This window comes from Monodelphis domestica, chromosome 1 (assembly GCF_027887165.1).
Source record: "Monodelphis domestica isolate mMonDom1 chromosome 1, mMonDom1.pri, whole genome shotgun sequence".
NCBI classification, from domain to species: Eukaryota; Metazoa; Chordata; class Mammalia; order Didelphimorphia; family Didelphidae; genus Monodelphis; species Monodelphis domestica.
Window position 1 is genome coordinate 30,562,899 of NC_077227.1, and position 287,315 is coordinate 30,850,213.

General features: G+C 43.1%; 5 protein-coding genes, 2 long non-coding RNA genes and 1 other non-coding gene across 12 annotated transcripts in view; 7 read left to right on the forward strand and 1 right to left on the reverse strand.

The window, feature by feature from the left end:
* The first annotated feature begins 2,903 nt into the window (after positions 1-2,903).
* CCAR1 (cell division cycle and apoptosis regulator 1) lies at positions 2,904-51,835 on the forward strand. Of its 3 annotated transcripts, none has more exons than XM_007478250.3 (25): positions 2,904-3,021; positions 4,058-4,176; positions 19,451-19,623; positions 20,014-20,058; positions 21,508-21,540; positions 22,854-23,047; positions 25,542-25,656; positions 25,741-25,933; positions 28,116-28,245; positions 28,372-28,533; positions 32,916-33,141; positions 33,706-33,819; positions 34,304-34,470; positions 35,212-35,422; positions 36,252-36,335; positions 40,565-40,750; positions 42,093-42,284; positions 44,034-44,273; positions 44,611-44,719; positions 45,875-45,957; positions 46,512-46,658; positions 46,935-47,055; positions 47,190-47,375; positions 48,177-48,382; positions 50,410-51,835. In XM_007478250.3, exons 2-25 carry the CDS (start codon positions 4,104-4,106, stop codon positions 50,467-50,469), a joined length of 3,450 nt encoding a protein of 1,149 aa, XP_007478312.1. In that variant the 5' UTR covers positions 2,904-3,021; positions 4,058-4,103; the 3' UTR covers positions 50,470-51,835. The 3 variants fall into 3 exon arrangements, with proteins under 3 accessions (XP_007478312.1, XP_007478313.1, XP_056652272.1); XM_007478251.3 differs by having other exon boundaries at positions 2,979-3,107; XM_056796294.1 differs by lacking the exon at positions 2,904-3,021 and adding an exon at positions 3,513-3,646.
* On the forward strand, positions 34,107-34,172 carry LOC130456763 (small nucleolar RNA SNORD98). The gene has a single exon (XR_008915805.1). It is a non-coding gene; the product is annotated as a small nucleolar RNA SNORD98 (small nucleolar RNA).
* Positions 51,836-86,316: 34,481 nt separating the features above from the next.
* Positions 86,317-149,285, forward strand: STOX1 (storkhead box 1). The gene is made up of 4 exons (XM_056796297.1): positions 86,317-86,830; positions 137,943-138,095; positions 140,565-142,920; positions 145,813-149,285. Exons 1-4 carry the CDS (start codon positions 86,437-86,439, stop codon positions 145,967-145,969), a joined length of 3,060 nt encoding a protein of 1,019 aa, XP_056652275.1. The 5' UTR covers positions 86,317-86,436; the 3' UTR covers positions 145,970-149,285.
* Positions 149,286-162,087: 12,802 nt separating this feature from the next.
* DDX50 (DExD-box helicase 50) lies at positions 162,088-188,411 on the forward strand. Of its 2 annotated transcripts, none has more exons than XM_007505876.3 (15): positions 162,088-162,304; positions 166,780-167,088; positions 167,922-167,997; positions 169,668-169,846; positions 170,166-170,283; positions 170,405-170,590; positions 170,793-170,938; positions 171,910-172,059; positions 174,774-174,935; positions 175,514-175,633; positions 176,802-176,875; positions 182,159-182,318; positions 184,531-184,665; positions 185,329-185,373; positions 187,914-188,411. In XM_007505876.3, the coding sequence occupies exons 1-15, from the start codon at positions 162,212-162,214 to the stop codon at positions 188,196-188,198; spliced, it is 2,238 nt and encodes a 745-aa protein (XP_007505938.1). In that variant the 5' UTR covers positions 162,088-162,211; the 3' UTR covers positions 188,199-188,411. The 2 variants fall into 2 exon arrangements, with proteins under 2 accessions (XP_007505938.1, XP_001380653.1); XM_001380616.5 differs by having other exon boundaries at positions 162,096-162,304; positions 166,783-167,088.
* A 1,439-nt stretch (positions 188,412-189,850) lies between these two features.
* On the reverse strand, positions 189,851-190,727 carry LOC130453952 (uncharacterized). The gene is made up of 2 exons (XR_008911627.1): positions 190,624-190,727; positions 189,851-190,357 (listed from the first exon to the last, which is right to left on the reverse strand). It is a non-coding gene; the product is annotated as an uncharacterized LOC130453952 (long non-coding RNA).
* Positions 190,727-212,919, forward strand: LOC100031364 (DExD-box helicase 21). The gene is made up of 16 exons (XM_056796328.1): positions 190,727-190,979; positions 193,164-193,658; positions 194,767-194,991; positions 197,286-197,361; positions 198,357-198,535; positions 199,374-199,491; positions 199,615-199,800; positions 200,319-200,464; positions 201,952-202,101; positions 202,671-202,832; positions 205,735-205,854; positions 206,334-206,407; positions 207,807-207,966; positions 208,270-208,404; positions 209,645-209,689; positions 210,026-212,919. Exons 1-16 carry the CDS (start codon positions 190,893-190,895, stop codon positions 210,281-210,283), a joined length of 2,616 nt encoding a protein of 871 aa, XP_056652306.1. The 5' UTR covers positions 190,727-190,892; the 3' UTR covers positions 210,284-212,919.
* Positions 212,920-214,321: 1,402 nt separating this feature from the next.
* On the forward strand, positions 214,322-236,976 carry KIFBP (kinesin family binding protein). Its single transcript, XM_001380608.5, has 7 exons — positions 214,322-214,961; positions 221,756-221,854; positions 226,069-226,148; positions 226,664-226,847; positions 229,102-229,186; positions 231,139-231,248; positions 235,534-236,976. The coding sequence occupies exons 1-7, from the start codon at positions 214,530-214,532 to the stop codon at positions 236,410-236,412; spliced, it is 1,869 nt and encodes a 622-aa protein (XP_001380645.1). The 5' UTR covers positions 214,322-214,529; the 3' UTR covers positions 236,413-236,976.
* A 47,303-nt stretch (positions 236,977-284,279) lies between these two features.
* Positions 284,280-287,315, forward strand: part of LOC103102619 (uncharacterized) — a 24,709-nt gene continuing 21,673 nt past the window's right edge. The window contains exon 1 of one of the 2 annotated variants that reach the window (XR_008911630.1): positions 284,280-284,350. This is a non-coding gene — a long non-coding RNA (uncharacterized LOC103102619). Of the gene's footprint in view, positions 284,351-287,026; positions 287,203-287,315 lie in introns of those variants that run through there. The other variant, XR_008911629.1, reaches the window with a different exon arrangement.

Sequence of the window (287,315 nt, forward strand, 5' to 3'; positions counted from 1 at the left end):
GCTGGATCCTCCTTATGATCCTTCTGGTAATCATAGACACTCCCCTACCCCCAGGGGTCTGCTTGCTGGTGGGTCTGCCAGCCTGGAGTCTCCTTATTCTGTTCAGTCACCAATGTGATTTTCTTAAAACACAGATGTGATCATGTCACCCTCTTTTTCTCTCTCCCACTACACAGTAAACTCCAGAATCAAATATAACACCCTCTATCTGACATTCAAAAGTTCTTTCTAACTTAGCCCCCTTCTCTCTGTCCAGTCTTCTTGTATCTTACTCATCTCCAAACACTCTTCAGTCCTGTTCCATGAATAGGACTTTTGATCTTCCAGTTCCAGGCATGTCCTCCATGTCTCTCTATACTCTCTCCTCATTTCTACCTTCTGGCTTCCCTGGCTTCCTTTAACTCCCAACTAAAACCTCATCTCTTACAGGAAGTCTTTCCCTCTGAATTTAGGTCCTTCTCTTGGTTAATTCTTTCCTATTTATATAGCTTATTGGTATTTATTTGCCTGTTGTCTCCTCCATTAAGTTGTAAGTTTGTTGAAGACAGAGACCTCTTTTTGTCTCTTCTTATATCTTCAATGCTTAGCACTGTAAAGGGTGAAATTATGGTTGAGACTGAAAAATATCTAAATTTTAAGTGGTCACCAAGGGAAATCCCAAATAATAAAATGCCCAAGTCAGCTGCCAAATTTTATGGTGATTTAATTGATATAGTAGAGAAGATTTTAAGAAGAAGGAGGAAGAAAGGGGCTAGTACTGGTCAGGAAGATAGGAGATGTCTAAAGTAAGGTTTTGAGTGTGAAGGAGGAAAGAATCAGCTTGACCTCCAAAGAGGCTTAGCTAAGATACCCGAACCTGAAATCAGCTCCAGGGCAAAACTCACCACCCAACACTCCAAGATGTAGGAACGCTTAGCAAACTGCCAGCCAGAGTCATCTCTCCAGGGAAAGAGAGAGAGGCAGAAACTGATGTGCCTAATATGGATGTTTTTACATCACTTTTCTGTGTCTCATCTGTACCAATGAGGACTTAGTTTGACTTAGGACAGCCTAGAGGTCTGTCCTTTTTTTGCACGTGTCTGTTGAAGGCCATCTCCTCAGATAATTAAATATTGAGTTTGATGCAGACCTTTCAAAATCTTGTTAAACTGAATAGGGTGGAGAATGTGGAGTTTCCAAGACCTGATTCTGTTATTCCAAGTATCTCCACTGTTATTGATCAGGAAATAGCTAAATCATATCTTCTAAAGAATGGTCTGATTAGGGTGGAATAGTTTTAAAATTCACAGCATAGTACTTAGCATACAGTAGTTGCTCAATAAATGCTTGGTAAATTGAACTGAATTGAGCTGGAGATGAATTGAAAAAAAGGAAAAGTGGGTAAGCTGTTAACACAGAAGAAATAGTTCAGGGGAAAGGTTATGACAGAATCAACTAGAGGGAAACAATGTTACAAGATCACTCCATTCTCTGGGAACAATGTTATAAATGCATCACTCAGTGATGTTGTGGTCAGATTTAGTTATAATGTATTAATGGAGTTCTTGTGAAGCAACATCTGTCCATGGCTGCTCTCTAAATGTATAACTACAAATACAAGGCAGCATTGGAGAAATGGGGTGTGGATTTTGGAAGGGGGTGGCTGGGGAAGGCTGGATATGAACAGAGGTATGAGAGAATGTGTCCTCCTGGAGGAACCAGAGTAAACTTCACAGGGTAGATGAGCTTGAGGTGTGGAAGAGTACCAGAGGTGAGATGTGGGGACAGCAAGCCAGACATGCATCTAGATAGGCAGGAGCCAAAGCACAGGGTGAGTGATGTGCAAAGAAGAAAGTCTCAGATACAGAGCAAAAAGGAACCCTAGAGGATAGAACCTTAGAGGGTATTTGTCTCAACTTTTTATCTTTTAAATGAGAAAATAAGGTCAGAAAGGTTTATTAAGTGAGCAGGTAATTGTCAGAGACAGGATTCTATCCCAGGTTTTCCTTTTTTTGTCAAAAGGAGAGTTACACAGGAGACCATCAGGAGCAAAGGCAGATAGAGAGGTAAGTTTAGGATGGGGCCTGGAGCTTTTAGAGGGCCTGGGATGCCAGACTAAGGAGTTTGGATTTTATCCTGAAGTCAATGAAAATTTTTGAGCTGTAGAGTGATGAGGGGTAATATAGTGATTCATCCTCACCCACCTTTGGATTTAATTTTAGGAATCTAAATCAGTAGATTGCAAGTGACTATAGCTTATCTTTTTTTTAAAACATCTGCCATAGGTCTTCATACTGGATAGGAGCAGTAAGTACTTATTGAAAGAACTCATTACTACTTTATATTTTGCTTCATTTAGCTAGTGGATTTTATAAATATCGAATATTACATTCATTATATTCATGTAATTTTGGAGAGCTTTAAGGATTGTCAAGTACTTTCCCTCACAATGATAACTTTGTGAGAAAGGGAACCTCAGCTTCTCTTTATTTTACAGATGGGAAACTGAGGCAAAGAAAGGGATGCAATGACTTGGTATAACCACGTGTTTGGTGGCGTGTAACGTTATTTTCTGACATGCTCCCTGTTGGAAGTACATAAATGGCCTCTGATATAGGGACACGTAAGGCTGATTCAGGGTATCGGTTCATCACGGCAGTCATGGCTTCAACCAGCCAACAGGCTTAGACTAGCACTTCAAAAGAAAATGGCGGCGACGAGCGACCCGTCACGTGATGCACTCGGCCCTCTCCAAGCCAACTCCTCCACCTCGGAGCGAGCCCGTTGCGCGCACGCGCCAGAGTCACCAAGCCCATTGTTTTGCCCCCCGCCTCCGACCAGGGCTCCAGGCGCGCTCTCGTGTGGAGCGATCCAGGGCCGAAGCCGAAGCGTGACAGGGGGCTCAAGAGCGCGCCCGCCCGAACGTAAACACGGTGCGTCCCTCGGCGGGCAGGGCGGGGCTTGGGCGAGGGGGGAGTCGGCGCATGCGCAGGCGCCTGACGGGTTTGAAATGGCTTCAGCTCTGGCTGCGACCCGGCTCAGGTGAACGTCCGGTCCCGGGGGTCAGGGGCTGCGGGGCTCGGCGGGGTCGGGCTGGGGCCCGGGCGCCTCGGGGCCGGAGAGGAGCGGTGAGCGGGCGGCTTCTGGGCGGCCGCGGGACCCGGCTACGGCCCGGGGCGTGATGGCGGGAGGGAGGCGGCCCCTTTTGTGCCGGGCGGCCGGCGGCGGGCGCAGGCCCGGCCTTCCTCGGGCCTCCCTCGGGCCTCGGGCCCGGGCTGCGTCGGGGCCGCGGGAGGGCTGACCTCCGCTCCCCTCCCCCACCGGTCCTCGTGGGCATAACCAGCCGCCCGGGCGACGCTAGGACGGCCGGAGGCGCCCGGGCCGGCGCGGGCGGGGGCCAGGGCCAGGGGTCGTGGCCACCCCCAGGCGCCTCCAGCGGTCCTGGCCTGGTCCTTAAACTGGGGGAGGAAGGGTCGATGATCCGCTCCAGCCTGTTATCAGGAGGCCGCGCTTGCACTTGGTGGCCCCAGCCCCGGGCCTTTGTAGTCGGGGGCTGGCGGCCTTGGGCTTTACCGGAGGAGACATTGAGCTGTCTTAATGTTGGGTCGGACGGAGCACATGGGAGAACCATCGACCGGGCTTCCCTCCCTCCTTACTTCTTGGTCGGGTGGGCCCATCTCCCCTTCTGTAGGACGAGGGTGCCCTAGTGTTTGTTTACAGCCCGGTACTCGGGAAACTCGGGTTCAAATCCCGCCTTTGGTAGTTCGTAGATTGTGACCCCGAGCAACCTCTGGGTGCCCTCATGCCAATCCCTAGTTCTCCAAGCCCTATTGAAGAAGGCATTTCCTTTGTGCCATATCACAAGATCCTGGTGTCCTCCTTGATGACAAATATTAGATACTGAGAAGTCTCTTCTGACAAATTATTTGTTCTGGGCCGATTGTTCTGAGATGTCCATGACTCCTGCTTCCGCACCCCCCCCCCCCAACTCCCCCAGTCTTTGGGAATGATTGTCGAGTTCTGAATTCATAGACTGATAGAAATTCCAAACAAGGTTTAATTTTTTTTTCTTTAATAGATCATTTCTATAGAAGAAAAGCATCCAAAGGTTTTTGTCTTACACCATGGCTCAGTTTGGAGGACAGAAGAATCCACCATGGGCTACTCAGTTTACTGCCACTGCAGTATCACAGCCAGGTCAGCTCACAAATCCTCTCTGTTTGTCCATTTTGGAAGTCAATGTTGTTGGCCATTTCAACTGCATATTTGTTGGGAAAATATTAGGCTCTTTGTCACAACTAAGTGGCAAGTTGCTCTCAAAAATATATAGGCAGAAAAGCAATTTAAGAGTCTAGCCAGACTTTTAAAAAGTGTTTAAAATGCTGAAAATTGGTGAGAGTTTGTTAGACTGGAATTTTGACAACAGGTCTAAGCTAATAAGTGACCAATTCTCACTTTCTAAAATATTTGTGAGGGTGTTTCTATGTCTATGTAGATCATCAGATCATAGATGTAGCATTTAGCTTTCACTTGGTTTGGCATTAAAAGATGCCAGTGTATGCAGATAACTCCTAAAAGCAGATATGTAAGAATGACTTGCTCATTCAGGCTTTCTCCCCTCACTGTGATAATGGCTTTGAGTTCTACATAAATTTCATGGGGAAAAGATTATTCCCTATCTAAGACTTAATGATAAATGCTTGCTGCCTGATATAAACAGAATTGTGGTCAGGAAGGAGATAAATTTTTATGAAACAAACGAAAGTTCCTGACCCTTTTTGCAGTGATACATCTGTATTTCATTATCATTCTCTCCTTTCCTTCACAAAGGAACAGTTCTTTCAGCTTTCCTTATCCTTATCAGTGAGATCTTCAGTCTTTCACTCTTTCTCTTGATATCAAGTTCTGAGAGATCATTATGGCATTTATCTGTTGGAGGTCATGGACTAGCTGCACTTTCAGAATTTGAATATACTAGTGAACTGGATGATAGGTTAAGAAGGTCAAGAACTTCTCTGTAAGGCCTTAGAAAAGGAGCTGTCCATTTCTTCTGCCTGAATACTTGTGTCTTCGGCAGATTTTCAGGTTGCTCTGTTTGAAAACTGCGAGATTTCTGACTCTACTGCTTGTCTCAAAAATCTGTTTTTGTTAAATTGCACTTGATATATATTTAAAAAATCTAAATTTAGGTTAGTTCCAAAGAGACTGAACATGAGTCAGGCTCTAGCCTCAGCAATTATCTTTTGCTTGAGCTGTCTTAAAATTAGAATGAAATGAGAACGTAGAGTTCATTGCCATTAAGATCATTGTAAGGCTTTTAGAATTTAGAAATGGGACAACTTTAAATTGAGTGTTTCTTTTCAGTTAACTTTGGGGAGGTTTGTAACAATTCAATAGTGAATAACTCATTTAAATACTAGCCTTTGGTACCAGTAATACTTTATTATATCTTTCATTCTATCCTAAATAATTTTCATAAATACTAATTACAGTAAAAAATGGTTTTTCTTTGGCTTCTATTCAAGTTTGCAAGAATTTACTAAGCATTTACTAAGCATCTGCTGTATGCCCAGAAGTGTTCTTTGATAGCCTAATTTATCATGTCATACATTTTCAGTACATAGTTATGTTCAAGTAGCAACTAAAACGTGGCAGATTTATATAATCTTACTAAAAAATCTTAAAATAACAGATATACTCCTTAACGTTGTTGTATTGTTTTTTAATGACTTGAATTAATTCCACACTCCTCTGGAAGAGAAATGTTATTGCTTTGTTAGAGATGGAAAAGGGAAACAACATGATTTATGTACTTGTCAGAGACTACCAGCCAACACTGAATGTAGCTCTACCAACTTCATTCTTGACTTCAAGGCAGTTGGGAATTCCAAATGTTAATGGGATTTATTAGAATAGTATGCATACATGTGAACAACATTGTGTATTAATCCTTTAATAATTTCCTTAAAGCTTATTATGAATGTGTTATTAACTAGAAATGTTCAATATCAAAAAAAGTCATCAAAATTTTTTACTGCTCTGTTACTAACACATACTGTTTACATTGAAACAGTGGGTTCCTTCATTATTATTTAGCCACAGCTTTCAACCTAAAACCAGCAGCAGGTTTTCATATAGAGCTGTTTAATGTGAATTTACCTATTGAAATATTCTTTAGGGGGCAGCTGGGTAGCTCAGTGGATTGAGAACCAGACCTAGAGACGGGAGGTCCTAGGTTCAAATCCGGCCTCAGCCACTTCCTAGCTGTGTGACCCTGGGCAAGTCACTTGACCCCCAATGCCTAGCCCTTACCACTCTTCTGCCTTGGAGCCAATACACAGTATTGACTCCAAGACGGAAGGTAAGGGTTTAAAAAAAAAAAGAAAGAAATATTCTTTAATTTCAGGGAATAGCATTCTTGACAGCTTTTGAAAAATCTGTACTTACCCTGCCTTCATTTTTAGGTATATTTTAAATAAAACACTCACTCAAGTTTCGCCTCTGATCCAAGAGAATACTGTAGCCATATGTCACCCCCTTGTCCCTAGTATCTTATATTTGCATGTAATAGTTTCAAATACTTACTCCATAAGAAGGGTGAAAAGGAAATTTTTTTAACTTCACATAGGTTGTAGTATAGTGTTTGTAGTTTGTCAGAGAGAATGAAATAGTTTGCCTTTTTTTCTTGTATGTGTTTTAATGTGCTGGTAAGTAAGATCATGTATAGTGATAAGGAAAGCCATTTGTTCATTTTATTTTACTAACTAAATTTCCCAACAAGAGTGACTTTTTCCTTTTTCTCATTTGCCATTTAATAAATTATTTGCTAACAGCTCTGTAAAAATTGCATAACTAATTGTATATTCATTAGTAAATGAATATTTTAGAATGATCCCAAATATTTTGGCAAATTCATAGATACTTATAACTTGACTGTTTTGTTTGTTTTTTTTTTAATTCACATCTGTTTTATCTATGTCAGTCAGGCAGAGCCATCTAACACTTTATTAAATGTTGATAATGTACCAGGAACTGTAGTAGGTGCTGGGGATATCAAGAAAGGGAAGAAAAGAGTCCTTGCTTTCCAAGAGCTTCCATCCTATTGGGGGAATCAACATACAAACAACTGTGTCCAACAGGATAGATAAGGGATCATCTCAGAGGGAAGGCTCTAAGATGAATGAGGGAAAGGCAAAAGCTTCCTATAGATGGTAGGACTTTTTCTGGGATTTAAAGGAAGTCAGGACACTTTGGAGCTTGAGATGAAGAGCCTCATAGACAGACACAGGGAACAGCCAGTGAAAGCACGTAGAGTCAGGAGATGACCAGATTGGTTTAATGCATAGCCAAGAGGCCAGCATCCCAGAATATGTGGAGGGGAGGAAAGTGTAAGACAACTGGAGAGGTAGAAAGGGGAGCCTGGGGTAAGAGGCTTTGAATGTCAAAAGACGATTTTATAATTGATCCTGGAAGTCATAGGGAGCCCCTGAAGTCAATTGAATTGTTTATGTTGGGGGCAGAGGGGATGTGTGAAATGGTTAGACCTGCTTTTTTTTTTAAACCCTTACCTTCCATCTTGGAGTCAATACTGTGTATTGGCTCCAAGGCAGAAGAGAGGTAAGGGCTAGGCAATGGGGGTCAAGTGACTTGCCCAGGGTCACCCAGCTGGGAAGTGTCTGAGGTCAGATTTGAACCTAGGACCTCTAGTCTCTAGGCCTGACTCTCAATCCACTGAGCTACCCAGCTGCCCCCTAGACCTGCTTTTTAAGATCAGTTAAGTAGAGGATGGATTGGAGTGGGGAAACACTTGAGACAGGAAGACCATCCTGGAGTACACCAGGGTAGTGATTGTGTCAGAGGAGAGAAGGGGCAGGTGCAGAGATGGGACAAAGGGCAAAATGACAAGACAACTGATGGGAGGAGGTGAGCATAAGGAGCAGCTCTAGGGAATGGGAGAATAGGAAAAGGGAAAGAGTTTGGGGGGTGGATAGTGAGTTTAGTTTTGGCTATTGGAGTTCGGAATGTCTGTGTTATATCCAGATTGAGATAGATGTCTTAGAGATTTGAAACTGGAGGTCAGGAGAGAGATTAGGATTGAATAAATAGATTCTGTCCTGTGGGACACCCATGGTTAGCAGGCTTGATCTCGGTTAGTATCCAGTGAAGGAGACTGAAGCAGGAACAAGTCAAATAGGCAGTAGGAGGAGTAGGAAAGAATGGTGTCCTGAAAAACCTGGCCAGAAGAGAGCACCGAGAAGAGGGGGATCAATGTGGCAGAATCTACCGAAAGGTCAACAAGGAAGAGGACTGAGAAAATGACTTTAGGTTTGGCAATTAAGAGATCATTTGTACCTTTGGGAAGAGCAGTTTCTCCTTTCTTAATATTAATTCTAAGACTAAAGAGTGACGAGGGTTAGGAAATGGGGGTTAAATGACTTGTCCAGGATCACATGGCTAGGAAGTGTCTCCAGTCATATTTGAACCCGGGTCCTCTCATTTCCAGGCCTGGTGCTCTATCCACTGTGCTGCCTCTTGAGAGAGCAGTTTATGTTGAATGACGAGGTTGGAAGCCAGACTGTAAGAAGAGACTGGGGAGAAAGGAGGTAGAACTGTGTTTGGTGAGATTTCTTGGGACTTCCTCCACAAAGAAGCCTTTTCCATTTGTGCAGATCAGAAAATTTCCCTGTGCAGCATAATCCTAAGAGTTGCCTTAAATAGCCTTGGGAGGAGGTTTAGTGATTTGCTTTTGGTCATATGCATTGATAAAGATTGGAGGGTTCCTGGGGCCAGGCTCTCTCCACCATTCCAGGCTTAAGGTTTGATTGAACATGATCTAAAAGGTTTTTTTTTTTGTTTCTTCTTCCTCTTTTGACTTTTATATGTCTTTTACCAAGCTTTTTATCTGAGGTATCTCTGCCCCACTCCTAGCAGAAGTATAATAAAAACAGTGTTTGACCTGGAATCCAAGAGCAAGAGGGGGGAATCCTGTCTCAGCATTAATTATTTAGTTGCCTTGTGACCAAGGATAAGTCCCTTTGTTTTTCAGGAACAGTTTCCTTATCTGTAAAATGGGAATAATAATCTCTCAAGATAGATAGACGATATATTAAAACATGGTAAGCTCTACAAAGCAAGGTAAATGGCTACTCTGGTTTATTGTCTTGTCTATATCCCCTCACACTTGTTATTATTCTTGTGTTTTCTATCCCTCTTCCGACTGCTGACTGTCCTTCAAAACCATCCTCGGGTTTGTCCTTTGATGGCATTCTCATGGCGACTGCATAAAGTTCCTGCTCTAATTTTCAATTCTTTTCCATATACTGACTCCCTCTCTATTGCCTACACTCACCCAGTATCTCCTATGTTTTTGGTTTTTTTTTTAAATCTCTTAATTCTCCCATCTCTGCTAGCTTTCATCTTCTCTGAGAAAGTCTTCTGTACTCAATCCCTCCACTTCCTCTACTTTCACTTACACACTTACCTGTTTGCTGGCTGGCTTCTAGCCTGCAACACTCAACTGAAAATGCTTACTCCAAAATGACCAGTGATTTCTTACCAAATATGTCGTCTTTGTTCAGTTCTCATCCTTCTTGACCTCTGTGGCATTTGACAATGTTGACTAGCCAGATAGTCAACTGTCTCTTCTTAGATACTGTCTCTTCTCCTAATTTTCTTGACAATGTTTTTTCTTTTCATTTTTCCTTTCTGTATTCTGGTTCATCATTCATAGCTTGTTGCCTGTTTGTGGTTGTTTCCCAACATTCTGTCCTGGGCCCTCTTCTATTCTCTCTATATGCTAGCTGATTTGTTGATCCTCTCCACTTCCAAGAATTTAATTATCATCTTTGGTTAACTCCTAGATCTATATAGCCGGCCCTGAGCGCTCTCCAGAACTCATCATTCATCATCTCTTGGACATTTCAAACCTGATGTTCCTTATCTCAAACTCAGCATGTCCAAAACAAATTTTTCACCCCAGATTCACCCCCTCTTCCAAACACTCCTGTTCTTATCAGAGGCGCCACCATCCAGATTTGCAACCTTAATGTTATCCTAAACTTTTTACTCTTAATTCCTGCCCTCCTGTATGCACTCATTTCTCACAAGCTTGATTCCAGCCTACCACATCTTTACCATCTAGCCCCTCCTTACACCTAGAGGCTTTAGTTTGAACCTTCATCCCTGGAACCATTTGGCTTTAGGCTGATGTCCCAGCTTGTCCCTAGACCCCCAGGCAAGCTGTCCTTGGGCAATTTCTTTTGCTCTCTCCCCTTGTAATACCCACACTCCTGTACTTACACTTCCTTCCATTCTTTTCCATATCATTGTGCCATTCTTTATGAGATGGAGAAGTTCAGTGACGTTTTCCTTTGGTTTTAAAATTTTATGGGGGGTTGTGCATTTTCAGTAAGTATTTTTCAGACAGACTGGGCCTGCCCAGAACCTTACACATTTCCATCCTAACCAGAAGGGGTAGCTGGCTGTCAATGGAGCATTCCCTGTGTTTCTTCCCTTCTGTGCCTGTTGTAGTGTTGTTCCTTATGCTTCTTGTGCCTTTCTCCTCATCTTCTACCAAAGTCTTGCCCACCCTTCATAGTTCAGTTTAAATATTCTCTGCTGATTTTTCCTGTTTTTTCTAGTTTTTGTATCCTAGAGTAGAGTACCAGATTGGAGCTTATTAAGGGTGAAGTGAAGAGAATTGACTCTTGATTTCTCCCTCTCTAAGCTGGAAGAGCAATTTGGATTTTTTTAAAAGATATTTTATTTTCCCAATTACGTGTAATAACAATTTTCAACATACATTTTCCAAAATTATAAGATCCGAATTGTCTCCTCCTCTCTCTTCTCTCCCCACTCCCAGAGATGGTAAGCAACTTGATTTCAATTATGCATGTATTATCATGCAAAACATACTTCCATATTGGTCATTGTTGTAAGAGAATAAAACCAGAAGCCCAGAATAAAAAAAGACAACTTAGATAAACATGTGGAAAAGTCTGCTTTGATCTGCATCTGACTCCCTAAGTCTTTCACAGTTGATCATTCCACAATATTGTTGTGGCTGTATACAATGTTCTCTTGCTTCAATTCATGTAGATTTTCCCAGCTTTTCTGAAATCATCCTGTTTATCATTTCTTATAGCACAATGGTATTCATCACCAACATAACAACTTTGTGCAACCAATCACCTTAATTTCCAATTCTTTGCCAAAAGAGTAGCTATAAATATTTTGGTTCAAAAAGGTCCTTTCCCATTTTTTTAAAAATATCTTTGGTATACAGACCTAGTAGTGATATTATAGGATCAAAGGGTATATACTGTTTTATAGCCCTTTGGGCATAGTTCCATAATTTGGTTTCTTTTATTGCTCTTATCATAGTCTGCCATGTAGCATGAATAGTTATTTATCTGTTTTTTTTTTAACTCTCTTAGACTAAATTTGAAGGCTGGTCTTCTGACCTCCTCTCTATTTCCTTTGTTTATCCACTTTTCCTGTTCTTCCCAGCCTAGAATGCCACTCAGCTCTACACATATAATTCACAAGGCATAATACCTCCAGGGTGTTCTTCCTAACCCTTTAAACTCCTGCTGTATTTATAGGAGCATAGAATTTGCAGTTTGGGGTCCTTGGCTACTAATTGGTCCATCTTTTTTATTTTATGATTGTGAAGAAGCCAGAGAAAAGTGGCTTTCTGGTGTTTGCACAGCTTTTCAGTAATGGCCATATTTGGACTTCAGTCTAGTAGACCACACGGCCTTCTATTTAGTGCTACTTAATTGTTTAGTTGTGTTCCTTATTCTTAATGTGTGTACTGTTGCTTCCTTAACCAGATTATAAATTAAGAACCTTTTGGGGGCAGACATTAGTTACAACATTGGATTGCTCTCAGATGCCCAAGTGGCACAGTAGATAGAGTGCTGGGCTTGAAGTAAGGAAGATCTGATTTCAGATCTGGCCTCAGATGTGTATCCAGCTGTGTGATCAGGTCAAGTCACTTATCTCTGGCTTCAGACTTGGCTTGACTATAAAATGGGGATCATAACAGTCCTTACCTCAAAGGCTTACTGTGAGGATGAAACAGGATAATATTTATAAAGCACTTACAAGCTTAATAAGTGCTTATTCCTTTCCCTGTCCATCATTACTCTTTGTCTGCCTCAATTTCTTCAACTGCAAAGTGGGGATAATAATAATATATGCCTCAGGGTTATAGTGAGGATAAAATGAATAGTATTTGTATAATGCTTAGCACAGAGCCTAGCATGTGGTAGGAGCTTAATAAATTCTTGTTTCTTTCTGTCTATTCCAACCATACTGGAAACAGGCTGCCCAGGTGTAGTTGGCTTTCCTTAGGTTACTTCCCTGCTTTTTTCCTTTAGTTGATTCTGTACCCTGTTTCTTCTTCTTCTTCTGTTTTCTCTTCTGTTGCATGTATCCTTCAGATTCTGAAGCCCATCTTAGATGCTGCCTCTTCCATGAAACCTCCCCGATCCCTCAGGTTGGCCCATAGCATGTTGCATCTCTGTGTTATTTTGTACCCTATCACTTGTATGCGTGTCAGTTACTATCCCGCTAGACTGTAGCTGCATGAGGCCAGAGGCCACACAATAGCACATAGCGGAGCGTCCCTCGGGAAAGACTGGCTGAACTGAAATTGAGTTCTTATGTACAGAGAGTTCAGAAAACACAAATTGAATTCCTAAATGATACCAGGAGGTGGCAGAGGCCCAGGGGAGAAGCAGGGAAGCGTGGATGGCTTGGGGCCCTTCTGAGACAGTGGCCTGGCAGAGGCTTTCCTCGAGATAATTCGGCCACCCTGGGTAGAAGAGGAGGATCAGGCCTTCCTAGCAACAGTGTTCTAGTGTATTAGATGACTTGGTGTTCTTCAGTAAGCTTCTAATAACCAGCAGACATTTATTTAATACTTCTGGGCCAGATGGACACTGGAGATAAAAGAAGTCAAAAGCCCTGCTTGGAGCAGTCAGCACAGATAGTTCCATTCACATATATAAATGTCTACATAAATAAATATAAATATAAGGCAGGTTTTGTGGAAGAAGACATTAACAACTTGGAATAACAAAAGGCTTCCTGGGAGAGGTTGCTCTTGAGTCAAGCTTGGGAGTGAACCAGATAGAGGTGTGGGTGAGGAGTACCTGAGACATCCAAATGGAAAGCCATGGACGGAGGAGATGGTATCATTTGGGAAACTGCAAGAAAGATGCTAAAATGTATAAAGGGTAGTAGGATGTATTAGATAAAAGGTGGGAGCTAGTTGGGAAGGTCTTCAAATGTCTGAAGAATTTAAACTTGATTCCTGAGGCCACAGGAAGTTCAAGGTAATTGTTCATCGAAGAAAGGTGTGATAAAACTTGATCTTTTTTTTTTTTTTAAGTTCAACTGTCACCTGGAAACTGGAATGGGGGTAGGAGTTTGATTTGAGGCTTAGAGTTAGCAGGATGGTGCAGTGGCTAGAGTGCCAACTGGGCCTGGAATAAGGAAGTCCTGCTTCAGATTCTTATTAGTTAGCTTGCCCCTGGACAAGTCACTTAACCCCTTTCAGTCTCAGTTTCCTCGTCTATAAAATGAGGGCCTACTGTTCATAGTATTGTTGTGAGAATCAAGAAAGAGAGTATGTGTGTGTGTGTTATTTTGTAGATATCTGATTGTTCTGGAACAAGATGATTTTTCGCGATTAGGCTGCTAATACTACTATGATGTAGATGATCTGAGGCTTGTAAACAAATTGTTTTTCAGAACTGTGAGTGCACATTGGAAGGCAGACTGGCCTCTTGTGTTCTGAGTCTCAGGGTAGGGTCTGTGGGTACAGGAGAAAAAAAAGTCATTTCTTTTTCCTGATCCTTAGGGTTATCTTCCTTAAACTTATTTATTCTCTTCCCTCTGCCAGCTTTATTTCCTCCTCAGTCTATGAGCCCAAAGATTATTCAACTGCTCTAAGATTTTAAAAAATTAGTATTTATTACCTATATATTACCTTTTTTCTGGCTCCTGAATGGCAGAGTGGCATTATCCAGGTCTTCAGAAAATGACGTATACAATCATACCCAGAGATATTGTGGGTTTGGTTCCATACTCTCTCAATAAAGCAAGTCACACAAATTTTTAGGTTTCCCAGAGCATTATAAAAGTTATGTTTACATAATTCTGTAATCTATTCAGTACATTGTAGTATTTATCATAGTTTTAAAATAATATACATACATACTTTAATTAAAGTATACTTTATTGCTCAAAAATCCCCCCCACTACTGCCAGTCTGATCCTTTTTGCGGGCAGAGTCTTTCCTGTTGGCTGTTCAGAGTGGTGGTTGCTGAAGGTGGAGGTGGCCAGAGATATTTCTTAAAATAAGACATTTGCCATTTCAATTGGCTCTTCTTTTCACAAAAGATTTCTCTGTAGCTGTTTGATAGCATTTTACCCCCAGTACTGTAGGACTTTCAGAATTGGCATCAATTCCTTCAAGCCCTGCTGCTGCTTTATCAATCCAATTTATATAATTTTCTTCAATATTGTTGTTGTGTAGTAGAGGTAGATTAAGAAAAGCAGCAGATGGACTGTCTTTTTTGAAAGAAAATTCCCATACCTTCCTATGGGCTTTTCTGATTAGATTAATGAAAAGTTTTCTACTTCAGCTTGACATCTGGAGTTTCTTGTGCAGTGGTGTAAAATTCAAATAGAAATGGAGCCACCTGAGAATAGGGATGGTGCCTGTCTGTTGACTTGGAAAACCACATATTAACATTATTTGTGTTCTAGTGTATTTTTTGTACTTTTATTTATTGTGTGAAATATTTCCCAATTATACTTTAGACTGGTTAAGCTTGACCCAGGAGCATTAACGGCTTTAATGCTTGCATATTTGACAGCTCTGTTCTTGTATATCTGTTATTTTAATGTGGAAAATACATTCAGTGAAGATCACAATTTCCATAGTTTCTCATTATATACAGTTCTCATAAATGTCCTTTGATAAATCTTCATAAAACAGCCACTCAGTGCTTCTCCTGGTTCGTTTGATATCTTCAGGATACCAAGTAGCACATGCTCTGTTCCTTTATTGTGTCTCTTGCTACATGATTACCCTTCTACATTTTTTGGTCCTAAAAATCCTTTGAGATGTTTTTTTACATCATTTATCATATACACATCATTTTTGGTCATATGTTTCTACCTGTGTCCTACCATATGCCTTTCTGCTGCCCTTTGAGTCACTGAGGTCATAAATTTGCTAAGAATAAAAATAGCAATTATTTTATTTCATTCTTTTGAGACTAGTTATTGGTGATAGAAGGAACCTATTTATTTATTTTTGAAATTTTTGTTTAATTAGTTGAATTAGAATGTTTTCCCATGGTTACAAGATTCATGTTCTTTCCCTCGCCTTCCCTCAACCCCCTCCCGTAGCTGGCACACAATTCCATTGAGTTTTACTTGTGTCATTGATCAAGACCTATTTCCATATTATTGAAAATTGCACTAGGGTGATCATTTACAGTCTACATCCCCAATCATATCCCCATCAAACCATGTGATCAGGCAGTTGTTTTTCTTCAGTATTTCCGCTCCCACAGTTCTTCCTCTGGGTGTGGATAGCATCTTTCTCATAAGTCCCTCTGAATTGTCCTGGATCATTGCATTGCTGCTAGCAGAGAAATCCATTACATTCGATTGTGCCACAGTGTTATCAGTCTCTGTGTTCAATGTTCTCCTGGTTCTGCTCCTCTCGTTCTGCATCACTTCCTGGAGGTTGTTCCAGTCTCCATGGAACTCCTCCACTTTATTATTCCTTTTAGCACAATAGTATTCCATCACCAACAGATACCACAATTTGTTCAGTCATTCCCCAATCCAAGAGTATCCCCTCATTTTCCAATTTTTTGCCCCCACAAAGAGCGCAGCTATGAATATTCTTGTACAAGCCTTTTTCCTTAATGATCTCTTTGGGGTACAAACCCAGCAGTGCTATGGCTGGGTCAAAGGGCAGACAGTCTTTTTGTGTCCTTTGGGCATAGAGGAACCTATTCTTTAGACTGATCATTATCCTGATTTTTAAAAAACAGAGCACTAGGTACATAGGCAACAGACAGGTAAAATTAAGCAGAGACGCTTATGCCCTTTAAAAAAGGATTGTTTTTCCTTTTGTGTTTGCCTGTTGCACTGGTTTTGAATATTTGCTAATGAATTTGAATACATAACATAGCTTTTATGGACAAACGTGAAGCAGTCATTCAAGAAAAATTAAATGTTATAAATTCAGATCATGTCGACTATGTAGGGAATATTTTCCTCACTCACCTGCGATATCCTGGCATGTTGTCTTCGCGTCACATTACTGCATTTCTCTTTAACATAAGCAGAGGGCCTTCGACAATTTGATGGTATCTGAAATAGAGAAATGTAGATACCTGCCAACAACATAGAAATGAAGTCAGCAGTAAAGGATGATCTCAGCCATGTGGTTAGTCTGCTTCCTTCTAACTGCCACAAATCACAGCCCTCCCATGCCTGCTTATCTCATGTGCTTTTGACCACGTTCTCTTACAAGGTCAGCACAGTGGTCCACCTGACACATTGCAGCAGTTTTACTTTCTTTTGACTTGTTTAGACCAGGTGGCCAGTTTTCATTTATAGTGAGTGATAGGATTGTATTCTTCTAGTTGTGTCTACTGTCATTTGAATAAGAACCTTATGTTGCTAAGTGCTAAGAACCAAGATAAACTTGATAGATGGTCACCACCAGACATCTCAGGCTTCTGACCAAACAGAACTGTCTTTTCTCCCCAAACCCAGGCTTCTTCCACACTTTTCTGTTTCTGCTGAGAGCATCACCATACTTCTGGTTGCTAGGTTTGTAACTGCATCTTCTCCCTCCCTCTCCCTGCTGCCCCCCGCCCCCCCCCCCAGCCAGGTTGTCACATCTCTCACTCCACCCCTTTGTCTCCTTACAGACAGCTACCACCCCAGATCAGGCCCACCTTACTTCTCTCCTTAACTATTGCAGTTGTATTCTGATTGGTCTTCCTGGCTCAAATCTCTCCTCCCTCCAGTGTGTCCGCCTTTTGGCACAGCTTCCAAAATAATGGCTAAAGTGTAGGTATACTCACATCAACTCTGTGGCAGTGCCTCTTTTCTTTTGGGTTTCGATGCTTATTCTGTTCCACACTGGAAGCTCTTGGTGTGGTTCCAACCTTGCCTTTCTGCCTTGTTTACAGATTTCCCCCCTTTACACACCACCCCGTTCATCCACATTGACTTCTTTGCTGTTCCTAACACATGACATTCTGTCTCACACTTTGGCTCCTTTACACATGAACCCCAGCTGTCCTCTGTGCCTAGGATAAATTCTCCCCAATTAGAAATTCTTGATTCAACTCAAGGGGGCAGCTGGGTGATTCAGTGAATTGAGAGCCAGGCCCAGAGACAGGAGGACCTCTGTTCAAATCTGGCCTCAGACACTTCTGGGTGCGTGACCCTGGGCAAGTCACTTGACCCCCATTGCCTAGCCCTTATCACTCTTCTGCCTTAGAACCAGTACACAGTACAGATTCTAAGATGGAAGGTAAGAGTTTAAAAAAAAAAAGATTCAACTCAAGCATTACCTCTTGTATAAGACTTTTCCTGGTATGTCCACTTGGTTGCTAGAGCCTTCCTTCCCCCAAGGTATCTTGTATCTATTCTGTATGTTTTTCTGAATATTCTGTATATGCATCCCTGCTTTTCACCCAAAGAAAGTAACCTCTTTAAGAGAGATCTGTTTGTCCTTGTGTTCCCAGGACCTTGCAACAATGCCTGGCTTGTTTAATTATGCTTGTTGGTTGGTTATTTGAGTGTCACTCTAAACCTCATTGTCCCCTTACTCTAGCATTTTCTTGAGCCTTATGGAAGACATAGACGTTCTGTCCTAGTCTGACATCCACTTCTTACCTTTCTGAGGCTCCTGACTTAGAAGGAAAGTTTTAAAATAACCTTTGAAGTTTACAGTCTTTGGCTTGTTTTGTATTTTAGTCTTCCTTTAATTCTGCTTTTAACAACCTTTTGTTCAAAAAAGAAAAAGGTCAGGTGTAAAAGGCAGCAGTAAAGTATACTCAGATTCTTTTCATCTTTCATTCTATGTCAAAGAGGTCAGTTGGAATTTATGAGCATTTCAAATAGGATTGGCCATTTTGTGACATGAAAAAGCAATACCTTTCAGCAACCGTTGTAAGCCCATGTACAAAAGTAACTAGTTTTCAGAGGTCTGGCAATCCTAATCTCAGAAGCACTATATAGATTGTGGGGTTTTTGAGTGATCTGTATAGAACATCCTTACAACATAATGCTTATCCCCTGGGACTGTCAACATGAGGTTGTGAAATATTGCATGGCTTGTATTTAAGCAGATTATGTTATTTATTCATTGTATGCATTTAATTGACTTGCACAAAAGTTTGAATTGCTTTGTAATTCTCTTTTTTGGATGGGTCCTTATTCAGCCCTTTCTGTTGCCTCTTTATTTCAAGGCAATCTCTATTTTAATGTCCTCCAAGATTATAAACAATAAATACATAAATCGGTCATTCTGGCTCAGAAAAATCAGCAAAATAAAAAATGAAGTTATAGACACCAGGCGATCCATTTTACTTCCCATTCTTTCTATAGCAGAGCATCAAAATCAACAAAATATTGTTGTGATTTTAAGTACCGTGCTGATAAGCATATTTTACTCTTGTGTTAAAACTTGCCATAAGTAAAATAGAAAGAATTAAGAATTATCTTCTTTGGAAGTGATAAGATTTTTTCAGTAGAGCTTCCAGACCATAATAGTGGTTTTAAATGCCATTGTTATTCCCTCTAAATGTGTTTGAAGATTTAAGTAAGAAATACAAGTTACTGGGGGAGGTAGATGGCTCAGTGGGTAGAGAGCCAGACCTGGAGCTAGGAGGTCCTAGTTCAAATTTAATGTCAGCTGCTTCCCAGCTGTCTGGGCAAATCACTTAACCCCAATTGCCTAACCTTACTGATCTTTTGTCTTGGAACTGATATTATTAATATTAAGACATAAGGTAAAGGTAAGGTAAGCACATTCTCTTTCACATTCTTTCTTTGTAACAAATGCCATTTTAGATGACTGAGTTGTGTAGAGTTGGATTGGGGCATATCTTACTTTCCGTGGCCTTGAATGTTCCGTGTCTTGCTTTCATACAAAGCTGTGCATTCATAATCATTGGGAGACTTGATGTCCTTGTGATTCCTTGTGTTTCTGCTTTTATTTGACTGGCTAATGAAGGTGTAGCCTTGTACAATCAGAGCCCCAGCAGCCACTGTCCCCCAGGCTTAACATCTTCTGAGGCTTTATAGAATTCCTCGCAGCAATTCCCCTCGTTGGAGGGTGAATGAATGAATGAAACACCCTTGGGAAATTCTTAGAAAGGGACCAAACTGATTTCTTTCTTTTTTTTTCCTTCAGCTGCTTTGGGGGTTCAGCAGCCATCGTTACTTGGTGCATCCCCTACCATCTACACTCAGCAGACGGCCCTGGCAGCAGCGGGTCTTACCACACCAACTCCCGCAAACTATCAGCTCACTCAGACAGCAGCCTTGCAGCAACAAGCAGCTGCCGCAGCCGCAGCCTTGCAGCAGGTACCTCTTGTCCAGTTAGTGTAGTTCTGGTTTATAATATAAGATGTCCAGTTGGATTGCATCTCCAAAGAAAATCTGAGTGATGAGAGAAGAGGTGTTGAAACATTGAGACATAAGTTTAACAGTTCTTACTTTGGGCTAGATCACATGTGAGCATGTAAATAAAATATAGAAATAAATTTTTAACAAAATAATTTTTTGGTTATTCAAATCCATATGGAAGTTTTAAAATACATCAACAATCAGCATTTTCTTCCTGATGAGATTTAACTATTTACAAATTCTTTCAGTGTACTCTTTACTACATGTGTAAAGTTTGGATTGAATTTTCTCAAATTTAGTTAAAGTTCTGGATGCTACTTTGAACAATATTTTCATTCTTTTTTCCAGCAATATTCACAACCTCAACAAGCCCTATATAGTGTACAGCAACAGGTTTGTTCCTTTTTTTCTGACTTAATATATATATATATATATATATGCATATATATATACCCCTGATTTTTAAACATAGCTGTGTACTTTGTAGTTTGTTATATTTGCATTTTAATTTCCACTTGTTAATTTAGAAATCACTTTCCCTTTCTGGGCTCACCTGTCAAATGAGGGAGTTGAACTGGTCTCCTATGACCTTTGCCATGGTCCTAAGTGTTTCGAGTTCTCTTGGAGGCAATTGAGGGTTGGGTGTGAGCAGAATATATTAAAAGGTGGCATTATAGAGAAATTTTAGTTTTTAATCAACTGAAGTTAGGACAGATTAATTCTCATATTAAGGTAAGACTTATGGAAATACACATGGACAAATTTCATTACTGTTAGAAAAAGAAAAAGGCAACATGTGATGCTTGAATTACATTTTCCCCACTCCTTCCAATTAAATTTAGAGATGCAAATTATTTCTACATAGAGATTGTTTCTACTTTGTCCTGGATTTAGTTCCTGGTTTTAGTGGGTCAGTGCCAACCTCTTCCCACCTTGAATGTACTGTTAATGTTCTGGTGACTCTAAGCCAGTGGTTCTCAACCTCTCTAATGCCGGGACCCTGCAATACAGTTCCTCATGTTGCGGCAACCCCAAACCAAAACATGATTCTGGTGGCTACTTCAAAACTAATTTTGCTACAGTTATGATTCAGAATGTAAATACCTGATGTGCATTATGTATTCTCATTGCTACCAATTGAGAGGTTGAGAACCGCTGCTCTAAGCCATTGCCAAGGATGTGACTGTGTGCTTCTTCCATTCTTCTGGTCTTGTCTGTTCTTTCATATTTTCAGCATATGAATGAAATAACCAGGCAGAGTTTGAGGGGGAGGAGGGGGCTACATTTTCATAAGGAAGTGAATCAAGTGTGCAAAATCATTATAACATACATCTCATTTGAGACCTACAACATCCTAAGAGGTCAGTGATTCAACTATTAACACCTCTTTCACAGATGAGGAAACAGGCTCAGAGAGGCTAATGGTCATTTAGCCAGTAAGTGCCAGAAGTAGGACTGAGTCCAATGCCAGCATTAGCTATTACCACACACTATGTCAAATTGCCCTACAGAAAGGTACCAGGTGCTCATTTGATTGAATGGCCTGAAGTGATAACAAAAAAGTGGCAAAATATTATCACAGCCAGAGTTCACAGAAATAGAAAAAGATGAGATATTTTACAGGTTACCGTTTATAATTAGTAACATTTTCTGTGACTAAAATGAAAAGGAAAATTTGGTCATGGGTAAAAATGTTCTGCCATTTAAAAAGCACATATATGTATATGTCACAAACATTTGTTAGATATTTTTTTTTGCCACAAGTACGTGTGTGTGTGTATGTGCATGTATACATATATACTATAGTTCTGCAATTAACTCACTTTTCCCCCTATTTTTTAGTTGCAGCAACCTCAGCAGACCTTGTTAACACAGGTTAGTTTGACTTCATTATTCCTTTACTCAGATGTCAAAATGATAAATTGATCAGCCTTAATTTTCATAATGTACTTACACAAATAGTTAATGGATAATGTCTATTATACCAGAAAAAGAAATGTCTCATTTCTTAGTATTTTTGGTCATAAAAACTTTTCATCTAATTTTGACAATGAAAAGGATTTCAATATATTTCACTTTTGCATGAAAATACTGAAATTAGTTGTCTTTTAAGCTTATCTTGTATTTTTTTCCCCAGTGGATTTTTTTGAACAAGTTAGTGAGCTGTTATAGATCTTGTTCATAGTTTGTGTCAGTTGTATTTTAAAGGGATAAACGTTAAAATCCCAATAATTTCCACCATAGAACTAAGAACTAATTTAGTAGAGAAGCTACATGTTTTTTTGTGTGCTAAAAACTGCTTAAAATGGAGATGATTCCAAATTAAAGGTTAAAAATTAAATGACATTAATGTGAATTTTGATATCTCCATTTCTAACATAAACTTTATTCCCCAGTGAATTTTAGCCCCAGTGGATGAGATCCTTTTTACATGTGATTCTTCTGCCCTTTGCTCCTTACAGCTTAAATTTCTGCACTTTACCTTCTTTTGCAGGTCATGGGGAATATCTTAGGGCTTTGTCTTCATCTGGTGGAGATTACAAATCTAGCAGTGTGGTACCAGACTAGAAATTGTCCTCTCATTCAAAAAGATGCATTCACTGGGGCTTGTCTCCACCAGGCCTCTACTCCACAAAACCACATTTGCCTTTAGTTGAGAGATGGGGAATAGCTTCCAGTCAGAGTGACTGACCATTTGGGGAACTTCACTGCATTTTTGGATGTCTTCCTTACTCTTCATGCCAAGTAAATGGAAAGCCATGGCTTTCCATTCCCAAAGCAAACACTCCCTTTGAGCTGATCTAATTCTTCTGATTATTTCCCATTAATTCTTTGGAAGAAATGATTCAGTCCATCCCAAACTTTGTCTGTCCCATGCCCTGGTGATTTCTGAAGCAAGAGTGGAATGAAGCCCATCCTCAATTCTTCCAGTCCAGTTAGAGGGGCAGGGGATCGAGAGAAGAACATTGGGGTTGAACAGTGATTTTCAAAACTTCTTTTTTTGTTTATTTCTAAATAGTTCCTACAGTTTTCACTCCATCTCATTTAAAACAAGTCCTTGATTTGTCAGTATACATACTCTATGCTGCTTCTTCTTTTCATCACATACACTTGTGTCCACATCCTCTCTTAAGAAGGCACTCTAGTCATGTCCTCAACAGCTTACTTTGGGGTCTCCTTGTTTCTAGCCAGCTGTTGCCTTGCCGACAAGCCTAAGCCTGTCCACTCCTCAGCCAGCAGCACAAATCACTGTTTCGTACCCCACTCCACGGTCCAGTCAGCAGCAACCTCAGACTCAGAAGCAGCGAGTCTTCACGGGAGTTGTTACAAAACTACATGATACCTTTGGATTTGTGGATGAGGATGTGTTTTTTCAGCTCAGGTAAGCTGTATATTGTCATTTGGCCATTGCCATAAACTTAGTGTCTTCTACAAACACTGGAAGAAATAGGATTTAAGAATTCCTCCAAAGACTAAGCTACCTGCATTGATGCAGGGCATTGTTTGTATTAGTAAGGCAAAGAAAATAAAGAGCCGGATAGAAATGACAATTTTTGCGTGTCATTTGACTTGCCTGGCCCTTCTGGTGTTATCTATGTGGGTAAAGTATCCTTTTTTGAGTAATACTTATCTGTAATGATTTGCGATTAATAATAAATTATTTTAATTTCTATATTAACTATATTCATATAGTTCTTTAAGGTTTGAAAAGTTCTTTAAATGTGTTATCTCACAACAGCCCTATGAGGTAGATTTTGTTACTCTATTCTACAAATTAGGAAACTGAGGGAGAGAGAAGTTAAGTCACTTGCCTAAGGTCACACAGCTAGTAAATGTCAGAGGCTGAGCTGGGACGCAGGTCTTCCTGACCCCCAGTCCGTCAATTTGGCAGTTTATTAAGTACCTACCTATTATGTCCCAAGTACTGGGATAAATGTTCAGGATACAGGAAAGATAAAATAGCCCCTGCTCTCTGGGAACTTAGTCTAAGGGAGGAGACAACATGCAAGTTGCTATATGAATACAATATAGACAGGAAAAATGAGAGAATCAGCAGAGGGAAGGCACTCATTAAGTGTGGGGGGGGATTGGGACAGGTTTCATAGGTGGGGTTTTATCTGAGACTTGAGGGAAGTCAGGAGATGGAGATAAGAAGGGGGGGGGGAATATCCAGGCATTAGGGAAGCCAGTTAAAATGTCCAGAGCTGAGAAAGAGTTTTTTAAAGCACAGGGAATGTAGGGTAAAGTGTATGAAGTCTAGGAAGGTAGGAGGGGTCCACGTTAATTGAAGGCAGACTTTTTATACCAAACAGGATTTTGTATTTGATCTTAGAGGCAATAGGGAGCTACTGGAGAGTAGGAGGGTAACTTGGTTGCTACATTTTAGGAAATCACTGCCGTCTAAATGGAGGAGAGGCTGGAATGTGGAAAGACTTGAGGCAGGCAGACCCTCTAGTGGCTATTGCAGCAGCCCAGGTGTGAAGTGATGAGGGCCCGCACTAGGGAGGGAGCTGTGTCAAAGACGAAAGGGAGATCCTGGAGAGATGGTACAGAGGAAAAAATCCATTTCAGCACCAGCTTAGCTATGGGTTGTTGGGGAGAGATAGCGAGGAGTCCAGGATAACTTCTCTATTGTGAGCCAAGAGGGTGGAATTGCTCTCAACAGAGAGAGGGAAGGTTGGAGCAGGAGATGGTTTGGGGGGAAATGAGTTCAGTTTTGGACATAACGAGTTTAAGAAATATATTGGGCATCCCAGTGGAGATTTTGAAAGGCAGCCAGGGACGGGAGACTAGTGATCACTGACCATTGTGCCACCTATTGGAGTTGCCCATCGAAGAGCAGCAAACGTTGAAGTGTTGTGTTAGGCTGGAAGGCTACAGAGCTATAAGAAGAACAGTATCAGAGAGAAAGGCCAACACAAAACACATACTGAATAATTTGGAAAGTACGGTCAGACTTCAGGAATTGGCTAGAGAGTAGACGAGGAGAGCATTCCTGTGGCCTGCTGTACAGTTTGTGCCAAGGAGTGGAGATTGAAGGTGGACTCTGGGGTACAGTTGCCATTTGGAACACAGTTTGTAACGTGTATCTTCCAAGCGAGACTGGAGCCAGATGAAATGAAATGTGCTTGGTCAATACTCAGCAAGCTTGTTAACCCACTTCCACCAACCCTAACTTTCAGTAAACGACCAGTACTAAACTTTAAGAGTTCATTGATATTTTTCACCATACCAGGGAACTGACAGAGTGAGAGGGAATACAAAGGTCACATCTTCAGTTTTGGATAAGAGGAATTCAGAATAAATAAAATGAACGTGCAATCAGATATCAGGCCAGGTCATAACACCCTGACAGATTGATAGTTGAGACTCACTTTGTAGGGTTAAGAATAGTGATCGCATCCGTGTTTTAATGTATGAAGCAAGGAAGAGAGCTTATTTTTGTGGGTTTTTTGGTGGTTCTAAGTCAGCCTCCCCACAGCTCTGTAGTGCCCCCTCCAGCTACCATTCTGACATGAACTGGGAAAAAGGGTATCTCAGAGGAGATAGGATGAGGATTATTGTAGGGGTCAGAAGTCAAAGGTACTTCTATTTCTATTCCTTATCAGATTATACATTAAGCTTAAGTTAAGTATTTTGCATCCTTTAAATGTCAGTGTAGTGTGTTAGAGGGGATCCATAGAACCTAGGCTGCTCTGTAGAATTCAGAAATGCAGAGCCTGCACCATTGGCATTGAAGGTGGAACTTTCCTCATCAGGAGTGCCCTATCCCAGTCCAGGACTAAACCAAAACAGCATCCTGATTTTAAGCACTTGCCCCTACTTTTGCGGAATGGCTTTCTAGTTGTAGATCTCAGCTTGCTTTCTGTTTGCAGTGCTGTCAAAGGGAAAACTCCCCAGGTAGGCGACAGAGTATTGGTGGAAGCCACCTACAACCCCAGCATGCCTTTCAAATGGAATGCACAGAGGATTCAGACTCTGCCAAATCAGGTATGTACTGTGTGGACTGCAAAGGGTAGACTTCTGGACCCAAAATCTTCCAGCTCCTAAGGGTTTCTTTTTTTTTTCTTCTAGAATCAGTCTCAAACCCAGCCTTTACTGAAGACACCACCAGCTGTGCTGCAACCACTCACCCAGCCGACAGCATTTGGTGTTCAGGCACAGCCTCAACCCCAGTCACTGTTGCAAGCCCAGATTTCAGCAGCTTCCATTACACCTTTGCTTCAGACTCAACCCCAGCCTTTATTACAGCAGCCACAACAGAAAGGTATCATGTTAAAAAGAGCTGTGTCCTTTGGGGGGGAGGTTTCAAACTAATACATTATTTATTTATTTGATTTTATTTTTATTGGTAAGGCAAATGATCTTTATTATCTTTCAGCTACAGAAACAGTATCAATAAAATTCTTTAAAATGATTTCACAAGGTATATGTTCCTGTGAACTAGTACATTATTTAAAGATCCAACATGAGAAATGTGCAGCTCATTGCAAAAGGGCAGGGAACTTTCAGGTTCCTATTAAACTAAGAGAGTTGAGTCTAGAGGGAAAATAAAGACAGTCTTTTTTCCTTAAATGTTTTCCACTCATCAGTAAATCCTTCAAACTCACTACTTCTTCATTAGAAATAATTTGGTAGTACAGACCAGGGATTACATTAATTTGCCTTTCCTAATGGATTCATGAATTGATATTTCCTTATTTAAGTGTTTGTCTACTGGTTTATGCTGATCTTAATGAAATTGTATCCAACTGCTCTATAAGTGTGATTTAAGGTATGTAGTTGTGTTTGTAATTTACTTTTGAAAGAAAGATCTCAACTACTTTCTGTGACTTGACATTTAATGGATGGTGTTAAAGCAGTAAGATTGAGTGTACTTCATTTTTTATATCATTCCAGCTTCCGAATTAGTCTTAGTCTGGTTTTTTAGTTGTATTTAAATAATTACCCCTTAAATTGCAATATGACCATTATTACTTAAATTTCCCAAAGCTTTGGGCAGTTTTCCCCCATCTTTAGAAATTTTTCTATTTAAAGTACTCCAAAATTTCACTTTTTAAAGATGGTTGTATGAAACTTGCAATACATTTTCTCATTCATAGAAACAATTGTTTATGATGATGTTTCCCAGTTGGTCCTTAGATAAACATCTTAACCATAATATAACTGAATTGTAGTTTGTTTTTCTTATGGTTTTAATGAAGAAATGAGTCCCAAATTTCAGTCAGAAGTTCAGACTTTCCCCTGGGCAAGAAGAGAATGTGCTCTTGCTTAAATGAGGAGGGGACTACTTCTGGTGGGAGGTAGAGGTACTCTGGAAGGGAGAGGCTGTGATGTCTCGCCCAGATAATTGAGCTCTTGGGCCATTCATATTTGGGGGTACATTGGGGCTCCCTGTGCAAATATTTTTAGGTAGCTTCGATATTAAAGGTATTAACATGCATAAAAATTGAACCACCCCACCCCCCCTTCTCCCACTCACACCCTCTTCACACACACTCCCTCTGACTTGCTATGAGCCTAGCAGTTTGGCATATGAATGTTCTTGCAAGATTGGTATAGACTTACCTGTTCAGAACTCTATAAGTTTTTTTTTTCATCACAACTTACACATTGGAAATGCAGAATTCAAGTTAACAGTAGACATATCCTCAGTCTATAATTTGTTATCCTCTGTATAGACTGGTATTGAAAAACATGTTTCTAATCAAAACTTGCAAATTTCCCATCTATCTTGAACCACCAAGGATAAAATTGAATTCTTTTTGTTGAACCCTATCTGAAATTCCTGTTTTTCTGTTCATCACTTCATATCTTGAAATTGCAAAGTTCCGATAATCTTGAATCCTCCTTATGGTTCCACTATGGTTGAGAACTACTGATTATAAACCAACTCATAATTGGATTTTGAGATGTTAGATCTATTCATCCTTTTTTTTAAAAATAATTTAAATATAATTTTTTAGCCCCGAACAGATAGTACAAACATTTCAAGGCCAATAAATTTTGTCTAGTATTTGTTTGACCTATGCTGGTGATTGGAAAAGAGAAGACAAATTTGAAATCCCTCTTCTGATATGAAGTCTTTGTTTTTGTGACTTTATTTAGTTGATTGGTGAAAGTTTATATTTCCTATATCCAAAGTTCAAGTTATGTCTGCATTGTAACAAAAACATTTCTTGTTTGAATAGGGTATGGTTTTGCTTGAAATAGTTTTAATGGCTATTTTTAAGGTATCCTGTTCTTCAACAACCTATGAAGAATGTCACCAAGAAAGTATTTCGTGTTTGATAACACTTAAATTATTCTGATGATTCCTTTCTTTTTACCCATGTCACAATTCATACTTATTCTGCATATATGTAGGCAACTATATATAAAATTGAGCTTAGGTGATGGTTTTGTAATTTTAAAAAATAAATTCTAAAGTATCTCTGTATCTCTTTAAGCTGGTTTGTTACAGCCCCCTGTCCGTATAGTTTCACAGCCACAACCAGCACGAAGGTTAGATCCACCATCCAGATTTTCAGGGAGAAATGACAGAGGGGATCCAGTTCCTAACAGAAAAGATGACAGAAGGTACGGTGTTTCAGAAAGTGTGGCAGGACCTCTTCGTTGTTTGTTGGACCTGTCAAAATGTTTTTCTTTAAAGATTTGCTTTCTTAAGCTAAAAATAAAAGGAATTTTTATTACTTTTCTTATAAGTCGTGAAAGGGAGCGAGAAAGACGTAGATCTCGGGAAAGATCACCTCAGAGGAAACGTTCCAGGGAGAGATCTCCCCGAAGAGAGAGAGAGCGATCACCTCGAAGACCACGGCGTGTTGTTCCTCGTTACACAGTTCAGTTTTCAAAGTTTTCACTAGATTGGTAGGTCCTGATTGGTATTTTCAAAATTGAATTACTCAAAATCTCTATTATAACAGTCCCTAGCTATCCTAATTTGCCAAAATTTTGCATGTTAAGATTGCTTTTAAATTTAATTTGGTTTTCTATAGTTTAGTACCATTATAAATTATTAAAGGGCTGATATTGGTCTGAGGTAATAACCCTACTACTTTTATACATGTTATCCTTTAAACATAATCATGAATAATGTGCTATTTGATTCAGAAAAAAATGAAGTTGATATTCCTGATTGATAGGACTATTTCTTAAAGTTAGAACAGGTGAAAAACAAAAGCCTGTGTTGTTTGTGGCATTTTGATGAAGGGCAGGGCAGGGCCCAGTCCATCCCTAGGTCCAGTATATAGGAGTCTCACAGGAAAGGGGCTCCTGCAGAGAGAGAGAGACTCTGGGTTTTAAGGGCTAATTGGGAAGTCCCTGTATTTTACCTCATCCAAACATTGTTATGAGAAGACGTAGTGGAAGCTATAAAAGCCCTGTGAGGAAGGGTCCAGTTCCAGGGAGGGCTATGGTAAGCCAGAGCAGATGGCCCTCAGAGGTCTTGGAGGCCCAGTGACCCTGACTCATTCAGAATATGCCAGGTTTCTGCTTAAGGAAGCATGGAGTACGTTTGAAAGCTGTTTTCACTAAAAATAATTCAGCTAAAAGTCTTGAAGCTTAAATAGAAGGACTACTTCAGTTATTTGGAAAGTTCATTTATGGATTCTATCACTCTTAGTGGTTCCAAGAAGTGAAGCTTACTGGAATCAGCACAATATTAAAAGAACAGAACTTTAGTAAAAAACCTTGCATGTAGGAGGACTTTCTGATTTTTCTGTTAATTCAGTTACCTCATTCCACCTCGGGAATTTATGCCCTGGGAAAAGATGTCATACAAATCAGCCAGCGTAATGATTTTTGTGGTCAGTCGTCTTCCCTTGCACTTGTTCTCAGGTTGCCATTTGCTCTGTTATGGTCTCTTTGTTTACGGCCACACTTTCTATATCTATCTATGGGCTGCATATCAAAACCCTTGACCAGTGCTAAAATGTTCCGAGAATTCCCCCCCTCCTTTTTAGGCTGGTGTTTTTCCTCATTCTGTTCTCAATATAGAGGAAGTGGTGGGGACAAGTTGAAAGGCAAAAGGACAAAGCTTATCAGCTTTCTAGTCCCATTAGTCTGCCCTTGGAGAGGGACAGCATCTCCTAAGTATTTCCTTGAATGTGAATTCCTAGACTATGATATACAAAGGTTTATAAAATCAACCAAGAAAATATCCCAGACTTGAAGGGGGGGAGGAGGAGCGTGCATTTGTCATTTGTGCTCCACACTCTAAATGAGGCTGAAAAGAAGTTTACAGTGAGGTCCTGTTCTTAGGGAAAGAACAGACAGAAATAGGAAGTACCTTTATACATTTCCTTTTACTTTGGACCAAGCTGTTATTTGTGATGAAGTTAGAATTCTTCAGGATATTTTGTTGGTAGAGAGACTTGTGATTTTTTTCCCTCATGACTGAATTTAAAAGAAGAAAGACCTTGGGGACCATCTGGCCTACCTTGTGCCTGAATGTGAATCCCATCTATATCACTCCAGGCAGATGATTCTCAGAAATATCTACTCTTACATCACTAGTTGCCTTTTTGGAGCATCTCAAATTGCTGTAGACTCCTCAATGTGTCTGAAACACAAGCCATCCCCCCTGCCCCCTCAGCTTGGATGCTAGGCCTCGTCGTCTCCTCCCCACTCACACTCACCCCGTGTGGTTAAATCTGCCCCAAGTTTTGTTTCTCCACTCTTCACCCACATAGCCACCACTATCATTCAAGCTTCCCTGACTCAGATCTCTTCCCTCTGCCCCAGCCTCTACTCACCATGTCACTGCATTCCAACTGCTCTGTGGCTCCACCCCATAGCTTCCAGGATCAAATAGAAACTTGGTTTGGGGTTTCAAACGCTTATAGCTTTGCCTCTATTTCTGCCTTTCCAGGATTCTTATACTTTATGCCTTTCTTGTTCTTGCTGTTCATTGTTATACACACTCATTTCCTAACCATGCCTTTGCCCTGGTTGTCCCCCTTGCTAGAATGAACTCCCTTCTCACCTTTGCCTCCTGACCTCCCCAACTTCCTTCTAGACCCAGCTTCTCCATCTTACCTTTTTCTGCAGGAAGCTTTTCCCAGGCACCTTGGCTGCCAATGCCTTCTCTGTGATAATCCTTTCCCCATCCCCAGCTGTCCCATTCCCTCTGTCTGTCTGTCTCTCTCTCTGTGCCTCCTTTCTATATACACACACACTTTTTAAAAAAACGTGTATGGGCATAATTATTTGTTGTCTCCACCATTAGAATGTGAATTCCTCGAGAATGGGTTTAGGATTTTGCCTCTCCTTTAGCACTCACTACTGCCTATCACAGAGTGAGCTCTTACTAAATTGACTGGTCACTCAGCTTTTGCTACTGACTTCTAAATCATTACCTCTCTCTTTTAGGAAATTATAATCATAACAGAGTTATTGTTTTTCTCAGATCTATTTATATAATTCCTATCATTGTATAATAGTTAACACTCCTACCTACCAGCCCCCGATAGTCTCAGATATTTATAGCAGCACTTTTTGTGATAGCAAAAAATAAAGTGGGTATGCATCACTTAAATGGCAAAAAAACTTGTGGCATATAAATGTCAATTAACAAACATTTGCTTAGTGTATTATGTAAGAAACTAAATATATGAGGAATTCAAAGCAATATGAGAAGACTTGTGTGAGATGATGTAATGAGCTAAGCAGAACCATCATAAGATAAATGAAAAAGCAGATGGATTCTGACAGTTTTTTAAATTAAATTTTTCCCATTTACAGAATTCCACTTCCTCCCTTCTCTCTCTCTTTCTCTCTCTCTCACACACACATACACACATACACACACACACACACACACACACACACACACACACATATATTAAAAAAAAAAAAACCATGATGACAAAAACATATATTTGTTACTCTGCACTCTTACTTGCTTCCATCCCTCCTCTGTCAGGAGATAGGCATCCTGAGCTCTCTGCAGCATGGTTGGTTATTGATCAGCAAACTCTGATTGAGGTTCATGATGAATAGTTAGTGAAATTTACCTCCCTCTTCATGGTAGTAACGGGGAGCTCTAAGCACAGCTCACGTGGCTGGGGTTTTTGTTGGTTTGGTTAAATTCATCTCTTGCAAGATCGGGTTTACTAGTGGAAGGGCTTTTACTTGTCAGTGATCCGATATGAAAACAAAAGGCATCGTAGGCTTTAAATAGATGACCTCATCCTAGAATATTGATATCTTCACATAACTCTTGCCCTTTGTTCTACATTTTTTTCTTTATCATAAAATGTATTTTTTCCTTTATACTTGTCTCTTCCATCCTGTGATAACCCCTTAGGCTTAATGCCAGATTCCTCATTACTACAGAAAAGCATGTTCCTTCTTTTTTTTCTACAGCTTTCTAAAAATTAAGTTTGGTCAAAATATTTCCCAGTATAGTTCCTTACTTTCCTGAAGTCTTGATGTCTGTGTGGGCACTTACCTTTGCTGGTACAGGGGTCAGGCAGTTCTACCACTATTTTCTCATCCTTTGCAGTTTTTTCAAATGTAGCCTACTTTGAAGATAAATTTGGTAAATTAATAAACCTTATAACTACATACTTCTCCTTAGTATAATATATATTCATTCAGTAACTTCAAGTTGTTTAGAGAGCTAAGGCATGAATATTTGAATTTGGAATGGGTTGCTATACTTAATTATTTGAATATGAATGGGTCTTAACTTTTTGAGAATTCACTGCAGACTAAAGACTGAATTTGGCTACTATCTGATCTAGGAGCTCAGGAACTGTGGGCATTTTACTTATTTACCCTGTTCATCTCATTTTAGATTGCAGTAGAGAAAATAGCTTGTTTCCCAGACCAATTTAGAGCCCCAATTTAGGAATGTATCTCAAACTTTGTTGGAGAGGGAGGGACCTTAGTTAATTGCTTTGGTTTCAAAAGGAGCTTCCTCCACCCCACCCTCATTGTAGTCTCCCATGCAAAGAAGGCAGTAGAGGGATTTCTGGGATACCAGTAAAATGGATACTTAATCAGTAAGTATAGCTTTAAAATTTGTAAAAAAAAATTTTATAGCACCTTCATTTGTCAGTATATCCAATTTCTCGCCCTTCCTAGAAAGTTCCCCACCCCCCTTTAGAGAATATAACTATTAATAAACTTTAAGGCATGATTTCCCATAAAAGCATGTAGACCCATAGATACCTATAACTGTGTGACTTTCTGCTGTGTCCATACTAAACTTACTACTTTATTCATCATTTGTTTCTGTTTTACAGCCCTAGTTGTGACATGATGGAACTAAGACGTCGGTATCAAAATCTGTACATCCCGAGTGACTTTTTTGATGCTCAGTTTATGTGGGTTGATGCTTTCCCTTTGTCAAGACCATTCCAACTGGGAAACTACTGTAATTTCTACGTCATGCACAGAGAGGTAGATCCTTTGGAGAAAAATGTGGCTATTCTTGACCCGCCTGATGCTGATCACTTGTATAGTGCCAAGGTTTGTATTCCAGCAGGGACTTGGACTGTTATTTGGATCAGAAAGGAAGAGAGATGATGGTTTTTGAGTAGCCTCTCTTTGCCCTTTGTCCTCCTACTCTCCAACTGGGAGGCAATTGCTTGTCCCTCCCTTACGTGGTTTGGAGGATTCAGAAGAGGAAGGAAATGGTATCAGTTATGACATCATGATGCGCCTAGAAGAGAGAAAGGCATTGCTGGGTCTCTGCCTTCAGGGACCCAGAAATGAGACTTGTGGGAGCCCACCTCCTGGCCAGTAGTCTTCAGGGGGAGCAATTGGGACTCTGCTTACTGCACATGACTTTGTAATATTTGCAAAACATTATTAATAGCATCCCTCAAAAAAAGAGGAAATCGATAAGGTATTTATGATTCCCTGTCACTGCTGTAGCATCATGTTTTGGGGGTGCCTTTGTATGTTGAAGTTCAGATATTAATTTGCATTATCTGAAAGTTGTGAGTGTTGTATGTAGTTTTGCCACTTTCATTTTCTTCCTTACCACTTTAGACTATTTTGACAGGATTGAATTATTTGACTATATAATAGGTAATGCTGATGGCTAGCCCTAGTATGGAAGACTTATATCACAAGTCATGTGCTCTTGCTGAAGATCCACAAGAACTTCGAGATGGATTCCAGCATCCCGCTAGACTTGTTAAGGTAAAATGGCTATCCATTGACAGGGGGTTTGCTTTTCATTAATTAAAGCCTCCCGTATGTAACAGGGAAAACAAGTTTTAAATCTGGGTGATTACAGAGTTAATGTAGCATAGTTGGTATCATATTGATTGTAGAATGTGAAGGTGTCGGTACATGGGGTTGTGTGCCAAAGGTAGCCCCATGTTAACAGAGGTCGTGGAATGGAGTATATGTTCAAATCATTAAAAGTTCTCCCTTGAGCTTGCCATTGAGAACAAATCTGATGTCAGGAAAGTTTTTGCAAGGATGAGTTGTGATGAGTAAAATCCTATTCCATTGCTGAAATACAGTGTGGAACATGATGAACTGAGCTCTTCCTTGGCCTGTAGGCTCAGCAGGGATAGTGACGGGGGTGTGTGCACGTTTCCTTTTCAGGCACTTGCATCAGCTGACGTTGCGAGCACACGCGACTTAACATTTAATCCGTTCTTTGTCTTTGACTTAGTTTTTAGTGGGCATGAAAGGCAAGGATGAGGCCATGGCTATTGGAGGCCACTGGTCTCCTTCACTGGATGGACCAGACCCAGAGAAAGACCCCTCTGTGTTGATAAAGACTGCTATTCGTTGTTGTAAGGCTCTGACAGGCATTGATTTAAGTGTGTGCACTCAATGGTAAGTACCCATCTTCTCCGTATGACTGGCATGACTAGAAATGTGCTAATAGCTTATGTAGATGTCTGTCAACCAGCCTTTTTTCCCCCATCTCATTCAGCAAGCTTTGGTGGTGAAGGTAAACTACTCAAAGGAAAGTCTCATTTGGGGCAAAAACTTGTTTGGTGCCAAAAGTGTTCAGAGCTGTGCTGTAAGGACTAATCCAAATGAATCTCAACCTGAACTGTGCTTTGTTACGCTGTACTTCTGCAGGGAATGTGTGTTGGAAATGTTTTTCATTTCATGCGTAGCTGGAGAAGACCGACAAGAGAGAACTTCTTTCGTTATGATTCTTTTGTCATAAAGTAAATGCTGTAGTTGCCGACTCACTGCCCAGCCATATTTTCTCTTGAGGCTCCTTGGTCTTGTGCGTCTTGTACTATTGATGATACCCAATTTGGAAAAGCTCTCACTTTCTGCACTCGATTTGTGCGCCTTCTCCGAGGGTGCCCTGGAGTGTGGGTGACTAATCGAGCGCGCAGGCCCGGGGCCGCGCCGCTGCCCGTGAGCATGCTCCGTCCAAGGGAGCTGAGCTGGACAAGCGCACCAGAGAGCAACTATGGCTTCTGTAATGTTTTTTTCTTTAGACCAGCCTGAGGTTCTGGAAGCAAAAGTTCTTTACTTGATGTGCTACAAGTGAACTAGGGTCTTTAAAGTGTATTTTAGAATTTTTTTTCCAACATGCTTCTTCCCTTGCAACAGGTACCGTTTTGCAGAGATTCGCTACCATCGCCCTGAGGAGACCCACAAGGGGCGTACGGTTCCAGCTCATGTGGAGACAGTGGTTTTATTTTTCCCGGATGTTTGGCATTGCCTTCCCACCCGCTCAGAGTGGGAAACCCTCTCCCGAGGATACAAGCAGCAGCTGGCCGAGAAGCTACAGGGTGAACGCAAGGAGGCTGATGGAGAACAGGCACTGAACGCTAATCCCTTTTTCTATTTCCGCTTCTCACAGGCACAGGAACACAGGCACAAATGCACATCACATACTACACGATAAACACACACGGAGGAACATAACTGGTAACAGCGACTGGCAATCCAGCTTTCAGCAGAGTAGTTGTACGTTCGTTCTCTTTAAAAACCAAAATCAAAACCAATTCGTCAATTACGCTAACTTAATGAATGCTGAGACCACAGAGGACAGTAAATTGTGCTTAAATTGCACAAAGCTTTGTTTTCATCATAGGTCTAGTTGCTGGAATCTGGGACCAGTTGTTGAGCGAGATTCAGTATTAAGCCATTTTAAACATTTTGCCATTTTCTAAAATTATAAAAAATTTTCTTTTTCACGGTCATCAGTTCTAATCATGGATATTTGAAATTGGACAACCACAAGTCTGAGAGCTTTGAAATTTCAGGCTATGTGGCAACGTCTTTGGTACATTTTAAAGGTCTGACTAAATCAAGATTAACTCTGGGTGGCTTGAAAATTGGGGCAAGATCACACACTGTGTGGTTAGTGGAGACCATCAGTGTCTGTGCATCCCTGATATCCTTTGTGTTGTAATTTATCACCCTTTTGTGTTTCACAGATCTGGCTTTGATTGGCTGATGAGTGTCTTTGTGATCAGTTAAAGTGGTAGAATGTATGTACGTGGACTTGCCTAAACAATAACTTTAGGAGAAGACAATCTGAAACACTTGTGACCTTGCACAGATCAGCAACAGAATTTTAAGAATAAAATAATATCCTTTGAAGGCTTCAGAATAATAATTATGCTCTTAATTTTGTATGTCAGGATGAAGAAGAGAAGGATGATGGTGAGGCGAAAGAAATCTCCACACCCACCCATTGGTCTAAACTTGATCCAAAGACGATGAAGGTAACCTTCTGACGTGGGTGGTGCTTAGCTTGGATCAGGACACGTGGGAGCCTTTGGGGAATTTACCAATAGAATAATTTCTGGATGGAAGAAAGGCCCCTTACTACACGATGCTATTTAATAGCCACTAAGTGTATTTTCTATATGCAAAGAATTCTGTTAGGTACTTGGAGAGACACAAAGATAAGAAAGAAAAGAGTTGCCCTGAGATCTTAGGATCTAAGAGAGGTAAGGCAGGAAAGCAAATAACTACAGTACTGAGTTAAAGCATAATAATATAGCATCTATTTAAAGAAATCAACACACAACTTGGAGATGTACATTGGAACAAAAATTAAGCAAAAAGCTGATTATGTGGCTGTTATTTTACTGGTCTTTACATTTTATATATATAAAACAAAATGATGACCAAGTTTAAGGTTAGGCTTTTGTTTATCTTTCTAAATCTCCTTGTCCCTTTCAAAAAATATGTTATTCCTAGGCTTGAGATCTATCTACTCTTATCACTAGTGAGCTTGTATTCTGGGACTGAACTCATCTTTAAAAGACATCTCCTTTTCCCAAAATGATAAATACTGCTTCAAGGTAGTCTTAAATTTCAAAGGAAACTAGATGGTAAAGGCCCAAGGATCAGGAAACCTCAGTGAGAGGAAGAGCTGGCCTATCTTGTAGAAAGTCTGGGACTCCAGCAGCTCTTTTTTGGCACCTCTCTCACCATTTATCAGCTTTCATCACCCCTCTTGCTTCAACCCAGTTCAAAACTTAGTATACCAGGCACTTTCAGTCTAGAGCTGTGGAAACAAGCTGCCTAAAGGACCAGATGCTGTACCTGAACAAAGGGGAAAATGAGCACCAACTATCATCTTTAGTACTTGGATTAATGCATGGCCAAATTAGCTGTGTTCTAGGCAGTTTTGCCTTTTTCTGATTGATACATTTGTGAAGACCCTTAATAATGGTATGTGATGGAGCAAAAACAAATTTTGATAATAGGATCTCTGTGATTTCTTTGGATTTTTTAAGGGGTATATTAGAATCAAAATAAAGTTAATAACAAATAGATTTCATTTTAGAGCTTGAAGGGACCCTAGATCATGTAATCCATTGCCCTTATTCTACTTATGATGAAATTGAGAAAGATGAGATTTTATGCAGAAGAATAGAAAGGGAAAGATTATGTACCTTTATATCTGAATTTGACTTCAGTAATTCTAATTTATTTGAGAGAACCTTTGGTGTTGAAAAAAACTAACTCATCATACCATCAAGTAAATTGCCTTTGAATTTTCTTGCTTTTGGATCCTACATTCTTTCCAAGCAAACAATATAGTGTCCTTTGCACAGAACACTGCAATAGGCTCATATGGAGAATGAAATGATAACAAAAGGAGCTTATCTTGAAAATCTTTAGTTAGCTGGCATGTTTTCTCTAATCTTCATAGTCTGACTCTTCACAACATTGTACTTGTTAGTGGTCACCATAATATACTGACACTACTAACTTTTACAAATGAAAAAATCTGCAGTGTCCCAAAATTCTTAGCACTGTTTTAAATCTTTAATAACTTCCAACTACGCAAAGACTTTTGGGACACCCTATGTTACAATAAGTAGATATCAACTTGCCTGTAACAGAAATGTGCTGACTAGTTGAATTACTGGTTAATTGAAAGTTAAACAAAACATTTTTTTGGCTCCTGAAATTTTTCCTTCATTATCTTATCCCACTTGGCTATTTTATTCTGTAGCGTATATCTGTAAATCATCTTTTATCAAACCAATGTTTATAAAGAGTTTACCATTCATGGAAGCCACTGAGGAGAGATGCAAAGATAAAAAATTCTTAGTCCTTTCCATAATGAAACTTATGATCACTCACTGAGAAGTGATAAGCCACATGCATAGGTAAATGTAATACAAATTAGAACATGGTCCTCCATAGTGAGACAAGATCAGGTGTGGAATCTATTTCCTAGCTGAAGAGACTAGGATGGGCTTCCCTAAGAACTGGGTCTGGAGGGGTAGGACAAGCAAAGGAGAAAAAGTCTACTGGATGTGGAACATGGAGGGCAAAGAGTCTAGTTTCACTATTGCATATACTAGAGTATATAACATTAGAAAGGACCATAAATTTCAGGGTAAAGGATTTGTACTTGATATCACAGGCCGTAGAGAACCACTGAAGATCTTCAATGAGGATTGGCATGATCATAGTAGAAAAAACTATTAAAATAAACATTAAGAATATTAACAGGGGGCAGGTAGGTGGCTTGGCCTGAAAGTCAGTCCTAGAGATGGGCAGGCCTCAAGATACTTCTTAGGTGTGTGACTGGGCAAGTGACAACTCCCATTGCCTAGCCCTTACCGTTCTTCTACCTTGGAATCAATATACAGTAGTGATTCTAAGACAGAAGGTAAGGGTTTAAAAAAGAAAGGACATTAACAGTGATATGCAGGGTAAATTGAAACAGTGAATGAACGAGTGTTTATTAAATGCTTCCTAAGTGCTTGGAGTACAAATACAAAAGCAAAGGCAGGTCCTAACCATGAGGAGCTTGCGTTCAAATAGGGAGAAACCCACACATTGGGAACAGGTGGCCAGGGGTAGTACTTTGGCTTGGAAAGGTACAAGGATAATGACCAGAAGAGCCATAAGAGAAGAGGAGAGAGCCAACATCAGGGAGTTGGGAAGTGGAAGGTTTGGAGGAAAGGAAGCCAGTCTACACTTAGTGGGTGACTAAGGCAGTTGCCAATCGGGGGCTCCATGGCAGGACTTGAAAAAATGGTGAAGTCTTTTCTCTAAGGTATGACTTGGATGGTGAACCTTGAGAGAAACTTACTTTTAGGAAGCTTTTTATCTTGGGTCAGGGGAGAGGTAATAAAGGTAGTGGCAATGAAAATGGGAAACTGGGGGGGGGGGACAGAGGGAGTATGAGAAATGTTGAAGAAACTGAGTACATGGTGTGGAAGCAGACTGAGGAGGTAGTCAAAGATGATTCACAGATTAGGAGCATTGACTTTTAGGAGATTGGTGATACCATTGAGAGTTAGAAAAGAAAAATAAGTTTAGAGGGGAAATGATCATAATTCATGGACTTTAATTGAAGTGACTTCATTCAAGTCACACAGTAAAGAGCCAAGCCATGAATGTTGTAAGTCTTGCCATTGTGTTACACATCCCATTAGTAACTCTGCAGCTCCTTGAGTCATCATCTTCATTATCAGGTCTTTGTTAACAGAAGAGACTAAATAGGTGTTGGCTTTTTAAAAAAAGAAACCAACGCTCAATTCTCCATTGAATCTGTGATCTGATTCACCTGGAAGCCCTCTGCAAACATGTAGATCCTATGCAACTCTTGTCCATGTCCATAAATTTGTCACCTGGGATCCACCCAACCTGCTAAAGGCCTCACTTTCTTCTGACATTGAATGGAAACCAGTGGCTTCTGGCTGTTCCCTTGTCATTTCTCTCTGTATCAGCCCATCTGTCCTTCCTTTCCTACATTTCATCATCTCCATCTTTGTACATCTTCTTTGAAGTTCCCCATTATCCATCAATATGACCAGATGAAACAGGTGGACAGTGACGGGGTCATCTAAATTGAATAGGAGAAAGAAAAAGGCTGGATCACCTTGAGGACATTGCAGACTCCATTCTTCCCCTGGAAGCCCCACTTCATCTTAAGGCCCACATTGTACTGGCAGCAGGATATGGAATATACCAGGCTCTGAAGACTTTAAAAAATAGTGCCTAGAGGTTCCTGGACAGATGCTTTGTGTGTGTGTGAGCAGGCTTCTCCATGTAGCTGAATGGGAGCTCTGAAGAACAGATGTGATTTATTTCTTGAAGTTCATCATGGTAGCTGGTCTTGGAGCCAGGACATTCTGGCTTCAGTCTCACCTCTTGCCCATGTTGTCCCTGGGCAGCTCTTAAAATTATAGGCTTCAGAGCTCTGCTGGCCTACAGTTCTAGAGGGAGTCTTCCACCATTTCAAAAGCGAGAATTTTAGATTTTTTTAAAATCAATTGAGGATTTCAGATAAATGAGTTCTAGCTTATCAGAGTTTTGTTTTAAATAAGTTAGATACTATGATTTTATTCACTTATTTCACTATTAAGTTGCTTGGTTTTTTTTTAATTTAACTATAGATTTTTATTGAGTTGGTTCCATATTTGATTTCATGCTTTTAGATTGTGTTAATTTATATGCTTAATATATGCTCATTCAGGTAAATGACCTTCGTAAAGAATTAGAAAGCCGAGCTCTTAGTTCTAAAGGATTAAAATCCCAGTTGATAGCCCGACTGACAAAACAGCTTAAAGTAGAAGAACAGAAAGAGGAACAGAAGGAGTTGGAGAAATCTGAAAAAGAAGAGGAAGAAGAGGAAGACAGGAAATCTGAAGACGATAAAGAGGTATGGCTGTGCTGCAAAGCATTGGGGTTTAGTGTGTTTGTGTCAGTCCGAACAGTAGGCACACAGAGGATTTTACATTCCTGCCATTGTTTCTGATCTGTCATCTTTTGGTGATGAGCCTCCCCACCTGTCTTGAGGCCGGCCTGGACTAATGGCAGTATCTTTGCTTGAATAGGAACCAACAGGGTAAAACCTTGGCCTTCAGGTCAAGAGATCTGTCAGAGGAGGCTTTGTAGAATTTAGACATAGAAAGCTCATCATGGATTGCTTGGGGGCCCCACGCCTCAGGCAGTAAGTCCCATTCCATTCTTCCTTGCCCTTCATTGTGCTGAAATAAGGAGATTAGATCCAGTTTTCTTCAGGTGAGTTACATGACCTTAGAGCATAGCGCGCCCGGGCCCTCTCAGACAGTTTCCTAACTTTAGAAGCATCACCTTTTCAGTAAGTGTGACAAGGCAGCTGAAATCTCTTGAAAGGCGAATGATCCAGGCTTTTGAAAAAATACGTTTTGGTTGGTTTCTGTTGTCAATGACTCGGATTTGTGGTTTAGGTCATACAAGAGTACATCTTTCTTTCTGTGCAAGTTCTCTGTTTAGTCCTTGAAGCCTTTCCTTCACCATCTCACTCCAGCCCACCTCTCCGGACAGTCCTCATCCCCCCTCACACGTTCTGTGGTTCAACTCTCCAACATGTTGTCCCTCCCATGGGGAGCGTCATCACCCGTCTTCATGCTTTGCCACAAGCTGTCTGTCTCCTAAGCTCGGGATGCTTGCTTTCTTCAACTGTGCCTGTTAGAAACCTTTGCCCTCTCTGAAGTTCACCTTCTGCCCCTCCTACCAGGAAGCCTTTCCCCAGCTCCTGGTCCCTCATCGCCTCCTCCACATGCACTTTGAGTCTCCTTGGGATCTTCCGTTATGGGCTATTTCCCAATACAGAATGTAAGCTCCTTGAGGGTAAAGACTGCTTAGTTTTGCCTTTGTATCCCTGGCACCAAGTAGGATGCCTAGCACGCAAGCACCGACTTGATGATGTGTGCTTTGCTCCGATGCACAGGTTTCACAACAGGTAATGTTTACACACCAGGACATTAGCGAAAAGAGGGGTGGAGGAAGGACCCAGCCCAGAAACCTGGGAGACTATGAGAGTAGTTGGTATCTGGTTGGCTGCTTCTGTGACTTTATCAAAATAAAGAACAAGAATGTTACCTTTGGTCTTTCAGGGCCATGTGGCTCATGAACTTTTCTTCTTTATAAAAACCAACTTTTTGGGTAACACTCAATACATAATTGCATGTGTGGCTTTTAAGATAATACAAGTTTTTAACAAAATTTGAAACACATAGGAAGAAGAAAGGAAACGCCAGGAAGAAATGGAGCGTCAGCGCCGAGAAAGGCGATACATCTTACCTGATGAGCCGGCCATCATTGTACACCCCAACTGGGCTGCAAAGAGTGGCAAGTTTGACTGTAGCATCATGTCTTTGAGTGTCCTATTAGACTACAGATTAGAGGATAACAAAGAGCATTCATTTGAGGTACTCTTACTTTGATTTTGTTCCTTTCAAAAGTGACAGATGCTATTTAATTGGTCAAAGAGAGAAAAAATCTTCATTATTGCATTACATGTGGAACTTTTCATACTTATTGGTTGACTTTAGTAGCTCATTTCTTTTCACAACTTGGCAATATCCAGTTTCTGTTTTTACCAGAGCTGAAGAATTATAAGGTATATAACTTAAATTATAAAATTCACTTTTTAATTTGAGTGACTTGCACCATATGTTAAAAGGTTTATACATCCTTTTTCTAAATTTTTTTTATGCCTGAATTAGAATGGTATTCTTTAATTAAAATGGAACAGCTTTCTTGGAATTCTTGGCAGAAGTATACTCTTTTGCAAGTTAGTGGTATCAGATTCAAATGAAAAGATCCCTGCAGACTACATATTAACTTTAGAAAACCACCAATTAACATCATCTCTATTGTATTTTTATTTACCCTGTTAAACATTTCTCAATTATATTTTAGTCTGATGTATGTTATAATACCAGCTGTAAGTTTGACTCCTTTGCTGTAAGTGCTTAAAATATTTCACATATATTGTGGATTTGTGTAATAGCAACAGAACCAGAATTCTGCAAGGTAACAAGGTCTCTTTCATAATCCATACTTTTATTTCAGCCATGATGAAAATCTTGATCTACCAGGTAAAATGGAAGAAATTAAGGAAAAACTTAGAAAAGAAATTTGTTTTTCAAACTGATAGTGCTCTATCAGGTAGGAAGGAAGAATCAATGAGAGGATATCTATTTTGCTCCAGGGTGTTAGATTATCATCTTAATAGCAGTTTTCCTAATCAAAAATGTCAGGATCCCTTTTGCTAGAACAAAGGATCAACTATGAATATAAAAGAGGAAGATAGAAGGACTTCTTGGCTAGGTGGGAGACATCTGTGTGGTCCTGGGCAAGTCATTTCACTTCTGGCTTCCATTTTGGTCTCTTAAGTTTCCTTCCACTCTACATCCTGTAACCCCATAAATTAATCTTCTAGTAGAACAAACAGACATCAGTCTTCCTCTACATTCCCCTTGGATACCAACTCCCAGTTTTGGGGGGGTTTGAAGTTTTACAAGTCCTGGCTATTTTGAAATTTTTTTTCATTACTGGGAGTAGTCAAACAAATCAATCCCACTAAGAATGGCCAAAAATCTATTCTCAGGTCCATTCACTATATGCGTATCATTACTTGACCATTCTTTTTTTGTAGTTGATGCTGGTTTCTTTTCACATAATGTAAATAAGATCTTTGTAACTTTGTCTAGATCTTTTGTGTGGTTAATGAACTTAAGATATATGTTCTCTTTTTAGATTTTAACTGATGCATTAGATTTTCATTTTTATTAGATTAAATTCCCTGCTATAAGTGGATAGACTTTTTAGCTAATCAAATGTTCCAGGTTTGTAGCCAGATAGACAGTTTTCAAATAATTAGAAACCCTTTGAATAATATTTGAATTCTTCAAAAGAATTGTATAATGAAATGTACCTAATTTTGCAAGACTATAAAAAACATCAGCTATCATTGTAATCTAGATGTTGGAAAGGACTAAATGATGCAGATTTATTTTCAGTGACACTTGGAAGAGCTAGCTATTATTATACTGAAAACTAATGTTACTCTTTTCTATGCAGCTAAATATTCTTTGTGTTAATTTATTTTAATTTGTCCAAAGGAGAAGTCATTTTAAAAGTTTTTGTGTTTATTTTTTTACATCTTTGTATAGGTTTCATTATTTGCAGAACTCTTCAATGAAATGCTTCAAAGAGACTTTGGTGTCAGGATATATAAATCACTAATATCCCTTCCAGAAAAAGAGGATAAGAAAGAAAAAGATAAGAAAAGCAAAAAAGAAGAGAGAAAAGAGAAAAGGGAAGATAGGGATGATGAAATGGATGACCCGAAGCCAAAAAGGAGAAAATCGGGGGATGATAAAGATAGAAAAGATGACCGAGAAGACAGAAAGGTCTGCAATTTATTTCCAGAACTAGCAAAACATTTAGGGATTTCCATTTTATGCTTCCTGTCCAACCTGTCTTTTTCAAGATTCTGAAAACCAGTTTTGCTTTTTTCCTTTATTTGTTATAATGTAGAAAAGTTCAGAATGTTTTATTGAAAATGTGTTCATTTGTTATCTTTCCCTAAACAATCTTATCTAGTTTTCTTGAGTCTATTTGTTTCTGTGTCCCCAAAAATTAATTAGGAAAAGAACACCCACCCACCCACCCCCAGGTAAAAGAACAATTTGTTGTTTCAGTTTGGGAGAGACACCTCTTTGCTTCATTTTAGTCTTTTAATTACAGAAGGAAGATAAAAGGAAAGATGACAAAGATGATGATGAAACTGAAGAAGATAATAACCAAGAAGAATATGACCCTCTGGAAGCTGAAGATGCTGAAGATGAAGAGGATGGTATGTTCACTTCATTATTTGTTGCTAATTAATTTCAATATTTGAAAGATTACTTTGTGCATGTTTTTAAGTGATTGTACTCAAATTTTGTGTTTTTGATTTCATGATGTATGGCAAAGATTATTTATGTTCTGGCACATATGTTTGTAAATCATTTTACATATAATTAGTTTGTTCCTTATCCAAAATGGAAACAAAAAATCTGCCTTGAAAAATTGTCATAGTTGTGAGAAATTTATCACCAGAGTCCTAGCTTCAGAGGAAAGAGATTTCATGAATGTCTTTAGATTATTTATGGTTCTTTTATTGTTATTGTTATTATTCTTCAGACCATTTAGCTCTCTAATTGTACTTTTCTTCTTGGAAAGATAAAAAGCATAAATGATATTTTAAAATAAATGCTTGTGTATAAGGATACAAAGATATAAACTCTCTACTGAATAGAAAATTTTAAAACAACTTGTGTTTTAGAGCTAAGGAAATGAAACTTTAGAGAAGTTAAATAGACTTATTTAACATCACACCAATATGAAATTGTAGATTTAAGATTAGAACACATTTCTTCTGACTCTTGCTAAAATTATTACATCCATAAGACGTAGAGTTGGAAGGAGCTTTTGAGATCATCTTGTCGGAACTGCTGCATGCCCCCTCCCCCTAACACCCACTCTTATCTGACACTGAGAACCATATTCATAGGTCTTTCCACTGTTTATTTTTATCTCAATTTCTGAAGCATATAAACCATATATGGTATTAGAACATTATTTTATTATAGGTTTTTGTCCCTAAGTTGAAGTGAACTTTTAGAATTTTGAAATCCATATTGGGCCTTACTTGTTATGATAAAATTCTTACTTTTTAATTTCTCTTCAAATGGCTTATATATTTCTTTGTACTTTTGATGCTTTGTTTCTCATTCTTCCATTGTAAATGTGTCTTCCTATTCACCTACCAAGTACTTTTAATAAGCAAAAGAGTTAGTATGTTAAATCTATCAATGTTATGCCAAAGAAATCATAAATAATATACCATTTCTATACTTTATCTTTTTGGAAATGTTTTTCTAATTTGATATTTAGAAAATAGAAAAGATGTTTCTAACCATACTATTACATATTCCTTTAATTTTTGTCCATTTTAATTTTTTGATAGAACGGGATGAGGAAGAAATGAATAAACGGGATGACAAAAGAGAGATGAATAGATATGGTAAAGAGAGAACTTCTAAAGATAAGGTACTTTATAGTGAATGAAATACTCATTTAAGAACTAGGTTGGCTTCTAGGTTATCTTGCTCTTTATATATAGTAGCTGTCATTCTAGCCAAATGTATTAATTAACCTGAGGAGTTAGATTTTCGTTACTGGATTCTTTTGAAATTTTCTCTAGTTAAAATGTCACCTTTCTCTTTATGCCTTACTTTTCCCACCTATCACACATGTGCTATAAAGTTGTCTGTGGAGCATTACGCAGTTCTCTGGCCCTTTGTGCATGTGGCTGCCCCAACACTCCATTGGCTTGTGGGGGAGATTAGATAAAGCAGCCCAGCCACTGAAGCCAAGAAACACTGGTTGAAGTTTTATGCGCGTGTGTCCTCCCCCCCCCCATCCCCCCCAAACTGTTGGGCCTCTTTTGGTGTTCTTGAAGTGCTGAGACAGAATTTGGGTAGGGCGTGTCCAGAGAGTCTCAAAGGTCTACGAAGAGGATTTTCTTGTTAACAAATTCCTTTGGAAACTTTGCAAGGCAGACTGGATAACTACTTTCACCTTCGCTTGTCCTCCCTCTTTAGGAAAAAGACAAGACACAAATGGTTACCGTCAACAGGGATCTTTTGATGGCCTTTGTTTATTTTGATCAAAGCCACTGTGGCTACCTGCTTGAAAAGGATATGGAAGAAATACTGTATACTCTCGGCCTTCATCTTTCCCGGGCTCAGGTAATTGTTTTATAAATGTTTAGTGACACATATCCTGGGCTGACTTGTGGGAAGGTTTTTCAAGGACTCCTCTAAAAATGTTTCTGTTCTAGTTCATGGATGTTCACCATTTCTGAGTCTTAATTGAACCAAAAAAGTCACACTTTCCTAGCCAAATTAAAGATTCCATATAGAGCAACAAAGCATGCCAAGTAATTCTCATAACAAGCCTTACAACAATTTATATTCCTTTCAATAGATAACAGGATTTCTCTTTTTGTCTTTTCAAACTATCAGGTTAAGAAATTGCTTAATAAAGTAGTACTCCGTGAATCCTGCTTTTACAGAAAATTAACAGATACCTCAAAAGATGATGAAAACCATGAAGACTCCGAAGCATTGCAGGAAGAAATGCTGGGTAATAAAAGCCTCTGAAAGTTTGGATCTTCAGACTGCATATAGATAAAATTGGAAATTTTTTTAATGTGTATTTTGGGGCAAAAGAATGAATATTGAAAGCTTTTAAATTTTTACATTTTAATGCTAATACAGGAAACAGATTGCTGCTCCCAACACCTACAATAAAACAGGAGTCAAAGGTCGTGGAAGAAAATGTCGGCCTGATAGTATATAATGGTGCGATGGTGGATGTGGGGAGTCTCTTGCAGAAACTTGAGAAGAGTGAAAAAGTCAGAGCAGAAATAGAACAGAAGCTTCAATTACTGGAAGACAAAACAGGTGGGGAGAAAAATCAGGCCCCACAGTTTGGGGTTTGTCTAAATGCGGTGAAACAAAGTCCTTGGGGACCTTGTTGGCTCAGCCCGTGCTTGGGCTCAGCCCTTCTGCTTCCTGCTCCAACTAAGGATGCACCGGAATTGCCACCCCGCCAGCTTCACGTGGAGGCGAGGAGGGCTGCCTTGTCTGAACTGGTCCCTTGCAATCCGGAAGGTAAAATGACTCCGGAGAGTTTCCGTCAGACGTGTGCTGGCCCTACAGCCTCTGACATCGCTGCCCCTGCTTTCAAACACGGCCTAACTGCATTATTGGGTTTGAGCTGGAAATAAACTTAGCTGTATTGAGTTCAGCCAACTCATTCCAGTGGAATGAAACTGAGGCTGAGAGATCAAATGTTAACCTGCTCAGAATCCCGCCAGTCAGATCGGAAGAAAGCAAGGAAAGGCGTGTATATGGCTCTTGCCGGCGTTCTCTCCTTTGAGTCTCGCCTCCCCTGTGGTGGGGAGGGGCGTGGGCACTGCGATGAGCCTCCAGTGTGCGCTGGGGAAGCAGAGGCAGGCGGCTCTGGGGCTGGGTCACAGGCCTCCTGACTAACTTGAGGCCCGGGCCTCTAGCTGCCTGCATCCCTCTTCCTGGCTCCGCTCCTTCCCCTTCCCTGAAAAGCCAGAGCAAGTAACTGCTTATCACCACTTGGATTCACTACTTCAGTCTCTTCCAGCTTTAAAGTAGGCGCTTGGCTTCTTAGTGAAATTAGAGAGGCCTGGGGGGAACGATTGATTGTGCAAAATGCCTGTTTGCTTCCAGGTGAGGATGAGAAGACCATTTTGCATTTGGAAAATTCAAACAAAAGCCTAACTTGTGAACTCAGAGAAGTCAAAAGGGACCTTGGTCAGCTACAAGAAAACCTGAAGACTTCAGAAAATGCCAATTTGCAGTTTGAGAACCAACTAAATAAGACAATCAAAAATTTATCCACAGTGATGGAGGAGATTCATATTGTTCTTAAGAAGGTGAGGACTTTTCCCCTTTTCCCTTTCTTGAGTTGATTATAGAATTTTGATACTTTGTTGCATTTCATCATCTTTTGGTTAGTGTCTGATTTTTGATTTCCTGACGCTGTGTGAAAGAGGAGTGGTGCCCTTGGCTGCCTTTCTCATGCTCTTGTACCACTTCTTGCACCCAGGAGCCATCAAGAATGACCCTGCCATCCCCCTGTCATCTCCCCCCTCCCCCGCCCCCCATTGATTAGCGTTTCCTAAGAGGCTCATAGAAGGAAAATACATTCTCAGTCTCTCCCCACCCCCATCTCTCTCACCCTCCCTCCTGCCAATAAACCTGTATTGAGCATTTATCATGTGCTCAGTAGTATTTGGAGACATGAAGGTAGGCCTGGTCCTCTTTGAAATAATGCTTACTTCCTTAAGAAATAAGATTTACACATAAAGAACAATTAAAGATAACATTTAATGAGTGCTGAATTTTATAGTGTGGGTGACGTGTCACATACGTCTCATTCTTGTGGCACACAAAAATATGCCTGTAAAACCCTTCAGCTGGATTCCTGTTTCATAACCAAGCAGTGGGCTTTCTGCCCAGGAAAGGCCCCAAGTGTCCCCTCACCCTTGTGACGTTCGGGAAGGCCTCTGCTCCAGGCCTTTGGGAAGAAAGTTCAGTGGCAGCCCCAACCGTTTCTCACTCGGATCAAGAAGAAGCCAGGGAGGGGCCCTGGCTGTCTAGGGAGGGCTCCGAGCCCTTCAAGTTCTTAGGAAAGTTCACTTCCTGGATGAGAATTCTGTGCAAGCTAAAGGTTAGATTCCGTTCTGCAAGATCCAGGAGAGCAGATGCAAGTGAATAATGCGATCCATCCCTTTTAGTTCACGTTACTTAGTGCCCTGTTTTATAGAAGTACAGAATTAATCCCATGCTATAGTCAAAGGTGCCTTGGCCTACCTCTCTGCTTCCTTATGTTCTCTTCTGTGCATTAAAAAAATAATTTCAACAGGCCTCTTTTGGCATCACTTATTAACCTTTTCACATGACTCCCACCCCAAAAAAGCACACAAGAAGAAAAATGGCCCTTTTGGAACAATAAGTAGAGTTGAGCAGAATTAGTCCTGACACGCCATCTCCCAAGATGGCTGCTCCTTTCTGTCCTCTGCGTCCCTCACTTTTCTATTCTGGTGTAGAAGTGGCTGATTCTAGTTTCTCATTGGACTAGCGTTCAGTCTGGCATGGTTTTCAAAATTTTCCTGGAGTAAAGTATGCCGTTGGAGCTGGCCAATCTGTCTCCAGTCATGCCGCCATATTGGCTTTTAACTTTTTTTTTTAACTCTTCCCTTCCATCTTAGAATCAATACTGTGGATTGGTTCCAAAGCAGAAAAGCAGGAAGAGTGAGGCAGTGGGGGTGAAGTGACTTGCCCAGGGTCACACAAGCTAGGATGTCTGAGGTCAGATTTGAACCCAGGACTTAAGAGTCTCTATCCACTGAGACACTTAACTACAAGTCAGTTTTACACTTAGTAGATGGGCATCTGGAAAAGATTCATACCAAACTTTTCTATTGATGCCTACTTTAGTGGAAAAGTAGCCATAATATTAGTAAGGAGTCATTTCTTGTGCCTTTCAAAATAGTTGGTTTTATTTTTTGTGTTATTGGGCACTCATCATATCCAGTGCCCTACCTTTTGTGTTCCATGTATTGGGGTTTTTTCTTCCATCAAAATAAAAAAGAAAGCTCTCTAGCATGGCCACATGAGATCTGGGTTCAAATGTGACCTTCAGATACTCCCTAGCTCTCTGGCTATGCAAGTCACTTAATCCCCACTGCCTAGTTCTTACTGCTCTTTGGCCTTAAAACCAATACATAGTATTGATTCTAAGACAGTGGATAAGTGTGGATTTCCTTTTTTTTTTAAAGGAAATGAGTGCTTGTGTCCAGGCGTATCTGGTCTTCCTTTTCTCATTTCCCTTTTTAAAATTTTATTTAAAGAGAATTTCAGTAAACAAATACATCTCTCTTTGTTTATTATTTTGTAGGACAATATGAAGAATGATGACAGAGATCAAAAATCCAAAGAGAATGGTGCAAATGTATGATAAAATTTGTTTTTTGAGAAGAATGGTGTTACATAATGTAATATATAAATCATGATAGCAGAATGTTTGAAAGTGATGCATGTTTGATTTTAGTAGTATAAATATCTGTTAGTTCAAAAGATGTATAAAGTTTTATGAACGTGAGTCTCTGCTTTTGAAAAATTGCTTGTAATTCATAGCTTTCAATTTATTAGACACTCTTTGAGTGAAATAATTTTGCAAAATGTTTTAGGATGAACTTTGTTATAGTTTTAACCCTAATAAAGTTCATCAACTTAATGGACAGTAGCAAGTATTTAATTACCAAATGTCTTTCATAAAAAATGTCTAGTAAAATTGAAATGTCTTTATTTATAGAATTATCATTATTAGGTTTTTATTTTGAATTCAGTCCATCTTTTAAAAATCCAGTGTAAATCATAAAATAGCATGCTGCATAATTTTGCAAGTTTTTTGGGGAGCCCAGAATTTTTTACTCACTACAGAAAGCTTCCCCCATCTAATCATATCCCTCCTCTCAAACCGCTTATTAAATTCAAGCCACATAAAATCCTCGGAAAGCAATAGTAAGCCACCATTATTATTTGGATAACTTGGTGGGGTTTACATGAAATTTCAGTTGAGCCTTATTTGAATGTCTTCATTGTGCTCTATTAATAGTACTGCTTTCCTCAAGTGCGTTTATACTTTTTTAAAATGTAAAAACGCAGCGATTGAAATGTATAGTTCAGTATGAGGCCAGTAGATGTCAGCATAATGCCTTACATGGAAAAAATATTGTAATTTAAATTAAACCTCCTTTAATTAGGATTGATTTCTTGAATAGTTTTTCTCTAGTTTTCCTTCAGAGTGTTCCTGGATGTTTAGGAATCAATAAGCTCTTAATTGTAAAAAGTAGGTTAAATCTGTTACAAAGCCATGAGATGATTTGCCATCTTGAAAAACTACAAAAAAAAAAGGCCTGTTTTAAGTTTAAAAATACTTAGTGAAGCATATTTCCAGAAAAATTTTTAAATGAGGTCTTTGGAGTTCTCTTTTTTTGCTAGAACAGCACATTTTTAGTCTTGATGTCCCAGGTAATTGACTGTGAGAACAAGTGCTGCCTTCCACACGTCGACTTGGCCGCCTCCCATGTGGATACCCCCAGCATCCCTCAGCGAGAGACGATGGATTCCAATGCCCCAATAGTTTTGTTCTGATCTGTTTTTGTCTGAAGTTGCTGAATGTCTTGTTTGCTTGGGATTCTCTGAAAGACCAGCTCGTGTACAGAAATGTTTCTTTCTCTCTGAGCAGAGATTAAACAACATAGAGCTTAGGTGAAAAATGTTCTTCTTTATTTTTTAATTAAAATAATTTTTTAAAAGAAGATGAACTTTTGACTCTGGAAGTTAATGCTACAGTTCTTGAACATCAGATGTTCCTGTTTCTGCCTTTCACACTCTCACCTCTGTGCAAACACTGAGCTTCATATTCATTTCAGAAAACGTGTTCATCTCAGACCCAGTGAGAAGGTCGGCAGTGTGACAACCTTCCAGGCTTAAACCAGGGAAAGCGACAGACACTTGAACTGCCGAGCCTGCCTCAGACATACATGTGCCCCAAAAGCTGTGCCCGGCCCATCTTGGGCCTTCAGCGAGCTTCTCCCAGGAGCATCCTTGGTTGCCCAGGGGCCTCGTAGACTCTTTTTCCTTCCTTTTAGGTTGCCACCAACTCACCAAACACCCACTGTTCTCCCAAGAATCTAGGGCACTAAGAGGACTCGCCTGGCCTCTGCATGTGGATGTGTCTCTCCCGGGGGGCGAGAGTATCCCTTTGCCTTGGGATGGGGTCTGTTTCCCTCCCGCCTCCCGCCTCCCCCACACCACACCATACACAGAGCAAGATTCGCCTTAGCTTTGGCTTTATGGCCTTCCCGCTTCTTCCAGTCCCATCTATCCAACTTTTTCTGCTTGCCTCTGGGCTCAGTGAGACTGGAGCTTTAGGAGCGCTGGGAGTCTTTTAATTTTCTGCCTATTTTTCCTGATAAATTGTTTTTATGGGGGTTTTGGGGAGACTTTTTTCCTTCCAAAAAACCATTTGTCTCTTCTCCCTTTCCCTAAATATAATAACAATCGTGGTAACAGAATGCACCTGCTGATTGGCCGATGTATTTAATGTAAGTAAAAAAGAAAAGGGGGGAAAAGGGGTTTTGCACCTTCTGTACATTTCATTTCACGACACTTTAGAGGGTCCCGCAGGCCCCCCCAGTCGTCCCTGAAAATGATCTGGGACGAAGAAGGCCTGTCAGGGGTCCTCCCTCGCTCGGCCCTGTGGCCTGAGGCAAGTCACGTGACACCAGAGTGCCTGGGCCAAGGCCGGCCCTGGCCCCCGGAGCAGGCCCTCCTGCCTGCATCCGGGTCCGCCTCCCTCCCTCCGTGCAGCAGGGGCACCGTGAGGAGGGGCTGGTCTCCCCTCTTCTTGGGGAGCCGTCTAGGAGGGTTCCCCCACCGCCACCCAGGACAGAAACCTCCTCACCCCAGATGGGAAAATGGGATGAAACGTGGGGAATCCGAAAAACGTGCTGAAGCAAGGCTCTGGCGAGGCGCCGGCCGGAGCCCTGAGTGGAGCGCGAGCACCTCTTCCTTCCAAGGGCGCCCCCAGCCCTCTGCAGGCCTCCGTCTCGGCAGCACGTGCAGGAGCGGCCGGCGTTCCCCATCGGGACTCCCCAGGACAGCCCCCCCCCCCCCCCCCCCCCCCCGCACGCACACACACTGTTACACACTCGCACTCAGCTTACACCACCAAGCGGGGCTCGGGGCAGTGGCCGAGTGGAAGAGCACCTCCTCCCGGCACCCGGATCCGCCGCACTGCGTCACGGTGGGACTCCCGGCCTCCGGCCTGGCCTCACACCGAAGCCTTCCGAGCCGTGACTGTTCTCTGCCTCCCAGGATTTGGGCAAAACTCGAGTGCTTTGGGGACTCGCCCATCCGGCGGCGACGGACGGAGGCATCGTCATGCCGAGGTCCGTCTCCCTCTAGAACCAGAACCGACTCGGAGCACGTGGTCGTGAGTCTGTCCTGGGCCTCGTCCCGGCCCCCGGAACCGAGGGGCGGCAGCCTCCTCCAGGGCGGAGGCAGGGCCTCCCTCCTCCTCTTGTGGGTAAAGCCAGCCGGGATGGCATCTCCTCCAGGATGGGGCACTCGTGGCGGCAGGCTGCCGAAGGAAGCCCTTTAGGGCTCAGGCGGAGCCAAGGTTCCTAGAAAGTCAAGTCCCTTCAGTACCTGCCGGAGTTCTACTTTTTGTTTGGACCTTCTCTTCCGTCTTGGAGTCCATACTGCGTACTGGCTAGAAGAGAGGTCAGGGCTAGGCCATGGGGGCCAAGGGACTTGTCCAGGGTCCCTGGGCTGGGGAGTGGCTGAGGCCCCATTGGAACCCAGGACTCCCGTCTCTAGGCCTGGCTCTCCCTCCACCGAGCCACCCCCTATAAAGCAGTGGACACCCTAATGCAAACACACCTAATGAACACCCTGATGCAAATACCAACAACATGGAAATGGGTTGGATCAAGGACACACGTGATACCCAGTGGAATCGCGCCTGGCTAGGGGAGGGGCGGGGAGGAAAAGAAAAGGATCTTTGTTTCCAAGGAATGATGTTTGACAATGACCAAAGAAAATAATGTTTAAAAGGGAAAAAATCAAAATGGGCCCCCCCAGGGGCTGCCCTGTTTGTGGGAGCCTCCGCTTTCTGCCCATTTCCTGAAAGCCCCTCAAATTCCTTCCAGAGGAAGCCTCAGGCACCGAAGGGAGGAAGACCTTCCCGAGACACCGTCGTCAGCGTCTGTGAAGTCGGTCCGGCCGGTATTTGCCCCCCCCCCCCCCAGCCGGCTGGAGGACTTTCTCACTGAGGGGACGGCCGGGGAGAAGCAGGGCAGCGCTCGGGTCTGCCCAGCGGCACCCGGGGGCAGCCGGTCTCGGGCTAAGAGGGTGACTGAACGGGTCCCCTGTGAGGCGTGAAGGGGGCCTCCGGGGATGCTGGAAAGTGGGCGAGAGCTGAGGCAGGCAGGTCTGGGTAAGCGGCAGGAGGCCGGGCGTTCCTGGGAAGATGAGGCCGGGCCGGGCCAGGCCGGGAGGCCGGGAAGCCTTTGGGGGCGCCGAGCACGGAAGGAAGCTGGTCCTGTTGGGACGGGCTAAGTGGAATGGGAAAGAGGCTGGCGCGGAGTGAGAAGAGAGCGCACGTCCAATTTCTGTCTCTCAACATTTTTTATTAAAACTCTTCCCGTCTGGCTCAAGATCAGCAGTCGGTGTCCGTTCCAAGGCAGACGCGCAGGGTAGGAGGGAAAACGAATACATCCTCCTCGCGTTTCAAGACATGGGATTTTAAAGACTAAATCCAGAGAAAAAAGGTTCCTTCAGCCAAGTGAGCAGAGCCAAGAGAGCCGCAGACGCGCCCCGGCAGCCCTTTTCCAAAAGCACAAGCTCCGAAGAAAGAGCCCGATTTCTCTCCCGAGCACCCTTACTTAAAAGGATGCTGGGAATGTAGCTCATTTTCCATCTGCACAGCGGGAAGGGTTAAGTGACTTGCCCAGGGTCACACAGCTGGGGCGTGTCAGTCACTTATTCCTTATTGGTTAAATGAAAGGGTTGGACGATAGGCATTGCCTAAGAGCAGAAACAGTCCTCCAGAGGGTCGCTTGCCCGTAGCTGCTCCCATGCCCGTCCGGGCCCTGTTTTCAAACAGCCACCCTGGACTCCAACAGCCATTTAATAGCCCCCGAGTGTCGGGCTGGCCACGTCGATTACCTTGAAGTACTTCGCTCTCGGCATCCCCCGGCACCGTCTTGAGAGCGGATGGCGCCCCCCCCCCCCCCCCAGGCCGGGGCCCGACTTCGAAGGCCGCTTTAATCTTTCGCTCTATTGGACGACGGCAGCTTGATTGTGAGCACGCGCTTACCGAGGCCCTCCCCCGTCTGAAGCAGCGCGGCCCTGCGATCCCGGGCAGATGGCCAGCTTTAGGTAGAAAAGGCTTTGCTCCGCCTCCATGCGGGTCGCCTCCCCAGAGATGGACGCTGTCAGGCCGCTCGATGACGCTTCGCTCCGTCAATGAGGTCTCGGGCGAGCCGCCCCGGACATGGGTCACGAAGCCGGCCTGTCGCTGGAGTCGCCTTTCAGTGGCGTCTCACGTCCGAGCTAAAAGAAGAGGCGCGACTCTGAGCCTCGGACGGCGTCCACTCGGAACGTCCGCACGAGGGAGGCGCAGGCGGCCCCTGACCGGGGCGTGGCCAAGGCCGCCACTTCATTTCAGGGGGATTTGCTACGGCTGAAGTTTAGAGATCCGCAGCAGCACCAAGGACGAGGGGGCTTGGTCAGACCAGAGCCCACCCAGGGGTGCCAGTGACGGTGGGAGGACGGGAGTTAATAAAGCAGCCCTAAACTCAATGAGAGACTGCATTGAGGGCTCCTGTGCCAGAGGGAGGGTTAGACCGTGTGTGCCCGGTTCTTCTCCGGGAGCTGTTACACCTTGTGTGCCCGGTTCTGCTCCGGGAGCTGTTGCACCGTGTGTGCCCGGTTCTGCTCCGGGAGCTGTTACACCTTGTGTGCCCGGTTCTGCTCCGGGAGCCGTTGCACCGTGTGTGCTCGGTTCTGCTCCGGGAGCCGTTGCACCGTGTGTGCCCGGTTCTGCTCCGGGAGCCGTTGCACCGTGTGTGCCCGGTTCTGCTCCGGGAGCTGTTCCGTGTGTGCCCGGTTCTGCTCCGGGAGCTGTTCCGTGTGTGCCCGGTTCTGCTCCGGGAGCCGTTGCACCGTGTGTGCCCGGTTCTGCTCCGGGAGCTGTTCCGTGTGTGCCCGGTTCTGCTCCGGGAGCTGTTCCGTGTGTGCCCGGTTCTGCTCCGGGAGCCGTTGCACCGTGTGTGCCCGGTTCTGCTCCGGGAGCCGTTGCACCGTGTGTGCCCGGTTCTGCTCCGGGAGCCGTTGCACCGTGTGTGCCCGGTTCTGCTCCGGGAGCCGTTGCACCGTGTGTGCCCGGTTCTGCTCCGGGAGCCGTTGCACCGTGTGTGCCCGGTTCTGCTCCGGGAGCTGTTGCACCGTGTGTGCCCGGTTCTGCTCCGGGAGCTGTTCCGTGTGTGCCCGGTTCTTCTCCGGGAGCCGTTGCACCGTGTGTGCCCGGTTCTGCTCCGGGAGCTGTTCCGTGTGTGCCCGGTTCTTCTCCGGGAGCCGTTGCACCGTGTGTGCCCGGTTCTGCTCCGGGAGCCGTTGCACCGTGTGTGCCCGGTTCTTCTCCGGGAGCTGTTACACCTTGTGTGCCCGGTTCTGCTCCGGGAGCTGTTGCACCGTGTGTGCCCGGTTCTGCTCCGGGAGCTGTTGCACCGTGTGTGCTCGGTTCTGCTCCGGGAGCTGTTCCGTGTGTGCCCGGTTCTGCTCCGGGAGCTGTTCCGTGTGTGCCCGGTTCTGCTCCGGGAGCCGTTGCACCGTGTGTGCCCGGTTCTGCTCCGGGAGCCGTTGCACCGTGTGTGCCCGGTTCTGCTCCGGGAGCTGTTGCACCGTGTGTGCCCGGTTCTGCTCCGGGAGCTGTTGCACCGTGTGTGCTCGGTTCTGCTCCGGGAGCTGTTCCGTGTGTGCCCGGTTCTGCTCCGGGAGCTGTTCCGTGTGTGCCCGGTTCTGCTCCGGGAGCCGTTGCACCGTGTGTGCCCGGTTCTGCTCCGGGAGCCGTTGCACCGTGTGTGCCCGGTTCTGCTCCGGGAGCCGTTGCACCTTGTGTGCCCGGTTCTGCTCCGGGAGCCGTTGCACCGTGTGTGCCCGGTTCTGCTCCGGGAGCTGTTGTACCGTGTGTGCCCGGTTCTGCTCCGGGAGCTGTTCCGTGTGTGCCCGGTTCTGCTCCGGGAGCTGTTCCGTGTGTGCCCGGTTCTTCTCCGGGAGCCGTTGCACCGTGTGTGCCCGGTTCTGCTCCGGGAGCCGTTGCACCGTGTGTGCCCGGTTCTGCTCCGGGAGCCGTTGCACCGTGTGTGCCCGGTTCTGCTCCGGGAGCTGTTGCACCGTGTGTGCCCGGTTCTGCTCCGGGAGCTGTTCCGTGTGTGCCCGGTTCTGCTCCGGGAGCTGTTCCGTGTGTGCCCGGTTCTGCTCCGGGAGCCGTTGCACCGTGTGTGCCCGGTTCTGCTCCGGGAGCCGTTGCACCGTGTGTGCCCGGTTCTTCTCCGGGAGCCGTTGCACCGTGTGTGCCCGGTTCTTCTCCGGGAGCCGTTGCACCGTGTGTGCCCGGTTCTGCTCCGGGAGCCGTTGCACCGTGTGTGCCCGGTTCTGCTCCGGGAGCCGTTGCACCGTGTGTGCCCGGTTCTGCTCCGGGAGCCGTTGCACCGTGTGTGCCCGGTTCTGCTCCGGGAGCCGTTGCACCGTGTGTGCCCGGTTCTGCTCCGGGAGCCGTTGCACCGTGTGTGCCCGGTTCTGCTCCGGGAGCCGTTGCACCGTGTGTGCCCGGTTCTGCTCCGGGAGCCGTTGCACCGTGTGTGCCCGGTTCTGCTCCGGGAGCCGTTGCACCGTGTGTGCCCGGTTCTGCTCCGGGAGCTGTTGCACCGTGTGTGCCCGGTTCTGTTCTGGGAGCTGTTCACTGGGATGAAGTTCTGGGATCTTCATCACTGGCCGTGATGAAGACGGGCTACACTTACACTTTACTTAGCCCCAGAGGCAGAGCCCCAATCAGGAAAGTCCACAACTGGAGCCAAATGCAGCTAAGGGTTTGGGCCGGTGGCGGTACAAGCGACGTGGAGAGCCATCGTCTGACTCTTAGGAAAGAGGGGTGGCCCATCGCCTCCCCCTCTGATCCTCTGACCTCTCCAGGGCTCCCTTCCTCAGCCCCAGCCCTGGGGGCCTCTGAACTGCTCTGGGGAGTTTGCCCCAGTATTGGCCCTTGGGACAAAGCCCTGGTCACCTGCTCATTCTGTGCCTCTGCCCAGAAAACAGGACCAAGAGCAACAAGAAGACCCAGGAGAGAAGACTTGGGGTCACGTGGCCTCATGAAGCTCCCCAAATGGAATGGGCTTCCTCCAGCGTTGGGGAATTTTCTCCTATCGCTGAAAGATCTCTCCAGAAGGCTGGAGAACCACCAGCTGGATCTGCTCCTTGGTCAGATGGAGACAACCTTTGACTGGTCTTCCAACTCTTGAGAGATTCAATCCCAACTGCTGTTCTCTAAAAAGGGGGGAAGTGGCCGGCCCCAAGGCTCCTCACTGGGACACCCCAATTTGTGTCTGACTCCGTCCCCTTGCTTTCCTGCTCCTGGACCCTGGGGGGGGGGGCTCCTCTGACCGGATCGCTCCCATTTCTCCCCTCTTGGGGTACTGCATTTCTTTAAGGGCTCTGCCAATTCCATTTAGTCCAACAGATGTTTATTAAAACCCGACAGGATACCAGAGCTGGGGGTAGACATCGGAGAGACAGAATTGGACCACATGTACCTACTCTCAAAGATGGCAGCTGGGTGGTGCAGTAAGTGGACAGAGTGCCCTACCTGGAGTCAGGAAAACCCCTCTTCCTGCGTTCAGACCCTTAATAGTGATGTGACCCTGGACAAGTCACTTAACACTATTTGCCTCTGTTTCCTCATCTGTAAGACAAGCTGGAGAAGGAAATGGCAAACGCTCCAGTATCTTTGCCAAGAATCGCCCTGCACCCCCTACCCCAGACAGTATGTTCCATGAGGTCACAGAGTCAGGCATGATCGAAATAACTGAGCAGCAGCAACTGGGCGCTGTGCTCGCCACTAGGGACCCAAGACCCAAGAGTGAAACACTCCCTCCTCTGAAGGAGGGGGAGCAGAGAAAAATGTATACAGTCTAAATAGAAAGTAAATCAAGGCAAATCTCCCCAAACGCAGTTAAATACTAGACAATATCTAGAATGGAGTTGTTTCTCTACTGCTTTCTAGCTTGGTCCGCCATCTTGGTCTCACCCACATTCCATTTCCGGAGCTTGCCAGGCTCTTCCCCTCCCTTCAGGCAAGGAAAAGGCAAGATCCTGTGTGTCACGTGAACAATGAATATTTCATGTGTGTGAATCATTCCTCCTTGTGCAAATCACCCTTTTCAAACAGGGCTTTGGCCTCACAAAGGCCACTGTCTGTCTCTGGCTCCGAAGCATAAATATTTAATGGAAGGAAAACCACCTTTGAAGCTTTTCTTACAAAAAGGCGAGTGTACGGGTGCTCTAGCCAAGGGCTGCACTGAAAAGAATTCCAAGCCCATCTGGTTCATATCAGAGCTTTTTATCAGCTTTTTGCATTCAGGGATAACCCGGGCTGAGGCTATGGGAAAGGTATTTCCAAGAGGTGAGCATTAAAGTGCCAGGAGCTGCTGCCCAGTCCAAACAGAGCCCCTTCTTTGCCCATACAAACAAACAACCATCCTCCAAGGATTTGAATGTTAAGAAAATAGGAATTTCCTTTGGCATCCCAAAGCCACCCTGTCATCACCACTTTATTCCCCCTTGAAGATCTGAAGATGCAAACCAGGGCAGCTAGGTAACACAGTAGATAGAGTGTCAAGCCTGGAGTCAGGAAGACCTAGGTTCAAAGCTGGCTTCAGACACTTCCTAGCTGTGTGACCCTGGGCAAGTCACTTAACCTCATCTGCCTACCCTTGCCCTTCTGTCTTAGACTTGATTCTAAGAAAGAGAGGGTGGGTGTTGTTTTTTTTTTTAATGAAAGCATGGACCACTTGGTTTGTTGTGGCTGTCAATAACTCTAAGAGGAACAGTTCCATTTGAAGAAATGCTAGAGAAAATGGCGCCCCAACCTTCAACAGTTTCACTATTCAAATTGCATTTGCTAATCCAGCTCACAACAAGGATCTCTGTTTTTCGCTTATTCGACTTTTTCCCGTTTTCAATCTCTATATTATCTACGTTATTTCTAGACAGAAAAAGGAAAATATTTTGAGATCCGTAAATTGTAAAATGATGTTTTTGCTGTCATACTCACTGCTGATGGTGGATCGTAAAGGGCAATTTTTTATTTCATCGGTTGTAGACAAATTCAAAATAAATGGATTTAGTGTTCATATACCCACTAATTCAAATACGCCAAAAAATTAAAGATTGACCATATTTATTGAATCTTTAGATTGTATTTTAAAACAGTAAATTGACAGTGAACAACAGGCTTCACTTTTATGTCCCAAAGTAAGACAGAAGAACTCAACGGTTGCTAAAGAACTCCAAAGATGTTTATAACAGGGTGGACTGGTGTGATTTTTAAAGGGGCAAAACAACCAACTGCCCCCTTTGTGCAGTGACTTCTTTTTAGAGCAGGGGACATGTTGGTTTTCATCCTTGTATTCCCCGTTAGCCAAGAAGAATAATCTCATATATGTGACAATTGAATGGGATGAAATCCTCTCTGATCCATGATTTTTCCTGCCTTTCCTAGTACCACACAAGATGCTTGAGATCAGAGACCGTGATCGTTTTTCTTTTAATCCTCAGTACCTGGCCTTAGATCCATCATAGACTCTCAAGCTATGCTTATTGAGTTAGATTAATTAAATTCTTTCCTTTTTAAACCCTTTTCTTTCATCTTAGAATCAGTACCATGTATTGGTTCCAAGGCAGAAGAGTGATAAGGACTAAGCAATAGGGGTTAAGTGACTTGCCCAGGGTCACACAGCTGGGAAGTGTCTGAGGCCAGATTTAATCCTAGAACTTCTCATCTCTAAGCCTGGCTCTCAATCCTAGAGCCACCCAGCTACAGCAATTTCATTAAATTCTTAAAGAATCTAGATCATTCTCCTTGGCTACTCCAGAAATCTTATTAAGCAACTAAGAAATAAAGACAGAGAAGAAGATTCTCAGTATCAACCAATAAGCTATTAATCAAATGACAAAAGTTTATTAAGCCCCATTTAAAATCCCATTTTCCCCAAATTCTCTTAATTCTGGTGCCTTTCCTTTCTTAATTATTTCCTATTTATCCCGTACATGACTTATTTGTGCATATGTGTTTGCATGTTGTCTCATCCATTAGACTGTAAGCTTCCTGAGGGCTCTGACTGTCCTCACCTCTTTTGATATCCTCAGCTCTTAGTACAGTGCCTGGCACAGAGTAGGTGCTTAATAAATGTTGATTGGTTTACTGACTGACCATTAAACATCTACTATGTGGCAGGGCACTGTCCTAGGCACGGAAGATCTAAGAACAAAGGAAAAAGAATCACTGTACCCAAGCAATTTACATTCTAATGGAAGAGACAGCACACATGGGGTAAAAAGACCTATAACATCCATAAGCAAGAATTTACTACAAAGTAGTGAAATCCAAGGCAGTTTGAGTGAGAGGACATCAGCAGTGGAGGGAAGGGGCATCAGGAAAGGCTCTGCAGAAGATAATATTCCAGCTGCATCTTGAAAGAAGGGGAAATCTGAGGCCAAGGAAAGGATGGAATGCATGGCATCTCTGCCTCCTTCAAATCCCATCTAAAACCTTACCTTCAAAATCTTTCCCGATCCCATTTAATTCCAGTGCCTTCCCTGTTGTGATTATTTTAAATTTAAACTGGGTGTAGATCAGTGATGGCAAACCTTTTAGAGATGGAGAGCCGGGCCCCACCTGCACCCATCCCCAGAGACCAAGTGCTGTGCCCCCACACAGAGGAAGGAGAAAGCACTCCCATTGGGCTGCTAGATGGAGAGATGGGTGAAGTGAGGAATGTCCTCAATGAGTGTAGAGAGGGGGAGGGGAGTAGCTTGGGTGCTCTGCTCCCCTCCAGCTCTGTAGCCTGTGAACCACCCACCTTATCCCTTGTGCACTGCCATTGAGATGCTCGGCAGAGGATCAGGGGCTGTGAAAAATGTCATCAGGCAGGTGGAGAGGGGGAGGGGAGCAGCTCCACCCAAGTCCCTCTGCCATTCTAGTAATGAACTCTGGGGGGTGGGGGCTGAGTGCCCACAGAGAGCACTCTTTGTGCCATCTTTGGCACCCATGACATAGGTTAGCCATCACTGGTATAGCTTGTTGGTACATGGCTGTTTGCATGTTATCTCCCTCATTAGTCTATAAGCTCCTTGAGATTAGGGATTGAGTCTGGACTTTCTTCATATTCCCAGAGTTTAACACAATGTCTGGCACATAGTAGGCACTTAACACTTACTGACTTCAAATTGTTATGGTATAGTCACATTTAAGATATTTGAACAGAAATTGTTTGGAACTATCCCTTTTGTCAAGGGAGGGAGGAAGGAAAGAAGGAAGGAAGGAAGGAAGGAAGGAAGGAAGGAAGGAAGGAAGGAAGGAAGGAAGGAAGGAAGGAAGGAAGGAAGGAAGGAAGGAAGGAAGGAAGGAAGGAAGGAAGGAAGGAAGGAAGGAAGGAAGGAAGGAAGGAAGGAAGGAAAGAAGGAAGGGAGGGAGGGAGGAAGGAAGGAAAGGAGGGAGGGAGGAAAGAGGGAAGGAAGGAAGGAAGGAAGAAGAAAGGAAGAAGGGAAGGAAGGAAGGAAGGAAGGAAGGAAGGAAAGGAAGGAAGGAAGGAAGGAAAGGAAGGAAGGAAGGAAAGGAGGGAGGGAGGAAAGAGGGAGGGAAGGAAAGACAGAGGAAGAAAAGACGAAAGGAAGGAGAAAGGGAGGCTGAAATGGACTGGCTCACTGGAGTTGTTTTTAGAGCTGGAGAGAACCCCAGTAATATTATCGAGCTCCCTTCATTTTCATAGCTTTGGCAGAGATTTTTGAAAAGGAACCATAGTAGACCTGAGACAGCGTTAGTATTAACCCTCCTAGAAGCCCAGAGAACCAGATAACCTTCTGATGGTCAGTTCAGCGACTCCTTGCCAGATACCAAGAGGTCCCTGAGATAGTGTTTACAGGTGGAAGACAGACGGTATCCACCAAACCCATGTACCACCCCAAGTTTTTAGCTTCTTCTCACATAGGGTAAAGGATGCCATTCGTCAAGTCTTTGGACATTCAGATTGGAAATCATCAGCATGTTTTCTTTTAGCACGTACACACATGTGACTAGGACTGGGCTTTGTTTTTAGAAGCTGCCTCTGGAGGATCAGTTACTTTCGAGGTGTCAGGCTGTTAACTGAAAGTGGAAAGAAGCAGTGTTTTGGGGAAGGGGGTGATTTTTACTCAAAAGGTGGTAAGTTTCCTATGAGTCAACCATTTGTACTCAGTGATTCTGGCCTCTCCAGCTGTGTTGGAGTGCTAAGAGCACTTCTGCCTATGGTCAGAAGACTCAGGATTGATTCTGCCATTAACTAAATATGTGGCCTTGAACAAATTACTAAACCTCAGTGATTTTCATTTTTCTCATCTGTAAAGTGGGTACAATAATACTTTCACTCACTGTGAAAATCAAATGACATGATGTTATAAAGTGCTTTTGTAAACCTTTAAACAGGAGATCAATCAGTCAATTAATAATTATTAAGCAGCTTCTAGATGCCAGGATGCAAAAAAAAAAAAGGTCCAAAACAGTCCCAGCCTTCAGGAAGCTCACAATCTAGGGGCAGCTGGGTGGCTCAGTGGATTGAGCCAGGCCCAGAGATGGGAGGTCGTAGGTTCAAATCTGGTCTCAAACATTTCCTAGCTGTGTGACCCTGGGCAAGTCATTTGACCCCCATTGTCCAGCCCTTACCATGTTTCTGCCCTGGAACCAATATATAATATTGATTCCAAAATGGAAGGGAAGGGTTAAAAAAAATCAGCTCACAAAATAATGGGGGAGACAACACGCAAACATATACAAAGCAAGCTATATATAGGATAAGTGAGAATTCATTAAGAGAGGAAAGGCATTAGAATCAAGACATCCAAGTAAAAGATGAGATTTTAGTTGCCAGGTAGGTCAATGAATGGAGAAGAGAGATCGTTCAAGCATGGCGGACGAGCAGAGAGAATGGCCAAGGCTGAGAGCTTTCCAGTCTGTGGATGGAAGAGGACACCGTAGGGAGTGCGGTGTAAGCCTGGCCAGGTAGGAGCGGGCAGGTGATGAAGGACTTGGAATGCTGAAGCCCTCACTACCCACTTCTATTATTTTATATTATTATTTTATTTTCTATTATTTTCTGCTTGGGCAGATCTAGCGTCCTCCGGCTTTCCATTTTTCCAGCTCAGTTCTTTGCCAGATTCAGGTGCCAAATAGGTTCTTTGATCCTAGAATCATAGCTTTAAAGCTGAAAAGCCTCTGGATGTCCCCTGATCCAGCCCTCTGGAAGGCCAGAGAGGCCAAGTGTTTGACGTGCCCAAGGGCAGCCACTAGTAAATGGCATGGCTGGGATTAGAACTCACGTCTCCAAACCCACTCTGATACTGGAAGGAAAATTTTCCTTCCGTGCCCACATCCCAACTTGCTCTCCACAAGGCAGAAATGTCATGTCGATTGTGCCTGGAAGGGGGGAAAGCTAAACGGAGCATGGGTCCTGCGCACGAGGAGACAGGAGGGACTGATTGACTCAGTATGTTACAGCTGTGACTTTATTTCTATGAAAAGCTATTTTAAAAGAGCCAACCTCCAGCTCCACTGCCCAACTGTAAAAATGCAAATTCAGGCCAGCTGGGACTTAATAGAGCTTACTTATGTTAGCAGTAAAACTCTTTATTAAACTTCTTAAAATAAAAACAAAGAGTTGAAAGTCCCTGAAGTGGAGGAGCGAGAGACGTGTCGGGGTCCCTTGCGGTTTATAAGGTTTAATCCTCTCCCTTGGAAAAACTCAAGCACGAGGTTTATCCAGCTGGAGTGCACCAGGGTGAATTTTCAGTCCGTTTTTCAGCTGTGTTTGACTCTTTGTGACACAAATGGGAATTTTCTTGGCAGAGATGCTAGAGTGGTTTGCCATTTCCTTCATTAGCTCATTTTATAAATGAGGAAACTGAGGCAAAAAGGATTAATTGCCTTGTCCAGAGTCCCTCAACTAGTGTCTGAGGCTGGATTTGAATTCAGAAAGATGATGTCTTTCTGAGTCCAGGCCCTACACTTTATCTACCTCAATGCCCCTCCAATAGAATTATGTTGTTCTGAATTTCCTGGGAAAATGGAATAAACATTTATAGAAAGCTTACTCTGTGCCAGTAAGAATTTTGTCTCAAGTTGATCCCTAAAAAGTGGGGGCTGTTATTATCCCTATTTCACAATTGGGGAAACTGAGGCAAACAAAGAGCTTACATGACTCACTCAGTGTTACATAGCTGGGACGTGTCTGAGGCCATATCCAAAATCAATTCTTTCTTACTCCAGCCCAATATTCTACTTATTGCACTACCTAGCTTCCCCAGCTTGAAAGAAATTAAAACTGGATGTATAGATTTGAGCATCAACTACATGAGATAGCTGTTGGGACCATAAGAATTAATGAGATCATCAAGTGAGAGAGTAACATGTCACAAGAGAGTCCAAGATAGAGTCTGTCTTGGGGAATACCTGTGGTTGAGGGATCTGAGACTGGGGATGATCTTGCAAAGGAGATGGAGGAGGGACAGTAAGACAAAGAATGTTGGTTGTCTCTCGAACCGAGGATGACGATTGTCTTTGTGCGTTTTTGTGCACAAAGACACCTGTGCATGAAGATTTAAGTGGAAAAGTCGATGCACAGAGACAGTCCCACTCTCTCGGCATTGGAAGCCTGGGTCCATTGGCACGAAAAGTCGTTACACCTGGAGACTTCCTCAGCTGCATTGAATAGCCGTGTTGTCTTTTGTGCTCCATCACACCCTAAGCACTCCACAGTGCTTTGCTGCGTCGCCATCTCAGCCGTTGAACCTTCTTGTTGGTTTCTTCCACCTGTTCCGCTGAAGCAGTCTTCACATGCTGGGTGAGCAAAGCCCATAAGACAAAGAACAGAAACAGAAAAGACATGAGTCACAAGAACCTGTAGGGAGAGAAGATCTAGGAAGAAAGAGGAGTTCATTTCAAAGACTACAGGAAGATAAAAAAGGATAGGGCTGAGCAAAAAGGATCATCCAATTTAGCAAGGATGAGATTATAGGCAGGCAGCGGTATATTGGTAAATGTTTGACAATTAGCTCTTTGAAAAAATTGTATATGCATTGCACATACATACATTTATGATACATTTTACTTATCAAAAGGATGGGAATAGCGCACAATTTACAAATAACAAGATTTACAATACTCATTGTTAATTCCATATAACAAATTCACTCTCACAGGTTTTTGCTGAATTTTGCCAAACCCATGTCCAGAGCCAACCTGTGATTGTAATTCAACTATGATCTGACACATGGAGTTGCATCCCAATCTCCTAATTCTTTTTCCAATAAATTTATTGTCATTAAATCTGATCTGTGACCAACTGTTAATCTATTTCTCACCCTCGCACACATTATAGTAATTAGACTAAAACCTGTTTCTCCTTCAACAGTACTAGAGCAACAGGGTTGATTATCTTTTTGTCATAGTTTGAAGGAATGGAATATTGCTTGATTTGATATTATGATCTATAAAATCATACAAATTAATGTCATATTAAAAATTTTCACTTCAATGGAATAATTTTTTTCATCAATTCTCCATGGTGAAGTTAGTTTGAGTAGATGGTTGTAATAAATCAAAATAATTAAGATTGCTTTCATCATTTCTGTCTGATAAAAGATAAAAATTCATCTCTTGAATCATATTTTAAGTAGCATATTCTTAAGAAGAGCATTCAACGGATTCTTTTTCTTAAATGGAATGCCTTTAAATTTATCTGACCTGGTCATATTTCAACTTGTGATTCATCTTTTCCAGCAGCCCACCTTTAGATTTTCCAAAGTTCTTATGGTACATTTGATGAATCTGGTAGCTTTCTCGGTATTTGTTGATCTTCACAGGAATACAGCGGAAACTAATGAAAATTCTTCAGGAATGTAAATCATTAAAGTAAGGTCTTGGGAAAAAATTAATACTAGCTAATCTCTTGGCCAAACCAGAATGAAATTACAAGAAAAATGCCCATCAGATACAGGACGTGCACAGCTCACAGTGGTGGCCACACTCGGTCTACATTCTACTCATCTTGGCCTCAGGACACAGCCAAGCGTAATCATTTCAGTTTCAGATCCTTTAGTTTCTAGCTTGGTTTGGTTTGTATTGTTGTCGCTGTTCAGTCATTTCAATCATGTCTGATTCTTTATGACCCCATTCAGGGATTTTTTTGGCAAAGATATTAGATAAAGTTTACAGATAAGAAACGGAGGCAAACAGGGTAATTGGAGTTAAGTGACTTGACCAGGATCACACAGCTATTGTCTGAAGCCAGTTTTGAACTCAGAAAGAAGAGTTTTCCTGACTCCAGGATTTAGTGATAAGTGAAATAGTTTACTCAGAAATTGTTTTAAATGTTCTTTTAAATATTTTAGGTATTGAATTGTTGAGTGATGATTTCAATGATGATTTTAAGAAAATTTTCGAACAACCTCATAGCTATTCCAGACTTTCTTTCTAGTATTGTATTAGTACCATTAAAGACAGCTTGGTGGCATGGGTGGAGAGAGCATTGGGCCTGGAGCCAGGACATGGGTTCAAATCTAACTTCAGACACTTTCTAGCTATGTGATCCTGGGCAAGTCACTTAACTCCAATTACCTAGCCCTTATTTCTAGGTAAGGGTTTAACACACACACACACACACACACACACACACACACACACACACAAACACACACACACATGATAAACCTGGTGTAAGAACTGACTGAATTTCATATTGGATGTGTTTTATAATAGGCTCACAAAATTCCTAAAAATTTAACATTCAGCTCTTGGGGACTGGTACAAGCCAGTTCCAGTATAGGAAACCTTGGAAGGAATACGTTCTATTGAGTGATGGACAAGGGGCTCAAAAGGGAGTGGAAAGAGGAAAAGATGCATAGAGATGCTATTTCCTACAAGTCTGGCTGCAATAAGGGGGAGATGACAATATGAGGAGATGTCAAGGTAAAGTGAAGGTTTTTTAAGCAGGAAAAGAGCCTGTAGGCAGGGAAAAAATTGAAGACATGATTTGGTGAAACAGTGAATTAGAGATAAAGCTGTCCCCAAAGTCCTAGTGCAGTTTAAAGCTTTAATAGCTTCCATTTAATCATTTGAATTTAATTTAAATTAATTCAATAACTTTAAACTCCACCAACACTTTTGTAGCAATAGTAACAACGTCTACTTATCAACTCTTTGCTCCACATCCCCTCCTGATGCCTACTGTACATTCAATATAGATACATGTTGGGTTGTTTGTTTATTTTTTAAGTTAAAGTCAAATGATGCTATATTTCTGGTTCTACTATTTCCTTCCTTGTACTATTTTACCTAGAGCTTTCTCAGTTTCCCAGTAGGGTATAGCAGAAAGGAGCACTGAATTTGGAGACACTTAGAGGATCTAGATTCGAATAAGTGTCCTGCTCATTTTGACCTGAATGAACTTAGACAAGTCACTTGATCTCTTGGAGCCTCAGTTTCCCCATCTGTAAAGAAGTCATGAGATGGTCCCAAAGCTCTTTCTAACTCTAAATCTATGAAACCCTGATTATAGATTTTTCTATTGTAAAGATAGAATTATCTTTCTTTGTCTATTTTAATGAAATCAATCGGCAACCTTTAACTTAATCAAGAATTCAAAGCACCCCTACTCAACACTTAAGTATGAGAGTTCACAAGTCAAAAACTCTCAGGACTGCCCAGCCCTGGGTAGGACTAAGCAAACTGAAAGACTGCAATTGGTTTCTGTGAAGAAGGGGAAGAGACAGGAAATGACATGGAAAAGGAGCATAAAAGAAGATAGGAGCATGACCTTCTAGCATTCCTTTCCTGGCATTGGGAGAGATTGGTTCTGGAGATTCCTGCCTTGCCTTTGGAGGAGAATCTTTCCCTGGATCCTGCGTTGGCTTGCTGGGTGAGTGGCTCAGGCTGTAGTGGAGGCTGTGCTGGTGGGCTTCTGGCTGAAGACTCCACACAGAGATTGAGACCTGAGGAAGCCTCCTGCCAGAGTGCTGAACCAGACTTCACTTGGCTGAAGAAGCTCTTAGGGCTGGTAGGTTTGTTAAGAATCTGTCTCTTTATCTACATTTCTCACTTTCACTCTTTCTACCTCTTTGTAAATAAAAGCTGCTAAAAGTCATTATGACAAGCTACAATATTTTTAAATTGTGACCTCAATATTACTTTAGAACTCTTTTATTGAGTCAAAAACCCCAATTTTAATCCTTACACTATATACCAAATGTTTATTATTTTTAGTAGCATTCTAAAACTATATTAAATAAATATACCACAATTTTCTTGGCCATTCTTCGATTACTACAAGTAATATAGTTATAAATTTCATACAAATATTTTAAAATTATTTCTTTTGGGTATAGTCACTATGATGAGATAACAGAGTCCAAAGTATGGCCATTTTTATGACTTGCGTATTACTAGATTTTTCTTCAAAAAGATTGTACTGGTTGCAGTGATACCAACAATGTATGAGTGTAGCTATTTCCCTACAGTTCTACTAATAACATGCTTTCTTATTTTTTATTTACTTTCCATAAACTTTAAATGTATGCACTGGTACCTCAAAGTCTTTTTTTAAAATATAGGATAAACTTCCAAAAATATGGTTATTTTTATGACCCTTGTCTATTGCCAGATTTCTTATCAGAAAGATTACATTAGTTTCAACTATACCAGCAATGTATGGCTATGACTATATCCCTATAGCTCCTCTAATATCATGTTTTATTATTTTTTATTTATTTTTCCCAGTTTGAAAGGTTTGCATTTGTACCTTGGATTTTTTAAAAATATACAAGATAATTCTCTCCATCTCCCCAATGCTTACTAATAAATTAAGTTTCCTATATTTGTGTTCATTTCCTCTGATCATTTCTCTTTTGAAGATTGAATATTGCCCTTATAGATTTGTGTTACCGATCTAGAAAAGCTGGATGTCAAACTTCTACCTGACATATTAAATACAAAAAAAAATTCCCCAAACTGTTCTTCACCTTTCTTAGTTTTTTTTATTGTTCAAAATTTAATTTTTATTTTATGGAGTCAAATTCATATATCTAGTCTCTAGTCATTTCTTTCCTTCCTTTATTAGATTAGACATTATCTTCTTGTGTATTTGGAATAAATATGCTATTCTCTATTATAGATCTTGAAAGGCTGCATGAGGAATGCTTGGTATATACAAGCAAACAGACCACAATTCAGAATTGTCTGCCAAATGAAGGAACTGGGCTAGATTTAGTTTATTAGGTACCTACTGGCTACAGAGCACTGCAGATTAGGAGCTGAGTAGGATTTGGAGTAATTAAGAAATTTAGATAAGATCTTCAAGATCAAGAAAGAGAAGACTTGAAAGAAGGTGGTTTGGTTGAGCAATTAAAAGATTGTAGCCAATGCCCAATTCAAAATTAGTAACAATATAAAGAAAAGGAGATTCAAGTAACTAATTCCTCTACTGCAGATTCCAATAGGATTTGAGAAATTTAAATATTCTTTGCTATTAAAGATGGTTGGGGAGGAATAAATGGGGGAATTTTAGGCAATGTAAAAACAAAATATATCAATAAAATTTTATTTTTAAAATAAAATATGATTCTACTTTAAAAATAATTTACTTATAACTGTCCAGGGACCCTAAGAAATCCTCTGTAAAAAAGGTTCACTAGGGCAGCTAGGTAGCACAGTGGATAAAGCACCAGACTTGGGGTAGGGAAGACCTAGGTTCAAATCTGGCCTTAGACAGTTTCTGGTTGTGTAATCCTGGGCTAGTCACTTAAGTCCCATTGCCTTGCTCTTTCTGCTTTTCTGACTTAGGGTTGGTACTAAGACAAAAGGTAATGGTTTAAAAAAAGAAAGAAAGAAAGAAAGGCTCAACAATGATATGGTTTTCCCTTTACTAGATGTGGAAATATTTCTATTTTTAGCAAGAAACACATCACCTGGACACAAGGTCCCTTTAGGGGATCTTTAAGACTTTTGTTAATCAATCAGTCAATAAATATTTATTTACTCCAATTAATACTATGTGTCAAAAACTCTGCCTGGGAGGTCTGGTGGGAGGATAGGAGGAGAAGAAGATACAGAGGAAAACACTGAAATAGTCCCAGCCATTGAAGAGCTCATAGTCTACCAGAGGGAGACAACATAGAAATTAGGGATTTGGAGTAAGAAAGAGACCTTAGAAGTCATCAAATCTACCCCCCCCCCCCAATTTTATAAATGGATGAACTTGGGCACAGAGACAGTGACTTGCCCAGGATGACGCAGTTAGTAAATGGCTCAGGGTAGGATTTGAACCCATCTTCCTTCTCAGTGTTCACTTATAAGTAAATAGAAGATATATGTAAAATTAATACCCTAAGGTGTGATATTTGTCTTCTTTCCCAAAGTAGGGAATATGGAAATATATATTGCATGAAAGCACTGATCTAACCTATAACAGACTATTTATTGCCTGGGAGGGGAGGGAGAGAATCTGAATCACAAAAAGTCAGAAAACAATTGTTAAAAGTTGTTTCTTGGGGGCAGCTGGGTGGCTCAGAAGATTGAGAACCAGGCCCAGATATGGGAGGTCCTGGGTTCAAATTTGACCTCAGATACTTCCTAGCTGTGTGATCTTGGGCAAGTCACTTAACTCTCATTGCCTAGCCCTTAGCACTCTTTTGCCTTAAAACCAATCTCCAGTATTGATTCTAGGAAGGAAAGGTAAGGGTTTACTTTTTCAAGTTGTTTCTATATATAAGTGAGGCAAATTTTTAAATTTTTTTTCAATTTCTAAAATTATATACTTAGTAACCACCATGACCACCAAAAAACATTTAACTAAACAAGTACATTTTAAAAATTCCATGCAGACCCACAAATTCCACATAGCTTACAATTTGTTTAAAGATACACAAATTATATCTGTGTGTGTGTGTGTGTGCTAATATAGACACCCTCTGCTTTTGAGTTCCCTTTGGATTTGTTTATTTTGAGCCTTTCTGCTCTTGATTTTGTGACTGTTACTTTTTTACTGTAATTACTGTAATCAGGTTATGTATTATCCTTGTTCACTTTTCTTCTCTTTTCATCCCTTTATATATTTCCCTTGTTTATGTCTCTAATATTTGTCATTTCTAATAATATAATACAAAAATTTTAAAGTTAAAAAATGAGTACCTAGTGAGAGAAAGGAACGAAAGATAAAGAAAAACTCAAGGAGGCGCAGGGTGAAAATATGGGATCTTGGCTGGAGCGTGAGGGAAAGAATCTTCTTGACTCTCTTGGAATTCTGAGACAGAGAGACTTCTGGGGGCCAAACTGTCCGCTGGGGGAGAAGTTTGGGAGCAGTGAGAGAGGTCACAGCGTCTGGACTTTGGTCTCCTCGGATGCTGCTTGAGATTTCCCTGTGTTTGGTTCCTGTCCGGTCTGAGATCTTCCTGCCAGCCTGTTCCTGATCTGATTGACAGAATTCTATCTGTGGTACTTTGAAGAGAGAAGCGCAGCGTGACTGACCTGAGCTGTTACTCCACCTCCACAGGTCTAGCCTGCCTCTTTGGTGATCTGGACAATTTGGTCACCAACCCTGATCCAGCTTTACCGAAAACTGATTTGGAGAGGCTAGGGAAGACTAGGGAAACTAGAACAGGGAATTATGGGGAAGGCAGAGCAGTCAGGCAGATTGTGAGATAGCCAAAGAAGAAAAAGAAGCGAGACTTTTGTGAGGGTCTCTTAGAGGTGGGCTAAGCTTAGTTTAATAGCCATGGGATCTCCTTGGTCCTCCATCCTGGCCAGGCCTTGTTGTTCTTACTCAAAGTGTAAAATCTAAAGTTATATCTCTAATAATACAATGATTATATTTTATGCGGTATATTAAGGATTGGTAGAAATCAAGGAATAAAGAGGATACAAAATAAAAGCCACGTGCCCATGGCTGCTTAGCCATTTTCAGCCATCCCCACTCGCCACCACCACTGCTGATAGTTGCCCAAAAAGAGGGGATGTGGGAGGAGTTACTGCCAGTTCAATACCAATAATGTGGAGATGCAGGAGAGATTATAGGAAATTTGGGGAAATACGAAGCACTTCTGGGGAATTAAATCAAAGGTTCAAATTCTCCATTTATACAAAACCTGGTTTTAATGTTTATACATCAGTCAGATTGCATCTGTGAGAGCTCCAGGCCTGAGGATCTTATCTTCAGAGCCAATAGTAACAGAGACAACAGACTTTTGATTTTACCAACATTTTGAGTGACAAAACCAAGTTTTTCACTAGTGATTTGCTTAGGGAGTGGTGAGAGAACTTTTTTTTTTTAAACCCTTACCTTCCGTCTTGGAGTATTGATTCCAAGGCAGAAGAATGGTAAGGGCTAGGCAATGGGGGTCAAGTGACTTGTCCAGGGTCACACAGCTGGGAAGTGTCTGAGGCCAGATTTGAACCTAGGACCTCCTGTCTCTAGGCCGGGCTCTCAATCCACTGAGCTACCCAGCTGCCCCCAGAGAACATTTCTAACTAGGGAAATCAAGGCAGGCTTCCTGAAGGGAGCTAGAGATTCCAATAGGAGAGCATTCCATGCATTAGGGACAAAGGCCCAGGGGCAGGATATGGAGGGCCACATGGAAGAAAGCAACGTGTACAGTTTGACAGGAGAGTAGAGGGTGTGTATGCAGAGGAGGCTGGAAAAAAGGCTGAAACATGATGAAGGGCTCTGAATGCCAAGCAGAGGAATTTGTATTTATCTAAGAGGTACAGGTGAAACTGGGAGCTTCCTGAGCAAGAAGTGCCATCCATGGCCAGATCTGGACTCTCAGAATATTATCTGGCAGTCAGGCGTAAAGATGATGAGTCAGAGAGAGGGGAGAGCCTGGATACATGGAGACCATTTAGGAATGTTCCAACAATCGAGGCAAGAGATGATGAGGATCTGCACTGAGGTGATGTTGGGTCAAGCTGAGAGAAGGAAAAGAATGGAGAGATATTGAGCAGGTGGAATTGGCAAAGTATTGGATATGGGGGTGGTGGATGAGAAGCAAAGATGTAGAGTGACTTCTGAGTTGAGTGGATGAATGCCACTGCCCACTGGCTAGAAGAGGAAAATGAGAAGGATGGATGGATCTAGGGGGAATGACGAGTTCTGTTCTGGGACATCCAAGTGGCAGATAGAGATTTAGGACTGCACATGGGATTTTGTTACATGCAAAGGGATAATAATTGACTACATGGAAGAGTTGATTAGATCACAAGCGGGATCCTTCAAGGAAAGCATCCAGCCCAAAGGACTGGGATATAACAGTGGATAGGAATAAGATGTGGATGATGAGGAGAGGAGACAAGAAAGATCAGGCTGCCAGGTAGGGAGTGAACCACAAGAGTAGTCTCAACGGCTTGGATAAGGGCACACGTGGCAAGCTTATCACATGAAGCATAGATGGAACAAAGTGAACCCCCTGAATGAGCTAGAATCCAAAGGGACTGTGATTGATTGGACTGTTGGACTGAATCTAAGAAAATGAAATTAAGTAAGGGATAGATATAAAGTCCTTCATCCAGGTTAAAAAAAGTAATGACTTCACAAGTTCAAGATGGAGGAAGCAGGGTTAGCCAGACATCTTCTGAAAAAGGTCTGAGTTTTTTAAGGGTCTGTAACTTCATCATGAGTCAATAATGCAACATGGTGGCCAAAAGCTATTGATATCTTGCTGTACATTAAGCCAGGCTGAGCACCCAAGAATGAGAAGGCTGATGGGAGCCACTCTGTACTTTGCCTATGAATGGAATCTTGGGTTCAGTTCTGGGTGCCACAGTTTAAGAAGGACTTTGGTAAGCTAGAGGGAATCCAGAGGAAGGCAACTAGGATGATGGTCAGGTGAAGGAAATGGGAATGTTAGCTAGAAGGTGCTAGGAGGCGCATAATAGCTGACTTTAATAACTGAAAGACCACTTGTGGAAGGGGGATTAGATTTGCAATCTTGGGTCCCAGAGGGCAGAACTAGGAACCAAATTGTAGGGGGAATGGAATTTGTGCTTGATGCCAGGGAAAACTTCCTAATCACTAGTGCTGCCCTAAAGTGGAGTGGGCTGACTTGAGAAGAGATTGGGTTCTCTCCCAAGGGAGGTCTTTGGGCAAAGGCTGGATGACCTACTTGTTGAAGTTTGTGTCTTGGGGATTATTTTTCAGGTATGGAGTGAGGCAGCTATGACTCAGTACTTAAGAGCACTGAGCCTAGGAACCAGCTAGGTGGCTCAGTGGATTAAGAATCAGTCCTATATATAGATGGGAAGTCCTGAGTTCAAATCTGACCTCAGATACTTCCTAGCTGTGGTACCCTGGGCAAATCACTTAACCCCCACCCCACCCCCATTGCCTAGCCCTTAACACTCTTCTGCCTTGGAACCAATATACAGTATTGATTCTAAGATGGAAGGTAAGTGTTTTAAAAAAAAAAAGAGCACTAAACCTGGAGTCAAGAAGTCCTGCATTCAATTCCAGCCTCAAATACTTCCTAGCTGGATGACCTTGGGAAAGTCATTTAATCACCGTAAGCCTAGGAGGCAGCTAGGTGACTCAGTGGTTAAGAGTCCAGGGCCTCAAGGGCAACTCCATGGCTCTCTGGATAGAGTGCCAAGCCTAGAGTTCCTAACTGTGTGACCCTAGGCGAGTCACTTAACCCCAATTGCCTAGCCCTTATTCTTCTGCCTTGTAACCAATACTTAATGTCAATATTGAGACAGAAGGTAAGGATTTCCAATTCCAATTTAACTTTTGATTACCTGACAAAAGGATACTGGAGAAGGAAGCGGCAAACCCCTCTAGTGTCCTTTTCCAAGAAAACCCCCTGGATCACAATGATCTCCAGAGGCCCCAAGGGTCAGACAAGAGGGAACAACAAGAAAACGGATTGGACTAGGGGTCCCTCCTTTCCGTTAGGAGATTCCATGTTTCTCTGGCTCTCTGAGAACCCAGGCTATAAAGGTTAGGGCCCCTCTTTGGTGCCCAGTAAAAGGATTCCGAGCCAATCAGATGAAAGCCTTTGACTCTAATAAGCTTTGTCATAAACATCTGTAGGAAACTGGAGCAGCATCTTGTAGAGGGGTATTAAAGTTGCCAAGTGCTTTGGCTTTTTCCTACCACATAGTTAGTTTTCCTCCTGGTAATTGGTTGTTGGGTTTTTGTTTTTTTTTAAATTAGAGGGTTGGAGGGCTGGGGAAGATCAGTAAGGGCAGAGCCCTGGTTTGAATCCAGTCCAGGTCAACCCTCTGACCCTGAATTGTTTGTGGTCCTGTGTGAAAGGAGCTCAGCCAGCTCCTTAGGAGACGGCTTTTCCGATCGAAGCTGACGCTAATTGGTCTCCCTGTTGCCAAGCTCAGCAGAAGAGATCAGGGTTGAACTGGCGGTGATGGGGAAGGAATCGAGAATCTCCTTTTCTCATCTTTGGAAAGCCCGCCTAGCCGGCGTAGGGCCACTGAAGGAAACTAGGGTCCTCTCTTCCTCAATGCCAGAGGCTTGGCCTCGGCAATTCTTTGCTGTTCTCTCTCTCTCTCTCTCTCTGTCTGTCTGTCTGTCTGTCTGTCTGTCTGTCTGTCTCTCTCTCTCTGTCTCTGTCTCTCTGTCTCTCTGTCTCTCTGTCTCTCTCTCTGTCTCTCTCTCCTCTTTCCTTTCTCTCCCTCTCTCTCTCCTCTTCCCTTTCTCTCCCTCTCCCCCCTCTCTTTCTCTCCCTCTCTCTCTCTCCTCTTTCCTCTCTCTCTCCCTCTCTCTCTCTCCCTTCCTTCCTCCCTCCTTCCCTTCCTCCCTCCCTCTCTCCCTCCCTCCCTCTCTCTCTCTCTCTCTCTCTCTCTCTCTCTCTCTCTCTCTCTCTCTCTCTCTCTCTCTCTCTCCCCTCTTTCCTTTCTCTCCCTCTACCTCTTTTTCTCTCCCTCCCTCCCTTCCTCTCTCTCTCTCTCTGGAGGAGGAGGAGAATTGGGATTTGGGGATCCCAGAAGTGGTAAGATCTTTTCCCTCAGTTTCCCCTAGCACAATAAATAGTAGGAGGAAGTTCTGAAGTCAGAAGACCTGATCTGAAGCTCAGTTCTGTCCCTTACCACTGCTGTGACCCCAACATTAAGCCTCGGTTTCCTCAGCCATAAAGTTAAGAAACTAGAAGAGATTATTTGTGAGGGTCCTTCCAAATTGAAATCCTGTATCCCGTTGACTTACAAAATGGGAAGAGCCAACATTCCCCATCCCATCTCCCAAGACCTGGACCTACTTTACTTTGGAAGTTTCTGTAACACTATGACAATATGAGCAATGAAAATTAGCTTTTGAGAGTTTTTCGTGGTGTAGTAATGAAAGATTGGATTTGGAGTCATGAAGACCTGGGTTCAAATTCCGTCTCTGATTCCTTTTAGCTATGTGACCATTAGCATGTCATTTTATTCTCTTAAGAAGAATTGTCTCTTCTGTCAAATGAGAATAATCACTGTGATGTTCACTGAGATAATAATAATTGCCAGTGTTTTAAGATTTAAAAAGCATCTACATTCTCATTTATTCTTCATAATAACCTGCTTTGTAAACACCTCCAAAAGTCATCTAAATGTCAGTGGCTAGATGGCATGGTGGCTAGAATGCTGGACCTGGAATCAGTAAGACCTGTCCCAAAACTTGACTGTGTAACCCTGAGAAAGTCACTTAACTTCTTTCTGCCTCAGTTTCCCCATCTGTAAAAGGGGGACAATAATAGTCTCTACCTCCCAGGGATGTTATGAAGATCAAAGGAAATAACATATAAAATGCTTTGAAAACCTTAAAGTACTATATAAATGCTATATAATAATAATAATAGTAATTATTATTACTTGCTAGCATTTTTTATTCTGAACTTAATGAAGATTGGACACAATGGATATTTCCATATCATTTCTACAGTGTGTATATGTGTGTGTGTGTGTGTGTAGTAGAACAAAAAAAAGATTATACATGAAAATATAGATACCAATTATTGCCAGCTTGGTTTTCTATCAGATGCTAAACTCTTCTATAATGCAGTAATGATCAAAACAATTTGGTTCTGAATAAAAAAACAGAGAAGATCATTAGTGGAGTGGTGTAGGCATACAAGTCAAGAATGGAGGAACTGAATGTCTGATAAAGCCTAAGCCGTCCACTCTGACTCTCTGACAAAAACTGAAAAGCAGTCTGGTTTTTCTTTTTAAGTATACGGTAAATTCAGTCTGCAGCTTTCAAAGCTACCTTCTTTATCTGGGCTTCTTGCTGACCTTCCTTCTGCTTCCTTTACAGTTTTAAAAAAGATGCCTCAAAATGTCTCTCTTTTTCCTCTTCTTCCTCTTTCTATCTCCTTCCATTGTCCTCTCTCCTTCCCAAAGCAAAAGCTATGTAGCACACAGTCAAGCAAATCACGTTCCCACATTGGCTGTCTGAAAATGTGTCATTATGAATCCTGAGCTTGGCTGGAATTTTTAAAAAATTTTAATTAAATTAAAATTGAGGCAAATTGTCCTAATAATGGTAAACTAATTGTGATGTGTCATCAGCAATAGCCTTAGTCATGGGATTATGGATTTTGAGCTTTAAAAGGGTCTGTAGAGATGGTTATATGATTGAACCCTTCATTTCCTTTTTTTAAAAACATTTTTTTCCTAGGTTCAAATCTGGCCTCAGACACTTCCCAGCTGTGTGACCCTGGGCAAGTCATTTAACCCCCATTGCCCAGCCCTTAGCACTGGAACCAATACACAGTAGTGTATTGTGATTCCAAGTAGTGATTCCAAGATAGAAGTTAAGGGTTTAAAAAAACAACATTTTTTAAACTCCAAAGTTAAACACTAAATACCACAAACATTTCCACATTTATCTGAAACTGTTCATCCCTACTATGTAGAGTTCACTTTTTATTTTTAAGTATATAACAGATCATGTTACTTTCAAAGCTATCCTTCTAGTCTGTGGTTCTTCTGGCCTTTCTTCAGTTGTCTTCTTTTTTTAAAGACCTCCCCCAATTAAAAAGAAAAGGGAAGCTCTTGTAATAAAGATGCTCAGGCAAACAAAATAAAGTCCCACCTTGGTCATGTCCAAAGATGTCATATGTTTCATTCTGCCTTTTGAATCCATCATTTCTCTTAGCTTGATTCATCATTGGGACTCTGGAATTGGGGAGAGTAACTACACTGAACAGTTCTTTGACTTTCAAAATTATTATTACTTACATTGTTGTTATTGTTATTATATCTCCTGATGATACTCAGTTCACTCTTCACCAATTCAAAAGTGGCTTCCCAGGTTTTTTTTAAGCCCTCCCCATCCATCCTAGAATCAATACTGGGTTCTAAGGTAGAAGAGTGATAAGGGCTAGATAATGGGGATTAAGTGACTTGCCCAGGGTCACACAGCTAGGAAGTGTCTGAGGTCACATTTGAACCCAGGACCTCCCATTTCTGGGTCTGACTCTTAATCCACTGAGCCACCCAGCTGCCCTCTTCCCAGATTTTTCTAAAGTTATCCCTTTTGTCACTTCTTATGGCACAATGGTATTCTAATACATTCATATAGTCAATCAACCAATCAGTTAATATTTTATTAAGCATTAGGGCAACAGAAAGAGGCAAAAATAATCTTTCACCTCAAAGAGCTTACAATCCAGTTGGGGAGACAACATGCAAATAAATATAAACAAAGTAAACTATCTACAGGATGAATAGGAAATAATGAACAGAGGGAAGGCACTGGAATCAATGTAATTTGTTCAACCAATTTTTTGCCACTGCCAAAAGAGCTGCTCTACAAATTCCTATATATGTGGGTCTATAAATGTATAGACCAAGTAGTGGCATTGCTGAGTCAAAGCCACTTTTGAGGACACAGTTCCCAACCCATTTCTGGAATGCCTGAACCACTTCACAGATCTGTTATTTTTTGTTCACTCTTGTCATACTCTTCTGACTCCATTTGGGGTTTCCTTGGCAAATGGTTGGTCATTTCCTTCTCCAGCTCATTTGACAGATGAGGAAACTGAGGCAAATAGGGTTAAGTGACTTGCCCAGGGTCAACAGTCACATAGCTGTGGTCCAATTTGAGCTCAGGTCTTCCTGACTCCACTCTATCCACTGAGTCATCTCACTGCTACTGATAACTTGGAGTTTTTTACCTTTGAGTACTGTTTCTTTCCTTTGACCATTTAATAATTGGGGAATGACTCTAGATGGAGAGAGAGACAGAGAGAGAGAGAGACATACACACACACACAGAGGGAGAGACAGAGGGAGACAGAGAGAGATTTCTTTATTATATATCTATATCTATATCTATCTATCTATACATATATATCTTGGACAGGAGACTTTTGTAGGAGAAACCTGCTCCAAAGCTTTCCCACCCAAAGCTGTTCCCCTTCCAATTTTAACTGCACTTAATTCTCTTATCTTCCAGAAGAGAAAATATTCTCAGTTTAGTAAAGTGACTTTCCCAGGGTCACACAGAGAATAAATAGCAGAGCTGGTATTTGAACCTAAGTCCTCTCTGACTGGAAATCCAGTGGATGAGGCATTTGTTCCTGTCATTATTATTCAAGGAGGGCTCAGAAGGAAAAAGCCTTCAGACCCTTCCTCGCCCTTTCTAAAGCCTGAGAGGGCAGACCAAGGCTGTTGGGAGAGGGGGGGGATGGAAGACTGAGCTCCTTTGAGCTGGGCTGGGGGCAGCTGGCTGGGAGCCAGCTCCCGGCAGAGGATTTGCATGTAAATAGGGTCTGGGGGCCACCGCAGCTCCTCGAGGGTTGCACCCTCCTCCTGGGGGGCAAGGAGGATCCCCCAGCCCCCCACACCCCACATCCCCTTAAAAGCCTGAGATTCAGCCTGACCTCCACCTGCCTCCCTGGCCCAGGGTACCAGGACCCAGGTAGTGTCAGTGACAAGAGCGCCTCTGGCCCTGGGCTGGCAGAATCTCCGGGCAGACTCGGGCATTCTTTCCGGATGCCGTTTCCTTGGTTCCCCTTGTTTTGGACCCCTTCAGCTTCCCCTCTGACCTCTGCTTTAATGAGCCTCAACTGGAAATGTTCTAAAGCTTAATCAGTGGAGACAAGGAAGCGCCCAAGACCCTCTCCCGGTGAGTGGGCCCCCTCTGGGCTGGTGTTGGCTGGGAGGAGCCCAAGCTCCTCGGGCTGCTTTTTCAAAAGTGCTTTCAAAGAAAACCCCGTCAGTTTTACCCTTTGCCAAGTGCCTACTTCCCTCAGGGCACTGCCAACTTTCCTAGAGCTCAGTATCGAGAAAGAATAGCCACTCCAGTAGCCGTGTGGGATCACAGACCTACAACCGGAATGGCTGTCTAGAAGGATGAAGCCAAGGTCCAGAGACTGACTTTTAAGTCATAGAGGGAGCCAGTGACAGGATGGGGATACAGGGCTGCGCCCATATCTGGCCCTTTCTACTGCTTCTCCCATTCATTCATTCATTCATTCATTCATTCATCCATCCATTTATTTATTTATTCATTCTTTCATTCATCTATCTATTCATTCTTTCATTCATCTATCTATTTATGTATTCATTTAGTCATTAATTTATTTATTCATTCGTTCATCCATCCATCCATTCATCCATTTATTTATTTATTCTTTCATTCATCTATTTGTCTGTTTATTTGTTTACTTATTTATTTGTTTATTATTTCTGCAAGTATTCATCAAGGATTCCAGAAACTGAACCTCATAGTAAAATGACTAAGCCAGGCAGGGTTGGACTAAGTCATACAGCTAGTGATCAGTCAGGCAGTATTTAAATCCATCTTACAAATCCATAGACTCTTAAAGATGGAAGGGATGTCTGACATTGCCTAACTCCATCCTCTATTTTATAGTTGAGAAAGGGGGCCTTTAGAGAGGAGACAGGATTGGTCCAAGGTCACAAGATTCAGTTGAGGCAGAGGCTGAATTTGAACTCTAGTCCTGCCTCCAAATTGTGCACATTTTCCTACCATACCTCTACCGGACTCCAACTCCAACTTTTTCCTAGGAGAGGGATAAGACACAAACACAAATCGTTTTGTTAACAATTCCTGAGGAAATGCACTGAACAGATATAGAACAAAGTGCTTTATGAAGTCAGAGATGGGAGATTAATGAGCAGATTCTGCTTGGGCTTCCTGGAAGAGTCAGCAGGAGATAAGGGCTTGAAAGGATGGGAATGAACTCCAAGGACTGGGGGCTTTTTTTGGAGGCAGTTTTGGGTAATATAGGAAAGAGCTTTTCTCTTAGGTCTGGATACTTGGTTTAAAAAAAAATGTCATTGTATTTCGATTTTATTGGATTGCTTTGTAATCCTGGATATTTTGTTTTATGCATATAAAGATAAAGAGGTCCCTGGGTTTCCCCAGACAGCCAAATGGGTCCATGACCAAAAAATGGTTATGAATTTTCTGTTAAACAAATGAATTTGTGGTTTTAAATAAAGATCTCAGTTCAAATACCGCCCCCCCCCCCCAGACAATTCATGACCATAGGCAAGCCCATTTAATCTTAGCATTGTGCCTGTCTCATTGTAAGTGCTAATTGACTGACTGATAGCCTCTGAACCACAGGCATTCCTTGAACATTTAACCACTGATTTAAAGATAGGTTGAGATACAATATTTGTTGGGAGACAAATTTCCCATAATCCCCCAAGTCTAGGCACATGGATATGTTTTTAAAGTACTAGCTCTATAGATCTCCAAAATTTGTGGTCAGATTGACAAAGAGTCAGGCAGGTAGACAGAGATAGAAAGGGGATGGGGAAGGGAGAGAGGGAGGGGATTGTAAAAGAAAGGAGAGGAGAGAGGGAAGAAGGAAGAAGAGTGGAGAGAGACAGAGACAGTGAGGAGGGAGAGAGAGAAGAAGCAGGAAGAGAGAGAGAGAGGGAAAGATAGAGAGGGAGAAAGAGACAGAGAGGGGGAAGAGGGAGGGAGCGAAGGATGGAGAGCAGGAGAGAGAGGGAGAAACATAAAAAGAGGGGGAGAGTCCTGGGATTTCCTAGTCTGGGATTTTTCTTATCTGAAAGCAGAGCAGGGGCAATTTTTGCCTTTGGGAAGTTCAGTTCCAAAGATCTGGCTGCTATCTTCCTCTTACCAGGCAGGAGGCCCACAGGTTAAATGCAGGCATTGTCTAAGGCCATAGATCAGAATCCACCTGGGGAGTTCCCGGCCCCTCTGCTCTCAGGTCAGATTTCTCCTTTATGCCTCAGGTCACCAAACAGGTTTTCAGTCCCAGGTAAAGACTATCCATAAGGAGGAAAGAAAAGAGAAATGCCCCCAACTCTGGGAGAGAGGGTGGAGCTAGAGAGCTTCCAACCTAGAACAGAAGGGCAGAACCAGTCCTCTGCCTCCGGAAACATTTTACAAATAATAATGAGAGGCTGCATCACACATCACAGATAAGGAAGTGGCCTGAGTCCAAGTTCAACCTCTCCCAGATACCAACTGTGCGACCAGGTGATTTAACCTCTCAGGGCCCCCAGGCAACTCTCTAAGACTATAATTGGCAGAGCTGGTGTCCATCCAGACTCTGACTGATTTCCTTTCCAGGAATTCCCTACCCTGATGAAATCAATCTAGGTCTGTTCCTGGGCTCCGGGATAGTGTGGAGGCAGACAGAGGGCTCCCCTTCCAGGCAGAAGGGCCTCTATTCAAGTCCTGCCTCTGGCACATACTTTGTTGATGCTCTTATCATTCAGCTGCGTCAGACTCTCTCTGACCCTGTGGACCATGTCACTCCGATACTGTCTATCAGGTTTTCTTGGCAAAGATATCTGAGTGGTTTGTTATTTCCTTCTCAAATTAATTAAGACAAACAAAGGTTAAGTGACTTGTCCAGGGCCACTCAGTTAATACATGAAAAGGAGGCATTTTTGTATTTTAATAGTGGTTTAGTTTTCAAAATATTTTCCTGACAAGAAGTTATGCAGTTCATGGTGTAAACTTGATGTTATAGTGGAAAGAGCAATGTTTTTGCAGTGAGAGGACCTGAGTTCAAACTTAACTTGAATAAAGCATTTCCCTTCTCTAAGCCTCAATGTCTCCATCTAAAAACGGGAGAGCTGGATAGGAGAGTTTCTAAGACCCCTTCCAGCTTTAGATCCCAGGATTCTGCATCACAAATGTCCCTTTGTAAAGCAATAGACTGAAAATGTGTGTCCCCATTCTGAAAAGGGAGGTCTCTCTGCTCCTCCCGCCATACCCTGGGATCTACCAACTATCCCACTATGGAGCCTGGGTGTAGCAAGACCTGTACCAGGGATCAGAAGAATCCCACTGGAAGCTTGGATCTTAGGAGACAAAGAGACTATCTCTCTTCCACTTGTCACCCCATGAAAGCCCTGCAGCGATAGTCTGTCCCAGTGATGGGACCAACCTCCAAATCCCCCTTAGAGTTAGAAGGAACCACCAGATGTATGACTAGTTTATTTGTTTGTGTTTAAGATCCTGTATCTCCCCCTTCCTAGCACAGTGCCCAAAGCTCTAGGCACAATAGACATTCATTGTGCTCAATTGTGCCCATTGCACAGTGCTCTGGGCACAGTAGACCTCCCTAAATCTTTGTTGAGTCATTAGACTCTAAGTCAGCCTCCTGGAATTAAAAGGAGGAAACTGAGGTGCGGAGGAGTAGATGTGACTTGCCCAAGGTCACAAAAAGGGTACCGGCAGAATGGAGACTAGAATACAATTTGCTAGCTCCTAGCCCCCATCCCTCCTTCCACCATACCAGCTTGTCTGGGGTTTATAGGACCAAACGAGACCGATTTCCTACAACAGAGCCCTCCTCCTTTCTGCGGATGCTTCAGAGCCTAATGACGTGTAATAGGGCTGCAAATAGCCCCTTGGGGGAATCTGCACCCTTAGCTTAAAGCAGCTCAGCTTTTATGGGAAAAACCCTTTTTTTATGACGACTCAGCCTGGACTCTAGGGTTATGGGGCAGCAGGGGAGGAGATGGAGTTGGTTAGTTTTCTTCCCTGCAAAATGAGGAAGTGAGATGAAAAGAGGTTTCTATCCAACTCGGATCTACCAAGAACCCTGGGGCCTTCTTTGGGGATCCAAGAGGGTCCTTCCAGAAGTTGATGGGGATTTGGGGGGGGGGGAGTGAAAGGAGAGGAAAAACTGGTCGGCAGTATAGGCAAAGGGACCAGGAGCGGTGCGGAAAGTGGCCTCAGCTCTACACTAACTGGCTATGCCCTTTGGGTAAGTCCCTTCTCAGTGGGGCTTAGTTTCCTCTCCTATAAGTGGGAGGTGTGGAATAGATGGCTTCACGGTCCCTCCCAGCTCTGACATTTCACGTTGTCTTCCTTGGCAGTTTGTTGTTGTTTCTTAGCCTTTTCGGGGTCACACATCCCTCTGCTAGCCGGGTGAAGCCCAGGAGACCTAGAACGTGTGTGGCCAACATTCATACTGGAAGGACATGCCCAATTGCAGTTAGGGGTTAAGAAAGTGAAGGTGTCGTTTTTTAAACCCCATTCAAGTTCCCAGCCCCCCTGAAACCTCTCCACGGCCCCCAGGTGAGGAGCCTCTAGTCTGAGCCTTCTTTCGGCACAGCCATTCTCCACTCAACATTCTAGAACCCCGTGTTCCGACACTCTTATGTTTTAAGGCCACTTTCAGCTGGGATATTGGAGGCTGAATGTTCTGGACTTTTTAGTTCTCAAGGCCCTTGGGATGGTGATCTGGGCCATCCCGGACACATTCGGGGCCCTTTCTCGGGCAGGGGGCTCTCCTGCTCTCTCCCACCCGCTGAGGATTTGCGTCTGGAGCCCCAGCCCATTCACTTGCCCCCTTCTCTCCTCTCTCCGCCCCGCCTTTTCCCCGCCTCCCGGCTCGGCCTTTCAGGCAGACCCTCGCCCGCCCCCGCCCCCAGACCGGCCTCCCAGAGCCCTGAACCCCGGCCCCGCCCCCAAAGCCGCGTTCCCTAGGCAGCCGCCGCTGCCGCCCAGTAAGCTGATCCTGGGGCTCCAGCGGGCTGCTCGCTGCGGGGCGGCCGCCGGAGCAGACTGGCCCCGGGCTGCGCTGGGGCAGCGGGGCAGGCGGGATGGCGCGCCCCGTGCAGCTCGCCCCGGGCTCGCTGGCGCTGGTACTGTGCCGCCAAGAGCGAGAACGGAGTGCCGTCGGGGCGCCGAAGCCGGAGCCCGGGGCAGCCTCGACGGGCCTGGATGATCTGCTGTCCGCTGGAGCCTCCGGGACGCTGGAGACGGAGGACGGGGAGCCTGGAGGCCGCGCGCTCTTCCGCGCCTTCCGTCGCGCCAATGCGCGCTGCTTTTGGAATGCGCGCCTGGCCCGCGCCGCCTCCAGACTGGCCTTCCAAGGCTGGTTGCGGCGCGGAGTGCTGCTGGTGCAAGGGCCGCCCGGCAGCCTGCAGGTGCTGCGGGACGCCTGGCTGCGCCGGGCGCTGCGTCCTCCGCGGGGCTTCCGCATCCGAGCCGTGGGTGAGTGAGCGCTCTGGGGAAACGGGGAACAGGCGCCACCTGGGAGCACCGGGCAACGGCGCCGGCAGGCGGGGTGGGAGGCCAGGTTGGGGCAGCAGCTCTGGAGCGCATCAGCTCCCTATGGACAGAGGCTGGGCGGGCAAAGAAGAGAGCCTGCCCCCAGCCTGGCAGCTTCTCCCTCCCCCAAGTGCGGGACTTTCCCGTTAGGTGGGGAAAGACCGATCCAGCCCGGGCACTCGTATAGACACCAAAGACCATTTGACTTCGGGAGCAGAGCCTCCCCTTTCTTGGCTCCCCTCGTGGGGAGGGGGGCGCTGTATGGCCTTCCAGCCTCACCAAATGTTTAGGTCTCCCCTCCCCGCCCCCTGCATTTGGTTCCGAGCCGTGATTTCAGCGGACTAGGGAACTCCTGCTTCCTTGGAAGTTCTACCTCACCGCCGAGGTAGACGATGGAGATGACCGCTAACGTGCCAGCCTCGGAGGGCTGCCCGGGGCGCTGAGAGGTGCAAACGCTTCTCCAGGGTCCCCCAACTACTAAGTCCGAGGCTGGCCTTGTTCCCCTCCTGGGGGACACCTAAGGATCCAAGGAGGGCGGGGGCGGGGGGATCCTGGATAGGGGCGGTTATGGGCGTGCAAGGAGTATTTGGTAAAAGATTATACCTTCTTTTTTTATACGTATACGTACGCCAGTGAGTATAGGGCGCCGAAAGGTTCCCAGAGCCAAGAGGCTGAACGAATGGAAGGTTGGGATTCCCTACACTACATCCTCCGATCTGCAGGGCCAGATGAAGCAAAGGGCTCCCTTTTTTACATAGGTGCAGCACCGGCAGGGAATAGGGTTGACCAGTTTCCTCTGCAAAGTGAAGGAGCTGGACTAAAGGAGACAGAGAGAGACAGAGAGAGGCGCTTTTTAAAAATTATTATTACTTTTTTAAAAGATCGTATGGCTACATTTTGTTTTTATACCAACCTCATTTCTGAATACATCCTTCCCTCTCTTGGGGACTCATTGCTTGTAACAAAGATTCAAAAAGGAAGAGAAAAGAAGGCAACCCTCCCAACGGCTGACAATAGATGAACTGTTTACCAGCCAGCCCTTGCTGGTCGTCCCCCCCATCTCCTTGGCACAGGGAGGGAAGTACATTTTCTCCATTCCTGTCACGGCCACGTTTGGTCATCATTATTATGCTGAAGAAAGTGCCTTTTTTTCCTTCCAAACATGTTTTTTTGTGGGTCATTTATGGTTGTGTTGATGTATTTTGTTGTTATGCTACATATAGCAATTACTCCCACTTCTTTGATAATAAAACAAAACATTAAGTATAATAATAATACAGTGACCTCATCTGAAAGTACAGATAACATTTCACATCTGTAACCTTCTGTCTTATAATCACTACTGTGTACTGATTCCAAGGCAGAGGAGCAATAAGGGCTAGGCAATGGGAGTTAAGTGACTGGCTCAGGGTCACCCAGCTAGGAAGTATCTGAGGTCACATTTGAACCCAGGACCTCCCATCTCCAGGCCTGGCTCCCCATTTTTTCACATGAATCGAAATCTATTTTTTTCATTCTGCTCCCCCCTTGGGAAAAAAAAGCAAAAAAAAAAACCTCACCCTTTTCTTGTGTCAAATATTCATTATCAAGCAAAACTGTAATCCTCCAATGGCTATACACAAAAATATATGTGCCTCATTGCACACGCTAAATCCATTACCTTGCTCTAATAGAAAGCAGGCTCCATCATCTCCTAAAGTTCTATTTAGCTCCTTGTTAGACTATTTCAGGGGATCTCTGATCTCTTCTCCTTTGAGTGCTCCCTCCTAGAGTATAGACAGGCCATCTGTGTCTTCCCACCCATCCTCAACTCTTCTTGTCCATAACCTGGAAATCCTGTAGGTTGAAGGTACCCCCCACCATATGTACTGGAAGCTTCCCCTGGAGTCTTTGAACATTTCCTGGATAAAAATGCAGCATTCAGCATGTCCATCTGTTTTCTCTCCACTTCACTCCAAGACCAGTGTCTCCTTTTCAGAGGTCACATTTCCTGACTACTCCTTTTTTAAATTTACAGAGATGTACTGTAGCCTTCATACAGTTCACCATTGCTTTTCAGATAGTCTGAATTTTGATTATTCGGAGATGTTTACATTCTGAAATTCCCAGTTTTTCTTGTTCTGTGCTCAGATCCCATCATATTTGTTTGTATATTTGTTCTCTCCCCTTCCTCAGAAGGCAGAGCTTGCTTCCTTTGGATCCCAATTCTAGGACAGAGTAGATGCTTAGGAAGTGTATGTTGGTTTGGCTTGGATAGAATTGGGGCACCTCAGGGTGCTGAACTGGTACTGAACTGGCTTCAGGGTTGTTTGACAGCAGAGTCTCTGTGGATGAAACCTCTGTTTGTTTTACTTTTGAACTGAACTGGGTGATGAGCCCTAGTGCATGGACCAACTTGAGAAGACTAAGGAACCTTAGGGCAAGGGTTCCAGGGCACATCCCCCCATTCTTCCTTGGCTTTGCTTAAAACCTATAGTGCTCAGCAAAGTAAATGAAGCAGCTGCCTTCCTGACAGCCAATCAGCTAAATAAACAGCTCCTAAATTACCAGACCCTGAGTTCAAACACTGCCTGACTTCTTCTGTCCTCCTCCTCCTCCTCCTCCTCCTCCTCCTCCTCCTCCTCTTTCTTCTTCTTCTTCTTCTTCTTCTTCTTCTTCTTCTTCTTCTTCTTCTTCTTCTTCTTCTTCTTCTTCTTCTTCTTCTTCTTCTTCTTCTTCTTCTTCTTCTTCTTCTTCTTCTTCTTCTTCTTCTTCTTCTTCTTCTTCTTCTTCTTCTTCTTCTTCTTCTTCTTCTTCTTCTTCTTCTTCTCCTCCTCCTCCTCCTCCTCCTCCTCCTCCTCCTCCTCCTCCTCCTCCTCCTCCTCCTCCTCCTCCTCCTCCTCCTCCTCTTCCTCCTCCTCCTCCTCCTTCTTCTGTCAGTCAGACTTTTCCTTGGAGTTTATTTGTGCTTTGTTAGAAGATAAAAAACTGTTGCTGTTTTCCCTTGAGCCCCCTTTCCAAAGGGTTACTCTTACTTGTACATATCCTTGGCCTGGATTCCCAGACAAAACACCACCTTTGGGGCTATGATTCATGGAATTCAGAATGTCAGAGACTTTAGAACATACAGTGTTAGTGCAGGAAGTTACCATGGGTCCTAGATCGTTAGAGGAGGAATAGACCTTAGGACATGGAATGTCAGAGCTAGAAGGGGCCCTGAGAGACCACATCTAGTTAAACCTTTTCCAGAGGTATAAAATGAGGCTTGAAGAGGTGCTGTATTTCATTTGGGAGACCCCAGGTCTTTGGTTCATCCCCTTTTACCCTGTGTTACTTGAAATTTCAGCAAGCTTTTTCCTGGTCATATTTTGATAATTTTATTATTAGCTTAAATTTGTGATTATAGTTTAGTGGCAGATTAACAAGTCATCAGTTGAACCAGTCCTGAGTTTGAAGTCCCTGTGGTGTAGTGGGGAAGAGCTGAAACTTTGGAGTTAAAGGGCCTGGCTTTGAATTCCAACTCTTCCTTTTTACCTTTACCATATCTTGTGTTTCTCTGTACAATGATCCTCAGGCAGCTCTCTCCCAGCTCTAACTGTTGGGATGATGGGATTCTCTAATCCAGAAGAGTCTCACACTTCCTCTTTCTGTCCACTTTCCACAATTTCCCTGTTCCAGAACTTATAGTACTAACAAAATGTCAGGGGCCACTGAGGTTCAGGGGCAGGATTTGAACCCAAGGCTTTATGACTTAAAGCTCAACCTTCTATCCACTATGCTCTTATCCTACCTCTTAAAGCACCCAAGTCTAATCATTATCATTATGTACATTCAAAGATGGGTTCTTTGAATATCCAAGCTGGGCAAGTCATGGAACAGGGGGATCTTATGTTTTGTGATTACCCCACATCTCATCAGGTTCGCTGATTTATGGAAATGCTCCCCATTCATGCCCTTCTAACTCCCTTCTCAATCTTTATCCACTTATCTCTTGTTTCCCCTTCTGGTTTGAATTAGCAGTCCCAGGCCGGGTGCCCCCAATATTAAACAGAGTATACAGAGTGAGTGCAGCAGAGGGGCAGAGGCTGAGGTGGGGTGGGAGAGTTTTGCCTAGGGTAAGATAATGGAGCTTTCTTTAGTGGGTAAATCACAGGCGATAATGATGACATGACATTAGGCACCAGTTAGGCTGTGGTAGCCCTCAGTCCATTGGCTCCATTTGCTGACATCTGAAAGCTGCATCATAATTAAGGGAACTTTTGGGAGAGTGGAAAGGCAATGGATGGGCTTCTAAATCCCAAGCCTTAAAGTTCAGCTCTGATCCTCTTATTTCTCAGCTCAAATGGTTGGCATTTATATGTATTTAGTGCTTTTAAGGATTATGTCACCATTTACAACCACGATTTCATTTGAGCCCCCAACAGTCTGGTGAGATAGACACTAGATAGATAGAGCTATAGTATTATTATTCCTATTTGGCAAATAAGTGATCTGAGGCTCAGACAAGCAAAAGGACTTATTTGCCATTGGTCACCCAGCTAGTAAAAGCCCAAGACTGGCTTCAAACCCAGATGTCAACTAATTCCAAGTTGATGGTTTTCTTCTACATCTCAGCTCTCTCCCCTAATAGGGAGCATCCCTGTAGGCACTCTGCATGTAATTCTATGATGTAGTAAGAGGCATGTTGACACAGTGTGAAGAAGACAGGAATGGGAGTGGGATGATTTGGGTTCAAATCTCCTCTCTGCTACTTAATGGCTTTACAAGCAAATCAATTCCCTTCTCTGACACTCAATTTTCCCATCTGCAAAAAATCGAGATAATCCCACCCAGTAGTACTATCTAATGCATAGAGTTGTTGAGAAGATATGAAATAGAGTAGAGGCTTGAGGTCCAAATTTTTCCATTGATAACTTTCTAGCTTTGTGGCTTGGGCAAGTCACAAAACTTCTGCATGGGTCTCCATTTCCTCATCTGTAAAAAGGATGGTTTTTGTGGTTCCCCTTCAGCACCAAATCCCCTATGATTATCATTGATAAGCTTTAAAATACTGCAGGAAGATGAGTTATTAGACCAACCCTCTTGTGTCCACGTGAGAAGACGAAGACCCAGGGAGATGGAATAGCTTGGTCCAGGCCATACAGCTGCCTGGGGCAGTTTAGGGATTCCAAATCTGAGCTCTTGTTTTGAGGACGTTTGTGGAGCTGAGCTGAACCCGTTACATCTGCTGTCTCCCCTGAACCCCGCTTTGAGAAGGGGGTCTCCTCTTTTTCCCCCTCTCCATACCAAAAGTCCAAACTTCCCTTTTTTATCTTTTTTTTTAAAAATACAAACTCCAGAGCAGGACATCTGATAGGGAGGAAGTCTGAAACTCTTAAGTTGCATGAAGGCCATTGTTTGGTAGACCCCAGCCACGGATAATAGCCAGATGTGTCAGAGACCAGAAAATGGCTTGAAGATTTATGGAGGAGTTCTGTGTCTTCTTAGGAGAACCTGAGAGGCTGGATAGTCTCAAGGCCAAGGAGGTTGGAGTTTGGTGGTGACTTCCAATATATGGGGTGGACAGGACATGGTGATCTAATATGAGGACACTTCCAGAGGACAGGCAGCCCTCATAAAAAGTACCATTCTCTTTGGCTTGTGAAAGCAAAAAGACATCAGAGTTAAAAAGGAATGAAAACTCCATTTAATATTGGGAGCACCCGACCTGGGACTGCTCATTCGCAGTTCCACCAACAGTGCTTTAGCATACCTATATTTCCACAATCCAGCTTTGCTATTTAAGGGCTTTTGTCAGGGTCCTACTAGCACCTACCTGCTCTTGTTCCTGAGAGTCTAGGGAAATGTACAGAAGCTCTTTGTGATAGTTGTTCCTGAATTCCTGATATAGGTTCACCCTTCAAAAACACACGGCTGTCATCCTAGTCTGATGGACTGGGAGCCCAGAAGTCCAGTTAGTGGTTCATGGAAATTTAGAGCTAGAGGGGACCTTAGAAAACATCATTGTATAAGCGAGGACAGTGAGGTCCCAAAATCTCATGAGCTCTAGAGCTAGGAGGGACCTTAGGCCCAGATTAGCAAAAGAGGAAAAAGAAGCCTTAAATGATCCCATCTCAGAAAAAATTGAATGAGCCATCCATGAATTCCCTATGAAAAATCCCCAGGCCCAGATGGATTTGCAAGTGAATTCTATCAAACAGAAGGGATCTGAGAGAAAAACATGTTCCCTTTTTGGGTAAGGGATGCAAGTTTCCCGAGTAGCAAATGACAAAAGTGAGATGTGAATGAAGGTCCACCTTGAGATCAAGCTTCTTTGCTGTCTTCTAGCAGCCCCAGAGAGGCCAGCATCCCTTTAGGGCCATTGGTATTGGCTGCTGCCTTTCTGTCCTGCAGCTCAGCTGCTCTGCCTCCCTCATTGGGCTAACACCTGGTTTCTGGATTGGATGGAGGGAGAGATCCAAGTGACCTGCATTCAAATTCTTCTCCTTTGATGGTTCCAAATCACCATCAAGACCTTGCCCAAGGCCCCTGAGGGAGTGGATGGAGGATCCTTGCCTCTTTCTCTTAGATCTCCTAGATTCTCTCAAAAGTTACCTCAAAAACCACCTTCTCCATGAGGCCCTATGTGCTTTCCTCAGCTCTTAGTGCCTTCCCTCTCTAAATTGTTCCAGCCATGTCTGACTCTTTGTGACCCCATTCCAGAGTCTTCTTGGCAAAGATACTGGAGTAATTTGCCATTTTCTTCTCCAGCTTATTTTACAAATGAGGAAACTGAGGGAAACAGGCTTAAGTGACTTGCCCAGGGTCATACAACTAGTAAATGTCTGAGGCCAGATTCAGACTCAGGAAAATTAGTATTTCTGATCCCAAGTCTAATGTCTAGTGGTCCCATCCTCTACATTACCTTGCCTTTATTTTGTTTATACTTAATAGAAGGCAAGCTCCTTGAGGACAGGGACTGTTTCATTTTTGTCGTGATATCTCCAGTGGCTAGCCCAGGGCATGACACTTGCTGGACTTATACCAAATGCTCATTTGATTTATTAAAGGATGAGAGTTCAGGACGCCTCAGTAGACACTGTGGACCTCATCCTGTTCGAAGGTGTGAATTGGTGGGCATCTGTGGTAGTTCCAGATTAAGATCCCCCCTTCTTCCCTCTACCCAAGTTTAGTGGTTTCATTTCTCCCCTTCCTAACGTCGAACCCTCTTTGGTGATAGACCATTATCAGTTTTCCCTAAAAGGAAGGCACACACGGGAGCCTTGACCCGAAGAGGTCCATTTCCATGATCCTTTGTGCTCCAGTCCCCAGAGTGGTTTTGTTTTCTTTCACCATCCCAAGGGGTGAGTCTCAGGCTCTAGAGGGAGACAGCTGTGAACTGTGTGCCCTCTGCTATGCTTTGTTTGCAGTCAAGAGACGAGAGGTAGAGAATGGATCATAACCAGTCTTTGGCAATCTGATGCTGGTCCATAAAAAGGACTCAGTCTGTGAATTGTGAGCCTGACCTCTACGGCCAGGCCAGGGAAGTGATGCTTTTACTTGTTGGTGCTTTGGGGTCTTTCCCTGAGTTGGGGAGAGGATATTAGTCAGAGGTATAGATGTAGGTCTGTGAACGGGACATCCAAAAGCCCACCATGGAATCAGGAGGCTTTGATTGGCTAAGAGTGACCCAGCGACTGTCCAGTCAATGAGCTACATGTCTACTAGGGCACCGGGGTGGGCAAATCTCAAGTCAGGAGAGAGGGGATTGGTTGGGAAAGTGCCATCCTCTTTGGAACCATAAAGATGGAAGCCTGGCAGGGACTTTGGGACCAGAGAGGAGGATGGAGAGGAAGCTGGCCATAGGGAAGTTTCGTTAGAGACCCCATTAGTTGGGGACTTCAGTAATAAAGATTTTTTCCCCCAATTTGTTGCTTCCCTTCTAATTTTGGTTGCATTGGTTTTGTTTGTACAAAACCTTTTTAATTTAATGTAATCGGATTTCTTTATTCTACATAGCTGGGCACTTTAGGTTTGACTTCTTTAGAGCAGTAGAAATCTCTGCTACAAAGTTTTAGTTCTGTAACTCTTTATGTTGCTCTCCCCTTTTAAAAGCAACCCTTGAAGATGTGCCAGCATGGTCTGGAGTTTGTGGTGCCTGGGGTCCGAAAGGGAAAGAGGGAGAGGGCACTGGCCTGTGGTGCCCACTTCTGGCTGGGGCTAAAGAAGGGAGAATTGGTGTAGGAGGCTTTGGAGTCTGATCTATCAGCTTCCTTTGAAGCCTGGCGCTGTTACTCATGGGAGGCTGCAGGAGCAGAGTGGCTAAAGTGCCAGACTCGAGGGAGTGAGGATGACTTGGCTTTGAGTTCTGCTCTGACACAGGACTTGTACGATTTGGACTTACACTCTCTAAGACTCCCTTCCCAGACCTTTGAATCTGTGATCTCTGAGAGCCGTAGATGGGGATAAAAGAATGATGCAGTCAGAAGATTTTTAGGGTGCAGGGTACCCCAGAAACTAGACATTTTTAGGGACCAGGAATGAAGGGAAAAGGGGAAGGAAATGGGCATTCATAAACTCCTTTTCTGTGCCAAGGAACTATCTTAAGTGCTTTTATAAATCTCTTTTGATTCTAACAACCCTGCAAGGTAGCTGCTCTTCTTAGCCTCATTTTATAGTTGAGGAAACTGAGGCACCCAGAGGCTAAGTGCCTTGCTTAGGGTCATGCAGCAGGTCAGCATACCTGAGGCTGGATTTGAACTCCAGTCTAGGTCCAGTGCTCTAGCCACTGTACCACCTAGCTGCTTCATAAAGTTCAAGGCATTTTCTCACAATAATTAATATTTGTTTTATTATAAATATTAATATATTATACTACCACCAAATATTAATACCATAATAATAGAATATAAATATCATTGATTTTATTTATTATTTATTAATATTAATTAATAATCATTAATAACTATTAGTGTTTATTTATTAATTTTAGACATTTTATTTATTAATATTTATTCATTAATAATTAACAATAATTCCCTTGTTATGGATGGGGAACCTGAGGTTCAAAGATATGGTGTAATCTGCCCAGAGTCATGTAGCTAGTAAATAGTAGAGTTATGATTTGAAGTCATAAGTATCCAGAAAGCCCTGGAGCCAATGTAGAAAGAGTTGGCTCTGAAGTCAGAGGATCTGGGTTCAGATTCTACCTCTGATGGCGACTGTCTGAGGAACCTTTAACTTCCTCCAGCCTCAATTTTCTCATCTCTGAAATGGGGAGATTGGACTCTGGAATTATGATCGTCTGATTCTCTAGGACTGGAGCAATAGCTTGGACCCATTCCAAGAAGGAGCTGGCAACCATCTCCCCATCCCCCTCCCAGCTGACCTGGTCAACGGGAGCTAAGGTCAGATTCCTTTGCAATCCTAACGGCACGTTAGTTTACAAAGTACTTCACCCCCACCCGTCCTGCCACTTGGTGCCCTAGGAAGGCGAAAGGTTAATGGTGACAGCTCGCAGAACAGCCACTCGGGGAAAAGACATAAAAACAGCCACTTGGTCAAACAAGTTCCTCCCCTGAAATTTATAGCCGGCTTGTCTCCCCACCTCGGGCCTTTGTCCTCCAGTCTCCCGTCGCTCCATAAAAATGTCCGAGGCACCTGGAGAGCTCATGGATACCGTTCCCTTCAGCTGCCTTGATTTGTCTTTTACTCCATCTGTTCCCATGTGTTTGAGGGGAAAATGGGTTTTTCATTAAATCTGGAATTAGCCTGTTTTCCCCAAGGCCCATTTCTGCAAGAGGGATATCTTCTTTCTCTTGGCCCAGAGGTGATGTAATGGAGCAGAGTCTAGGCCTGCTCTGAAGTAGCATTGCTTGGGATTCCTATTCCAGTTCTGCTCCTTATGGCCCCAGGGTGACCTTAGATGAGTCATTTCCCTCTCTCTGAGCCTCAGTATCCCCATCTGTAAATATCTGATTTTAGGTCGTTGGTCTAGGTGACTGTTGAAAGGCTCTCTCAGTTTTATCGTGCCTGTGTCCCATCTTCTTGTGCCTCCCTCACTTCCTTCCTCCCTTCCTTTCTTCCTTCTCTTTTTTTCTTGCATTTCCATCATTATCCACTACCTTGCTCTCCTCTGTAACAAATGCCACCCAGAAAAAATCACCACCACATTGTCTTTGTCTGAAAATCTGTTTCCTTCCTCACATCTAGTCTACCTCCTCTCTGCCTCATCATCATCACTGGGAGATTAGGATGGATTACTAGGCTGATCAGAATTCAGCTTTTGAAATCAGGGAAGGAACTTTTTCAACCCCAAAGTTTCCTGGGATAAGTGGGTGAAGAAGCAGCCAGAGCCCACCTAACTGCTGTTTCTTCCTTGGTGTTCTCTACTTCAACGCTGATGCTGTCTCTGCTCTCTCCCTCCTGATACAAGCCCACCTCTGTCTTTTCTGTTTGGGCTCACATTTCTTCTTTCTTCTCTTTTGTTGTTGTTCCTATTCTTTCCTTGACAAGCATCTTCAAATGTGAGCATTTCCATTCACGCAGATGGACAGAAAAGGCAGATTGCACGTGAAACTAGAGAACTATTATATAATCCTTCTTGTATTTTATTTTAAAAAGAATGTAATGAGGGGGCAGCTGGGTAGTTCAGTGGAGTGAGAGCCAGGTCTAGAGATGGGAGGTCCCAGGTTCAAATGTGGCCTCAGACACTTCCCAGCTGTGTGACCCTGGGCAAGTCACTTGACCCCCATTGCCTAGCCCTGACCACTCTTCATCCTTGTAACCAATACACAGTATTGATCCCAAGACTGAAGGCAAGGGTTGAAAAAAAAAATGAATATGATGGTTTCAAATCTGTCCTGCTTGCCTGTTTCTCCTTCTGAACTTCCTTCTGTTTTCTCACGTTTTGAAAAATGGTACAATGACCTTTTCTTTCATCTTCTTTTTTGATAGCATTATCATAGTCCTCTTTTCCCATCTGAATCCTTTCTCCAAATGAAAACCTCCCCATGTTAAAACAACAACAGTAGCAACAACAATTTCTCTTAGAACAAATAAGTGTGATACAAATTCACATGTTGGCCATGACTGAAAACAAATATCTCAACTCGCCTTTGAGTCCCCCACCTCTCTGTTGGGACGTAGATAGTCTGCTCTTCACCTCTGGAATAGTGGTTGGTCTTTGTATTTGTTCAGAATTCTTTAAAGTTAACTTTCTTCACTGTATACATTGCTTTTTTTTTTCCTGGTACTATATACATTGTTCTCCTGGTTTTGCTCACTTCATTCTGTATCAGTTCATATAAGTCTTCTCAGGTTTTTCTGAATCCATCTCTTATACTGAAGAAAGGGAAGGCTGGAGGCAGAATGAATAGTGTGATTTTAGGCAAGTTGCTTCCCCAGAAAAGAAAGGAGAGACTCTCATAATCCAGATCCCTACTGATTTCTTTACTTGGATTCCCAACCCGAATCACTACACACACACACACACACACACACACACACACACACACACACACACACACACACACACACAGTACCTATCACTCTCTAAAGATCTCAAATTACCTTATGGACCACTGTGGGCAATAGGATTTGGGGCAGCCTTCTTTAATTTTTAAAACAACTCGTTCTCTTGTTGGGAAAATCAAAGTACAGAGAAGCAAACAACAGTCACTCAAAATCAGCAAATGGGGACTAAAAATAGAATGCTATTTAAATAATAATATTGAAACTCAAAAACACTTCTTTCTCAATAATCAAAAACATTTATTAAGTGCCCACTATGTGCCAGGCACTGTTTAAGTACTGAGATACAAATAAGAAAAAGAAAGATAATCCCTACCCTCATGGAGTTTATAATCTAATAATCTAATAATAATAAATATAATCTAATGGAGGAATGCACAAGAAGAAGCTGAAAGGAGGGGAGGGGGCCATTAGAAGGTACTTGGAACAGGAGCATGATATTAATAAAGTTGAAACCAAGGAGATCTCTGATGGGGAATGAATTTGGCTGTAAAAACCTGAACCCTCTATAAAGGGAGTACGGGGGAGGAGTTTGTTGCTCTGCCTTCCAATCCTCCAATTAGAGGGGAGAGGCAACTGAGGCTGCTGAGAAGTGTAACAGTTAAAATTAGTTTCTTTCTGCTAGAAGTATTATATTTTTATGAGGTTTATTAAAACTTAAGAATTTAAGAAAATACAAGTAAGAAAGCATGTGCCTAGGAGGGCCGAGAGGCCCATTCAATTTCACTAACATCATGAGAGATGCGTCTACTTGGAAGCGGAAGTAGGAAAGGTGGGAGGCGTAGGCGGAGACCCTTTAAATAGTAATTTGTTCTTGGCCCAGGTGGGAACTCAGGTGAGGTTACAAAGCATCTCGGGGAACTAGAGCAAGGACTTCTGGGTATTGAAGTCCAGGGTTCAAATCTCCATTTTTACAGAAGGTTTTCCAAACCAAAAGCTAAATCACTTTCCAAGATGATGAGATTTCCAATGATGAGCTTATCTTGGGGAAAGTATAAGGTTCATGAAGTGGAAATCAAGTAGCCCATAGGAAGAGCACTGCCCAGTGGGAAATCGTCTTTTCCCTCTTGGGTTTCAGGAAACAATTTTTCAGTATTCTGTATGATTCTTCATGTAGGATTCTGTTTTTGTAGTTTTTCCAAGCATAGCACCTAGCATACAGCAGGAACTTCATCCATGCCTACTAACTGATTTATTGGCTTATGTATGCTGATATTCTCCTAGCTCTTGTCATTGATGCCTTGTCTTTTTACAGTTCAGTACTTTCTGGCTCTATCTCCCATCCCTAGCTCAGTCTGCAATTTAAACCTCTCATAAGGAGGGAAAAAAAACCTGTTAAACAAAATCGATTGATACAATGACCACATGTGACAAGATAGGCAACATTCCAGCCCTCGTAGTCAGTGTCCAGTGGGTGGAGGTGTATTTCATTGCCTCATTTCTGGGACCATGATTTGCCTTTGTTGAGTGATCTTTCCATTTATGTGGTTGTAGTCATTGCATGTGTTCTCCTAGTTCTGCTCCCTTCCCTCTGCATCAGTTCATACAAGTCTTCTGAGCTTTCTTGTATTTTCTCATTTTTATTTCTCTCCACCCAGGAATATTCCATTACATTCATATATCATAGTTGGTTTAGCCATTCCTCTATTAAAGAGCATCTAGGCAGCACAATGGATTGAGCACCAGCCTGGAATCAAGAAGACTCGTCTTCCTGAGTTCAAATCTGGTCTCAGACATCTTCTAGCTCTGTGACCCTGGGCAAGTCGTTTAATCCTCTTTGCCTCAGTTTCCTCATCTGTAAAATGAGCTGGAAAAGGATAGGACCAACCACTCCACGATCTTTGCCAAGAAAATTCCCAATGTGGGCACCAAGCATTGGTCATGACTGAAAGAACAACTGAACAACTGGTTTCCAGTTTTTTTGGCTGACAGAAAGTGTAGCTCTAAGTATTTTCCCAAAAGGTTTTTAAAAAACAAACAAACCACAACTAGACTATAGAAGCTTAATCCTGAAAGGGGAGAGTCTTAGAGATCATTCAGTTATAAGTTCTCTTTAGAATGGTATTTTTACTGATATCTTTAGTTCTTGACATTAGCCAGTTTGGAGATCCCATCACCGTGTAATGAAAGCCCCCTTCCCCAGGCCCCACTATGCCTGTTTATGTCCCAGAGGCATACATCTTGTATTTAATTATTTTATTTTCCAGATATTTCCTCCTTCCTACCCTACCCAGAAAACCATTCCATGAAGCAAAGATTTTAAAAGAAAAAGATGTGAGGGGAAGGGGAAGTACTTCAGCAAAACCATCCACCACATCTACCATGTGTTAAGACTAAAATTTAGGGAAACTGAGGCAGATAGAAATTAGTTTCTCTCTGCAAGGAGTATTATATTTTAGAGGTTTATTTAAGATCAAGAACTTGAGAATATACAAGTAAGAAAAGCACGTGTCTAGGCCAGAGAGAAGCCTAGACAATCTCACCTACATCATGAAAGACTGGTCTGCTTGGAAGCGGCAACAGGAAAAACAAGAGAGCCTTTAAATAATGATTTGCTCTCTGCCCAGGTGAGAATTCAGTGAGATTACAAACCATTCCGGGGAAGTGGAGCAAGGACTTCTGGGGATTGAAGTCCTGGATTCAAGTCTCCAGTTTTACACAGGCTGATGATCCATGTATACTTTTCAAAGAAGGAAGAGAGGGGCACTTTTTCATCTGTGTTCTGGACCCAAGATTTTTCATCATAATTAATGAGTTATATTTTCACATGAGAAAATGGGCCCAGAGTGGAAGTGACTTGCCCAAGATCACACAGCCACAGTGCCCAAGACAGGGTCTCCTGACTTCCCTGTCCAATTCTCTTTCCTCCCTAGATTTCCACCCTTTTCCAGCCTGGTCTCTGCTTGTCTTCACCAGCCACACACCCTGCCTCTCATACTCCCAGTGTGGTTATTTGATCACTGTCAGACCAATAGTGTTGGACTCCGAGGCAGCAGAAATAGCAAAAACAGCTGCTCCTTGTCGGGGCCCTCCTGCTCCCCCTGCCTCAGGCTCCCTTCTTTCCCCACCCAGGAGACTTCCTGGCCCACATCTTTTTCTGTTTCTCTTCTAGCTGCCAGATGTTACCTCTTACCTATCTCAGCTCCACGGCAGCCTGAGGGATCCCATCCAGGATGGGGAGGGGGCACATATTCCCAGGTCCCTTTGTCATCAGGCCAGCCAAGCCAGGGATTGTGTCTGTGCTGTAAAGTGAGGGGCTAATAGCTGTCTGTGGTGAAGCATGCAGCATGTATAATTAGGAAGTCTAGCTGGGTGGCAGGGGGAGTTGGATATATTCAGCTAGCTGGAAGAGACCCCGGGCCATCTAGTCCAAATTGTCCCTCAACAGGAACCCCTCTTTTTAATATCCTTACCTTCTGTCTTAGGATCAATTACTGAGTATTGGTTCTATGGCAGAAGAGCAGCGAGGGCTACACAAGCGGGGTAAGTGACTTGCCCAGGGTCACACAGCTGGGAAGTGTCCGGGGCCATATTTGAATCCAGGTCCTCCGGACAGCAGGTCTGGCTTTTTATCCTCCCAGTTTTTGCCTCTTTCCTGAGTCATTTGTTCCATATCACCCCACCAGGTATAACACGTCTCTCCCTGTTCTCTGGAGTTCAGGGGGTGGAGGAGAAAGAGGGGAAGGAAAGCTGGACCTCAAGATGCCCTACCCCAGTTCTTCTGCATCTCAGGGTCCTCGACAATTGTTTTAACTTGGGAGGCTGTGTTAAAGGTAGGCCTGCCTCCCTCCAGGCTCTCCCCAAAGACTGGGCGCCCACTTCTGTTTTTAACTTTGTGTGTCAAGTCCTAAATTCCCTGCTCAGTCAGATCATCGGATCCTAGATTCAGAACTGGAAGTGACCGTAGGGGTCCCCAAGGACATTTCTTTCATTTTATAGAAGCGAAGATTGAGGTCTAAAGAGGTAGTTGACTAGTCCAAGGCCACTGAGGCAAAAGGTTGTAGCCCTCAGATTGGAGCTCAGGTCCCCTGTCTCCAATTGACTTCTCCCCGATGCAAAGATGGCACAATTAGAAAAAAGTGTTGAGGGAGATCGATTGGGTTGGGAAACTTGGATTCTAGTCTTGACTCTGCTACTATCTGGATATGGAATCATAAACAAGTCTTTCTCCAATGATCTCAGGATTTACAGTTCAGAAGGTCTTTGGAAGTTATCTAGTTGTTGAAGAGTATGTGTTGGGGAAGGGGATTAGGTGTAAGAAGACTGGAAAAATAGGAGGGGATTAGATTACAAAGGTTGGTTCAGGAGAATTCTCAGTGTTGCCAGCTTTTGCTGCTACTAAGCCGCCATCTTGGCTTTGTCCCTGTGTTAGGATACAAAGGGTTTTGAATGTCAAACAGAGGATTTTATAGTTGATCCTGGAGGCAAAGGAAACCATAGCAGTTTATTGAGTGAAGAGGATGACAAAGACTTGAGCTTTAGGAAAATGACTTTAGTGGTGGAGTGGAGTACAGATGGGAATGGGGAAGAGATCTGAAGTAGGCGGACCCACATGCAGGCTGTTGTGATCATCTAGGTGAGAGACGATGAGGACCTGAACCAGTGTGGTGGCAGAGTTAGAGAAGAGAAGGGGAGGTATTTGAGGGATTTTGCAAAGGGGAAACTGTCAGTCCATGGCAACAGATTGGATAATAAGGGGGAGAGAGAGTAAGGAATCTAGGATGACTGCTAGGTTGTGAAGACCAAGGGATGGGAAGATGGAGTTGCCATCTATAGCAATCGAGAAGATAAGAGGAAGGGAAGGCTTAGGGGGAAAATGTAATGAGTTCCGTTTTGGACATGTTGAATTGTAGGATATCCAGTTTGAGATGTCTGAAAGGTAGTTGGACCTGAGAAATTGGAGGTCAGCGGAGAGGTTGGGTAGGATAGGCAGATCTGAGAATCATCACCATAAAGATGGTCATTAAATCCATGGGAGCTGATGAGATCACCAAGTGAAGTAGGATAGAGGGAGGACAGAATCCTTGGGATATCTCTAGTAAGAGGTGGTGATGTAAAAGACAACCCAGTAAAGGAGACTGAGAAGGAAAGGTCAAATAGGTAGGAGGAGAACCAAGAGAGTGGTGATTCAAAAACCTAGAGAGAAGAGAGTATCAAGGAGGATAACATGATCAACAAATGTGAAAGAACAAGGCAGCTAGGTGGCTCAGTGGATGGAAAACCAGGCTTGGGATATGGGAAGTCCTGGGTTCAAATCCAGTCTCAGATACTTCCTAGCTTTGTAACTCTGAGCAAGTCATTGAACCCCCATTTCCTCTCCTTACCACTCTTCTGCTTCAGAACCAATACATAGTATTGATTCTAAAAATGTCAGGTAAGAGTTTAAAAAAAATGCCTCAATGTAAAAAAAAAGGTACAGGAAGTTTGGGGAGAATGAGGATTGAGAAAAGGCCATTAGATCTGACAGCTAGGAACATTGGTAACTTTGAAGAGAGCCAGTTTGGTGGAATAAAGCCAGTAATGGGATTATAAGGACTTAAGAAACAAGAGAAGAGAGTATGGAGGCACTTAGGTAGACACCTTGTCAAGGAATTTAGCCTCCAAGGGCAGAAGAGATATTGGTCAATATTTAGCAGATGAGAGTCTTACTGGGATGAAGCAGACATGGATATGTTTATAGACAATAGGTGATGAGCCAGTGGGCAGGGAGAGATTTGGAAGTGATAGCGTGTGGATGACAGAGAGGACAGGAAGGAAGGAAGGAAGGAAGGAGGGAAGGAGGGAAGGGTGGAGGGAGGGTAGAAGAGAGGAAGGAAGGAAGAAGAGAGGGAGAGAGGGAGGGAAGAAAGAAAAGAAGGAAGGAAGGAAGGGATGGAGGTAGAGAGGGAGGAAGGATAGAGGGACAGAAGGAGGAAGGAAGGAAAGAAGGGAGGGAGAAAGGGAGGTAGGAAGGGAGAAAGGAAGGGAATGATAGAGGGAGGAAAGAAAGAAGGGAGGGAGGAAGGGATGAAGTGATAGAGGGAGGGAAGGAGGGAGGGAGGAAAGAAGGGAAGGAGAAAGGAAGATAGGAAGGGAGGAAGGAAGGAAGTGATAGAGGAAAGAAGGAAGGGAGGGAGGGAGAGAAGAGAGGGAGGGAGAGAAGGAGGAAAGGAAAGAAAGGTGGAGGTAAAGAGGGAGGAAGGAAGGGAAGGAGTGATAGAGGGAGGGAGGGAAGGAGAGAAGAAAGAAGGGAGGGAAGAAGGAAAAAAAGACAGGTCTCTAAGATCTCTTGCAGTCCTAATAGATTTAATAATAGAGCTTAAGATCTATTAAAAATAAAATTTCATTCCTCTTAGCAGGAAGGTAAAAAAGTTCTTTAATATCATTCCAAGACTTCCTTCTCCAGGAAGCCATTCTTATCTGTCTAGACAGGATGGAGTCCTTTGACCTGGCCTCTCTTTTTGTCCAGGGTGGGGTGAGTTTACCAGCCTGTTGGCATCCTCTGGGTTTGTGTTTGATCTATGTTTATGTCCTCTGCCCCTTCAGATTGGCATCTCTAGTGCAGGGAGGTAGGCTCAGTCTCCCCCTAGGTCATGCAAGCTCTTCAGAGATGCATAGCAGAGTGTAATAGGTATCCATTAGCTGTCACACTGTAATTATCAGGTTATTTTGAGGTGACCCAGGTAAGGGGCAGAGGGCTTCATCACTGTCTTTGATTTGGGTGTTTTTGTCACCTCCAGGGGCCTCATTCCCCTCATCTGTAAAATGGGAATAGTCATACCTGCTCTGTCCTCCTTGACCCCCAGTCCCAGAGTTCCTGAGGAGTCATACCAGTCCATATCTCTACATCATTGCCCCTGGAGTCAAGAATTGTCTCCATTCTCCAGAGGAGCAAACCGAAAAACCCCGTAGATTATTGTACTTTGTTTGATGTTAGAGCTGGAATTCAGAGAATCCTGGGAAGGAGCTGGGAAGACATTGGACCCAACCCCCTCATTTTATTTCATTTCAGAGGACTTATGTGACTTGCCCAGAGTCTCACAGTAAGTGTCTGAGTCATGATTTGAACCCATGTCTTCCTGATTCCAAGGTCACTTTACTACAGCGCCTCTCATTTTAAAAAAGTAGTTGCATTAGTATTTGTTGTTTTTATAATTAGTCACTTCTGGAAATACTTTCTCTTCTTCACAATGAAATCCTCTTTTAAAAAGAAAAACTGTTTTGAAAAAAGAAAGAAAAAATCAAACACACCGAATACATGCATATACCCCCACTTCCCTGCAGACAGGAGAGATTTATAGAATTATTTCTTCTCCAGGAATGTTAATCAGTACTCCGCTTCCCATCTTTTTTTTTTTTAACCCTTACCTTCTGTCTCAGTATTAATTCTAAGATGAGTTGCAAGGGCTAGGCAATTGGGGTTAAAGTGACTGGCTCAGGGTACACAGCTAGGAAGTATCTGAGGCCAGATTTGAACCCAGGTCCTCTTGACTCCAGGCCTGGCACTCTGTTTGTTGTGCCACTGAGCTGCTTGATTTTACAGGAGAGGAAACCGAGGCTCAGTGATAGATAGGGGCACAATCCCCTCATTCTGTAGAGGAGTAAGTTGTTCAGTCATTTGTCAGTTGTGTCCTCTCTTGGCAAAGATGCTGTAGTGATTTACCACTTCCTTTTCCAGCTGATTTTGTGGATGAGGAAACTGAGGTAAACAGGGTTAAATGACTTGGTCAGGGTCACCCAGCTAGGAAGAGTCTTAGGAGGACACTATGCAAAGAAGAAAATGGAGGTCTGTAGAGGGATAGGGGCATTCATTACCCCCTTATTTTTCAGAAGGGGAAACTGAGGCATAAGCTTTTTTTTTTTTTAGACCATAGCGATCTGAAATGAGAGAGGACCCAGAGACATCATTATTTTATAAATGAGGCAAATAAGCCGCCAAGACCTTAAGTTCTTTTCTCAAAGTTCTTTGGTACAATGTGTCAGGGCCAGGACTTTGAAGCTTGGTCTTCAGCACCTGACTCCATCTCCCAGGCTGTTCCACTTTTCCCCTCTGCTTTCTATGAGACATCGAGCCTTCTGGAGCAGTGAGGGATCATGATTAAGCCCTTCTCCCAGATGCCTTCATTTAAAGATGAGGAGATTGAGACACAGAGAAGATTGAGTCATTTGATGAAGATCAAACAGGTAGTAAAGTCACAGAGGTGAGATTTGAACCCAGGTCCTTTGACATCAGATGCATCCCTCTCCTTGAGCTTCAGCCTTCTGTTTTGCTATTAGTCAAGATAAGGGGGCTCCTGTAATTTTCTCTCCGGGACCCTGAAATGCTACCCAAATGTGGCTCTTTTGAAGCCAGCAGAGTTGGTGCCTTCACTGAAGTCAGTGATGGCTGGTACTTCCCAAGTTGATCAGGGCAGTCTTTAGGGCCAGTGTCAGGTCTTTAGGGCCTATTGTCAAAGTGGGGGGACCTTCTCTCCCCCTTGCACATCTCTGGGGGGTGGCTTTGGTCTTCAGGCTCACATTACAGCAGTCACCCCCACCCCACCCCTGGGACTCCTTCCCTTCTCCTCTTCAGGAGCCCAAACCTCTACGTCTGACCCAGGGAGGCTGTGAAATCCCCCCTTGCCTGACTCTGGATTCTCTTCGGGTCCTAAAGGGGACCCAGGGCCGGTGCAACAGGCAAGAAGGAGATGGAACCCCCCCACCCCAGGACCATTTAAATTGAGTGCCTGAAGAATGGGAGAGCCAGACAAAGACCCCAAATCTGCCTGGATAGAGAGGAAAGCCACAGCGCCCTTAGAATTGGGAGGGGGAGGTTTGTGTTGGGGGACCCTAAAAACTAACCTCGGTTTCATGGTAAACCAGCCATTTCTGGGAAAAATATTATACCAAGGGCAGAGTTGTATTTATTTGTTTTTTTAGGTGGTGGTAGTAATAATACATATAAAATGAAACCCAGAACAAATATTATAGTAAATGTGACCGGGGCAGAGTGATATACTGGGACGAATGCAGGATTTAGAATCAGAAGAGGGCAGAGTGGGTAGAGAGCCAAGCCTGGAGTGGGGAGGACCTGGGTTCAAATACCTCAGATACTTTCTAACTGTGTGACCCTGGACAAGTCACTTAACTCCGTTTGCCTAGCCCTTGCCCTTCTGCCTTAGAATAGTTCTTAGGACAGAAAGTAAGGGCTTAAAAAAAAAAAAGAATGGAAGAGGTTGTGGTTCAAATCTTTTCTCTGTTGTTTACTCTCTTATGACCGTGGGTAAATCACTTCCTGCTGGACTAGATAATCTCTAAGGTCCCTTCCAGCTCTAAATCGATGACGTTTGGATTCCTTCCCTAATTTATCAGACTTTTAGAAATACATTTATTGTGTCCTTTGGCCATAAGCTGCTTCATTTCTTCTGGGAGCTGAAAACAGACAGTTTGGAAAGTTCCTATACCTTATTAAGGAGTAGAGAGAAGTCATAGGATCTTCGCACTCAGAACTGGGAGAACCTTAGAGCTCATTTAGTTCATACACTTCCTTTCATTCATGAAGAAACCAGGCCCAGAGAGAGCCAGAAACTTGCCCCAAATAACACAGGACATGTATATCTACCTGGGAAGGTCATCTGTAGTGGGGATGGGCAGGGCAACAGGAGGGCAGATACTGATCTCCGTTCCTTTAGGGTTTTAAGGTTAAAATAGTACTTCCCCAGCTTGGTTTAGTGAATAGAGGGTCTTCCTCAACTTGAGGAAGACCTGGGTGTCCAAGTCCTGACCCAACTGGACGTAATGACCCTGATCAAGTCATTTAACCACACCCAGCCCCAAGTAACTCCATAATTTGCAGGAGTACCGGCAATCAAAGTCTAGTTTCAAAAATGAAAAACAATCTTTCCTCCTCACACCTCTGTGAAGGAGGGAGGGAGGACTCACTCTAAATCATCAGAGATTTAGGAAATTGTTATTGTGTCTAAATATTGACACTGAAGGGGACACAGTTTACAGAAGACCCAAGTCCTGTCCCCAGTAGAACTTTAGTATGATTAACTCCTTTTTACTAAGACTCGGGTTCTGTGACCTGTCTGGAGTCCTACTTCCAAACATATGCGTCTAAGCACTGCTGTCCAGACATTTCAGTCTTGTCTGACTCTTTGTGATCCCATTTGGGGGTTTTCTTGGTAGAGACACTGGAGTGGTTTTCCACTTCCTTCTCTAGCTCATTTGATAAATAGGGAAATGGAGACAGAGTTAAGTGACTTGCCCAGGGTCACACAGCTAGTAAGTGTCCAAGGCTGGATCTGAACTCAAGATGAGTCTTCCTGACTCCAGATCCACTACTCTATCTACTCTGCCACCTAACTGTCCTAGATCCAAGTGTCCAAGCATTGACATGAGCCCAGATTTTTCAAACTCCAAGGCGTTAGTGCTTTTTTCTCTGCCAGTACCAAGTCATCATTTTTAGGAGCTCTTTAAAGAACACATCTAGCCCCATTGTTTGAGACATTGAGAGAAAGCAATTGGACAATAATGACATTCAGTGAGTTAAAGATAAAGCTGGCAGAGCTCTAACTAAGGATGGGCAAAATAGGGCTGAAATTTAGAGTGCCAACTGCACTCTCCCATCACAGTGGCCATCTCCCAAGAAAGCGCCTCCCTGCCAAGCCCCTTCCTAGGGCTTATTTTCTCCTTTTGATTGTGGTTCCCCTAATCTCCTTGCACAGACTTCTTAGTAGGGACGAATCCTTCAAAAAAGCCTAATGTGGTGTACTAGGGGGCTTAGGGCTTGGACCTAGGTGGCCTTATGCCCCATCACACTATTTCTCATTGCCCAAAATTCAGAAGACCAAAGTCCATTTATCTCTAACCTCTACTCCTCTGTATCCTCTAAGGAGAAGTGAGTCATACTTTGAGGCTCTGGGGATGTTGGCCTAATGGCAGGGACCTGCTAGGGAGCATTTACTTTTGGTTGGGCTCCAAACCTCTCTGTTTACTTCCCCTCCCCCACATTTCTTTCAGCCTCACACCTCAGGAGTCCTCTAGGCCTGAGGTCTGGAGCTGGGACTAGCAAATTAACCTAAATTAGGGGAAAGTGCTTATTTCTTCCAGGCACAACCCAGCTGCCCTCAGTTCTTGTAGTGGATTGTGGCTCACTTTTATACAACCTTCTTCACATTTTGAGGGGGAGGGAGGTTTGATTTTGTAGCTTCTCTTATCATCTCAGTTTTGCAAATGAGAAGACTTAAGCTGTGAGTTGGAAATTTACTTGTTCGGAATCTGGCAAAAGGAATCCATGCTTACAACTCCAAGGCAGGATTCTAAAACGAATCTGTGCTTGCAACTCCAAGGCAGGATTCTAAAACGAATCTGTACTTACAACTCCAAGGCAGGATTCCAAAATGAATCTGTGCTTACAACTCCAAGGTAGGATTCTTTTTTTATTTTAATTTGGAATTTTTTATTTAATTATTGAATTTAGAATATTTTCCCATGGTTACAAGACTCATGTTCTTTCCCTTCCCCCTCCCCACCCCTCCTGTAGTGGACACAAAATTCCACTGGGTTTTACATGTGTCATTGATCAAGACCTATTTCCATATTACTGATATCTGCACTAGGGTGATCCTTTAGTGTCGATATCCCCATCAACCCATGTAATCAAGCAGTTGTTTTTCTTCTGTGTTTCTATTCCCACAGTTCTTCCTCTGAATGTGGATAGCGTTCTTTCTCATAAGTCCCTCAGAATTGTCCTGGATTATTGCATTGCTGCTAGTAGAGAAATCCATTACATTCGATTGTGCCACAATGTATCCATCTCTGTGTATAATGTTCTCCTGGTTCTGCTCCTCTCACTCTGCATCAATTCCTGGAGATCGTTCCAGTTCACATGGAATTCCTCCAGTTCATTATTCCTTTGAGCACAATAATGTTCCATCACCAACATATATCACAATTGTTCAGCCTTTCCTCAATTGAAGGGCATCCCCCCATTTCCCAATTTTTTGCCACCACAAAGAGCACAGCTATAAATATTTTTGTACAAGTCTTTTTCTCTATGATCTCTTTGGGGTATAAACCCAGCAGTAGTATGGCTGGATCAAAGGGCAGGCAGTTTTTAGCACCCTTTGGGCATAGTTCCAAATTGCCATCCAGACTGATTGGATCAATTGGACCGGCAATGCATTAGTGTCCAAATTTTGCCACATCCCCGCCAACATTTATTACTTTCCTTTGCTGTCATATTAGCCAATCTGCTAGGTGTGAGGTGGTACCTCAGAGTTGTTTTGATTTGCATTCATCTGATTATAAGAGATTTAGAACACTTTTTCATGTGCTTATTAATAGTTTTGGTTTCTTTATCTGAAAATTCCAAGGCAGAATTCTAAAATGAATCTGTGCTTACAACTCCAAGGCAGGAATCCCTTTCCACCTGCCTTGTTGCCTCTGCACCATTGGGTTTTTTAGAACTAGAAGGCACATGAGGGATCATCTGGTTCAATTTGACAGTTTAGGAACTGGGGCCCGGTTAAAAATTCCTGCTTTTTACCAAGACTTGCCTAGATCTTTTGTTTCAGGTCAAATAGTGCTACATCCTACATTTCTAGGAAACCATTACTAAGGAACTTTGAACTTCAGGTCTATGGAGATCTATTGATTTTAGGAAGGTCCTTGAACTTGGAAGAGAAAAAAAATTACATCTTTATTTCAGTGTTAGTATTTTCCTTTGTAGTCAAATGTATTTTATTTGACACATTAAAAAAATATAATTTTGAGAGGAGGACTGTAGGTTTCGCCAGATACACTCTAAAAAGATTAAGGGCTCTGGAGCCTAGTAGATAGAACACAGGGCCTAGATTAAGGAAGATTTGGGTTTGAATCCTATTTTATTTTATTTTATTTTATTTTATTTTATTTTATTTTATTTTATTTTTATTTTTATTATTAAAACCCTTACCTTCCATCTTGGAATCAATACTGTGTATTGGTTCCAAGGCAGAAGAGTGGTAAGGACTAGGCAATGGGGGTCAAGTGACTTGCCCAGGGTCACACAGCTGGGAAGTGTCTGAGGCCAGATTTGAACCTAGGACCTTCCATCTCTAGGCCTGGCTCTCAATCCACTGAACCACCCAGCTGCCCCCTTGAATCCCATTTTAGACACTTACTTCCCTTGTGACTTGAGCAAAATCACTTAACCTCTCTGGAACTCAATTTCTTCATCTATAAAATGAGGGGAATTGGACTTGTTGACCTCTGGGATCTCTCCATCTTTTCTGTGTCCCCATAATCCTTCTGACAGAAACTGGATGGTTGGGAAACAGATTTAGCTTATTCTACTTGGCCCCAGAGAGTAGATCAAGGTGAAGAGGCAGGCACAGAAAGGCTAATCTTGGGGTAGGGAAAAGCCTCTTAAGCCCTCAAATTGCTGCTTGTGGGTTCCTAGTCATCGGAGATCTGGCAAAAACTGTGCAACTACTCATTGCAAGGTTTGCAAAAGGAGATTTTTGGTCAGGTAGGGTTTGGCTGATGTGAACCCTGAGGTCCCTTTTGGACATCAGTAATTCTAGAAAGGATCTCAAATATCATCAACTCTATATCTTATTTTACAGATGAGGAAAATTACTCTCCCAACCCTAGCTCACTGGCTTGTTAACTAAGGAAAAAAAATCAAGATTTGAACCCAAGTCCTCAAAGTCCAGATCAAGTACTTTCCCCCATCAAGCTGCCTCCCTCTTTTTCCGTCAAAAAAGGATCCAGAAAATTCAAACTTAGAGAGAGATAATGCTTTACATTATGTTATGTTATATTATAATTAGCCTATAGAAGAAAAGATTTAAAAGCACCATATCAGAATAGCTTACAATCTTATAGGCAGAATGAGCTGCTACTAACTATTAATTCATTGATTTGTGTAAGCAAATGGCATCTCAGTTGGAATACCTTGCAGACTGGTCATCCTAATTGCCTGGCTGTATATTACCAAGTATAATATCAATCAATCAATTAACAAACCTTTATTAAACACCTACTGTGTGTAGGCACTGTAGTAGGTGCTGGGGATACAATGACACAAACCAGCAGCCCCTGACATCATGGAGCATCTCGTAGATCAGGCACAAATCCAGCAAAACCAAAACAAACTTTCCTATTGAAACAGCATTGTGTTGGAACAGACCAATCGTTTCTCCATTTTGGCATCTGTGGACAACAAAGTCAGTCCCATCTTATTTTCTGAGTTTGGCTTCTCAAAATAAACTCTAAGTGGCTTTGTTGCCCTAAGCCCATTGCCCAGTTGAACTTCTTCATTTAGAACTGATTTTCCCAATCATGGTCCAGTAGCATCCTCTCAAGGTAAAAACATCAACCTGGGAGGCAGAAACTCTGAGATAGACCCTCTGGCTCATGGAATCTTGGGCTTTAGGGTTAGAAGTGATTTGGGGTATACCTGATACAGATTCTTATTTACAGATAGGGAAACAGAGGCCCAGAAGAGTCAAAGAATTAGTTCGGATTCACACCAGTACTAAGTAGTAAAGTGGAGATTTGATCCTAGGCCCCTTGGCTCACATGGTGGATGTGACTTAAAGAATGCTTGATTGGCAACCAAGGAACCTGTATTCAAATTCTGACTTGGCTAATACCATCTGGGTGACTTCAGTAAAATTACTAGGTCTCATCTATAAAGAAACAGTTTCGAACTATATATCATTTCCTCTGTATTTGTCTCAGACCTGCCATTTCTTGTCATAGGGTACTCTAAGTAAGGAACTTTGAAATGTAATGGGGAAGAAACGAAAAAGGGGTTTTAATAAAAGGTTGGATTGGATTATTTAAGAGTAGAGTCGCCAGAAATTTTAATTAATTCCAAGAGATTTATTTAACAATTTATTTACAAAATATAGAAAAAAAGTGAAGTTAGAAAATCAGAGAGAGGATAGGGTAAGATATCTAGCTTAAGCACTAGGTATTTTGCTCCAAACCCTGGCTCAAAAATAGGCAGGGGAGTTTAGTTCTTAACTGGAGAGGCCTTGACCCTTGTAGCCAAGGACCTGGGGATACAGGAAGCCTCTTTCAAGAGGATAGGTCTCCCCTGAGGCTAGTTTCTTCAGAAAATCCAGGAATGGAGTGAGCTCTTTCACTCACCACGTGTCAGTCCAAAGGGAGAGATTCAGAGAAAGTCTCACCAAGTCCAAGGTCTCGGGTCCAGTCAGCAGATTCTTCATCAGCCTCCAACTCAAACTCAGAACTCCAAAGAATGAGAGCACTCAGAAGTTCCAAGCATGAAGAACTCCCGAAGAAGTCCTCACAGGAAGTTGTAACTCCTTTTTAAATACACTTCTTTTGCATCACTTCCTGTGCCTTCCTCCACTTTTATGTCTACCAAAGACAGCTAAAGCTTTGCTTAGGATTGCCCAGGGGGCAAGTCAGTTGATTCTGATTGGTCACCCACTATTGCACATGTGGGTCATAGACCTCCCCCACTCAATTGTGAGGGGAGTGTTTATACTTTGGGTGATTAAATCTAAAAATGGGCAAGGAGAGTTCATTTAATCTTCACACTACCAAGGCAGATCTACAGTCAACTGTAGTCTTAGTGCTTGGAGGGATTAAGTGATTTGTCCAGGGTTTTGTTTGGGGCCAGATGCCATCAGTTAAGCAGTCTGGCCAAGACAGAGAAGCTGAAGAAAGGGACCAAGACCATCCAAGGCTTTTATAAGTCATTCCCAGTTCTGGTTTGACAATGGCAGCCAATCAAAGAGTCCACCATTTATCATGTGTTTGAGAATTAGAAACCAGTCACAGAATGTCTACCCATGCTCCACAGTTCCTCTAAGGCACTTCCATAACACTTTATCCTGTCCTCAAAGCAGTAACTGAAAAGTTCTAATGACACTGTAAGGTCATCAAAGACCTCGGAAAAAATTAAATCATTCCAACAATAATAACCAACAAGCATTTATTCAGCACCTAGTAAGGACCATACATTGTGTTAAATGCTGGAGATAAGAAAAGAAAATGAAACAGTTCCTACCTTCAGCATCATTGTGGCTCGAGAGCTGACCCTTGAGTTATAAAGAACTGGGCCTCTGTTCTGCCTCTGACACATCCTAGTTGGGTGACCCTGGACAAGTCACTTTTTTTTCTTAACCCTTACCTTCTATCTTAATATCAATTCTAAGACAGAAAAAAATAGGCAATTAGGGTCACACAGTTAAGAAGCATCTGAGGTCAGATTTGAACCTGTATCCTTTCAATTCTGGTTCTGGACCTCTGTCCACTGTGCTACTTAGCTGCCTCAAATCACTTATTTCTTGTGACCCAAGCAAGGCAACTTTGGAAGACTTAAAATTGTAGAATGTGGGTTGATCTTCATTGGTAAAGAGAATTATCCCAAGGAAATCATGTTTGGTCCAAAATAATGGCAGTGGGAACTTAAATCTCAATACTTTTATTAAATGATGAAATACAATCATTTCATTGGCCTGTATAATATTCCATAGCCCATTAAATAAAAGAATTAGAGCACATGAATGACTTGTCCCAAGAGTGTTTCTATCTGTGCTTTTGGAAGAAGATGAGGATGAGATAATAATATCATGAGGAACCATTGCTGGTTCTATTTCTGAAGGAGATCATGGAAAAGAGAAAAGAACCTCTCTGTTCCAAAATATTTCTAGCAACTCCCTTTGTGGTAGCAAAGAACTGGAAATTAAGGGGATGTCCATCAACTGGGGATTGGCTAAACAAATGACGGTATCTGATTGTGATGGAATACTATTGCACCAAAAGAAGATGACGAGCAGATTAATTTTTTTTTAACTTGGCAAGAACTACATGCGAGAATGAAGAGATAAATGAGCAGAACCAAGAGAATACTCTATTTGTAGATTTAATATTGGAAGAAAAACTTGTGAGTGTTTACTTTTGGAGAATGACCTGAGAAGTAGAAACATGAAAGATATAATCTATGTATTTTGCCAGATGTTGCCTTCTGTGCTGGGTAGAGGGGAGAGAGAGGTTGAGATATCTGGAAATAAATTCTATAAATAAAAATGTTTAATTATAATTAAAAAATGATATCACCAGGGGCTTGGGCTTGGGGAGTTTCTGGGACTTTTCCTCCCTTTAAATCCTGTGTTCCAGTGGGATGTGACCTCTCTGACAATGGGAATATTTTGTTTTCATCTCTGGATCCCTAGCACCTGGCCCAGTGCTGGGTATCCACAAGGGCTGGGTAAAAGGGAATGCTTGGGTCTCCTTGGTGCTTACCCACAAGGCTCCAGCTTTTAGAGGCTCCCCCTCCTTTCTCCTCCCCCTTTCCCGCTTCCCTGTGGAGCTAAGCTGGCCAGCTGCACAGGGCATACATTTAATGGCGGTAGCAGGCACTCAGCGGGAGGTGGGACATGTGTTTCTTGGATTCCTTTCATGGTTACACTTCTTTCATCTCTGTCCCAGATTTTGATCCCTTTTGCAGTACAGGTTTAAAAATTAAACCAGATCAGTTCTGTACCTGGCACAGGGCATCATTCTTGGGTACGGTTTCATTTGGGCATGGACTTAAGATTTTTAGTTCCTAGATTTTTTGTCTTCTTCCTCCTCCCTTCCCAAAATAAAACTTTATTTTAGGAGAAAGCAAAAAAGAGAATATAGGGGAGATCTTCTCAGGAAAGTTGCTTAATGTTCCCGTGGTGGGTCCCCTAAATCAGCCAGGAGGCTCTAGGATAGCTCACTCATCAGGGGGACATTTCAGAGAGCTCCCAGGGAGCTGGCTGTTATTTTTTAGGGAGGATTGATTACCCCATCCCAGCCTGCCTGGTTATTACCCAGGATTAGTTACCCTTACTGGATAAAGACAAGGACAAGAAATAAAGCAGACCTTGTTCTTAGTGTCCTCTTGTCTCTGGGTTACAGTTATACAACTGTATTAGTTTAGAGCAGAGACCGTTTAGTCTAATTCCCTCATTTGACAGTTGAAGAAACTAAAGCACAGGGAAATTAAATGACTTGTCCAAGATTGCATAGCTACTCATTTTCAGAGGCAGAATTTGCCATTTTTAAATTCAATTTTATTTTATTTTTTATTCTGAATTTCATTCTCTCTTTCTTCCCTATCCATACCCACTGAGAAGGCAAGAAAAACAAAACTCCATAAATTAAACTGTACAAATGTGTATAGTCATCTAAAACAAATTTCTGTTTTAACTATGTCTGAAAGAAAGAAAGGAGGGAATGAATGAAGGAAGGAAGAAAGGAAGGAAGGAAGGAAGGAAGGAAGGAGGGAAGGAAGGAAGAAGAAAGGAAGGAAGGAAGGAAGGAAGAAGAAAGGAAGAAGGGAAGGAAGGAAGGGAGGAAGAGAGGGAGGGAGGAAGGAAGGAAGGAAGGGAGGGAGGAAGAGAGGGAGGGGAGGAAGGAAGGGAGGGAGGGAGGAAGGAAATAAGGAAGGAAGGGAGAGAGGGAGGAAGGAAATAAGGAAGGAAGGAAGGAAGGAGGGAAGAAGGGAGGGAGGGAGGGAAGGAAGGAAGGAAGAAGGGAAGGAAGGAAGGCAGGGAGGAAGGGAGGGAGGGAGGAAGGAAATGGAAGGAAGGAAGGAAGGAAGGAAGGAAGGAAGGAAGGAAGGAAGGAAGGGAGGAAGGAAGGAACGAAGGAAGGGAGGGAGGAAGGAAGAGAGGGAGGGAGGGAGAAAGGAAAGAAGGAAGGAAGGAAGGAAGGAAGGAAGGAAGGAAGGAAGGAAGGAAGGAAGAGAGGAAGAGAGGGAGGGAGGAAGGAAGGAAGGAAGGAAGGAAGGAAGGAAGGAAGGAAGGAAGGAAGGAAGAAAGGAAGGAAGGAAGGAAGGAAGGAAGGAAGGAAGGAAGGAAGGAAGGAAGGAAGGAAGGAAGGAAGAAGGGAAGGAAGGAAGGCAGGGAGGAAGAGAGGGAGGGAGGGAGGGAGGAAGGAAATGGAAGGAAGGAAGGAAGGAAGGAAGGAAGGAAGGAAGGAAGGAAGGAAGGAAGGAAGGAAGGAAGGAAGGAAGGAAGGAAGGAAGGAAGGAAGGAAGGAAGGAAGGAAGGAAAGAAAATAGGTTTCAATCTGCCCTCTGACTCTATCAGCACTCTGTCTGGAGTGCTGATAGACATGGAAAGCATGTTTCATCAATGAGTCCTTTGGAATCATGGTTGGTTGTTACTAAATCTTTCAAAGTTAATTCTCTTTATGATATTGCTGTTATACAAATTGTTCTCCTGGTTCTGCTTACTTCACTTCGCCTCAGTTTATAAAAGTCTTCCCAGGTTTTTCTGAGACTATCCTGCTTATCATTTCTTATAGCACAATAGCATCCATCATAATCATATACCATAAGTTGTTCAGCCATTCCCCAATTGACGGCCATCCCCTCAATGTCCAATTCTTTATTACTACAAAAAGAGTTGCTATACATATTTTTTGTACATATGGCTCCCAGAGGCAGCATTTGAACCCAGATCTTGCTGACTCCAAGTCCAAGGCTCAGTACTCCAATAATCTAATGGATGACAACCTTGATGAGTTAGTAGATGGCCTTGGAGCCCTCTGTGGCAAATGTGATGCTTGAGGTACAACAGGTAGCTTGGCCTGGTATGGAAGAGCAGTAGATTGGGAGGGAGAGGACCCAGACTCAAGTCCTCCTTCTTCCTCCGTATCTTCATTTGTAAAAGCAAAGAAGCTTGATTAGATGACTCTGAAAGCCCTTTCAGCTCTGACTCTATGAGCCTTTGAGCTATGGACTAGAGCCAGCAGAGTGCTGTGAAAAGGAAGGCAGCTTTAGAGAAAAGAAGACCCAATGGGGCTGCCATTTTGGGCCCCTGCGGTAAGGGGCATAGCTTCATTTTCTGGAAAGCCACCCAAAGGCCTGAGGCTTTGGAAATGGGTGCTCAGGACTATTGGGAGGGAGAAGCCGGTGGAGGGGTCTTCGGGGGGGCTCCAGCCAAGCCCCCTGGAAATGAATTGTACAAATTCTGCTGGAGGGGCCTTCTGTTGGGTGGCGGGTCTGGCTTCTAATCATGGCTCATGAATCATTCCATTTGGCTGCCTAGATGGGGAGGTGGGAGGCAAGCAAATGGCGAGAAGAACCCAGTCGTGGACAACTGGCCCTGGCCGTGCTGGGGGGGATTTGTTCCCATCTGCCATCCTGAAGGTTTAGGGAGAGCTTTTCAGAAGAAGGAACTGGGGAGCTGAAGGGGAGAGGGAAAGCGAGCCAAGCTGGGACCTGGGGCGACTGCCTTAGAAGGGGAGACAGACCAGGAGAGCTTAACGGAGGCGCAGGGAGGGGTCTTAGAGGCCATCGCATCCACCCGCCTTCCTTTTACAGTGCAGGAAACTGAGGCCAAGCACCAAGTTCCTGGCACACACAGAGCCCTCAGTCAGTGCTTCGTGTATGTGTTCATTAACTGGTAGATAAAGAAATTCTCTCTTCTTGGCGCCGGTGGCGGGGTGGGAGCCTGGGCAGAGAGCACAGTGGACCTCATTAGATCTGCCCAATTCTTCTTGTGTTCTTCCTTTGCTTCGTGCTACAAAGGAGCCCCCTCTGCAGCAGGGAGCCCCCCAGCGAGCAGGCAGGGAGCCATTTGCAAAGGAAGGCCCAAGAGAGAGCCATTCCTGGCTTAGAAAGGACGTGGAGGGGAAGAAGGGAATTCCTGGAGAGCCGCTGAGGGAGAGGCCTCCGAAGAAGGCCTCCAAGGCCTGCCAGGGGCCTGGGGAGAATCTGCCCAGGAAGGGGGGCCGCTCTGTTTTGACTAGGCCGGGGGCCTTTCTCCAGAGGGGGAAGGGAGGCAGGCAAACATTTGGTGGGGGCAGGGGAGTCCCTAGCTCCAGCAGATGGGCCCTGCGGTGTTCGCTGGGCCTCATTAACAACCTGGTGTAAAGGGAGGCCCGGCCTTTCTTCTCTGGTGGGGCGAGCGTCCTTTAAGGAGGCTCCTGGCCGTCCCAGGTCAGAGGTCGCCATCATGGATGGAGTCGCTGGACAGGGGGGTGTCCGGTGACCCGCTGACCTGTATGGCTGGGACAAGCCTGAAGGTGGCTTTTAGAGGGAGTCCCGCTGGCTCTTCTCCGCTTACCCATGGCAGCGCCCTGTTTGTACGGAGGAGGCCTGCTGGAGCGCGGCCGTGGAGGGAATGATAGAAACCATCCGAAGAGTCTTAAACATTTTTTATATTTATGGCTGCTCTCTTTGGGGTGACAAAGAGTTGGGAATTGAGGGGGAAAGACAAAAAATAATGGTGTAAGAGAGTAACGGAATCCTGTCGTGCTGGAAGGAATGCCGAGCGAGACATTGCAGAAAAGGCTGGAAGGGTCTGCAGGAACCGATGCAGAGAGAAAGAAACAGAACCGGGAGAATAGCGGACGGTGGTCATCTGGGGAAACTTGGCCCAAGCTGGGACAATCCCGAAAGACTCATGATGGGGAAGGCTCTCCCCTTCCAGAGAGAGACCTGCTGGAGTCAGTGTTTTCATGGTTTTCTTTTGGGGTTCACGTCAATGTATTCATGGTTTTGAGGTTCATGTCAGTGTATTCGTGGTTTTCTTTTGGGGTTCACATCAGTGTATTCATGATTTTGGGGTTCACATAGTATATTAATGGTTTTCTTTTGGGGTTCACATCAGTGTATTCATTATTTGGGGGTTCACACCAGTGTATTAATGGTTTTCTTTTGGGGTTCACATCAGTATTTTTGTGGTTTTGGGGTTCATGTCAGTATATTCATTGTTTTCTTTGGGGATTAACAGCCTGTATTCATGGTTTTGGGGTTCATGTCAGTGTATTCATAGTTTTCTTTTGGAGTTCACATCGGTATATTCATGGTTTAGGGGTTCATGTCAGTGCATTCATGGTTTTCTTTTGGGGTTCACATCAGTGTATTCATGGCTTTCTTTTGGGGTTCACATCAGTGTATTCATGGTTTTCTTTTGGGGTTCACATCAGTGTATTCATGGTTTTCTTTTGGGGTTCATGTCAGTGTATTCATGGTTTTCTTTTGGGGTTCATGCCAGTGTATTCATAGTTTTCTTTTGGAGTTCACATCAGTATATTCATGGTTTAGGGGTTCACATTAGTGTATTCATGGTTTTCTTTTGGGGTTCACATCAGTGTATTCATGGTTTTGGGGTTCATGTCAGTGTATTCATGGTTTTCTTTTGGGGTTCACATCAGTGTTATTCATGGTTTTCTTTTGGGGTTCATGTCAGTGTATTCATGGTTTTCTTTTGGGGTTCATGCCAGTGTATTCATGGTTTTCTTTTGGGGTTTGGACTAAGGAGGACTTTGCTCTTATAACAAGGACTCTAGGGAAGGGGGTTTTGCATGACAATAAAAAGTGAAAAAACCCTTTTTTTATGAAACTTTACTTTTCTGTCTTAGTAGGAACTCTCAGCCAGAAAAAGGAGGGCTAGGCAAATGGGGGGGGGGAGGGTTAAAGGACTTCCCAGGGGTTCTCCTGCTAGGAAGTATCTGAGGCAGATTTGAACCCAGGTCCTCCAGGTCTGGTACTCTCTTCCCAAGCTGCTGCTCCAATTAATTTTTAAGAAAATCTTTCTAGGCACTTGTGTGGACGTGCCGTCTCCTTTGGAAGAATATAAGCTAAAGACCGGCTGGGGCCCAGGGAGCCCCCATCTGCCCAGCCAAGACAAGGGCTGACGGGTCGTTGAGGAGGGATAAACCAAGAGTATTTCAAGAAAATTCAAGGCCTCTTCCAGTGGGCTCCTGCTGGCTTCCAGCTCCCCAGCAGCCCCCAAAGGCATTCCCCAAAGCTGCTTTTTACCTCCCCTAAAAAATTCCCCATTTTCCAATCTTCCATGATGTGCCGGTGCCGGTGCCTGAGACAGAATCCCCCAGAGCCGTGAAAGAGCCCATTGAGCCTGAAATAGACACTGATGCTTTCCAGATTGGGGAGAGAAGCCTTCAGCGGCGCAGATCTCAGAGACCGGCTCGGCTCGGCTCCGGGGATGCCCTGGGAGCACCTCCATGCCCGGGGAAGCCTCTGCAAGGCTGCCCCCCTGGATTCCTGGCCAGCCCCTCCCCCCACCCCGGCATTCTTTCTGATGGAAAAGGAAAGGCAGGGCTGATTTCTGTAATCAACAGGAGTTTGCTTTGACCCTAGAGGACAGGGAGGCGCTAGGGAAAGGCTGCCGGACTTTGTTGTGTCCAGGACTCCTGGGTAACCCTTCTCGGAATCATGGCTTTAAAGGCACCTGATACAATCCAGAGAATTACCGAGGAATCCAATGATATAAAAACACAATTATCCAAATAGATTTCATATATTTTTTTAATTTATAGTTTAAAACACATCTTTTGTTTTTAAATGTATTTTTATGTTTTATTTTACCAATTACATGTAATTAATCCTCACATAAGTTTTCCCAAGTTATATGGTCCAAATTATCTTCCTTCCCCTTCCCAGAGCTGGTAAGCAGTTCAATCTGGGTTATTTCTGTATTGTTTATTTTTGGATAAAACAAAAACCCAAATAAACTAAAGTAAAAAATAGTCTTCTTTGATCCGCATTCTTACTCCAACAGCTCTTTCTTTGGGGGCCCTCAGAATTGTCCTGGATTATTGAATTAAAAATACATTTTTTAAAAAACCAAGTTCACCAACTCCAGGTTGAGAATATCTTCAAATTTATAATGATCAGCAACAGGGTCAAGCAACAATCAATCAACCAGTCTTCTTCTTTTCCTTTTTGACCCTTACCTTCTGTTTTACAATCAATATTAAGTTTTGGCTCTAAGACAAAAGAGCATGAAGGACTAGACAGTGGAGTTAAGTGACTTGTCTAGGGTCACACAGCTTGGAAGTGTCTGGGGTCAGATTTGAATCCAGGATCTCTTGTTTCCAGGCCTGGGTCTATATCTACTGAGCTACCTAGCTACCCCACAAGTGGCACACTTCTAAAAGCAATTTTTACTGGTGCTTTTTTTTTTAAGCTTCACTGACACTTCCCAGGAATCACTTCTGCTCCCAAAGAATACTCCCTTGTAGCAAACAAAAACAATTAAGCAAAATAAAATAATGAATCAACTCAGTTTTGCAGTATATGCTATAGGCCACATCAGGAGTCCGATCTGGTGTTTGGCCTGGAATAGAGATGACCATTATATTAATTTAATTTAAATAGAATCTGATTCTATCAGATAAACCATAAAATATATGTGTAGATTATGTATAATCATACGTAATCTGTTATTTTGTTCATTTTTAGTTATTTCAGTGTCATTTTCCTTTCATGATTGAGGTCGTTGCATATACTGTTTTCTTGGTTCTATTTTGTGCTTTACGTACTCCTTATTTTCTCTGATTCTCAATATTATTTCTTTTTACAAAATAATATTTCATTATACTCTTATGCCATTATTTATTCCATCATTCTTCAATGGACAGGCACCCATTTTGTTTCCAGCTATGGCTGGCCCCCCCCAAAATATTGCTCAGAAAGTTTTGGGTTTCATGGAACCTTTCTTGCTTCCTTTGCCTTTGATCTCCTTCAGGCATATACTCAGTCACACACCTGACTGCCAGGAGAAAGTTATGAACAGCTTAGTGACTTTTCTTGCCCAAATCTTCCCCTCCTCTCCCCGAATATTGTACTAATTCACAGCTCTACCCACCTTGTTAGTGTGTCCGACTTCCTGTCTCCCTTCTCTCATTGACTATTTCTATTTTTGTCATTTTTGCCCATTTGCCAAGTAGGAGATGAAACCTCCATGTTGTTTCCATTTTCCTTCCTCTTATTAATCTCGGAAAGCATTTTCCATATTGTTATTGATGGTGTGCGCTTCTTCTTTTGAAAACTGTCTCCTTCTATCTTTGATCACCTTCTTTTGGTTATGACTCCTTTTCACACGAGATTTCTTGAAATGAACAAGATAGAAAACATCACTTTCACATTCTCTCCATTTCCAGACCTGAGTGTTTGCGTTTGAGGCAGAAGCAACGTCTTCTGTAAATATTTAGGGAACAATATTTAGTCTTTAGAACTTCACAATAGAACCAAAGCAGCTCCCATGTAGTCTCGTGATTGAGGGTAAACTTTGAAAACAGGCATGCAGAGCTTTTACCCTCTGTACCCTTGGATAAACATTGGGTTTTACATATGGCATTGATCAAGACCTATTTTCATGTTATTATAAACATTTTATTATTATTTATATTAATTATATTGTAATATATTTAATGCTATTATTAAATTATTAAATGAAATAATAAACAAAATAAATTAATAAATAATAAATAAACATAAATAATAAATAAAATGAAATAAGTAAATAAAAAATAAAATAAATAATAAATGAAATAATAAATAAATAAATAAAAATTTAAAAAATTTAGGTTAGGATCTTATATTCTAATGACAAATCAATTAGGATCATCTATGTGATGGGGCAGCCCCAAGAGCACAATGTGATTTTAGGCCCGTGAAGAGTATTGTCAAGCTTGATCAGATCCATCCTTCTGGAGTATTGTGTTCAGAGCTGGGTGCCATATTTGATTTGGACATTTATTAAGAGTCCATTGATCAGGGGAAGCTGGGTGGCTCAGTGGATGGAGAGCCAGATCTGGGGCTGGGAGGATCTGGGTTCAGAGATGGCTTCAGACACTTCCTAGCTGTGTGACCCTGGGCAAGTCACTTTAACCCCCATTGCCTAGCCCTTACCAATCTTCTACCTTGGAACCAATACACAGTATTGATTCCAAGATGGAAACAGTTCATTAAACTAGAGTTAGAAGGATATTAATAGCAAAGGGAAAAGGAACAAGCATTTATTGAATCTCTACTATGGACCAGACACTATGCTAAGGGCTTTGCAAATATCTCATTTGATTCTCTTAATAACCCTTAGAGATAGGTGCTATTGCTATCCTCTCCATTTTATAATTGAGGAAGGGACTTGCCCAGGCTCACCCAGAAAATAAATGTCTAAGACCAGATGTAAACTTAGATCTACCTGCCTCTGGTCCAGAACTCTATCCACTGAGCCACCTTTGGACTGCTCTATCATTTTATAGACGAGGAAACGAAAGCCCACAGAGATGAAATGATTTCCTCAGGGTCACACAGGTAGTGTGTGTCAGAAGCAGGATTTGAACCCAGATTTTAGAGTCGGTATTCTGTATCACACTGACTATTTAAAGGAAGGCAACCAAGATGGCAAAGGGGCTCAAGATGATGCCACAGGATGATGCCATCAGTTGAAGGAACTGGTGATGTTTGCTGTAGAGAAGACTTAAGAGAATGCTCATTGTCCAGAGATTTTAAACTAGAAGTGACTTGGGGACACCAAATCCAGTCCCCTCATTTTACTGATGAGGAGACTGAAACCCAGTGAGGTCAGACGGCTTGCCCAAAGAGACACAGGAGGTGAATGGCAAAACTGAGGTTTGAACGTGGATCCCCTGCTTCCAACCCTGAGAGTAAAGAATGGGCAATGAGGGCTCTTTGGGGTTTGTTTGCTTTTAAACCCTTGTCTTCCATTAGTCTTATAATCAATACTATGTTCTAAGGTAGAAGAATGATAAGAGCTAGGCAATGGGGAGATAAGTGACTTGCCCAGGGTCATACAGCTAGGCAGTGTCTGAGACCAGTTTTGAACCCAGGACCTCCATCTCCAGATCTGGTTCTCTGTCTACTGAGTCATCTAGCTGCCCTTGGCTCAGTGGTTTTTGTACATTGATTAGAAATTTATTTTTTTGTGGATAGCAGAATTTTTGAGAGACAGAGACAGAGAGAGGGAGAGGGAGAGAAGGATGGGGGGAGACACAGAGACAGAGACAGAGAGAGTGCATGTGTGGTCCTGGACCTCTGGGCAAAGGTCATTCTAGGACTATTTAGGTCATTCTGTTAATTTATGAATTGTTTGCCCAGCTCCAACTGCCTTCACCGATCTCCCTGGGCCATTTTTTTGTTTCAGCTGGAGATGTCAAACTGGTTAGCATCAAAAAATGTCAGAGCTAAGAGGTACTTAAAAGATCATCGAATCCAGCCTCCCTTTCCATCCATTTTACAGAAGAGGAAACTGAGGCACGTGTGAGATAACTCTTCAACAAACCTTTTTCAGCCCCATGGAAACCAAAAGCCCCTGACCTCCAGGGATCTGATTATAGTCTATCTATAGAAAACAACCCGTATACATACACATAGATATGAAATCTATAGAATGTAAATAATAGTCATATCGGGTCTAGTCTGACGTCCTAATCCTGCAGATGGGGAGACGGGGGGCCATAGATGTAAACTTCTGTATCTTGGGTCCCACGACGACTTCATGTGGGAGGTTTGGACCAGAACCTGGGCCTCCTGCGTCCTTTAGGCTCTTTCCAACTGGGCTGCTTTGGTTGGAGCGTGGAGACCTTAGGTCATGGGTCCAGTTTCGGGGGGTCACGCTGGAGGGTGTTTCATGCCACGGTTCCCATGAGCCCCTGGACTAGACCCTAGACCTCTACGATGTCTCACAGCTGGAAGGGAGATGGATGGAGATTGGATGGATGGATTGACTTGCCCAACGTCATGCAGCTAGCGATGAGCAGAACCGCTCTGAATCTCGGATCTTTGACTCCAGACTTGTTCTCACCACACGCCAGCTGGCATTTTGCCAGTGGTGAGTGGAATCGAATCCGAGGAAAACCGGTTGACGGGGTGGATGGCTCTGAGTCAGGAATCCCAAGCTTGGAAAAGGACTGACCCCTCTGAGGGATGTTCATGAGGGTCAGGGGCAGCAGAAAGTGAGAATTCTTCCCTGAGCCCCTCCTGCCAGGCACCAGATGGCCGATGGCCTCCCACGCTAACCCTTCAGCTCGGGCTTTGGATCCACTTCCACCAGGCCTGGGAACTTGCCCGCCATTTTTGACCTTGCTCCTGTGGGCCATTGGGCTCCACCAACTTCAGCTCGGGCTTTGGATCCACTTCCACCAGGCCTGGGAACTTGCCCGCCATTTTTGACCTTGCTCCTGTGGGCCATTGGGCTCCACCAACTTCAGCTCGGGCTTTGGATCCATTTCCACCAGGCCTGGGAACTTGCCCGCCATTTTTGACCTTGCTCCTGTGGGCCATTGGGCTCCACCAACTTCAGCTCGGGCTTTGGATCCACTTCCACCAGGCCTGGGAACTTGCCCGCCATTTTTGACCTTGCTCCTGTGGGCCATTGGGCTCCACTAACTTCAGCTCGGGCTTTGGATCCACTTCCACCAGGCCTGGGAACTTGCCCGCCATTTTTGACCTTGCTCCTGTGGGCCATTGGGCTCCACCAACTTCACACATAAGCTTTGGAGACTTAGTAGGGGAATAATAGTGATGATGATAATAATATAGGGTACTTTAAAGTTTGTTAAATGCTTTACACACATGATAGCTCACCCTCAAGAACTCTACAGGCTGGGTACCTTGGCCATTTTTATTTTATTCTCGTTTCACAGAGAAGAGGAGAAGTGACTTGCCCAGGGTCATTCAGGAAGGACAGTTTAGGATTTAGATTTGTACTCAGATCCATCAATTTCTCTCTGCCTCTCAGGCAGGAGTTCTCATCACAATCCCAGTAAAATAATTCTGTAAAAAAATCCAGACTTCAAGTAGCCAGAAAGTTCCAAAAAGTAATTAAGCTGAATTTGGAATTCTAATCCTGGTTTTGCCTCTTCCTGACTGTGTGACTTTGGGTAAGTTGCTCACCCTTTCTAAAGCCTCATTTTCTTCCTCTGGAAATTAAGGGCCTTGATGGCCTTTGAGGTCCCTCCCAGCTCTATGTCTAGGTTCCTGTAGGGCCCACTTCAAGGATGCTTGGGTCCCCCTCGAGTTCTGAAGCACCTTCTGAATCAGAAAACAAAAAGCGAAGCAACATCCACTCTCATTGAAGTCTGAAGGGATCCAGGCTCTTGGAAATGCGCAATGTACATTTCATGGTGGGTGACTTCCCATGTGCCCCCCCCCCCATTCCCTCCTTTTGTCCTCCGTGTTCTGAATTCTGATTCCTGTCGTCTCCCCCAATAGGATGTCAGCTCTGGGAAGGCAGGGCTCTTTCTGCATCCCCAGGCGTGTCTGGCTCTTCGTGACCCCATTTGGGCTTTTCTTGGCAAAGATGCTGGAATGGTTGGCCATTTCCTTCTCCAGATCATTTTACAGATGAGGAAACTGAAGCAAACGGGGTTAAGTGACTCGCCTGGGCTTATAATACTAGTGTCTGAGGCCAGATTTTTTTTTAAGCCCTAACCTTCTGGTTTTAGAATCAATATAAAAGAGGGGTGGGGGCTTGGCCATTGGGGTTAAGTGACTTGCCCAGGGTCACCCAGTGAGGAAGGATCGGAGGCCAGTTTGAACCTCTCATCTCTTAGGCCTGGATCTCTATCCACTGAGGCACCTAGTTGCCCCTTAAGGATAGATTTGAACTCAGACCTTCCTTATCCCAGACCTGCCATTCTCACTGTACCACCTAACTGCCTGGACTGGCATAGAGTAAGCATTTAACTTGGACTTCTTAAGCTTTTTGGCCTAAGTATCCATTTACTCTCCTCAAAATCATTGAGGACCCCAAAGAGTTTTGTGTATGTGGGTTCTATAAATTACAGCTTAGCATTATAATAAAAATCATTCGGGCCTCGTGGCCCCCCCTGAAAGGGTCTCGGGGGACCTTGGACCACTGACTGTGGTGCTTAATCTGTGCTTGCCAACCAATCAATGATGGAAAAATTCCCATCGATATCTGGGTCTGGTTTGGCTTAGACTTCTTGGGTCTTTCCCCAGGTCCCTCGAAGAGCCCCCGTCGAGGGTTGTTCGCGCTGTCTCCTTTGAATGAGCCCCATTGGGCAGAAAGGCCATTTTCTCGGAAGGTTGGCCCTTCCAGAACACCTGTGCCCGGATCTGATCCACCCCTTCTATTTCTGGGATCCCCGGGGGCCCCGATGCCTGTCTGCCCCCCTCTCGAGATGGGCAGCTCCTTTACATTCCGACACAGAAGGAAGTCTCCAGGACCCGGTTCGCTTAAAAGGGAGAGCCGACGAGTGCCGCCCCATTCCACCTTTTTATTTGTGTTTGTGTTTTCATTGCAGCCCATTTTCTGAGGCTAGGGAGCCCGTAACAATAGTCCTCACTATCTCGAGCCCCATTGACTGGGGCTCGTATCTTATCGCATCTCCGAAAGAGGGCTGCCTTGTTATGAGAGCCCGTCGGGTGGCGGGTTTGCTTTTGGTGTTTCTGAGTTGAGTATTATTTTTAATGTTTTTGGGAAAAAAATGGGTGGACATTCTGTCCTGGATAAAAGCGCTTTTGAAAAATCAAGGAAACGTCCTCGAGTTACACAGAACAAACCATCCTTTTGTCTCTGCCTCGAGTGTGTCTGCCGGCCGTTTTGGTCATCAGTAACACACACGGGAGATACCTTTCCCACAGTGCGATTCAATACAGGCCAGCGAAAAGATGGGCTCCGATTTCACGGGGCTGGTAATTAGCGCACTTGGAGTGGCTCCGCGAAAGTATTTGAAGGTCAATAATGCATGAATTTCTGGCAGGCTGCCGAGCCCAGAGTCAACAAACACTTCTGGAGGAGCCCCGCTCTTTAGAATAGAGAACGTTCTCTGGGTTCTGTGTACGCTCTCCAGGGTTAGGCTTGGCCAGGCTGGGCTCGCTCGCTGACCCCACGGCCAGGATGCAGACGGAGCATCCCAGAGGGACCCCTGTTTTCCATTCACCTACTTGGTCATGTCCATGTAGCTCTTAAACTCAGTTTGGGGATCCAGAACTAAAATATTATATTATATTATATTAATTATTAGTTTATTTTATTAATTATAATATAATATAAAATACATAAAATAATATCATTATTAATTAATTATTAGTAATTAGTTATATTAATTAACTAATTAAATAAATAAATAACTATATTAATTAATTAATATAATTAAAACAGGCAGGATATTAGGGAGCTGAGTGTATAGATTCTAGAATGGTAGGTTTAGAACTCAAATCCAGCCTCCTCATTGTACAGAGATGGAGACTGAGTTCAAAGCCAGGACCTTTTAATCCAAATCTAATACTCTTCCCGCTCTACTGTAATGATTAAAATTTAGGGGAGATGGGGAGACTGAGGCAGGTAGAAATTAGTTTCTCTCTGCAAGAAGTATTATATTTTTTAGAGGTTTATTAAAGGTTAAAGATTAAAGAATATACAAGTAAGAAACATGTGCCTAGGCCAGAGGCCTAGACAAAATAACCTCACATCACACAAGAGACGCTCCTGCTGCAAAACGGAAGTCCAAAAGGCCCAAGAGAGAGCTTAAATCTCTTCTCGATCTCGGCCCAGGTGAGATTACAAGGCATTCTGGGGAAGTGGAGCAAAGGCTCGTGGGGATTGTAGTCCTGTATTCGAGTCTATTTTTTACACTACCCAGTTGACCCTGGTACCTTTTTTGAGAGGGAAGAAAGAAGTCTTATTAAATTAATTATTATAATAATTAGCATTATAAAATAAAATAAATATAATTAATCTTATTAAATTAAAGTCTTATGACAATTACCCATTGGCGATCAGTTGAAGTGTGCCGATTGAGAAGGAGTCGGACCAGGAGGAGGTAACAGAAAGCCTGAGGACTCCAGGGGTACCCACAGCACCCCCAAAGGGAAGAAGGCCTTTAGCGGATTGGATAAACTCTCACTATGGGGGGAAGGATAGGTGGGGGAACAGGCTAGGTGTCCCTAGAGCCCTTTGGAAGGCTGATGAACCGTTCTCAGAATCACGTTTTGTGGCTTACATCCACAGTGAAAGGAAGGAAGGCTGGTGAAAATAAAGATGTTCTTTTTTTTCCCCCCATCCAGATTCATAAATCCCTGGAATCTCCGTGTAATTGCGAGATATTGAACAAGATAAATACAAATGAAACCGAATAGAGAGGTGAATTTCTAAGTCAACAGGCAGCCACGGAGAAACGGCACCCTGTTCCTATTTGAGTTTGACAGGCCTGCTCTGCAGCCATTCTGTGTCACGGCTCCTCTCCGCCCCAGAGATGCTCTACATGAGCTAATTCTCCCCTAAGCTGTTATCCCCATCCTCCAGGGCTGTCACCCGCTGATGAGGCTTCTTCTTCCTCAAAGCGAATCTTGAGATAATAATTTAAGTAAAGAACTTTGCCACCCTGAAGGCCCTATATAAATGTTAGCGCTTATTAGTAGTGGCTCCATCAATTTTTAATTCGTAATTTTGCCCAGGTTTCATGGCTTCTATTCTAGGTGTCCCGTTCACTGTATTCCTCCTCATTAGAACCCTATTTTCCTTTTCTAATTCTCATAATGCTGTCCTCCCCCTTTTTTAAGCCCTTATCTTCTATTTTTTTAATTTTTTATTTTAAACCCTTATCTTCCGTCTTGGAGTCAATACTGTGTATTGCAGGCAATGGGGGTGAAGTGACTTGCCAGGGTCACACAGCTGGGTCAGATTTGAACCTAGGACCTCCCATCTCTAGGCCTGACTCTCAATCCACGGAGCCACCCAGCTAACCCCCTTATCTTGTATTTTAGAACCAAGGCAGAAGAGCAGTTAGGGCTAGGCCATGGGGGTTATGTGACTTGTCCACAGTCACTCAGCTAGGAAGTGTCTGAGTTCAAATTTGAACCCAGGACCTCCCATCATCTATCCACTGAGCCACCTAGCTGCTCCCTGTGTACCCCCTTTTATAGCACTGCATTATGGCCTTCTTAATCATACTTGTGTCCCCATAGATAGTCTACATATAGTTGATGACATTGAATGATAGCTTGAAGCCATCATGAAATCTAGAAAAAAAAATTAATTCATCATTTAGGGAACAGCTACAGGACTCAGTAGATAAAGAGTCACGCTTGGAGACTGGAGGTCCTTGGTTCAAATCTAGCCCTGGGCAAGTCACCTAACCTCCATAGCCTTTACTGCTCTTCTGCCTTGGAGCCAATATACAGCTCTAAGATGGAAGGTAAGAGCTTAAAAAAGAATAAAACATCATTTATGGTTACAGTTTGTCAGGATGCCAAAGCCCCATCTTCCCTTGTGGGGCTCTTGTTCCTCCTTTACAACCGCACATGCCATCTCTTCCAGAAAGCCTTCTCTGATCTACAGCGTTGGTAATATTTCCCTTTGAACCAATTTCTCAACAAGAATGAGCGTCGATTAAGGACTTTCTATGGGAAAAGCATTATTCTAGATAAAAGACGAAAAAAGAATTCTTGCCCTGCAGGAATTCCCATTAGACAGGTGTGTAGATCACAGAGACGCCTACGAGTAAATAGAGGATAATTTGAGGATATAGAAGAGCTTAAGGATTCAAGTTCAGATAAACAAAACATTCGTCCAGCGGGGAGCACCTCGTTTCAATTTTTGGCCACGTTTTTGGCCAAGACCGCCTCTCGCCTTCTCTCCCGGGCTTTGCCCTGAACATTCCTGTTCCCTTTTTCTGCGCCAACGAAGGGCCTCTCCCCGGCCTCATTCTAAGCATATGACTCAATTACTGGGCCAGGCGACAAAGCCGGGGGCTCTTCTCCTTCTCCTGGGTCAGAATGCACTTAAATATGTACTTTGTTCTCTTCGTAAAAAGTCAGCTTTGTGTGGAATGCCGAAAAAAGCCAAGCTAATGCCAAGTTAATTGAATGCCCTGGGCAGCCTCACCGAAATAATTCTTGTGTCGCTTATCAATGGGTTATAATGGATTTATTTGTTTTTCCCGGGCAGAGTAGCCTGGAATTAAGCACAACCAAGGCAACAATGGAGCGGCAAGGTGGTGGTACAGTGGATAGAGAGCCAGGCCTGCAGTCAGGAAAACTCATCTTCCGAAGCTCAAATCTAGCCTCAGAGACTGACTAGTTGGGTAATCGTGATCAAGTCACTTCAACTTGCCTACCTCAGTTTCTTCATCTGTAAAATGAGATGGAGAAGGAAATGGCAAACCATTCTGGCCTTAGACACTCACCCTGGACATTTCACCCTGCCTGCCTCTGTTTCCTCATCTGTAAAATGAGCTGGAGAAGGAAATGGCAAACCATTCTGGCCTTAGACACTCACCCTGGACATTTCACCCTGCCTGCCTCTGTTTCCTCATCTGTAAAATGAGCTGGAGAAGGAAATGGCAAACCATTCTGGCCTTAGACACTCACCCTGGACATTTCACCCTGCCTGCCTCTGTTTCCTCATCTGTAAAATGAGCTGGAGAAGGAAATGGCAAACCATTCTGGCCTTAGACACTCACCCTGGACATTTCACCCTGCCTGCCTCTGTTTCCTCATCTGTAAAATGAGCTGGAGAAGGAAATGGCAAACCATTCTGGCTTAGACACTCACCCTGGACATTTCACCCTGCCTGCCTCTATTTCCTCATCTGTAAAATGAGCTGAAGAAGGAAATGGCAAACCATCCCAGTATCTTTGCCAAGAAAACCCCAGATAGGGTCATTGAAGAGTTGGATCTGCCAACAAAACTAATCTGCCAACAAAAACCCCAATCCTTTTGATGGTGGTATCGCTGGGATGTAGCCCTTCGTGTGAACCTTAGAAACTATCTTTTCCTAACTGATACTCCCTCGTACGTAGCCTTTCACTTAATATTCCCTGTTTGGTGGAAAGTGTTTTAGAGTCAAAAGACTTGATTTCCAATCTTGACTCCTCTCTTTACTATGTCAATATAGCAATCCTTCTGTACCTCCCTCATCACCCACTATTCCACTTTCCCCAGCATCTCTTCATCCTTCCCTAAGCCTCTCTTGGCTCCCCTTCTCAGCTGAGAATTTTCCCTTATATTTTACAGGAAAAGTTGAGTCCCATATGATGATTTCCCTCTTCTCCACCATCTTCCATCACTCAGATACCTGTCATTCTCTCCTCCTTCACCCATCCCTGCCTCACATGAAGAGATGACCTTATTCCTTCCCAGGGCTAATCCCTCTACCTGCTCAAGTGGTCCCATTCCATCCCATCTCCTCCAACAGAGTGTTCCCTCTGTCATTCCCAGTCTATCACTTATTTTCAGACTCTTCCTGTCTACTATCTTGGTCCCTCCTACCTCCAATCATATTCAGATCTCCCCCATCCCCATCCTTCCATCCCCACCAACTTCCATCCTATGTCTCTTCTGCCCTTTATGGATAAACTCTTTGAGAAGACCATCTACAATAGGTGCCTCCACTTTCTCTTCTCCCATTGTTTTCTTAGCAGGAGACAATCTGGCTTCTCATCTTATCATTCCACCAAAAGTGCTCTCTCCAAAGTTTCCAATGATCTCTTAATTGCTGAATCTAATGGCCTTTTTTCGATCCTTATTCTCAACCTTTCTGCGCCATTTACGTCATCAGTCACTTTTTCCTTCTTGATATTCTCTTCTCTGAGTCTTTGGGACACCCTTTTCTCCTAGTTCTTCTCCTACCTATCAGATGGTTCCTTCTCAGACTCCTTTGCCAGATGCTCTAACTGCAAATGTTCCTCAGGGTTCTTCATCTATACCACTTCATTCAGTGATCTCATCAGCTCCCATGGATTTAATTATAATCCTAACGATTTTCAGAAGTACGACTGCTACCCCAGCCTGTTCATGAACCAGCCCCCTCCTGTCTTTCCAGTCTCCTTACATCTCTCTCCCCAGTATGTGATCTCCTTTTTGGCCCAGTGACATGGCCTCCTGGCTATCCCAAGAATAAGACACTCCATCTATGATTCCAGACACTTTTTTTTTTTAACCCTTACCTTCTGTCTTGGAGTCAATACTGTGTATTGGTTCCAAGGCAGAAGAGTGGTAAGGGCTAGGCAAGGGGGGTCAAGTGACTTGACAAGGGTCACACAGCTGGGAAGTGTCTGAGGTCAGATTTGAACCTAGGACCTCCCATCTCTAGGCCTGGCTCTCAATCCACTGAGCCACCCAGCTGCCCCCCCCCCCCCCCCGGCATTTTTCTAATTGTTCCTCAGGTCTGGAATACTCTTTCTTCCATATCTACCTCCTGGTTTCCTTGACTTCCTTTAAATTCCAACCCAAACCCCATCTTCTACAGAAAGCCTTTCTCAAACCCTCTTTTATTCTAGTGCCTTCCAAACACTTTAGAGACACAACGGTATCCTTTGTGGATGCCTTCTCCATAAAAAATCTCAGGAAAAAATAATCTATGTGATATATAACAGATCTGGAAATTAACCTCCTTGAAGATTCCAAATACACAGTGACACAACCTAAAAACACCGAGATCATTTCACAAAACTCTCAAAGGCTGTCATTTGTCTTGGTGCTGACCAAGGCCTTCTCCAACCTCAAAACAATTTTTGTGTTTGTCATCCCTCAGGGAAATCCTAGTCCCTCCGTGCTCCCAGAACATATAAGGGTCTCTCCACAGGGCTTGGGGACTTGAGATCAACTATTTGTAATCCTTTCATTCTCTGGGTGAAAACCTAATGATCCTGGGTCCTTCCATGGCCTCCTTTAGCATATAGGCCAGTCCAGATGGAGTTCAGACAAAACATCTCCGGTTGTCTCTTTTCATACAAGGCATATTGCAATTTCTTCATGGATCCCTCTTGCAGAGAAGACTGGCAATCCAGAGAAAGATTCCTCTGGGTCCTTTTATTATAAGGCATGTGAAATTTCCCCAAAGAATTCCTGCCAATTCATTAGGGCAATCCAAATGGAATTCTTCATTCACCCCTCGCTAGGGCAGGCAGGTTTAACTTAAAAGAAAACAATTCAGAAAAGCCCCCGAGGAGGTCCAGGGCTGCTAAGAGGGAAGCATTGGAAGTGAACTCTTCAGGGTTGTACACCAGCAGGCAAACCTTATTCTATAGTCCGACCATCCAGTAGTCTCAGATGAGCTGTTTGGGTCCATGTTGCAATCAGGGAAAGTAAGTCTCAGTTTAAAAGGAAAAAAGAGAAAAAAATAAAAATCTATGACCGCTCGTAGTGTGCTCTAGGTGAATATCGAGAACTAATATCCATGGATTCAGTAATAAAATAATTAATAAAAATTAAAATGATAAAAGGATGTAGATCAGAGCACATAAGCATTCCAACAAGCAAAGATTAGCTCGAAAGACCTGGTCTCGCTCTTAAAGAAAACACAGCAGAAAATCAACCGTCCAAATGGTCTCTGTCAAAAAGGAGGGGGAAATGCTCATTGGGAGCAAGAACGTGGGATTCTGGGGAAGAATCTCTCCAGGGTCTCTGGCAGATGAAAGGAGCCTGACAATGATCCCAAATGAACCCCCAGATCCATCTACAATGCAGCTATTGGTATGTAGAGTGGCTGTTGGGAGGGCAATACCTGGCTTCTTTAGCATGCTCTGCAAGTGCAAATTAGCGAACTGAAATGTTCCCTCTGTACTTTGGATCAAGGTTAGCCTAGAGATGGCGGGTTACAGTGCTTTCCTGCAGAGAGCCCCATTCAGTGAAGGGCTGGACCGGGGACTTGCTATTATGGAGGCTCAAGGCCCCCCCTTTTTTAAACCCTTGTCTTCCAACTTAGAATCAATACCGTGTATTGGTTCTAAGGCAGAAAACCAGTAATGGCTAGACAAAGGGAGTTAAGTGACTTAGGGACACCCAGCTAAGATGTGTCATCTGAGGCCCAATTTGAACCCAAGACTTCCCATCTAGCTGCCCTGGCCACGAGGGCATTCCTGGGCTGAAGTGAACTTCCAGGATGAAGACACTGTAGGAGTGCCAGGCACTGTGCTAATGCTGGGTGTGCAAGTACAAGAAATCAAACCATCCCTGCCCTCAAGGGCCTTACATTTTATTGGGGAGCTGCAAGGCAGAAGGACAAAAGAATATTTTAGGGGTCCTTCCTAAAATGGCGGGCAAGGGAGTGAGTCACCCAAGGGGAGGACCTCTGGGGAGCGACAGAAGATGCTTCTCCCCAGGCTCCTTCACTACAGAAAAGCTCTCTATTTGGGGGAGCAAAAGCCTGCCTTCAAGGCTTTCCTTATCCGTGATCCCCCTTATAGAGACAAGGATCATAACAACATTCTCCAAGAACGATTACAAGAATAACAGCACTCAACAACCATCAGATTAATGGTATCTGTTGAGGCTCAAAGGGGCCAATCGAAGATGTTCACTATGATCGTGGAGGATGTTGAGAGCAAAATCTAAGTGAAAAGAGAAATGCTTCTATTTTAGAATAGTAATGCGTTGGGAAGCAGCTGGGTGACTCAGTGGAGATAGGAGTCAGACTTGGAGATGGGAGGTCCTGGATTCAAATGTGACCTCAGACATTTCCTAGCTACATGACAAGCCACTTTACTGCCACTGCCTAACCCTTCTGTCCTTCTACGTTGGAACTAATACACAGTATTGATTCTAAGACAGAAGGAGTGTGTGTGAGAGAGAGAAAGGTGGGGAGAGAGAGAGGATGAGGGAAAAAGAGAGAGAGGGGGGAGAGAGAGGAAGAGAGAGAGAAAGAGAGAGAGAGAGGAAGAGGGAGAGGGGAAGAGAGAGGGAGGGAGAGAGAGAGGGAGAAAGAGGGTGAGGGGAAGAGAGAGGATGAGGGAAAAAGAGAGAGAGGGGGAGAGAGAGACAGAGAGACAGAGAGAGGGAGAGAGAGACAGAGAGAGAGAGACAGACAGAGAGAGAGAGCAAGAGAGAGAGAAATACAGAGAGAGAGAGAGAGAGAAATACAGAGAGAGAGGGAGAAAGAGGGTGAGGGGAAGAGAGAGGACGAGGGAAAAAGAGAGAGAGAGAAAGAGAGAGACAGAGAGACAGAGAGAGGGAGAGAGAGAGAGAGAGAGAGAGACAGACAGAGAGAGAGAGCAAGAGAGAGAGAAATACAGAGAGAGAGAGAGAGAGAAATACAGAGAGAGAGGGAGAAAGAGGGTGAGGGGAAGAGAGAGGACTAGGGAAAAAGAGAGAGAGAGACAGAGAGAGAGAGAGAGAGAGAGAGAGAGAGAGAGAGAGAGAAATACAGAGAGAGAGAGAGAGAGAGAGAAATACAGAGAGAGAGGGAGAAAGAGGGTGAGGGGAAGAGAGAGGGAGGGAGAGAGAGAGGGAGAAAGAGGGTGAGGGGAAGAGAGAGGATGAGGGAAAAAGAGAGAGAGAGGAGAGAGAGAGAGAGAGAGTGAGAGAGAGAGAGAGAGTGAGAGAGAGAGAGAGAGAGGGAGGGAGGGAGGGAGGGAGGGAGGGAGGGAAGGAAGGAGAGAGCATGATATTGTGCTGATTAGATTAAGTCCAAGCACTTTACATACATTATTATCATGGTGCCCTTTGGGACCTGGGCAGAAGAGTCCATTGAAAAGATAACGGGAGACTCTGGAACACGATTAGAACCTTAACTTTTAACAGAGACTCTCGTAGCGTCTAACTTTTGCCAAGCCCTTCCCAGCCCATTAGTTCATTTGAGCCTCACAACCACCCTGAAGATTAGGTTCTGTGGGTGTCACTGCCCCTTTTTATGGGTGAAGAAACGGAGCCCCAGAGAGGTTAAATGATTTGTCTTTCAGCCCACAGCTAGGAAGCCGCCCATCTGTAGCCACCAGGTCTACCCAGCTTGCCCTGTGCTGGAGAGCTACGTTGGGTCCTTCACTATCCCACAAAAGCGTTGCTGAGAAGCGGATGCACTTGGAGGCCCACCTGGCCTGCCTGGGAGGTTTTCCGGCTTCATTTCGGTGTTTCTCTCCCTAGGGGACGTCTTCCCGGTGCAGATGAATCCCATCACGCAGTCCCAGTTCATCCCTCTGGCCGAGGTCCTTTGCTGCGCCATAGCGGATATGAATGCGGCTCACGTCGTGGTGACCCAGGAGTCCCTGCTGGACCAGCTGGTGAAGCACTACCCAGGTACGGCGACGGGCTCCCTGCCCGCTTTGTGAAGGGTGACTCACGCTCCAGGCTGCCGTGGCACGATTCTCAGGGAGGCGAGGTCTGGCCCAGAGACCCTCAGCCGTGGCTAATGTCTATCTATCACATCTCTTACAGGATTATTATACCAGGAGCGGGTGGCTGTAAATGCTGAAATAACTTGTAATATTTGTCAATGGACGTGCTTTAAAGTTTGCCAAGCACTTTATCTGCCTTATTATCATGCCTCTGGTACCTGGGCAGGAGAGTCCATTGGAATGATTACAGGAATCTCTGGAAACCAGTTGGGTTTAGGGGCAGCTCGGCGACTCGGTAGATAGAGAGCCAGAGGTCCTGGGTTCAAATCTGGCCTCGGATACTCCTAGCTATGCAACCCTGGGCAAGTCACTTAAACCCAATTCCCTAGCCCTAACTACTCTCCTGCCTTGGAACCTGTCCTTAATATTGATTCTAAGACAGAAGGTAAAGGTTAAAAAAAAGAAAAAGAGATCTGGATTTCAATCTCGTCTCTGACCATTAATGCCTGGTGATCTCAGGCTGGATACTTAACCTCCTAGGACCTCAGTTTCCCCATCTCTTCTGACTTTGTAATTCTTGATGTAAAAATGGTACAACTTGGTAAAGTACCATCACGCTGGAAGAGAGGCTCATGGAATCTAGTTTCATGGCGGGAGGGACACTGAAGCCCCCCTCTAGCGAGAGAGACTCCGAACATGATGGTCCTGTTGGAAGGAGAAGGGAGGAAGAGACTCCAACACCAGCCCAATGTAGAAACCCAGAATGTTGCCCATCATCGCGCAGAGACACAAGGAAACTTGCTACGTGGTGACATTGGATTTGACCTATTTAGTCCCACGCACTAAGTCTTGGGTTAAGTTGTTTCCATATTGCCAGAGGCGTATCATTCCGATCAGAATGCAAAATGCCAAATTTAAAAATTCTCTGCTCAAAAGATCAGTAATATAGAAACGGGTCTTGATCAACGGTACATGTAAGACCCAGTGGAATTGTACCTCGGCTATGGGGACGGGGCGGGGAGAACATGAATCCTGTAACCATGGAAAAAGATTCTAAATGAATTAATTAAATAACATTTTTCAATTAAAAAAATAAATAAAATTCTATATTTAGGGGCCGCTAGGTGGATCAGTAGAAAGAGAGCCAAGCCTGGACAGGGGATCCTGGAGAAGGGAGATCCCAGGTTCAAATCTGGCCTTAGACACATCCTATCTGGGTGACCCTGAGCAAGTCACTTGACCTCCATTGCCTAGTCCTGACCAATCCTCTGCCTTGGAACCAATACACAGAATTGATTCTGAGACAGAAGGCAAGGGTTTATAAATAATAGTAATAAAAATATTGATTCTAAGACAGAAGGTAAAGGTTTATTATCCTTAGTAATAATAATAAATACTGATTCTAAGACAGAAAGAAAGGGTTTATTAATAATAATAATAATAAATACTGATTCTGAGACAGAAGGTAAAGGTTTATTATCCTTAGTAATAATAATAAATACTGATTCTAAGACAGAAGGTAAGGGTTTATTAATAATAATAATAATAAATACTGATTCTAAGACAGAAAGAAAGGGTTTATTAATAATAATAATAAATACTGATTCTGAGACAGAAGGTAAGGGTTTATAAATAATAATAATAAATACTGATTCTAAGACAGAAGGGAAGGGTTTATTAATAATAATAATAATAAATACTGATTCTAAGACAGAAGGGAAGGGTTTATAAATAATAATAAATACTGATTCTAAGACAGAAGGTAAGGGTTTATTAATAATAATAATAATAAATACTGATTCTAAGACAGAAGGGAAGGGTTTATTAATAATAATAATAATAAATACTGATTCTAAGACAGAAGGGAAGGGTTTATAAATAATAATAAATACTGATTCTAAGACAGAAGGTAAGGGTTTATAAATAATAGTAATAAAAATACTGATTCTAAGACAGAAGGTAAGGGTTTATTATCCTTAGTAATAATAATAAATACTGATTCTAAGACAGAAGGTAAGGGTTTATTAATAATAATGATAATAAATACTGATTCTAAGACAGAAGGTAAGGGTTTATAAATAATAATAATAAATACTGATTCTAAGACAGAAGGTAAGGGTTTTAAAAAACAAAAATAAATACATTCTGTGCTCTTTGCAAACCATTTCAAAGTTTCCTTAAGCTTCCGAGTTTTCGGTGTTTGGAGGCAAAGCCGCAGCCAGCCCGCCTCCGTCACCCTTTTACGAGCGTTTGGGTTGGGTGCTGTCACCAATCGAGCCTGTGCCCATTGGTGTTCAGCACGTGCACAAAGCACACCCCGGGTGTTTTCATCAGGAATGAATTCACTTCATGGAACCGGGTCGGTTCCGAGTTAGAGATGTCAAGCGCTCCCGGCTGTCAAAAGGAAATAACCTGCTGTTCCTTGTTTTAGGCATCGCCACCCCTTCGCAAGAGGTCCTCTACAGCACCCTGGGCTCCCTCATTAAGGAAAGGAAGATCTACCACACCGGGGAAGGGTACTTCATCGTGACTCCCCAGACGTACTTCATCACCAGCCCATCCAGCAGAGAGAAGAGAGCCGCCCTGGAAGAGGGTCACGATCTGCCGCCGTCCGTCACGTATCTCGTCAGCATGGACAGCCAGGCCGAAGGAGCCAGAGAAAAGGGCACCAGCCCATCTCACTGCAAGTCCTGCCGCTGCTTCCCCGACCCGTGTCCCGGCGAGGGACGGGGACCCCCGGCCGCAGAGGAGGCTGGCCGGAAAGGGCAGAAGAACCCGGGGGAAGCCGGGCCGTCGGGGCACAGTCAGGCCATCTCGACAGCGGACGACCTCCGTGTGGTCTGCGAGGGGCCCAAGGCCTCGGCCTCCGCCAAGGACAAGGAGAAGAGCAGGAAGTTCGGGCTCCGCCTCTTCTGGCGCCAGATGTCCAGAAAAGAGAGGCCCAAGAAGGACCGCAGGACGTTCTCCGCCCAGTTCCCACCCGAGGAGTGGCCGGTCCGAGACGAGGAGAACTTGGACAATATTCCTCGCGACATCGAGCACGAGATTATCAAACGCATCAACCCCGAGCTGACCGTGGACAACCTGGTCAGACACACGGTGCTCATGCAGAAATATGAGGAGCGGAAGAAATACATGAGCCAGGGCACCTCCACGGACCTGGTGCCAGCCGGACACAAGCAGCAGCCGCCGCCCGGGAAGGCCGGGGGCAGGAGACGCCAGAGCAGGTCTGGAAGGCATCGGAGGAAGGCACATTCGAACAGAGAGAGATCCAGAGGCCGGAGCCAGAGGGGCTCCCAGGCCGGCGAGCCGAGGTCCGGCATCGCCAGACCAGAGGAGCTCTCCGGGCACCTTCCTGAGGAGGCCGTGCCCAGAGCCAGAACCCCCGAGCAAGACCCGGCTCAGACACCCCTGGGAGACCCTCGGGGAGCCGACCCCCATTTTATTTACAAGAAGAGAATCAGCAACCCCTTCCCAGGCTTTCCTCACAGGGGGAACCCGGCCCTCAGAGGCTACAAGGGCCAGAAGGACGGTGACCCCAGGCCCAGGCAGCTCAAGAAGCCCCCAGGGCCTTTCCAGAGGTCGAGGTCTTTGGATTCCTCTAGGAACGTTGATGGCGAAGCCCAGCAGCCGTGCCCCGAGCAGCCCCAAGACAAGGCCGAACCACTCATTCCCAGTCATTCTTCCGTCCAGCCCATCGCTGACGACTTCCAAGACGGCCTCTCCAATGACTCTCCAAGTGGGGTATTGAGGACAGGCGGTCAGGGCCATCCCTGCAGAGAAAGCCCGCCTGCCTGCCTGGGCCAAGACAAGGCGGCCCCTGACGTCCCGTGGAAGATCCACTCCCGCGTCGATCGTCTTGGGGAGACCCAACTTGAAAGCCGGCATCACTCCAGGTCACGGGCCCCCGGCTGTGGGCTGGCCGATCCGGCCGTCGTGCTTCAGTTCCAGAATCTCAGCCTTCTGGACCGTCACCCGAGACAGCCCAAGAGGCTACCGAGGGACACCCCGAGGGAGCTGCCCGGGACGGCCTTTGTGAAATGCTGGGAGAACGAGAACGAAGGCTTTACCGACGAGGACGACGAGCAACCTATGTACCAGAAGGAGGCGGACGGAGACGAGGATGCCTGCAGCTCTTTGGAAGAGGACGAGGACGAGGACGAGGACTTTGCCGAGAAACACATCTTATGTCCGGCTCGGCCAGGCCACCTCCCATATTCCTTTACATGTGGGAGCCTGTGGGACGACGCCGGGAAAGCCAGCATGACTGAGGGCCCCCTGGGCCACTGGAACGTGAGGAGCGGCCCGACCGAGCACGGCCGCAAAACGCCAAGGCTGGAGCCTCAAACGCCTGAAAGCCGTGGTTATGGCAGACCCGCCGGCTCCCTGGCGGAGGCAGACAGGCGCCAGAAGGTGGATCTCTCAGGGGAAACCCGTAGCCTCCGTCCATTCGGCTGTCGCCGAGACGAGGAAGCCGCTGCCGCCAAGAGGGTCCAGGTTTCCTCGGAGCTCGTGGACGGCAGCATATTTGATTATTACAACACCAGCGAGGCCGACTCTGAGGCAGAAACGTTGCAGAACTCCCCCGGGGAGGTGGGCGAGAAACCAGCTTGCTGGGCTCTGGGGCCGCCGGCTGAGGAAACGCGGAAGCACGGCAGGCAGAAGCCGGAGCTCTTCAGTGACCCACGGATGCCCGTCTTGGCTCAGCGCGCCCCGCAGGAGCAGAATCACTTAGAAGGAACCGAAAACCACAGTCTGACAGGAGACAGCGGAATCGACTCTCCCCGGTAAGTAAGTGCTTCAGTAGCTCCCGGGACCCAGCGGGGACCGAGACTGCCAGGGCAGCCCAGAGAAGCGTGTTACTAGGATCTATCTAGTGGATTTCGATCGCATCCCTCTTTTGAAAGGACAGTGAAATGGTTCGGCGGGGATAGGATTGGGGATGTAGACTTGATCACCCCGGTGCCGTGTAATACTATGGAAATAGATCTTGATCAATGACACGTAAAACCCAGAGGAATGACGCATCGGCTATGGGAGGAGGTTGTGGAAAGGGAGGGAAAGAACGTAAATCTTGTAACCGTGGAAAAATATTCTAACGTAATTAATTAATTAAAACCTTTAAAAAAGTAAAAGGACAGTGACGTGTTCCTTAAAGAACCATTTAAAATCTAATTTCCACACAACTAATTTAATTTTTAATAAATAATTTTAATGAAATAATTTTAATAAATATTTTAATAAAATAATTTAAAAAATAAAACCCCTTACCTTCTTTTTGAAGCCCAGCACCCACAGTCATTGCGCTATTATTAAGTGTCTGAGGCAGGAATTGAATTCAAGTCTTCCTAACTCTGGGTCCTCAAAAAGAATTCATGGTACAGGTAGCTACTGGGCTTAATGGATAGAAAGCCAGGCCTAGACACAAGAATCTCTGGATTCAAATCTGTCCCTAGACACTTCCTAGCTGTGTGACCCTGGCAAGTCACTTAACTCTCATTGCCTACCCCTTATTGCTTTTCTGTCTTGAAACCAATACTTAGTATCGATTCTAAGATAGAAGATAAGGGTTTTAAAAATAATTTATTTAAATTAAATAAAAATTATTTAAATTAAATTAAAAATATTAAATTTATTAAGTTAAATTAAATTAAAATATTAAATGTATTAAATTAAAATAAAATAATTTAAAATAATTAATTTACAAATAAGCATTTACTAAGTGTCTACTATGTGCTTTGGCGTGGTGCCCTACATGGACATGACATGACGATAGTTGTCACTAGAATATTTATAATGGGGGAGAAGATATTGAAGAATCACATAAAAAGTTTTTTAACCCTTATTTCCATGTTGGAATCAATACTAAGTACTAGTTCCAAGGCAGAAGAGTGGTAAGGGCTAGGCAATGGGAGTTAAGTGACTTGTCCAGGGTGACCTATTTCCCGGTCTGGCTCTCTATCCACTTAGCTGCCCCCCAATAATCACTTCTAGGAGCCAATCTTTACCAGAACAGGGGTGTTCTTCTCCTTTGATTGTGTGTCCCAGATCCCTCCCCAGAATCATGTTTAAAAATGGATAGGATCACAAGAGAATCCAATGAAATAAAAATGCATTTATCTGAATATTTCTAAGAAGCCATCCAGAGACATCCCAGGTCAAGACACCTCCCCTCCCCCCGACCAGGGGAGAATGACCGGGTTCCGTGAATAAGGACAAGGTGAACCATTGGGAGCCTGGAGGCCTAGGATGGAGGGGAAGGAAGGAGTCTGGTGTGGGCTTCTCGGAGGACATGATGAGTTTCACTTGTACTTTTCACCACATCGGTAACTTCTCCAGTGGAGTGATTTGGGTTCGACGATCAGATCTGTGAGGTCCCTTTCTGCTCTTCCTCCCCTAATCTTGTGACTCCCGAGGGATGAACAGGAAATGATGGCAAGAAGGGGATGAGAACTCTGGACATCAGGCACGACTGCTTAAAGTGATAGATTCACATTTTAAATTCATTGGTGGGTCCTCTCCATCGCCCTATGCAGGAGTGGGAGGAACTTGACCAGGAATTTCTTGGGTGATGTCTTGCCTCAGAGCAGAGAGGGCTTCTTAACCTGGGGTTCACGGACAATCAATCAATCAATCAATCAATATATATATATATATATATATATATATATATAGAGAGAGAGAGAGAGAGAGAGAGAGAGAGAGAGAGATGTATTTAGATATATAATACATAATAAAAAATATATATTTTAGATAAATGGATGGATAGAGAGATAGAGATATATGTATATAGTTATATCCTTACCTTCTTTCTTAGGATCTATATTATGTTAGGTATCAAGGCAGAAGAGAGTGGCTAAACAATGGGAGTTAAATGACTTGCCCAGGGTCACACAACTAGGGAGTATTTGAGGTCAGGTCTGAACCCTGCCTTTGGGCCTGGCTTTCATCTACCGAGCCACCTAAAATGCTTGAATTTTCAATATTTAAAATATTTAATATCTTGTTTTTAATCTCATCTTCATTTCCAAACCTTCCTCTCTTCCCTACACTACCCAGCAATACTTCTTTTATCACGATTAATTAAAAAGAAAGAGAAATAAGTCAGTTCACCAAAACTAACCAAAGTTAGTTTGACATCACCAGAGTTTGACAGTATATGTTGTGTCCCACACCTATGGTCCACCACCTCTGCAAAGAAAGAAGGAAAATGCTTACTAAATGTTTATCGAATTGAATGACCGACATGAGCAATCCAGGTGGTAATATCATAAATGTCCAGCTGTGGAACATGGTAAGCACGTAGGATTGAGTAGCTGAATTCTTTTAATGCAATTAAGACCTAACAGGATTTTTTTTTTACTCTTTCATAGTAATGGATTATTGAAGAATACAATGCTTAATATAATTAATATCATATCATATAATTGGAGAATACAGTTGCTTAATCTAAACAGAAATCCAAAGAGCTTTCCTTTTTTAAAAAATTAATATCATATCATATAATTGGGGAATACAGTTGCTTAATCTAAACAGAAATCCAAAGAGCTTTCCTTTTTTTTAAAAATTAATATCATATCATATAATTGGGGAATACAATTGCTTAATCTAAACAGAAATCCAAAGAGCTTTCCTTTTTTTTTTAAGTAACAGTTTTATTTCATTTTCCACGTCTTTAGGACCCAGAGCCTGACATCTAATAATTCTGTCCTTCTGGAGGGGCTAAAGAGAAGACGAAGTTTCCTACAGAACTTTGAAGGCCTAAACAGCACGAGGAACAGACCGATGCTCACATCCAATTCCCTGCTCCAGCTGACTCCTGTAATAAATGTCTGAGTCTTCTTTTTCTCTGGGAACTCGGGGCTAACTTTTGTTGTTGTTCTTGTAAAAATGTACAGCCTTAACTGTAAATGTTCTAACCCTCTGCCTATATCAGATTCACCCATGTATTACATATATACTTTACAATTCTTGAATGTTTGTGCTTTAGGCATGGACTTGGTTCCATTTCTGATCTTAAAAGTTTTAAAAACATTTTATTTTGGTATAGAGTCATTGGAAATATCTAGAATGTTTACAATAAAAAGAAAAAACCACACGTGGCATTAGTCATCTTTATTGCCATGCAGTAGGGTAGAGAGGATCTGGGAGTTGAGGGACAACAGCTGGTTTTGGATTCCTGTTCCTGATACTCCTTGAATCTATGACCTCTTTACCTGTATGGTCTTCCAAATGGGAATAATATTAATATTTGTGCTGCCTAGTGTAGTAGAAGAATGCATCCTGGAAGCATCTGGAGTCAAAGGATCTCAGCTCCCTAATCCACTCAGTAAGGAACTACAAGGTGCAGCTCTCCAAGAAGAAGAATGGAAGCTCTTTGAGGGCAGACACTTTCATTCTTGTCTTTGTGTCCCTCGTGTCCAACAGCACAGTGCCTGAGATAGTGTTGTCGGTGCTTAAAGGACCATAGACTTAGAGACTGATGGAATCTTGGAGACCATCTAGCCCACCCCTGCCTATCTGACAGATGAGGAAGCTGAAGGCACTGAGAGATTCAGGATCACTAATCTTCTTGGTTCCAGGTCTAGTGCTTATCTGCTCTAGCACACTAGCTTCTCAATAATAAATCTTGAATTTAATCACATTAATTAATTATTAATACATTAATTCATCACAATCGTGTTCATAATCTAATTGAAAAAAGATTACAATGGCTGGAGAGAGCATGGGGATTGGGAAAGGCTTGCTTCCTCAAAGAAGATGCATTAAAGGGTGAGAAAGGGGGCAGCTGGGTGGTTCAGTGGATGGAGAGTCAGACCTAGAGATGGGAGGTCCTAGACACTTCCCAGCTGTGTGACCCTGGGCAAGTCACTTGATCCCCGTTGCCTAGTCCTTACCACTCTTCTGCCTTGGAGCCAATACACAGTATTGACTCCAAGACGGAAAGTAAGGGTTTAAAAAAGTAAAATAAAATAAAGGTGAGAAAGAAGTCAACAGGTGAAGCCAGAGAAGGAGACTAGTAAGAGCATATTATAGCCAATGCCACAAGCAAAGGAGCTAGACCAGAGTAAAGAGAGGGGAGGAAGAGTAGGAGGAGGGAATGAGCCTAGGAAGGTAAGATGGAGCCATTTTTCAGGGGCCTGAAATGCAAGATAAAAGACCCAACTTTCCTTGGTAAGTGCTGAAAGCTGAGTAAATCAGCCAGTCGATGAACATTTATTAAGTGCCTAAAGTATATTAGAAACAGGGCTAGACTCTTGGAGATATCAAGACGAAGATGAAGTCCCTACCCTCGAAGAGCTGACATTCTATTGGAATTATAATGCCAGTCCTACACGAGGCTAACTGGTCCAGCAGTGCTATGGGGCAGAGAGGGGAGATCTAGAAGGCCATTACATTGGTCTGTGGGAATGATAATGGGGCTATATTAGAATGGTGACATTGGAAACAAAGGAGGAAAGGCTGGGAGGATATTATGCAGGCATAATTGGCAGGTCTTGGTAAGTGATCGAATGGGAGAATTGAGGGGAAAGGAAAAGTCAAAGATGATGCTCTGATTTTGAAGCCTAGACTTCAAAATCTCCATTTTTACACCCTTACGGGTCAAGAAAGATAGGGGTTGTTAGAGAAGGAATTGGGGAAGAAAGGAAAAGCAAGAGAGACTGTCGAATTTCTGAAGTCAAAGGAGGAGAGAATTTTCCAGTTGGGAGAGGGTATTGAGGGATGTCAGAAGGCAAAGGGAAGAAGATGGTTGAAAAGAGATCATTGGGCTCTAGGTTATGGATGGATCACCTTTCAGAACAGTTTCAGTGACTGGGATGGAGGCTAGTTGAAGAGAGAAGAGCTAGTGGTGTGTCGGCCAGTATGGAAAAACGTTCCCAGGAATATGGCAGGGAGGGAAAGACGGAAATGGCATGATAACTCTCCGGCGTTGGATATGGAACTCTGCATGCTTGGGGCTAAAGGGGAATCTTTTTCCATTCCTGGACACAGTGAGAGATCCAGGAGAGAGGCAGAGATGAATGTGGGAATCCAGTTCAGAAGCAGGCCAGAGAGCGCGGGTTCAAGGGCTCAGGCTAAGAGATTAACCCGAATGGGGAGAATATCTTTTCTTCTGTGCCTCCTGGAATAGGACAGGGAGAAGAGTTGAGGTAGGACATGATCGAGGAGAAAAGAAGCGAGCGGGCTAGTCTCCAGGAGGGTCTAGAGACTTACAGGTGGGTGGGGACAGCTTTTATTGGATGCCCCTAACAAGGACGTGGCCCTTCTGCGTGCTTGGAGCACAGGCTGACATGGCTGTCAGGCACGGAGGGAGCAGACACAGAATTTCCTCATTTTTCTCCTAGGGCAGCACTCAGGGAGTCTCTAGCAACTCCCGTCTCCTGCCATTCTGAAAATCAGGGCTGTCGGAGGTGGTGAGGAGAGTATCTGAGAAGTTGTAAATGGAATTTTAATAAAGATGTTAAAAATGAGGCCAAGGCACAATAACACTAGAGGAATGACAAGGGGTCCTAGGAGGGACAAAGCCCAGGACTTCCAGGATAGCCAGCTAGAATATCAGTCTCTAAATCAGATTTTCTGGGTTTTGCCATCTTCTCCTTCTTCAGAGACACAAAAGAGGATGATGCAAAAGCATTTTGCAGTTTTTAAAAGAGTTTTAAGAAAGAGCCTTGAATGCCTGGATGGGGGGGGGGGGCTCAGCCCATTTCTCTGCACCTCTGCTAAAAAGGTCTAATTGAAGGCTCAGATTATAATTTGGTGAGTCACAGCAATGCATGGATCTGGAACAATTCTGAGGGATTTATGACGGGGAGAGCTCTCCCCTCTGGAGAAAAAACTGTGGGGGTCCGAGGGATGCGGGTCAGAGCGGACTGTCTTTCACGGCACTGTATTTACAGTTTTACTGGGGGGTTTGGGCTTTGTATGAGGATGCTCTTACAACAATGGCCAGTAGGGAAGTGGGTTTTGCATGCTAATAACACATGTAGGTCCCAGATCAAATTGTTTTACCCTCTCGGAGAAGGGAGAGAAAAAGGCTGGAAGGAGCCCATTGGATCTTGAAATTCCACAAAATGTACGTTGAAAATGATTATTACATGTAACTGGGGAAAGAAAATATCTTTGAATTAAAGAATAATAATTTAGAGAACCATTTTCAGGCTGATCTCTTTGGTTTTCAGTCACACTGTGGCCAGGCGTCGTTCCCCAAGAAAGCAAAGCGGTTCCGTTTGAGTTCTTGTCCACCAAATTGATCCCAGTTTCTTCCCAGGCAGCCCAAAGGGGAGTGCTTTGGGATGGGTTTGGGCTGGCCCATTGTCTTTAGGGTGGTCCTCACTGGCATGGTTGTCTCCATGGAAACAGCCTCCAGGGTTGTATCCCTGTATCTTCCTTCACCCCTGGCTCTCCCGGTCATGATTTGGATACCTGAGTGCTCCGAGGGGACATCTCTGCCAAGTGTCCAGAGAATGTGCACCCCAAAAGAGCAAAGAAGCAGGCCAGGACCAAAGTCTGGAAACAGTCAGAGAGGAGAGACTCCAAGGAAGAGGGGGTCAGCTCTCAAGAGCCAGACCCACCAAAGGGGCCCCGGGTTCTGGCACCAAAATGAAGTGCTTGGCGTATTTTGTGAAAAAGTCCTGAAGGCTCTTATGGGGGAGAAAAGAAGCTTTATTACGGCAAAAGTCAGCAGGCTGGTCTCAGGGAGGGTCTAGCAACTAACAGGCAGGTTGGGAGAGCTTTTATTGGGTGCTAGCATGCCAGAAACAAGGACAGGATCATTGGGTGGGTTTTTCAGTACACAGGTACACAAAGTGCAGATTTCCCTCCAAAGTTAGAAAAAAACAGGATGCTTATGATGACCCTTCTGCCTGCTCCGAGCACAGCCTCGAAGTCGGGGCTGTCAGGCACCAAGGAAACAATCCTATCCAAAGGACTTGAACTGAAATCCCTTTTCTCCCATTTAACTCCTGTGTGACCTTGGACAAGTCACCTAACCTCCTTGGGCTTCTCTGTTTCCTCATCTGTTAAATGAGGAGTCTGGACTAGATTGCCTCTGAGGTCCTCAAGCAGTTAACCAAGTAATTGAAGAGATTCTCACTCCACTATAATGTGCTTGTTCTTCAGAGCCCTGTTACAATTGCTCTGTAATCCCAGCAATAGTCTCTTTTAAAAAAATTAATTCAATTTCATTTTATTTCCCCCTAATTACATGTAAAAACAGTTTCTAACACTTTTCAAAGAATATTGAGTCTCATATTCTCTCCTTCCTTTCCTCTCCCCACCCTCCCTTGAGATGATGAGTAATCTCATGTGGATTTTATGTGTACAATCATGTGAAACATTTTCCCAAATTAATCCTTTTGTGGGAGGAAGCTAAAATAGAAAAACGAATTAAGCAAGTGGAAAACGGTTACTTTGGTCTAGAGTCAGACTCGGTTCTTTTCCTCTGGAAGCAGATGGCATTTTTTATCATGAGTCCTTCGGGATCATTTTGGATGATTATATTACCGAGAACAGCTAAACTTATTCACAGTTGTTCATTGTACGCTATTTCCGTCACTGTACAAAATTTCTCCTGGTTCTGCTCATTTCACTCTGTTTCCGTTCATGTCTTTCCAGGTTTTTCTGAGCTCCTCCTGTTTGTTTGTTTTTTTCTTACAGCCTAATATTATCCCACTGCAATCATATACTAATACTTTGCTATTCCCCAATGGATGGGTATCCCCTCCTTTTCTAAATCTTTGCCCCACTTAAAAAAGCAACTTTAAATATTTTTGCACATGTAGATTCTTCTCCCCCACCTTTTCTTCAGCTCTTTGGGCTATAAACCTAGTGATGCTATTGCTGGGTCAAAGGGTCTGTACTGTTTTATAGCCCGTTGGACACAGGTCCAAATGGCTCTCCTGGATGGCTGAATCGGTTCACAACAACAATGCATTCATGTCCAGCTTTCCCATTTCTCTTCCAAGTTGGGTCCCAGCGATAGACTCCGGGGACCTTAGTTAGGTCTATTAAACTGGATATTTGCAGTGTCCTGCCCCTTGGAGGTGGGCCAAAATGTGAGAGCAACTGAGTGAACCCTTCCGTGAAGGGAAAAACAATTCCCACCTGAGTCAGCAAAGTCGGGGTTCTGGGAAGTGGGAGGCAAAATGAAAATCCAGGTGGGGCTGCAGATGATGAGCTCCAGGTCTGAGATGAGTCTAAAGACCAATCGCTGGACTGGGCATCCAGGGGGGAGGTAGCTGTAGTGCATGAAGAAGCCAAAATGGAAGGAGCTGACTGGATTCAGTGGAATTCCCTCAAGTCTTCGGTCAATTTTGTCCACCAAACCGCCTCTCACTCACTGATTCAATCGCAAACTCGCCAAATCTCGTGCTCAGTGTGAGAGTTCTGTATTGTCCCTGGTCCATCCTGGCACCTCTGAGCAGAGGGAGCACCAACCACTGGCCTTTCCTCCTGTCTTTGGCCCAGGAGACTGAGGCTTCTTGGTGCAGCAGATCAGGCAAAGGCATCCCTCCAGCTTCAGTCCATTGCACCAGTTATACCCTTCCTCCCCAGCTAGCCTTTCCTTGTGGATTATACAAGTCTTTATTTTTTTTTAAGTTGAGAAAAGGGTATATTCCATTTTGTTCCCATTTAGCTTTCTTTTTTTTAATTGAAAATGTTTACTTAATTAATTAAATTAGAATATTTTTTCCGTGGTTACATATACAAGTCTTTAAAGTTTTCTAATTTTCTAACTAAAGTTTTCTAAATGTGGCCCATTGTGAAACTTGATATGTTCTGTGGTCATCTCAGAAACACCTCGTGAAACCACAGGAGTTACAGGTGGAAGAAATGTGTTAAATTGTGAATTTCCCAGGGCTCAGGAGAAGATTATTCCCTAAGAAATACCACGTCCACAGACTAAACAATCACTTTAGTGCAAATATCAATAATATGGAAATAAGTTGTGATCAATGACACATGTAAAACTCAGATATGGGAGGAGGGTGGGGGTAGGAGAGGGAAAGAACATGAGTCATGTAACCATGGAAAAATATTCTAAATCAATTAATTAAATAAAAAATTTTAATTAAAAATACATCCAGAGTTTGACATTATTTTGCCATGGAAACTTTATCTGGATTTCTTGGCTTCTTTCCCATTTTTCTACTAATGTAAAAAATAGCAGGGTAGCTATTTTCTTAACTCACCCTAAGTAAAAGGGGAAAATTAGTATGTGTTGACAGAATTGACCTTGTCAGACGATACCCAGAGAGGTAATATGATATGGTGATAAAGGACTGAAATTAGAATCAGAAGGCTGGAATCCTATCGCTGACACCAGGGTGACCCAAGGCCTGTAACAGCCATGCTCTGCCTCATTTTCCTCATTTGTAAACTGGAAGATTAAAATAAAATAAAATAAATAAAAATTTCTACTCAGGACTCTAGTCTCTCTCTATATCTACTCTCAGCTCTCTAGATCTACAGTCCTGTAATCCCTGCTTCCATATTCCACTCCCAGGATGTCCTCTAGTGAGTCACTTCACTGAGCCTCCATCCTTAAAAAAGAAGGAATTGATCTCAAAGCTTATGTCCAGCTCTGGACTCCAAAAACCACTTTCTTCTTGTCAAAGCATCCCAAGTTCCAGCATTAGAAATTCACTCCTTCGGGTCTTGAAGGTTCTTGATAAGAGAGAATCAAGAAATTGGATTAAGAATGGATTAGACAATTATGATTAAATTTCCACTGTGTGCAAGGGTCTGTGGTAGGAGCTGGGAATGTGAAGATGAAAAGGGATATTAGTCTCTGCCCTCAGTGAGCTTAAGAGACCTTGGGCAAGAGAAATGCCTGAAGCCAGCAGATATGTTGGCATCTAAGCCTTCTCTAAAAGTCCTCTCTTTAGGGGGCAGCTGGGGGGCTCAGTGGATTGAGAGCCAGGCCTAGAGACGGGGGTTCCTGGGTTCAAATCTGGCCTCAGACACTTTCCAGCTGGGTGACCCTGGGCAAGTCACTTAACCCCCATTGCTTAGCCCTTACCACTCTTCTGCCTTGGAACCAATACAGAGTATTGATTCTAAGACAGGACGGTAAAAAAATAAGTCCACTCTTTGGAAGGGACTTTAAAGATCATCCAGTCCAACCCCCTTATTTTAGGAGGTGAGAAACTGAGGCAGAGAGATGAAGTAACTGACCAAGAATCACATAGTTAGTGATTTCTGGAGCTGGAATGTTATTCCAAGTCCTCTGATTCTAGGGCCATTCCAACCCCATACATTGGGTTATATGGGACGAAGGCTGTGTGGGAATGGAATAGAAGAAAACGTAAGCTCCTCGAAGGCAGGACTGGGTTTGGGGGAGTTTTTTGTCTTAGCTCTCAGTCACCAAGCCCAGAGTTTTCCACATGGAAATACTGACTAAATAGTGGCTGAACTGAATTACTATACCCAATAGGCGTATACCACCCCTCCTCCAATGGCGTTATTAAGGCCATAATAACATTCCAGGGATGATCAATTCCAGTGGAAGACTCAAAGTTATCATTTGCTTCTTGTTTAGTCACACCATTAAAGTGGGGCTGGCTAGGATGGAGACATTTTATGAAAGTGAAAAAGTATGCCTCTCTGATTTCTTCAGGGGAAGCCCCAAGGCTCCAGGCCTCTTCAGAGCCCCCCTCTCTTCCTATGAACAGCTCTCTCCATCTCTTCTGCCTCCTTTGGAGAAAACCAGAGGTTCAGGTCTGCAGCTCCAAATTCACAAAGGCTGGGGTCAACCTTGAGAACATCTACTAAGCCCTCTTTCTTTGGCTAAATAGCAAATTATGACACTATTGACAAGAATATTATGAATGTAACATTAATAATATAAAATATAACAATATTAATAATACTCAAGAAGGGCAGTGTGGCCTAACAGATCAATGGTCAGTCTTACAGTCAGGAACACAAATGTCTTTTTTAACCTGCCATCTTAGAATTGTGCATTTGGGAACTTTTTTCCCTTCCAATTGCCCTTCAACAAAATCAATACTGTATATTGGTTCCAAGGCAGAAGAGTGGTGTGAATTTTAGTTTGACTCCACCCTGCTTAGTCTTTAGAATTCTAGCAACCAGGAATGTATACACCCCAACTTAAGGATTAACTGTGAGGAGGACGGCCTATGACGGACATATGCTAGCAAGTGACAAATCAGAAACAACTGACAGACCCCTGGTCTGTCCTAAGCCAAGCTTAAGCTACCATTGGTACTTGTGAGATGCAGGAAGTGATGTAAAGAACTGTCTATATATTCTATATATACTTCTGCTCTCTCACTCTTACTCGTGGAGATGTGGGTCTCTGTCGGCAGTGTGGGGAGTGCTGGGCGGTGTTTTGGCATGCTTGCAGCTCTTGTTGGGTTTTGGCATTTGTGGCTTGCCAGTGAGGTGACTGGGAGAAGCTCTGTGGCGTGGGTTAGGTGAGGCGTCTTCCCTGAGTGAACCTTGGTGAGGTAACTGATTTCTCCTTTCTTCCTTTCCTTGACCTCCAATTCCTATCTGGCTTGCCAGAGCAGTCCAATTTCCCTTTCCTCTCTCTCTTCTTCTTAATTTCTTCCTTCTATTGTAATTAAAACCACCATAAAAATCCAAAACTGACCTGAGTGATTTATTGGGATTGAATTAATCCCTGGCGCCCACTAGTATAATATATTCAGTCAACAACCCTAATTTTACCCTTAACAGTCATAAGAGGCAGGCAATTGAGTCACCTTGAAGGAAGACTAAGTCTTAACACCTCCACACAGACTGTCTTTGGGACTGTGGGCAAAATATTTAAGCACTTGGAGTTAAATAACTTAAGACTCTAAGTTTCAGATAAATGGTTGATTTGCCTCAGTGGAGAGAATTTTCACCCTGGGAGTTATATACACAATCATAGTAATGGGCCAAGAAAACAAAAAAAAAGATGGAGGGAAGGTGAATTGCAGATGTACAGAGAGATTTTGTAGTCAGTCTTCTACTTCTACCACAAACAGTGACACAGATCACAGGCAAAACAAAAGAAAACAAACAGCACAACTTCTCAGTGTCCAGGAGGCATCTCTAAGATTATAGATTAAACTGGAGCTGACCATTTAAATTGGAGGAAGAAGGAGCACAGTGGATGGAGTTGGGAAGACATGGGTTCAAGTCTGACCTCAAACACTTCCTGGTTGTGTGACTGAGTCACTTAACTCCAATTGCCTAGCTTTTATTATTATTTTTTTTTAAAAATATATTTTATTTGATCATTTCCAAGCATTATTCGTTAAAGACATAGATCATTTTCTTTTCCTCCCCCCCACCCCCCATAGCCGACGCGTAAGTCCACTGGGCATTAGATGTTTTCTTGATTTGAACCCATTGCTTTGTTGATAGTATTTGCATTAGAGTGTTCATTTAGAGTCTATCCTCTGTCATGTCCCCTCAACCTCTGTATTCAGGCAGTTGCTTTTTCTCGGTGTTTCCACTCCCATAGTTTTATTATTATTTTTAACCCTTACCTTCCATCTTGGAATCATTACTGTGTATTGGTTCCAAGGAAGAAGAGTGGGTTAAGTGACTTGCTTAGGGTCATATAGTTAGGAAGTGTCTGAGTCCAGATTTGAACCCAGGACCTTCCATCTTTAGGCCTGGCTCTCCATCCACTGAGCTACCCAGTTGCCCCCTGCCTACCCCTTATTAAAGCTCTTCCACCTTAGACTTGATACTAAGACAGAAGGTGAGGGTTTTAAGAAATTAATGAAGAAAGAAATGGGAGGAATGGGGTTCTGCACCAAATGTTCCTCATGATCCTGAAATGATAGCTCTGACCTCCCTCTCCTCTCCCACCAATCCCATATTAATAGTAACTAGTTAGAGCACACAGACTATTCCAGAAAAAAAGCTGGATTTATGCTAACCTTGTATCGTTACTATCTGAACTATGACACCACTATGAGTGGATTTCCATTGTCTTGAAGGATGAGTGGAAAAGGAACTTAGAGGTCATTGAGTCCAATTCTCTGCTCATTGTGTTAATAAAGAAACGACCCAGAGAGAGATGAAGTGACTTGCTTCACAAGGTATTAAATAGCAGAACTTTTTTGGCTTTAAGTGATTGTTCCTTTTTTTTTTTTGCATACAACTGAGGAATAGTTAATGAAAAAAATAAAAATAAAATTGAAAATAGCCTTTGACTCCAAATGCCAGGGGATTCGCACTACAGTTTTGTTTTGACCTTCTGCAAGTAAAGTCATCTGGTTATTATTCTTGATCTTGTTCTCTCCCCAGTAGACTGTAAGCTCCTCCAGGGCAGGGATTGCTTTATTCCTCTTTGTCTCTTTCCCAGGACTTTACCAAGTATTTTATGCACGAAAGGTGCTAAATAAATGTTTGTTGAATGAAATTGCACATATTGTGCAATGAATGAGTGAATTTATTAAAAAAAAACAAAAAACATTGCTTAGAGTAAGGCTCCCAGGGAGAACAATGGATTGCAGATAGAAAAGAGAGTTCCTGTCCTCAGACCTTACATTCTGATGGGGGAGACCACACAGAGCCAGGAAAGAGTATAATAATGAGTTCAAATTTATATTCCTGACCCTCAAGGTGGGGGATACAAGAATTTTTTTTTTTAGTAACAATTTAGAGGGGAAAATGAAGTTAAGTGACTTGCCCAGGGTCACACAGCTAGGACATGTCTGAGGTCACATTTGAACCCAGGACCTCTGGACTCCAGGCTGGACACTCCATCCACTGTGCCACCTAGCAGCTCCTGATTCAAGCACAGGTCCAGTGATTTCAGTACGGAGGCTGGTTTTTCTACCATTGAACGTTGACCACTATTAGCTGAACAGATTGTAGCCTTGCAGTTTGTCAGCAAATCCTGTGGGGCTCAAGGAAATTCCTTTGCCTTTATTAGGCTGAGCAAATTTGTGGTATGGCTTGAGTCGTTCCATTGGACCCAGCTGAGGGGCCACCAAAAAGCTAAAATGGTCCCAGGAAAACGCAGAACTTCCAGAGCTGCCAAGAATGTTCTACTTTAAAAACACAATCCAGGAAGGATTTGGGACCTACACGCGTTAAATGAGTCCATTTAATAGTATGATTCAGGAATTGGCTTGAAAATTCATTTTTCAATTGAAGTTCAGTGTTTTGCTATCTATTTCCTCCTCCCGCTGTTTCTTAGTTATCTCCTGGAGGGAGCAGACAGGAAAGAGAAAGTCACACTTCAGACTCATTTAAGTCACTACAGTATGTATTCTATGTATGCGTGTATTACATATGTAATATATTTGTATGTAAGATGTCAGACTTGCAAGGGAATCTCGAGAGCATGGCCATCTAATCTACTCCCCTCATTCTTTTTTCTAAACCCTCACCTTCTGTCTTGGAGTCAATACTGTGTATTGGCTCCAAGGCAGAAGAGAGGTAAGGGCTAGGGAATGGGGGTCAAGTGACTTGCCCAGGGTCACACAGCTGGGAAGTAGCTGAGATCAGATTTGAACCCAGGACCTCCCATCTTTAGGCCTGACTCTCCATCCACTGAGCTACCCAGCTGCCCCCTACTCCCCTCTTTTTATATAGGGGCAGCCAGATCCTGAGAATGGAAACAATCTAAGGGCACCAACTAGTAAGTAGCAGCAGAGCCAAACCTCAAACCAAGGTCTCTTAACTCTCAATCTTTTCACTCCAGTTCTTCCTAGTTTTTGTTGGTTTCGTTTTTTGTTTTTTGAGTTAATATATATATATATTAATTATATAAATGAATATATTTAACATATTATTTATTAACATAGTATTATTTATATATTATTATATATTAATTATATATTATATACTAATGATATATTAATAATAACAAATAATAATAAAAACCTTTCCCTCTTAGAATCAATAACAAATATTGGTTCCAAGACAGAAGAGTGGTTAGGATTAGGTCATTGGGATGAAGTGATTTACCCAGGGACACAGAGCTGGGAAGCGTCTGAGGCACTTTGAACCCAGGACCTTCTATCTCTAGGCCAGGCTGAGTCACCTAGTTACCCCCAAGTTACTCTATTTTACAAGCTTCTAGAAGAAAGCTAGCATGACACAGTGAAGGTGGGATGTGGGACTCAGAATCAGAAAGACCTGAATTCAAATTCAACATCAGAAACTTACTAGCTATGCAATTGAACAAGTCCTTTGCTCTGACTACCTCAATTTCCTTACCTGAAAAATGGACATCATAATACCACCTACCCCCCACCCTGGTTGCTGTGAGGCTCAAATGAGATAATATTTGTACAGAACTTTTCAAGCCTTAAAGTACTATATGTGTTAGCTACTATAAGAAAGGATCCAGGAAAACTGAATTCAGGATGCAGAAAATAGAACGCATTTGACAAGACTTTGCTTGTCTTCACTCTCTTGAGTAAATGGGGGTGGGAAGGGCGATACTGTGCCACACTCCCCTGAGTCCTTTTCCGTCCAGTTGAATATTTATTTAGCTCCTACTTGCTGGAGAGAGCCATCTTTAGCCTTGGAGGAGATAGAGAAAAGCACGCCAAGGTTAAATGATTTCACAGAGTTGATAATCTCTAAGGGAACACAACACGAATGTATCCTAAAAACAAGATATGTGTACTCAAGAGACAAAACCAAAAGGCCAAGGAGCAGGAAAGGGCCGATTTCTGATTGGGGAGACATCAAGGAGAAGGTGGCATTTGAGTTGGACCTTGAAGAATAAATAGAATTCCAATAGAGAAGGGATCAAACCCCCACTTCTGGAGGAAGATTTCAGGATTCCAAGCATAGAAGAACTTTGATAAGCTGGAGAGAATTTAGAGGAGGGCAGCCAAGCTGGCGAAGGACCTTGGGAGAACCTCATATAAGGACTGGCTGTAGGAAGTGAGGATGGTTAGTCTGGAGAAGAGAAGATTTGGAGGGGAGGGAGTAGGGACTAACAACTGTCTTCAATAATTTGAAGGCTGGACTAGGAGGGGGAAATCAGGCTTGTTTTATTTTGCCTCAGAAGGAACCAGGAGGAATAGGTGGAAGGTACAAAGAGGCAAAAAACTGCCTACTTAAGGCTGTTAGGTGGCACAGTTAGGAAGGCTCATCTTCCTGAGTTCAAATCCCACCTCAGACACTTCCTAGCTGTCACTTCACTCTGTTTGCCTCAGTTTCCTTATCTGTAAAATAAGCTGGAGAAGGAAATGGAGAACCATCTTAGGATCTCTGCCAAGAAAACCCCAGATGGGGTCACAGAGAGTTGGACTTGTAATGCCAGAAATTTTTCCAATCTGCAATAAAACAACTGAAGCAGAGCTCTGGACTATTCATCAAAGGGACCTGGCTTCCTTAGGCAAATAGGATCCCAGACCTTCCTCATAATCTGAGACCATTATTTTCTCCAGAATACAGCTTTTAACCCAGTCTTCAGTTGCCCCAACAGTCATTGGTAGATTCCAAATTCTTGGTGAGCCCTGAAGTCTTGTAGCTCAAAACACCAGGATGAGCCCATTTCCACCCCATCGTTATGGCAACCAACCCAAGTACTCATCCTCATGAAAATCACTCTAGCAACAGACCTGGACTATGGTAGAGGGATGGTGGGTCCATCCCCTTGTCCTGGCCTGCCTAGAATGGGTTACAAGATGGAAGCAGCACATTGGGGAGAGGCTCTTAATATATCTCAGGACTTTTCACTGAAGCTTGTGACATCTCTATCCTACGGTGTCTAAACGTTCAGGCCTCCTTTGAGAGCTTCTGTCTCTAATCTTGCAAGTCACAAGTTAGCATGTCTTTGACATGAGAGGAAAGAACCTATTCAACTATAACTTACATCTAAACACTCAACTGTATTATGCTTTAAGATTAATTGATTATAAAATTAAAAATGAATGTAAAAAGATCAGTTGATTATCCTTAGAAGAACTATTTAGCTATGGAATCACATTAAATACTGATAAAATAATTGAGCTAGGAGAAGCAGGGGTCTATTAAAATAGAGTAGGGGCTATGTGACCCTGGACAAGTCACTTGACCCCCATTGCCTAGCCCTTACCACTCTCCTACGTTGGAACCAATACACAGTATTGATTCTGAGACAGAAGGTAAGGGTTTAAAAAATAGAGTAGGGGTCAAATTATTTCTCACAATCTGGATTGAAATGGTTGAATAACAAAAAAGTAGAAAGGGCTTCCTAGAGGGGCCAGGTTCCCCTTATTTAATTTCTAAAAGTTTTTGTTTTATCTTTATTGAATATCCTTTCCATGCAATGGCTGTGTGTATCTCCTTTTATTCACTGTTAGTCTATGGCTGTTTCATTTTGTTCCAGTCCCATCCATGAAGCTTGACCCAACCTACAATATGCTACTTGTTACATACTTTCAGAAACCATGAATTTGAGTCAAATTGTTTTTCTGCCTCTTCATATACTGTGCTCTCCTAACCTGGTACATTTGCACAGACCATGTTTCATGACTGGAATAAACTGCTTTTTCATCTAAAATAAAAATAAAATGATGGTTCTACAAAGAGGTCTAGATCAGTGGTGTCAAAATAGATCTCTATAGCTGCATGTTGACTTAGCAAACCACAAGTTACTATCTATATTGTGTTTTATTTGTATTTATTTTGTAAAAACAACTTCCCAATTACAAATAACACCCCCCCCTCATCCTTATCTTCCATCTTAGAATCAATACTGTGTAGTGATTCCAGGGCAGAAGAGTGGTAAGGGCTAGGCAATAGGCATAAGTGACTTGCACAGGGTCAGGAAATATCTGAGTCCAAATTTGAACCCATGACCTCCCATCTCCAGCCCCCTTGACCCAGCTAGCTGCTCCCCCCTCCCCATTACCCTTTAATTTGGTTTTGGCTGTACTCAGGAGTTTTGGCACAGCTTGGTTTAAACTCTGGTTTAAACCAACACCTTCCATTATCCCCCAAGTCAATGTTATAAATAGATACATGACCCAGATAGAAACAATTTAGTGGAATAAGGGGGAAATTTCCTCCCAGGCTAAGAATAGGGGAAGAATGTATGACCAAGCAAGCAGCAGAGATCACACAAGATGAAATAGACCATTCCAATTACATAAAATTGAAAAGATTTTGCTCAAACAAATCTAATGTAATTAAAATTAGAAGGAAAAGAGGTAGTGAAAGAGGAAAAATCTCTGTAGCAAGTTTCTCTGATAATGGTTTTATATACAAAATATGTAAAGAGCTAATTCAGATTTGAAAAACTGAAAGTCATTCCCCAGTAGATAAATGGTCAAAGGGTAGCAACAGATCGTTGGCTTTTTTTTTTTTTAACCCTTACCTTCTGTCTTAGAATCAATACTGTATACTGGATCTAAGGCAGTAGAGTGATAAGGGCGAGGCCAGGGGAGTTAAGTGATGTGGCTAGGAAGTGTTTGAGGTCACATTTGAACCCCGGACCAGGGCTGGCTCTCGATCTACTGAGCCACCTAGCTGCCCAAATGAAGATTGGTAGGGGGAAAAAATGTTGCTTGATACTTCAAAAAAAAAAAGATTGGTAGGGAGTAAGGATGAAATGTCTAGTGTGCAGGTGCATGCATTTAGGTGCATAATTTGCAGGGCTCACGCCCACGTGCCACAAGTGTGGGCGTGGGCAGTCTGGGTGGTCTCCCTCCTTAAATGGTAAGCGCCTCGAGGGCAGGAGCTGTTTTTGCTTTTCTTCCTACTATTCGCGCTTAGCACAGCGCCCCCGTACACAGCTGGTGCTTAACAAATGCGGGCGGGATAGCCCTTGAGCTTCTAGGGACGCCCACGTCTAAAAGTCGCGTGCAGTGCATGAACATTCCATTTCCCAGTCTAAGATCTTTCTCCCGTGGGTATTTCTTGGGCAGATTGGCTAAGGTTTTCGGTGAGTAGCCAATAGCAAGCTTTCTTCTCCTATTGGCCAGCGGTCCAGGCGCTCTCCTGGTATCTAAACCCTGTGCAGTCCCGGAAGAGAAGGTAGAGACGGTCTCCGAGCGGAAGTGACGTGAGGCTGCACGGCGGGGGCGGCTTCCTTTTCTCGCCGTCCCTCGCGGTGAGAGGCTCGTGCTGAGCTGACCGGGAGGGAACAGGCGGCGGAGGATGCCCAGCAAGGTCCTGTGGGGAGACCTGATGGAGGAGGAGGCGCCCTTGGACGGGCCTGAGAGCCCGCGCAGGGAGAGCGGCAGGCACAAGGTGAGCGCGGCGGCGGGGCCTCGGGCCGCGCTGTCAGGCCCTTGCGGAGCCGGGAGAATCCCGCTGGGTGTAGGGAGGGTGCCCGGGTCCTTCTCGTCCTCTCATGTCCACGACCCCCCAGCCGGGTTCTCTCCATGGGCCCCCGCAGCCCCGAATGTGGGGGCTGGGACTAGAGCACTGACGGAGTCTGGGAGACCCCGCTAGTGGGCGGGAGCCCCGCCCCCTGCTACGAGAGACTTTCCCCGGCAGAAGCAGTCCACGGTCCCGCTCGGGCTTCGCTTCCTCCTTCGCAAAAGGAAGGGTCCGAGCCCGCCGTCCAGGCTTCACCGCCCTGACAGCTTGAGAACTCCGGCTTCCTAGGGTTTCTTCGTCACTTAGCGAGTGACGCCCCAGGCAACATTCGAGCCTAGCTAGTCTTCTGGACTCCAAATGCAGCGACGGTGTCCAAAGGATCGAAGTGTGCTCTTCCCTCCCTCCCCCCTTAGCAGAAGATTCTTGGTTTTCTGGGGCTGAACCAGCTCATCTCTGCGGAGCTAACCCAGGCACGTGCAGCTTTGAAGTTAATTCTGCTCTCCCCTGTGTGGCGTATGCGCCACACAGCAGCAGTACACATGTGGGATGTTTCCTAATAATTGCTGCTGAATGAGGGGGGTGGGGGCAGCTAAATGGCTCTCTGGATAGAAATCTAGTCCTGGGTTCAAATGTGGCTACAGATACTTCTTAGATGGGTGATCCTGGGCAAGTCACTTAACCTCCATTGCCTAGCCCTTACTTTCTGCCTTCGAGCAAAGAAAAAAATGTTAATTTTTATAGTCCAAAGCTCTGTTTGAAATACATTTTCCCCTTAAATCCTCAAAATTTGAGAGCTGTCGGAAGTATGAAGAAACTGAAGCTCAGATAAATTTAGTGTGATTTGACCATGGCAGCTCGTGGTTGTTGAGATTTGAACCTTTCTGATTCTGAAGTCTTAAGTCTTTCTAGTCCAGTCCAGCAGGTGTTTATTGGGTCTACCATGTGCAAAATCCCAAGGCTTTAGGTTAGGGATACAAAACCAAAGGAGAAACTGGTTGTGCCCTCGTAGAGCTACAGCATGTAAACATATGAGGATACAGGTGATAATTCAGGAAGGAGAGTGCTTACAACTAACTAGGAGAACCCAAAACACATCCCCAGTAGATTGTGACACTTGAGCTGAATCTTGAACAAAGCCTGAGATTCCAAGAGCTGGAAGTGAAAAAGGGAGTGTATGCTGAGAACAGCCAGTCCTGAAGCCCAGGGACAGACCAGTGTGTCCCAGACATGGAGTGTGTGAATAGGACTGATTTGACCTAAGCCTGGAAGGCTTTAATGGGCCCAGCAAGGAGTTATTTTAACTCCCCAAAAGTGGCTTTTAAAAGTCCTTTAATGAAAAGGAATGAAACAATCAGACTTGTGCTTTAATGTTGATGTTAGCTGGAGAGGGGAAGAGGACCAGAATTACCTTGGTGGTGTGAATGAACCATGAAAAAGTCAGAGCCTAAGCTCTCCCTAGCCCACCTTTGAGAGCCATGGGTTACTTCCATGCCATTATGGTCAGGAGGTGCCTAATAATAAGGTCAGCATTACACAAAGCACATTTGTGTATTTCGGGGTGCTTGGTCTATTTTGGCAGGAGTTAAGTTTTGTAAAGGCAGTATGGAATTAGGGAAATTTCATTGGTCAACGGGCACTGTTTCCCACTCTAGGGATAAGGGCCTAGACCTGTGTTTTCATTAGCATCAAACTTCTCTGGGATGAAGTTCCTGCCAGTACAGGTCAGCATCTCCTCAGCAACTTTACAGTCTAGAGGTGAATGGAGTATGAATGAAGGAGGGAGAGAGGTGATATGAATAGACCAGCTTTGGTAAGAATCACATTGGCAGCCGATTGGGGAAAGATGGCCCAGAAGGCTGTTGGAATAGTTCAGGGAAGAGGGCTTCTTCTGGGGTGACTGGAAAGAAGGGGATGTGTAGAGGGTGAGATGTGATGACAGTTTGGATCTATATGGTAAGAGAAGCTGTGGCTGGCACAGAGGCTATGAGCCTGGCTGACTGGGAGCATGGCAGAGTCCTCAACCATAATAGCAAAGCTCAGAACCTGGGAGGATTTTGATAATAAGTGAGTTGGGTTATGGACAAGTTGCGTTTGAGGTGCCACCAGGACATCTGTTTTTAAATGTCCAACAAGTCATTTGTGGGTGATAAAGTACAACAGCTTAGGAGAGAACTGAGGACTAGATAAATAGATCTAGGAATCATCTTCCTGACTAATGTAACCACCAAGTGTGAGTATAGAGAGAACATAATCTTGGGGAGCAGCCCCAGTTAATGGACATGGCATGGCTAAGGATCCAGCAAAGGAGATTTGAGGAGTTATCTGGCAGCAGGTCAGGTTGATCTGTATGGAGGGCAAGAAGGGGGCGTGCACATTTGGATCTAACTGAGGCCAAATTGGAGAGCCTTGAAAAGCCAACAGAAGAGTTGACTTGATGAGCAAACATTGGGGAATTCTCATGGTTTCTATACTAATAAACAGCTGATGTTTATATAGTGCTATAAAGTTTGCAGAGCACTTTATACACAGGGTTGTTCTGAGGCTCCACCGAGATGATGTTTGTAAAGTGCTTTTGCAAACTTTTAAATCATTATATAAGCATCAGTTACTTATAATTATTATGTAGGAATCATTGTAGTTCATAGAGATGATAGTTGAAATCATGATAAGAAATAAGTTGATAATAAAGGAGCAGAACAGTGTTAGGCAAGTGCTTTGGGAAATATCTGTAACAAATGGAGGACAGAACAAGTACTACCAAAGTGAACAGTTCACAAAAGTAGATTAACTAGGGAATTACAATAGAATTAGAAAGAAGGGAGGAAAAGAGTTTCAAGAAGTGGGGTGGGGGAACAGCTGGGTGGCTCAGTGGATTGAGAGCCAGGCTCAGAGACTGCAGTTCCCTAGCTGTGTGTTCCTGGGCAAGTCACTTAACCTCCATTGCCTACCCCTTACCACTCTTCTGACTTAGAACCAATACATAGTATTAATTCTACGGTGGAAGGTAAGGGTTTAAAAAAAAAAAAGATATTTTAAAAAGTGTCAAATGCTAAAGAGGGCTCTGACATAGAAAAGAATTCATTTCTTCACTCTGTGATATAGAAGCAGGAATTAGAAATCTGGTCCCATATATGAACTACTTTAAAAGTCAGCCAAACCAAAACATAAGTTTCAATTTTAGAATATGTGCTGCTGAAGCGAGCATCAGAGCTAAGCCTGTCTCCATAACGTCCTGTAGTCTTGTCCCTAACCCCCACTAGTTTGATTAAACCTAATCTCAACTGTTTATTTTCCAAAACCTAAAGAACATTGAAGTCACTTCCTTTTAGGCTAAAATTATGGTGATTTTTCAGGTTAAGATTATAGGTCACAAATTATTTTTTTACTTCATAAAATGGGGCTGTACGATAGCAACTGACTGCTAAAGTCATATTCTCTTAACTATACAGAATTTTAAAAGTTGATTATTTAAAACTTGTGCTAAGATCACTAGTATTCCACTAATATATAACAATTAAGAATTTTCTTTGGATCAGGGAAGGACCTGATTTAATTTTATTTCCTTCTTCCTTTTTCTTCTCCCCATTCTAAATCAAGGATGAGAAATCTTTTCTTGAGAAGGAACTACTTGTGATTTCCATGAGGTGGGTGCGTGGGGCTGGGGCGGGGAGTTGGTAAACAAGTATAGCAGTAGGTCAACCCTTTAGATATGGATAACCCAAAATGCAGTCTTTGGCCATCTTTTCTTTGTATAGTCTCTCATTGAATTTTTTTCTGCTTCTGTGTCTCTGATCATCACCACTATGCATGTGATTCTCAATTCTCAAATTATCTATGTCATCTCCTGTAACTTCCTAGAATCCTTGTCCCATACTGCCTACTGTATATTTCCACCTCAAACTTAGAATGTCCAAAATCTCTCTCCCCCTTCCTCCCTCTCTCCTTCCCTCCTTGAACCACACCCCTTGTATTCTCATACTCAATATGTGACCTTTGATTTTCCTCACAGGTGCCTTCTCCTTTCCCTTCATGGCTTTACTGATACCATTACCCATTCTTGAAATGGATTACTTTCCTGCCTCCATTTTTCAAAGTCCCTGCCTATTCATGCCCAGCTCAGATAAGACATCTTCCAAGAAACTTTACTTGATTTCTGTACTTTTTCCCCTCTCTGCCCCTACCCAAACTGTTTTCTCTGTCCCTTTTTTTTCATAGCACACTAGCATGTTGCCATGACTTCATTTCTTCTCTTGTGTCATGGCCTTTTCCTTTTGTAGTGTAAGCCTTACACATAGTGTTTATAAATGTTGACTTGAATTGATTAACATTGATCCAAATCACCAGAAGTCATAATGGGAGAACTATATCGCCATCCTTAATTTGTTTGTTATCTGTCTTATTAGCAGAGTGATAAAAGGAAATTGAACCATCGAGACGATTTTAAAAAGAAGTTGGAAACATCAAATAATGAAGATTTAGATGAACTCAGTCCCCCCAAATCCAAAAAATCAAAAAAGAAAGAGAAGCTAAATGGTGACACAAAAGAAGGCCTAGATCGATTTTCAAGTGAATTTTCAGGTTCACCCAGGCCTGAGAAGGGAAAAAGGAAAGACCTCTCAACTGCTGAAGAAAATGGGAAGACTTCAAAGAGCAGATCGTCTCTTAGCAACTCTAGCAACTCCAAAACAACAAAATACAGTAAGCTGGAGGAGGTAAGAGGTTTTGCGTTACGTTTGGTAGACACATCAGTGGATCCGTGATATAGCATCATTGAGGGTACTTACAGACACCTTTACCTTCTGATGAAGCTAATATTTAATATTATCGATAAGAGAACTCTCATGTCTGCTGTGTAGATAGGCATTTCTTCCTATTATATATTAACACGTATGTTGAATTCTTAGGAGATTTAAACTGGCTTTATAGTTGGCTTGAATCTTTTGAGGCTGGCTAACAAGATCTTGGATTAGTCTGAAAGTTCTCCTTTATCTTTTTCCATGCATCCAAAATAGAGATGAAACTTGTAATGGCAGCAAATGTCAGTGGCCTGAAGAAACAGGCTATTGATTATAGCTTTAAGGTTTTTTAAAAAATGTTTTTGTTCACGGTATGATTTTTTTCAGACCTAGATTTATCAGCCTGACTTGATTCCTATGGTTGATCTTGTCTGTACATTTACTTTGGTGTTCTACTTTACTAAATAGCATTATTGTAATGTTGTATATAGATATACATATAGGCATATATACACAAGACATAAATTGATACACCTTAGGTTATTAATTTATATGAATTAAATATTTTTTCTCATGAACTAGAGTACTTTAGTATTGAAATGATTATGATTGTAATATCCCCATAAATGTATTGGGTGCTTTAAAAAAAAAGTTTGAAATTTTATCTGTTTTGTAAAATTTTGCATTTTATGAAGTTAAATAATAATAGTGGATGAATATTAACTTAGAGTTCTTAGAAAACATTTTCATAAGTATAGAATTTAGCATGAAGTATGATCTATATTTGAACTTGAATTTCATTTTGATAGGACCTAACACCTGAGCAGAAAGAAGGTGCCTTCTCCCGATTCCCAATCTCTGAAGAAACTATAAAACTTCTCAAAGGTAATATGAAATTTAGTTCAATGTGTAGTCAAGCAGAACTTTTCTTGAGCTTTTTTTTTAATCAGAAGAAAAGTTCCATGTAAGACACAGTATAAAGCAACTGATTTTTTATTATGCTTGTTCCTACGCTGTCTTTGTTAATCTTCTGTTATCATGTTTTGGTTTTTAAGCCCTTACTTTTCTGTCTTGGTATCTATTCTAAGACAAGAGCAGCAGGAGCTGGGAAATTAGTGTTAAGTGACTCAGCCCAGGGTCATACATCTAGGAAATGTCTGAGGTCAGATTTGAATTCAGGTCCTCCTGATCTGGGCCTGTCGCTCTTATCCATTGAGCCTTGTAACTACTCCCTTCTGTAATCATCATAAAGGAGCCCTGTCTGTCAAAAGATATTTTTTAACATATGAATGTTATTAGTTGTCATTTACATTGTTATTATTATTAGTTATTTATAATGTGATGATTTGTTATTATTGGTGGTGATGGTAGTGAGAGGCAGCATAGCATAATCAATAGAGAGCTGGTCAGAGTCAAGAAGGCCGGGGGTCCTGGACAGATCACTTGACAGCACAGTGTCCCCATTGAGGATAGATGAAGGTGAGGAGAGTCGCTGATTTGCATGAGTGGAGAGAGTCTCTACCCTAGAAATTTCCTATATCAGTGAAATTGGATGGAGACTAAAACATTTTTTTTCTTCTGATTTTAACTTGTTTGATTACTTACAATCTATATTTTTGGAATTGCTTCATCTTGCTGAGACTTGGTAGTTTTTTTTTTTGTTTTGTTTTGTTTTTAAACCCATACCTTCTGTCTTGGAGTGAATACTGTGTATTGGCTCCAAGGCAGAAGAGTGGTAAGGGCTAGGCAATGGGGGTCAAATGACTTGCCCAGGGTCACACAGCTGGGAAGTGGCTGAGGCCAGATTTTAACCTAGGACCCCCCATCTCTAGGCCTAGCTCTCAACACACTGAGCTACCCAGCTGCCCCCTGTAGGTTTATTTTTTTAAGAGACCTGGAATTGTATCAGTTCTAGCAGCCCTTGAAGCTGCTTTCCTTAAGCCAGGGTTGAAGGTAAAGCTAGCAATCCTTTGGCAAACCCTTGTATGCAGATTCATTATGTTGGACCATTGATTTATTTATGTTTTATTGATGTCTTTGGCGTCATACAATGGTAGCCCTAGAAGAGAACCAGGGCATGTCTCATCCAACCCATTCATTTTACACAGTGTAAACTCGGGTTCAGAGTGGTTGAGATTCTAATCCAGGGTGCGTCCTGCAGGCAGTGTGGAAGCCGTAGAACATGGTTTCTTGGACTCCCAGGCCAGTGGTCTTTCTCAGGCCTTTGGTGCCTTCTTTTTACATAGGGACAGTTTAACCCATTGTGAACTGCCTTGAATTTATTTTGTTAATGAGCTTACCTTCAGACAGTTTTCCTTTGGTCTGATGGATTTCTTGATGAGTTGTGGAAAGGGTACCACGTGCTTCTCAAATCCTCTTCATTGTCTGTGTGCTTATAAGCAGGTAATCGTGGTGACCCTGCTTCTTTGGAGTATAAATAAGAACGTAATTGTCATCCGGCAGTAGATCAGAAGCCCTGGGGAATCTGTCTGGATTGAATGGTCAAGTGCTAGAGCGGATGCTGAAGAACTGTTCTAACAAATGTTGTTTTACAGCTCGAGGAGTAACTTACTTGTTCCCCATCCAAGTGAAGGCATTTAGCCCTGTATACGAAGGGAAAGATTTAATTGCTCAGGCGCGGACAGGAACGGGGAAGACGTTTTCTTTTGCTATCCCTTTGATTGAGAAACTCCAAAGAGATCAGGAAGAATTGAAAAAAACCCGATCTCCAAAGGTAATCAGTCATTCCAATTACAAGCATGTTTAGTAATATTTCTTGGAAATCTACATGTGACTTATAGGAACTAGGTTTAATTTAAGAATTCCGTTTTTCATGTGACATATACAGATGGTAGGAATAAAGCTGTGTGGTGTCTCTGTCCCTCCCACCCCCACCCCGAACTTCTTGAAAGAGGGCATTGGTGGTTCTTTCTAGTCCCTAGAGATGTGTGATGCTGTATTCAATGCCTGTTTTTAAACATGTGACTCTGTGTTGAATTTAGGTCTTGGAAATGTATTTCTCTCTCTCTCTCTTTTTTTAAACCATCACCCAGGTGCTTGTTCTGGCTCCAACAAGGGAACTGGCAAACCAAGTAGCCAAAGACTTCCAAGATATAACTAGGAAACTTAGTGTGGCATGTTTTTATGGAGGGACACCATATCAAGGCCAAAGTGAGTGAATGTTGATGGCAATTGTTAAACATGCAATGTTGGTGACATCAAAAGAAATAGTAGAAATTCTTAGACTTTGATTACAAATATTATTGGCTTCTTCTCCCCTCCCTCCCTTTAGTTAATCACATTAGAAGGGGCATCGACATCTTAGTTGGGACACCTGGTCGTATCAAAGACCACCTGCAGAGTGGCCGTTTGGATCTCTCTAAGTTGCGTCATGTTGTGCTTGATGAAGTGGACCAAATGTTAGATATGGGCTTTGCTGACCAAGTGGAGGACATTATCCATGGATCTTACAAAACAGGTATCTCAAAATAACATTAGAGTGAATTAAAAAATGTTTGTGAAGCCTAGAGTATGTGTGTGCTTGCGAGTGTGTGTGCACATAAATATTTGGACTTTAAACTTAGGAAATATGTCATCTCAGGTTTGAGGATCTGACTTGAAAGCTTTGAAGAGTCTTACAATGATATTCTAGGACACTGAATTGTATTTATTTGTTTAAGGTTCCGAAGACAATCCTCAGACCCTCCTGTTTTCTGCAACTTGCCCACAGTGGGTATATAAAGTTGCAAAAAAATACATGAAAACCAAATATGAAGAGATTGATCTTGTGGGGAAAATGACCCAAAAGACTGCAACCACTGTGGAAGTAAGGAATTTTGTTTAATAATCAAGTCATTTTATGCTATGGGACGCGTATTTCCAAAAAGCATCACGTTATCCAAAATCTGTGATAAAAATCACTTGACTTATGGGGAAAGTGGGATTGGAAACACAGCTTTCAAAAATCTCAACATAAAAACTAGCACAGATTTATACATGTTAAATTATTTTAAAATTCATAAATAGTACAAAAAGTGTTAGCATCCACAGCCTCCTGCCCAGCCTCCTCCTTCCTCATCCTTGCTTTTCATAGCCCAAACAAGGGGGCCAGATTGAAACTGACTTCAATAGGCCTCTATAAAGATTGGGGTAGGGAATGAGGACCTGCCTTTCTTCTCCCACAGTTCTAATGCACCAGAAGTTATACAATAAATTTGGCAACTTATTGTGACAAAGTCCTGGAGTTTGTGGAAGTGGGCATGGAAAGATTTCAGCTTGTGAGTTATTTTGAAGTGGCATATTTTTCTATATTGCCAGTGTTTCTCTTTGAGACGAAATCTTGAAAAAGAAAAAGCAAATTCAAAATTCTAGTTGTGGTCAAAACATTCCTCAATATAGCAATTGAGTTGGAACAAATTTAGGTTTAAGGAACAAATTCTTTTTTCAGAACATGCATTTAAAGCATAAGTGATTGCTAGCATTTACATAATACTTTAAGCTTTACAAAGCACATTTATTATCCCATTCAGTTGTTAAAACAACCCTGTGAGGTAAGTGGCTATTATTTGTATTTAGAAGCACATTAGGGTACATAACTCATTCTCTGCACACATGCAGACTGAACCTCTTTTTACTTAGAGTCAATAAGAGTCTGAGATAGACTTGATCTGAGGCAGAAGATCAAAGGTCATCATTGTAGTTTTTGGAAAGACTAGTTTTTGATACCTGGGAGTGGAGCTGACAGGGACTGTCTTTCTGTGATTTCGTAGATCACATTTTTGAAATTTTCTCTCAAAGCATTTGGCTATCCAGTGCCACTGGTCACAGAGGGCAGCAGTGATTGGTGATGTCATTCAGGTGTACAGTGGCAATGACGGGAGAGCCATCATCTTTTGTGAGACGAAGAAAAATGTGGCGGAAATGGCTTTGAATCCTCATATAAAACAGGTATTTACTTTCTATGGCATCTTGTTTGAGCCTATGGGAATGGAAAATTATTAGGAATTTGATGGTTTGTGGGACATGTTTGAGTAACATTTAACATTCAGACAAAGTCAAAGAATTGAGTGTCAGAGAAAGAATTAACTCTCTAGGGTCAGGTTACTTGCTCTTAACTAAAGGCCACTGCAAAATTTACAGAGCAAGCATAGGTGCAATTTGATTTTTAAAATATAGTAGAGGCAGGGAAGAAATAGAACAAAATTTGAGTTTCTGAATGTGAGGAAGATTTTAGCCTTGACTTATTAAAAAGTTCAACAAACTAATACATCCCTGTGTCATTTTAACTTCTACATAAAGTAGCTGTGATTTTTAAATAGCTAGTGCAAATAGACATTCTTGATAGATGCTCAATGTTTACATTGGGTGGCAAGTACTCATTGTGACAAATTGTAATTATTCTCCAATGGAGACCAGTTAAAATGATCCTAAGGAATTTTTGGAGTAATTTCAGATATGGAGGACAGAATGAAAGGGAATGTAGAGAATTTTTAGGTCTTTTTTGTCTTTAGCGTCTAGCAGGATGTCTTGCATAGGGATTTTGGATTTAGGCTACGGGTGAGTGACCAAGGCAGTCCTATTTAGTGAAGTGGGGGACCTGCAGAGCTTTCCAGCTACCTGAAAGGGCAAACCTACAGTTGTATTGCTGAGACTCAAGACACAGTCCAGAACTTTGAAAACTCAGAAGGAAAGCAGTTGATCAGACAGACTGCTTAGGGTGTCTGAAAGTAATGAGCTTCCTGAGCTGCCCCTAAGATCTCTGAAGAATATAGTACATACAGTACTGGTACGCTGAGAACATAGCAGCAGGACTCCTGAGCAGCATCATAGCAATCCCTAACATTTTCTCTAGAAGTACACAGGGCCTGGCCTTAACATAGAGTCCCAGTCTAAGAGGTAAGGTTGGAAGAATGAATAAACTGTCTCTTAATGGAGTCAGTTAATAAATGCTTATTGGATTGACTATTTAGGAGGGATGTACATTGGCCATTTAAATTATTTTATGCCACTCAGGAAAGTTTGCAGCCAGAAGGAGTATTCTGTCACATAGTTTTTGATTAGACCCAGTTATTGTCATGTGGGTACCTGCTTGAGAAATTACTTATGAATCCCCTGGATGCAATCAATAGCACCCTGGTTCTTATAGGCTTGTAGCCAGGCAGTCACCTAAGTGGGACAAGCCTAACATAGGTTGCAGCTACTCAAGCGTTTGATTTCAGCCATGAAGACCAACCCTATTGGTAGGGAATTGAGCCTGTGTGCTTGGGACAAAGATAAGGTCACAGGAAAAAACAGTTTTGAAAAACATCTCAATTTAAAATTATCTTGCTCCTTAAAATTTGAGCTTCTGCTTCTTGGATAGATTAAGAGGCCACTTGGTACACTAGAATTTCATTACAGCTTCTGTGCTAATGGTGACTGATATTTGTTTGTCTTGAATTATTTGTAAGAAAACATTCCCTTAAAATAATCACCTAATTAAGTTCCTCCATTAAATAATTGATTATAGATAATTAGCTGACCTAAGGGTTCTAGGAATGTTCCCCCCAAAGCCATCATTTTTTTAAATTAATATATTTTAAAGATTCTCATTTATAATAATCACAAATTTGGACTGGTAGTCATTTTGAAGCCATGTAGGTAGAAGGCAGACCATCTCTACATGCAGAATGAGGGTTTTAGAAGGCAGCCAGTTGAAGGGGAACATTTTTTTTAAACCCTTACCTTCTGTCTTAGAGAGGTATTGTTTCCAAGGTAGAAGAATGATATGAGCTAAGCAATTGGAGTGAAGTGATTTGCCCAGGCTCAAAGAGCTAGGGAGTGTTCGAGATCAGATTTGAACCCAGATCCTTCTGACTCTTAATCTTGGCACTCTATCCACTGTGCTACCTAGTTGCTGCCCTTTGGTTTACTTTCGTATCTTTGAGCCAGTTTCTGATAGCCAGAGGAAGGCAGCCACAGGAAGAGAGTAGAGGTGATTTATTCTCTTACTGGGTTTTAAGTGATGGCCCAGTTGGAAATTCCTCATGTGATGGGCTCCTTGGCTTTTAGGTACTGGTCTGGGGACCTAACGCCTGTTTTTGCTGCATTGCTTCTTTGGGTAAATCCTGTTCAGATTTCTAAAGAACCAAACCCACCTTCACATGACCTTCTGAGACAATCCACACATGGAAACTGCCAGTGTTATTAGATGGAATGTATTGTCATCGTTGGTGGCGACTAAAGTGAAAACTGGGCAGTCTTCTCTTTTAAGGAACCAGAAATCTACAGAATTAATCTGGATGGTTCATTGGCTTCTTTTTTTTAAGGCTAGATGAAATTAGGACTTTTCCTTCTCTAAAGATTTAGATAACACTTCATTTTAGACTGTTGTGACTCTTCTACCTGTGGCCAAAACAGTGATCACCCAGTCAATGGGCTTGTGGTGGACTCACCCTGGAATTATACCAGGTTGGAGGCCATCCTACCTGAACCAGCTTGATGGATCTGCCACAGCTTGTGCCCTATAGGCAGAGCTTTAGAAATGCTGGGTCACCTCTGACCATAATGAGCCCCCCCCGCCCCCAACTCTGTTAGACAGCATAATGTCACAGTGTTGTCAGGGTTCTCAGAGGTCAGTATAATCAGGACTCTTAATTTTTTTTCTCCCTCTTTATAAATAGAATGCTCAGTGTTTGCATGGTGATATTGCACAGTCCCAAAGAGAAATCACATTGAAAGGCTTCAGAGAAGGCAGTTTCAAAGTTTTGGTGGCAACTAATGTGGCTGCTCGTGGATTGGATATTCCTGAGGTTGATCTTGTGATTCAGAGTTCACCTCCACAGGTAAGGTTGGGGGTATGGTTTTAATTTGAAGGCCATGTCATTTTCAATTTTGAGAGTATTTTTAATTAACTTCATTGTTTATCCTTTGAATGTTCATTGGGCTAGAGAAGCCTGAAGAGTTTTCTGTTGCTCCTTAGATTTACTTTTCATAACAGCCCTGTAAGGTTGGTTTTTTATTGTCCCTATATTACAGATGAGGAAACTGAGGCTCAGAGAGATTACATGACTTGCCCAGGGACTCACAGCTAAGGAAGTGTCTGAGGCAGGATTTGAAGTCAGAGCTTCCTGACTCCTACTCTGGCATTCTGTCCACAAAAACCTCTTGGTTGGCCCATGGTTTTATGTAGGCAAAGTAGGAAGCAACCAAACTAATGGAAGGATGAAATAGACCATGGCAAACAGTGTGGAGGGAAGGCTGACTTTTACCTTGTAGTAAATGATTGGAGGTAAATGGTTTTCAGAGAAATGATGGAAAGATTTTTATAACAGAAGTGAAACAGTATTGTAAACTTCCTGAATGCAGTTATCTGTTGTGTAACATACCAGAAGTTTCCAGAGCATTTTTTCTTCTTATTCAGGATGTTGAATCTTATATCCATCGTTCTGGACGTACAGGGAGAGCTGGACGAACAGGGATTTGCATATGTTTTTATCAGCCAAATGAAAGAGGCCAGCTGAAATATGTGGAGGGAAAAGCGGTGAGTAGAGCCATCAGCCTATGGGAGGGGAAAGTTCTCTCTTTAACTATAAATCATAAACGTGGACCCACTGATTCTCAGTTTTTCTGTTCTTGGGTGTGAACTGTATAGAAAGTTAAGCTTATCCAAGACTTTTTGCTTTAATAAAGCTTTTATTGTGGAGAAAGTCTTATTTTTTCCCTTGGATTTTAACAAGCTTAATAGCTTAGAATAATAGGAATGACTTTGAGGAGCATTTCATTGCCATTTTAGAACTAGGTATTAGCTGTTACTTATTCTAGCAATAGTCAGGTAATTGTTTGGGGAGTGAGGATTTCATCGAAGGCTTTTTTGGATTCTTAAAAGAATTCTACCTTAATGTCCCCAATTATGAACCATCCACAACTTAATCTTGTGTACTCCTTTTCCATATTTCCCTTTGAATCCTTCACAGAAGATATACAGATAACCTTGTGCTGGTTCTTTTAGTTTAAGGATCCCAGAAAAACACACCAATTATTCCATCTTTTTATATTTCACTTTTGCTACATACTACTCTTCATCCTTTTCTGGTCATGTGTTTCATGCATGATGTCTTTCATTCCAGTTACTGTGTATAAGTCATTGGTGACAACGTGTGTTCGCATTAGGTATAGCTGCCTCCTGTCTTTCCATTGCCCTTTGAATCAGTTCTACATTTTTGATTCTTCTGAGATGTCAGTGTTTCATGATTCTTGGGGAGGGGAATAATGTGGGCTCATTGAAAGCAGTTCTCTAAGTGCTATCCATGCCATTCTCCTATCCTGTTCTAGGCCCACCATCATTGTTTTTCTATAGAGTCCTTATGCAAGATGTTTAAACTAAGGGATTCAATGGAGTACCTTTTGAGTAATGGCATAATGAAGGTTCTGAAAGAAATTACACAGATGCTAAGATTTAGTCAGGAAGACTCCTTATTGACATCAAAGGAGTCACCTTTTGGAAGTTATCAAGTCATCAATGCCATTACCACAGATAAATATCCCATAAAAATCATTTTGTTTTGTATTTTTTAGCATAAGCAGGTCTTACACTTATGTGGGAATATTTCAGTGTGTGTCCAAGAAAGTCAAATTTATTCAGATGTATTAACCTAGTCATTTGTTCCAGAGACTTCTGTCTTTCTTAATAAGATTCTTTCACTTTTCAGGGAATTACTTTTAAACGTGTAGGTGTTCCGACAACAATGGATTTAGTTAAGTCCCGGAGTATGGATGCTATCAGGTATGTTTTCTCTTATCCTTGATGCATATTTTCAATTCATTACATTTTTATTAAGCACCACCCATAATGTTATACTTGCCAGATTTTTAATTCCAAAGTTCATGTGTCCAATTATTCCCAGTAATAGTGATGTTAAAATATTTGTTTCCAAATTTGGACAGTATCTATATCTTGTTCCTTAAAGAGGAATAAGCATGGACCACTACTTGATAATCATATTGATTCCTAGTTTGCTAGAAGAACACTAAAACATAATTGATTAAAAAAATCAACTCCTATAACTCACTTTTGTAAAATTTATGACACTCTCTGGAGAAAAATAAGCATGTTGGTGGTCATAGATAAAATGCCAGTCCATATTAAATCAGTTTGGTCTTAATGGAAACAAGAGTGACTGATAAGGGTGTTATCTGGGTCACGTGACCCAACAACTGGAGGACAAGACATTTTCTCCAGTCCTCAGGAATTCTCAGACCTCTGTAGAAGTGAAGATAAGGTAAGTTTCAATTGTCTGTACAAATTAAGACCTAACAAGAATCCTGATGAGGTAAAAGCTTGATGAACTAACAGCAGGGAAGTTAATTCCTGGTCCCTAATAAACTCACTCAGCTACTTTTCCACCAACCCCTATGCTCCAACAGAGCTACTTATAGGGCCCATAGGAGTCTGTTCTGGGATCTGTTGGGCATTTTCCTTAGTGCTGCTGTCATCTTTGTTTGGCACTACCCTGCCGGATTGACTCTGCCTCATCCTGTTGTCTTATGGCAACAATCAACAAAACTCAAGGCTTCCCATCCCCATGGAGAGGAGAAGGAGGCACTGGAAATGGAAGTTTGCTCTCCTTGGAGGTAGCAGTCTGGACTCCAATGCAGCAATGCCAAGTCAGAGAATTAAAGAAGAGAGGGAACTAGAGTTGGACACCAACATGTGGGAGAGATTCTATCACCTTTGAAGAAGAGGTAGTAGCTGCTGAGGCCTTTTCTATCCCTTAGGAAATCATATCTGACAGATTGAGACTGTTGAAAAATGAATTACTGAGTGTTGGGAGGAGGCTGAGAAAGCTTTGAGGGCTACTCCTTGAGGGAACTGACATCAAAGAGGAAGGAGTCAGAAGGGGAACAATGAAAGAAAATGAGGGGAAAAGACTGAAATTGCCAAAGATCTCAACATATTCAGATAAACTGACAGGTCATTATTAATACCCGAAGGGAAGATGGCCTTCAGGATATCTAAGTAAGTCCAAATATCTATGAATAAATATTGCAAGACAAAGGAAAATCAAAACCTGATAAGGCACAGGACCCTGTGGATTCTTTGGAGTGTAGAACCACAGCAAAATGTTCTTGGATGTTTGAAGTGATAAATAAGAATTATGAAACTAGAACTTAAAAACTTGAATGGTGGCAAGTCTTACCAAAAAGAGAGAGAGCTGATTGATTATACAAATACACATAAGTAGGACAGTTTAGAAGAACAAATCCATGAGGGGGTGAATTGTTCAACAAAAACATGATTGCTCTTCAAGCAAAATCTTGAAAAAGATGCTTAGAGGCAGCTTAAGGATTAATGGTCTCAGAAATATATAAAAAGTGAAAAAACTTGAATGCTACAATTCAAGTAAACTGCCAGAACTTCTGAACACTGAAAACAAAGTGCCACCTGAAAGAATCCATAGATTATCTCCAGGAAAGCGGGGGAAAGCCCATTCTTACAAACTCATTCTTACAACTCATGTTGGGTTATATTTACCAATTCTATAAATGTTGCAAGTGACCAGGAGAAATGCCTTCAAATGTAAAGGAAAGTAAATTCTAGTAACAGAATTATTTTCATCTACTAGAAACCACAAAACAGAATGGAATAGTGTGTTTTGAAGAGCAAAGAAGCTCAACAGTGGCATAGCCCACAAATGAAAGAAAGACATTTGAAGCATTCTTGCAAAAGGGGGAGGAGACCTTTTTTGGTTTTATAAACACCTCAAATACTAGTGAAACAAGGAAGGCAAATACAGTAAGCAGGGAAGGCACAAATAATGAAATCAGAAAAAAAAGAAAAGAAAAAGGCATCATGGGCTTAAAAATAACAAAATAACCAGTGACCATTAAAAGCATCCCCCCCCCCCCCAAACTACATAAGGAGGCGAGTGTAAAAGTAAAACTTAAATTTAAGAGATACAGGCATCAGACTCTATAGACTGAAGGTCCCTGCACCCATCTACAGATGACTCATTGCTTTTGTGGGACTGAAATGAAGAATGAACAGACGTGGAGGGAGGGACAGGGGAAGAAACAGGATTGTGGGTTCTCCCCTAAGCAAATCAATGGTGATCCCTGAAGGGAAATAACTCCTGTAGTCTCAGGAAGAAGATCCACAGGAGAAGAGGTGAGATAGCAAAGGAGGAATCAAAAAGGCAAATCTCATTTAGTGGATAAGGGATTCCCACTGAAGAACACTTCCCTTAGGGGTAGAGAGGGAACAGTAGGTATAATCTATAGGGATTTGATATTTAAAGAGCCCAGAACCTTTGAGAGAATATTGTGCCTCGGTGGGCAGCTGACATCTAGGATGGTAGGAGAGCATGGAGCCTGAAAGGAATTGGCAGATGGAAATGATCATGGAGAGGGTCGGGGGCACAATTTGAGTACAGGAACATTTTTACTATATGGAATTCCTGTCCTCTTATTTCCTGTAGGAATTGATACTTTTAGGGGAGGCACAGTAGGAATAAAGAGTAACAGGAAGATCTGAGGCAATAACTTAGAAAGAGTTTAGAAGCAATCTTCTAAGCTCTGGTTTCATGAAGAGTAGAAATTAAAGACATACATTTGTATATAGATCATGGAAATCTAGACTAGATAGGGAAGAGGATTAATAAAAAGAACCAAGAAAAGAAATTCTTCCTAAAAAATGGGGAGGGGAACCCCAACAAAAGTTAAAGGGGCGAGAGGAAGAGAGGTTTTTATTGGCTTAACCCAAGGGAAGAATTAGAATTAGATAATTGGGTAAATTGATAATTTTAAAAATTGGAGGAACACTTATGAGAATAGGGTTGCCTTAATGTAGATGAAACAAAAATGATAGAGAAAGAATAACAAAAACCAATGGGGGGGGGGGAATGGAAGCAAATATAACAACATTTGTAATTTTACATTTGAATAGATGAAACAAGTCAATAAAAAGAATGACATTGGATAAGAAAATACTGCCTTGGAGATCAAACTATGCTGAGGATAAATCAGCAAAGATAACTAATTAAAACAATAGCTTCCTCAGTTAGTAACTAAATTGCTTCTATATAATAACAAAATCCAATGGTACAATAGGAAGGGAACTGCCCTGAAAATAACTACAAAATACATAAAATATTTGGGAATCAATCTACCACCAAAGGATATAAAATACTCATATAGATTAACAGTAACTAGAGGAATATTCAGTGCTTACACATTTGCCAATTTGATCAAAATGACAATCCTATCAAAGATAGTTTGCTATTTTAATGTTATACCAATCAGACTCAAAATGATACCTTTTAGAACCCAACAAAATAATAAATTTATTTACAAAAACAAAAGTTCTAGAATATTCAGAGAAACAATTAAAAAAGGTAGGCATGAAGAAGTGAATAGCACTTCCAGACTTTAAGCTATAGTTTAAAGTAGCAGACACCATGACAATTTGATATTATTTTTTAAAATGGTAAAGGTCAGTGGAATAGACTTGAAAGGGAGAATCCAAAACAATGAGACTCAATAACCTGTAGTGTTAGATAAACTTGGAAACATAAATCACTTAGGAAAGAATAGCTTATTTGATCAAAGCTGGGGGATAGGGGTGGGCGGGAGCTGGGCAGACTAGAAAGCAAATTGCCAGAAATCAAGCTTAGACAACATCTTAGGCCATATTCTATTAGAAATTCAAAATAAATTTATGACACTAAAGATTATACCATTAAAAAATTTTAAAGCAAATTATATACCTATCACAGTATGAGTAGATTTATTTGTAAAGCAAGGGATAGAGGCAGTTGCCAGGTAATTCTGACTCCAGTTATCTTTGTTAACTAAAAAGCTGCACAAACAGAATTAATACATGTAAAATAATGGAAGCAGTTAAATGGTTAAAAAAATCTTTGCATCACATTTCTCAGATAAGGGTTTGGTATACAAATTGCCATATGATCAAAAGCCATTCTACAGTCAGCAGATGGTGGGAAAGGGGTTGCTCCATGAATTATGAGCTAGGCCTAAAAATGAGAGGTCTTGGGTTCAAAGAGCTATGTGACCCTGGAAAAGTCTCCTAACCTCTATTGCCTAGCCCTTACTACTCTTATCCCTTAGAACCAAACACCGTATTGATCCGAAGACAGAAGGTAAGGATTTTTTAGGAAAAGTGGTCAAAGGAAATGAACAAACAATTATCAAAAGTATTGCCAATTACTAAACAACAATATGAAAATCCAAATCACTAATAAGATAAATGCAAGTCAAAACAACTCTGACATCTCACATCACTAAGCTGACAAAAGATGATGATGAAAAAAAGGTGTTGGAGGTGCTATGAGGTGATAAAATGCACCACTGCATTGTTGGTAGAGCTATGAATCAGTAAAACTATTTAAGCACTTTGGAACTAATAAGCAAATTAATGACCAGAATGTCCATACCCTTTGATCTAGAGATTCCACTACTAGGTTTATGCTCCAAGGAGACAATTGATAAAGAGAGTCCCTATATGCACCAGAATATTTGTAGTACTCTTTTGTGATAGCAAAAGCCTATTGATTGGGGAAATTAGCAAATTGTGGTCCGTGACCATAATGGAATATTCCTGGGTTGAAAGAATTGAATGTGTGTGATGGATACAGAGAGACATGGAATGAATGGCTCCAAAGAAGATAAATGAGAAGACATTCACCCCACTTCTTTGAAGAGATGGTACATTGCCTGTATTTTCAGACATTAATTTTGTTGATTTCTTTTAATTTTTAAAAAACATTTGTGGTATGAGATGGCTGTAGAGGGGACATTTGGAGAGATTTTGGTTATGAAAAAAATGGTCCATTATAATCTAGGAAAAACTTCTTTAAGGTTAAATATGTGAGAAGTATTGATAGACTTCAGATGTTTTCAAATCATTTCTGAAAATTTAATAATGAGTAGAGCATTAAATATGAAAGGACAGTTTAATGGATTTGGCTTCTAGTTACAAATTTTACAACCTTACTTGGGGAAAAAATTCTGCTTTATAACCAAGAAACTGTTGTATTAAACAAAATTGTAGGTCCCTGGCTTCAGTTTCTTTTGTTGCTGTTGAATTTTTCCGGCCATCAGCTCAGAGACTGATAGAGGAGAAGGGGGCAGTGGATGCATTGGCAGCAGCATTAGCGCACATCTCAGGTGCTTCCTCTTTCGAGCCTCGATCCTTGATCAACTCTGATAAGGTACAGATCCTTGGGGCAGTGATAATGGAGGGCAGCAAATTCTAACCAAACCTCAATAAAAGTGCCTTAGTTCCATGATTGTTTTAACTCCCTTTATGTTCTTCCTGTGTCCTATGAAAGCAAAAATGCTTTGTGCTGTAGGGAATTCTCTCTTAAGGAACTTCCTCCTTCAGGAAATGTTGAGTCATACTGCTGTCCCAAACCCTAGGATCTTGGGAAGGACCCAAATGCAAAAATTCTTTCAAACAGCCTTGACTGCCGGCCATCTAGTCTGTCCTTGAGCATGTTTAGCAGTGAGGAGCCTACTTTGAAGAGACATGGCATTCCCCTCTCTACAGGCCTGTCATCCCAAAGAGCTTTTTATGGAGGTGAAATGTACTTCCTGGGTGTTCCCCCAGAGAACCCAGCACTGCAGCCCCCCTTGGGGAGCCACACAGATTCTGTATTCTCTTCTAGGTGTTCTGCCTCACCCAGCCCCTGCCAGGCAGTTGCTGCAGCAGGCCTCTTTCCCTTCTCCCCCAGTTCCTGTCTCCAAGGCCCTCCCCAGTCACTCAGTGTCATGCCTGCAGGCTCCGCTCTCCTTTTTGGCTGCCACCTCTGTGGTACATCCTCCAGCAGCAGCCTAAATAAAACAACTAGAAGTTTCTAAAGTACTTGGGGCTCCCTGTCGCCTCTGAGGCTGAGGAATAAGCTCCACTCTTGAGCTTTTAGTCCTCCACAACGTGGCTCCAACCTTCCTTTTTGGCCTCAGTAGACTTTCCTCCCATCCCGACTCCTGCTGAGCAGCCTGCTTGCTTCTCTTGTTAAACTTCCTCTTCTGCCTCTGGGCCAGGCCAGCCTCCTAGAACCACCTTCTGCATGAAACCTGTCCTGGCCTTCTTCCTAGCTTCCTTCCGAATATACTTCTTTCTACACATATGGGCTGCCCTGCTAGAATGTAAGCTCCACGAGGGCAGGGACGGCTTCTTTGGGGTCTTGCATCTGCCCAGCTTATAACAGGATTTAATAAATGCTTGTCGACTCATCAGTTGGTGGTACCTTTCTGGGGATCCTCGTTTATCGGTGTTTATCTTAAACAGTGCCTGGAACTGGAAACAGTGCAACCCAGGGTGGTCTGACTGCTTGGTGCGTTATCTCATTTGAGGCTGATGGAATCTTTTATCCCCATTATACTGAGGAGAAAGCTGAGGCTCAGAAAAGTAAAGCAAATTTGCCCACGTTTCACAGTCAAGGGGCAGAATCCAAATTCTCTTCGGATTTTTCAACCTGATTGAGCATAATCATGACTTCCATTGGCCCAAGCACTACACTTCTATTTATGCAACCTGAGACGCTCTTCTTTCTCCCAATAGTGATGCCTCTGAAGACTTCCTGTGAACCGTTGCCATTGATTTTGTGGACCCAGAACGCATGACTTTCTGTCACATTTTGTGTTGTTGGTTTTAACTCGGGGCTGTAGCTTGAAATCCAAGTAACATGCTATTTATAGGAATTGAGCTGTTTAAAACCCATTGTTTATCTTTAAATGTGCAGTGAACTTTGAAAGGAGAAAGCACCAATTCTACTATTGCGGGCTTCCACTTTTTTCTTTCTGCCTTAACTTCTCTCAGCCTCTTCTCATCATTTTGTTTTCTGTGTTAACGAGGCATTTCGGACATCTGGCCTGTTTCAGATGAAAAGTCTCTGCTGTAATAAACTGGGTTCTAATAAGTAACAGTGTTAATAAGAGCTGAGTCTAGAAACCAAGTGTTCTCCCTCCTCCATTTTTTCCCTTCCTTTACTATGTGAAGAAGCTTATACCAGTGTTTTATTAAGTATTAATTTCTTGAAATTTCTAATGACTTTAGGTGGCACTTGGGATTTATTCAGTAAATGCCAAATCCTGTTTTTGAGAAATTTGTTTTGAGATACTCCTGCCACATGCTGTGGGCATATTGAATGACCTTAAGGTGCTCAATCTGGTAGTAATTATCTGTATTTTAAATAACATTAGAGAAGAATAATTAGGTTGATTTTTTTTGTTTTTTTCCAGCTAATTTATGTAAATGAAAATGCTTGTATTTATGAGTGGTTGGAAGCTCTGCATTCACACATACGATTTACAATAATCTCTTTGTCTTGCTTTATGTGTGTGATTTTAAAGGCAAAATCTGTTTTCTTTCATTATCCTGAAATCCATCCTCCATATTAACTGTGATCTTTACTCCTGAAGGGGTTCGTGACCATGACTCTACAAAGCCCAGAAGAGTTACAAGACATCAGCACTGCACGGAAGGAACTTAGCAGGAAGCTGAGTAGCGACACCATGTCCCGGATTGTACGGATGTGCCTCCTAAAGGGGAAAATGGTAGGCTCATAATTCCTCTAAAGAGCTTTGTAAGCAAATATAAACTCTCTGGAAAGTTAGCAGGTTTGGGGTTTGGGCTTTTATAGCACTCCCCAAAATCTCTTGAATCTAGCTTTTAACTCTTATCTTCTCTTTTGGAATCAAGACTGTGTGTTGATTCTAAGGCCAAAGAGTGGTAAGGGTTAAGCCATGTGTCGCTCAGCTAGGAAGTGTCTGAGGCCAGGACCTCCCATCTGTTGGTCTGGCTCTCTATCTACTGAACCACCTAGTTGCCCCTGGGGCTAGTATGTTTCTGCTAAAATATTGGGGCTGCAGCAGTAGCCCTTCTCCAAAGAAAGCTAAAAGTCACTCATGTAGCTTCACAAAGAGGCAAGACATAATTTTTTAGTCTTCTATCTTCTGTTAATTCAAGTTGGATTGGTGTTTTCATTGATCTGCCATCCCAACACCCAGACAGCTTTCGAAGAGGACTAGACATTTGCTTCAGCATCACAGAGTGTCATAAAACTGCCCATTTAAAAAAAGTTGTTATACTTACATGTGGTTCAACTTAGCCTTTTCACAAAAAAATTAAATTTTTGGTGAATACCAGCAAAACCTGTTTTAGGGAAAGAGTCTCCCCCAAGTATTTCAAAGTTAATGTTTTACTATTCTCTTTCCTAGGGTGTATGCTTTGATATTCCAACGAGTGAATCAGAGCTAATGCAGGTAATTTTCTTTTATGCCTATTACAATTTTTTTTTAAATTTAAACCTTCCCTTCTGTCTTAGAATTGATACTAAGTATCAATTCTAAGGAAAAACAGTAAGGATTAGGAACTGGAGGGGTGGGGCATGTGGTTTGTCCCATGGTCATATAGCTAGGAAATGTTTGAAGCCAGGTGTGAACTGGTTCTCCTCTTCAGTTATTAAAGTAGCTGTTCTGAATATAATTTGATTGTGTTAATCTGGTTGTTGCAAATTGTAGCTGGTTTAAAAAAAAAAACTACCCTATTCTCAATTTAAACACCCCAAAACCAGCATTTCCCTATACATAGCAAAGCAGAAAAATTAAGATTCTATGTGAAACCACAAATCTCCATGTTATGCTCTCTGCCCTTAAAAAACATACAACAAATTCTTCGTTCCTTCAAAACTGTCCTTTTCGTTCTTCTTTCTGAACTTTTTTTCTTGTGTGCATTTAAAAAAAAGTTTTACAATGGCTTTTTTTTTCCTCCTTGGTGTCACTTTCATAACTTGTTTGGAAATATTGGTCCATTTTCTGTTGACAGTGAAAGTTCTGTGTACCACCATAAGAACACTAAAATATCCTTTATCCCATTCTGATATGATGGGGCAAATCAAATAAATGCCTTAAGTACTTAAGGTGAACACCTCATAGAAATTTGTAAATGAAAATTCCTTATCTTCTGATCCCAGTATGACATTAAAACCTCATTTATTTTTCCATAATCATGAGTAGATTTTTCACATCATTATTTTCCTTTTAGCCATCTATTTTAAAAAATAACTTTATGGATGCTAATATTTGTTTTATTTTATTTTATTTTTATTGTCATGCAAAACACTTCCATATTAGCCATTGTTGTAAGAGCAAACTCATAATATAACCAAGATCCCAAAATAAAGCCATAAATATACTGATGTGTAAAAGGTGACTCCAACAGTTCTCTCTGGAGGTGAAAAGCATTCCCTGTCATAAGTCTTTCTGGATTGTCCCAGGTCATTGCATTGCTGGGAGTAGCCAAGTTTTCACAGATAGCCGTTGTACATCACTGTTTTTGTGTACAATGTTCTCCCGGTTCTGCTTATTTTTCTCTTCATCAGGTCCTGCAAATCTTTCTAGCTTTTCCTGAAATCATCTTGCTTATCATTTCTCATAGTACAATAGTATTCCATTACCAATGTTCACCATGTTTTGTTTTCCCATTCCCCAGCTGATGAATATCCCCTCCATTTCCAATTCTTTGCCACCACAAAAAGATCTGCTATATATATATATATATTTTATAAGTAGGTCCTTTCCCCTTTTTTATCTCTTTTTGGGATACAGACCCAGTAGTGGCATTAATGGATCAAAGGGGATATGGTGCTAATATTTCTAGACTATATTGTCAACTAAATTTGCCAGTGTCTTGCTTTGAGGTCTATTGTGACATGGAGGTTCCCCTGGATGCTTAAGGGAAAGCAAAGGGGGATGAGTGGATGGATTAACCATGGCAATAAAGGCTGTAGAGTATATGATTTCTCTAGTTTGAAGGAATAATGATGTGAACAGAACTCCAGGTCTTCTAAGCATTATACCTTCCCTGTCTCCTACAGTTCCTGAAGGGAGTCATGTAAGGGGTAAATTGGCTTGGGTTCAAATCTTTCTCACTGTATGCATGGAGGCGAGTGGCAGTGATGATCCTTACATTTCCTGGAACATCACTGTCAGTAGTAGTTAGAATGGCATCTACCACTTCCCACATCATGGGGTTAGAGATTGGGGGGGTCCCCTCAATCTGGAAAAACTGCATAAAATGTTTTGTCCCTTCCTTGACAGCAGAGAAGCAGTCTGAATTTTTTTTCTTTTATGGGATTTTTACTGTATCTATGGTATTAAAAGATAAAATATCTTTATATTATATAATTCTATATGTAAATTTAATTTTTTATGCTGACCTGTGATGTATTGAAACCAAAATGGAGAGTCAGGATGTGGAAGGGGATACCTATAGTTTGAGTTCTTAGAACTTTTCATGGTTTTTACTCTTTTGTCTGGCTTTCTCATGCCAGATATTTTTTTCTTGTGCTTGGAAAATTGACATCCTAGATGGTTGGTTTAGATCAGTGGTTCTTAACCTTTTCTGTGTCCATCTATTGAAGCCTATGGACTCCCTCTCAGAATAATGTTTTTAAAGGCATAAAATAGGATTGCAAAGGGAATTCTAAAAATCCATGACCTTAGGTTATGAACCCTGTTCTTTAGAATTTAGAATTAGATAATTCTGAATAAAAAGGTTCAGATCCTCTCTCTTAAGACTAAAGTGTTTTAGCTGTTTTTTTGCAGCTAACATGACATCTATTTGGGCTTCTTGGTGATCCTTCTTTACTTCTTGGCTTGTGTCTGTATCCTCATTACTTTAGTTTGCAATATAAATGTTTTCCTGAACGAGAGGGGAACTTCAGTTCTGAAAAGGGGGGCTGTTTACTTATTTCTGAAATTATTTGGGGTAATTTTTATTCATCTTTAAATTGTCTTTACAGGCAGAGTGGAATGATTCAGATTGGATATTATCTGTGCCAGATGCATTACCAGAATTAGAAGAATATTATGATGGAAGGAGATCCTCTAACACCAGACAGAGAGGTGGCCGGTCAGGTGGTCGTTTTGGAGGAGGACGATCAGGTGGCCGTTCTGGTGGCCGGCAAGGTGGCCGGTCAGGTGGCCGGCAGGGTGGTGGTCGGTCACGGAGTCGACAAGATAACAGGAGGCGTGGAGGCGGAAACAGATCAAGAAGTCGGGGCAAGAAACGAAGTTCTGACAGTTAATTCTGCTGTTATAAGCTAGTTCATTGGGTCAAATCATGTGTATCATCCACCACAAAATGGGTCTTCATAGTTAAGGGGTGTGCCTGCTATTTGCAAAAGCACTTGGGTCATATTTTTCAAAAATAACATTACGACCATTCATGTGAAAACAGATCTACATATCCAGTTATACCTTTGAATAAAAAAAAACTTTTATTGTCTCTTTTCACTAAATGTCAAAATGTCAATGTCTTCAAAATTTCTCAGGCCCCTTGCTTAAATCCCTCTTGAATCCATGACTTTAGTGGTGTCAGCCTTGGCGTTGTTTACCCAGTCTCACAGTATCTCAAGAGGAGAGGATCCCCTCTACAAGACCGGGACTGCAGCCCATGCTGAAAACTGGGACAAAGAACCTGTGCGCACCCTTGTGTAGATGGGCAGCCCGCCCCTCTTCCTAGGCCTGGAACTGCTAGGAAGAACTTGTGTTATAGCTAAAAAGGCCAGCCAGGCCTGGCGAGATAGATGTGTCTCTCCCCAGTTCTGGGTGTTGGGCACTAATCACTGAACCTACTGCCAGGCCTACCCCGTCCCTTGCCTTTCAGACTTGCCCAGCGCATGAGAACTCATGCCTCTGGCCTAGCTGTCGAGAACCCCGGACCACATCCAGTGCTGAACCTGAGCAAACGTTACCCAGGTTATTCACGTGCTGTGCTCCTGTTCGGCTCATTGTTTCCCAAGGTGATGAACGCTTTGTGTGTGGGAAGAGAAACTGGCCATTAGAGGTGTAAGGTGACCAATACGGGGCACCTGGAGAACCAGGTCTAGAGATGGGAGGTCACTTCCTGGCCATGTGACCCTGGGCAAATCCTTTAACCCCCACTTGCCTAGCCCTTACCTAGATCTGCCTTAGAATTGATACTTAGCCTTGATTCAAAGATGAGATAAAGGTTTAGAAATGACCAGCTTTCTTTCCATGCCCCCGTCTCTTTCCTGGACTCCTGGATTATTTCGTGGGCTACTTTTAATTCTTTTCACTTGTGCTGGTGTATTGGCAATGTTCTCCATGCTCATAGTACAGTTGAGTCTCTCCTTGGGCTCCCATGAATTGCCTGATAGGATTCATTACCAGTGATGGGGAAACATCACAGAAGAGCATGTCCCATCCAGAGCCATGTGGCCTTTGTGTAGGAAGAACCCAGATGCTGGGGGGTGGGCAGCTGCTGCTTTTTGCCCCAAAGATGAATTGTGCAGTCAGCCTTCATCCCTTCACCTCCTGGACCCAGCAGGCCACTGCCGAGGTCAAGGGTACAGAGATTAGACAGAAGATGTCAGCGCTGCTACAGACCTTAGTTTAGTAAGGGATGAGACCGATACCAGGTGCTGTGACATCCAGTAGAATTGTGGAATGTCACTCAAGGGGGAAATGACTTGTCTAAGGGCACATGAGTTCCTGCCGGAACAAGGATGTCATAAAGACAGAGGTATGGGTAAATAGTAACAAGAATTAAGGGCTGAGGAGATGGAGAGAATTTCCATGAGTCAAAGTGGGAGTGGGGAGAGAAGGGAAGGGACTGCTGAGTTATCGAGGCGCTAACCTCTACCTGTGGAGTGAAAGGGCATAGAGCCAGATCAGAGCCCCATGGAACACTTGAGAAGGGTACAGAACAAACAACTTTTTGTGGAAGAGTGGGTCAACTTTTAATGATGCTTGCAAGAAAACAAAGCTATTATCTTATTTTTAATGGAAGAAACAGGCTCAGAGCTGTTACGACTTAAACTCTGAAACTAGTGATTTTCCCACTGCATCAGTGCCTTCCCTCATAATGAAGAGTCTTAAATGTCCCGAAGGAGTTTGTGTTTTACCCCAGAGGACGCAGGAAGCCACGGAAGGCTTTCGGGTGGCGAAATGACCCCGTGATTTTTGTTCCTTGGTTAAAGACAAAAGGAGGGAGACGGGAGGCATGTCCAGGAGTGCCTGCTTTAAGACATCCAAAGGGTGCTCCTCTTCATCCCGGCGAGAACGGTGACAAGCCATCCCTCTTTGTCCACGGAGTAGAGAAGCTCAGCAGGGCTAACCTCACTGTTGCTTCGCGGGCGTCAGGTGGGATTCTAACTCCAGTCTCTTGAGGCTTTCCCCCATCCCACTCTTCCTCTGAGCCTCTGTTTCCTCTCCTGTAAAACTAGAGGGTTGGAGCAGATGGTGCTTGAGGTCTTTTCCGTGCCTTTCTGGGCCAGAGACAGGAGTCCAGTCTAGGTCTTGACCCTCCCAATCCAGGGTGCTGAGCGCGCACCCATTTGTCACCCTCCCTCTACACCCTCCTCTTCATGTTCAATTCCTTAGCTTCTATCGAGACGGATGGGGGAGCAGCTCTCTATGGACCCCCGACCTGAAAAACATTCCTATTCATTTAATATTGTCACAATGTTTTCCATTCTGGTAACTTACTAAGCGCCTATTGGCCGTCAGGGACGCTGACTGCTCCGGGTCCTGAGGCTGCGAGGGTAAAGATTGCTGTCGGAAAGCCCCAGAGCGCATGCGCGATCGCCTATCTCGGCTCCTTCTTCGGTCCTTTAGCCCTGCCCAGCACTTCCACGTGGGTGTCTGGAGCACGAGTCCGCTTCCTGCTTCCGGCCTCGGAGGAGGTGACGTTGCCGGCTGTCTGCTTCCTCTCCACGAGGCTGTCGGTTACGGAGCGAGCTAGCGGCCGTACTACTATGCCGGGGAAGCTTCTCTCAGAGACCGAGATCGAATCGGAGGCGGTCATGGAGGCGGCGGAGCAGACGCGGAAACATAAGCATAAGGTGAGGGCTGGAGGGGTTTTGGGGGGACGTCTGGCGCTAGCTCCACGTGGATCCCAGGCTGGGCCCCTGGCTCCTCTGAGCCTGTTTGCCCCTAACGACCCGGGCCTTGGGCTGGAGGGGACCTTTGACACCCCCTCCCCCGTCGCGCCTCCCATGTGAGGAAACTGGGACCCTGAGAGGCGAAGAGCTCCATGTCCTAGATCGCGGGGTTACGGGTGGACTCGGGGCCGCGTTACCGAAGGGAAACGGGCACCGGGAGCCTGAGCGGGGCTTCGAGGCTTGGGAGGCGTGGGGTGAGTGCCTAACCCCCTCTTCTCCCGAGCGAATAAAGTGTGTAGCGCCCGGGTGGTGGTGTCAGTATTGGTCATGGAGCTGGTGCCAGTGGTGCCGGTGCAGGTGCTGTTAAAAACTCGACCCCTTCTGGCCGGATCGGCGGGTCACTGACCCATCCCTTCCAACTCGAGCCCCCCCTATTCCCCACCCTCCCTCCACTTCCCCATCCCGGTCTTGGTCCTGGCACCCCTCGGAACCTACACGTGCTCTCGCTGCTCTGGGAGATGCCTACGTCATTCGGCCGGCTTGAAGTCACTGCCCAATGGGCGGGCGTCCCGGACCTGGGGGAAGGGTTGGGGACGAGCCGGAGGGCGTCCCCGCCCATCTGTCTGCTGCCTAGGAGCATTGATGAAGGACTTGTGTGCCAGGCACTGTACTGTGCTGGGGATACATTGGGGGGGAAAGGATTTAGGGAGACCATTTATCAGTCGCTTGTCATATGCTTAACAACTGTGCTAGCTGCCCAGGATACAAGGATAAAGCAAGAATAGTCCCAATTCTCAATAAATTGGGCTGCTTATGCTCCAGGGATTGTCCTGTGTGCTGGTGATACAAATACAGCAAAACTTTCCAGGAGTTTATTTGCAGTGGAGAAGACCACAAATGAAGGGGAGCTTGTTTGGGAACAGTTGGATATTCCCTTGAAGGCGAGTTAAGTAAGAATATCACTGTAGGTTCTGGTCATGGTAACTTTACCCACTTAAACAATGACGGGAGCTTTTTTGATGTGGGAATGTTCTCAAAGTTTAGGTTTATTTTGTAAATGATCCTACCAGTCTTCCCATAGAATTGCAGCTTTTGTGAAATAATGTTTCTAGACACTTTTTGATTAGGACTCTTGTTGGCTGTCAAAGGAAGATTGATCCCAGGAACCCTGATGAGGACTGAAATGGTAGCACAAGGTGGGAGTAGAGTATGTTGAAGAAAGATTCACATCTATAATAAGACCTACATTTAGGACCAGTGTTTGGTCTATATTTTTTTGCATATGTTTATGAATTGAGGATTGGGAAAGTTTCATTACTACTAATAACTTAGTGAACAATAAAAGGCATTTTTTTGTGTTTATCCTTCAGGTAGCCAGGAAAAGTAGGCTAGGGGGTAGATAGATATGCTTCTTTTGGTAGAAAACTGTCATAGCATTGATTTGTCATAACTGAGAGTCTCTTACCAAGATTATTTACCAGTATCGGTGACTTTTCCTCCTACCAAACTCTGGTTTGAGGTATGTCTTTGAGCAGCCAGGGTATTATCTCCTGAGGCATCACCCATTAGCTAAAACATCCCTGGGACAAACTCACTTTCTTTGCAGCTCTTGATTATTTCTACTAATTAGGTAAAAGAAAAGTGGAAAATTGAAATGTAATTTCTAAATAGCTAATCTCTAAAACTCTGAAACAGTTTTAAAATTTCCAGCACTCTCCCGGAATGATGGTAATGGAATAGCTAAATGCCTTTTCACCCACTATTTCTCTATTCCCCCTCAGAAAAATGTATAACTAGAGGGAGGTTGTAGCAGTGCTTAGATTTAGTAAGAATTACCAAAAGAGGGGAGGGCAGTTTGGTCCAGTGGGGATGTCACTGAAGCTGGAGTTAACATTGTGTAACCTTGACAGAGGGACTTGCGTTCTCTTGAGGTGGATCCAGCTGGCCTCTGACCTTTCCTGCAGTTTTAGATCTAGGATCCTATGACTTAGAATTCCTAGAGTAGTTGGAAAAAATAAGGCAATGGCCAGGTGCAGTTAATGTTTATTTTAGTAGTTGTGAATAGAGGAGTGAAAAGATTTCTTATTTAATAAGTTGATTTTGGTCTTAATGTGGGTCTCGTGTATTTATCTTTGAATTTTGCAGAAAGATAAAAAAGAGAAATCAAAAAATGATAAACTGGAAAAGGAGCCCCAGGAAGAGACTGAGGAGCTTGACTCACCTAAGCCCAAGAAGGTAAAAAGGGGGGAAGAAGTCATTTCTCCAAAGCCTAAAAAGGCTAAGAAGAAAGAACAACTCCCAGAGGATGAGGAAGACTCTTCTCCTAAACCAAAAAAGGCCAAAAAGAGTGAGGAAGGGTCTGTGGATGAGCCCAAAAGCCTGAAAGAGAGAGGGGGGGCTTCTACAGATGAGGTCAGCCCTAAGGCCAAAAAGACTAAAAAGAAAGAGGTGCCTTCTGAAAATGAAAGCCCCCTGAAGCCTAAGAAGACCAAGAAGAAGGACAGAGAAGTAAATGGAGACACTGGAGAAAAAAGACCAAAACTAGAGAAGGTGAAAGTAAGTAATGGACTGTCCCACTCCAAACAGGCATCTGATTCTGAGGAGTCCTCCGATGAAGAAAGTCACAGTGAGGAGGAGCAGGTGAGGTGGCAGGAGAGTGTTTTGTGGGTGGTTTGTGGTTTAAATCATTGGTTCCAGTTAATAGATTTCTATTCTAGATGTGGTCTGAGCCAGGCAGAGGTCATGGAGCCCAAGACACCTTGTTCTGGTCATGGTATATATTGCTGCAGCCGAAGATGAAACATACAGGAAAATACAAGGGGAGGGAAGGAGAGAGAGTATGAGCAATCAAGGGAGTCAGGAAAGGTTTCATGTAGAAGGTGTTGACTGCAGAGAGGGACTGAGGTAGAGGTGAGGGGGAGTGGGCAATGCCATGGCCTAAAGACAAACTTTGCTAGGCTGGACCTTAGTGGACAGGACTTTTGGGTCTGTCGCTTTAATAAGAATTGACAAGGCTGGTACCTTGGCTATTCTCAGCTTTAGGAGTCCCCGTTCACAACTCCATATCACAAACATATCAGGGAGAATACCAGTGGAAGGAGAATTTGGCTGTAGAATCATAGGCTTCTCTTTAGAGATTTAAAGCTAGAAGGGGTTGTCTAGTAGCTATTGGGTCCAACCTCTTCATTTTACAGATGAAGAACAGACTCAGATAAGGAAAAAGACTTGCCCAAGGTAACATCAACAAGTGTTGATCACCCCAGGGAGAAAAAAAGCTCTGAAAATTGTTGGTTCCCACATTGGAGATTGTACCCTGAAGTTGGAGTGTTGATGGCTCAGAATAGAATGTTCAGCCACTGACTTTGTGAAGCCAGAAGTTTGGGGAGAAAAGGACTTGGTGGGCTAGAAAAGCCCTTCTGGGTACATTAACATCCCTAAGTCCCACTTTGGTGTAGCCAGCAATTGTCCTTGTGGACTATAAGAGAAGGGGCTGAATAGTTGTGTTCTTTTTTTTTTTAATTTCACTTATAATGCAGTTTATGCTTTAAAAGTAGAGTACAAAGGGAAAAAAATTTATGAGAAATCCTAGCTAATATGAGCTTATTTATATTTTGTGACATTATTTCACTATGAAGGTGCCTTTTTTAAAAAACTAATCCAAATATTGTTGTATTGTTGTTTAGGTACATGTTTTTGGTTTCTGCTTTAAGATTGTGTTAATTTATATGCTTACTATGTGTGTATGCAGGAAAATCATCTTCCTAAAGGATTAGAAAGCCACACCCTTAGTTCTAAAGCATTAAAATCCCAGTTGCCAGCTGGACTGACAAAACAGGTCAAAGAAGAAGAAGAAGAAGAAGAAGATGATGATGATGATGATGATGATGATGAAGATGAAGACCAAGAGTTAGAGAACCCCAAAAAAGACAAAAAGAAGGAAAATGAGAAAGATTCTAATGCTGAAGACACTGAGGTATGTTTAGACTGGACATGATGTAGATTATTTGCTAAGATTTGATAGGCTTGTGTTTGGGTCAGGCCCAGTAATCTTTTTATATGTTGGTGGATCTGACTGCAGGAAGCATACCTGGAAAACAGGGTGCCAGACATTGGTTTTTGAGACAGCTTCTGTTTGGAGTTCTTGGAGTTTGTGGTTTGGGTCATGTGCTTGGGTCACTCTAGTGGTTTATTATTACTTCTGGGATCCAAGTCAGAGTCCTAATGACAAAGCTTTATCTAGCTGGGCTTCAGTCGGTCTTTTTTTTCATGATTGTAGAACTAGGAAAGACCTTATTGTACGTGATTTACTTTTCTGTGCTCTTCAGCCCAGCCAGACTAGCCTGCTGGGTATCTGATCTACACTGTATCCTTCTGGGTGCTTTGGCCCAACCTGCCCTCCCATGCTTACAGGGCTCTCCTCACCTCTGCTTCTGATCTTCATAAGCTGGCTCCCTGAACCTTTCTCCCCCAAGTTACCTTGTGTTTATGTGTGTGAGACTATCTCCCCAGATAAAATGTAAACTCCTTGAGGTCAAGGACTGTCACTTAAGTCTTTGTATCCCTACTGCCTAGGATACAGAGATAATTGATAGATGTTCTTTGATTGATTGATAATTTTGGCTTGAGTTGACCAAAAATAATCAAACATTTGTATTCTGGAAACTAATTCTGGCTTCTCCCTTTTTTAAAAAAACAAACAAACAAACAAAAATCCCTCTCAATCCACTGAGCTACCCCCTTTTTTTCTTTTTTTTTTAATATCCTTGTAGGAGTTTTCAAAGTCCAAATATCATAAAAATTTTGTAGTAAGTTCTTTATTTTTTAGTCTAATTTTGCTTCCCACGTTAAAGGTAAATTGACATAGGGCTTACTAAATAACAATCTTTAAAGTGTATTTATGCCAGTGTTTGATTGTAAATAGTCCATAATGGTTTTTCATTTGAGTAAGCCTGTTCTTTGATATTAATGTTTGGGAGGGTCTTAGTACATCCATTGTATTAAACTAACCAAAAGATATTTACTGTGTACTAGGTAGGCACTGGGGATACAGAAACAAAACAGTCCATAGCCTCAAGGAGCTTATTTCTGATGTGTGTGTGCTATGCTGTAGAAATGCCTGGTTTTTCTTTTTTTTTAAAGAGTATGCACATGTTCTTCCTCTTTATAGACAATAAGGTAAAAACCTAATAAAAACTGCCTTTAGTTGCATGCCCAAATCATTGATCTGTCCTTTCTCTTATTTATTAAGCATTTAGAGAGATAAATTTCCCCCTAAGCATAGATTTGGCTGCATCCCATACATTTTAGTATAGTGTTTCCTCATTGTCATTTTCTTTAATGAATTTGTTGATTGTTTCTATGATTTGTTCTTTGACCTATTCGTTCTTTAGGATAAGATTATTTAGTGTCCTATTAATTTTTAGACTTTCTGCTGCCCTTTATTGAATGTGATGTGAAAAGTTCTGCCATTGTGAGATTTTTATGCCCTGTTAATATGGTTGTTTTTGTTTTTTGTGAAGGTGCCATTTACTGCTGAGGAAAAGTGTATTCCTTTCTATTCCCACTCAGTTTTCTCCAGAGGTCTATCATATCAAACTTTTCAAAAGTTTTATTTACCTCCTTAACTTCTTCCTTTTTTATTTTTTGGTTGGATTTATTTAGTTCTGAGAGGGGAAGGTTGAGGTTTCCCACTAATATTATTTTACTGTTTCCTTTAGTAACTCATGTAACTTCTTTTGGAATCTGGATGCTATGCTATTTGATACATATTTGTTTAATATTGAAGTTGTTTCATTGTATATGACCTTTTATCAAGATGTAATGTCCTTATCTCTTTTTTTTTTTAAACCCTTACCTTCTGTCTTGGAATCAGTACTGTGTATTGGTTCTGAGGCAGAAGAGTGGTAAGGACTTGGCAATGGGGGGGGGTCAAGTGACTTGCCCAGGGTCGTACAGCTGGGAAGTGTCTGAGGCCAGATTTGAACCTAGGACCTCCCATCTCTAGGCCTGGCTCTCAATTCACTGAGCTACCCACCTGCCTCCCTTCCTTATCTCTTTTGATTAGATGGATTTTTACTTTTGCTTCATCTGAGATCATGATTCCTACCTCTGCTTTTTACATTAGCTGAGACATAGTAAGAAATCTCTCTTAAAGGAATTCTTTCCTTCAGCTTTGTTTTTTAGGAAGGGATTATGGTAGTGATATAGGAAGCTACTAATTTTATTTATTCTGCTTCTAAAGTGCTTGCTCTCTCTCTCTCTTAATAGGAGTTATCTGCAGAGCAGAAAGAAGGCGCTTTCTCTAATTTTCCCATCTCTGAAGAAACGATTCAACTCCTCAAAGGTATTTATTAGCCAAAAAAGTAAAATTGATTAGCCAGTTGTTTGGTATCATGTTGAGAAAGGGATTGTTTTTATTGATGAGATGATCTCTCTTTTGAGGTGCTATAGTAAGAATTGGGGCAGGGTAAGGTCCCTTAAAATTCTAGGTCTTCTAATTAAGGACTTAAGAATTTATTGATATACTTGAGGGGCAGATTACTGCAGCCCCCTCTTTTCACCTCCCCAGGTTTCAGTTCTCCTCATCTGTACAATGAGATCTTGGACTAGATGTCCTCTTAGACGCCTTGCAACCTGAGATCTAGGGTCCTTCTAGAAATAGCTGTGAACTCCCTCTGTCTGGCACCAGAAAATTGGGTATAAAGGGAGAAGCAAGTTGAGGGCATTTGTTGCTAGTAGAGTTGCAAAGAGTACATATAGAACAACAGTTTTTTTCCTCAGGAGTAGATGGACTAATGGGAGACAACACCTAAAAGGGAGCAGAAAATCTAGGATTGGGGGGGCAGTGGAGGAAGAAAGAAGGGCTTTCCCTTTGCTTTTAGAGCTCTCCCCTGTGTAGGCCTTTTTTTTATAAAGGAAACAGGCTCTCTGGTCCCAGATTTTCATGGCAATATTCCAATCCCTTGGAATCCCTAGGAGGGTGAGAGCAGAGTATACGCTCCCTTTAGATATGAAAGAAGAAAAGACTGAGAGAATAGCTCAGGCCAGCAGGATCCTGAGGGACCTGGAGGGAAGGAGGGATGGAGGGGTGCTGAGTCAGGGCCTATGCCCTAGAATCTAGCCTTCATGTCAATGCTCATTTGTGCCACCCCTGGGCTGCCCCAGTTGTTCCAGAGAAGGTTCAGTTGTGGCTTATAATGATTTTGAAAGAAAGAAGATGCAAGATTGCAGTTTAACAGCTATATTGGTGGTGTGCTAAAGGAGGACCTCAGGGCTCCAGGCCCAACCAGGTTGTTCTGTCACATTGTCATTTTAAAAAATCATTGTATTCCTTCCCAGCCCGAGGAGTGACCTACCTGTTTCCTATACAAGCAAAGACGTTTCATCATGTGTCTAGTGGGAAGGACTTAATCGCTCAAGCCCGGACAGGAACGGGGAAGACGTTCTCTTTTGCCATCCCCTTAGTTGAAAAACTTCAGGGAGATTCTCAGCCCCGACCAAGAGGCCGTGCACCGAAGGTAGCTCAGTGGCCCACGGAAGCTTGCTTCCTGGCCAAACCCTTTTTCTGAGTGATTTTCAGTTGTTGCTGGTGGGGATCTTCTCAAAAATGCCCTCAAAAAAGAAAGGAATGTGAGGAGAGTTGTTAGAGAAGGGCAACTCTTAGATGAGGGTACCAGGCATGAGCCCGTCTGGAACACCCTAAGGTGTAGGGAGAGCCTGCGCTCTCAAGAGTGACTACAGAGGAGATGGATTTGCTGGGTCCTCACAGCCATAGCTGGTTCTTTGCTTCAAGGACTTGGGGCCGGCAGAGACAGAGAGAAAAAGCATGACTAAAAAGACTAAAGGAGAGGGTGTGAGAGTGGCCAGTGGGCAGGAAGTCAAACCTAGAGCTCCAGGGGAGTCCTGACATCCAGAATTCTTGCCCTTTAATCACTGCACTGATTTCTTAGTAGCTTGGTGGAGTAGCTCTGGCCCTTGAGTTAGGCCGACCCGAGTTCTTATCCAGACTCGGACACTTCCTTGCTGTGTGACTCTAGGAGAGTCATTTAACCCCTGTTTACCTCAGGTTCTTCATCTGTAAAGTGGGGATAATTATGACATTTACCTCCCAGGCTTGTTGTAAGGGCCACAGAAGAGAGTATTTGTAAAGTGCCATGCAGAGTGCCCAGCATTGTGTACACAATTACTCAGTGCTCGTTCCTTTTCTTCCCCTGCTCAAGCCTTATCTCCTCAGTCATAGTTCTAGGCCTTACTGACTTATGAGAGGGAGCGGACCATTTGGGTCATTGAGTGCTGTCGGTCTGGTTTTGGGGCCCAGTTGTCACAATTGGTCTCAAACTTGACCTTTCTCACTAGATCCTGGTCCTCGCGCCTACAAGGGAGTTGTCGATCCAAGTCAGCAAAGACTTCAGCGACATCACCAAGAAGTTGACGGTGGCTTGTTTCTATGGTGGAACACCCTATAATGGCCAGAGTGAGTACAGCCAGAAGGGCTAGAGTGAAGACTCCTGAGCCAACCTGGGGTCCTCTGGGCCTGGGGAAGGGATAGAGGCAGAAGGAGCCCCTGTAACAGCTCCCTCCTGTGGTTACTTGGCAGTTGATCTCATTCGGAGAGGGATCGACATCTTGGTGGGCACCCCAGGTCGCATCAAAGACCATTTGCAGAACGGCCGGCTGGATCTCACCAAGGTGCAGCATGTTGTGCTGGATGAAGTGGACCAGATGTTGGACATGGGCTTTGCTGAGCAGGTGGAAGAAATTTTAACTGTGGCTTATAAGAAAGGTAAGGAAGGCACTGCTGTAATGGAGGGAGTCCATGAGGACCAGGGGCTATGCAAGTCGGACTGAAAATGGGCCGCCTTTCCCTGAACAAGAAGGAGGGTTCCTGTGAGCTTTGGGCTATTTGGGGGATGGTCTTCCTGGGCTGTCACTGGTGATGCAGGCATCAATGGTGGGTGCCCATGCTCATTCAGGCATGGGGACTGCCAGCTCTCTGGGGGGCACTTTCTCTCTTGGAACTTCATTTTCCTCATCTTGAAAAGAAAGGAATTGGACGAGGTCCTCTCTGAGGCATATTCTAACTCCCTTACTGAGGAGTTAGGCTGCTGGCCTGAGTAGCCACAAGAGTCAGCAGCCCAGTGGCTATCTTCCCTTCTCACTTAGTACTCATGAGTCTCACTCAGGCCTTTAGAAAGCACAGCTCCAAAACTTCCTTACTTGGTCTGAGAAATGCATGCAAACACTTGGAAGTCTTACATCATTCTTCCTCTTATATACTTAATGCTGGTTTTTTTCTTCAAGATTCGGAAGACAACCCCCAGACGTTGCTTTTTTCTGCAACTTGTCCTCACTGGGTGTATGATGTGGCCAAGAAATACATGAAATCCACTTATGAACAAGTTGACCTTATTGGGAAGAAGACACAGAAAGCTGCGGTGACTGTGGAGGTAATGGATGAGCTGCTGCTCTTTGCCTTGTTGGTTGGTGCTGATGTGGGGAAGGCTGCTTATCAAACCAGACTTGAGACCAGAAATAAAGAGCTTTTTGCATGTGTTTGGGCTCCAGGGTCTAATGTAGGGCCATTGATGTTTTAGTATTTGAATTAAATTTCAAGATCTTTATTGCATCATTTTCTCTGGCTTCTCTGCTGTACGGGTCTCTCCTTTGACTTTGTTCTGTGTTGTACCCATTAACTAGGTGCTGTTATAGGCAACTAGAAATCAAATAGCCTAATGGAGGATGTTCTTCCAGAGACTGGAAATATATGGTCTCTTGTTGTATCCAGGGAATGCGGAGGGGAAATAACCCCCAACGGAATATGGACACAATAGTATTTCCATTTGTATTTAGCTTTGACTTTGGGGGTCCTGCAATGTTGGGGACATGAACATTCTACTAGCAACATCTTCGTTGTCCTGACTGAGAGTTCAGATGGACAGACGGCTTTAGTGCATCTCCCATGGGCCCCCAAATGACCCTGGGAGGTAGATGTTATGTTCCCTATTTACGAATGAGGACTAAGCCTGTGATTTGTCCATAGTGACCTGGCTAGGAACAGTCAGAGGCAGGATTTGGACCATGCCAGGATCAGCACCTCACACTCGTTAATGAGAAGGAGTCTGGTAGAGAAGGTGGCATATACACTGCTGCTCTTTTAATAAAGGTTGGAAAAGAGAAAATGAGGAGCCCCAGATGGAGATTGTTGTCAGAGTCTTTTGCACAGATGAGCCTGTTTGGCCCTAATGGTCTAAATAAGGAAGATGCTGAAAGTCCTGAGGGAGAGCTTGGGGGACTTCTCTGGTCCCCCCAAGGCAGCAGATGTTTCCTTGCCCAGTCCTGCTGAAGCAATGGGGGATGTCAGCCAGCCACCAGAAGGGGCATCTCTTGGGGCTTAAGGGCTGCCTACCATTGTTGCTCACCTGTCTACTTCTTCTGTAGTAGCAGTGTGGGAGAAGCTATGGGGAAACTTGTGATTTTCATGTTTTGGTAACAGCATTTTAATCATTGGTTTCCTTGGCTTTATGCATTTAAAGCCCTGACTCTGATACTTCTCCACACTGCCAAGGGAGTCCTAAGAATGCCTGCTCTTGTGCCTTCTTTCCTCTCATTTCCTTAGTCAGGACCTACAATAATAATAAGATAGACCAAGGGGACCACCCAGTTTGGTTCGGCACAAAGATTTTTTTTTTTCTTCAAGAACCTGGAGTAGCAATCTCCCAGTCATTCGGTTAACATTTTTCAAGCACCTACTGTGTGCTGAGCACTTTGCCAAACATGGGCAATACAAAGAATGACCTAAGATGGTCAATCCCCGGCTTTGTGCTCACAAACTGATAAGGACAATCCTGCCTAATGTCAAACCATTCAGCTACTAATGGTTGATTTCTGGATGCCCTCAGACAAGGAATTAATTGCTCTTTTTTCTTTCTCAAAGCATTTGGCCATCAACTGCCACTGGTCTCAGAGGGCAGCAGTCATTGGTGACGTCATCCAGGTCTATAGCGGGAGTCATGGACGGACCATTATTTTCTGTGAGACAAAGAAGGAAGCTCAGGAGCTCTCTTTGAATGAATCAATAAAGCAGGTGGGCATCATTCCTGACTGGGGAAGTGGATAGGAGTTCCCATTGCCACCCAGGCTGTGATTGAAGAAGGAAGCTAGCCCTGGGAGAGTCCTTATTTGGGGGATTTTGATGTTGGATCATTATTTTGTGTCCATCTCCTAACTGCCAGTGTGGCTCAAGCACAGAATGTGAGGACCTTCCCCACCAACTGTAGACATAGCTCTTCATGGGAACATATATTGTCAGAGCTAGAAGGGGCCTTAGTGTAAAATTAGAAAAGTTAATTGACTTGCCTATCGTCAAAGAACTCATCTCCTTATTTCCAGGGTATAGGTTCTTTCCATTCTGCCTTGGTTTACCTTTTCCTTTTCATTGTGTACTATATGAGTACATACCCCCTCTGAATATAAAGTACCATTGGATGACTAATGAATGTACCAAATAATTTCCACGCATTTTTCTTTCTAATTTTAGACTAAAACTTTGTGATGACCCCGGATACCTTGGGGATTCTTTGTTAAAAATCAGTGGTTTAAATTTAGCAACTCAAATCCTTTTTTCCTTACTCAGACAGTTTGTTGCTTTGGCAGGATGCCCAGTCATTGCATGGAGATATTCCGCAGAAACAAAGGGAAATTACCCTCCAGGGTTTCCGGAATGGTAAATTTGGTGTCCTAGTGGCGACTAATGTGGCTGCTCGGGGCTTAGATATCCCTGAGGTTGATCTGGTTATACAGAGTTCTCCTCCAAAGGTAAGGATCACACTGCCTTCTTCCTGCTTTTAGACTTGGCCAATTTAAAAATATAGATTTGTATGCTTTGCTTTTCTGAATTTGACAAACACCTATAAGTAAAAAGAGAGAAACAAATAGGAAATCATGCATGTCAAGTAGATCCTAAAGTCACCGAGCTTTACCAAAGCCGTCCTTTTCTTTGTCTCTTCCTCTGAACTTCCTTCTGTACATTACTTTAGGTGCTTTATTGATGTTTTTTTTCCTTCACTAGTTTTGCCCCCCAAAAAACTCCCCTTATAACATACAAACCTCATTAAGCAAAACAGGGCCATATATTTGTCATGTCCTCTAGTATCTGTGCCATTCTATACCTCTAGCCCATCCCTTCTCTTATGGAGGGAGAAGCAGATCTCAGATATGTTGGCCAGACCTCATTTTTTTTAATCAAGAGTCTGAGGGGAGGGAGTGCTTGTGGCCTTTTAGGGCTTGAATTTTCTTTGATGGTGACTTACTAAGTGTTAAGTAGGGGTACTTTAAGTTCTTGATTGATTAACTTAAAATAGACAAAGGGAATACAAATTCCCTTTCATAGTGTGGCCATTCTTGAAATGATTCTCTTCACTCTGGATTGTTCTACCAATTTTTCCAGGTTTCTCAGGATCAATTCATTGTTTACTGGGAGTAATATTCCATTGCATTTGTTCAGCCCTCCCCCAGCTGATGAGCACAGCCTTTGTTTCTATTCTTTGCTACCATGAAATTTTTTTAATACCTAAGTACTTTCCCTCTTTAATTTCTTTGGGGCATGGGGCCTGCACTGTCATAATTCAGTGATTTTTGGGGTGCATTTCCAAATTGCTTTCTGGAATGGAAGGACCCATTCACAGCTTCTCTAACAGTCATTAGTTTGCCTGACCTCCCACTGGCAGTGGTCAGTGGTTTGTTTTTTCCCATCTTTGCCAATATGATGGTTGTGGGGTAAAAACTCAGAATTTTAATTTGCATTTCTCTTAATTATTAGCGATTTGTTGCATTTTGCCATATTGCTGTTGATAGCTAGTTTTTCTTTTCAGAAATATGCATTCATATTCTTCTGCCATTTGCCCCCTAGGAAGTAAGTCTTATTGTTGTATAGAGTGCTCTAAGAGCCTTTTTGGGACTGCCCATCTTTTTTAATATGTTCCCTATATGTCTTGGAAATAAGATCTTATTAAAGAAACTTGCTGCAAAGATTTTCCTAGTTAACTACTGTAAAAAGGAATTCTTTATTCTTTTTCTAATTTAAAGGGAGACCTGGGACTCTTACCATAGAGATGTGTAGAGATTAACCAGCCCACAGGGACAGGAAGTAGACATTATAGAGACAGGAAGTGAGGTAGAAAAAAGTTATAAAAGGAGTCAGTTGCTAACAGGACTGGCAGTTGGCAGGAAAGTTGGCTGTTGGGAGTATGTTGGGCTGGTTGTTGGCATTTAGTTGCTGGAATATAAAGGTGGGCCTGAGCTTACTGAGAGGGCTTTTTGACCTTTTCAGGATTGGGAAGTGACTAGTCTTCTGATGACAGACCTAATTGGGGTTGGATTAAACACTGATTGGGTTGGTTTTGATTGGGCTGGATTGGTTTGGAACTTTGTTGGGGTGGTTGTTATTAGCGGTAGTTATAGCAGTTATAGATAGTAATTATAGGTAGTTATAGGATAACTAATATAGACATTAGGAAATTTTCTTTCTCTACCTCTTTCCTATATTTCTCTCCTTTATTACAGTCATTTTACTATCTATTTTAATTAAACTAAATTGTTCATTGTTAAAAGCTGCTAAAGGTTTCTTTTCTCTGGCTTAAAGATAATATTAATTTACAACTCTACTATATTCTCATTAAAACTTAAATTATTAAAAACTGCTCTTTTATTTTGTCAGTACTCCTAATTTAACCCTTATACTACTTACCTTCTAATTCTAATTGCATTGATTTTTTGGGGGGATAAATGTTATAAAGTCAAAATTGTCCATTTTGTCTCCTATGATCCTCTTCTAATCCCTTGTTTGGTCAAGAACTACCCTTTCCATCTTTGTGAAAGGTAGCTTCTCCCCTTTCCTCTAATTTGTTCATAATAATCACTTTTTATATCTTGGTCATGTATCTGTGGTGTATGGTATGAGATCCTGGTCTAAACTGGGTCTCTTAAGATGACTTTCTAGTTTTACTAATTAGTTTTGTCAAATATTGAGTAATCTTACCCTTTGAGAATTGGGTATACCTGGTTTAATTTTTAAAACATAGTGTACAAACTCTTGTGAGTCTAAAGGTTTACATTGGTGTAATATTAATAGGTATAGGATTAAACAAATCAGTGGCCTTGAAATAATCAGACATAACGGAATTCAGATCAAAGCAGACAATTTTTCACTATGTATTTGTGTTTGGGGGAGGTTGGTTTTACATAAGCATTCTCTTACAACAGTGACCATGTTTTGCATTATAATGCATGTATAACCCAGGTCAAATTGGGGAAGGAGGGAATGAGACAATTTGGATCTTTTAAGTTTGGAATATGTTTGTTGAAAATTGTTCATTACATGAAATCGTGGAAATAAATTATTAAAAAAATTTAAGTACTTTGATTTTTCCAAATTAAAAATAAACAAAAGCTTATACCTAAAAAAAGAAGTAATTAATTCTTTGGTTTATATATAGCATTAAGAAATGTTTGTCTTTATTTTTTTAATAGAAAATAGTGTCATTAAAACTCAAGTAACAAGGGTTTTTGCAAAATAACTTATTTGTATTAAAAGCTCATTTGTATGATTGGCATTCTGACTAAGATGCAGTTTTCTCTCCATCTGCTGGTTCTCTGGGCTGCTGCTTTGATTTTTTTCCCCTTTTTTTCCAATTGTCAATTCTCCATTTCATCATACTAGGATGTAGAGTCCTACATTCATCGTTCTGGACGTACAGGCCGAGCTGGTCGGACTGGAATCTGCATTTGCTTTTATCAGAAGAAGGAGCAGCACCAACTGGCACAGGTGGAACGGCAGGCGGTGAGTGGATGCACTTTCTTTTCAGTACCGTAGCATCATGGTGGCTCTGGGATTGGAACCACTTTGTTTTACAGGTGCTCAGTCCATCCCTCCATCACCTTGTTACACAATCCTTCTCATCCTTCTGAACTTCTTTGCCTCCAGCCAGCCCTAAGCTAAGTTCCCTAAAAGCTGCTGGTTAAGTGAATATGGATCCTGTTGTGGTTACCCTGTGATTCAAAGCCAACCAGAAGAATCTTCTTTGGTATTTTCCAAGTATGGCCATTCAAATTCATAGCTGTAAAAATGGCCGTATTAGACGTTAGGAGGCCATTCTCTGAGGTGCAGTCATGATGGTCCAGTCTTGATGTTTGTCTTTATTAAGAATTGTGTTTCTGTGAGAAACAGTTGAGCCTGGGGTATTCTCGTCCCAGCCACACTCTTTTGGGTAATGTTAACAATTGTTAACACAAGGACTGTTCTGATCTGATGTCTTATAGGGGATCACATTCAAGCGCGTGGGTGTTCCTAGTGCTTCTGAAATAATTAAAGCCTCCAGTAAAGACGCCATCAGGTGAATATGTGCCCGTGGGATGTATGTTGTCTCTGTGATCACACTTTGTTACTTTGTTGGCTAGGTTTGCCCCCAGTTTTTGTTTTTTTTTTTTTTTGGTCATGAGGGAGGGTTCCATGTTGGGACATTTGGGGAAATGAGTGATGTTTTCATGGAGATATAAATAAAAGGGATCTTGAAGGGCAGAATACAGAAATATAGTGCAGGTAAAGAGTTAGGCTTTTCCAGGAATTGACTGCCTTAGGTGGGAATCAGGTTAAGACTTGGTTCTTCCATTCACCTCATGGGGAGGCACAGCATGGCTTCCTCAGATCCTTGCCATTTGGCAGGCGAAGTCTGGCTGAGCCCCAAGCTGGGAAACAGAATGGATGAATGAGTGTTGTGGGGGGCATCTCCCTAGTGACTGTCAGAGGCAGGATTTTCCTCCCCATTTTCCCTTCATAGAAATACCTGTACTTAGATTTTTGTATCTCTATGTCTCTGTACTCTTCTGTCATGTCAGGGACCAGTTGCCAAAAACATCAATCCACCATTTTACTATTTACTGGATTTTTAATTTTCTTTTTTAATTTAATTTGGGACTTTAAGATTTTGTCATTTTGGAGCTCCATGTTCAAATCAAGTAGCTCCTGGAAGGTTCATGTGTTAGATTAGTGTCCTTCATTAGTCACTTCATATTTTAGTAGGGATTCTATGACAGTCAGACGGAGATGGGGATGGGCAACAATTGAGGTTGCTTGAGAGTGTTCTCACAGGGCAGGACAGGGGAAGCTATGAATAAGGAGGTAGGAGAGGCCTAGGACGGCCTGGGCTCATGTTTGTAACCTTTGCTCGAGCAGATTCCTTGAGGCCTCTTCAGTGTGAGATGCTGTCTAGGGGAATGCGATTATGAACAGCCAAAGACTCTAAGGCTGGGTTAGACACTGCCTGACACGTACTCTTGTGGGTTTATCCAGGACTGTGGAAAAGGGCAGCATATAAGGGTACAGTGGACTCCAGTTAAAGTTTGCGTTTAGTGTGGGCATATCCCAGCTGTGTTATCCAGCCCTTCTGTGGCTAAAAAGTGGGATTGATTTAACTTCAGGTGTTCCTAAGAGGTGTGGGGAGTGGGGAAGAGCATGGGAAGTCAGGCTCACTGCCAGCAGTGTAACCATGGGCTAGGAGTCACCTTCCCAGGCCCTCGGTTTCCTCATTTTTCTGAAATGGGGACAAGAATAACAGCCATGTCATAACATTGTGCTCAGGCCCAGAAGAGGTGGTGCATAATAAAGTGCTTTGTAGATGGCAGCATGCCAGACAAATGTCAGCTGCTGGTGATGCTGAGCTTTGTAATCTTGCTGAAAGTGCTGGACGTTTATAGTTCTTCTTGGAAAGCAGTCCGCTCTTGATCACATTATAGGTTTTTGGATTCGGTGCCCCCTGCGGCCATTAACAACTTCAGGCAGACGGCTCAGAAACTGATTGATGAAAAGGGGGCTGTGGAAGCCCTGGCTGCAGCATTAGCCCATATCTCGGGGGCCACCACTGTAGAACAGCGTTCCCTGATCAACTCAGATGTGGTAAGACGCCCACAGTTCTCTCTCTGAAGTGGGGGGGGATCGGGGAGCCAGACTTTGCCCTGGTTCATGGTGTCTCCCTTGTGGTTTCTGGCAGGTGCCATTTGCTTTTGCTCTAGGTGAGAAGTAAACCGCTGTTGTGTCCTTTTAGAAAGGAAAAACTGAACTCTTGATTTAGTCACTTTGCTGTGACTCTTACATCAAGTAGGACACAGCTAAAGGGAGTGTTTGGGGACATATTTTCTGTGTCTTTTGGAAACAGTACAAGATTCCTGATGGTTTTCTCTTGGTCCCTTTCTCCCCCAGGGCTTTGTGACGATGGTTTTGCAGTGTTCCATAGAGATGCACAACATTGGATATGCTTGGAGGGGGCTCAAGGAGCAGCTGGGGGAAGAGATTGACGACAAAGTAACTCGAATGACCTTCCTCAAGGGGAAGATGGTAAGGCTGGGCCAGCTGGCAGCATGGGCCGTTCTGGGGTGGGGGTGGGGGGAGGGTGGGAGGGTTGGGGGGTTGGTCTGTCCCTGGATAGAGGCTGACAGAGACCCTGAAAAGAGCCAGCTCAGCACAGGCCCTGGCACCAAGAGGTGTTGAACAAATGCTGGTGGGGAGATTGATTAGAGCCTGCGGTAAGGGGGGCCCTTACTCAGAGAAGCCTCAGTCTAGGATCCCCCTGCCTGGGGTATGAACAAGGGAAGTGAGTGGAGGGGGCAGAGGAAGGGCTGGGGTGTTGGGTTGGAGTGGATGCCTTTTATGGACTTTCAAAGCTAAACTAAAAACTGGTTTTCTGTGGACTCGGGTTTAGAGCAACACTGGACCTCTTTGTACTGAGATGAATTTTAAGATCTGAATAATCCTACCCTGGAAAATACATCATCCCTTTCCTTTGGTTTTTCATAGGAAGCTAGGTTTCTATGATCAGACTAGACTATGAAAACTTGACCTTCCTGATACTGTCGACACACACCTCTGGATCAAGGGATCATAGGTGGGGGTATCCTGGGAGCCATTAGGAGCTAGCCCAAGTGTCCTGCCCAGAGTCTTAAAGGAAGGAAGGAAGGAAGGAAGGAAGGAAGCAGCAGGCTGTGATGTGGACAAGGCCCTGTGTGCTGGTGCAGATTTCAAACCTTTCTCTCCCCTCCATCCATCCCTAAATTCTCCATAGAGTGTATGGAGTCTGTCCTGGACAGCCTTGAATGTTGTAAGGACCTCAACCTTGCTCTGCGGTCTCCTTTCTGATTGTTCTCATCATCGTCTTTTATGCCACTTCTTGAGAATTCTTGAGAGAATTTATAGGTACTCTCCTATGGTGCTCTCGTGGAATCCTGATTAGATGGAAAGATTCATTCCCATGATTAAATCTGAGGTCCTGAGTGTTGTTTGAGTCAGATTTGAAGGGTTCCTTCTGCCATTCTGAGTGGCTTCTGACTCTTCAGACCCTTCTTGCTCTGAATTTTGAGTGTAGAATGTGACCTCTTCAGTAGACAGAAGATTCGTAAACCTCGGACTGTGGGTCCTTAGATTGTGGGCCTGGCCACAGAGGCCTTCTGCTCTTCTCTGTTGCCTAGGGGAGACCCTTCCTTGTCCAGGGATAGCCAGCCTTGTTTAGGGACTGATGGCCGTCTAGTCATGTTACTTCCTTTATGAAACTATTCTTAAGTTCCGTTCCTTTCCTTTTTAGGGTGTTTGCTTTGATGTCCCTGCTGCAGAAGTAAAATCATTCCAGGTATGCTCTTCTTGGCTTTTGAGCAGACTGGCGGAGGGCATAGTGTGGGGAGGGCAGATTCTTTGAGTCAGCAAATGGCTTAGGAATAAAGGGTCCTCTTTCGAAGTAGTGGGAGGGGAGTTTCCTATCCTGCATCAGGGACCAGAGTTCTGATGGGGAGCCCATGAAGTGCCCAGAATGTTGTAATGTTCAAGGGAAGCAGGTAAAAGTGAAGCCAGTTTGGGGTTTGTACCTCTTGTAGAGGTAAATGTTCTTTGGGAGGATGGAAAATGATTGCTTTCCTTCAGACAGCGCCTAGAAATCTGAATGGGGACAAACATATCTTATTTTCCCCAGGATAATTGGCAGGACTCGAGGCGCTGGCAGCTCTCTGTGGCCACAGAGAGACCCGAGTTGGAGCAGCAGCCTGATGAAGGCAGGGGCTTCTCTAATTTCCGGAGTGGTGGTGGCCGTGGTGGCCGAGGCGGTGGCCGCGGTGGTGGTGGCCGAGGCGGTGGTGGCCGAGGTGGCCGGAGTGGTGGTTTCAACAGGAATGACAAATTTCAAAACAGAGGCCAGAAGCGAAGTTTTCAGAGAGCATTTTCTCACCGTTAGGATGCACAAAAGGTCAGGACTACATGTGGAGACAGCTCTGCACTCTGCAGTGACTATACAGAATATTAGACCTGTTTCCTGTTTCCCTTTAACCACTCACCAGAGCAGTCTTTAGTGCTCACTGCATTGCATGGTGTCTGCCTTTGGGTTCTTCCATCCTTTTATTTGTCTGCCAAGTCTACAAAGGTTTTAGTTTGAGGACAGCATCCCAAATGTATGTATTCTCATTCTAAAACTCATGTCAATAGATTGCTTTAAATCAAGACCATTCTCTACCCAGAATGCCCTCCTTTGGAGGTAGTTGTTATCAGGTGTCTCTGGATACAGTTTTACCCTAAGGACAGTCTCCTGGGCATTCAAGCTCCAAGGACCCTTCCTGCACAGCCAAAGATTGTTTTTGCAACAGATATTCCCAGTTGACCTGTTGGATGAATTGCCCTGGGGGAGTCATCAGCTATGGGTAAATACTGATGAGCATTGGGCATTTGGCTTGTTCTAGAGCCTGGGGCCTGCCAACTGGTATATTCACAGAGTAAGACTGGATTTGCTATTAAAGAGTGTGTTTTTGTACATCTAATGCAGTTTTGGTGCTCAAGAAAGAAATTACAGGCATTCTCGGTGGTGTGGGATCCAAGTTGCTTGAACCAGTTTCTATCAGGCCTTCCTGATAAGTGAAGAAAAACAAGTGAATTTGACAAAAGGTGTCTAACGGTGTTGGACATCAGAAGATAATTTCATCTCCATTCTCACCTGGGAAGAAAGAAAGGAAGGAAGGCAAATATTTTAAAATCTACTTAATTTGAACTCTTATTCCATTTAGGAAAGAAACATTGCTATTTATTAGAATGGGAAAAATGTGGATTTGCTAAGCAGATGAAATAAACTGTTGGATAACTTTTTTAATTATGAGAAGAATTTCAGACACCATCCTAGGGAGGCGTAAAACCCGGTGCAGTGATTGGCAAGCTGGCTCTCTTTTAGTAGTAGGAAAATAATTGCTGATTCTCATTCTGTAAATTTCTATGACCCTGTAATGTTAGTGTTCATTTGCTTTTTTATTCTGCAGACATTTATTAAGCACCTACTGTGTGCTAGAGGATGTTCTGTGTGAAAATGGTTTATTCAATCACTGGACTCTTCCTGTTCTGTCAAGTTTCTTTGGAGACTCCCATCTATGATCTGAGTCATGTCCATTCCTCCCCCCATAAGGGTGTGCTCTGACTGGGTTTCCATTCCTCCTCTGCGGAATCTTCTGTGGCCTTCTCCTAGACCCTGCCCCTTGACAAATGCTGGGACACCCTCATGTACCTGATAGGGCAAGGCTTGTGGACCCTTGCCTGTCTCTGTGCGGGGGTGTCTTAGGCCTAACAGTTAAAATGAGCAGTTAACAAGCTTTTGTGAAGCCCCTTTTGGGGTTACCCACCCCAATAACATTTAGTGGAAGGAACACTGGGTTTGGAATCAGAAGATTTGGGTTTGAATTTCTGCTCTGTTCCTTACTAGCAAATCTTTCAAATCCCTGGACCTCAGTTTCCCAAAGTGTAGAATGAGAGGGCAGACTTCTGCCTCCTGTGTCCTGGAGACTCCCATTTTTTTCTCCTTTGGCTCTCTGAAGCTCCAGTTCATTGAAGACCTTCCTTCCCCCCCCCCCCATCCCCCCTCAGCTGCTCTGATTGGTGGAGAAATGCAGCCGCTTTAGAAAGTGGTGTCATGAGCAACTGAATCCCCATTCACTGATGCTCTTGGAAATTGACTCGTTCTGGCTCTGGTTGTTCACGCCTACATCTGTGAAGGTGAGGGGTTTCACCCTCAATCCTCGCACCCCCTTGTCATCTCGGGATGCTCTTCTGAAGGCCTGGACGTCTGGCTTTGGTTGGATTAGGACCCTTGGTTTTTTAGATGGTGAAAGCGACTCCCCAGAGAAGGAGCTCCAATAAGGTATGTGGAGTACATGTACATCGAGTACATGGCAGAGCTTCCATCTCGAGCCCAGAGCTTGTGGCCCTGCGTCAGATCCTCTTTTAGTGCTGGCTTCGTGGCATTTCACCCCTCTTGCCTAGGTCTGTGTTGGGGCTATGGGGAGGGGAAGGGCTTTTACCACAAAATTTGGTTCACAAAACTTTGCGCCTCATTCCTACAAGTTATCTGCCTCTGCCCAAAGTGTGGGCGAACCTTTGCTCCTTAGCCAATAACCTTTATTTTAGAACTAAAGCCACCTAGCATTGGTGGGGCAGCCTAAAGAGGGGCGTTGGGAGTGCAGGCTCTTGTGCTTGGGAATCAAAAATGCTCCCACCATGCAAAAAGGGACACAGGAATGCAAAAGCTAGTGTAGCGCACTTGAGCTTTGGAGAATTAGACTTTCAAAGGAACATGCCAGCATTCAAAAAAGGGCTGGGCAACAATGTGATAAGACTCCATTCATTAGAACCCATGATGTGCTTTATAAAGGAGGTTTTGTTGGGCTGGCCCAGGACCTCACCACCATTTAGCATTTACTTCCCTTGTGTTCCAAATGGCTTTTTATCAAATGAATTTATAGAACACACTCTGGTCAGGAATTGGCAACTGTCAACAGAAATGATTAAAAGTAAATATTTTCTAAAATACTGTCTTATAATAAAAACTTAGTTTCCTTATGTCTGTGCCATTTTTTCCCATGAACTACAGCAATCTGGGCACTGCAGAGGCCTCAAGGGATAGGAGAGGGTCGATTACTAACAAGTAATTTCTCTGTTATCCCTTCTGGCCCTCATCCTATAAGACTGGGCAGGGCAGAAATGGTGCCTGTTTTGTAGGCAGAGACTCGGGCTGTACCCCTGAGAGCTGGGGTAGGGGGAGAGAGCTACCTGCCCTCGGAGGCTTCCTTAACAGTACCTAGTGGGGCACTGGCTCTTCTGGTGGACGTGGAATTCCGTGGAAGGTAATGAAAAGAGTTGGATTTGGGGTCAGAAGACCAAAAACTTGTGAGAATTCTAGTCGTCCTACATAGGTCACCCTGGCTAAGGCCCTCATCACCTCTCTAGACTTGCTCCAAATGGATCCCCTGCCTAAGGCTCCCCGCTTTCCTCTGCTCAAACTCCCATGGTTCTCTGCTGCCTATAGGATAAGGGTCGTCTCACGGTTCCCCAGACTCGCAACCTCTGCAAGCCCGGGTTTCATTCTGCAGAGGAGGGAGGCTTTGCCAGTTGTACTGGGTCCCTTCCAGTCTACCCAGCTACCAAAGCGATTTTTCCCATCTAGAGTCTTCGGACTATCACCGTGTACCCCGGGGAACTCCAACGGCCCCCTCTTAACCTCCGGGACCTTAGAAGATGCTCTGTCCGGGGCGCAGCCCTCAGCATCTACCTTTGCCTGCATTTACTGCTCCCCCACGTTCCAGACGCCTAGGAAACACTCCAGCTGCCGCCCCCCTGCTCCAGGAACGCCTCAACTTCCCAGCACACGTCAGAACGGTAGCTTGGATCGCTGGACCTAGAGGCAGGAAGACCTGGGTTCAAATTTGGACTCAGACGCAAGCTTGCCCGGGTTCTCCAGTTTGTTAAATGGAGATAACTATGGACCCTTTTCCTAGGAATAAGATTTGTAAAGTGCTTTGCAAAATTGAAAGCGCTGCATGAATCCTGGCCACTGTGGAGGGTAGGACGGTGTTTTTGCTTAGTCCAGTGTCGGGCACACCGGATCACTTAATAAATACTTCTCCGTGACTGCATATACCCGCGTGTGCACACGACTCTAGGGAAGGCAAACTCCTTCAGGGGATGGTTCATCCTTGGCTGGATCGCTGCTCGCCCCGCCCCCTCCCCCAGGCCATGCACTCCCTGGGCGCCTAATTAATGCTCATTGGCCTCTTCCCAGACTCAAAGCAGGAATGTAGGCTCGTTTTTATCTTCGTAGCTGCCCGGGACTGGGTCGTGCACACAGCTGGTGCACAATGAATGAGCACCGGATAGAATCGGCTCTCAGGGTCGGTGAGAGAAGGCTAGTTTGGCTGGGGTTCTCTGAATCCAAGAGTCCAAGAGAACGATGACATCACAGCACGGCCACCATGCCGGGCGGGGGAAGAGAAGTGGAGACTCCCTGCAGGCGGAGCTGTGTTGCCATGGTAACCCTGCAGCGGAGGTTCCGCCCCCTGCCACCGGTGCCTGCTGCCATTGGTTGGCGGCCTGGCGCGGCCTCGCCCTCGATCTGTGCGCTGCGTGCGCGGCGCCGGCGCGCGGGCAGTGGCCTGGCGGACTAGGCGGGAGCCATGGCGACCCCAGCGGCCTGGGCCGCAGCCTGCGAGAAGTTCCACGCGTCATTGTCGCTGTCGCAGGTGGAGTCTCAGAAGGACCCGGAGAACGACCCGTACAAGTCCAAGTACCGCGCCCGGGAGTTGCTGCAGGAGGTGAAGGCGCTGCTGGGCCCCGCGGCCGACGAGGACGAGGATGAGGAGGTCGGGGACAGCGGCGGCAGCGGCGGGCCAGACGCCGAGGAGGGGCCGGTGGTTGAGCATGCCGGGGCTGGGGCCGAGCCCAGCGCTCGAGCCGTGCGCCTGGCCGCCGTGGAGCTGCAGCTGGGCCTCAACCACATTGACACGGAGGAGCTGGCGGCCGGCGAGGAGCACCTGCAGAACTGCCTGCGCCTGGTGCGCCGTAGTCGCCTCGAGCCTGCTGCCGTGTCCCTGCACCTGCAGGCCCAGGTCTGACCCAGGGGAGGGAGCGGGACCCCCAGCCGTGACCCCAGGACTGCGGGCCGGGGGAGGGGCACCTCCTGCTGTCACCCTAGGGTTGCGTTCTGGGGGAGAGAGGGCACATTTTCTCCCTCATCGTGACCCTGCTTCTTTAGGCCTGGAGAAGGGGCTGAATCTGAGGGCCCGGGGTTGATGGAAGAGGGGAGCTCCCCGCTGTGACTTCGCGTTTGCTAGCCTGGGGGAACCCCCCTCCCCCCTATGACTGGCTGTAGGCCTGGAACTGACTGGGGGAGGGAGAGTAAGTCCCTTCCTTGCTCCTCCTTGCAGGCCCAGGGCTGACCAGGGATGAGGGAGGGAGGGGATAGGGCCCAAGAGCTATGCTATATATCTGGTGGTAGAAGGGGAAGGAAGATACCGAAAACACGTCCCACCAGCCATGAGAGACCCCCTTCCTCTCGTGTGTCCCTTCTGCACCTGTTGGGGCCAAGACCTGTCCAATTCAGGGAGGGGTAGGAAGTGTAGAGAGAGGTACTTCCATCCCCAATTCCTAGAGGAATGAGGAAGACTGTGTGTGAAGTAGAAATTTAAGGGGACATATTCTAGGAACTGGGAAGCCATCAGTTCAAATGGAATGTATTTATTGAGAGAGAACTATTGACCTAAGACAAATGCCCCCCAAAATTTACAGAGAGAGATGTGCAGCCGTGTCTTGGGTCCCCAAGACAGACTAGACTGGCTGGCTGTGTTAACTGATTGAGTTACAGACTCCTGATTTATAGGAAAATACATTTATTTTACACATTTGAGCAAATTAACATTTTCAAAAAATGGTTAAAAGTTGGGGACAAAGGTTTTAATCCAGAAATAAAGGACAGGAAGGAGATCAGGACTGATGTGATGATCATTCCGGCCTTTGGGCTTGATACTGTGGGAGAGACTTCTATGACAAAAGGGAACTCAAGATTGGTATTTAAGATTCAATCTTTGGGTCAGTCTGGCCAGGCAAAGCTTGGACAAACTCACTTAAGGCTGTAAGGCTTTTGTCCTGCTTGAAGAAGGAGGGGGTGGGAATACTTTGTTTTGAAGAGACCTTGAAGAGAAATGAATGGGGGAACCAGCTTTACTAATTTAGATATTAATAACTCGAGAAGAGCATACTAATTTCTCACCCTGCACAGCTGGGATCAGACCTGCCCTTCCTCTCCCTGCAGCTCCCTAGCCCTTGAACAAGAAGAGCCTCAGGAGCCATCTGTCCCACCCCCTCATTTTACACTGGAGGGATCTGAGGCCCAGCAGATAACAGAGATTTAAAGTCATAGATTAAGAAGCACCTCTGAGGTCATCCAGGGTAATCTCTTCTTTTTTATAGAGGTCCCAGATTCAAAGGAAATTCTCCAAGACCACCACTGGCCCCTCTTCCCCTTGCCTAGGATCAGGCATCATATATTAGGAATTAAGCCAGATAAGCAGCCTCCCTGGGTGCCACTGATTGGGTGGGCCTTGGGAGGATACTCAGAGATAGTGTTGCTTATTCTTTATGCCTTTTATTTCCACATGATATTAATTTCCCAACATAGCCCTTTCATTCCTTCCATTATTCCTTTTTAGACATCCTCTCTCAAACTAGCCAGAATTCTTCTGAGGACCGTGAACTTTTTTTTTTTAAACCCTGACCTCTCTGTCAATACAGTGAATTGACTTCAAGGCAGAAGAGTGGAAAGGGCTAGGCAATGGGGCTTAAGTGACTTGGTCACACAGATGGGAAGTGTCTGAGGCCGCATTTGAACCCAGGACCTCCTGTCTGTAGACCTGACTCAATCCACTGAAGCACCTAGCTGCCCCCCGGACCGTGAACTTAAAAAAAAAATGGATAAATACATTTTAACATAATTGTGTTTTTTGGTTTTAATACAGTGGCTTTCTTAGAAATGCTATGTAATCTTTGATTTTATGCTTGTAACAAACGTTTTTCTGAGAAGGGAACCACAACTGAAAGTAAGGTTTAGACTGATTTCTAGGTTTCCTCTCAGATTGTCATCCTCCATTTGAAAGCCTTTGCCAGCCCTGACTCTGGGCTTTATAAAGGCCTTGATGGTTCTCCTTGCCAGGCCACCCTGATGTTTTCTGTTACTCTTCTTAGTCCCAGGCTTCATTGTTCCCCGGAGCTGACTTGGGTTTTTCAGAAGACAGAGCTTTGCTTTCAGAATTGAAAATCTTTGCATTTCATAGGGCTTGGAAGGACCTTCAGAGCAACTGAGTTTTCTGGACCTCAGTTTCTTCTTTAACATGAGAGGGTTAAAAGATAATCTTTAAGGTTTCTTTTAGCTATAAATCCTAAAATCTTTTAATATCAGAAGCTTTACATGATGTGAAGTGCAGAGAAGAGGGGTTGTGCCCAACCAGGGACACCTTAAAAATATTTTTGTGCACATGTATGTGATTCCCTCTAGGCATTGGTGGCAAAGTCCTTGCAGCCAGTGGGAGACATGACCAGAGGGTTGACAAGGGGTGGGGGTTGGGAGCCTTTTTGGCTGTGGCACTATTTCTCCCCCATTACTGTTGAGGGCAGCAGCATCCCCCCAGCTCCTTCTCTAGGAGGCATCTTGGACTCCTTATCATCTCCCACCCCTGTACCAGGCTGTTCTTCCCACCATCTCTCAGTATCTCTGGGGTCTTCCTGCCTCGTGTCTCTCCACTCCAGGCCATCCTTCATTCATCCACCAAAGAGGTTTTCTTAGAGCACAGGCCAGACCATGGCACCCCTACTCAGTAAACTCTGGTGGCTGTCTAGGACCTGCAGGAGCCAATACAAAGTGTCCTGTTTGGCCCTCAGAGTCCTTCATATCCCTCCCCCCCCCCCCCCTCTGCTTCTGCTTCTTCCTAGAATCTCAACCAAGAAATAAAATATTTAATATACTAATCAGGACACACCAAAGATACTGAGCAATCCCTAAGCAGTGCCGTCCTTCTCATTGGCTCAGCAGTGCATCACTTGGGCCTCACTTAGGAGTCCCTATTGGTGGATTTCAGTGAGGAGGTAGGCTTAGAGATCTCCACTCCTCTCCCAATTGCTTCATCTGCAGCTTCACTGTAGCTGGGCCTATGGGGCTGACTCACTCCTCTTTGGCACTTGGAAATGGCATTTTTATTAATGGAATAAACAAAGAGTAGGGGTCCCTGCCCTTCCCAGGTAAGTGTCGGGGGTGAGGGGAGCTGGGGAGTAATTCTCTGTCTCACTTTCACCTTTGAGAGGCTGGGGTCTGAGGAAGTCATAGAAATGTGGGTAATAAATAATGCAATCCAATAGTAATTTTCCTCATTATACCTTACTGACCACCATGTCCTCTTTAACACACTCCATCTCTTGATTCTGGGCATTTTATCTGGATCCCCCACCCCATGCTCTCCCATCTTGTCTGCTTCCTGGCTTCTTTAAAGGGAAGACTAGCATCTGTGGTATGAGGCTCACTAGGGCTGCTTTTCTTCTCGCCTGGGGCTTGTAAAGATTATAATTAATATTCAGTACTCCAGGTATTATTTTAATACTATGTATTAAAATCCACTTGGGGCAGACAAATTAAAAACAACCAGAGAAATAATAAAAAATAAAAAAACAGAAAAGCCAAAAGCTGCTCCCTACTTCATGCTGATATCAACCCCAGAGATTGTGTGGGTCAAAACGGAAACTCAAAACTCCATCCACGTAAGGAGACGCACAAACAGAGAAAGGAGAAGGGGATTGTGGGAAATATTTCTAGGGTTCACGACTAAATCAATACATCCCCCTGTGATCCTTTGGGAGACCAGTCTCCCCAATGGATCATGAAAACATAACTTGTAACTTGAACTAGAGATACATACAAATATTCCAGTTTTTAAAGGGAAATTACAGTAATTTGGGGATAAGAGGAAAATAAAAGGGAAAAGGAACAAAACCAATAATAGGTGCATTGACAAAAACTCACTGGCTCCACAAATCTGTAGCATTCCCAGTGGCCATGCCCTGCCAGATAGGCCCCAAACCCATCATTAAGTTAGGGAGATGTCCACCCTAAGCATGAGAACCTTTTTATTCCAACAATCATGAAAGCAGCAGGAATAGGGAGGGTCTCCATGGAAGAAGCCAAGGCCATCCCCAGTTGTCCTGACTTTTGTCTTACCTCTGTACTTTGATGACTCTAGAATAGAATGAGGCTGACATCCTTGTGAAATTCTTTTTCTTTTAATAACAAATTCCCACATAAGTTTTCTGAAGTTATGTGATCAAAATTGTCTCCCTCCCTTCTTTCCTCCCCCCTTCCCAGAGCTGGCAAGCTGTTCAGTCTGAGTTGTACATGTGTTACATAACAAAAAACATTTCCATGTTATTCATTTTTGTAAGTGAATAATGTTATAATGTTATAAAACCAAAACCCTGAAACATACTCAGATAAGTGACAAATCATGTTTTCATCTGCATTCCTATTCTAACAATTCTTTCTCTGGAGGTGGATAGCATTCTTTTACCTAAGTCCCTCAAAATTGCTCTGGATCACTGTATTGCTGTTAGTAGCTAAATCTATCACACTTGATCATTCCACAATATTTCAGTTACTGTGTACAATGTTTTCCTGGTTCTGCTTATTTCATTCTGGATCAGTTCATGTAGGTCTTCCTTGTTCTTTCTGAAATCATCCTGTTCATCATTTCTTATAGCACAGGTAGTATTCCACTGTCATCATATACCACAGTTTGTTCAGCCATTCCCCAATTGAGGGACATCCCTTTAGTTTCCAGTTCTTTGCCACCACAAAAAGAGTAGCTATTAATATTTTTGTAGGAGTAGGTCCTTTCCCAGTTTTTTAATCTCCTTGGGATACAGATCCAGTGATGTTACCGAATCAAAGGGTATGCATTGTTTTATAGCCCTATGGGCATAATTCCAAATTGTCCTCCAGGATGGTTTCATTAATTCAAAAATCCCAAGTGTTAGGCCTAGAGACGGGAGGTCCTGGGTTCCAATCTGACCTCAGACACTTCCCAGCTGTGTGACCCTGGGCAAGTCACTTGACCCCCATTGCCTAGCCCTTACCACTCTTCTGCCTTGGAGCCAATACACAGTATTGACTCCAAGACGGAAGGTAAGGGTTTTTAAAACAAAAACAAAAAAAAATTCCAAGTGACCTTGTGAAATTCTGCCTCACTTAAATCCAATTTATGGCTGGTCATTTTGGTCTTCTTAGAGTATAAAGGACAATAGCCAAGCAAAGACCAGTCTTCTACAGGAAGCCTTTCGCCCACGCCATTTTCATTTGAATGCCTTCCCTCAATTAATTAATCCTGTATAGAGTTTATTTGTACCTAGTTATTTGCATGTTTTCTCCCCCATTACATTATTGGGTTCCCTGCCTGTTTTTGCTGTACCCAACACCTAGCATAGTGCCTGGCACATTGCTGGGACCTAATAGATGTTGAGTGATTGACTACAGTGATTTCTGAAAGCCTCCAGTGGACAGTAAAATGCAAGGTGTGATTTCTTAGTTTTGCCAGTAATACAAGAAATATATTATTTCCTTTGGATGAATTCTGGGGGATTCCTGCCACTGAAATCATAACTTACATTCCAAGCCCTACTTAACTACCCATTCATATTTTTCCAATCTTGTCTTTCTTACTCCCTCTGCCTCCATTGCTCATTATTAATTTTCTGGAATAGAAATTACATAATGTCAGGGTTAGAAGAATTCTTCTGTGCAAATCTGAATCCTGCTAATCCTTTAGGTCCTTCCTAAGTCGCACTTCTTTGGGGAAGCCTTCCCTGCCCATCCTAACCCACAGAGATATCTTCATCCTCTGAACTCTAATAACACATAATAGAACAGGTCGTAGGAGAGGCAGAGTGGGTTTGGAACACTGGAGAGCTTAGGATCTGAAAGGCATTGGCCACTCCTAACATTATTCTTATAGAACTAACCAACCGGTCAGGATTGTGGTCCCCTCTCTCCCTTTGACCCCCAGATGCCCTTGCATCTGTATTTTGGGGCAGTAAGAGCATCTGAAGCCTTGGGGTTGGGGTCAGTGGACACCATTTGCCTGCTTCCCACTCAAATGAGACTTGAGTTGATGTTCAAATGTTAACCCATAAATGATCATTTGCATGACTCCATGACCAAACATTGGTGTGACTGCCTACTGTTTAGCGGGGCAGTGTGCTAGAGACTGTTACAACAGTTACAGAACACGCTGCAGACTTCAGAGAAGGAAAAATCTACTTGGGGAAATGTTCTGCTTAACCCCTTGGGTAAACTATGGTAAGAAAGCATAGGAATGCCTGCAGTTTATTCAATTTTACTGCCTGCATACTTGGGACATTCGATCGGAGTGACTTTCAGAGTCATCTCCCCTCCTCCAGGCATGATTCTCTTTTAGTAGTACTTACATGGCCAAGCTCCTGTTTTAAAAGCTCTTAGAAGGGGCAACAGCATGTGTTAAAAGGGGCCCGGGGTTGGAGTTCAGGGGACTTGGGTGCCCTGGCACTGCCACTTACCAGTTGTTTGACCATAGGAAGCCTCTTGGACACCGTTGGGCCTTAATTTTCTCCTCTGTGAAACAAGTCCTGGACTAGAATCCTAGAGAAATTTCATAGATGTTATGGAAACAGTCTCTGTCTTTCAAGGCATGTCTTGTCAAATTCAGAAATGTATTTTTGGAGTCACTTAACTGGTATGATTGATGGATATATTTTTGAGTGTCATGTAAATAATTTTATAAATGTAAATGCACAACATCTTCTTTGAATTCTAATTTCTCTCTCTCTAATCTAGAATAATCTGGGCATCTTGTGGTCTGAGAGAGATGAAATCGAGACTGCCCAGACTTACCTGGAATCTGCCGAAGCATTGTATAATCAGTATATGAAAGAGGTAAGGGAAGCTTTCACTTTGGAGACTTGAGCCAATCAGAGCTGATAGTAACAGAATAGAGAGTTCTGGTAAGACATGAAGAGTTCCCTGGAGCCTTGACTCCCTAGTGAGCCAGCATTAATGTCTGTGCCATGGCTTAGCTAATGTGTGACAGCAGTTTTATGTCCAGATATTTTAGTAACTACATCCCCTTCCACAGGATTGGAGGCGATGGATGGTGTCTGCTATAGGAATTTGTTTGTGTGATGGTGAGATTCTATACTGTTAACTATTAGCACTGCTAATGGTGTAAAAATTCTTAATTGCTCTCTTAGCCTTAAGTTAAGAATTGTGCTGACAGGAAAACAAATTAAGGTATAATGTTTGGAACTTGGAATATCACAGTTCGTATAAGCTCATAAACAGTTGCATTAAGGTGAATATTAACTAATTTTGTGGCATGACTTAAGTAATTGGAGAAATATTTCTCAAAACCAAGGATAGAATCATTCCATCATTTTCAACTTTAGTGTTTAAAAAATATGTCGTTTCTGTTCGGGTCACACTTACAGTATTTGTAGTGGCCTTGTAGACAGTTTTATTTACCAATTGTTGTAAATAAGCATATTTTAAATTTTTTCTTTTTTTTTAATTTTCTTTTTTTAAAAATTACACATAGAAACAATTTTTCACAATTGTTTTCTAACATTTTTGATTCAGATTCTCTTCTTCCCTATTTCCCACTTCTCTACAGGCAGTAAGTGGTCTGTTATAAGTTATACTAGTGCTTTCATGTGATACATATTTCTATATTTTTTGTGCCATGACTGAAGACATATATCACACATACAATAAAAAAGTCATAAAGGAAATAAAAGTGGAAGATGGAATACTTTGATCTGCATTCTTACTCCAACAGTTCCTTCTTTGGCTGTGAATAGCATTTTTTATCATGAGTCCTTTGGGGTTATGTTGGAATCTTGCTTTGCTGACAATAGTTTAGTTCATAGTCGATCATTGTACAATATTTCTGTTACTATAGATACTGTTTTTCTTGGTTCTGCTCACTTCACTTTGTATCAGTTTATGTAAGTTTTTCCAGCTTTTTCTGAACTCATTTGTTCACCATTTCTTGTGGTGTAGCAGTAGTGAATAAATATTTAACATATTTCACACTGTTTAGTAATAGGAATAAAAGGGTAATTTCATCATTTTTGTGTTTTTTAGAAGAGTTAACGTGACATAGTATAGACGACTGTACCCTGAATCAATAAAGTCAAAATAACTTCCCTTTGGGCACATTATGTACCTTCTTTCTTCATCTGTGCAATGGCTGTACTACTCTCTGCTCTCCCTGGTTATCTCACAAGGAGGCTGAAGGTACCACATCCAAACTTGAGTGTGAGACAGTATTAAAAAGTGCCTCATACAAATGAAAGGAGATTCCCTGCCTATTCTTCAAAGGAGATCAAAGACAGAATTCTCCTCCAGTAAAGACTTTGGGAAAATCTCAAATCATTTAATGAGCAGAATGGGGGAAGTTAGTCCAAATCACTGATTTAGTTGCACCAAAGTCTTTGTCATTTAAGGGACAGTGCCCAGGACAAGTGGTATAACAGAACTATAGCAAAAAACTTGGTAAGAAGGAATGACCTGTAAATGGAGTTCAAATGACCCCTCTTCCAGATTGGTTGTACTCCTAGAAGAAGGCAAAAGAAAACCAAGCAAGATGCTTACTAATGGGTCCTCATGCACATAAACGAAGGAGCCTTCTACAGTATTAAATGTCAGGTCTTTACATGTCTAAAGCATTTAAATAGAATTTAGTATTTCACTATGTCACTGAATTAATGTGGAAACACTTGTTCTTTATGTCCCAGTGTTGGTGGGATAACAGGGAACTAGTGAATGAGAGGAGAGTGGGGGAAAGACTGATTTGTTTTGTGTGTGACAGTGACATGACACATGTACCTGGGCTTGCGTGTGTCCCCATCTGAGTTAGGTCTTATGCAGATGAAACAGTCTCTGACTTGGTGACAGGGCTATGGAGTGTAGCCTGCCTTGTTAGAGCCTCTAGAGCCCTCCTTGTCTGTGGTGACCTGCCTTAGCAATGGGTTCCACTTAGTGGCTTTAGTCAGCCTGGGAGCTAGATTAGAAAGCTCTTCAGAGCTCCCATCAGTAACCTGGAGGATAAACTTCATTTGGAAAGGCACTGCCTTATTGCTTAGATTTGGCTGATACCATTAAGGCACATTAGTGATCATCTTGTCCTAAAGAAAGCAGAATCGGGCAAAAGAAAGGTAACATCTTCTCTTGTTTTGGGACATAAACAGAGTGGGTAAGCCCAAGTGAGGGAATCTAAGAGAAAAGAATTTTTTAAAATTCTTTCGGGATAGACATTTCCCCCTTGTTGAAGGAGAAGCTGAGAATGCCTGAATAATTGGACTGCATTTTTCCTAATGATCAGTTACTGCCATAGGATCATTTTGGTTGGTTCCACGTCTGAAGGTGTGGGAAAGAGCTGGATCTACTTCAATGCCCCCTACTCAGTTCTGGGCCCTGCCAGGTGTCTTAGGTCACACTACTGGCCCAAGCATAGAAAATACTTTGTGATATAGTTTGTGTTTGGAAACTTAAGCCTGGGGCATTTCAGCTTTTTACTTCTAAGTTTTCTAAATTTTCCACATAAGTTTTCAAATTGTCTAAGCAGTTTAATCAGGGTTATTCCTGTATTATCATGCAAAACCTATTTCCATATTGTTCATTGTTGTAATAAAATACTCTTCTAAAATAAAAAATACAAAATCAATACCCAAATAAACTAAAATGAAAAATCACATGCTTTGATTTGAATTAAACTCCAACAGTTCTTTCTCTGGAGGGGGAGAACATTCTTTGTCCTAAGTTTTTCAGAATTGCTCTGGATCATTGTATTGCTGAGAGTAGCCAAGTCTTTCATAATCGATCACCTCCCAATATCACTGTTACTGTGTACAATGTTCTCCTGATTCTACTTATTTCACTCTTCAAAGGTAGATCTTTCCAGTTTTTTGTGAAATCATCCTATTCATCATTTCTTACAGAATACTATTGTGCTATTACTATCATAAACTCTAATTTGTTTACCCCAATTGATGGATATCCTCTCAGTTTGCCACCACAAAAAGAGCTGCTAAAAATATTTATGTATAAGTGGGTCCTTTCCCCTTTTTTATGATCTCTTTTGTATACAAACCAGTATCCTAGAATCAAATAGTATGCACTATTTTATAGCCATTTGGGTATAATTCCAAATTGCCCTCAAGAATGGTTTGATTAATTCACAAATCCACCCACAGTGTATTAGTGTCCCAATTTTGCCACATCTCCTCCAACATTTATCACTTTACTGTCCTTTTGACCAATCTCATAGGTGTGAGATGGTACCTCAGTTGTTTTTAATTTGCATTTCTCTAATCAAGAGTGATTAAGAAATTTTTTCATATGATTATTGAAAGCTTTGATTTCTTCATCTGAAAACTGTTTATTCATATCTTTTGACCATTTATCACTTGGGGAATGACTTGTATTCTTATAAATTTGACTTAGTTCTCTATGTATTTGAGAAATGAAACCTCTATCAGATAAATTTGTTATAAGAATTTTTCCCAGTTTATTGTTTCTTTTCTAATCTTGGTTACATTGGTTTTCTTTGTACAAAAAAACTTTTAAATTTAACATAATCAAAGTTATTCATTTTACATCTTGTAATGTTCTCTATCTATTGTTTGGTCATAAATTCTTCCCTTCTCCATAGATCTGTCAAGTAAATTATTTTTTGTTTACCATATATGTATATATGTATATGTATATATGGTAAACAAAAAATAATTTAGATACTATAAGTTTATATATATAGTATATATATGGTAAACAAAAAATAATTTTGATACTATAAGTAATATATACATAATATATATTACTTATAGTATCACCCTTTATGTCTAAGTCATATACCCATTTTGACCTTATTTTGGTATATAGGGTGTTAGATTTTGATCTTAACTTACAAGTTTGAGCTCGAGTAAAACTGAGTGAGATGATCCTGTTGTGGGCTTAATGACCCACATAGTCAGGTTCTTGGATGAACTTGGGTTAGTTACTTCCTCAAGAACTGATGAGAATAAAGATTTTGGGGCTTCTCTTTGCACCAGAAGAGGGAGCCTGGCATTCACCAACAGTCTCTTTTCTTGTAGATTGGGAACCCTCCTCTTGATCCTAATGAGCACTTTTTGACTGAGGAAGAGAAGCTGACAGAGCAGGAACGGTCTAGAAGGTGGGTGCTCAGTCTTAGGTGAGAGACACTTTAGGGGGGCTCAGCACAGGGATATGTGCAGTGAGCCACTTGGGTCAATGTGGAAGTGGGATTCCACTTGTGTTTGGCAAGTAGAAAGTGGTGGGTGGTCTAATTCTGTGACCCTGGGCAAGTCACTTGACTTCATTGCCTAGCCCTTACCACTCTTCTGCCTTAGAGACAATACACAGTATTGTTTCTGAGACAGAAGTAAGGGTTTTTATTTTAGAAAGAAAGAAAAATTGGGGTGTTGGGGCAGGACACTGCTCTCTATAAGGAACCACTTTCTAATGGTTCCAGAAATAAGTGGACTGCCCTAAGGGTATAGTAAATTCCTTGTTAGTAAAGGTTTTTAGTGGGAACCAGAGGACCCTTTATCAGGGACATCATAGACAGTATTCCTGCTTTGGGGGTAGAGTTTGGGCAAGGTGGGCTCTGGAATCTCTTACTCTTCCACCTCTCTGCGATTCTATATTCATGGCCTATTGTCAACACAGATTTGAGAAAGCATACACGCATACCTTGTACTACCTGGCTCAAGTCTATCAACACTTGGAAATGATTGAGAAGGCTGCCCAGTATTGCCACACCACCCTCAAACGCCAACTGGAGTACAGTGGCTACCACCCTGTAGAATGGGCTATCAACGCAGCTACCCTGTCACAATATTATATCAATAAGGTAAGTCCTTGGCAGCAGGCCCCAGAGGTGCACAATGGGTGGCCTTGGAATGGGGTCCTGAGGAAAGAAACCAGAATTCTCATGCCTCTGGTAGGGACCACTCCAGGAGTCTAGCCTGAGACTCACAGGAGTGGGGCTTGGTGATGCTGGGGCTTGGTTATCCCCTCACCTACTAGGCCTAGATGCAAAGGTCAGTCTTGAATCCAGTGACCTTTCAGTTTTCTGTCTCCTACGGTGGCCCCTTGTGTCTCTTGGGATGAAGCCTGGTGGGTAACATTCAGTGATGAAAGCCGAGGTTCCCATCCCAGTCTTGCCCCCTGCTATGTGGCCTTGGCAGTGTGGTTTAATGAAATATTAAGTTAAATTGAAGCTTTTATCTTGGCTGCAGAAATGGTTTTATCTTGATGAATTTATGGGTGCTCTCTAGGTAATCGTAATCTAATAGCTCATCAGAATTTCATAAGGAAGTTGAAAATGTACTCTTAGATAAATGGCATGTGACAGTTCAGTTAGTTTGAGAATTAACTTCTCTTATGATAAATTTATAACTGGGGGAAACTGGGCTTAGTTCATTGTCTTTGTGGTGTTTCTCCTCTGGATTCACTCCCTTCTCCGGGTGTCAGAGGGGATGGTTGTAGCTGGCTTTATTGGCCTAGGCATGGAATCCTTCAGTCTCAAATACTAATCCCCACAGGGGTTACTATTTTCAGTGGCAGAGGCTCTTTGGTGCCTCATTTTAGCCTTCCATGCTCCTTCATGTGTCTCAAACTTCATTACAGATTCTTAATGGTAGATTTTTAGTCCAAACTCTGACCCCCAGTAGCTGTGTGACTGTGGGCAAGCCACCCATTTCAGAGCCTCTGGATCCTGCCCTAAGACTTTGGGGACACCCTGTATTTTAATGTGGATGATTCACCATTGATTACTTGAAAGTCCTCTTGAAAACTCATTGTAGGATGAAGTAGCTCGCTTATCACAGAGGGTTTGGGGAACTTAGGTAATGCCACCTGTTAATGTTGTCCTAGCCAGACTTCATGCTGGCCACTTGTCATACTTTTGAACAGAACCCTTCAGCTGTCCATTTCCTCCCACTTGTCATTTAAAGGTTTGTTCTGGGCTACTCTGGACAACAAGTTATTACGGAGAATTCCTTTGTAATCTTGAGATAGTTGAAAAAAGAAAACAAAACAAACCCCCAAGACTAGAGTTTTCTAATTATGGTGGCAGATTTTGAATAAGAAATTCTTGAATTCTTGTTACTAAAAGAATTTCTTTTTCCAGTGGACTTTAAAAGCAGTGAGAAATGTGTCTCTTTATTTGCAACCTCACTAGGTAGAGAGACTTTTCTGATCATATTAGATAGGGGAAGGGAGTCATTCATTGGCTATCAGAGTCTGCTTCTTTGTATTTTAAAAGTTGATGGCTTAATTTTAAAATATAGTAACTATTCCTTTATGTGGTACTTTATCTAGCCTTGGAGATAGGTCTTCACTAGCTTTTCATTTGAGTAATTTAGACTAAAGGACTTAACAGGAAGCACTAGTTTGGATAAAGGTTGACAATTTTTCTTATCCACTGACTTAACACAAGGAGAATTAATTTTTTTCCTTGCTGTTTTGCCCTGACCAATTCAAATTACTCTGAAGTTGGCTGCTTTGTTCCTCAACCTTTGAGATAGTAACACCGGGTTCAGAAAACACAAGACATACGGAACAATCATGAGACCCTCCGTCAGGCGCCCGCACACATGTCCCCTCAGGGAGCCAAGTACCACTGGAGGGAAGGGAAAGGTGTACTGGAGTCCCATGGAGTCAGTGGCTCTGAACCAAGGGACCTTGTGTTAAATACAGACTTCTTTGGCATTTAGAGGAAGTCTGTGGACCCCTTCTGATGTTCCTAAATGCATAAAATCCAATGCATATAAAGACAAAGCCAATTATGATGAAATACAGTAGGAAATATTTTTTTTAAAACCCCAAATTTCACATAGTCTAGGTTAAAAAGTAAGATTGTACCTTCAATCAATTCTTCAGGTTTAGGGAATCATACAGAAACTTCCTCAGAGGGTTTCTAACTCAAGCAGCCATGAGAGACTCTATATGATGTGTGTGTGTGCCTGTGTCCTGGCAAAAGGACTTCATTGGCGGGGTTTTCTATTGATTTGATTGCTCTAGCTATATCTAAAGATTGTATCTTCTTTCAATAGTTGTCAATCTAGAAATGCGCATCTCACTGTTATTTGCTTTCTCCCCAGCAATGTTTTATGGAGTCCAGGCACTGTTTATCAGCTGCAAGTGTCATCTTTAGCCAGGCGGAGCAGATTCCATCAACAGAAGACAGTGAGTGCGGGTGTTTATACCTCCTATGGTTTTGGAAAGCATTTTCTTAGTTTTGAAGATAGCGTATCAGAAATCAGGGCGGGTTTGTCAGTTAGCAGTTGCAGTAATAAGTTGACCAGTTCCTTTGTCTAGTAACGGACAAAGTGTCCTTAGAATCACTACCAAACGAAAATTCTTAAATTTGGAAACGAGATACATTTGTCTCACATACCTGGTAAATCCTCAAACTTTTAAGAATGGGATTCTGCTTTGTCTGTGACTCTCAGTGTCCTGAGAGACCTTTCAGCTCACAGGTCCCTCTCGCCTACATTTCCTGAATTGTGGCCTTCTCTCTCCCAGTAGCAAGTCCTGGTTTTTGCCTTTCTTATGCCTCATGATTAACCTGATGCCTGGCACTCACTGCAGACTAGGGCTGAACTCCTGCCAATTGATGGAGAAGTTAAGTGACTGCCTTTGGTATGTGTCAGAAGTTGGGCTAAAGCTAGGCCTTTATGACTCCAGGGCCCAAATTTCTGTATGCTACAGACATATTGCTACTGACATTTATTTATCCCATAGTGGAAAAGATGGAGCTTTTGCAAAATTAAGAGTATTTTGAGAAAATCGGCACCCTAGACAAGAGTTAGAATCATAGAAAAAGCCTGTCATGTAGTTGAGTTGAAGAGTCATTTTCTTGAGTTTTTTCCATCTGAAAGCTGGGTATATTTAGCCTGAAGAAGAGAGTAGACTCAGGGGAGTGTGACAGTTGTCATCAGGTAGTTAAAGGACCATTATTTGGGTAGGGTTTTGGCCTTGGCCCAGTTCTGCTTGTCCTGAGGATGATCCTAGAAGCAGAGAGGCAAATTTAGACCTTATGTCAAGAAAAACTTGTCAATAATGGACGATCCCTCAAATGGAATAGACTCCTTCAAGAGATCATGTGGTTGACCCTCTTGTGAAATATCTTCACTTGCCTGCTCTATGAGGATTCCTTTTTGTTATGGGTTCTGTTAAAGGCCCAGGATGTTTCTTCTAACTCTGGGATTCTTAAGCTGTCTTTTGTCTTTTTAAGATCTTCCAAGGACCTTCATTCAATGACAAATTTGTCATTGAATGATTCAGATGGTTGAGTTGGGGTATCTATAAGGATATGAAGGTTATTTTGTGGGGCATCAAAGTGGCCCAGTGGTTATAGCACCAGACCTGAAGATGGGAAGTCCTGGGTTAAAATCTAAGTGCAGACACTTCCTAGATGGGTGACCCTGGGCAATTCACTTAACCCCCATTACCCTCTTATGCCTTGGAACCAATACTTATATAGATGTTAAGATAAGAAAGCAAGGCTTTTTTTTTTAATGATTAGTTTGTTTTTAAGAATGAAACTATCAAAGCCCACAAATCTAGAGAAGGGAAAATTATATTCCTTTGTTCTGTTTGAGGGTCAGATGATTAACTGGTCAGCTTTCATCAGTTTCTTCCTTTCTAAATCCCTTTGCCTCTGATTGTTACGAAGCCCAAGGTTAAGAGTAAGAACATAATTGCTATCTTACCCCTACATGCTTGTTTGCACCTTAAAAATGTGCATTTTTCTGTTGACATTTTTACAAGTTCACTGTTTGATTTCACAGTGACAGGACCCAAATTTTTGGTACCTGGTTAAAAGAAAGTATACTAATTTGCCAGAGTAATAAGCATTGGCTGCATTAGTTATAAATTCCTTTCTGCCTTTTATACAAAAATAAATTCTTATTTCAAAGAGGAACAGATTGTAGATCCTGAAGAGGTAAGGGGCACCTTTAATAGACAAAATGGTTGGGGTATTTTTTTTCCATAATTTAAACCTTCACTGGATACAGGACTGTTATTTTTAAGAAGGATTAAAACAATCAATTTGAGATGCCTAATTAAAATTCTTACTGCAGGAAGTCAGCTGCCCAAGAAATTTAAACGTGACTTGTATTGTGTCTCATTAGCTGAAACAGAACAAGACCGGCAAGATCTCCGTCAGAGAAAAGCCGAAATTGCCAGATGTTGGATCAAATATTGCTTGAACCTCCTACAGAATGCGCAGGCCGCTCTGGAGGTAGGACAGCAGAGTGTGTGTGTGTGTGTGTATTTTTAATTGTTCAAACAAATTTGATTTATTGTGGCAATGCATAATATTCATTGAGAATGGTAGAAAACAAACCACATGGGAATATTTCAATGCCCTTAAACTGGCAGTGCTACAGGCAGTCTTAAACTTCTGAGCAAACTGGCTCCTCCTAAGGGCTAATCTTCAGCAAAAGCTGAAACAGCTCTGCCAGTCCTTGTGAAGAACTTGGTATAGGATTACTGAGGAGCTGTTGAGTTCTGAACAGAACAGCTCCCTAAGAAACAACAGGTGGCAATTTTGGGTCCCTGGGACTTTCTAAAGGGCTCTCAGTCCACCACTCCAGGCCCCTTGCCAGTCTGGGGGCAGTGACTGCCCTGGGCAAAGTCATGGCCAGAGCCAGGGAGCATTTCAGATTGAAACTGGAAGAAGACCCCAAAGGTTTTGTCCACAAACTCTTCTTCATGTAGGGCCAGGCCACAGGGACCTACACAGGAGGCTTGTTCTGCTCTGGAGGCAACACCGTTCTGAGCTCTCAGGAGCGAGAAGTCTTCACGCTGTTTTCCTAGCTTTGCACCATCTTTGACAATAATCTGCACCTAATAAGGGAAGATGATACCTTTAGAGTGGCACAGGAACAGCCTACTGTGTGCCAGGCACCGGGCTTCACAGATATCTCACTTGATTCTCACAGTAGCCTGGAGGGAGAGAGGTGCTATGATTATCTCCATTTTACAGTTGAGGAAACTGAGACAAATAGAATTAAAGTGACTTGCCCAGGACCACACAGCTAGGAAATGCCTGTGGCTAGATATCCTCTCAGGTCTTTTTGGCAGTTAGGAGACTGGACAGAATGCTGGGCCTGGAGTTAGGAAGCCCCAAGTTCAGATCTGGATTCAGGCACTTCCTACCTGTATGACCCTGGGGAAGTCACTCAACTGTTTGCTTGACAAAAGAATTCACTGGAGAAGGAAATGGCAAACCACTCCAGCATCCTTAGGTAGCTCTGGTCCTTGGGTTCATGAAGAGTCAGAAATGATCAAACACCCACTTCCTGACACCAAGCCAGGACCGTGTCTGCTCTGCTGGCACTGGACATGCAGACATCAGCCTGAGGCAGTCTGTCCTCAAGAAGCTTACCTGCCCAGGTGGGGAAGGGAGTTCTGTCAGGTGGGAGCACAGGGCTGCCGACTGCAGGACTGGTAGGAAGTGCTCTGCCCTCGGAGTCCTGAGGAGCCGATTGTGGGCAAAGCTGTCTCCTTCCCCTCTCCAGGCCTCCCTGTCCCTGTCCCTGTCCCTCTTCCTCTTCTTCTTCCTCCCCCCCCCCCCCCCCCGTCTCTCTCTCTCCTTCTCCCTCTCCCTCTCTCCCTCCCTCTCTCATTGATTTAATGATTATCCACAGAGCAAGAAGTTGTTGGGCAGGGTGTGCCCTGGTCAGGATAGCTGGCAAAGGTAGCTAACCTGAGCCGGCCCTGGTGGTGCCGAGCAGGAGGTGAACTAGACAGACTTTCTGTCTCTGATCCACTCGTCCAAGGACTCTTCCCTCGGGGTCTGTGAACTTTCAGAAAATATCCTGGTCCCAATTTCGGCTCCTTTGCAATCTTAGGAATTTGGAAACTTGATCCCGACAAGAGCTCCCTGGTCTTCCCCAGATGGCCAAGGGGGCAATGAAAGCTGTCTGGTGCACAGTGGAGCTCTGCTCCAGGGCAGCTCCTCCGCTTGGGGCCCTGCCAGATGTTGGGGTCCTGGGGGTCAGAGCTGTTGCGGGTGGGCTGCGGAGCCAGAGACAAGATGTTGTTGCTGGATAGGCCTTGGCCATCTGGGGAATGGCTGGGTGTGGTCCCACCCTGCTACTTATTCCTTTTTGGCTATTAGCCTTCGGTTCAGTAGAGCCGAACACCCCCTTCGAGGCTCTCCTTGGACAAGGTGTTTCCTGTACAGACATGAAGTTGAACGGCTTAGAGATTACTGCATCGGCCCTCTGATTTTTAATATCTAGCAAGGCCCAAAACAAGGACGTAGGGGCTTGGCCAAGGAGTTTCCCGCGCTCCACAAGGGTTCCAGTGCAGAGTCCTCGGGAGAGGAGGGACTGCCTGTAGACCTGAAGTCCTCCACACACTCCCGTTTGCAGGTGACGTGGTGCTGAGGATCCCAAGCCCTGGACCCTGGCAGAGCCGCCTAAGTGAGCTCTCTGCTCACCTTGGGATTGTAAAAGTCAAACTATTGTACTTTATGAGGTTTATTAAAGATGATTAGAAATCAAGGATACAAAATAATAAACCTCGTGTCTAGGCTGATTAGCCCTTTCACAGCCCACATACTACATGCTGCAATCTCCAAGTAGAGGAAGAGAGAGCCGCGTGTGAGCATAGAAGAAGAAGAGGCTCTCTTGGGAGGCAGAGAGCCCGATAAATACTAAATTGTGATCTTGCCCAGGTGGAGACTCAGATGAGATTATAGGGAATTCTGGGAAGTACCAAGGACTTCTGGGGATTGAAGTCCAGGGTTCAAATCTCCATTTTACAGGATAAACCATGTGGGTGAAGGATGCCTGTTGGACAGACCAAAGGTCTGTGCCTTGTCTTGAACAGATGCCATGACTCAGATGGTGAATAGGATCCAGATTGAAAAGGAAGAAAAAAGCAGGCTGTATGGCATTTGGGAAGGGACCCGGTGCTTCTCATTATCCCCAGGCTTCTCCCCAACGCCAAGGCCATTTTCCCAGTGATAGTTTGGCTCCAAGTCATAGAAGACAGTAATGGTTCCTGCCTTCTGGGAACTTTAAAATGAAGATAGACATTCCAAAGAGGAGTGAAGGAAAGAATATAGCCACCTTTCCTTAACATGGAGGTTCTAGGAGGAAACAACTAATTCGGATGTGGATAAATATGTTAAAGAACAAAATATAAGTGCTCAACTGAGAGAGCAGTGACACAATGACAACATGACACAAGATTCACATTAAAGATAAAGTTTAGATTGAAAAATAAAGACCTGGCTTATTCGGGGTGGAGAGTGGTTATTAGAGTTCATTGTCTGTCCAGATGGAACCCCAGGCCACCAGAGTCATCACTCCAGGAAGACCCAATTGAAGAGAGCGGGCTCCACTGCTTTGAGTTGCACCATTTGGTGGGCTGGTGAAGGGGTGGGCATGGAGAAAAAAACTAGGTACTTGGAAGCCAGCTAGATCCAAGAATTTTTAGCCCACTGAATTTTAACTTGAATTTAGCTCAGTGGTCTAGTATTAGGAATAATAATTTTGTGTTTCAGCAGTATATGTTCATAAATAAATTATCATGCCACATATAATACCTCAGTCATTTTAGCATTGCAACTAGAAAAGTGATTAATAAATAGAATAGAAGCTGTATGTCAGGTAAATGAATTTCTTGAGTATAATCTACAGAGGATAAAGTTGTATTGAAAGAAAGGAAGTTTCTCTAGTTTTTTTTTTTGGTTTAATTAAATATTTTGCCTCTGCTTGGCTTACCATAGTCTGGGAGAGAAAGTTGTTGTTCTTATTTTTAAAAACTCTTACCTTCCATCTTAGATTTAAAACTGAATATCGGTTCCAAGGCAAAAGAGTGGAAGGACTAGGCAATTGGAGCAAAGTGACTTGCCCAGGATCACACAGCTAGGAAGTGCCTGAAGCTAGATTTGAACCCAGGACCTTTCATCTCTAGACCTGGCCACCTAAGTCAATTTTTATTTTAATAGCAAACTTCCACATAAATTTTATGAAGTTATATAATCCAAATGTTTCTCTCCCTTCTTCCTTCTAGAGCTGGCAAGCAATTTAATCTGGCTTATATCCATGTGTTATGCAAAACATGTTTCCATGTTACTCATTTTTGTAAGCGAATAATTTTATAAAAACAAAACCCTTTACCAAGATAAACAAGTGATAAATCATATGCTTCCATCTACATTCTTTGTCTAGCAGTTCTTTCTGAGAGAAGGTTTTAAAGGGCATTTTAGGGGGCAACTAGGTAGCTCAGTGAATTGAGAGCCAGTCCCAGAGATGAGAGGTCCTGGGTTCAAATCTGGCCTCAGACACTTGCTAGCTGGGTGACCCTGGGCAAGTCACTTAAGCCCCACTGCCTAGTCCTTACCACTCTTCTGCCTTGGAACCAATACACAGAATTGGTTCCCCCAAAATGGTATTTTTTTTCATCTTTCTGTAAGTGGTTGGAAGAATAGGCAAAAAAATCCCATTGTTAAGAGATGACAGTAGATCAGAGTCCTACACTAACCTTCTGTTTTTCTTCCCTTTCAGGATAACATAGGAGAACTTGACCTTGACAAACAGTCTGAGCTTAAAGCTCAGAGGAAAAGAGAGGAAGACGAGAAAGAAAATGGCAGGAAGAAAGTGGTGCTCTTTGGAACTAGTGATGTGTGTGATGCCATCTTGGCCATGGAGGAGAAAGTGATGTGCGCGCCCCCGTTAGATTTCAGAGAAGCCAGGGAGGTGTTTTTAGTGGGCCAGAGCTATGTCTGTGAGGCGAAAGAATACTTTCAGGTCGATGGCTACATCACCGACCATATCGAGATCGTCCAAGACCACAGCTCTCTGTTCAAGGTGCTGGCGTTCTTCGAAGAGGATTATGAGAGACGCTGCAAGATGCACAAGCGCAGAGTAGACATGCTAGAGCCCCTCACTGTAGACCTGAACCCACAGTACTACCTGCTGATCAACCGGCAGCTTCAGTTCGAGCTCGCCCACACCTACTATGAGATGATGGACTTAAAGGTGGCCATCGCCAACAGGCTAGAGGAGCTCGATTCCCACACCATCAAGAAGATCAATTCCCTGGCTCAGTCGGCCATCAAGTTCTATGAACTCTTCCTCGACTCCCTGAGGGACCCCAATAAGGTGTTTCCAGAGCAGCTCGGGGAAGACGTTCTCCGCCCTGCCCTGGTGGCCAAGTTCCACATTGCACGGCTTTATGGCAAACTCATCACCTCTGATGGTAGGAAGGAGCTGGAGAACATGCAGACTTCCTTGGAATATTACATGTTCTTGGTCCTCTACTGTGAAAAGTTCCCCGAGGCGGCTCGCGCAGTAGAAACAGAGCTAGAGCTCAGTAAAGAGATGGCCGGCCTTCTTCCCACCAAAATGGAGAGACTCCGAGCCAAGCTAACCCCTTTTACTTAAAATCTGATCCTGCACTTGATGGAAATGTGCAATAGAGCAGTGTCATTTTTAGCCAAACAGGCCCATTTCCAGGGTACTTGCCTCTAGGAAGCAGAGAAGGCCAGCTAGAGCTCCACATAGGGTCCTCTTCGATTCACTTGTCAGTAAAATGACTTAACAGTTTTCTCTTAATTTTGTAAATGTCTTCTGTAAACTTGTTAGTGTTTTAGATGGCTTGTGTCCTATCTTTCCTGCCTTATCTTCTTCCACCGCAAGATCCAGTTTCTAAATAAATGTAAGTTACTTGCAAAATAGTACTTAACGGGTGTTTCAAAGGAAGATTCTGGATAATATAGTTGGTGGACAAAAGTTACTGTATTCTTAAAGAAAAATACAGTTTTCTAGGAAAAACCATGAGCTGCTTGCAATTGTTCCTTATTGTAGAATCCTAACTCCCCAAAGAAATGTTTACCCATTATGACTTTATGATAACTAATCTATAATTTATTTTGTATGTTGTAAAATTCTTTGTCTTTAATAAAAGAAAAATTATTAAGGATGTATTAAACAGCTTGGCTTCACTAACAGAATGTTCGTTTAGTTCTTTTTTAGTCGTCTTCCTAGATCTAGTCTGGTTTCTGTCGTCCTAAAGGAACCATTGCTATTTCAGACTAGAGACTGAGATCTCTGACCTGAAAGGATGCACATGGAGACCCACCCCCCAAGTCCTCTTGATTCCTTGTGCCAGTGGCAGCTCTGGGTTTACTTGAGAACCGTGCCTCCAAAGTACCCGCTCTAGCGGCATCCCCTTGCCCGCCGGCACCAGCTTTGAGGGAGGGCCCGCACGTGGATCACTGCCTGCTGGTGCCACCTACTAGGTTCAGGTTCATCCCAGGAGGTGGGCCCCTGAAGTCTGGGGACGGTGGAGTCCTAGGAAACAACGCAAAAGGCCCTTGGGCCCAGGTTACCATTTCTGCTTTTGGGATGCCTGGACCGGGAAAGGGGCTCAGACCATCGACACACATTCGTTCTTGAGCCCACGACCAGCAGCCGACCTGCAATTGATGTGTAGGAGCAGATGTCAATATGCACAGGTCCGCCTTACACTAAAAACCGTGTACGTTGAACAGGAAGAGGACGTTAGTCATGGAGTGGAAATGAGACTCAGGAAGGGGCCGCCAGGGCAGTGGGTGGTTCTTCAGGAGCACGTATAGGAAGGAAGATCCGTTCAAGAATGCACAGGATATGAGACTGAACTTCCTCGGCGGAGCGCACAGCATGGGCCATCTTGTTTGATAGAACTCTGGAGAGGAGAAAAATGCAGCCCACTTGCTATTGAATTGTGCTGCCAGCTAGGCTGGTCCTTTAGACTCGAGGAAAGGGAGCGTTTTATCTTTAGGAGACACCTTCTCCAAACTGGGCTCCCGTGGTGTCCCGGGTGGTCTAGCAGGTCCAGAGGCCTCCCGCCATCGTTGGAGTTGGGCCCGTCCTCTAGAGGCGTTCCTGATGGGTCTTTCTCCCGTCTTGACTGAAAGGGAAGGAGCGGGGCCGAGTGATATGCTTTAGTCACTGCCCCTAACTGAGTAGGCCAAGGAGAAGATAAACCCAATGTTTGGCTTGACCCAACCCTCCCCACTAGCTGTTGCCCCCTGCCCAGGCTGGGTCTCTTCCCTTTTGTGGCTAAACTTAAGAAAGCCGCCATATTGGGTGTCTCTCCTCGTGTGCCCTCTCCAGTGTGCCTGCTGACCTCCTAATTGGGCCGAAACTGCTCTCTCCAAAGTGCTGCCAAAGTGATCTTCCCGCCCCTGGCGCTGCCCGGGTCATCCCTGCTCGGTCAGCTCCACATTTAGAGAGAAAATCCTGCCTGCCGCCCCAGCCTTCCTGCGTTATCCCCCTCCGTACGCCGTAGCCAGAGTCCCAGCGCCTTCCCCGCTCTGGTTCCCTTCCTCACCTCGCGCGTCTCCGCCGTGCCTTCCAAGGGTAAGTTTGGGCACCGACAAGAGGGCGGCCTGGACCCATCCAACACGGAGACGGAGAACAATTCTCGAATTCCACTCCTGTGAAAGAGTCATTTGTTTGCTCTCGACCTCCCGGAGACCTCACCAGATCGGAATAATTTCAACTAACTTGAACGGCAGACTTTGGCTTGGAAAGAATTTTCCAGAAAAGAACCTAATTTTCAGAAAAATGAATCGATTCTATTCTCTATGAAGGAAACCATGAGGAAAACACTGCTTTAATGAAAAAGAGAGAGAACCAATACACAGTACTGATTCCAAGACGGAAGGTAAAGATTTATAAAAAAATAAAATAAGACAGAGAGAGAGGAAGGGCAGCTGGGTAGCTCAGTGGATGAGAGCCAGGCTTAGAGATGGGAGGTTGTGGGTTCAAATGTGACCTCAGACACTTTCTAGCTATGTGACCCTGGGCAAGTCACTTTATACCAATTGCCTAGCCCTTACCACTTTTTCTGCCTTGGAACTGATACCTAGGAACAATGCTAAGTTAGAAGGTAAAGTGTTTTTTAAAAGTATTATTGGCCTTATTTTCCCCTTTTTATAGATGGGGAAATGTGATTAGGGAATTGATGTTCACTTGCCCACGGTCCCAGGAAAACACCAGAGTCAGGATGTGAATTCTGGTCAGATTCTAGCTCATTTTTCAGATGAGGAAACTGACCAACAAGGTGAAGTGACTTGCTCAGGCTCACACAGCTGGTAAGTGTCAGAGACTGGAACCCTCTGCCTTCCTTAGCTGCCCACGCTTCCCAGGAGCCCACAGCATTTGGAACATTTTTTCATGGAACTATTAATAACGTAGACTTCATCCTTAGGAAACTATATGCTTATAGGCTGGGACCACTTAGTATTGGAGGAACGCCTTTCATTATTGTGAATTTGAATCAACTTCTTATCTATCCTAGAAATGAGACTCTTCTCTGAGGAACCTACTTAAAAAAAAAAAAGATTTTTTCCAGTTAATGTTTCCCTTCTAATTTTAGCTCCATTAGGTTTGCTTGTGCAGAATCTTTTGAATTTATGTAGTCAAAATGGTCCATTTTAGCTTCAGGGATCATCTTTATCCCTTGTTTGTTCGTGAATTCTTTCCTTATCCAAATGGAATTTTTTCCCTAGTTCTTCTCATTTGTTTTTGATGTTCCCCTTTTTGTCTAAAGAGTATACCTATTTGGAGCTTATCTTGGTATATGGTATGAAATGATGGTCTAGACATATTTTCTGCCAGATAGCTTTCCAGTTTTCCCAGGAGGTTTTTTTTAAAAAAATCAGATAGTTATTATCCCAATAGCTGGAATCTTCTGGCTTATCAGATATAAACCTACTGTGCCTGTTTGCTTTCTTATATTGTATACCTAATCTCTTCCACTCATCAATCTTTCTATGTATTAACGAAGATTCCTGCTTTGTAGTGTAGTTCAAGATCTGATACTGCTGGGCCCCTTCTCACCTTTTTCTTTCTACCTTTTGTTCCAGTTAAATTTCACTATTATTTTCCCTAGCTCTATGAAGTAATCTTTTGGTAATCTAATTGGTATGGCACTGAATAAGTAGATTAGCTTAGATATTGCTATTTTTATTATATTGGCTCTGTCTACCCATGAACAACTAATGTTTATGTATTTATTTAGGTCTGCATTTGTGTAAAGAATGTTTTATATAGTGAGATATGGTTCTGACATGTTTTATCAGGTAGGCTCCCAAGTCTTTTATACATTCTGTAGTTATTTTAAGTAGATTTTTTCTTTGTTCTTTTCCTGCTGGGCTTTATAGGTAATATACAGGAATGTTAATGATTTCTGTGCATTTTCTAGCCTGAAACTTATTTATTGATTATTGTGTTGATTGTTAGTTAACTCTTGACCACGTCGTGTCTCCAAAGAAATTTTCTTTTTGCTTCTTCTTAAAAAAAAAACAACCCAGCAATTCTTACTTTCCTTCTTAGAATCAATACCGTGTATTGGTCCCAAGGTAGAAGAGGGTTAAGGACTAGGCAATAAGGGTTAGGTGACTTGTTCAGGGTCCCCCATCTAGAAAGTGTCAGTCTCTGTTTTTAGGAATATCACTTGGTCAGCTATGTGGAGGATGTGTTGGGGAGGGGAGAGACTTTCCTCCTTCAGAACTGCCAATGAGGAACTGCCACACACAATTTTTTTTAATTTTGAAGAACTTTTTAAAAGATGATGATGTATGTCACACACTTTTATTGGTGGAATCACTTTTCCAGTCTCCAGAATTTTATTACCTGGAAATATTTTGGGATTCTTTTCAATGATACCACATCACCTTGTTTTTTTTTCTTTTCTTTTCTTAACCTTTACCTTCCATTTTGGAATCAATACTGTGTATTGGTTCTAAGGCAGAAGAGTGGTAAGGGCTAGGAAATGGGGGTCAAGTGACTTGCCCAGGGACACACAGCTAGGAAGTGTCTGAGGTCATACTTGAACCTGGGCTTCTCGTCTCTAGGCCTGGCTCTCAATCCACCGAGCCACCCAGCTACCTTCCACATCTCCTTGTTTCTGTATGACAATTGACATAATAATGAACAATCCAGGTTGGGATAAGAAAATGAAGAAACACAAGCATTCCATTTCCATATGCCTTATAAGCAAATCTCCTCTAGATTGAGTCCTTCTACAGAAAGCCATGCTAGAAGCCCAAAAATGCTATGGGGGGGCTCAACTCCTGGTCCTTCAGCCACCACCTTCTCAAGGCACGCAGCTTCTCATCCAGTGGGAACTCCATCATCTCTAATCTCAATGCCTAGGACAAATGGGACCAAACCTAAACCACATCTTTATTGCCTTCAGGTGGGGGGATCTCATCGGGAGCAGCAGCACTGGGCTCTTCTGCCATCACCTCATCCTCATCAATGCCAACTCCACAGGTAGTTAGTGTCAGAGGCTAGATTCACACTCAGATCCTCTGACTACAGAGCTAGTATTCTTTCTACCATCAGCAGATGTTAGCAGAACTAGACTACAAGACTATGAATATTGTATACATGTGTATGTAGTTTTGTGATTCATTATTCACACATATGTGTATAGATTGGAGTTTTACACATTATAAACACACAGAGAACACAAATTCAGTGAAACTTTAAACAGAATTGAAAGGTGCTCAGAGCAAACCCCTTTTTGGGGGGTTGGTTTGTCTTTGATTCTACTTTGTTCAAATGTCCGTGTTATATTTCTAATATTTCTGTATAATTTCATTCCTTATTTCCTTGGTTTTGTTGGTGATTATTATTTTAAACCAGTTTCTTCTTCCTTTTTAATAAAAAAAAATGGCATCCATCAGCTGTTCGGTTAGTGGCCTGTGAAGCCGGCATTTCTCTGCAGAGCAGCTCCCCTATCAGACCTGGAGCCCTTTCCCCTACTTCCCTCCTAGCTATCTCTAGCTCTTCTGGTGTCTGGGTTATCTTGGGCACTTCATCTTCCCTATTATCACCCGAAGGCAGTTGTGTTATCAAAAGGCTTCATCCCCTTCCTCCCCCCTGCACCCCCCTTCCTTGCCTGCTCATGCTCCCACTTTCTGACTCGAAGCAGAGTTTGGTTCCTGGTTAGGACAATGACATGTCAGCATTATCAAGATGGTCCTGGACTTTCTCTTCTGGATGTGGTGGGGGCTGTTATCTCTTCGTTCCTCTTTCATCATAGATTTAGGGTTGGGGGGACTTTAGGGGGCATCTGGCACCATCTCCTTATTTTTTGGAGGAGCAAACTGAGGCTCAGAAAGATTAGGTGCTTTGTCCATAGTCCATTGGATGTCAAAACTTGGAACCCAAACCAGATCTACAACCTCTAAAGACTCAAAATGAGCCCCAAACCAGATCTATAACCTCTAAAGACTCAAAATGAGCCCCAAACCAGATCTACAAACTCTAAAAACTCAAAATGAGCCCAAACCAGGGCTACAATCTCTAAAGACCCCAAATGAACCCAAACCAGGGCTACAACCTCTAAAGACCCCAAATGAACCCACACCAGGGCTACAACCTCTAAAGACTCAAAATGAACCCAAACCAGATCTACAACCTCTAAAGACTCAAAATGAGCCCAAACCAGATCTACAAACTCTAAAAACTCAAAATGAGCCCCAAACCAGATCTACAACCTCTAAAGACTCAAAATGAGCCCAAACCAGATCTACAACCTCTAAAGACTCAAAATGAGCCCCAAACCAGATCTACAACCTCTAAAGACTCAAAATGAGCCCAAACCAGGGCTACAATCTCTAAAGACCCCAAATGAACCCAAACCAGGGCTACAACCTCTAAAGACTCAAAATGAACCCAACCAGAGCTACAACCTCTAAAGACTCAAAATGAACCCAAACCAGGTCTACAACCTCTAAAGACTCCAAATGAACCCAAACCAGGGCTACAACCTCTAAAGACTCAAAATGAACTCAAACCAGGGCTACAACCTCTAAAGACCCCAAATGAACCCAAAACAGGGCTACAACCTCTAAAGACTCAAAATGAACCCAACCAGAGCTACAACCTCTAAAGACTCAAAATGAAACCAAACCAGGGCTACAACCTCTAAAGACTCAAAATGAAACCAAACCAGGGCTACAACCTCTAAAGACCCCAAATGAACCCAAACCAGGTCTATAGCCTTTAAAGACTCAAAATGAACCCAAACCAGAGCTACAACCTCTAAAGACCCCAAATGAACCCAAACCAGGTCTATAGCCTTTAAAGACTCAAAATGAACCCAAACCAGAGCTACAACCTCTAAAGACTCAAAATGAACTCAAACCAGGGCTACAACCTCTAAAGACCCCAAATGAACCCAAACCAGAGCTACAACCTCTAAAGACTCAAAATGAGCCCAAACCAGGTCTACAACCTCTAAAGACTCAAAATGAGCCCAAACCAGGTCTACAACCTCTAAAGACCCCAAATGAACCCAAACCAGGTCTACAGCCTTTAAAGACTCAAAATGAACCCAAACCAGAGCTACAACCTCTAAAGACTCAAAATGAACTCAAACCAGGGCTACAACCTCTAAAGACCCCAAATGAACCCAAACCAGGTCTACAACCTCTAAAGACTCAAAATGAGCCCCAAACCAGATCTACAACCTCTAAAGACTCAAAATGAGCCCAAACCAGGGCTACAATCTCTAAAGACCCCAAATGAACCCAAACCAGGGCTACAACCTCTAAAGACTCAAAATGAACCCAACCAGAGCTACAACCTCTAAAGACTCAAAATGAACTCAAACCAGGGCTACAACCTCTAAAGACTCAAAATGAGCCCAAACCAGGTCTACAACCTCTAAAGACTCAAAATGAACCCAAACCAGGGCTACAACCTCTAAAGACTCCAAATGAACCCAAACCAGGGCTACAACCTCTAAAGACTCAAAATGAACTCAAACCAGGGCTACAACCTCTAAAGACCCCAAATGAACCCAAAACAGGGCTACAACCTCTAAAGACTCAAAATGAACCCAACCAGAGCTACAACCTCTAAAGACTCAAAATGAAACCAAACCAGGGCTACAACCTCTAAAGACCCCAAATGAACCCAAACCAGGTCTATAGCCTTTAAAGACTCAAAATGAACCCAAACCAGAGCTACAACCTCTAAAGACTCAAAATGAACTCAAACCAGGGCTACAACCTCTAAAGACCCCAAATGAACCCAAACCAGGTCTACAACCTCTAAAGACTCAAAATGAGCCCAAACCAGGTCTACAACCTCTAAAGACTCAAAATGAGCCCAAACCAGGTCTACAACCTCTAAAGACCCCAAATGAACCCAAACCAGGTCTACAGCCTTTAAAGACTCAAAATGAACCCAAACCAGAGCTACAACCTCTAAAGACTCAAAATGAACTCAAACCAGGGCTACAACCTCTAAAGACCCCAAATGAACCCAAACCAGGTCTACAACCTCTAAAGACTCAAAATGAGCCCAAACCAGGTCTACAACCTCTAAAGACTCAAAATGAGCCCAAACCAGGTCTACAACCTCTAAAGACCCCAAATGAACCCAAACCAGGTCTACAACCTCTAAAGACCCCAAATGAACCCAAACCAGGGCTACAACCTCTAAAGACTCAAAATGAACTCAAACCAGGGCTACAACCTCTAAAGACCCCAAATGAACCCAAAACAGGGCTACAACCTCTAAAGACTCAAAATGAACCCAACCAGAGCTACAACCTCTAAAGACTCAAAATGAAACCAAACCAGGGCTACAACCTCTAAAGACCCCAAATGAACCCAAACCAGGTCTATAGCCTTTAAAGACTCAAAATGAACCCAAACCAGAGCTACAACCTCTAAAGACTCAAAATGAACTCAAACCAGGGCTACAACCTCTAAAGACCCCAAATGAACCCAAACCAGGTCTACAACCTCTAAAGACTCAAAATGAGCCCAAACCAGGTCTACAACCTCTAAAGACCCCAAATGAACCCAAACCAGGTCTACAGCCTTTAAAGACTCAAAATGAACCCAAACCAGAGCTACAACCTCTAAAGACTCAAAATGAACTCAAACCAGGGCTACAACCTCTAAAGACCCCAAATGAACCCAAACCAGGTCTACAACCTCTAAAGACTCAAAATGAGCCCAAACCAGGTCTACAACCTCTAAAGACTCAAAATGAACCCAAACCAGGTCTACAACCTCTAAAGACTCCAAATGAACCCAAACCAGGGCTACAACCTCTAAAGACTCAAAATGAACCCAAACCAGAGCTACAACCTCTAAAGACCCCAAATGAACCCAAACCAGGTCTATAGCCTTTAAAGACTCAAAATGAACCCAAACCAGAGCTACAACCTCTAAAGACTCAAAATGAACTCAAACCAGGGCTACAACCTCTAAAGACCCCAAATGAACCCAAACCAGAGCTACAACCTCTAAAGACTCAAAATGAGCCCAAACCAGGTCTACAACCTCTAAAGACTCAAAATGAGCCCAAACCAGGTCTACAACCTCTAAAGACCCCAAATGAACCCAAACCAGGTCTACAGCCTTTAAAGACTCAAAATGAACCCAAACCAGAGCTACAACCTCTAAAGACTCAAAATGAACTCAAACCAGGGCTACAACCTCTAAAGACCCCAAATGAACCCAAACCAGGTCTACAACCTCTAAAGACTCAAAATGAGCCCCAAACCAGATCTACAACCTCTAAAGACTCAAAATGAGCCCAAACCAGGGCTACAATCTCTAAAGACCCCAAATGAACCCAAACCAGGGCTACAACCTCTAAAGACTCAAAATGAACCCAACCAGAGCTACAACCTCTAAAGACTCAAAATGAACTCAAACCAGGGCTACAACCTCTAAAGACTCAAAATGAGCCCAAACCAGGTCTACAACCTCTAAAGACTCAAAATGAACCCAAACCAGGGCTACAACCTCTAAAGACTCCAAATGAACCCAAACCAGGGCTACAACCTCTAAAGACTCAAAATGAACTCAAACCAGGGCTACAACCTCTAAAGACCCCAAATGAACCCAAAACAGGGCTACAACCTCTAAAGACTCAAAATGAACCCAACCAGAGCTACAACCTCTAAAGACTCAAAATGAAACCAAACCAGGGCTACAACCTCTAAAGACCCCAAATGAACCCAAACCAGGTCTATAGCCTTTAAAGACTCAAAATGAACCCAAACCAGGTCTATAGCCTTTAAAGACTCAAAATGAACCCAAACCAGAGCTACAACCTCTAAAGACTCAAAATGAACTCAAACCAGGGCTACAACCTCTAAAGACTCAAAATGAACCCAAACCAGGTCTACAACCTCTAAAGACCCCAAATGAACCCAAACCAGGGCTACAACCTCTAAAGACTCAAAATGAGCCCAAACCAGGTCTACAACCTCTAAAGACTCAAAATGAACCCAAACCAGGTCTACAACCTCTAAAGACTCCAAATGAACCCAAACCAGGGCTACAACCTCTAAAGACTCAAAATGAACCCAAACCAGAGCTACAACCTCTAAAGACCCCAAATGAACCCAAACCAGGTCTATAGCCTTTAAAGACTCAAAATGAACCCAAACCAGAGCTACAACCTCTAAAGACTCAAAATGAACTCAAACCAGGGCTACAACCTCTAAAGACCCCAAATGAACCCAAACCAGAGCTACAACCTCTAAAGACTCAAAATGAGCCCAAACCAGGTCTACAACCTCTAAAGACTCAAAATGAGCCCAAACCAGGTCTACAACCTCTAAAGACCCCAAATGAACCCAAACCAGGTCTACAGCCTTTAAAGACTCAAAATGAACCCAAACCAGAGCTACAACCTCTAAAGACTCAAAATGAACTCAAACCAGGGCTACAACCTCTAAAGACCCCAAATGAACCCAAACCAGGTCTACAACCTCTAAAGACTCAAAATGAGCCCCAAACCAGATCTACAACCTCTAAAGACTCAAAATGAGCCCAAACCAGGTCTACAACCTCTAAAGACTCAAAATGAACCCAAACCAGGGCTACAACCTCTAAAGACTCCAAATGAACCCAAACCAGGGCTACAACCTCTAAAGACTCAAAATGAACTCAAACCAGGGCTACAACCTCTAAAGACCCCAAATGAACCCAAAACAGGGCTACAACCTCTAAAGACTCAAAATGAACCCAACCAGAGCTACAACCTCTAAAGACTCAAAATGAAACCAAACCAGGGCTACAACCTCTAAAGACCCCAAATGAACCCAAACCAGGTCTATAGCCTTTAAAGACTCAAAATGAACCCAAACCAGGTCTATAGCCTTTAAAGACTCAAAATGAACCCAAACCAGAGCTACAACCTCTAAAGACTCAAAATGAACTCAAACCAGGGCTACAACCTCTAAAGACTCAAAATGAACCCAAACCAGGTCTACAACCTCTAAAGACCCCAAATGAACCCAAACCAGAGCTACAACCTCTAAAGACTCAAAATGAACCCAAACCAGAGCTACAACCTCTAAAGACTCAAAATGAACTCAAACCAGGGCTACAACCTCTAAAGACCCCAAATGAACCCAAACAAGGTCTACAACCTCTAAAGACTCAAAATGAGCCCAACCAGAGCTACAACCTCTAAAGACTCAAAATGAAACCAAACCAGGGCTACAACCTCTAAAGACCCCAAATGAACCCAAACCAGGTCTATAGCCTTTAAAGACTCAAAATGAACCCAAACCAGGTCTATAGCCTTTAAAGACTCAAAATGAACCCAAACCAGAGCTACAACCTCTAAAGACTCAAAATGAACTCAAACCAGGGCTACAACCTCTAAAGACTCAAAATGAACCCAAACCAGGTCTACAACCTCTAAAGACCCCAAATGAACCCAAACCAGAGCTACAACCTCTAAAGACTCAAAATGAACCCAAACCAGAGCTACAACCTCTAAAGACTCAAAATGAACTCAAACCAGGGCTACAACCTCTAAAGACCCCAAATGAACCCAAACAAGGTCTACAACCTCTAAAGACTCAAAATGAGCCCAAACCAGGTCTACAACCTCTAAAGACTCAAAATGAGCCCAAACCAGGTCTACAACCTCTAAAGACCCCAAATGAACCCAAACCAGGTCTACAGCCTTTAAAGACTCAAAATGAACCCAAACCAGAGCTACAACCTCTAAAGACTCAAAATGAACTCAAACCAGGGCTACAACCTCTAAAGACCCCAAATGAACCCAAACCAGGTCTACAACCTCTAAAGACTCAAAACGAGCCCAAACCAGGTCTACAACCTCTAAAGACTCAAAATGAACCCAAACCAGAGCTACAACCTCTAAAGACTCAAAATGAACCCAAACCAGAGCTACAACCTCTAAAGACTCAAAATGAACCCAAACCAGGGCTACAACCTCTAAAGACTCAAAATGAACCCAAACCAGGGCTACAACCTCTAAAGACTCAAAATGAACTCAAACCAGGGCTACAACCTCTAAAGACTCAAAAAGACAAGCATAGTCAAGAATAGGATGTAGTGCCTTACCCAAGGTGTGTGGGGACTCACATGAAAGATTTCATCCTAGAAATGTGTTATTGGAAAAGGAGATTGGTTCATAATCAGGAGCTTTAACAAGGATGAGATAGCTGGGGCTTTGTCCAGGCACTAACATCTGGAGAACAAACTTCTTTGCAGAAGTTAAGACCACACATAGTCCCATTGCTTTGTGTCTCATGGATCTCATGGACCTCCACGAGTCCACTACCTGCTGGGGGTAGGAGGAAGGTGGGCTTCCAGGAAAGTATAAGAGTAGGAAGCTGGCAGAGACTGATGAAGGAAGAGGAGGGACAAACTGCCTATTCTCTTATTGCTATGGTACTGGATTATGATACAAAGGACTCAAAAAGAAAGATGGCCCCAACATATCCTCATTCAAATACCCAGGAGGATCACAAATGGACAACCTGAGTGTTGCAGTGGTGTCCAAAAAGCCTCCCAAAATGCCCCAGTGTACAATATGAGGAGACCCACTTCAGATGTTTGCTGGCTGTGTGACCTTGGGCAAGTTACTTAAATTCTCAAGGCCTCAGTTTCCTCATCTGTAAAATGGGAATAGTATTGCTTGTGCTATCTACCTCCTAAGGTCATTAGTAGTCTTTAAAGTTCTATTCAACAAACAATAAAATTTGTTAGGGGTTAAACAACTTCTGTGAGCCAGGCTCTGTTCTGGGTGCTTGAGAGACAAAAAAAAAATGGTCCTTGCCCTCTGGGAGCTTACATTCTATAAAGGAAATAAATAGATTAAGTAAACACAAGATAAAGAGTTAGGAGGAAGAAATTGGTCCAAAGACTGGGGGGGGTGGTTGTTATCATTATCATTATGATTATTGTTTGTTTTGTTTCCCAATAACATGGAGAACTTTTGTTTCTGCCCTTGCATCCCCAAGATATTCGCAGAGTGCCTTGACATTTTTCTAAATTTTGTTTGGACCTGTGATTCTATGAGGGTGGAAACTGCCTTCACTGATGCCGATTTTAGTCCATTTATCTGCAGACAAGCTGTTTGGTGGCACTAACAGATTGAGCCACTTGCCCAAGGTGTCACAGCCCCTAAGTATCTGGAATAGAATTTGAACCCAAGTCTAGAGCTCTCCCCATTCTACAACACCGTCTCTCTCCTGGTACAGAGAAGGAGACACCCACAGCTACAGCATGTTAGTGATGGAGAGCCATGGAAAGGACATCATCAGACAAATGTAGGACCAGAAAAGAAGGTGGCCTGGCCATGTAGCAAGACCAAGGGATGGCCCTCATGCTCCACTGTATCCCGGAGATTGTGGGGAGATGCAGGGCCCCAGAGAAGGATGAGTAAGTCCCGTGGGATAAGATGTCCCCTGAGATGTTTGTAGTGACAGGATCCCATCCCAAGCAGAGAATCCAAGATTCTGCCCTGAGGGTACCACCTAGCATGATGCCTTGCCTTTTGCCATCACTTGGAAAACATTTGGCTAATTGAATTGAATTCCATGATCCCTGTTCTTCTCGGATCATTCTGTCACTTAGCACGATGCCTGGCACACAGGCACTTTATAAAGGTTTATTGATTGACTACAGGATGGTCCAGGACAGGCTGAAGGATCTAGTGAGTGAAGAGAGGGCTAGATGGGTAATCCAAAGACCCCAAACCATCCCTTACTGCTTGAATAACCTTGGGACAATCTGCTAAGCTCTTCGGGACTGCCTTCCTTGACAGGGGCAGGAGGGAGTTGAGCTAGAAGGTATCTGGAGTTCCTTCCAGCTCAACTATCGTCCAATTTCCTTTCTTTATTTTTTAAAGCCTGGATTTCTGTTCTTTAAGACAGCAAGGCAAGAGCTAGGCAGCCAGGACTCACCCATCAGAGTCACATAACTAGGAAGGGTCCGAGGTCCGATTTGAACCCAGGACCTCCTGACTCCAGACCTGGCACTCTCTCCTCCAAGCCTAGCTGTCCTAGCTGTCCAGTACCATCTCGTTTCTATGGGAACGCAGCTCCATATCATTGCTTATGTCCACACTATCTTTCCTGAGATCACGCTAGAAAGCTAACTTAGAGTTTGGGCTCATGAACCCACCCTGCATCCTACCCCGAAAATGAGAGAGCGTGTGTGAGCAAGAAAGGTCGACATGAAGTGGACCAAAGCTGGGGGGCATGTAGTCCAGCCCTTTCATTTGACATAGAGGAAGAGTTTCCTCATTCCGGAGGAAGGCACTGAGACTCAGGGAGGCTGATTGTAAATTGTTTGTGACAGTGGAAGCCATTAAAACCAGGCCATTTGCCCAAAGATCCAGTCTTCTTTTTAAAATTCGATCAAGGGGGCAGCTGGGTAGCTCAGTGGATGGAGAGCCAGGCCCAGAGATGGGAGGTCCTGGGTTCAAATTTGACCTCAGACACTTCCCAGCTGGGTGACCCTGGGCAAGTCACTTAACCCCCATTGCCTAGCCCTTATCACTTTTCTGCCTTGGAGCCAATACACAGTATTGATTCCAAGATGGAAGGTAAGGGTTTTTATTTTAAAAAATTTTTATCAAATTCTTAATGAATATTAATTTTTTTCTCGGTCATTCATCAGTTGATAGATACCCCTTTTCCTTAAATAAATAAAATAAAAGATATTTTTATTATATAAATGCATATAATCTATAGAATTATATATAATATTATATTAATATATATATAACAACTACATTAAACTCTGGTCCTTAATTTCCATAGAGTTTATTAATATTTACTTTCACAGGAGAAGGCAGACAAATAGAAAGAAAAAACCTAATTTTATCCTGCCTGTGGTTGATCTTCAAGTGGACCCCTTAGCCACCTTCCTTTCACCATGTGCCCCCCAAGAGAATAGAGAGCCCCCACTTCCTGGAACCCCCTCATTTATTCCTTCCCTTTCACCCCCAGATCAATTTCTCAATCATTTCCAGCTCAGGTGCCAGGCCACTGCCCTGTGACCCACTCTGGAGTGCAGGGATCCTGGGGGGGGGGGTTCCCTTCACACATATAGAACAGATCATGAATCGAATCGAATCATGATAATATATAATAGAATATACTGATATGCATTATTTTGTTTGGACCTATAATCTATAATATTATATAGAATAATTTTATTATGTACTTAATTTTAAAAATATACTTAAGTTCTTTTCCTCTTTCTTTGTCCTCTTCGGGTTATGGGCTTAATAGTGGCGTTGCTGGATCAAAGGGTGATCACATAGTTGGGTGACATATTTGGAAAAGTTCTAACCTGGATCAACTCACTCTCCACCAAGAGTCCATTGATGTCCCTCTTTTCCAGAGCCTCTGGAACATTCGACGCTTTGTTTGGTCACTGATGAATAGGAGGAGGAATCTCAGAGTTGCTTTCATTTTTGGCTAGTTATTAGGTGGCACAGTAGATAGAGTGCTGGGCCTGGGGTCAGGAAGAATCATCTTCCTGAATTCAAATCTGGTGATCCCTGGCAAGTCACTTAGCCCTGTCTGCCTCAGTTTCCTTATCTGTAAAGTGAGTCAGAGAAATAAAGGGCAAACCACTCCAGTGTCTGCCAGGAAAACTCCAAATGGGGTCCTAAAGAGTCAAACACAACTGGAAAGCACGGAACAACCACCACAAAATGAGTGAATAGGAGCATCTTTCTTTTTGAACCCTTACCTTCCGTCTTGGAATCAATACTGTGTATTGATGGGGGTTAAGTGACTTGCCCAGGGTCACACAGCTGGGAAGTGTCTGAGGTCGGATTTGAACCTAGGACCTCCCGTCTCTAGGTCGGGCTCTCCATCCACTGAGATACCCAGCTGCCCCAATAGGAACATTTTTTAGAACTTGGATTTGTTATTTTGAAAATTCCCTGTTCATGTGCTTCGAACATTTATCAGCTGAGGAATAGTTCTTATTCTTATACATGTGAATAGCTTCCTTTCTAGCCTGGAAATTAGTCATTTATCAGAGAAACTGACTGCAAAGCTATTCCCCTCCGTCACCTTTTTCACTTCTCATTTAAACTGGAGCAGTTTTGTTTGTGCAACAAGCTTCTATGACGTGTGATGGAAATGGTCTGCTTTATCCTCTGTGGTCCTCTCCCTTGGGTCATCCTCAATTATTGAATTGTCCCCATATTGGGGGACCGAAAGGGAGCTTCTGGTCAGCCCCTCTCGTTTGTTTGCTGATGTGACCTTTCATATCGACTTCATCTGCTCCTTTGGAAGCTGCGCCGAGCTCCTAATCGAATCGTTGCTCTCGGGATAAGATCAGTGGCAGATGGGCCCCTCACTAAGAGATAAAGGGTTCTTGATGAGATCAGGAGATCCCAGAAACAGCCTCTGAGACACCCATCTAAAGGGGAACCAGGCTCAGATAAACTGATCTCTTCAACTGTCTTCAGAAACTTCACTTGGAAAATAGCCTCTGACACTCAGGTCAGGAAGAGGAGGACAGTGTGATGATTCCGTCTCTCTCTGCAGCTGGAAGTCCAAGAGGAGGACGAGTGCCACAGCTGGAGTCCAGCAAGAAGAGAGCCAGAGGAGGCGCTGGCTGGCGATGACCAGGGAAAGGGTAGTCTGACTCAAGACGACTCACAGAAACTCTGAGTTGGGAGAGACCACGAGTCTATAGTTCAACAAAGATTGAAGAAGCATCTCAAGGTGCTCCAGTCCCATCAAGAGCTGCCAGGGAATACCTTCTACACATGTGCTGCAAGACAGTCTTTTACCCTCCCCTTGGTAGGGCAGCTAGGTGGCATTGTTGGATAGAATTCCAGGTCAAGATCTGAGTTCAAATTCAGTTCCAGACCCTTATTAGCTATGAGATCTTGGGCAAGTCACTGAACCCTGTTTGTCTCAGTTTTCTCAGCTGTAAAATGAGCTGGAGAAGGAAATGGCAAACTAGCTCCTGTGTGACCCTGAGGAAATTACTGAACCCTGCTTGCCTCAGTTTCTTCATCTGTAAAATGAGCTGGAGAGGGAAATGGCCAACCATTCCAATATCTCTGCCTAGAAAACTCCAAATGGGGTCATGGAGAGTTGGATGTGACTGAAAAATGACTCAAGAACAAGTCTTCCCTTGGGGACCAGGAACTCATTCCACCCCCTCAAAACAACCTATTTTATATTTGGATAGTTTTCATAGTGAAGAAACATTTCTTTCCATCAATAATAAACTTAACCTTTCCATAATAGACTCCTATTCTGGGGTCAAGTAGGATAAATGATAAGATCATAGAGTTAGGGCTAGAAGAGACTTTAACAGTCTTCAACTGTTGTCTGATCCAATTCTCTCAGTTTACAGTTGAGGAAACTGAGGCTCAGAGATGTTAATGACTTTTCCAGGGTCATATAAGTCCAGATTTAGACCAGATCAGCTAATTTGAATTGATTCTCTAGGGTTTTCTAAGTATACCATCATAACATCTACAAAAAGCAATAATTTTAATTCTTCTCTATGTATAAATGGAGATTTTGAACCTTTGGACTTCATCCCCCAAGAGTCCCTTAGTATTTCCCAAAATCCCCTTTAATCTCTCCTGTGCCTCCATGTTTGTGTGATCACATTATTGTTTTATAAATTCTGTAGCTCCTCCCTCTTGCTCTCTTTCTTTCACAAGTGGTCTGGATTAGCATCTTTTTTAGCTAGTTCTTTTTTACTTTTCTTATTATTAATAAAACTTTAAAATATAATACTTAGTTGTTGGATATTAATTTTAATCTTTACATCTGCTTATAATTAGACCTTTAATTTATTTTTCTTATCTTATTGCTAGAGCTAGCATTTTTAATCACTATGTTAAACAGAAATGGTGATAATAGACATCTTGATTTACCTTTGACCTTATTTGAAAGGTCTCTAATTTTTCCCTACTATATATAACATTTGTTCTTGGATTTAGTAAAATATTTCTTGCTGTATTAAAGAGAAGTCCATTTATTCCTATGGTCTTTAGAGTTTTTAATAGAAAAAAGTATTATATTTTGTCAAAAGACTTTTCAGCACCTATTGGTATAATTACATGTTTTTTATTATTTATATTATTAGTATGGTTCATTAGATTAATAGTTTTGCTTATGTTGAACCAACTTGCATGTCTGGTATAAAATCAACCTGCCTATAATGTATAATCTTTCTAATACATTGTCATAGTCTATTTGCTAATATTTTATTTAAAATATTTTTATACCAGTTTTCATTAAGGATACTGGTCTTTAGTTTTCTTTCTCTATGCAGTCCCTATCTGGTTCATGTAACAAAATTATATGTGTCAAGGAAGGGTGCTTTCTTATTTTTGTAAACATATTTATGTAGTATCAGAATGCATTGTTCTTTGAATGTTTGAGAGAATTCACTTGCAAATCTATCTGATCCAGGAGTTTTTCTTTTTTCCTTTTGGAATTAATTTATGATCTGTTCAATTTTTTTCTCTGATATTAGGCTATTTAAATACTCTCTCTTTTTGTGAACATGGACATTTTATATTTTTGTAAATAGACATCTATTTCTGTTAAGTTATCAGATTTTTTAGCATATAATTGGGTAAAATAGCTTCTGATAATTTCTTATTTCTTCTTTAATTGTAAGTTCTTTTTCATTTTTTATATGAGCACCCTCCTCTTTCTTTTAAAATAAAGTTAATGGGTTTTTTTTCCCCTTTGGAAAAAAAAACCTAGCTCTATTTTTATGTATCTTATTTTTTATTTATATTTACATATTCAATGGACTTTTTGTTGTCAATATTATCAATACACATGTATTAACAGGATCAGCATAGACTTTTCTCTGCTTATTATCTATGGTCTTAGACAAGCATCCAGAAATACAACACTTTCTACTTCCTTCTCATAGAGCTTTTCTGCTGTGGAAAGAGTGGTAGATTTCAAGTCAGAGAACCTGCATTCAAATCCTGGCTTTGTTTCTTGTTTCTATGACTTTGGATAAGTCATGTGATCAGTTTCCTAAGCTGTAAAATGAGGAGATTGAAATAGAGGACCATAAGATACCTTCCTTCTCTAATTCTGTAATTCTATGACCTTTAAAAGACTGCTAGTTGGCATGGAGGGCAGAGCACTTGGCCTGGAGTCAGGAAAACTTGAGTTCAAATCTAGTCTCAAACACTAGCTGTGTGATCCTGGGCTTGCCTCAGTTTCCTCATCTGTAAAATGAGCTGGAGAAGGAAATGACCAACTACTCCAGGATCTTTGCCAAGAAAAGTCCAGATGGGGTCACAAACAGTCAGATCTGACTAGAATGACTGAATGATAACAACAATGACTTAAACCCTGGGACCTTATCTTTATTATTATGTTTTTGGATTTGGAAGCAGTGGGTTCAAACCCCAGCTCTGTCCTAACAAAGTGAATAGAATTGGGCAAGTCTCTTCCCTTCCCTGAATGTCTCTCTAAAACAGAGGAGGCAGCTGGACCTGCTGAGGTCTCAGGTATTCCAGGTACTCCCTGCATCACCTTGGACAAGCCACTTAAGTCTCTTTGGGTCTCAGTTTCCTCCTCTGAAAAATGGAAGGGCTGGAGGAGATGGTCTCGGAGGCTCCTTCTAGCTCTATTCTATGTCCTTGTGAGCTCTGTGAGATGTGACCCCAAAAGCTGAACCTCCGGGAGAATTCATAGGATTGTCAAAGATTATGGACTTGGAAGGCGCTTGTAACTCATCTAGTCAATTCGCCTCATTTTCCTGAGAAGGAAACTGAGATCTCAGAGAGTGAGATGTTTTCCCCGAGATAGTACGTCCCTGAGGCAGCATTTGAACCCAGGTCCGAATCCTGGGCTTTTCCCATCAAACCCCATTGAAATAACTAGTGATTAGCTCAGACTTCCAGCCTCCTCCGCCTCTTCTCTTGCGCCACGGGTAGGGAGTGGCAGAGAATCCCTGTCGATGCGTTTGCCTTTGTTCCTCTCCGTAGGACACAAGCCCTTCTGGGGAAGAGCCCCCGCCCCGCCCCGGGCTTCCTCCAGCTGACCCAGCAGAGGCCGGCAGGCCGGGAAATGAATCTTGCGACACAGCTCGGGGTTCTGAAACCAAAAGCATCCTATGTAGATAACGAACCAGGACGTTCTGGATGCGGTCGGGCCACTTCTCGGCAGCTTCACTTCCCCTCTCGTGTACGTCTCAGGGCCACCGGAACTGGGTATAATGAGTCACCTCGTAAACAGAGCCGGGCAGGTGAAGCAATACCCAGGCTCGCCTCTCCTGTCACCCCCTCCCAGCAGCCCCAGAAATCCACCAGCCAGTGGAGTCCTCCTGGGGGCAAACGCCCGTGCTAAGGGCTCCCAGGACGGAGCTCTTCTCTCGAGGAATGTATGCTCTAAGTGGGCAGCGTAGTGTAGCAGTAGGAGACAGAGTGCGAAGAGTACTGGATTTGGACACGGAAGACCTGAGTTCCAGTCTTACCTTTGAGACATTCCTGTTAGGCAGCTTGGACTTTAGACCCGGTTCTGGAATCTTATTCTGCCCCTCACTGTCTTAGCCGCTAGGACCTCCAAGACCGCCCTGTGTAGTGGAAAGAATGCTACATTTGAGGGTAGCCTCAGGTGGCTCTTGGGGCATACATTTACCAGTTCAAATCTAGGGTTTGTTTTTCCCTGGGGATAGCGGGTATTCATTTTCCTATATTTCTGCACTGAGGGAGGTCTGGAAGGATGCATGTACAGAGAATTGGGGTTAAAATGTGGGTTTTGCTATTTATTACCCATCGGACATTTTGGATGTGTCATTGCTTTATCTGTGCAATGAGGAGATTGGACCTGTATGACCTTAGGTTCATCATTTCCTCTCTATAATAGAAAAACTAGATCCTTAGGTGATCTCACTCCAATATTCCATGCTCCAAAGACGCCCTCCAGCTGGGACAATGTATGTCCTATGGTCAGTTTTTAACCAGCTCAGACAGAAGTTTACAATCCTTTAAGCATACTGGGAAGTGATGTGCTCCTAAGATCAGACCCTGGAGTTGAGTTGAGAGCCCCTTTCTGGCTCCATCTGGCTTAACCTACTTTGAAAATACCCATTCCAAAACTTGTACAAGAATACTTACAGCCGTGCTCTTTGTGGTGGCAAAAAATTGGAAATTGAGGGGATGCCCTTCGATTGGGGAATGACTGAACAAATTGTGGTCTATGTCAGTGATGGAATACTATTGTGCTCAAAGGAATAATGAACTGGAGGAATTCCGTGTGAACTGGAAAGACCTCCAGGAATTGGTTTTCTTGTTTTCTTATGCTCTGACATTTTTTCATTTGTGCTTTCTTTCTAGTGGGGACTGCCCCGTCAGACTTTGTCAATGGGTCAACCATATCTGCCTTTCCAGGCTCAGAGGGGGGAATTGTGAAATTGATTATTGATTGATTAATAGTTAAGAGTTTTAGTAATCACAGTGGGAGTGTCTGTAACCAGTTTCTGGGGCTAGGATTTAGAATTATTTTGTATAGACTTTGGTAGAAAAGTCTGAATGATACTCAGTAGGAGACTGGACCAGTGGATGGAGGGTGATGAGTTGACCTGGTCAGGAGACATTTTCCCTAGCATTGGGTTCCTCTGATATAGCTGAATATGGGGATTGGGACTGTCCAGAGAACGTCCAACTCTGTATTTTCTGTTACTATGAATTCTGGAGATCCTGCTTTTGCAAGTGGGTAGTTATGTAATTATGGACCAATCATCATCCTACTTTAGTGGGTACCAGTAAACTTTATGTCATGAACCTAATGTAACTAAACTATCTAAAAGTCTGCTCTGACTGTAAACTGTGTCTCTGGCCATCTTGAGGGCCACACACCTCTATTATTGGTGATTACTGGCCTTACCAATACATAGATTATACTCAGACTTTTGTGCCTCAGTTTCTCTTAATCACAGATTTATTGTGACAATTAACAATGTCACCACCAGCCCCCACCCTACAAAGCTATAAAGTGAGGACAACCACCCACCCATTGTTAGAGGACTTAGAGTCAGCAGCATCTGGAGCTTAGAGGCTCCCCAGAGGCTATCTAGCTCAATACCCTCATTGTACAGTTGGAGAATCTGAGGTCCAGGAAGTAGAAGTAAATGGTCCACAGTCATACAGCTCCAATCCTTCATTATATAGATGGGGAAACTGGGGCCCATGGGGAAGAAGTAGCTGACCCATGATCATACAGCTCCAATTCCTTCATCAGACAGATGGGAAAACTGAGGTCCAGGGGGGAGAAGTAACTGACCCACAGTCTTACGGCTCCAATTCCTTCATTAGACAGATGGGAAAATTGAGATCCAGTGGGGAAAGGTAACTGACCCACGATTATATAGCTCTAACTCCCTCATTTTACAGATGGGGAAACTGAGGCCCAGGAGAAAGAAGTAACTGACCCACAGTTGTACAAGTAGTGATGAATATAGCCCAGATTTGAAGTCAAGGCTTCTAACTTCAGACCCATTTTTTAAAATTATGAGATCTTTTCTTTCTTACTTTTTCCTTTCCCTCAACCCTTTCCTTCCTGACCTCTGTTCTCTTCTTCCCTGGTAGCATTTACTCTTGGAGGAGATGAGATAGCATCCATGGAGGCCTGAACAGGAATTTGTCTGCCCTCTGCTCACTCCTATTCCTTGCTCCTAAGCTTTATCTCCCTTTCCACTCATGCCAAGCCTATGGAAAAGGCTTTATCTCCCAGGAATCGAGTTTCCTGCCTTGCCAAGGGAGCTCACGCTCTGAGCCAGCCCCTGAACTTGGGTCTCAGACTTGGAAAGGGTCTGAGAGATCATCTGGTTTCCCTTCCTGATTTTTAGAGTAGAGAACTTGCTTGCCCAAGGTCATGTCATGATTCAGGGTCCCCTTGCCCTCCTGGCCCCCCAATTCCTGCTGAGTGACCTGGCCTGGGATCCACAGCCATGAACCTCTGGGCATTGCTGTTGATCTGACCAGGTCTGATGGAGGCAGGGAAGCAGACAGCTTGCTGGCCTCGGAGCCAGGAAACTTGGCTTTGAACCCTACCTCAGTTCTTGGCTAGCTACGAAATCCTGCACAGCTCATTTTAATAATAATAATAGCAGGACAAGTATCTACTGTGTGCCAGGCTCTGCACTAAGGACTTTTTTTTAAAACAAAGATGATCACATTTGATCCTCCTAGCAACCTTGGGAGGTATGTGCTATTATTGTGCCTATTTTTCAGGTGAGGAACCTGAGGCCAACCAAGGTTAAGTGACAAACCCAAGATGACACAGCTAGGAAGTTACTGAAGCTGGATTTAAACTCAGGTCTTAGCCTAGGGCTCTACCCATTGTGCCTCTGAGCTAGCCAAACAGTAGGCACTTAATAAATGGTTGAATGAGTTGATTATTTATTAGTTTTATCTTTATTTTATTTTAATAACAAATTTACACATAATTTTTCCATAGTTATATGATCCATGTTGCTTCCTCCCTTCTTCTCTGCCCCCTCTCAGAGTTGACAAGCAATCCAGTCTGGGGCGTACGTGTATTATGAGTTGATATTTTTTCAGTGCCTACTGTGTGCCTCATAGGAGTGGTGGTTTGAGATGCCAATCCCTATTGCAAAATCTGTCTTGCTAAAACAATACTCATCACCTTTCTCTAAATTCACCCCTTATCCTTCCTTTGAGACCACCACCATCTTCCAACAGCAGCCTGGAGGTCATTCTCTCTCTTCACCTTTCCTCACCTCACCCTACCCACCTCTTGTTGACTATCCGCCTCCAGAACACTTCTTGAACCCATCTTTGTTCCTTCACCCAGCTGCTGTCGACCCTCACCTCCTCTCATGTAGATTAAGCAACAGCCTCCTCTCAGGTCTCCCTGCCTCCACTCTCTCCCCACTCCAAAGCATCAGTTACACACAGCTGCTTGATAAATTGTGATTTCTACCGCCCGGGTCTGACCACTCTACCTCCCTGCTCACAAGGCTTCAAAGGCTCCGTGTCCTTTGGGATAAAACATAGACTCCTTCATTGGTGATTTCAGATTTCTCGTAATCAGTCTCTCTTTCCAGGCTTATTGAACAGGACATCTTTCCTTTTGTATATTTAGTATTTATTATATTCTTTATTCATTCCCCTTTTTAAACTGGCCTCCATACACGGCATTTCCCATCCATCCCATCTTTGCCTCTGCCCAAGCCATCTCCAAGCCATGCTGCCTACATTCTGGCCATCATCCCAATCTCTCCCCAACCACTCCTTCTGCTCCCCTAGATCTAAAGGGAGTTTGGACCTTGTTTGCTAAGAATTAGGCAGCATCTCTTTATCCAATTCCCAATCCGGTGCTCTGCCTCCTGAAGCCCACCTCCTTGTCCCCATCCCTGTCCCCCCTCCACCCTGACCCCGAAAACCTCCCTGAGGAGGACAGCGAGGTCTTCTGTCTCCAAAGCTCATGCTTTTCTCCTTCCATATTTGCAGAACTGGAGGACTATGGGGTGGGGGGAGAGTATCGCCTGCACTGTCAAACCCAGTTGATATTTTCGTTGGTTTTGCCGGGTGTTTTTTTCTCCTTCTTTCTCTTTTGAGGTTTACTCTGAAGAATGTTTCACCGGCTAGAAGCGAGGGAAAGAACTGAAGTGGAAATAAAATTGGTGTAAAAGAAAAAAGAGGTCACTAAAAATCAGATGAAAACCCCTTCGGTCTGGTACTCTCTTTCCCAGTGTCCTCCTTCATGTTCAGGGTCAGAAAGGAGCGGAGAGTCCTTCACTTCCTCCAGGGCCATTGTTCAGCAGGGTGGAGGCTGCTTCTCTGTCCTGTGATTTCTGGGACCATAGCTACCAGCTCTCACCTTCCCCCATGGGACGTAAGCCAATAAGGCCAATGCTTTGCCTTTTCCTTATTTGACCTTAAGGTCCAGGATTCTCTCTTGTGGTCCTTTGGGGAGTTTTGGTGGTGGAGGGAGACTATTTTATTTTATTTTGCTGTGGACTATATCACAGAGGTCTGCCAAGACAAGAGAAGTCCGAGGGAAAGGATGCTCAGCTCTGACTGTGACTCACCTGGGAGGAAGGTGGCTGCAGGCCTAGGCTCAGCCCCTCTGGTCAAAGTTAGCCCTCACACTGGCTACTGGTCAAGGCCACGTTCTGGAGTGATGGATGGGTCGCTGGGTTGTGGGTTTTAAATTTTCTCATCTAGATAGACTGTGTGGTGCAATGGAAAGTGTCCATGGACAAAAAACAGCAAGATTTGGAGTCCAGTGGTCCGTCTTCTAGGGCTCCCTCTCCAGCCCATCCCTGCATTGGTAGGTGGATCTCTAGAGGGTGACTGGCTAGTGTTTCTCCTTAAGGTCCTCCAGAGAATCCTGGGGGAGTCAGGGTGGCTTTCTATTACTGGCACTCATGAGCCGCATCCATTATAAATTCACCATCTCCCCAATATAAATTAACATCAATTAGTCTAAAAAAACCTTAACTTCTAAGAGGGATTCTTGCCTCCCATCACTAGAAATTTGGTATTCATGTTCAATTTTGGCTCCGAAATCAACTAGAAAGCTTTTCGTCACTGCCCTGTGGTGGTCTAACAGGAAACAGTCAGAGATTCCTTGTCCTTGCCCTTGCCTTGACAAAACTCATGCGGGATCCTCCGTGTGCGTGGGCAGTGGGAAGGGCATGTCGTGCATGCTCTGAGGACTGGACCCTCGGTGGTTGGTCATCCCGCTCCACAGCCTCCCCCCAGGTCCCTGCCAGTTCTAGACCAAGAGAAGTGGGGTGCCTTTGGGGAGCTGTGAAAAGTTTCATGGCAGACTGTCAGCTGAATTATTTCTCACAGAGAAAGCTCATAAGGAAAAGGATGGGAGAATACACGCAGAAGTAACTTGGACATAATGATGACATTTTTTGAAGATAGAACAGAAGGCATGTTTATGTGGTCTTGGAGTCATGTCTTATAGGTTTAGAGCTAACGGGGGCCTTATTAGACCCCTCATCGAGTCCTCTCATTTCTGTATTATTTTCCCAGGTCCTTTGAATTATTTAAACTTTTGAGTTTAATGAACATTAAAAAAAAATAATCATTGCTGCATACAACATAGAATAGAAAAAGAGATTACATATTGAACCACAAATGTCTATTATATATGGCTTTAAAAGTATTAATAAATTTGATGTTAGTTTCTTTTTATTATTATTTATTATTATTATTTTTATTTCTTTTAATTTTAAAAAATCTTTACTTTCCATCTTAGCATCAGTATCATGTATTGGTTCCAGGGCAGGAGAGCAGTGAGAACTAGGCAATAAGAATTAGATGGATTGCCCAGAGTCACATAGCTAGGAAGTGTTTCGGTGAAATGTTTTTTTTTTTCCCCAAAGCTCTGTTACTGGTACCTCTAAAATTTATCTGTGAAATGTTACAAATACCTCAATGTCTCTTAACATTTTTTCTTGATCACCTCTATGCCCTCAAATCCCTCCACCAATTAAAAAAAAGTCCTTGTAAGAAATAAATATAGTCAAAATAAACAAATCCATATATTTGCCATATCTAAAATTATATGTCTCCTTGTGTACCTCTAGGTCATCCCCTCTGTATCAGGAGGTGGGTAGCCAGCTTCATCAACAGTCCGATGGAATCATGGCTGGTCATTGCATGAATCAGAGTTCTTAAATCTTTCAGAATTGCTTTTCTTTATAGTGTTTTCATTGTATAAATTATTACCCTGGTTCTGTTCTCTTTACTCTGCATCAGTTCACACAAGTCTTCCCAGGTTTCTCTGAAACCATTCCCATCATCATTTCTTACATTTTGTCTCGTTCATATCCCATAACTTGTTTAGCCATTCCCCAGTGGATGGGCAAGTTCTTTGTTTCCAGTTCTATGCAATAATAGAAAAAAATTGTTATAAGTATTCTTGTGCCTATACAACCTGCTGATTTTTGCAAATGAGGAAACTGAGTCTCATGGAGGTGAAACAATTTACTCAAAATCCACACAAGTAGCAAATATCTGAGACTGGATTCAAACAGAGGTTCTCTGACCCCAGAGCCAGTGTGCTTTCTCTTCTACTGTACTGGGTTTGAAGTCCCAGCTCTCATGCTTAAGCACTGAGTGACCCTAGACAAAGCGCTAGCCCCTGGCTTCAATTTCTTCATCTGTAAAATGGAGATGACATTTACACTGTCTACCTTGGTGGGCTAGGATAAGAAAGGCACTTGGTGAATCTGAAATTCAATAGAAATGTGAGTTATTACTCATCTCTTAATTTCTCACAGTGATCTTAAAAGGGTTTTGTTTTTCCTTTTAAGATAAATTTTTTCAACTTACCCCAATGGAAACCACTAGCATGGTTTGTGGATGATAGTGAGAGGGTGACTTTTTGACAAAGGTTAGGCTACCAATCATGAGGATATCTGACCTTGCCCTTAGGCTGGGGTTGCCTAGTCCACACCTCTGTCACTGTCCCAGTAGTGACACCAAGGCTTCCCTCAATGAAACCTATAAATTGGGGTGAGCAGGCTTTCTTTTTTTGCATGCCCCATTCTGCCCTACCTCCCTAGCTTGGAAGGGAAGGAAGGAAGGAAGGAAGGAAGGAAGGAAGGAAGGAAGGAAGGAAGGAAGGAAGGAAGGAAGGAAGGAAGGAAGGAAGGAAGGAAGGAAGGAAGGAAGGAAGGAAGGAAGGAAGGAAGGAAGGAAGGAAAAAGGGAGGGAGGGAGGAGAGAGAGAAAGAGAGAGACAGAGAGAGAGACATAGACAGAGACATAGACAGAGACAGACAGAGATAGAGACAAATAGACAGAGAGAAGCAGAGAGAGGGAGGGAGAGAGAGAAACCTTGACTACATATTCACTTAGTCCCACAAAACAAATCCCCACATTGACTATATTGGGTGAGTCTGAAAATGTCCATCTCTTGCATTTAAAATTCCACACTTCTCTATCTTCATTCCTTCATTCCTCTGGAATCCTGCTTTATTATTGCACTGATCAGAACTCCAAAGCCATTTGAAGCTGTTTTCCCTGCAATATTGTGGATGTATAAATTGTTCCCTTAGTTCTGCTCATTTCACTCTGTGCCAGTCTTCCCAGTTTCCTCTGAAACTATTTCATCATTTTTTGTGGCACAATAATTTCATTACATCCACATACCCAAATCTGTGCAATCACTCTCCAATAGGAGGACAACTCCTTGAGCTTCCAATTTGATGCTGCCATGAAAAGATGTCCCTTGTACCAATTATTTTGAACAGCTAAGAATGTTTCCTTTTTCTTGGATTTCTTCAGAGTACAGGTCTACTAATGGTATAGCTACATCAAAGGGTACGCACAGTTTGGTACCTTTCTGGGCATGCTTCTAAATTGCTTTCTAGAATATTTGGACCAGTTCACAGCTCCACCAACAGTGTGCTAGTCCCACGGACCCTCCAGTATTTGATATATGCTTTGATAATATGCTTTGATATTACATGCTTTGTGTTAAACTTAAGGTTGAACTAAATTTCGTATTTTGGATAACCAGCTATCATTAAGTTCGATAGGTTTTTCACTTCTACTATAAAATCTTCTCACTATTTTGCCACATAGAGGAGTAAGTTCATAAATAACTGTTCTATAGTAGCTCACTTAATTTCGGGGTTCTAGGCTTAAATTCTTTTTGCCTGTGTTGACTGGCTAAATCATTATGCAAAAGGTACAAGGTTTAATCTTTGCTTTTTTATGCTATTAATCTATCTTTCATTTTTTCCCTTATGGTACTATTGTTATTGCTTCATTATGTTTCTGTTCTATCTCCTATACTAGGGAAATTAAAATGTTTTAAATATAAGTGTATAAATAGTTTGTTTGAAGATTGTTAGAGCTATAATTAGCTCAAAATGGTCAGAATTAACTGAAATCTTTTAGGTGTAAGCTAAATGCTTTAGTAATTAAGCTACATTTTGATATTCCAAGTGCACTTTCCAGTACACTTACCGTGTTACGACTTTTCTCCTCTTTATTTAGATAAATTATTAAGTATTTTTGTAGGTTGAGTTGAGGAGGGTGACGGGCGGTGTGTGCGGGCCCTATTGCCTAATTCAATTAAGCACTCTATTCTTAATTTACTACTAAATCCTCCTTCAGGCACATTAAATTTCATAGTGTGATTCGTGTAATCTAAGCTAGATAATGTAGCCCATTTCTTTCCCTATCATATGCTACACCTTGACCTAACGTTTTTATGAAAAAATAATTTTGCTTACTTTGTATCTTTTTTAAGGTGGGCTGACGATGGCGGTATATAGGCTGTATTGGCAAGATGGGGTTGGGTATATCGGGGTTTATCGATTATAGAACAGGCTCCTCTAGGTGGGTCTAGGGCACCGCCAAGTCCTTTGAGTTTTAAGCAGTAGCTAGTAGTTCTCTGGCGAGTAGTTTTGTTATATAACTACTTTGGTTTATGACTAAGCATAGTGGGGTATCTAATCCCAGTTTGTACCTTAGTTTTCGTGTATCAGCTTTATTAAAGTTATTTTAATAGTTTATCTTAGTATTAACTGGAGTGTGTTACAACTTAGTTAGATATTAACTTTATTATTAGTATTTTGTTTGAACACGCTTTACGCTGGAGGCTTGTTAATTGTTAGGTGTTAGTGGGTAATCCGTTGGCTAACTTAGGCTTATGCAAGGAGAATTAGTTCTTATTACTGATTTTAGCATTATGTCTTCTATAGTTTAATAGAATCATCCAATATTGTTATAGGGGTTTGCTTTGATATCAAGACAATAGACAAGACAATAGATAACAAGACAAAAGACAATAGTCTTTTGTCATATTGGCCATTCTGATGGGGGTGACTTAGAACCTTAAAGTTTCTTTAATTCATTTGTTGTTGAGTCATTTAGTCAAGTCCAACTATTTGTGACCACATTTGGGGTTCTCTTGGCAAAGATTCTAGAGTGATTTGCCATTTTCTTTTTGAGCTCATTTTACAGATGAGGAAACTGAAGCAAACAGGGTTAAGTGATATGCCTAGAGTCACAGAGCTAGGAAGTATCTGAGGTTAGATTTGAATCCAGGACCTCCTATCTCTAGGTCTGTCTTTCAATCCCCTGAGCCACTTAGCTGCCCTCACTTTTCTTTTCTTAAAAGTGCCAAAATCTTTTAGTGATTCCTGCTGTGTAGCATATTTTAAGGCTAGAAAAGAATGTGGGTAGCTTCGTTTTCCTGCTAATTCCAGCTATAGCTTCCTTTGCTTTTTTAGGTTGCATCCATAGGAACCGAAACTGTTCATCGAGCTAGATTTTGGCAAGTGAAGGAAAAACACTTATGAGTAAGTTTTTATGAAAGAAAATTCCCGAAACCCAGATAAGGCAATTGAGTCACCCTGCTTCTCTTTCTTGGGATTGAATAGCCCAGTTCCTGCCGCAGACCCTCACATGGCATGATATATTTTGCCTCATCCTGGTTGCCCAATGCTGGGGTTCTCCAATTTATGAGTGTCCTTCATAATGAAGAGGGCTCAGCATCCATAGAGTTTGGTCAGCTTGATGGGTTAAAGGACTAGGCTTTGGTTTCCATCGAACCATGTTTCCTTGATAGATACCTCCTTTGAGGCTTGGATCCCCATCCTTGGTAGCTCTCATTGGACTATTCATATCTCATTTGGGGATGAGCACATTAGGTTCAGATAATATATTATCTCATTTGATTCGGTTTGGCCCGACCTTCTTGGATCCCACCATTCAGTGTTTTAGTTCTCTCTCCCAGATTTGTATCATCTGAATATCTGATAAACATGCCATCTCTGCCTTCTTCATCTGAGTCATTGATAAAAAAAAAATTAAACAGCACAGAGCTAAACGGAGATCACCAGGGCACTCCATCAGAGCACGATGCCCCCAGACCTCCCATCATAGTCACTCTAGCAACCAAACCTTCCTTGTTGAAGAAAATCATATTTGGAATGGAATTCTCCCTTGTCAACTCCTGAGCCAAGCCTCAGTGATACCGAGGGGGGAAATGGTCCTCCTGGCATTAGGTTCTCCAGTTCTTGTTGCTCATTACCCACATTTTGTGCATTTTTATACAGGCATCTGAGGTCATGGGTTGTATTACTCTCTCCTTTCTTGGATTTTGGTCTCTACGAATCTGGGGACATCTGCATGGCTATTCTTCCTCTGATACGATTACTATCCCGATTGGCCTCTAGCTTCATGGGTAGGAAGTTCCCCTCATCTTTTCTTTGGATTTAAAGCCCCTTTCATTGGTTTTAGAAGAGTCTCGACAAATTTATTTTTACCAGATCTTGGTAGGTTGTGACAAGGAAATCACTTTTTGAGGTTTATAAGGTGCACTTCACTGGGGGAAATGACCCTGTCCTGCCTCTGCTTTTTAGCTGTGGTCCCTGAATTAAATAAGTCACTGTGAGTCACAGCTTCCAGGTAGTCATGGTCTGGAAAACCTCTTGCCTCATTTCTTTCCAAATTTCAAATAAAGAAGGTCAGTAAAGTTACCAAGTCATACCAGTTTGCTTCTCAAAGCTGCCTCCTCAGCCTTTTGGGGAAGGAAGATATCAAGTTCAGGGGGGCCACAAGACACTTTCTTCTGCTTTCCAGAAAGAGAAAAGCACAAGCTAAAGTTCCTGCTAGCCACATCTTTTCTGGGTAAGCCAAAATCCCTGAATAAGAAGCCAAATCCTAGAAAGTCAAGATGTCTCTAATGGTTTTGAAGGTCTAGGTGCTTTTTTGGATACTCTCTCAGCCTTAGGAGAGGGGAAGGACAACGTAGTGGGATGGCATGCCTAGGATATTGTGCCTCACCCCAGGAGATGTCTTCATTTGGGCAGAGCTGAGACTAGGGATGAGTAAGGCAGATGGCTCTCCAGGGTGCAAGAAACAAGAGGATCTGAGGATGGATCTTTGGATTACAGGTCTTTTCCAGGCCCGTGGGTCCTTCAAGATGGAGAGAATTTGAATTGTCACCATTCCCTAGCCTTTGGAATCAAGAAAAGCTTCCTATAGAAGGCAGCACTTAAGCTGAGAGCCTTGAAGAATGCTAGGGATTTTTTTAAACCCTTATCTTCTATCTTAGATTTGATACTATATATCAGTCCAAAGAATAAAAACAGTAAAGGCTAGGCGATTGAGATTAAGTAACTTTCCCAGGGTCACAGAGCTAGGATGTATCTAAGGTCACATTTGAACCCAGGTCCTCCCATCTCCAGGATACTAGGGATTCTAAGGGGCAAAGGGGAGAAGTTCTAGGCATGGAGAACAGACAGAACAAAAGCCCTGTGGTGAGACGTAGAATGTCCTTTGTGAGAAACAGCATTTAGTCAGATTGTAGAGTGAGTGAAGGAGAGTTCATACATAATAAGACTAGGGGACTCCAGTTATGAAAAGTTCTCTGCACTCTTTCCTTCCTTCCTTCCTTCCTTCCTTCCTTCCTTCCTTCCTTCCTTCCTTCCTTCCTTCCTTCCTTCCTTCCTTCCTTCCTTCCTTCCTTCCTTCCTTCCTTCCTTCCTCCCTTCCTTCCTCTCCTCTTTCTTCTTTTCCTTTTTTTAAGACCAGGTCTACTCACCTCACCCAGGCTACAAATGCATCAGTTCATCAACCCAATCCCACCACTCATCAGCATGGGAACTTGGACCTCCTCCATTTCTAACTTGGGTTTGTTTGTCCCTCCTTAGGCAGCCTGTTAGTCCTCTGCTCCCAGGGGCTCACCATATTAGTGCTAAACATAGTATGGACACTCAGAACCCCTAGCTTGAGTGAGCCACCAGCCTCAGGATTCCCCCATAGCCCAGATTAGATGCCAAGCCTAGTAGTACTGTGTCCACTTTCCATCCAAATTCCTACCTGTCCTCTGACCAGCCTGGGACAAGCTAGGGAGGTAGGGCAGAATGGGGCATGCAAAAGAAGAAAACCTCCTCCCCCCAATTTACAGATTTTCTATCTCAGCACTGGGGTAGAGATGACTAAATCATATTTTTAAGACTTTTAAAAAGGCAATGGAAAGATGTGCGGAGGGCACATGTGATCTGATGACACAAGAGCAAAGAACGTCCTAAAAAATAGGATCCAAGAAATATGGGTCTGGAAAAGGAAGTGAGTCAGCCTCCTCCTGGGAAAGTCAGAGATAACTGACACCTGCAGAACTGAAACTGTCCCTGAGGAAGCATTCAGCACATTGGAGAGGTCTTCAGTGGAGAGAACTAGTTGGGAACTTAGTTCTCTCCCTCATTAGAGTGTAAGCTCCCTGAGGGCAGGAACAGCTTCCATTTTTTCCTTCACATCCCTTTATCTTAATGTGTCATTTGTCCTTGTTTTTCAGCTTTGTCCTTTTTTGTGACCTCATGTGTGTGTTTTTTTACAAAGATATTCTAGTGGTTTGCCATCTCCTTTGCCAGCTCATTTTACAGATGAGGAAACTAAGGCAAACAGGGTGCTGTTTCTTGCCCAGGGTCACACAGCTAGCCCCTCCTCTCTCTGACATCATTCTTTGGCCTCAGGTAGTCTTAATTGCCAGGCTGGGCACCTGTAACTCTATTACAGTCCCAGGGATTGGCAGTCACCTTTTCTGGGGCACGCTGGAATTGGAGAAGGCCATCTAGTTCCCTATATCTTGGGGTTTCAGTTGTCTGGCTTCCAAGCAGCCCCATTTTGTGTAAGAGAGCCTCAAACTTTAAGGTGCAAAAGTGATGGAAACCCAGCCTGAAATGACCAAGCTCTGAAGACTCCATCAGATGAGGAGTCTTTGGGGTAGTCGAGGATCTTTGGGAAGAGCAGACCTTGGGAAGGTAAACTGGGCAGGGCTGCCAGCTCTTGGGCTTCTATAGACCTGGGATTGGCATTTCTTATAATACTAATAGCTTTATTTAGCACTTTAACTTTGCAATGTGCCCTAGTGGTTCTCATCATTTTGGTTCTCATCACCCTGTAAGGTGGAACACTATTTTTATTCCCATTTTACAGATAAGGAAACTGAGTCTGAGATAAATGAAGTTTCTTCTGAGTCACACAGCTAGTAAAAGTCTCAGACAGGATTCTATCTCCCCACAAGCCCAAGCTTCCAGAAGGAGCCTTAGAGTCTAGCCTTCTTATTTTACAGATGAGGAAACTGAGTTGAGTTTGAAAGCTGGTGTTGCATAGCTAGTGAGTGCTCAGAAGTGATTTGCCTTGAGATGCAGAAAAATAGGGCAGCTCACATACTTTTTTCTCTTTCTGTGGCAGGAGTTCTTGGGTGATAGAGTGATACCCTTCTCTTTCCTCTCCTGGCATGGACGGATCCAGTTCACTAGTGAATGGAGGACCACTTGGAGGCTAAACTGTCAGGAGAGTCTCAGCTCTGTTCTTTCCTGCCTATTGACATCTCACGACTTGGATGTTAGGGAACACATTGGACTACGAGTCAGGAGACCCAGGATGGGATCTCAGTTCTGCCTCCCCCCTTTGGGTGTAAGACCTTGGGTAGATAATTTCCTTTAAGTCTCAGCTCTCTCCCAGGGGAGTTAGATCAGTATGAATGAGTAGAAGTTAGGTTGCTTAGTCAGAGAGACTCATCTGAGACAGCATAAATCAGAAATAAGCAAGAATTCAAGAGGAGAGGGAAAGGCTCCCTATAAAATGGGAGGGTTGGAGTAGATGAAGGATTATTGGGCAGGGGAGCTCTTATTAAGCATTTCCTGTGTGCCAAGCATTGTGCTGGGCACTGGGGATGCAGAGAGAGAAGCTCCGGCTCTGGAAGAGCCCTTGGAGTTCTAATCTTGTGAGCAGAGGATCTCTGAGAAAATGTGGCAAACAATATGGACTCACCACCAGCCCCCACCCCCAAGCTCCCTCCTTGTTCCAAAACACACTTGGCTGGGCTTCTTTCCTCTTTTCTTCAATTGTGAAATAAAGTGATTTTACAAGAAAAACAAACCCACAATGAATGGTAAACACTGTTTACATTCCTCTAAGGTTCTCTGCTGGGTTTTGGTTATGTTCTTATTTTCACTCAGCAGTAACAATGCTAAACTTGGAGCCAGAAAGACCTGAGTTCAAGTTCTGCCAGGGATATGTACTGACTGTGTGGCCCTAGGCTTTAGAATTCATTTGCTCAAATGATTGTCTGAGGCTGGATTTGAACCCATGTCTTCTGACTGCAAGCCCAAGGCTAGGATATGAATTTGAGGTAGGGTGGATTTTTTCTTTCCTCCGTACTCTAGAGACATTGGACCAGTAAATGGAAAGAGCTTCTCTGGTCACTTTATTTCAGACCTACAATGTGTGTAGCGTTGTGCTCTTTGCTAGGAATACAAGGAAATGTATAAGAAGCCAGCCTCATGGCATCTCTGAATTTACTTGAAATTCCAGAAACTAGGAGTTGGGAGGTCCTGGGTTCAAATCTGGCCTCAGACACCTCCTACCTTGGTGACCCTGGGCAAGTCATTTAACTCCATTTGCCTAACCCTTGTCCTTTTGTTTTAGAATTAATACTAAGAAAATAAGAATTTAAAAAAGTTTTGGGAGGATAGAAAAAGAAAAATTCCCAAGATTGCTATCTTATATGTGAGAACTTTCCCAGCTAAAAAGTTCATACACACAGCCATGTTTTTTGTATATTTGAACCCATGTAACCCCTCGGATTTTTTTTTTTTGCTAATTAATTGGTTTATTCACTGTTGGTGTTGGTTTGTTGTATAATCAGTGTTTGGTGGGGAGGAGCTAAACTGGGGAACATAGGCTAAGGCTGCCCTTCTGTCTTAGTATTAATTCTAAAATTGAAGAGCGGCAAAAGCTGGGCAGTAGATGTTAAGTGACTTGCCCAGGGTCTAGGAAGTGTCTGGAGTTGGATTTGAACCCAGGTCCCCCCCCCCCAACTCCAGGTCTGGCTAGCTGTCCTGGGCTGCCCTACTCTTAAGAGTGACCAAGAAAGCTGTTTTCCTTCTGAACTGATTTTTATGTCTAGAGCAGAGATATTTGATGGGTGGCAGGTAGATATTGTGCCAGCCGGATGTTCTTGAGAAAAATGTGCCCACCATCAGCGGTGACTCACTTTCCTCATCTATAAAACAACAGGTTTGTTCTGGATGGTTTCCAAGGCCCTTTTCCAGTTCTAAATCTGTGATTCCAAGAGCAGAGAGAACAGACAAATTTTCCTTACTTTCTTTTGCTTAAGGCTAGTTCTCCACACTGGAAGGGCCCTTAGAGACCATCTAGTCCCCCAATGGATTCATTTGACTAAAGAGAAAAGTAAGAGGACACACACAGCATGAATCAAGTAGCAAAGCTCATCTTCGAACCCAGATCCTTGGGCTCCCCACTTGGGGGCCCTAATTTTAACTTATTAAAGTTCTTCATAAGCTAACCCCGTCCGCCATGTCTAATCTTCTTATACTTCAGCCTCTTCTGCGTCACCTATGATCAAGCTCTCCTAGCCTACTTCTCATTTCTTGCACATCATGTTCCATTTTCACCTCCAAGCCTTTGTCCCTCATGCCTGAAATGCTCTCCCTTCTTGCCTCCGGACTCCCTTCAGTTCTCAGCAGCGAGTGCCTCTCCCTCTGGGATTCCTTCCCATTGATTCTCCATCCTTTCTTTTCATCCCTAACCTGGCTGGATCTAGTTCTTCCCAGGCTGCCTCCCCTCACACTGTGAGCTCCTTGAGGGCAGGGGCTATTTTTTGTCTCTCTTTGTACCCTCCAGCTCTTAGCACAGAGCCCCAAGTATGGTAAACACCCAATAGATGCCTTGAATCCATCCTCCCAGTCCTGTCACAGATTGCCTCTAGGTTCCAGCACACCTTTTCTGTCTCCCCGTGAGCAGTGCTGGTTCTCGGTGTGTCTAGACTCAAAGGGAAGGCTTCCAGCTGTTGGGAGTGGAGTCTGGTGGTCATCGAGATGACCAGGGGGTCCGGCCGGAAGAAAGAAGAACTTTCCACTCAGTGTTTTTACCCTCCACAGCCAGTAAACGAGTGGACCTCCCTTTAGCCAATCCATAGACAGTAATAACGGCTTCCTCTTTCCCAGCCTGAGGTCAGTGTTGGTCACTGACTAGTTTGGGCCATTGTTACTCTACTTGGGTTGCTGACCCTCAAATCCTCCTCTGATGGGGGTGACTCTGCATTCCAGGAGGCGAGAACACCAGCTATGACCAGAGGGGGGCCAAGTGGCTCCAAGGTCAGAGGACTGGGGTTCAAATTCTGCTTTTGAAGCTTATGACCTCAATGACTTTCACCAAACCTCTTGATATTCCTGGGCCTTAGTTTCCTCATATGTAAAATGGAGGTGAAGAGGTGTCAGGGTTGAGCAGAGATTCTTAACTTTCTTTGTGTCATGTGCTTCCCTGGGCCTCAGTTTCCCCTTTGGAAGTATGTGATGGTCTAGGGATCTGCTCTCAGAATGATGCTTTTTAAACACATTCAATAAAATATATACAATAAAATACATATAACAAAATATAAAGAAAAACCAATTAATATTGACATACAGTGCATTTTAATGTCAGAATATTTTTAAAAATCAGGTTCGTATACCCTAGATTAAGAAACTTTGGTCAGGTGGTTCAATCAATTAGTTGTGTCTGACTCTTTGTAACTCCATGGGTTTTTTTTGGCAAAGATATTGGAGGAGCTTGCTATTTCCTTCTCCAGCTCATTCTACAGGTGAGGAAACTGAGGCAAATAGAACTAAGTGATTTGCCCAGGGTGGCATAACTAATAAATAGCTGAATCTGGATTTGAACTCAGGTTTCTCCTACTTCAAGCCCAGTGTTCTATCCACTGTTCCACCTACCTGCTCCAGAAGTCAAGAAGAATTGGGTCCAAATCTGTATTCCTGTATTATGTGACCCTAGGCAAGTTGTTTAATCCCTGCCTCAGTTTCCTAATCTGTAAAATGGGGATAACAGCACCTCTCTTCCAAGATTGTTGTGAGAATCCAATGAGATAATATTTGTAAAGCCTTCACAAACCTTCAAGTGCTCCATATACCCTCACTATTATTGTTTTTAGATCCTGTCTGAGGACTCTTCTAGGTCTAAATCTTCACTCCTAAGTCTGTCTATGAAACCAGACACCTGGTCCAGATGGCCTCGGGGAGCTCTTCCAGCTTTACATTTATGGTCTTCTTTTTTTTAAACCCTCATCTTCTGTCTTAGAATCAATACTGTGTATTGATTCTAAGACAGAAGAGTGGTAAGGGCTAGGCAATGGGGGTCAAGTGACTTGCCCAGGGTCACACAGCTGGAAAGTGTCTGAGGCCAGATTTGAACCAAAAAGACCAAAAATGAAACAATCCCTGCCCTCATGGAGCTCACAGTCTGCAATAGCAGTTGGTTTTAATGACCTGAATCCACTCTGTGTGCTTAGAGGTGGTGAAGCCAAGGGCTGAGAGAGGTCCTCCAGGGCAGGGACTATCTCCTAATTTATACTTGTATCCCTAGCACCTAGCACAAATGAAATGGCTGATGAAAACTTGTTTCCTTCTCTCTCCCCCTTCTTTCCCTCCCTCCTTCCCTCCCTCCTGTGAGCTAATTTTCATCCAGCACTATCCATTGATCAAACTGCTTTATATAAGTACATTATCTCTTCTGAGTCCCACAACAACCCTATGAAGTAGAGTCTGTAGATATTGCTACTGTCTCCAGTTTACAGATTGGGAAACTGAGGCTCAGAGAGGTGAACTAACTTACCAGGGATCACACATCCAGTTAAGTGTCAGGAGAGGGATTTGCACCCAGGCTTTCCTCAAGTTTTTTTTTTTAGCATATTATGAACTATTCCATACTGACTCTCAGTGGGAGTAGAAAGGAGGGACTAGATGAAAGAGATTGTACAGGTATGATTGATTGGCAGCTAGTTGGATATAGGTAAGGATGGTGGTCCTTCTGATTCTGGTCAGCCCCAATGTGTAGTATTGGGTTAATTTCTGGGTACTGTTTAGACAATGGCAAACCAAGGTTATGTCTAGAGGAGAGCAATCAAGATGTGAGATCATGCCAAATGGTCCTCTAGTAAAAGAACTGGGGATACAGAATGATTATTTAGGTTTTAATTGAAGAGAATCTGGCAGAAAGTCCACATAACTGAAACCCAGTATCTGCTCTGTTGCTTACTAGATCCTCAGAGTCCTCATTTGAAGTCCCTTACATAATATTTTATTTTTTCCCAAGTACACATAAAAAAATTCTCAGCATTCATTTTTCAAAATTTTGAGTCCAAAAATCTCTCCCTTCCCTTCATCTCCCCCCACACTGAGATGGCAAGCAGTTTCATATAAGTGAGACAAACACAGTCATGCAAAACGTATTTCTATATTAGTCATGTGAAAGAAAATGCAGACCACAAGAGGACCTGGGTTCAGGTCTGACCTCAGACACTTCCTAACTGCGTGATCCTGAGCAAGTCACTTAACCCTATTTCCTAGCCCTTATCTCTCTTCTGCTTTGGAAATGGTATTTAGTATCAGTTCTAAGACAGAAGGTAAGGGTTTATTTTTTAAAAAAGAAAGAAAAAGAAAACGCAGACCAAAAAAGAAAGCAACAGAAAAAATATGCTTTGATTTGCATCCAGAATCCATCCGTTCTTTCTCTGGAGGTAAATAACATTTTTCATTGTAGTCCTTTGGGATTGGCTTGGATCAATGTATTGCTAAGAATAGCAAGGTCTTTCACAGTCAGTTTGATGAAACCTTTCCAGATTTTTCTGAAACAATCCTATTTGTCATTTCTTATAACACATAGTATTCCAGCACAAGGATACATTGCAACTTGTTCAGTCATTCCCCAATTAATGGGCATCTCCTCAATTCCCAATTCTTTGCCATCACAAAAAGAACTGCTATAAATATTTTTGTACAAATAGGTTCTTTTCCCTTTAAAAAAAATCTCTTTGGGATACAGACCTAGGAGTGGTATTGCTGGATCACAGGGTATGCGCAGTTTGATGGCCCTTTGAATGCAATTCCAAATTGCTCTCTAGAATAGTTGGATCAGTTCACAATTCCACCAATAGAATATTAGTGTCCCAGTTTTCCCACATCCTTTCCAACAATTATCATTTTCCTTTTTGGTTAGTTATAAAGCAGTACCCCAGAGTTGTTTTAATTTGTAATTCTCCAAATAATGTGATTTAGAACATTTTTATATGACTATTGATATCTTTGATTTCTTCTGAAAAATTGTATGTTCATATACTTTGACCATTTATCAGTTGGGGAAAAGACTTGTATTTTGCAAATTTGACTCAGTTTATTCTATATTTGAGAAATGAAGCGTTTATCAGAAACACCTGATGTAAAATCCCTCCCTCCCAGTCTTCCTCTGTCCTTCAATTTTTGGCTGCATTGATTTTGTTTATGCAAAACCTTTTAAATTTAATATTCTCAAAATTATTCATTTTACATCTAGTAATCTTTTCAGAAGATTTCTGACAAAATAGAGCTTCAATAATATCAGTGTGTAAATTCATTTCAAGTAGGGATTTTCCTTCTTTGTACGTGTATCCCCATGTTTCATAGAGTGCTCTGTTGATTGCTGATTAAATGATCTTAACTATGATGAAACCTTATAATGAGAATTTTATGAAGAGTCTTTGAGGAGTGGCATTTTATTAGGCCATTATGGAAAGATTGTTAGCTGGGTTGGCTAAAGAGAGGGCAAAGAAAAAGGACTGAAATAGCTTATTTTCTAGGAAGCTAAATTCAACTCTTCTATGGGGAGAAATATAAAGAAGATGACTGTTGAGTTCCAGAAAGATCATCCTGCACCCTGGGAAATGAGAGCTCCCTGCAGTAAGAAGTCAAGTCCTTTGCTTATGTGTCCTAGTCCACCACTGGGCCTGAGTGCTAGGAGAACGGAGCCCGTGTTTATCTGCTCTTCCTTTAAGGAGCTCCTCCCTCAGCACAGAGTACATAACTTGCCATGTGTCCCTCACAGAAGGGATTAATGAATGTTCATTGAGTTGAGTTGAATTTTGGGGAAAAGTAAGGAGAGAACTACTTACTCTATTTGTGACTATGGCCAAGCAAATCCATCAGCCTCGGTGTCTTCATCTATAAAGTGGAAATAATGACATGTCCGCCTTATAGAATTGCTATGTGACTCGCATGAGGTCAGTAAATAACTTCTTCCCTGTGCCTCAGTTTCCCCATATGTCAAGTGACTCTGATGGTCACTGAGGTTCCTATGTTCACAGATAAGGATTATGCTATCCTATACATGAATAACCCAGTGGAATTGCTTGTCAGCTCCAGGATAGGGGAGGGGAAAGGAGAGGAGATGTGACACCAAGAGAAGCCCCAGTTCAGCTCTTGTCTCTGGTGTTTACTATAGGTATGATTGTGGGGAAGCCCTAGATGCCTTATCTCTAGAATAGGAATGGCAATTGTGCTAACACTCCCCTTATAACACTAAATAAATAGTAGATAGGGTCAGGATAGCACACTTTTTAAATATTATTCTTTTAAAATATTCTCCCATGGTTACATGATTCATGTTGTCTCCCTCCCCTCTCCCCAGGGAAAGGAGAGCATAAAGCCACCCTGCCCAGGCCATTCCTGTTCCTTTGGGGGACACAAGTTTAGTCCAGTGCTAAATTCTGTGCCTAGTGAGGCAGCTAAGGATCCGGAAGCTGGGCTTGGAGGTGGAAGACCTTGGATATAATGAAAGGGTTTTCTTGGCCTCGAAGGTCCATTCTAGCTCTCAATCTATTACTTGATGAGCTATAGGAAGTGTCCCCACACGCCCCAAGTCACTAGAGCCCTCTCCTTCCTCCTCGAATTCTTAGATGCCCACTTTTCGGTTTGTATCCTGCCTCCCCCACTCCTGTTTTCCTGAATCTTTCAGAGAGTAAACACTTCGATGGATGTTCATTGAGTTGGATCAGAAAACTGGGTGTTGTTAGTCACCAAAGACAGAGGAAGCTCCCCAGAGCAGGCCTCCTATCAGCCCTAACCACAGACTGAACACTCTTCAACGGCCTTCTGATTGCTGGGCTGCCTCCCCCACTGACCACATTTAACAGTTTGAGACTCTAGGACTGACTGGGGGGTGGTTCTTATTGGGGATAGGGTTCCCCTTTCCCTTGCTGGGCAGCCTCGAGAAGGAACCAGAACAATTAAAGGCACCCCGACACGGGGCTCTTCAGTTGGAACTAAGGAAATTGTTTCCCTGAGGACTGTGGCTTTCCGTGGAGTCCAAAGAAAACCAAAAAATAGATGAAGCCACTGGCTTCCCCCACTGCTGGTGAGCTGTCTCTGTCACTGGTCTCTGTCTTCTCCAATGACTCAATACAAATAATTAGTATTTATCTACACTTTTGAGGTTTGCAATGAAGGTACTTCCATTATCTCCATTTTACAAATGAGGTAACTGAGGCTCAGAGTCACCCAGCTACTAAGGGTCAGAGACAGGATTCAAACCCAGGTCTTCTGGACTCCGAGCCCAACATTCACCTTCCCTTCTCAAGTTGCCTCCCCTCTACTCTGTGCCATTTTATCTGGATCTAGTTCTTTACCTTTTGAATCATTAGCCTGGAATCCTTGAGGGCAGCGATTGGTTTTGCCACCCTTCATGTACCTGGTGCTGAGCCCAGTATCTGACACATAGTAGGTGCCTAATAAATGCTTGTTGATCAACTGGCTTACTGCTCAGAGATGCATCGTGTCTAAACTGTGTATTTTCCTCTCCAGCACTAAGCCCAGAATCCTGAACAGAGCTATTGCTTTTGTTATTATTGTCTTCCTTGGGTTATGGAGCTCCAAAAGCCAAGAGGCCACCAGTAGGTCTGGAGAAAGCCTTGGGGTGCCATTGAACCCTGAACAAAACACTGAGGCAGGGGAAGAAGAAACATTGGAGGAAAATGGGAAGAGTGTGAGAAAGGAAGAAAGGGAGCTTCTCCTGGGCGGAGGAGTGGGGGATGAGTAGGGCAGAATGTTGTATTCTCTGCCAGACAAGGTCTCTTGTTTCTTTGTTAAAAGGGGGTCGATTGAGGGGGCTACTTCCAGAAACAACTGTGAGACATAAACAACAAACCTTGTGCTTAAAAAGAAAAAAAAGGGGAGATAGTTTCAAGATGGCTTCTGAATACTAAATCAGAATCAGGGTACCAACAGGACCAACAAAGGTCATTCTTTTTGCAAAGCTTCCTCAAAAGTCCACTCCCCCCCCCTTGATATCAAGACTCTCGAATCTGCTATTTTATGACCTTCTTTGTCATTCATATGTAAGGGTGGGCCTCCATAGACCAATAAGTTACTATGCCCCAAGTAATTTTCTCTTTTTTTCTTTAAATTTCTTTAAATTTATTCTATCATTTATTATTTCATTAATCCATTTATTTATTCATTTATTTATTCATTCATTTATTGAGCCATTCATTTATTCATTTTTTTATCAATTTACTTGTTCATTCATTTATTTGATTCATTTATTTATCAATTTATTTATTCTATTCATTTGTTCATTTATTAATGTTTGTTGACTTATCAATTCATTTGTTTATTCATTCATTTGTTCATTTGTTTATTGATTTATTTATCCATCTGTTTATTGATTGATTGATTCATTCATTCATTCATTTGTTTATTGATTTATTGACTCATTCATTTACTTATTGATTTATTCTTTTGTTTATTCATTTATCCATTTGTTTGTTGGCCAGGCATGACTGCACACAGTGGTAGCCTCTGCTTCTGAGAAGGCTGAAGTCATTGAATCCCTTGGGTTCATGAGGTCTAAGCTACAGTAGGGCTAAGATAGAATGCTGGGCCTGGTGATAGGAAGACTTGAGTACAAATTCAGCCTCAGACACATCTGAGTTGTGTGACCCTCAGCAAGTCACTTAACTTCTGTCTACCTTAGTTTCCCCTTCTGTAAAATGGGGATAAAGATAGTACCTCTCCTGAAGATCAAAGGAGATATATGGATGGCAATTATATATGCATTTGCAAACTTTAAAAATGCTATATGAATGCTAGTTATGACTTCTTTTAGGTTGACATCATCTCATTTACCTCTTCTCTTCCCCTCTCACAGAGAGTAATCCTCCAAGACAAAGGTGGGGGCAGGGGAAGGGGGCAACAGTTCAATAAAAGTAGTCACTACCATCACACTGGTTCAACATCCTGTGTTATGTTCCTTTAAAAAAAATTTAAACCCTTTCATTCTGTCTTAGAATTAATACTGTGTATTGGTTCCAAGGGAGAAGAGTGATAAGGACTAGGCAGTGGGAGGTTAAATGACTTGTCCAGGGCCACATAGCTAGGAAGTATCTGAGTTCAGATTTGAACCTAGGACCTCCCATCTCTAGGCCTGGCTCTCAATCCACTGAGCCACCCAGCTGTCCCCCTGTGCCATGTTCTGTACCCATGGTCCTGTACCTCTGCACAGAAGCAGGAGAGGGTGCCTTCTGACTTCTACATCCACAAATTTGCCCCAGAACACTTTTTTAACAACAAAAAAACACCTTACCTTCTCTCTTAATATCAATTCTAAGACATAATAGCAGCAAAGGTTAGGCAATGGGGGTTAAATGACTTGCATAGGGTCACATAACTAGGAAATGTCTTCATCCAGATTTGAACCCAGGACCTCCTGACTCCAGGCCTGGCTCTCTATCCACTGAGTCACCTAGCTGCCTGCCCCAGAGAACTCCCAAAGTTGGAATGTCTCTCTTCTCTCCAGCTAAAGAGATCCTCCTTTTCCTTCCCTACTGAGCTCAGGGTCCTTTTCTTCCCTCCTGAGCCCTTCCCCAATATTTCCAGCTGTTAATGTGCTCTCTCTCTCCTCAAATTCCTGTCTTTATTTCTAGTTGTGCATGCTGGGCACCCTCTCTGCCAGGAGGAGGATGGAGACTGTTTTGTTCGAGGTTTTGAATCTTTGTTGCCCAGCACAGAGTGGGCACTCATAACTCTTTAGTTTGTTGAAATTTCTTAACTAGAGACTTCAGAGGTCATTGAAATGCAAGCCATACCCTGAACCCAGAATCATTTCTACCATATACAGACTTGATACTGGAAATTTGAAGACCTCTAATGATCTGTTCCAAAACGACCACCAGTAATGGGTCTTTCATTACATTCTGAGGTCAGCCATTTCACTTGGGACTGCTTGACTTGCTAGAGCTGTTTCCCCCCTTTTCCCCAAATGAATCCCTCTGGAATTTCTGCCTATTATTGTTTCTCTGCTCTCTGGATTATCTTTGAAATCCTCTTCTAGTACCTCACCCATCCTTAATAAATGCTTTTGGAATTAATGGATGGATCCAGGTAGAACAAAGAGAATCCCTTTTCCATTTGCACATCCTTCAGATTCAGCTCATGTCTCTCTCCTTTCTCCCTCTCTCCTTCCCCCCACGTCTTCTCTTCTCCAACCTAAACATCTCTCTCCTTCCAAAGGAACTTGTGGCATGGTCTCCAGTCCTTCCACCATCTTGGCTATTTTCCACCTTATCAAAGTCCCTCCAAAAATGTAGCTGCCCACTTGTTTTCCTGGAATTGAATTGAATACCACATCCTGAGCAGGGCAGGAACAGATGGACTAGCATAACTCCCAAAGTGATCATATAAGGATCTCTCAAATACTATTGGTGAAAGGGCTTTTAGCATAGTCCCTGGAACACAGTAGGCACTTAATAATTGGTTCTTCCCTTCCATTTCCTTCCCCTAGCACTGGATAGCATGCAGTTAGCTTAGGTTAATTCTACCCAAGACTCCAATACTTTGGGGGCTACCATGTCCCAATCTTAATTCAGTGTGCTTGTAGATCCCAGATCTTCTTCACATGAATGTCTTTCTAGCCACATCCTCTACCTGTCCCCATTTCCTTGAGTAAAACCAAGTTGAGTAAACCTTGAGTAAAACCCAAGAAGACCTGGGAAATATCAGCCTAGGATTGTTAGTGTTCAGAAGAACTGGCTTCAAATATCATCTCTGCCATTTGGGTGACTCTGGGCAAGCCATTATACTTCTGTCTGGTCCAGGCAACTCCTTTGACTCATCTTGGAGAAGTTTCTCAGCCCAAGCAAATCTCAGATCTTTTCTGAGAACCATAGAGAACCCTGCTCGTCGTGGCTCATTGCCCCAGCTGCTGCTCACTTTCAATAATCCTGAGTCAAGGCCTTTCTGTGCCTGCCACCTTCATGCAGCCTGCATTGGGATGTTGGCTGTCTCAGCCTTCCACCCAGTTCTCCCTGAAGGGTTGGGGAAGTTTGCCTTTAACTCAGCCCTTTAGAAATGCATGAGGCTGCCAGTCCCTCAGTGGGGTTCTTCTTGCTCCTGTTTCTGAAAGCAGTGAGGATGTCAAGACAAACATTTCTGTTCTGAAATGTAAGTCTGGAAAAGGCTCAAGTTCTTATCCAAACAGCTCATTGCTCTCTTAAAGGGCCAGAACTCTTAAAAGGCCTGACTCTGCCACTTGCTGTGTGACCTTGGGCAAGTCCCCTCCCCTTCCTTGGACCCTCAGTTTCCTCCTCTGTAAAATGAAGCAGTTGGATTTGATGACCTCAGAGGTCCTTTCCAGCTCTCCATCTATGGTCCTTGATTTGTGATCTGATATGACTTCCCTTTCTTCAACTTGAGTTCCCAAGGGAAACTGTTCTATTATCCTAAATCTTCCCCCAAGAGTCATGCATGCTTTATATCCCTTCTTTTAGGGACACCTATCCTTCTGAATCAAAAACTCAGTTTCAGAGTGGGAAGGTGTCTCAGAATGCATCTAATTAACCCCATAGATGACCAATAAACCCTTTTAAAATAGCCCCGGCATGTGGTTAGAAAGCCTTGTTTAGGGGCCAGCTAGGTAGCACAATGGACAGAGGACCAGGCCTGGAGTTAGAAGGATCTGAATTCAAAACCAGCCTCAGACACTTACTAGCTGTGTGACCCTGGGAAAGTCATTTGACCCCTGTTTGCCTAGCCCTTGCTTTTTTTTTTTGTCTTAGAGCTGTTACTAGGACAGAAAATGAGAGTATTTTTTTAAAGCTTTCTTTAAAGATTTCCAGTGAGCAGAAACCCTCTCCCTTCCAAGACAGCCTATGTTTTGGGAGAGCTCTGATTATGGGAAATTCTTTCCTATATCAAACCTCACTTGACCTCTTTACTATTTCTACTTAGTATATATAATTCTGGCCTCTGGGGCCAAGCAGAATAAATCCAATTCCATTTCTGGGTGATAACTTCCTGAGCTCCACAAGACCCTTCACCTCCTGGTCTCCCTCCCCAGCATACTTTCTGATTCATCAACGTTTACCCTAAAGTCTGCCTTACAGAACTGAATAAAATATTCACAGGGTGGTCAGACCAGGGCAGAATACCATGAACCTATGGCAGAGCTCTGGTCATTTGTGTCTCTCAAGGCAGCCTAAGATGATGCCAGCTTTCTTGGCCTCTGTACCATACAGCTGAGTTATTCTGAGCTTGCAGGTACCTAAAACTCCCAGCTCTTTCCCCCACAAACTGGTGTCTACCCATGCCACCTCCATTTTGGAAATGCAATGTTGATTTTTTGGGCCCAAGTGTAAGACTTTACATTTATCTCTTATATTTTGTTGATTCCATTTATGTAATGGTCCGGGGGGAAAGATGGGGACAGGGTACATACATCCATTTTATAGTCAAGGAAAGGAAAGTGAGTGTGTTTGAGGGCACAGATTAAATTAGTGTTTGAGCCCAGGAATAATCATCACAGTAATAGGATACTTTACTGTTTATGAAATACTCTTCTCATCACTCTGTAGGGTGGATCATCCAACTATTCTCTTCCTCATTTTGCACATCAGGGGCCAGAGAAAGGAAGTGATTTGCCTAAGGTCAAACAGATAGTAAGTGATGAGCTAGGAATCGAACTCAGGTCTTTCTAATTCCAAATCTCAATTACACCACTAGGAGTGGGGACACTTAGGGGATATTAGAGTGGAGAAGGACCCTACGATTGCATTATTTCCAAGGGAATGCCATGGTCTGTTCTAGGAGATCCCAATAACAGTGTGATAATCAGTAACTGTCAGGACCAGCTGTTGGGGCCATTTTCCTGCTTAGAGCTCTCATCTGGGAGGTGGCAGTTGAAGGGTTTCCAAGGTGATACCGTGAAGCCTTCTTCAGGTATGAGAGGAGATTTCAGGCCTTGTAACCCTGTTCCAGGATCCCAGGACCTGTGAGGACCCCTATTGCTGGTAGCAATGACTTTTGGGAACATAGTTTAGATTCTAGACTTCAGAGGTCTTTGAGTGAACCCCTTCATTTTACAAAGAAGCAACCTGAAGCTAGTAAGGAAGGGCCTGAGGTCAGATTTGAACCCCCATCCTCCTGACTCTAAATCTCATGCTCTTACACCAAGGAGACTTCCCTTGGAGCTCAGTCCTGTTTGAAAGAAGTCTGACCCCAATAGCGACTCTCTTTTCACCATGACTGTTCAGCAGTTGGAGTCTTAAGCACGTATTTAGCTGTGATCAGGAAATGGCCAAAAGAACCACCGGAAGACTAACACAAGGCAAGGGAAACTCCTCCCTCTGATCAAAAAAAAAAAGGAGGAAAAAAATAAACCAACCCAGTCTAGAAGGACCACAGAAATGGAAAGTGGAAAGTGATGTGTATGCACATGGGCTTCAGCCTCAAAGCTCAGAGCTGGCTGTTGTGTGTCAGGAGACAATAGAAGGGGGTCAGGAGTGAGATAAGGCGGATGCTGGGTGTCTTCTGGCCCCTTCAAGGGCCTTATTTGTGTGGTGTTCAGGGGAGGATGGGAAGGCAGAGCCCCTTCCACAAAGGCAAGCCAGGCAGAGAAGGGGCCATTTGTTCCCACACTCAGGTGAGGAAGCAGCGTGAAGGGTGTTACAGAGACTCAGAGGCCACCTCTGGAGATTTCTTCCTAGGTGACTGTCAGGCAAGGCACAAACAACCTCACCAGAGGACAATTTTCTCTTCTGTAGATGATGGAGTTAGTCCATAGGGCCTCTGAGATCTATCCTTAGGTGAACTTGGAGTCAGGAAGACCTAGGTTCAAATCCCTCCTCAGATACTTGAGTAAGTCATTTACCTCTTTAAACTGTTTCCTCCTCTGTAAATAAGACAATAATAGCACCTGCCTTGGAGAGGTGTTCTTTGTGAGGATCAAATGAGATCAAATAAGTAATGCACCGGTAAACCCTGAAGTGCTACATAAATGCTTTTATTATTCTCTGAGGGACCTGGGGGGGGGGTAATATTCTCTCCTGATCTTTTCTAGAATTGATTACATGTTACTCTCAGTTGCAGCTAAATGGGTCTTCTTGCTGTTTCCTGATCTCAATCTGCCACTTCCTTTTGTTTTTCAGTAGTCCAATCATGTCTGAGTCTTTGTGACCCTACACCGGGGATGGGGGGGGGGGGGAGGCTTCTATCATCCGCTATCTCGGAAATCTGTCCAAGCTCACACTCATTACTTTTGTGATACGACCTCGACATCTCATCCTCCAATGTCCCCTTCTCCTTTTGCCTTCAATCTTTCCCAACATCAGGGTCTTTTCCAGTGAATCCTGTCTTCCCATTATGTGGCCAAAGTATTAAAGCTTCAGTTTCAGTATTTGATATGTCTGAAATAATTTCTTTAAGTGTTGACCGATGTGATCTCCTTAATGTCCAAGGGACTCTCGAAAGTCTTCTCTAGTGCCACAGTTGGAAAGTACTGATTCTGTGACTCTCAGCTTTCCTTATAGTCCAACTCTCACAGCCATACATTGCTACTGGAAAGACTGTAGCTTTGACTGTAGGGACCAGTGTTGGCAAGGTGATGTTTCTGCTTTTTAGTATGCTGCTGCCTCGATTTTCCATAGCTGTCCTTCCAAGGAGCAAACGTTTGTCTTCTAATTTCCTGGCTGCAGTAGTTGTCTGCAGAGATCTCTGAGCCCAAGAATATAAAATCTGACACTGCTTCCATTTCTTCACCCTCTGCTAACCAAGAAGCAATGGGATCAGTCGCCAAGATCTTACTTTTTTTAATGCCAAACTTGGAGCCAGCTTTTATGCTCTCCTCTTTCATCTTCATCAGAAGACTTCTTGATTCTTCACTTTCTGCCCTCAGAGTGATATCGTCTTCATAAGTGAGATTGTTGCTGTTTCTCCCAGCATCCTTCATTCCGGCTTTTGATCCATGTAGCCTGGCATTTCGTGTGATGTGCTCTTCATATAAGTTAAATAACTAAGATGACACTCACTATGCACCCTTATCGGTCTCTCTCCTACTCATAAATTGACCACTTGTTCCAGGTTGGGTTCTACCTTTTGCTTCTTGGCCCACTTACGGGCTCCTCAGGAGACACGTAAGATGATCTGGTGCTCCCATCTCTTTGAGGACTTCACATTTTGTTGGGATCTGCAGTCAAAGGCTTTAGCAGAGTCAATGAAGCAGATGTAGATGTTTTCTGGAAATCCCTTCCACCACCTCCTACCTCTGCCTGGCCTAGGTGTCTGGGAAGTGTTCCCTTCTCACTGTATCCTCTTAGAATCTTTAGCTTCCTGTAAGACTCAGTGCAGAGGGGGATTCTTGAAGCCTTCTGTGAGTCCTTTGCTTGTTCGTCCTTTTTCTCCTCCTCACACCTCTGCTTACACCTTGTAGGGAGTTAGAATGGAAGTTCCTGAGGGCAGGTGCCAGTTTTGAGTTTTGCCTTTGTATCCCTGGTGCCTAGCTCAGTTCCTTGCTCAATAAATGTGCATTGAATTGTAACCTCATAGCAAATCACCTGAAGGGCTGGGTTTCAAACAGAGACAGTCTTGACATTCTGCTTATTCCAGGTCCCACCTGAGGAGACAAAATCTGGGCAAGAAGAAGAGACCAGAAGGAACTGGTCAATGGGGAAGGGAGAATCCAACTTTACATTGGATCAGGTTCAGAAGGAACTGAAACTTGGGTGGAAGAACTGAAGGAATGCCCAGGAATCTGTGGTTCTACCAAGTTCTTGATGAGATCCTGGTCCCAATAAGTATGCTTAATGAATCCAGCTGAGTGGCCACAATATTCCTTCTAGATTCCTTGATATTTCTTGGGAGGAAATACAGAGGGGGAAACTGAAGCTATGAGATAAGAAATAACTTG

Coding starts and splice junctions, on each gene's coding strand:
- CCAR1 (XM_007478250.3), top strand. CDS start 4,104: ATGGCTCAGTTTGGAGGACAGAAGAATCCACCATGGGCTACTCAGTTT. Junction 34,471..35,211: donor TTAAGTGTGTGCACTCAATG/GTAAGTACCCAT, acceptor CCCTTGCAACAG/GTACCGTTTTGCAGAGATTC. Junction 36,336..40,564: donor TTGATCCAAAGACGATGAAG/GTAACCTTCTGA, acceptor ATGCTCATTCAG/GTAAATGACCTTCGTAAAGA.
- STOX1 (XM_056796297.1), top strand. CDS start 86,437: ATGGCGCGCCCCGTGCAGCTCGCCCCGGGCTCGCTGGCGCTGGTACTG. Junction 86,831..137,942: donor CTTCCGCATCCGAGCCGTGG/GTGAGTGAGCGC, acceptor TTCTCTCCCTAG/GGGACGTCTTCCCGGTGCAG. Junction 138,096..140,564: donor GCTGGTGAAGCACTACCCAG/GTACGGCGACGG, acceptor TCCTTGTTTTAG/GCATCGCCACCCCTTCGCAA.
- DDX50 (XM_007505876.3), top strand. CDS start 162,212: ATGCCCAGCAAGGTCCTGTGGGGAGACCTGATGGAGGAGGAGGCGCCC. Junction 170,939..171,909: donor AGACTGCAACCACTGTGGAA/GTAAGGAATTTT, acceptor TTTCTCTCAAAG/CATTTGGCTATCCAGTGCCA. Junction 175,634..176,801: donor AATATGTGGAGGGAAAAGCG/GTGAGTAGAGCC, acceptor TTCACTTTTCAG/GGAATTACTTTTAAACGTGT.
- LOC100031364 (XM_056796328.1), top strand. CDS start 190,893: ATGCCGGGGAAGCTTCTCTCAGAGACCGAGATCGAATCGGAGGCGGTC. Junction 199,801..200,318: donor AACTGTGGCTTATAAGAAAG/GTAAGGAAGGCA, acceptor TTTTTCTTCAAG/ATTCGGAAGACAACCCCCAG. Junction 207,967..208,269: donor CCCTGATCAACTCAGATGTG/GTAAGACGCCCA, acceptor TTTCTCCCCCAG/GGCTTTGTGACGATGGTTTT.
- KIFBP (XM_001380608.5), top strand. CDS start 214,530: ATGGCGACCCCAGCGGCCTGGGCCGCAGCCTGCGAGAAGTTCCACGCG. Junction 226,848..229,101: donor CACAATATTATATCAATAAG/GTAAGTCCTTGG, acceptor CTTTCTCCCCAG/CAATGTTTTATGGAGTCCAG. Junction 229,187..231,138: donor GATTCCATCAACAGAAGACA/GTGAGTGCGGGT, acceptor GTGTCTCATTAG/CTGAAACAGAACAAGACCGG.